The following is a 288358-nucleotide window of genomic DNA, read 5'->3' on the forward strand; positions in this document are numbered from 1 at the left end:
AGTGCAAGAAGGCAAGGAAAAGAAAGGAAAAAAGCATACAAATTGGCTTTATTCAAATATGGCATGAATAAATGTATGTGTGTAAACTTTTAAGGAATCTCCCACACACACCCCAAAACTAACAGAATTTATAAGTGAATTTAACAAGGTCACAGAATTCAAAGTCAATATACAAAAATCAATTGTATTTTCATATCAAGATGTAAACAAAATTGGAACTTGACTTTTTAAAAATAGCATTTACAATAGAATTTTTTAAATTAATACATAAATAAATTTAACAAAACAGGTAGAAGACCTGAACACTAAAAACTACAAAACATGACTGAAATTAAAGAAGACCTAAATAGTTGGAGAGATCTACCATGTTCATAGATTAGAAGAACCATTACTGTTAAAATGCCAGTTTTCCCCAAACTGATCTATATAGATTGAGTGCAATCCAAATAAAAATCCCAGTAGGTTATTTCGTGTGTGTGTGTGTGTGTGTGTGTGTGTGTGTGTGTGTAGAAATTGACAGCTGGTTCTAAAATTTATATGGAAATGTAAAATGATTTTGAAAAAGAACAACAAAATTGTAGGTCTTGCACTATCTGAGTTCAAGATTTACTAGAAAGCTATAGTAATCAAGATAGTGTGTTATCAGCATAAGGTAGCAAGAGATCAACAGAACAAGATAGAGAGAGCGTCTCTAAAAGTAAACGCACAGAACTGGTTTTTCACCAAGTTGCCTAAGAAATTTAATGGGGGAACTATGTTTTCAATAAATGATGCTAAAACAATCATTTCAATAAATGATGCTACATGTGGAAGTGAACTTTAACCCTTACCTCACAGCATACACATAACCGAATGAGAAATGAAATATGGACCTCAATGTAAAAGCTAAAACTATAAAACTTCTGGAAGAAAATATAGGAGAAAACCTTCATGACTTTCTTAAACAGTATATAAACCATTTTATTTTTTGTTAATCCTCACCCAAGGATATTTTTTCCATTGATTTTTTAGAGACAGTAGAAGGGAGAGAGAGAGACAGAGAAAGAGAAACATCGATGTGAGAGAGATACATCAATTGGTTGCCTACTGCTCCTACCCAGGGCCAGGGATTGAGCTTGCAATCTAGGTACGTGCCCTTGACTGGAATTGAACCTGGGACCCTTTGGTCCACGGGCAGATGTTCTATCCAATGAGCCAAACTGGCTAGGCCTAAACCATTTTAAAACACAAACTTAAATAAAACACAGTTAAGAAAGTGAAAAGGCAAGCCTCTGGCTGTGAGAAAAGATTTGCAAAAGATATATCTAGTAACAGACTTAATTCCAGGTTACACAATGAACTCCTACAATTTAATAATAAGCAAATTATTTAAAAACTGGAGGCCCGGTGCACGAAATTCGTGCACAGGAAGGGTGTCCCCTCAGCTCGGCCTGCACTCTCTCCAATCTGGGACCCCCTCAGGACCTCTGGCTCCTAACCGCTCACCTGCCTGCCAGCCTGATCCCCCTAACTGCTCTCCCCTGCCAGCCTGATCGCCTCTAACCTCCTCTGCCTTGGCCCCGCCAGCATGGCTTTGTCGGGAAGGATGTCCGGAAGGACATCTGGAAGGTCATCCGGAAGATGTTCAGTCTAATTAGCATATTATCCTTTTATTAGTATAGATAGGCAAAAGATTTGGACTCTTCACCAGAGATGTGAATGGCCAATAAACATAAAAATTTATATTTGGGAAAATGCAAATTAAAACTACAATGAGATGGCACTACACACCCACTAGCATCGCTAAAATTAAATGAGCTGATAATAACAAGTGTAGGCTAAGAGTGTGGAGCAAATGGGGAACTCTTGAACATTGCTAATGGGAATACAACATGGTACAGATGCTTTGAAAAACATTTAAAAGTTTCTTATAAAGTTAAACATATACTTAAATGTGATCATAGGAACACTCCTAGGTATTTACCCAAGACAAAAGAATTGTATTTAAATGGTACAGCAGTTTATTTCATAATAGCCCCAAACTAGAAACAACCCAATGTCCATCAGCAGATGGCTGATGAACATACATATAATGGAATATTACTTACCAATAAAAAGATATAAATTACTGCCCTGACCAGTTTGGCCCAGTGGATAGAGCGTCAGCCTGCGGACTCAAGAGTCCCAGGTTCGATTCTGTTCAAGGGCATGTATCTTGATTGTGGACACATACCCAGTAGGCAGTGTGCAGGAGGCAGCTGATCGATGTTTCTCTCTCATTGATGTTTCTAACTCTCTATCCCTCTCCTTTCCTCTCTATAAAAAATCAATAAAATATATTTTTAAAATAAAAAAAGATATAAATTACTGATATAAACAACAATATGGATGGATTTCAAAACCGTTGCAATGAATAAAAAAGGCACAAAAATGTTTATACCATACTGTATGGTTCCAATTATGATATTCGGGAGAAAATTCTAATCTTTCTAAAAAGAAGCAGAGTCATTGCCTGAGGCCAGCAATTGGGAAAGGATTGAAGGGGGTGAGGGGAGACACATGGGAAATTTTATAAGGGAAATGTTTTATGTTTTATCTGTAGGGGGTGGTGACATGAGTATATAAATGTATCAAAACTCACTACAATGTACACTTAAACTGGTTGCATTTTATTATATACTAGAGGCCCGGTGCATGAAATTCATGCACGGGGTGGGGGAGGGGTGTCTCTCAGCCCAACCTGCACCCTCTCCAATCTGGGACCCCTTGGGGGATGTCTGACTGCCTGTTTGGGCCAGTTTGGTTGGGCTGAGGGACAACCCTTAGGGATCGGGCCTAAACAGGCAGTCAGACATCCCTTTCATAATCTAGGACTGCTGGTTCCCAACTACTCGCCTACCTGCCTTCCTGATTGCTCCTAACCGCTCTGCCTGCCAGCCTGATCACCCCCTAACCACTCCCCTGCCAGCCCGATCGATGCCTAACTGCCCTCCCCTGACACCCCGATCACCCCCAAATGCCCTCCCTTGCATATTCCCTCTTTATTAGATAGGGTTTGGGTTTTTTCTTTAGCATATTGGACAGTCCTAACTGGTTTGGCTCAGTGGATGGAGCATTGGCCTGCAGAATCAAGGGTCCTAGGTACAATTCTGGTCAAGGGCATGTACCTTGGTTGGGGGCACGTACCCAGTCGGGAGTTTGCAGGAGGCAGTTGATCAATGTTTCTTTCTCATAGATGTTTCTAGTTCTCTATCCCTTTCCCTTCCTCTCTGTAAAAAATCAATAAAATATATATTATAAAAAAAGAAACATTTAAGATTCCTCCATATCTGCCTGGCTGGTGTGACTCAATGGTTGAGACCCCAGGCTGCCACCGCTGGAGGGGTTCGGGCCCTGGCCAGGCTGAGACCCCAGCCCAAGGCTGCCATCTCAGCCTGGCTGCGGATAGCCCGGTGGGTGCTCGGCTCCAGCCCAGGCTGACTTCGCTGGCCTGAAGATCGCGCATTGGGGGTGCACTGCGCTGCCGGCCCCAAGCCCCGCGGCCCGCTTCACCCCGGATCGCGCGCGGCTCGGGGGGCGGGGCACTGCCGGCCGTACACCCAGCCCCAAGCTCCGCGGCCCACATCACCCCTGATCACGCACGGCTCGGGGGCGACCAGCCGGACACCCCGGACTGCCGCCACTGGGCCGGGATTGCTGTGTGTGGGGCGGGCGCCTCCCAGCTAGACACCCTGGACTGCCGCTGCTGGGCAGACTTGGGGACTCTGCCGGGGCTTGGGGCTAAGAGGACTGGGCACCGCCATCTTGGGGCCATGGGCGCTGCCATTTTGTCGCGGAGTGATGGTTAATTTGCATATTACCCTTTTATTAGATAGGACTAGAGGCCCGGTGCATGAAATTTGTGCACAGGGAGGGAAGAGTGAGGGGGAAGAAGGGTGGTACCTCAGCCCGGCCTGCACCCTCTCACAGACCGGGACACCTCGGGGGATGTCTGACTGCCAGCTTAGGCCTGATCCCTCTGGCAGTCAGACATCCCTCTCACAGTCTGGGGCTCTCGCAGTCCTGGACCCCTCATTCTTTACCTCCCACCTGCAGTGGAGGCTGGAGAGGCTCCCGCCACCACAGCTGTGCTCACCAGCCATAAGCCCAGCTTCTGGCTGAGCGGTGCTCCCCAGAGGGCAGCTCCTGCATTGAGTGTCTGCCCCCTGGTGGTCAGTGCGCATCATAGCGACCGGTCATTCTGGTCATTCTGCTGTAAAGGTTGCTTAGGCTTTTATTATAAACTAGGTTTGTGCCTTAAAAATCAGATGGATGGTGTGCCACTTACAGACGTAGGAAACAGAAGCAGCAAATCCAGCACAGAGAAGAGTAATTTGGGAAATGTTGAATTTGAGGTATTCTTTGTATGGAGCTGTTTTCAGTTCACTTGGGTGAATACTTGGGAGTGGAATTGCTGGGTCACAGTAACTCTATTTTGAACTTTCTGAGGAGTGCCAGACTGTTTTCCAAAGAAGCTGCACTATTTTACATTCCCACCAGCAATGTCTGAGGGTTTCAATTCTCCACATCCTCACCAACACTTGTTATTGTCCATCCTTTTGATTACAGGCCTCCTAGTGGGTTGTGGCAGTTTTTATAACAAAAAGCAGCAGTTAAAACAATACTGTGGGCAAGCACATTCTCTGATCAACCAGAGGACCCAGTCAACCACAGGCAGTAGACTAGGGGATAAGACTGATACTCCTGCCATATCAGTGCCTGTGGTGCCCTGTCTGGCAGTTAAGGGCAGTGGTTGTCACTGCCCTGGGGACCAGTCAGAAATGCAAAGTTTCGGACTCTATCCCAGACCTTCCGAGTCAGAAACTCTGGGGTCCCTGTGATTCCAGTGATCCTACCCCTCCATGTCAGCTCTAACCACCTTATTAGGGATGATTAATATGCACCAAATCCATCATCCTCTGCAAATGATGACGGTGAGCAAGGGAAGAGCTTTTATGAAGATTCAATCGTGCAACTCAAGTGAAAGGGTTTGATACTTTCCAGTCATGAGTGACAGTGTTGATGTAAAATGTTCACAATAATTTTGGACAGAGAAAACCAAGCAGGAAGGTAAACATGAATATCACAACTACCACCCAAGGCAGTAACACATGTAATTTCCCTCATACTTGTTGTTATAAATATTCCTTATTCATTAAAAATTTCAGCCCAGCTGGCATGGCTCAGTGGTTGAGCATTGACCTATGATCCAAGAGGTCACGGTTCAATTCCTGGTCAGGGCATATGCCCAGGGTGCAGGCTCGATCCCCAGTGAGGGGCGTGCAGGAGGCAGCTGATCAATGACTCACTTATCATTGATGTTTCTCTCTCTCTGTCTCCGAAATCAATCCTATATAATAAAAGGCTCATATGCAAATTGCAACCTCAATGGGCAGTTCGACTGGGAGTTTGACCAGGGGGCAGGACCAGCCAGCCAGCGGCCCATGGCCCCTCCCCCCAACCTCACCCCCGATCGGCTCCACTCACCCCGTTCCGGGCTGGCTGGCAAGACCCCACCCGTGCACAAATTCATGCACTGGGCCTCCAGTAGAAATATATTTAAAAACAAATTTCAAAGAGCATGCCATCATAGTTCTTCTTAAGCTCCTAGGAAGGAGGATGGCACTGGAGCTTCACAGAGCAATCATATAAAACAGTAAGAGTGGCCTCACCCATAAAAGTGAAGCAGACCAGGGATACTCCCAGGACCTGGTATGTTGATTACCATCTAAAAAAGAGGAAAGAAAATTCTTTGGAGAACTTTCTATGTTTCTTTCATATACTGCCATTTAAAAATCTTCTCTATCTATCTTTCTTACAAGCTTACAAACTCAGTTATTAGGACAGGGAAAGGCTCTTTGCAGCTACATCTTTCTGTAGTTACTTCCTTCAGATACGGGTCAGATTCACTGCTTCTCTGCATCTTCTCCTGGGAGAGATCAGTGTTAGAAGTGAAGCCAGACTTAGATGAAGTCGGTTGCTCTGGCTTAGCAATTTCCGCCCAGGTGGCCAGCAGAGGCAGCCGCTCACATGTGCACATGGGTACAGAGGAAGAGCCACCTGGCTGAACAGCAGCAAGCTCACTGTCAGAGCAGAACTGCTGTAACGGTTCCACTTGTTCCTTAACTTGCACCCTTCACTGACCGGACTAGTCTTCATAGCATTTCTCTGGTCTGAGACGTCACGGTGTCTCTGAGTAAACTCAGAACCTTCTGGTAAGTGTCCAGAACGGCCTGCGCAGTGGGCCTCTCTGCAGGAGTCTGGCTCTTACAGGCCTTATGAATATCGAACAAATGGAATCGGACCATATCGCTCCCTTCGACGTGCCCCAAAAGGAAACTGGAGACGTCGGGAATCTTCCAGATGTCGATCTTCTCGTCGTACGAGGGCATGAGATCGTCGCGAAAAGGCACGTCCTCTCCATAGGGCCACAGCTGCTCCGGAGCCACAAAATCCCCGTGAAGCTCCCTGTGGCCGCACTTCACCAACGCCCCGGCGCTGCGGTTCACCAGGGGCAGGGCGTCCAGGTCGTTCACCACGATGCTGAAGTTACTGGTCAGCAGGTACTGGGACAGCGTCTTGGGCAGGTCGCTGGAGTCGCACATGACCCGCGTGCCCAGGGGGCTGTGGTGCAGGTAGTGGATGATGCCCACGTAGTCCATGGCCAGCTGCAGCCGCTGCTGCCAGGTGTTCACCGTTTGGTACTTGGAAAGGTTGAGCGTCGCTTCCAGGCTGCTCAACGACCCTAAGGGGTGGTACTCAGTGAGAATAGTGTTGTCCTCTTCACAGAAGCCAAGCAGCGTGACCACGTGTTGACTCTGCAGAGATTTCAGCATCTGCAGTCCGTGGAGGAAATCGTCTTTCATCTCCAGACTGGTGAGCCGTGAGAGAGCGACTTTGCGTTCCTTCCACTCCGAAAGAAAGACCTGAAACACAGCCAGAGCACATCACCTGTGTTAGGGAGCCGGGAAACAACCCCACAAATATCTTCCTTTAAGAACTGGATATGGTACAGAAATTGATGAGACACAGACGCGGCCCTAGGGTTTCTCTCAGTCTAGTTATAAAGACTCACGTATGAGCAAACACAAGATACCAGCGAGGCAAGTGCCATACTAGCAGGAGGATGTGGAGGGACTGACTCTGGTCAGGGTGCTACGAGCCCATCAGTCTGGCCATCGGAGAGGGTGCTGGAAGGTTCCTGGGAATTGCTCTAAAGCAGGGGTGGGGGAATATCCGGCCCTGGGGCCATATAAGGCCTGCAAAATCATCTGGTCTGGCCCTACCAAGGCATTAGGGGTGAGTTAATTCAATGTCTGACCAAATATAGCAGGCTAATTTTTAAGTTGATAATTTTGTATGGCCCATGAATGATGTTAGAAATATCCAAATGGCCCTTGGCTGAAAAGTTTCCCCACCCCTGCTGTAAGGATGACCAGGGCTTGTAGGGTGGATGTGAGCACGGGAAACACATTCCCAGGAGAGGGGACTGCGTGTGTAAGGCACTGAGTGGCAAACAGACTACCAGCTCCAAAATACTGTAGCACAAAGGGGGAGTGGTGGGGGGAGAAGAGATGACTGGAAAATCCTACACAGGCAGTGAGCCCAGCCAGCCCATCACACATAACAAGATTACTCATTAATTTTAAAAGGTAGCACAGTAAACCACAAACAGGAATAGTTCTATGTCAGGTAAACATTTTGACATGGTCTGTGGGTTTGTGTGACTTCAGCTGTACAAGCAGGAGCTGAAATGCCACAAACACCAGACTTGCCCTGGTTCACAGCTTCCAGAAAACTGTACGGTACTGCCTTGGATTCTCAATTATGATTAGGTAGGAAAGGCTTGCAGGAAGTGCTGTAATTAAGAACCTCTGATCTTCCCCTTAAATTCCTAAAGGAAAGGCAGAAGAGAAAACAGCTCCGAGGCCTGATCCCTGCCCCAGGCTGCTGCTGCCCCCCCCCCCCCCCCCCCCCCCGTGGGCTGTATCTCCCTGAGCTCTGCTTCTTCATTGTGAACATAAGAAAGAAATTTGGGGCATGATTTATCAAGAACTTTTAACATCTAAGTCCATAATCTATTTAAGGCAATAATTTAAAATAGAAAAAAAGTTCTAGGAGTAAAAATCTGACATTATTTACAAAAACAAACTGGAAGCTATCCATCCATCAAAGAATGGGGAGTTGTTCAGTTACGGTAGGTTCACTTAAAAGAATATTACGTGGTCAACAGAATGCATACATTGATAGAGTTTTCACAGATAAAAGTATGCTGCAAATGAAAACAGGATATAAAATTACACAGAAATCAAGGAAATAGGCTAATGTTTCAGCTCGCAGTTAATATGGTACAATTCTGGGTGATATTTTTTCTTTACACGTTTTGGTATTTTCCATCTTTTCCAGAATGAATATATATATTACTTTCTTTTTTTTTTTTTTTAAATGTATTTTATTGATTTTTCACAGAGAGGAAGAGAGAGGGATAGAGAGTTAGAAACATCCATGAGAGAGAAACATCCATCAGCTGCCTCTTGCACACCCCCTACTGGGGATGTGCCCGCAACCAAGGTACATGCCCTTGACCGGAATCGAACCTGGGACCCTTGAGTCCGCAGGCCAACGCTCTATCCACTGAGCCAAACCGGTTTCGGCTATATATATTACTTTCATATTTTAAAACATTTTTAAAAGAACTCAAATATTATATCAAATGGAGGTGGGTCAGAGGGCTTTGAAGATTTCTTTTGGATCTGAGGACAATTCACTAATAGAAACACCCATGTAATGGATTGAGTTCCCTTCCCCATCTAGCTCTATAATTTTGTATAGACCTGTAACATGATTTTAAAGACATGATAGAAATTTAAATTATTTCCCATTTTTTTCTTTTTAACAACAATCCTATATAATAAAAGCGTAGTATGCAAATTGTCCCCTAGACTGGGAGTTTGTCCGGGAGTTTGACTAGGGCACGGGGCTGGCCAGGGAAAGAGAGGGAGGCCCCAGCTGGCAGCCGCTAGGGACCCTACCAGTGCACGAATTTCGTGCACTGAGCCTCTAGTGTTATATCTTATAATTTAGGTCGACCTTCCGCATACATAGATTCCCAACTGCCAATTGATCCCAGAACAACTTTAGTTTGTACTGCAGTCAATTGAACAGAGTGAAGTAACTGAAAAAATTCACATGTAGGTGGACCCATGTAGTTCAAACCTGCATTGTTCAAGGTCAACTGTATTTATGTCAATTAAAAAACTGAAATAAATCCCTGCCCCTATGTAATTTACATTCTAGTGCTGGAGGCAGACAGTAAAGAAAATGTATAAAGTATATTGGAAGGAAAATTGTGCTTTGGAGAAAAATTAAAGAAGAAAGGTTTGCCCTAATCGGTTTGGCTCAGTGGATAGAGCGTCAGCCTGTGGACTCAAGGGTCCCAGGTTCAATTCCGGTCAAGGGCATGTGCCTTGGTTGCAGGCACATCCCCAGTGGGGAGTGTTCGGGAGGCAGCTGATTGATGTTTCTCATTGATGTTTCTAACTGTCTATTCCTCTCTGTAAAAAATCATTAAATATATTTTAAAAAAAAAAAAAAAGAAGGAAAGGTTTACAACTTTACATAGTATCACTGAGGTGATGGTTGAGCAAGAACCTGAAGCAGGGAGAGGAAGGAGCCATAAAATCTCGGCGGGCCTACCTCCGGCAGAAAGAACAGCCAGGGCAAAGGCCACATCCGGGGAGGGAGCATGCCCAGAGGCGGCCAATCAGTAAGGCCAGGGCGGCCAGAGTGGAATAAGCAAGGGAATGGAACGGAGGCCGCTGAGGGGCGCAGACCTTGCCAGGCCTTTCCGTTGTTGTGACCCTATCTGACCTGGGATTTCATAGCAGCATTCTCACTGCTGTTAAGAATCGACTGAAATGGGCTCGAGGGGAGGGCAAGTGTGGAAGCACAGACCACTTTGGAGGCTACTGAAATGCTCTTGGAACAAGATGATGGTGGCTTGGATGGGGAGGAGGGGATACAGGTAGCAGTCTGTGAAGTAGTTCAAGTTCCAGATCTCTTCTGCCGGTAAAGACACTATAGTTTGCTAAGGGACTGGACGTGGATGTGAGAGAAAGAGAAATCAAGGACGCCTCCCATTGGCGGCTAGAGCAGTGAACTGAGGGAGCTGTCATGAGTGGCAATGGGAAGAATAAAGGACAAGCAGGCTTGGCGGGGGAGTAGAGGGAATGTGTGATCTGGGACATCCTCAGCTTTAGCAGTCTTCCAGACATCCAGGTGGAGATGTGGGATAGGCATTTGGGTAGAAAAGTCTAGAGAGTTTGGGAGAGAGGTCTCAGCTGCAGATAAAGGCCCGAGGTGGGATGAGGCCACCCAGGGGGTGAGCACAGAAGGAGAAAGATCCAAGGTTAAGAGGCATGAGGAGGTGGACCCTGCAAAGAATGAATGAATGAGAAATGAATACTGTTATTTCACACTTCAAAATATATAACTCAGGTAACAACTGATCTCACTGCTCCAGACAGAGGACACATGCCCCTGGCAACGCCAAACACAAACCGAAAACACAGACTGGAGAAAGAAGGTGGGAGTAGGATGTTTGCATACTGAGGAAACCATCAAAGGTAAGCCAATATTTTATAAGGATTCAACAAATGAGCCTTTGACTTCCAGCCCCTATAATGCATTCTGTGAAAAAAAAAAATTAAATTAAATAAAGACCAGAAAGAAAAGATAAGTAAAAAAATATACAACTTAATAAATAAAATGTGTTCTATGAATCAGGCACGGGGCTAGATGCCGAGGGCCCACCCTCTAAGCCAGGGTGGGGAACCTTTTTCCTGCCCAGGGCCATTTGGATATTTATAACATCCTTCATGGGCCATACAGAATTATCAACTTAAAAATTAGCCTGTACACATATAATACCTTAATAAAAAAAATTGGAGCCAAAACCGGTTTGGCTCAGTGGATAGAGCGTCGGTCTGCGGACTGAAGGGTCCCAGGTTCGATTCCGGTCAAGGGCATGTACATTGGTTGCGGGCACGTCCCCAGTGGGGGATGTGCAGGAGGCAGCTGGTCGATGTTTCTCTCTCATCGACGTTTCTAACTCTCTATCCCTCTCCCTTCCTCCCTGTAAAAAATCAATAAAATATATTTTAAAAAAAAAATTTTGGAAAAAAAAATTAGCCTGCTATATTTGGTCAAACATTTAATCCACTCACCCTAATGCCTTGTCAGGGCCAGACCAAATGATTTTGTGGGCCTTCTATGGCCTGACCCCCGGGTCAGACGTTCCCCCCACCCTGCTCTAAGCCCTCAGGGAACTTAAGTTTATAAGAGAGAGACAACACAGCAGAAGACAGATGAGAAGTTCATGAGGGGTGGGGTTCAGATGGGGGTGCCAGGGAAAGCCGCTGGGAGAAGTGACATCTGAGCTGAGACCTGGATGACAAGGAACTAGCCAAGTCAGAGGTGGAGGAAGAGGATTTCAGGCAGAGAACGGCAACTACAAAGGCCCTGAGAGAAAGGGCTGTTCCATCGAGGACCAAAAAAAAAAGGTAGGTGAGCCCTAGCCAGTTTGGCTCAGTGGACAGAGCGTCAGCCTGAGGACTGAAGGGTCCCGTGTTCAATTCCAGTCTAGGGCACATGCCTGGGTTGTGGGCTCAATCCCCAGTAGGGGCCTGCAAGAGGCAGCCAATCAATGATTCTCTCTCATCATTGATGTTTCTCTCTCTCTCCCCTCTCCCTTCTTCTCTGAAATCAATAAAAATATATAAAGAAAGAAAGAAAAGAAAGAAATAAAAAGAAAAAGAAAAGAAAGGTAGGTAGGTGAGTGCAGAGTAGGGAGTGAGGATGTCTGGGGTGAGTTTAGGGGGTAGCAGGGCCCAGATCAGGGAGTGCGGCAGATCATGGTAGGAGGTTTGTATTCTTCCCCCTAAAGGCAATGGGAAGCCACTGAAGGGGTTTTAAGGAAGAGAACGGCGTGACCTGAATTGTGTTTAGGAAATACCTCTGCCTGGTGCGTGGTGAAGGGCAAACGTGGAAGCAGGGGTGCCTGTTCCAAGGCAAGAGCTAATGGTGACGCCACTCCAACGGGTCGGGGACAGAGGTTATCGAACAAGTTTGGGATGTGGGTGAGGGGACTCCAGATGACTCCCAGGTTTGGGCTCGAGCAACTAGGTGAGAAGTGATGGCGTTTTCTGCGATTTTAAGGCTGGGGAAGAACAGGTTTCAGAACAGGAAATTATCAAGTGCCAAAGTGGATGTACTTAGATGCTCAAGAGACCGCCAAGCAGAGGAGTGGAATAAATAGTTGGATATACCAATCTGTGGCTCAGGGGACGGGTACAGGCTGGAGATATAAATTTGGGAGTCACCAGCATATAAATTGTATTTAAAGCAATGGAACTAGATTAAATCAACTAAACCTGTATCTAAAGAAGACAAAAGAGGAGGTCCAGGAAGGAACCAAAAGGAATAAGGTTTCTCAGCCTCAGGACTGCTGACATTTTGGACCAGATATTGTTTGTTGAGGGTGACTAGCAGCATCGCTGGCCTCTACCCATTGGATGCCAGCAGCACCCCCTATAACCCCCGTTATGACAACCTCAAATGTACATCTCTACTCATTGTATCTCTACTCATTGCTAAACGTCCCCAAGTGCTCTCTGACTTGGAGGCAAGATGGGGAACAGAAGCAGCAAAGGAGAGTAATCAGGAGTGGCCCGTGAGGGAGGAGGAACACTAAAAACACATCAGAGTGCGAGGAGCCAGGGCTGCAAGCAGAGAGGAGTCAACTGGATCAGGACTGCGAGGAGCAAGAGGAAGACAGAGGCGCCAACCTGAGAAGCGCTGGCGTCTGTGTGAGCGCAGAGGCAGAGTTTGGGAGCCGCAGGGCAGAGGGCAGAGGGCGGAAGCATGAGAGAGAGGAGAGGCAGCAGAGCTATGGCCGTTTTACTACAGAGGGAGGGGCGCTAAAGAGAAGAGGGTGTTCTTATTCAAAGTACAGGAGTGTGTGCCAGTAGGAACGATTCACAAAGTGGGAAACACGGAGGATGCAAGAGAGGGAGGGAAAGACTGAAGTGAGGGAAGTTGTGAGAAATCAGGGTCCAACCACGCCTGAGCTGGAAGTTCAAGGACTAGTGGTGGGAAGATGAGGAAATTCCCTATAGGCGGCTTCTTATGTAACGTAAGTAACCAGATCGTCAGCTAAGTCAGGGACTGGGGGTGTGGAGGCAATATCTGCCTCAGAGATTGGGAAGGAAAAGTTACTGCAGGCACAGAGTGGGCCAGCTGGTCTGTGCTGAGTGCACCGCTGAGATTTGTGGTCATGCCCTCAACCACACAGCTGTGCTCAAGTGCAGATGGGTAGTGGGTCAACCGGGTCTGGGGCTCTGCAGCCAGGCAGGATGGAGAGAGACGCAAAGGAGTTGTGGCAAGCGTGTGTGGGAGAGTGATGAGGACGATGGCCACGGGACCTCTGCTGCTGGGTAAATCGGGGAGTGCAGGCAGGAGCGCGTCAGAAAGTGAAAACGTAGCACCAATGGCCTCAATGAGACAGGAATTACTGCAGCAGGGGCACTAGGGAGGAGGTGGGGGGGCGGAGAATGGGGCGTCAAGAACTCTGGTTACAGAAATCCCTACTGAGAAACCCATGCCTCCCAGTGTGGGGTGTCAGTGAGGAGGGGCGCCCACCCGTGTGGAAAGGAAGGAACCTCGTTCCTTCAGGGCTTGTTCAAATAAGGGAGGAAGGAAGGAAGGGGAGATGAGGGAGGAGAGACAGAGCTATGGCAGTTTTACTAGAGAGGGGGGGGGAATAAAAGTTCTTATTTAAAGAGTGTGTTTGAGACTTTGAAATTACAGGGGGAAAGTTAGGGAGAGGTGGGGAGATATGAAATCAAACGAAGGACTTGTATGCATGCATATAAGGTTTGGCTCAGTGGATAGAGCGTCGGCCTGCGGACTGAAGGGTCCCAGGCTCGATTCCGGTCAAGGGCATGTACCTTGGTTGTGGGCACATCCCCAGTAGGGGAGTGTGCAGGAGGCAGCTGGTCGATGTTTCTCTCTCATCGATGTTTCTAACTCTCTATCCCTCTCCCTTCCTCTCTGTAAAAAATCAATAAATATATATATATATATATATAAAGAGTGTGTGTTTGTGTCCCAATAGGAATGATCCTCTGGAGGCTCCAGGTCTCCTGGAGGGCAGTGAGAGTCTACGCCGGGCCAGAACCTGCACAGGCACTGAGGCTCCGATGGGGCAAGACGAACAGGCTCCTGACCCCAACCCGCTAGCATCGGTGCTCAGGATACCTTTGCCCTGAGAGCAAGTTTTGGCCAAAAGCACACACGAAATAAATGTAACAGCCTTTTAGTCACACTAATAAACAAACCACATTTCTCAGAGTTGGTCCCCACATTATTGAATCGCATATTTGGATGGGCACGATGTGTAGAATTCCGTAAAATCAAGTCTGTCCTCATACAACAATGATTTGCCACCATCAAAGCTACTCAAAAACATATCCTGTGAGGTAAAAAGCAATTCCCAAAAAGTAAAATTTTAAAATGTTCCAAGTGATTCCAAGAATACGAAACAAGTTAGCGGCAACCTCTTTGGAGGGGACAAGTTCACTGCTATGTCCTCTTCTCTCCTTAATCCTTTTGGGGTGATTTCTTCACATCCGAATGCTCTCAATACCACCCCAGATGTATATTCCCCAGACCAAGACCTCCACCTGCTGGACTCGTACATCCAACCAACTGCCTGGCGACGCCTCGGTGTGGACATCCAAATGGCCTCGGCGTGTCCGCCTCACGCACACACACCGCCTGTTCCTTCCCCTCTTCTCTGTGTCGGGTAACGACGAACCTCTTCGTCCTGTGACCCAGGCCAAGCACCTCGCAGCCACCCTCTTTCCCTCGTACCCCACAGGCAATCCATTGGCTCTTCCTTTAAAATAGGACTGAATCCACTATTTCTCACTGCATCCACCGCGAACACCTTGTCAAGCTGTGACCACCTCTCAGCTGCCAGGCCACCTCCGGTCCCCCTCTGACTCTGCGTGCTACCTCTCCGCCTCACCCTGCCCTCTGGGCTCACGGGCTCCTTCCAGCTCCCCAGACAACCAAGCAGGTTTATCGTGGGGCCTCTGCTGGTACCCATCCTTCCTACTGGAACATCTCTTCCCCAAATATCCACACAGCTCACTCTCGGACGGTTCCGGCCACCTAGGAACAAGCCTGTCACCGCCCTGCTTTGTCTTCACAGCGCCTCACGGACATGTGTCATGACACAGTTTCTCGTTTTCCTGATTGTCTGACTCCCCAGCTAGAAAGCAAGCTTCAAGGGTCTTGGTTTCTTTCACGGCCTCACCCCTAACAGCCATAACAATGAATGAATGAGTGAATCTTTAAAAGAACCAGTTACCTTGTTTTATGGTTTTACTTTATATAAATGCCTGTCCCTTCTCCCTGACTTCTTCCTTTAAGATGCCTCCTTTCCACATCCATGGGAGCAGCAGCCGGGGTCCCCATCTCCCAAAATAAAGACCAGCACTTTACCAAGCGGCAGCCCCCCTCATGCATTTTCTGCTCCCTCCTTCTCCTGCACTCGTCATTCAATGCATCCTCACAAAGGAACTGTCTTTGTTCAACAGTCCTGAACTGGCTTCTAGAGTCGCTCTTGGTTTTATCAGTAAGCCTCGGTTACCATGGGAACGATGACCACCAAAATGCAGCGCACACTCCTTGCTGATAAGACAAGGGCTCTTGAAGCCCCTGAGAACTGAATTCACCCATTTGGTTTCTCTCACTAAAATTAAAAACTTAAAAAAACAATCAATATACCATCACAGGGTATGAATAGTAAGAATGAAAAATATTGCCCACAGTCCTTCACTGTAGCACAATTTCTATCATTTTTATATTTTTCTGCATAAATATATAATTTTGCAGTTGAAAACAGTATATTCAACAATTTCGTATTTTGCTTTTTTTTTTTTTTACTTTTCATCCTAAATTTTTTTCATGTTGCTGCCCAGGTTCCTAACCACACTTACTGGTTACAGAATATTCTACCAAGTGGTTGGGCCATAACTTAACTAACCACACTGCTGCAGTTACTATTCCTAGTTTCCATTACCATCAAAAACACAGCCGCCTGGCCGGGCGTGGCTCAGGGGTTGAGCATCGACCTATGAACCAGGTGGTCACAGTTCGACTCCTGGTCAGGGCACAGGCCCCGACTGCAGGCTGGATCCCCACCCAGTGGGGACTGTGCAGGAGGCAGCCCATCAGTGATTCTCTCTCATCACTGATGTTTCTCTCTCTCTTTCCCTCTCCCTTCTTCTCTGAAATCAATAAAAATACATTATAAAAAAACACAAAAACATGCCGAAACCGGTTTGGCTCAGTGGATAGAGCGTCGGCCTGCGGACTGAAGGGTCCCAGGTTCGATTCCAGTCAAGGGTATGTACCTTGGTTGTGGGCACATCCCCAGTAGGGGGTGTGCAGGAGGCAGCTGATCGATGTTTCTCTCTCATTGATGTTTCTAACTCTCTATCCCTCTCCCTTCCTCTCTGTAAAAAATCAATAAAATATATTAAAAAAAAACAAAAAAACACAAAAACAAAGCAAAGCACTTCTTTAAGCATTTAGCTTTTTTCCTTCCACCGGTCTGTTTTATTAGATGCGCAATTCCTGGGCTCGCGATGCCAAGTTGCTTTCCCAAAGGACCACCCATCCACACCGCGATGGTAACACAGAGGTTCATCGGGAACTCACTCTCTTCACGGCTCCCTCCCCAACACGCTTCAGCTGCCGCACTTCTGTCCTCAGCTCCTCACAGGACAGCCACGCGGAGCAGTTGTTCATCCGCCCCACTCTGAAGTGACCGGAGGGGCAGTGCCGGGGGTCCGGGGCAGAACGCCGAGGGGCGATGAAGAAGCGATCGAGGCAGAGGTAGAGGAGCGCGTTCATGACAGCCAAGGCCAGCAGCAGCCCCACAACCGGGGGCACCTCCCTGTGGCGGGGACTCCTTCTACCATCCTGGGGCTTCATTTCCGTGTTGTTATCCTCTGTGATTTCCTGGAAAGTAAAATGAAACAAGTAATAACGGCTGTCTTTTATTTTCAGTAAGGTGTTTAGATGATGAGGGCCTGTGGTTCTCAACCTTCCTAATGCCGTGACCCTTTAATACAGTTCCTCATGTTGTGGTGACCCCCAGCCATAAAATTATTTTCGTTGTTACTTCATAACTGTAATTTTGCTACTGTTAATGAATCATAATGTAAATATTTGTGTTTTCCGATGGTCTTAGGCTCTCCAGCAGTGGTTCTCAACCTGTGGGTCGCACTAGCAGGGTCGTCTAAGACCATCGGAAAACACAGATATTTACATTACGATTCATTAACAGTAGCAAAATTACAGTTATGAAGTAGCAACGAAAATAATTTTATGGCTGGGGGTCACCACAACACGAGGAACTGTATTAAAGGGTCGCGGCATTAGGAAGGTTGAGAACCACTGCTCTGGGCCTCTTATACGCAAGGATCCTGCACTTTGGTGTCTTCGTGAGGAGGAAAGAAGGGCCTGAACGCCAGGCTCACACTAAATGCTCAGTGTCAGCTGCTCTCAGTACTTATTACAAACCACAGTCTGGCTCCTCTGTCATAGATTCAGTTAGAAGGGAGGTGTCAGTGTGCGTCCGGGAGAGTCTTGACTCTCGCACCGTGTTCGCACCGAGTTGATATTCAATGACGAGTTAGTCAAATGAAAGCAAACTGGGGGTGCTCGTCCAGGAGGGCTGGGGCAGAAGCTGGACAAAGGAGAGCAGTAGGGGATTCGCCGGGGTGGTCGGTGGGGCTACAAGGCCCTTGAACCCGGCAAAGGAACTGGCATGTTCCCGGGAAGGTACTCAAAAGCTCCTTAATGTTTTTAAGCAGCAAAGGCGACTCTTCAGCAGGCGTGAAAGGTGCCTCTGGGGGGGAAGGGACTGAGGCCCAGGGACTGGCAACGAGCCGGGATGAGAGCCAACGAGGAGGTGAGCGAGAATGGTGGTGGTGAGAATGGAGAGAGGGGATGCAGAGAGGGAGCTCGCACTATGTAACCACTCAGGGCGTGGTCCCTCACCAAAGGAATGCCTTGGCCGGTGTGAGGACCGTGGTGACGGCAGGCATCGCAGCTTTAGGTGTTGGACGGCGGAGGGCTGGGAGGGGAAAAGGCTGGGGAAGGGCCCCGGACATCCGGTGCTTGACACGCAGGGTGCTGGAGGCAGGCGCTCTTCACGAATGAGGATGGAACCGTGTCAATACCTTGACAAGGGATATGGTGCGTCAGTATCGGCACTGGGATGCATGGGGGACGTCAGTGACAGAACCGACCCTGCACTTCTGGGGTCTGAGACCTTTGTGACCCGGAGCGTCACCTTCTAGGTACGTCTTCCTTCTGCCAGCTCAGGTCTCCATCCGGACACCAGGTCAGCCAGTGTTCTGGTGGGCCCCGGGCACTGGTTTGAAAGTACCCTGCCACGAAGTACCACGAGGTCTGTTACCTGAAAACTGCCCCTCTGCACAGACAAATGGCAGTCGTACAAACGGCTCGTCTTCCCCGGGGGCCCTCGCTGTGCCTGGGTGACCCTCGGGCTCTTGATTCCCAGGCTGGCGCGGCAGCGGCGGGAAGTCCTCCCGCAGCCCGGCCGCGGTCACGCAGGCCCGGTCCGCTTGTCTGGAGGCGGTGCTGAGCATCTGTGTGAACCTGGCAGTCTCCCAGGAAACCAGACCCTGGGGTCCCCTTTGCAACCCAGATCAGAACGTGACCTCTTTACAGACAGCCCTGCTTGCCTTTGAGCCCATCAAAATAAAGCTTCATTTCAATTTTGCCTAAACACCACCTGTAATAACACTGTGCCCAAGCCCTAACCGGTTTGGCTCAGTGGATAGAGCATCGGCCTGCAGACTGAAGGGTCCCAGGTTCAATTCCCGTCAAGGGAATGTACCTTGGTTGCGGCACATCCCCAGTGGGGAGTGTGCAGGAGGCAGCTGATTGATGTTTCTAACTCTCTATTCCTCTCCCTTCCTCTCTGTAAAAAATCAATAAAATACATATATTTTTAAAAAATACTGTGCCCAAAATTCTGTAATAACACTCTCTTTTCCTCCGATTGAGACACCAGGTCCCAATGCTGTGCAGGCTCACCCAGTCAGTGGGTCAATAAACCTGACTGGTTCATTCCCATGGCCTCCGTCCCCCTCTCTTCACACTATCACCTCTACCCCAACCCTCTCTCTCAGCGATGATCCTGTTACCTATATTCCTGGAAAAACAGAAGCCACCAGAGAGCACTGCCACAAGCTGCCAACACCACACCGCAGGCTCCTGCTCCCTGTTCCTCCTCTCCTGTGACTAGGAACAAAGTGGGGTTCCCAGCTCTGCAGCTGTGCACAGATCCCTCTCCCGCCTGCTCACGGGCACGGCCCCAGCAGGTCTCCCCTCTTCTCCTGCATCATGGCCGGGATGCCCTAACTTCCCCCATCATTTCAAACATTCTTCCTTCACCCTACTTCCCCTTCAGTTACTGCCTTATTTTTCCCTTCCCTTTCTGCAAATTCCTTAAAAAACTATCTATACTTGCCTGGCCAGTGTGGCTCAGTGGTTGAGCATTGACCTGTGAATTAGGAGGCCACGGTTCAATTCCTGCTTGGGGCACATGCCCCAGTTGTGGGCTCGATCCCCAGTGGGGGGCAGGCAGGGGGCAGCCGATCAATGATTCTCTCTCATTATTGATGTTTCTATTTCTCCCTCTCTGAAATCAATAAAAAAATATATATATTTTAAAACTATCCATACTCACTATCTCCATCTCTCTTGAACTCAATGCTACTCCACCCACACTGACCTTATCAAAGTGACCTCTCCATTGGCAAACAACAGTCAATTCACAGTCCTGGTACTGACCTCTCAGCATAGCTGATCACTCCCTCCTCCTTCAAACACTTTACTTGGTTCCCAGGAAACCTCACTCTGGTGGCTCCCCCAGTCTCTGTCTGTGAATGCCGGGTGCCCCAGGGCTCAGATTGGACCTCGTCACTCCCTGCCTCATGGGGGTTATCTATCCAGAATCATGACTCTCCATCTCCTGATGACGGCTCCCAAGTGTCCAATAAAAAATACAATAACTCAATTTTAAAATGGGCAAAGAACTTGAACAGACATTTCTCCAAAGATATAGAGATGGCCAACAGGCACATGAAAAGATGCTCCACTTGATTAGCCATCAGGGTAATGCCAATCCCTCCACACATCCACTAGGATGCTGTGATAAAAAAGTCAGACAATAACAAGTGTAGACAAGGATGTGGAGAAATAGGAACCCTCATGCATTGCTGGTGGGAATGTGAAATGGTGCAGCCACTGTGGAAAGCAGTCTGGCAGGTCCTTAAAAAGTTAAACAAAATGTTGCCATATCACCCACTGCTGGGTGTATACCCAAGAAAACATACATTCCTATAAACACTTGCAGGTGAATGCTTACAGCCATGTTATTCATAATCGCCTACTTCCCAAACTCGGCACCAGCTTTTTCCCTCCCAAAGAGCTGTTTTCACAGTGTTCACAATCTCAGTAAATGACAATTCTATTCTTCCAGTTACCCAGGCCAGGGAAGCTGCAGGTCAAAGGTCAGCACAGTGACATGGCTCCTCTAAGCAGGAAATTTTAGAAATAATGGCTCTTCTATAATTCTGTGTGCTTTTTCTAATTATTTGAAGAAAAGGCTGCTTTGCTTCTCCCTGCTGTCATTAAGAGGTGCCCAGTAAACCCTGGCTCTACTGAACTGCTCCAGCATTACTCCACCTCCTTTTCTTTCTTTTTTTTTTTAATCCTCACTCAAGGACATCTTTTTTAATTGATTATTGAGAGAGGAATATGGACATCTATTCATCTTTGTCCGGTAACACTGCATCATGTTTAAAGATCTTTTTTAAAGACATAAAAATATTACATATACAGTTGAAGCCCCTGTGGGCCCCGCCCAATCCTATACTGCTCCCTCCCAGGAAGAAATCACCCTCCACAAGGAGGTGTAGGTCAGTAGTTCTCAAACTGTGGTCCCTGGGCCTACAGCATCCCCTGGAAACTTGTGAGAAATTCAAGTTCTTGAGTCCTCCTCACTCCAGACCTACTGAATCAGAAATGCTGAGGTGGGGCCCAGAAATCTGTGCGGACAAGTCCTCCGGGTGGCTCAGATGCACACTGAAGTTTGAGAATCCCTGGTGCATTTAATTCCCATGCATGAGTTTTATTTTCACCATGAGCCCATTTCTTTCTTTAAAAAAGGCTTTAGCCCATCTCAATACCTGATGGGCTTTTTCTTTTAAAGTCGTATTTCTGGGGTAGGATGCCCTGAGCCTGGGATAAGACCATGTTGCCAAGGAACTTCTCTGTCCAGAAATAAGCAAAAAAACATGGAATGTTATGGGTTGTGCAAAATACCCAGCAAGTTGAATAACGACTGGGGCCAGTTGGGTAGGAGAATTCAGGCACTGTTCAGACACAAGGGATTCCTGACATTGATAGGAAAAAGCTGGCAAACTGGGAAAAGACTGGGAATCACTGCTCTACACTCAGCTTAATTTAAAAAGAAAAGAAGGAAGGAAGGGAGGGAAGGAGGGAAGGAGGAAGGGAAGAAAGGCAATGGAAGAAAGTCAGTTTTTACCAATTTACAAAACAAATATCTTATACAACCAGAGGAGAAACAGATTAATGTCACTCAGTACAATTTAGAATGAAACCCTTAATTAAAATAATTGTTTTAAATATTCCGGATGCTGACTTAGCTTTAAGGTTCTATAAAGATAAGAGGCGGAGAAGACAGGACCACTAATAAAACAGCTAGCCCCGGCCGGTGGCCAGCTGGGGGGAGCGTGGTCCCTGCACCAAAAGGGTTGCGGGTTCTGGTCCGGGCACATCCCTAGGTTGCAGGTTCGATCCCCGTCGGGACGCATATGAGAGACAACCGATCCATGTTTCTCTTTCTCTCTGTCCCCCTTCTTTCCTCTCTCTCTTAAAAAATAAAAAAAAAAAAAGCCGAAACCGGTTTGGCTCAGTGGGTAGAGCGTTGGCCTGCGGACTCAAGGGTCCCAGGTTCGATTCCGGTCAAGGGCATGTACATTGGTTGCGGGCACATCCCCAGTGGGGGGTGTGCAGGAGGCAGCTGGTGGATGTTTCTCTCTCATCGATGTTTCTAACTCTCTATCCCTCTCCCTTCCTCTCTGTAAAAAAAAATCAATAAAATATATTTTTTTAAAAAGTAAGTCAATAAATAAAATGGCTAAATCCTGCTTTTTGAAAAAGAGCAGCATACGTTTACGCCTAACACAGAGCTTGGAGGCGGCTGGCACAGCTGGCACGAATGATCGCGTGCAGAACAAACTCTGGGAGGACGACCTAAAGCCAGGAGTTTCATGTCCAGCGCACGCGCCGGGCGGACGCGGAGGGGGCCCCGCGCGTGGACGCGGCTGCCCGGGGCCGGCGTGGCCTCCGGGGGAGCCACCCAAGAGGCGCGGCGGGGCTGCCCGGGCTAGGCTTGGGGGCGCGGGCCGGGCCAGGGCCAGACCCCGCGGAGGCCGAGCTGCGCTCTGCGCCAGCCCCGCAGCACCTAGTCTCGCCCTCCGGGTGCACAGCCACTCCCCGCCCCACGACGGGCCCCCCTCCCGATCCCCAAGCGAGCGCCTACCTGCGGACCCCGGCAGGGCTCGCGGCCTCCTGCGCCTGCGCCGCCGGAAACGAGCCTGGCAGGACGATCGCGAGGCTGCCCCCTGGCGCCCCCTGGTGTCCACCGCCCGCCGGACACCTGGAGGCCCGACGCTGCCACGTAAAGCCCGAGTTCTGGCGCAAGGCAGATTCCAGACCCGGAACACGGTACGGGTCAGTCTCCTCCTCTAGCTTCTTCTCCACAAACGTATGAGGACGGATGTGTTGACCTATCACTGTCTTAGACCAGACGCGCAGCCTGGTGCTGGGTACGGCAGAGAGGGTCCCGGTCAGTGGTTTACAAAGGGTGGTCCTCAGACCAAATGCTGATGCTTCACATCTCCAGGGAAACTATTAGATGTGAACATTTTCGGCTCCATCCCAGACCTGCAGGGTGGAGTCTACCGATCTGTGCTTAGCCAGGCCTTTGGGCGATGCTGATGCCCTGCAGGTGGAGAACCACTGGTTGGAATGGAAAGTCAGAGCAGAAAAGCTGACCTCGCATTCAGACGCCCCAAAGGAGAAGTCCCGGGGATGGGAAACAAGCCTATTAAATAGTATTTTTTTAAAAGAACATAAAAGAAAGTGGGTGAGATATGAGAAACCTTGAACATGAGAACTTTGAACAGAAAAGTAATCAGGATGTAACTGACAAGACAGGAAATTAAGGAAAGAAATGAATAAAGTTAAGTGCAGTCAGTTCTGCTATAATACATTAAAAAAACAAATATATTTCAGTATGTTTGCTGTATTGGGACATCATTTGAGTATTGCATCATTTCCCATTTGTTTGTATGATTTAATCCTGGAGAAACACAAGGTGAATGCAGAAAACTGCACCAGCTGAGCCACACTGCACAGGAATGATCACACACATGGGCACTCCCCTCACATCTGACAGTGTCTTCAATGCATCCAGTAAGTTTGAGCCACATGCATCCACACCTGGCGTTGCAGCTTTCCAATCGATTTCAGCTAATGCTCCAACACTTCACAATAACTCACAAGCTGCAACCCTTCCAATGCCCACTTCCACAGCAAGCTTCAGGTGTTTTCCAAGGCAAACAGCCGTAAAGTGTAAAGCTGTACTGCCATTTTCTTTTAACTGATTACATTTTTGAGTGTTGTATCTCTAACCCCATTTTTACCACATGCCCCCGTTTTTTATTCGTGACTTTGCGTGGCAATGTGATGTAGGAACACAGCATCACGTTCTAGCAGAACTGACTGAACAAAGGTTTTAAGTGGGTTTCAGATGGAAGAACAGTAGCATCATGAACAGAGCAGATCGAGTAGGGAGAAGACATCTTTTTTTAAAAAATATATTTTATTGATTTTTCACAGAGAGGAAGAGAGAGGGATAGAGAGTTAGAAACATGGATGATAGAGAAACATCGATCAGCTGCCTCCTGCACAACCCCTACTAGGGATGTGCCCGCAACCAAGGTACATGCCCTTGACCGGAATCGAACCTGGGACCTTTCAGTCCGCAGGCGGACGCTCTATCCACTGAGCCAAACCGGTTTCGGCGGGAGAAGACATCTTAAGTTTGAAATGGAGGGGTAGTCCAAGTTAGTATGCAGCAGGTGAGTGGGCAGTAATAAAGATTCCCCATATACAAGAATTATCTCCCTCAAAGGATCCCGTGACACTCTGGAAAAGGATGTTCTCTCCAAGAGAGAGAACACACAGAGAAAAGAGCCACATCTGAGTTCTTGGAAACTGTGATTTCAGGACTAGAGGAAGCTTTTAAAAGAACAGAGAATCTGTGAAAGCTAATAAGGGAGAGAGTTAAAAAAGGACAAGACGGGCTGATTCCTGTTAGGATGGAGTAAACCCGTGCAAACGTTTCTCTCCTTCTGAATACAACTAGAAAACCTGACAATAACTCTGCACAGTTGCCGGACGCCTCTGAAAAGGGGACATCACCAGATCAAAGAACAGCAGACTTTGAAGCACCACTGACTGGTCATGACATCATTGTTTTTCTGCTGGTTTCCTCTGGCCTGAACTCAACACAGCCCCAAACCTGGACGTGGACGTGAGCACTGCGGGGCAGAAAGACACCCTGGAGAAAGCCTCCGGTTCTGGCTCATAAAGCAGAAATGGGAATTCCTAAAATTCAGGGTGGAGAAAGTTATTTTTTTTCTCCCTTTCATTTATTTAATTCCCTTGTACCCCAACCCCCCAAAAAACCTGTGGCAGGAGCAATGGTAGGGGCAAAAGTGGCTGGATATAGAAAAGTAGGAGCCAAAACCGAGAGAGAGAGAGAGAGAGAGAGAGAGAGAGAGAGAGAGAGAGAGAGAGAGAGAGATCTAACTATCTTTCTTTCTAGTCAGTGCAGTTGTAACTCCAAGAGGGCAGGGACAAACTCCATTGCTTTTCTTCTTTTTTCTGTTTTCCTGTTGCTGTGGCACAATTGTGGAAGTAGGCAGTTTCTCACCTGAAATGGGAGGTTTCTGGCCAGAGGACTAAAATAAGGAACACCAGGGCATGTATGGGAGTGGGGTGGGGGGGGGGGGGCAATGGTAAGATATGTACACATATAATACCTTAATTTAAAAAATGGAAAAAAGAATAAAATAAGGAACCCCAGGCAACTGGAAAGACAGTGGAAAGGGAGGGGGCCAGGAAAGCAACTCCGTAAAGTTGTTTATGAACTCTTAGGCTCACCCTGACCATCATTATCTGATGCTAATTGGCATACCACAGGCTTTTGGAACAGTGCTGACGAACAGACTTCTGCTCAGGCCCAGACTAACTACTGGTGATGCACATCAAACAAATCCAAAAAGCACTACAAGAATCTGACAACTGCACTGACTTTGGAACATAGCACAGAAGGAGGTTTGGAACTTGCAGCCTACACCTAGATAGGGCAAACACTTGTTAAAATAAAAATACTGATATTCTCCATAAGATTTAAACAAGATTCAGAATCTCATGTTCTAAATTCCCAGGATACAGCCCCAAATTACTAGGCATATGAGTATCCCCCAAATCTCAACTTGCATAGGAAAAGACAGTCATCAATGACAAAATGACCCAGATATTGGGATTATCTGACAAGGATATTAAAAGTTGTTTAAAAAATGCTCAAAACAATTAAAATAGAAGTTAAAACGTGCTCAAAACAAAAATTAAAATATCAGTAAAGAAACATATTAAGAATAAAACATTTTAAAACTGAAAAATATAAAACCCCAAAACTCACTGAATAGATCCAATAGCAGAATAGAGGTGACAAAGGACAGAGTCAGAGAACTTGAAGACAGATGAATAGAAATGAGCCCATCTGTCTAACAGAGAGAAAAAGATGCACAGGTGGTAAGCAGGGTGAACAAGCCCTGGCCTAGTAGCTCAGTTGGTTAGAACATTGTCCTGATACACCAAGGTTATGTGTTCAATCCCTAGTCAGGGCACATACAAGAAGCAACAAGCAACCGGTAAATTCATAAATAAGTGGAACAAATCGATGTTTGTTTTTTTCTCTTTCCTTCTCTCTCCCTCTCTCTCTAAAATCAATCAATAAAAAAAGGCTCTTTAAAAAGAACAGAACCTCCATCACCTTTGGGACAAGAACAAAAAGTCTAACATTCTGTCATAGGAGTCCCACAAGAGAAAGTAATATACAATATACATATATATATATGATGAAATATATACATATATTTCATGTATATATATATTTGATGAAACATGTATATATATATTTGATGAAATAATGTCTGATAATGTCCCAAGTTTGATGAAAACATCTCTACAGATTCAAGAAGCTAAGCAAACAGGATAAATCCAAAGATACCTATACCCAGACACATCAAAATCAAGTTGAAAACTAAAGACAAACTAAAATTTTGAAAGCAGCCAGAGAAAAATGATGCTTAACCAATCAGTGAACATTCCAACGACAGTAGACTTTTCACTGGAAACCATTGAAGGCTAGAGGAAGTGGCAAAAGATTTTTCAAGAAAAGAACTGTTAGCCAAGAATTCTATATCCAGTGAAAATATCCTTCAGGAACGGTGAAATAAATCCCTTCTCAGATGAAAAAACAGAAAATTTGCAACCAGTGGACATACTTCAAAAGAACTGCTGGAAGAAATTTCTTCAGATAAAAGAAAAATGACACTGGAAAGAAACTTGGAACATCAGGAATGAAAGAAGAGTAGCAGAAATGGAAAGTATCTGGGTAAATATAAAAGACTACTCTTGAGTTCTTTAAAATATGTTTGGTGATGGAATGCAAAAAGTATAAAATTGTCTGATGGATTTTCAATGTAAGTTTGTTCAAAAGGTAACATTATAGGTGGCTCATTTGGAATATATTAGTTTGTTGAGTTATGTAGATCTCCCAATTGTTGACATAATTAACTATACAATATTTTAAAATGACACTCATTAGTAATATCACTTTGATTCATTAGAAAAGAAAGGTCTATAGGTATTAAGAAGCTGTCAAGCTCACTATGGTAGATTAAAATTTTCACTTGAAAGCTCAAATTTTCTCATTGGCAAAACACTCAGTTGTTTGTTGTTTTCTTTGAAGTGACAAACTCACTTCATTAATTTTTGAGAAAAATGTATGCCAGCCATTCAAAGTATGAATAACCAGCTTTCAGTTGTTCTTTCAAGTAAAAATGGCATTCCATAAAAAGATGCCACATTTTGTTGGTCCAATGAAAATTGCTCATTAGGAGATGGTCCTCATTAGGAGTATCAACGCCTAAAATTATTATACATTTAAATCATGGAGGCTCCTCGCCTGACTCAATGCTCACTAAGTATCTTTTTGATAAATTGTCATCTTGTTAAACTTCAGTCAGAAAATGTGAAATGGTTAGGCTGATGTAACTGTTTGGTCTGCTTCTGTTACATTTCTCTATGTAAATTGGTAAACCTCTGTTAGGCTTTTTATTAAACAGTCTCTATGAGCTTTGAGTCAGCAGGCCTGAAACCAATCAATATGGGGACACTAAGATAGTTTCTGAGAGTAAATGTTATCTTATGAAAACTTCTCATATAGTTTTTGTATCTTATGAAACCTTTGAAATTGTCTACATAGGGATGATACTTTATGACAATTTTAATAAGAATCAGAGATTATGGAGTCTAAAAACAAAGACATGGAAAATATCTGTATCTATCTATATCTACAAAGAGGTAATATGCAAATTGTCTGGGACGCCATAATGTCATGACCACTCAGGAGGCGGCTGCACGCACAGGTGGGCAGGAGGGGGGACTGTGTGTGTGGTGAGGCCACAGATGGTGCAGGCCACGACCCAGAGAGGAGGGCCTGCCCGCCGCAGCGTGCTGGCAGTCCCGCCTCTGCGCGTGAGCTGCAGAAGAAACACCTTTTCTGACCGCTCGTTGGCTAAGCTCCCGGTACGCCACTCGCAGTGTTCTTGGTAACTTGTGTAATAAGAATCCAAGAAGGTGATCTAGGGTTTTGCCTCCTCACTCCTGGAGGAAAAAACGAAGGTCTGCTGCTGAAGGGGATAAGAAATGTCACATCCTGCCCTAGCCAGTTTTGCTCAGTGGATAGAGCCTCGGCCTGCAGACTGCAGGGTCCAGCTTTGATTCTGGTCAAGGGCATGTACCTAGGCTACAGCTGCTACCTGGCTGGGGCCCAGGTCAGGGCTCATGCAGGAGGCAACCAATTGAAGTATCTCTCTCATATTGATGTTTCTCTCTGTCTTTCCCTCTCTTCCACACTCTCTAAAAATCAATGGAAAAATATCCTCAGGTGAGGATAAAAAAAAGAGAAAGAAATGTCATATCCTATGAAAGAGACATCTTGAAAATGTCTAAAGAAAGTTGTCATTTTTTCATGGTGAAGGGACTGGAGTCCGTGTTGATTAAAACACCTTGGTGGCTGCAGTGGCCAGCAGTGGCAGCAGCAGTGGGGTGATGGGGGCGGCACCTTCCCCTGATCAGCCCGGTCGCTTCCCACAGAGGGGAGCGGGCCCAAGTTGTCAGTAGGACATCCCCTGAGAGCTCCTGGACTGTGAGAGGGGGCAGGCTGGGCTGAGGGACCCCCCGCCCAGTGCACAAATTTTTGTGCACCGGGCCTCTAGTCTATAATAAAAGCGTGATATGCTAATTAGACCGGACGTCCTTCTGAATGAAGTCGGGGCTGCGAGGGAAGCCTGGATCCCCGGTGCCTGCCAGCAGCTGGAGGGAAGCCCGGGTCCCCGGTGCCAAAGGGAAGCTAGTGCCAGCAGCCGGGGGGGAAGGAAGGCCTACTCTTGCACGAATTTCATGCATCGGGTCTCTAATTTAAAATAAAATGCCATATATTTTCTCCAGAAAGTATTAAAATATTAAATCTTTCTGAATTCCTGAGATCATTTTTCTACTCTTCACAACTTCTTTAGTGCTTTGAACACTGAAAATTCTTTATTGATAAAGGTGTAAGTATGTGCAGGTAGAGAACTAGCTTAACACTCCAATGTCTTCCTAATGTGTCTTCCTGAATTGCATAGGCTGGAAAGCTATGAACTACATCTCCCAGATTCCTTTGCAGTTAAGAGTTTTTGATGCCTAGATGCACTGAAGTGAGCCTTTACTTTGGAGCTGCATTACATAGGAAGGGAAGCAGATGTGCTCACGTGAAATGATCCCAGGCACAGGCAAAAAAAACCTTGATGGTCCAGTTCTGTAGTGTGGCTTTGGGATGTATTTCTGGGAAGATCAGGCAATTATTCTGTGAGCTACCTATATACCTTAATAAAACCTTTGGGTTTAAACTAGCTTTAGTCAATTTTGTTACATGTAATCAAGAACTGACCAATTCAAACTTTAATAACAGTTCCTAAAGCATAACCATGTTTCTGGTTTCTACAATTTTATGTCAGTATTTTCTCCCTCAATAGCTTTTCTAAGCTGGGAAAGTGTCCCTTATATATAGTTAAATGCTATTTTTAAAAATGAAACTATTTCTGGGAATATATCCTAAAAATCCCAAAACACTGGCTTGAAAGAATATATATACCCCTATGTTCATAGCAGCATTATTTATAATAGCCAAGATCTGGGAAGAGCCCAAGTGCACATCAGCAGATGAGTTGATAAAAAAACTGTGGTACACTTACACAATGGAATACTACTCGGCCATTAAAAAAGGAACTCTTACCTTTTGCAACAGCATGGATGGACCTGGAGATTATTATGCTAAGTGAAATAAGCCAGTCAGAGAAAGAAAAATACCATATGATCTCAGTTATATGTGGAATCTAATGAACAAAATGAAGTGATGAACAAAACAGAAACAGAGGCATGGATACATGGAACATTCTGACTACTGTCAGGGGAGGGGGACTGTATCAAAGAAGGTGAAGGAATTAGCTAACGAATGTATATGCCTAACCCATAGACACAGACAATAGTGTGGTGATGGCCAGAGGGAGTGGGGAGGGAGCTGGGTGGAGCTGGGCGAAGGGGGACAAAACGGGGACATCTGTAATAGTGTCAACAATAAAAATAAAGTTAAAAAAAAAGTCAAACTACTATGGTGTTGTTTTAGGATACATCTATAATTTTATTACAAAACCATTCTTTTGGCATTAGTTGGTTACAGTAATAGCAAGATATTGTGAGTGGCATAGCAGCTCTGAGTAACAACTGCATTCCTTGCTTTTCCTAAACCATAATTTAAGCTACCTCATATCCATTACATATAAGTTATCTGTAATCATTTATGATGCAAATCCTGATGCATATACCATTTAGGGAGGAGTTGATGCTAAGGGATTAATTAAAGTAAATGTTGATAAGACTACAAAAGGACATTTATGGGACTTTTTTCCTTCTCCCTCCCCCAAATTACTTTGCTATAAAATAATCGAATTACTTAGAGCTAGTCTGCATGGCAGCAGCACCCAAGGAACATCGTACTTAGTTCTTGTTAAAAAGCAATACCTGTGCAGTGCATGTTTTACACTACAGGCACAGGGAATGATCACTCTAGTTTTAAACTCCTGCATTAGAGTCTCTTAAAAAAATAAAAGCAGTCTATCAAGTTCTTCTAGATGGTGTTATTGCTGTACATTTGTTGGTGGGTCACTTTCTGTGCTGTGTTTGCTTTGAAGAGATCTTCCAATATATCTCCAATACTCCTTTCTTATAGTGTCCTTTTCTTTAGCTAGGATTTCACATAACTAAAAATGAAAAACAGACAATTAATTCAAGAAAATGTGTAATTAAATCTTTAGGGCAAATGCTTTTGAGCTAATACAGTTTAACTCAATCACATTCAAATGAGATACACCACCAGAGTTGCATACTATGTTCACTAGTGACGTGGGTATTGCTCTAAACAACAGAAATAGTCCTGCATTGAATTCTGAGTAACTGTGTTGAAAGGAACATGAATATTAGTGGCACTGGGAAGACCCAATTCTAAGATAGCAAAAAGCAAATGATGAGTCCCACGAGCTTACCTCTAATGCTTTATTAAGAATGTCCTCCTTGTTGTCACATTGGTTTTCTAGCATATCTTCATAGATATCCACAAGAAAGGCAATTAGGTAGGGGGAACTATGACTTGGTTGCAAATCAAGCAATTGATTTAATAGATTGGGATATTTGGAAAGACCACGGTCCTGCAAAATTCTAAAAACAGAAATTATTCTAAATTTTGAGAAGAGCAAAAAGAGTAGAAAGATCAAGAGAAAATAGCCCCTGTGACATAAGCAAGAAAAGGAGACATTTTGAATGAAGTTGAAACTAAATAAAATTCATACAAAATTCAAGCAAAAAATAAATCTTCTTAAAATTAAGAAGTGAAGGAAAACACAGGAGAGTTTTAACTTATCCTTTTAGCTCCTATCCCTTTAGCTCTCCAGATATTACAGGCCCCTACCCGGCACACACCTCCCAATGTGACTGGGCACCTCCCAATGTATTTTGGCTCTTGGAGACCTTTAAGTTCGACAGGGAGCCTGGGTATGTCAGTGGCCAGGCAAGGGAAACCTTGTAGGTTTAACAAGTAAGACTTGTAACAGGAGCCTAACTGGTTTGGCTCAGTGGATAGAGCATCAGCCTGCGGACTGAAAGATGCCAGTTTTGATTCCAGTCAAGGGCATGTACCTTGGTTGCGGGCACATCCCCAGTGGGAGGTGTGCAGGAGGCAGCTGATCAATGTTTCTCTCTCATTGAGGTTTCTGACTCTCTATCCCTCTCCCTTCCTCTCTGTAAAAAATCAATATTTTTTTAAAAAAAGTGAATCAGAGAGGCTGCCTGCATTTGTGCAATCTGATTGTAAATAGTTGGCCTTGCCTTACTGTGTTCCTGAGCTGCACATACAATGAGGGTGCGTGTTCCATTCTTTTTTTTTTTTTTTCACTGTCTAAGTCTATATAATGGCTTGTCTCATAGAGAAGAGCACTGGAATAGGTTAGACTTCATTGCTATAGCAAGCTGTATTCCATTCTTTGACATAAAGACTATAGGATTCATAACTTCAGTTATACTTTATTATTGTTCACTCATGGACTACTCTAAAAACTGGGCTGTTATACGTGCTTGGGAGGTGGAGAGAAGGGTAGAGGACACTGTTCTTGGGTGTTGCCATAATACACTTCTCTCAGAGAAAAACAGAAAAATTTTAATATCATTTTGGAATCTGATTATGGAACATAGTCCATAATGCATCATATTAACAGGTTGTATTTTATATAAAACAAGCAAAAAACATCCTCTTACCCTTTCAAATAGTTCCATGCACTTTCATTGTGTGGTACGAGCTTGATCATTTCCAGAGTGTACCTGTAAGAAAAAGAGCACAAATACGTGTATGATTTTAAGAGCAGTGCAATAATTAGAAACAGTTTTAATAAGATGGTAGCATAGCTTAGATATGTGCTTTCATTTCTCTCCGAGTGGACTTTGGTACCCTCTCTAGGTCATATTTAAGTCTCTCCAGTCTCCAACTGTCAATTCTTTTTGACATTGTTCTTCCCTATTGAATATTTGTATCTAATTCTGGAGAAGGACACTCAATATGAAGGCTCAATTCACAACAGAAAAGAAATGGAATATTTCCTTTAATTTAGGCTTTCCCTCTGAAGGAAAATGTCAGCTAAAACAAGATTTTCCTTTTACTTGTAAAGCAATCTTGGGGGGAAAGTCTAAGATCTATTTATGGCTGTAAATTCTTAATTGTTGAAAAAGGAGAACTATATAATCTTAGTAAATGCTTGATAAATAGTAACTATTATTAATAGTGCTAGAAGGTTATGTACTCAAATAGAAATATTACTATTACCATGATGTATTTAGTGGAAAAAAAAAAAGCAATGTGTATAATATGATTGTCCAGGTTTCTCTGTGTGTTTGCAATGTATTTATAAGGCTTGAAAGGATTCATTACTTGTAGCTCACACTAAAGAATGGGATATGGGCCCTGGCCAGATAACTCAATTGGTTAGAGTGTTGTTTCAATATGGCAAGGTTGTGGTTTGATCCCCCATCAGAGCACATACAAGAATTGACCAATGAATGCATGGATAAGTGGAACAACAAACTGATGTTTCTCTCTCTCCCCTTTACTCTCTCTCAAATCAATGGGGAGGGGGGAAATACCCCACAATTTTTCAAGAATGGGATATGGGAAGAAGAATAAGAGATTTTGATGTTTAATGTTACACAATTCAGTATAATTCCCCACAAGCAGACTGCATTGTTTTTATAATAAAAGGGAAAAACTATAGAAAATAATCAGCTACACCTGTATTCTTAGAGTGGAATTTAATTAACAAACTAAATTATAGAAAACTGCTGCTATTCTTAGCATCTTAAATATTTCTTTTACCTATCTAAAGGGTATAATAAACTTTAAGAATGGAAAACTCTTAGATTCTTGGCTGATTATTTTTATTTCTATTTGGTACTAGAAAGCCAGTGATCTTCCTTTAAAGGCTATGAGAGAAGTCTGCATTTTCCAAACTCTTTATATTCAATTTTTAAAATATCTTATTATGTCTAACCTGATGTAGTAGGCTACAGTAAATAAGGAACATATAATATTTTTAAACTTCCTAATTATTAACTGGATTATTTCAAGGTAGAATAGCCTAAAGCATCCTAACTTTTGCAAGGTAGCTATCTAACTTTCTGAAGGATGATGCTTTGCTTTCCTTCAGAGCACCCTTTTCCTAATCCTCACAATGGAATACCAACTATAAAAAGGAAAAAACAGGAGCTGTTAATTAACTTTCACAATTAAAATTATGATTATGGTCTCATGAGGCTATAAAAGCAAACATTTTTAAATTTAAATCAGACTACTGAGACAAAACAGACAAAAGCCAGAAAAGAGGTGGCTATTAATGTTTATGGATATACACACACATTCATGCCAATTCAGAAATTTCTGGCTCTTATAACAGACTTATGCTTGCTAGACCAGTAGTTTTCAAATGAGGATAACTATGCTCCCGAGGGGTCATCTGGCAATATTGGGGGGACATTTCTGTTTGTCACAACTGGGGAGGGAGGGTTACTACTGATCTACAGATGCCCCTCGACTTGGGACAGGGTTATATCCCGATAAACCCATCATAAATTGAAAATATTGTAACTCAAAAATGCATTTAATACACCCAACATACAGAACATCATAGCTGGTTTCTACTGAATTCTACTGCTTTCACAACATCTTTTATTTAAAAAAAGCTTTATTGTTGAGAGTACTACATATGTTCCTCTTTTTCCCCCACTGACCACTTCTAGCCCACCTCCAACCCCCACCCCTTTCACAACATCTTAAAGTCAAAAAGTCATAAATCGAACCATCGTAAGTCAAGGACTGTCTGTGTAGGGTATACAGGCCAGGTATGCTCCACATACTACAATGCACAGGACAGCCCCTACAGCAAAGATTTATCTGGCTCAAAACCCTGCACTAGAACATGGCATCAGGGGACTATTATCCAAGATACAAAAGAATTTAATACGATAGTTTTAAACAAAGCTTCCTAGACACTATGAAATCTGATTTCTTCTCAATTCTACAGTAACAACAATATTTCAAGGAAGTTAAGATATTACAAAGCAGAGGTATACTACATACTTGTAAATTTATCATTATCAATTTCATCTAAGTATTCTGTCCTATTAGTTCCGTGAGGGTAGAACTGGGGGCAGTCCTGACCTTTGCTGTATCCCCAATACCTGACGTATGGTAGGCACACAAATATTCTTTTACTGAGTGAGCATGTGAAGGAGATTACTAACTGGACTTCTCTTTCCAATATAGCCCGATCATTGTAACCAGTGGTGTTAGAAATTACGAAGTATCTTTGGTTCCAGACAGAATTATTTCTCACATCCTCTTTAAGAAGTTGGTCTACATACTGCAGCTCATTATCCCAAAGTTTAAATTCCTAAAAAAAAATAAATAATAAAACATCCAATTAGAAATGTCCCATTATTTATAAAAAATAAAAATTAATCAAATTTCAGCAAAGCTAAGTAGGTCTAACTGAAGATGTGGGACTCAGCACACAGTTGGAGGAGAATGACAGTTGCAGGTCAAGCAAATGCAGTGGGAAGAAAAGAAATCAAAGACAAGGGATTGGTCATGAGGGATGAAAACAATCAGGAAGAGAGAGCAGCCAAAGCAGCCTGCAATTCAGTACCATCTTCTTGAGAACAATTCAGGTAACCAGACGCACGTTTATGCTGAGCCAACAATTATTCCAAAGGACAAAATCAAAAGCAAAAGAAGTATATTTAACTAAAAGCTTATGCATTGTTTATGGTGAAATTTTAGAGAAACATAAATCCCACTAAACTTAGTAAGAAAATGATTAACTACAACATATTAATTTGATGTGATTAATCTGATATTAATAATTAAATAAAACAAATATTCAAAATGCACACATATGACAAAATTACATTAAAATAGATGTAGAGAAAGACCCACAATTAGGTTTAGACATAAAGTTTTCACATTATAAAGCTATTTTTTAGAGGAGAAACCAAGATGGCGACATAGGTAAACACCTGAACTTGCTGCCGTGCACAACCACTTCAAAACTACAACTAAAAGACAAAACGGACATCATCCAGAACCACAGGAAGGCTGGCTAAGTAGAGATTCTACAACTAGAAGGGAAGAGAAAAGCACACTGAGACTCAGAGGAGGTGCGGAAGTAAAGTGCAGAGGTATGGAGGCGCGCGCAGAGAGGACTGGCAACTGAGTATGCGGCTGGCTTTTTCAATCTGCAGGGAGACACAAGCTCCTGACTGCTCTGAACTCCAGTTCCGGGCGAGACTCTGGGGACTCAGACTCATACGGGGAGAAACTGGACTGTCTGGCAGCAAAACTCAAGGGCGGCTTTCTCTCAGAGGTGCTTGCAGCGATTACCAAGGGACACTGAGACCTGGGGGCCGCTTAGGGCAGGGCGGACGGGAAGCCACTGCTGTTTGCTCTGTCCCGAGACTCCGCCCCATCCAAGCTGTGCACAGAGGCTTTTGCATATGAATGGCCTGGTCCTTTGAAATCTAAAATTACCTTACAAACTGCAGCTGAGACAGAGAGACCCAGAACATCCAAAAGAAGGCCCAAGGCACCACAGCAGCTTGCACTGCTTCACAGCTGGGCCTCATCTGGGCACCTCCAAAACCCAAACAAAGAAGAGGAATCTGCAGATCTCTCTGTAGCTCCTGCTGGGTGGCCTCAGGCAGAGGCTAAATTAGCACCTCCTTGGAGATCCAAGAGCCAGTGTACACAGGGGTCAGAGTAGGACCATCCAGATTACAACTCCTCAGATCCATAAGGGAAACACTCAGGGGGCAGACTCAGTGAGCACCAAAGCCCCAATGAAGCAAGTCTTGCCTCTTAAGGGTGTCTCCAGCACAGAAGTTCTCCCATCGTAGACACAGCTGATCCTCACAGCCAATTGGCTTGGAGGTCAATTCCTCCCAGTGATACCAACAACAATCAAGGTTTAACTACAACAAGACTGTGCACACAGCCCACAAAGGGGCACACCAAGAGTGTCCACCTCAGGTAACTGGAGAGGCTGAGCCAATGGGCCCTATAGGACAACTAGCACACAAAGCCACTCAGGGAAGCAGCCAAAATGCGGAGACAAAGAAACAGATCACAAATGAAAGAAATGGAGGAAAGCAAACGACTGGATATAGAGTTCAAAATCACGGTTATAAGGTTACTCAAGAATCTTCTAAAAAAAGGCCAATAAATTTAGTGAGACCCTCGAGGATATGAAAAAGGACCAACTAGAAATTAAGCATACACTGACTGAAATAAAGAATAATATACAGAGATCCAACAGCAGACTAGAGGATCGCATGAATCAAGTCAAAGATTTGAAATACAAAGAAGCAAAAAACACCCAACCAGAAAAGCAAAAAGAAAAAAGAATCCAAAAATATGAAGATAGTGTAAGGAGCCTCTGGGACAACTTCAAGCGTACCAACATCCGAATTATGGGGGTGCCAGAAGAAGAGAGAGAGCAAGATACTGAAAACCTATTTGAAGAAATAATGACAGAAAACTTCCCCCACCTGGTGAAAGAAATAGACTTACAAGTCCAGGAAGCGCAGAGAACCCCAAACAAAAGGAATCCAAAGAGGACCACACCAACATACATCATAATTAAAATGCCAAGAGCAAAAGACAAAGAGAGAATATTAAAAGCAGCAAGAGAAAAACAGTTACCTACAAGGGAGCAACCATACGATTGTCAGCTGATTTCTCAACAGAAACTATGCAGGCCAGGAGGGAGTGGCAAGAAATATTCAAAGTGATGAATAGCAAGAACCTACAACCAAGATTACTCTACCCAGCAAAGCTATCATTCGGAATTGAAGGGCAGATAAAGAGCTTCACAGATAAGAAAAAGCTAAAGGAGTTTATCACTGCCAAACCAGTATTATATGAAATGCTGAAAGGTATTCTTTAAGAAGAGGAATAAGAAGAAAAAGGTAAAGACAAAAACTATGAACAACAAAGTGACAACAAATACATATCTATCAACAAGTGAATCTAAAAATCAAGTTAATAAAAAGTCTGATGAACAGAATAAACTGGTGAATATAATAGGATCAGGGGCATAGAAAGGAAGTGGACTGACGATTCTTATGGGAAAGGGGTGTGGGTGGTGTGGGAAGAGACTTGACAAAAATAGTACACCTATGGATGAGGACAGTGGGTGTAAGGGCAGAGAGTGGGGTGGGTATCGGGTGGAGGGGAGCTATGGGGGCAAAAAGAGGACATCTGTAATAATGTGAACAATAAAGATTTATTAGAAAAATAAAATAAAATAAAAAATAAAAAATTGATGCTCTAACCAACAGAGCCAAAAAAAAAAAAAACACAATACACCAATGAATGTATAAATAAGGGGAACAACAAATTGATGTTTCTCTTTCCCACCTCCTCTCTCTTTAAAAATCAATAAATAAAAAATTATAAAATATAAAACAAAAAAAAAACAATAATGGAGAACAGAACCCATACAGATAATTTGGAAAAAAAGTAGAATGATCAAAACTTACAAATGCTCAAATAGACAGGGACATTAACTATGAAAAGCTAGTGGAGTTATAGTTCTTTTTTAATAGAAAAAAAGGTAGAAATTCATAAAAAATTAAAAATACTGAATACCTTAAAAAATATATCCCTTTATTCAAACTTAGAAAAGTTTAAAATTTTAAAGAAAAAATAATTTGATGAAATAATCTTGGTATAATGAATAGCGCAGAAAGTAGTAATTACTGGGAAAAATTTCACAAAAACAACGCTAGAATTGTTTGGTAGAATAAATTAAATGCCCAGAGTGGGAGTCCTAACTATTCTCTTCTATTCAAGATTTAGCATAAAATTTTAACAAATAGGCGGAAATAAAATATATATTAGTTCTGTAAAATCATATTCCTAAGTTTATATATGCAAAAACCGTAGTGTGTACAATGCTCTTGTTAATTAAAATAACAAAGTTGTATTAAAAATTAGAACTACTTTTTCTATTCAATTTGTTGGCAAATATAAGATGTGATATATATTCAATCTAAAAATATTAAGTTATTATTCTTCTTCTTTAATATGAAGCTACTTATGAATATATCTCAAGAAATTATAAAGGTTAACCAACATGAAGTATCAGATAATTAAGTAACTTAATAATTATTAATAATGATATACATATTGTGTGTTTATATGTATATACATAAACTACATGTGTGTTTCAGTTCAGAAGTATACTTGCAATTTAATAATTTTAATTATTTAATTCAGTTAAAAAATAAAAAATTGGAAAACATTGTAATAAGAAAGGCAATACCTGAATAACCCACTGTCGATGTTGCCAGGCATGATAATTCTTTGCATCCTGATTAAGAATATCAGCAATAAACTCAAGCTCCTGAGATGGATCTTTTAGCCACTCCACTAGTACTCGCCTATGATGCCTAAAGCCGAGTGGAAAAGGGAGAGAAGTTTTGTGTGAATTTATTCAGGAACTAAAGTAACAGTTGCATGTGCTGTGCTAGGTGATGTGAAGGGACACTTAAGAAACAGAAATCATCTCTAACTCTCAAGGCTCTACTGGAGAGAAAAGGTAACAAAAAAGAAACACTAAGAGAAAAAACTTCAGAATACTAAGTTGAAAAACAAAACAGTGATTTGTGATTTTTGTATAAAATGAAATCAAATAGTTTACAGCTTAAAGGAGGTTTAACTCAAGCTAAGTCTTTTAATAACCACAAAATTCTATCAAAGACCAATGGCATAAGACTATAGGATATATAATATCATTTTATCAAGTTTGAAGCTCCTCTGGTTATAAATAGACTGTCAGTTTTCCTTAAGTCCAAGTGTCACTGTACAAGCAAATAAATACTCATTTCACTAGTTTGTGGGCAGAATTGTAGCTATGATAAGTGACAAATTTGTCAAAAGAGGAGTTTTCCATGTTGGAAAAACAAAACAAAAAAACCTATCCCTGACTAGCTAGTTGCTATCCCTTCTTTTCTCAACAGCAAACCCTCATCTCCCATTTATGATTCACCCCACTATGTGCCTTCTTTTCTCTTCCTACCACTTCCCTCCTGCCCACCCAGTCACCACCCCACCCAGGTGGGAGGACTGTCATGCCAAGATCACTAACTCATATTCACTTAATTAACAAACTCGATGGTCATCTTTTAGTCCTTACTTTCCTTGACCTGTCAGCAGTATTGAAACCCTCATCCACTCCTTTCTTCTTAAAACTCTCTTTTCTCTTGGTTTCTGTGGTGACACTGAACTTTTGGTTTCCTTGCTCAGTCAACCTGGAATGCTTTTTTTTTTTTTTAAATATATTTATTGATTTTTTTACAGAGAGGAAGGGAGAGGAATAGAGGGCTAGAAACATCAATGGGAGAGAAACATCGATCAGCTGCCTTCTGCACACCTCCTACTGGGGATGTGCCCGCAACCAAGGTACATGCCCTTGACCAGAATTGAACCTGGGACCCTTCAGTCCACAGGCTGATGCTCCATCCACTGAGCCAAACCGGTTAGGGCCTGGAATGCTTCTTAAATGATGTTTACTGGTGTTCTTTCCTCAGCCTTCTCCTCTAATTCTCCCTGAGCATCCTCATCCATAGCTATGACTTCAACTCCTTTGAGCATTTTTCAACCATGTACTGGACCACAATACTATATAGGTTTTTCCATAGGCACATCAAACGCCATTTGTCCAATACTGGATCCATCTCTCTTCCCCAGAAATGTGCTGCTTTGTCTTATAAATTTCCCAGTGGTTGGCGCTACCATTCACCCAGTGGTCAAGCCAAATATATTGACATCATTGTTCTTCATCACTCCTCCAATAAATTAAACTTCAAACCTGTTGCTTTTGTCTGCAAACCCTCTCTCGAATATATCCTTCTCTCTCCTAAACCCCCTTCCCACGCTCTCTTAGCCTATACCAGTGCCATGGCCTACCAGGGCTGTGAACCTATTCCATCTATGCTCCACCCTACAGTCAGGGTAAAATTTCTAAGACACAAAACCAACCATGTTACTTCCTTAATTAAAATTTGGCAATAACTCTGCACTACCTAAGATCAAGTCCACACTCCTTACTAATGTTCATAATGCTCTTTATGATCTTATCCCATTTACTCTAATCACATGGATTTATACAACTCCCTGAGTGCATTGTGCTCTTGCATGCGTCTCCCCAGAATATTTCCTTTGCCCCAGAGATTGTTCCTCTCAGAAATCAACCTTAAATCTCAGGCATAAAGACAGGCATGTGTCGCCGAAACCGGTTTGGCTCAGTGGATAGAGCGTCAGCCTGCAGACTCAAGGGTCCTGGGTTCGATTCCGGTCAAGGGCAGGTACCTTGGTTGCGGGCACATCCCCAGTAGGGGGTGTGCAAGAGGCAGCTGATCGATGTTTCTCTATCATCGATGTTTCTAACTCTCTATCTCTCTCTCTTCCTCTCTGTAAAAAATCAATAAAATACATTTAAAAAAAAAAAAAAGACAGGCATGTGTCGATTATTATATTGGGGGGAAAAATGGTATAACTCCTGCATTTTGAGCAGGCAGTGAGTGGCACAAAGTGGAGACAGTTGCTTCTGGTACTTCACTAGCTTCAGTACCACTCCCTCCAGCTCACCTCCTCCTCTACCACCACCACGACCACCACCACCACACCTTCAACCTCCACTTCCTCCACCAACATGACCTCCTCCTCCTCCACAACAGCAGCTACAGCAGCTTTCACTCTTGGAGGGCTCACTGTATCCTGGGTACTGTTCAAACTCTTTATTTCTTTGTCCTCTGCTCCATTATTTACCTTTCTTTTCCCATTGCTCCCCTCACAAATACTAATCTATACTCTTGTCTATCTTAACTTAGGGGCTTAATTTTTAGAACAAATATACTCTGTGAAAAACTATCATTATGCTTTTCACACTACACTGTAAATTAACTGGTTTTATTATTTGCTTTTCCTTTTAGATTGTATCTGGTTCATCTTTGTATCTCCAGCATCAGTATAAATATTTTAAATAAAAAAATAAATACAAGATCAAATACCAAAAAGGCATTTTTTTAAAAATATATTTTATGGATTTTTTTTTACAGAGAGGAAGGGAGAGGATAGAGAGCTAGAAACATCGATGAAAGAGAAACATCGACCAGCCGCCTCCTGCACACCCCCCACCAGGGACGTGCCCGCAACCAATGCACATGCCCTTTGACCGGAATCGAACCTGGGACCCTCCAGTCCGAAGTCCGACGCTCTATCCACTGAGCCAAACCGGTTTTGGCCCAAAAAGGCATTTTTTAACACAAAGAAAATATTTCAAATTTTTTAACTCAAATTCTTTTCTGAGTCTAGCAGGATTACATGCTAGATGTTTTAAATAATAGTAGCAAACATTTTAGTGTTAACCATGGGTCAGGCACTACTTTAAACACTAAAAATATTGTTTCATTTAATCCTCCTAACAACCCTGTGAGGCAGGTAACATTAGCTTCAATGCAAAGTACTAAAATTATAAAGAAACAAACAATTCCCTATATTTGCATCACCCATTGGTAGGTACTACCAGCATAGTAACATGTTTCCCTCCTATTTTCATCCTACCAAACTTGGTAGTTTTTGGGCTGTTCTTCAATTATTGCAGTGATGTAGTTCATTTCCTCATGTAGATCCTTTTGAAGTGACTTCAAGAGAACTCTCCGGAAATGCCTAGAGCAAACATCAAGCATTCAAAGTCTCATTACTCCACATACATCGCGTCCCCACAGTATCAAATAAAGCTACAAGACAACAGAATAAGACTTTTTTTTTTTGGTTTAAACTCCCACATATATCTGGTCATTGGAAGAATCAAGCATTTAAAAGTAATTTTTTTCTTCCCATCCTCCCAAACCCTCTCTTTGGGCAATTATCAGTTTGTGCTCTACAACTATGAGTCTGTTTCTGCTTTGTTTTATTTATTCATTTATTTTGTTTTCTTTTTGATTCCACATATACGTAAAACCATATGGCATTTGTCTTTCTCTGTCTGACTTCACTTAGCATAATACCTGCTATGTCCATCCATGTGCCATAAATGGCAAGATTTCATTCTTTTTTATTGCTGCATAATATTCCACTGTGTATACAGGGTGTGGCAAAAGTAGGTTTACATTTGTAATACAAATAATACAATAATTAATAAATAATAATACAAGAATAAACTTTTGCATACTCACAACTGTAAATCTACTTTTGCCCATTGCTGTATATATGGTACACTACATCTTTATCCGTTCATCTATTGATGGACATCTAGGTTGCTTCAATTTCTCGGTTGTTACTAGTAATGCTGCAAGGAACATAGATGTGCATAATCTTTTCAAATTAGTGTTTTTGCTTTCTTCAGATAAACGCCCCAAAGTAGAATTGCTGGATGACATGGCAGCTCTACTTTTAATTTACTGAAGAATCTTCATAAGAGGCAAGCATTTTGAAGTAAAAATAGCGAAAGGCAACAAATGTGACATACAAGAAAAGACAAACAACTAATGATTATTTTTAGGTAATAATCTGGGGTTACCTGTGTTGTATTACACAAGAATCAAAGACATTTCTTTCCCTGTACGGTAAGCTTGTTCATTTAGATAATCCTATCTAAAAAAGAGGGAATATGCTAATTGACCATCATGCCCTCACAAAGATGGCAGTGCCCACAGCCAATAAGGAGGGAATATGCTAATTGACCTCCACGCCCTCAAAGATGGCGGCACCCACAGCCACAAGATGGCGGCGCCCAGTCCCCTCAGCCCCTCAGGGCCTGCCCAAGGCACAGGCAAGCCTCGGATGGTGGCTGCCCAGCCGATGCCCGAGGCGAAGGAAAGCCTCGGATGGCGGGTGCCCAGCCGCCCAGGGCTGCCCAAGACTCAGGTAACCAGGGCTGGCTGAGGTTGCGCTGCTGGCAGTGGCAGCAGCAGAGGTGTGATGGGGGCGTCGCCTTCCCCTAAGGACCAGGTCGCCTCCCGCCCCCGAGGGCTCCTGGACTGTGAGAGGGGGCAGGCTGGACTGAGGGACCCCCCCACTCCAGTGCATGAATTTTCATGCACTGGGCCTCTAGTTATTTATATAATAGTTCATTTAGGTAATTATTTACATAATAGTTCATTTAGATAATTATTTATATAATAAATTAATTCCATTACAAACATTATCACATATTTTACTTTTAAAACCACCACAAAAATGCTACTTATAAATAAAACAAATGTTATGGACAGTGAATTCTGTATCTTCCACAGAAGGAAAAGATAATATTTAAAATGAAAACAAAATTAAGCATACTATTTAGAATATACAGTTTAATTCAAGAAAAAACAGCTAGAGTTACTACCTCTGAGGAGTGGGACTTTGGTAGTGAGAAGGAATGGGGTAGAGGTTGCTATTTTTCATATGCAAATTATTATTTTGACAAAAATTAAAGTTCAGTTAAGAAAAAGAAAAGCCATCCAAACTAAAACATAAGATATTTAAACAGGAAATATTAATAATGTATTACTTACCACACTGTATAATTGGCTGCATTTAACTCTATAGCATCTCTGGTTAATTTAAAAGCTCGCTCACTTCTTTCATCACGCTGCAGAACGGCCCGGAAATAATCATAAACATCTCTAACTGTAAATAGCACAAAATTGCATTAGGACTATCCTTCTTGTTTAAACTACTATTATACTATAAAATGTTGTTATATCTTACAAAGAAAGATACTTCATTGCATTATTTAGAACAATAAGCAAAATTAGTCAAATGATTGTGTGAATACCACCCTGAAAATACTTTAGTATCACAGGCACAAAGTTTCTAAAACTTGTGTCTTTTTTTTCACTGAATGTTGTTTTTGTAATCTGTGTCCATGTTGTAACAGATCTAGATCTTCTTAATAGTTATATAGTAGTAGTAGTAAATTGTATGACAATACATTTTATTTACCCATTAGAGGCCTGGTGCATGAAATTCATGCACTTGGGCAGGGGGTACCTCAGCTCGGCCTGTGCCCTCTCACAGTCTGGGAGCCCTCAGGGATGTCTGACTGCCGCAGAGGTGGGGGAGGCTCCTGCCACCACTGCTGCACTCGCCAGCAGTCAGCCCAGCTTCCGGCTGAGCGGCGCTCCCCCTGTGGGAGCACCCTGACCACCAGGAGGCAGCTCCTGCATTGAGTATCTGCCCACTGGTGGTCAGTACACATCATAGTGACCAGTCATTCTGAGATTTGCATATTAGCCTTTTTTATGTAGGATTCTCCAAAACCTGGATATAGAGGAGGGAATAGAGTGCAGAGGTTAAATTTAAATAATTTGTTCAAGGTGACAGTAAAATGAAGTTAGAATGCGAACCAGGTGGTAATAAAATCTGGATAGTGACCTGCACTCATTCATAACCTCCTAGTATGTCTTCTGATGTCATATGCAAGAGTGAACCCAGAATGTATTATAGAAGCAGCACTTCAAGGTTGTAAGATGTGGGCATTTTCCAGTTTTACTAGATATACCACACTGCTTTCCAAAATGGCTAAAATATGAAAACTACCATCAGAAATACATGTATCTGTTTATATGTCCTAATACTTGATATCACAGGTTTAATCTTTGCTATTCAATTCATGGGTAGAAATGGCATTCCCATTTTAATTTGCATCTCTCTCATTCTTAATGATAATAAATTTTTCCCCTCTACTTAATAGACAATGAAATTTTCTCTTCTGTGAACTAAAGGTTATATCCTTTGTCCATTTTTTTTTTTAAATCCTCACCTGAGAATATTTTTTCCATTAATTTTTAGAGAGTGAAAGGGAGGAAATAAGAGGGGAGAAAGAAAGAGACAACACCCAGACCGGGGACAGGAACTGAACCTGCAACCGAGGTATGTGCCTTTGATCAGGGATCGAACCCAAGACCCATGGGCTGACACCCTAACCACTGAACCAAACCCATTCGGGCACTGTTGGCCCATTTTTAAAAAAATATATATTATTTTTATTGATTTTTTACAGAGAGGAAGGGAGAGGGAGAGAGAGTTAGTAACATCGATGAGAGAGAAACATCAATCAGCTGTCTCCTGCACACCCCCTACTGGAGATGTGCCCACAACCAAGGTACATGCCCTTGACCGGAATCGAACCTGGGATCCTTGATTCCACAGGCCGACACTCTATCCACTGAGCCAAACTGGTTAGGGCCCTTGGCCCATTTTTTTAATGTTTGTTTCCTTAACCTTTTGTAGGAATTCCTTATAAAGTTCTAAATTATCGATCCTCTGTTTTATATGGTGTATCTTCTCCCACAATGCTGTTTGCCTTTCAATTTATTCATGGTGTCTTCTCTTATACACATTTTATTTATTTATTTATTTATTTTATAATATATATTTTATTGATTTTTTACAGAGAGGAATGGAGAGGGATAGTTAGAAACATCGATGAGAAACACCAATCAGCTACCTCCTGCACACGCCCTACTGGAGATGTGCCCGCAACCAAGGTACATGCCCTTGATCAGAATCGAACCTAGGAACCTTCAGTCCGCAGGCTGACACTCTACTCACTGAGTCAAACCGGTTAGTGCTCTTATACACATTTTAAATTTTGATATATTCATATATCAATTTTTGATCGATAAGTCATATTTCATTATATTTTCCTTTGTGGTTTATAATCATAATATATGTAATAATTTAAAATGGTGATTTTCTTTTTTTATCTTGCAGAAAATATATTATTTTTAATAAGAGAAATATATGATTATATCAATTTTCTCCAACATCTTTGTTATAGGTACCTTATGAATATGAAAAAATTGTGGTTTTTCATTTCTCTGATCACTAGTTTGGTTAACAATTTCTTCTAGTATTATATCTCCACATATAACATCTCACCATGTGAAAGCTTTTTATTTTTTATACAGTTATACCTTCTGATCTTTTCCTTAATCAATTCTGTCTTGTAACTTGCTCATTAATACCCTCTTCACTCCAAGAATGAAAGATTACTCTCTAATATTTGCTCCTAGTATGTTTATAATTTTGTTCTGAAATTATTTTCATGTAAGCTATGAGATAGGGATATAATTTTGCTTATATCCAAATGCATAGCAAACTGTTACAAAAACATTATTTGATTAATCTATCTTTTTCATACAGGTATGAAATATCCTTTTATCAAATATTAAATTCTCATTTATAGTGATGATGTATTTTTAGATTCCTTACTAATCTATTTCTGTTCCAGTTCCATATGATATTTTTAGTAATACATCTTCATATTTGGTAAGGCAAACCCTTACACCATTATTCTTCCTTTTCAAACATATCTTCGTATTACTTCATAATAAATAAATAAAAAACAATCAGTGCTTTTTGTAACAGAGGAATGATCTTGGATAACAAAGCCTTAACTGAAAGAAATATATATGTACATACATAAAACTACAGAACTAGCATTCCATTTTATTCATTTCACTTCCCTAGAACAACTAACAATTAACATTTGCACGACCTTCAAAGTACAAAGCATTTTCACATTCACTATGAAAGAATGATACTTTGTCAAAGAAAATAATCCATTCATTTTAATATCAGTAAATGTATTCCAACTGAGCCTAACACTCATTACTAAAATATTTCAAAATGCTCATGTTTCAGCAACCAAGGTTTATTCTAAATAAAACAGTAACTCATTTATGTTATAGATTAACTGTAAATGAAAAATACAATCCCAAAGTAGCTATTATGTATTAAAAAGTAACATTCATGTCTTGGCCGGATAGAGCATCGGCCCTGGCACCCAAGGGTGGCGGGTTCGAATCCCGGTCAAGGGCACATACCTGAGTTGCAGGTTTGATCCCCCACCCAAGTGGGGGCCTGTGAAGGAGGCAATCAATTGATATATTTCCCTCACATTGATATTTCTCTCTCTCTCTTTTTCTCTCCCTCCCTCCCTTCCTCCCTCCCTCTCCCTCTCTCTCCTTCTCCCTTCACTTCCTTCCACAAGCTCTAAAAATCAATTGAAAAAATATCCTTGGGTGAGGATAACAAAAAAACACACGAGAAATAATGTAACAACATTCATTACTTAGACTATGTCTCTTTGGACAAAATAAAAGTCATGAAAATAAGTTATAAAAAAAACACAATGTTAGCTTGTCATAGTCATTTAGATCTTTGTCAGACAAAACTCTATCATTTACCTAGCCATATAGTTGTGAATTTCAACTCTGCTACTAAGTTTGACTTCCAGACCTTTTCCTAATAAAAATAAACTTACATTTTTCACTATAAATGATCTGGACCACTGGATTGGGGCCATCGTTCTGTGGCACTGGCTCTATATCAGCCCATTCTGCTCTGTCTCTGAAATATATATATATATTTTTTCAGTGATTATATTCAAGTAGGTAAGAAAAAGAACACTGGTATTTTTAAAATAGCAACAATTACACTTACATTAATGCTAGTAGCTTTTAAACATCTTAATGTAACTATGGTTGGATTCTTCATGACCAAGTTTTGCCACTTTGCTTTACATGTTCAACTTTAAAATAAAAATAATGTAAATAATCTTCTAAATAAAATAAATTAACAGTTTTCAAACTTAAGATTTATATGTAAGAGGAAAAACATATTTTTGCATCACGTATACAATAGTTTTAAATTAGAAATCAATCTAATTCATTGGTCTAATAAGACTCTTTGGAGTTAGTATTTTTTTAAAACTGAGTAACAATTTACTAGGAATTGACATTTTAAAATCAAAGTAAGCACTATTAATTTACTGTACAACTGTCTGAGTTGAATTTTGGCTCTACCACTTACCAGCTGTGTGACCTTAAGTTACTTAACCTCCCTGAGCCTCAGTTTCTTCATTTATAAAATGGAGATGATAATATTACCAACCAAATTTAAAAGACTGTTTGGAGGATTGAGATAACATGTCAAGCACTTAAAATGTGCATTCAATGAATACTCCCATTATCAATGCTAAAATAACATTATAGTGGCAACAATTGGATACCACAGACATTTTTGTCTGAACTGCCCAGTGTGAACACTCTTTACTTATATTCTTTTCCTTTCACTTATTTTTTAGTTCTCTATACCAATGAGCTATTGACAGCAAAGATTCTGTGGCATCCAGACAATCCTGAAATTGTGTCCACCAGGGAAATCGCGGGAAGCAATTACCAGGGGTGTGAGACATGAGAAAAGTAAGGCTGCCATTTAGTCACTGGGAAAGGAGATTTAGTCACCGTGAATAAGCTGAATATTTCACAATTCAGACAGACAGGAGGAGGTTGGAGAACTATGGGGTCACCCCCACCAATTTAAAACGGTAAGACATTAACAATAAAACAGTAACAAAATCTGGACAGCGACTTGCACTCATTCATAAAAACAAGGCAAATAAGCAATCTAATGGATTTACCTAGAACTACAGGAGAGAAAAAAAATAGGACAAAAGAAAAATAAGACGTAAGGACTTCTCACTACTCTCTGTAGGTTCACTTGGAGCTAGGGAACAAGCGTTATCAGAAAACAAAGAGCTGACGGAGATGGGACCGGGTGTTGGCAGACACACGGAGAAAAGGCAGCAGAGTGTCAGCAGTTCCAACACTGCTCACTGCACAGCATTACGCGCGAGGCGAGGCGGGGAAGTGGACGGAGAGCCCAACAACCAACATCTTTCCACCCGTAAAGCCCGACGAGGTGCCGGCTGATGCTGGGCGCTAAAACGCTGAATGGAAATGTCCCAGTCCTTGAAGACCTTATACTAGCTCTCTCCATCTTAGCAGAACAAATCACGGGAAGTCCTTACACCTTGTCTTTCAAGTGAGCAAATCTGTAACTTACTGAAATAATCATTTCCTGCCAGATGGTCAAAAGGTGCCCACCCCCTCGGGGATGCAGTCAGCTTACTCTCAGGCCATTTTTGTGGGAGCAGGAACAGCGCGGGAGATTTCTTAAATTCCTGAACCAGGGACACCTACACAGCCTAAGAGCGCGGTCCAGGGTGTACCGTGGTTTCTACGCGGCTGGGCATCCGGCCGCCCCCGTCTCCCGGCGACAGCGTGGGCTCGGGGCAGCGCGAGGGCCGCGGGCGGGCCTGACCCCGCAGGGCGCGCCCCCCGCCGCCGGACAGCGAGGCCGCGGAAACTTTGGCCCGACAGGCGGAGGCAGCGGGAACCGACCCGGGAGCCGCCGCCGCGTGGAGCCGCCGCCCGCCGGGGAAGGGCCTCCGACCCGCGGCCCCGCAGGGGGCGTTACCTGTACAGAACATAGGTGGGCGAGTCCAGGCTCAGGAACCCGTCGTCCATAGGGGATGGCACCGCTTCTCCGGCCTCAGCCGCCATCACTTCTTCTTGCTGCTGCTGGGGCGGCGGGGGGTGCGGTAGGGGCGGCGGCGGCTCGGGCTGACCCGGCTCGCTGCCCTGCGTAGCCTCCCCGACCCCCTCGGTAGCCGCCATCACGCCTCGGCCCGCAGCGGAGTTGGCGGCGCAGGCCCCGCCCCTCCAGGCCCCGCCCCTCGCTCTCTTCCCCCGTCGGAACCCCGCTTCCGGTTTCCTGGCTTTCCTACCATAGAGATGCGGGCCAGAGAGTCTCCGCCTGGCGCCTTAGCCCAGGCCGACCTAGAAAGAAGCTCGCCTGCGGACGGGACTTCGCCCAACTCCGGAGGGGGCTCCGGGTTTCCCCTACGTCGTCCCATCTGTATATGCATCCCACGTGCTTGTACTCGGCCATTGGGGACGTGCTAGTGTTGTTAGGGTCCCTCAGCAGCGGAGATGGCTCCCCTTTCTTTTGTTCGCAGTCTTAGGAGCCATGGATGAGGGCAGCTGGCCTACAGCTAGAAACCCAACCCAATCCCAACGCCTCCATCTCCAGGGAACTGGCCTCCACATTAACCTTTGAAACGCCTTTATGTTCCTTGTACACTTTTTTTTTTTCTTTTGGATGCTAAGAGTTTATATCACAGCATTTAAGTAATTCAGGGTCTTTGTCTTTAGAAATTAAAGTTCTAATGTACAAGTAATATGTGTATAAGTTACAGGAAAGGCAAACGTTTATTTAACAACATGACTACCTGTCCTGTGCTAGGGTTGCTCAGGGCAGTAAATGAAGTCTCGGTGACATTCTGGTGAAGGGTAGCAGTATATACAACCTAATATATATGACTGTAGGCGTTCAGGGCATGCCACTTCAAAATAAACTGCTTTGGCATATTTTGAGCTGTAGGCACTAGCAAAACAGCAAATGCATGGACAAGCTTTCTCTGATCACCACCACCCCCTTTATCTGCCTAAAGTCATACCTTCCAAAAGGAACTCAATGGTCATAAATCCCCAGTCCAGGAGTTTTGATGGTAGAGGTGGACACCACACCCAGACAAACTTTGTCACAAATTATCATGTCTCCTATCAATTCTTCTAAGGGCTCATTAATCTCTCCTAAAAATCACTTACTCGTCCCTAAGAGGCCTGCATTGCATCCCCTTAGCCCCCTTTCTTACTAAGATGGTATTTAAGCCTGAGTTCTAAACAACCTCAAGGAATTACTAATTTTCCCCTAGGTCTCTCCCAGGTACACATGTACTATACATGTTAATAAATGTTTTTCTCTTGTTAACCTGTCTTTTATTACAGGGGACTCAGCCAAGAACTCAGAAGGGTAGAGGGAAACAAGTTACAGAGGCAAAAGAAGAGTCCTTGGAGCTTAGGAGACTTTGGAAAGCAGAGGTACAGCCTTGAGGGAAAGGAGGAAGATGCAGGTGTGCTTGAGAGAGACAACAGCAGCTGAGGGGAGGTGGTGGAAAAGGCAGGGGCATAGGAGAGCCTGGGGGCGAGGGGGGGGGGGCTGGGTCCTTCATCCTAAGGGCTTTTATTTGTTTACCAAAGGCAGGGATTTTAGGGGAGGTATCAGGAGAAGACCCAATAGAATGTTCATCAGCTTTCCAGGTGGGTCCTTTCAGGGTCATGGTCTCTACAAATTGCCTGGCACTAGTCATTGCAGCTGGCACTGATGTCAGCCATGGCATTGTTTCAACTGGTTTTGCCGCTTTTCTGGGCCAAGAGCTGAAACACAACTGAGGCCTAGATGTTATCTCTGGTATGATGAAACTCTGTCTCTGTGGACAACAGACTCGAGTCTTTGTTCCTAAGATTCTTTGATGTGGGTCAGAACCTCATTGTCCTGAGGGCTTCATGCTTAAGGGAGTGGTTGTTCAAGGGCTTGTATGGGAGTTGGATAAGGCTATTTTCCGGCCCCCTTGTTCCTTCTCTAAGGGAGTTCGCCACATGAGTAGTCACATGCCAATGGAGGAAAGGTACAAACCACATGACCAGTGATATGAAAGTTGGGGTGGGGGGAGTGTCTAATATACATGACTGGCGATATGCTAGTGGAAGAAAGATCACCCTTTGGGCGAGTTCCCCCTATACTACTTGCATTCCCAGTTTTGTCCCTTGCATCTGGGGCTTTCCATCCCGGTGACCTTCTGTACCTGGTTTATGGCTCCTACTCTGCTCATGTCTGTCTAACTGCTTACTACAGGGGTCCTCAAACTTTTTAAACAGGGGGCCAGTTCACTGTCTCTCAGACCGTTGGAGGGCTGGACTATAGTTTAAAAAAAACAACTATGAACAAATTCCTATGCACACTGCTAAGTCGGCTGCTAAGCAGGACAGGCAGCGGCGGCAAAAACACCCGGCGGGCCGGATAAATGTCCTCGGCGGGCCGCATGTGGCCCGCAGGCCATAGTTTGAGGACCCCTGACTTACTGTGTCAAAGCAGAAATTTTCCTTTTCTTTGAATCCAGAAGGGTAGCTGGGTGGTAACTTGGTCATTTCTCCACTGAGAATTGGAGTGTAAGCAGTCAGCCCCTGAACCTGATCTTGTCTATGACAGTTTTGACAAAAGAGAAGTGATGCTGGGTGGTTTCCAAGGTTGGGTCCTGTGAAGTTGTGAATCTTTCACTTGGGTGTCTGAGAAGTCTTGCTCTGGATGATGTGTGCGTGTGTGAAGCTAGCTGCGTGTACTAAGTCCATCTACCCTGAGACTCAGTTTGTGAGAGTGTCCAAACCAGTCATGTCAGGAGGTTGTCTGGAATTGTCGGATCTTCCCTCAGGTTCTGTCCATATCAGTAAAGGTATGAAATATGTGAGAATAGCCTCCAGATGACTCTAGCCCCAGACATCATCTAAGTGCAAAGGAATGAGGGACCCCAATTGAGAGCAACGGAGTCCGTCTCCAAACCTGAGAGAGATAATATAGTTTTAAAGCCATTAAGTTTTGGCCCTGACCAGTTTGGCTCAGTGGATAGAGCATCGGTCTGCAGACTGAAAGGTCCCAGGTTCGATTCCGGTCAAGGGCATGTACCTTGGTTGTGGGCACATCCTCAGTAGGGGGTGTGCAGGAGGCAGCTGATCGATGTGTCTCTCTCATCGATGTTTCTAACTCTCTATCCCTCTCCCTTCCTCTCTGTAAAAAAAGCCATTAAGTTTTGGAGTGGTTTGTGATGTAGCAATAACCAGAACAATAGCATAAATGTTCTTAAGGCAAACTAGTAGACTTCCAGCTGGGCTACTTCTATTTAGGAACATTTCTGTGTTGTGCCCCAGATATTCATCCAAATCTTTGAAGTCAGACTTTTTTTGTGATTCAGCCTACCTTCTCATGTGCTTCAATATTAAATACTCAGGACACTCAAAAAATGTTAAATTTAATATGATTACCTCCATGCTAACATATATATATATATATATATATATATATATATATATATATATATGTGTGTGTGTGTGTGTGTGTGTGTGTGTATATATGTGTGTGTATATGTATGTATATATGTGTGTGTGTATATATATATATGTGTGTGTATATATATATACACACACACACACACACACACACACACATACATGAAAACATGTTTTTCCGACATTAAAATAAGCTATGTGGACACTAGTTTTTAAAATCTTGGTGCTAAGTTCACTTCTGAATTTCTTAGCTATTTTAATGTAAATATAATCAATTTCAACACTACTACTTCCACTTTACATAATACAAAGATGCCATATTTCAATAATGTTTAGGATAAGGTGGAAAAAGGGTGAGTTGTAAGGGCCTACAAGGCAGGAAAAGGAGCACTTATTGTCTGTCTACACAGAATGCCAACAATAATGCTTTATATTGCTAAACAAAGTAAATACTCTACCATTGGTTCTTGCTGTACTGTCTGTGATAAAATTGATTACATTAACATGATAACTCTTAAGAGGGGAGAAGACATGTCTAACTTTCGCCCCTAAGAACTTTGAACAGTCACTTTATAAAAATTAAATACCAGCCTAAATAAAAACAAAATCTATCATTGGTACTAGAAAAAAAATCTCATATAGTCTTGTTTTAGCCTAAATCAGTGGCATAATCTTTAAATTGATAGGACACTATATCAAGTGCCAAATGCAAGTGGATGAAAACTATTAGACAGTTATTAAATACTAGTGGCTTGGTGCATGGATTTGTGCACACTGAAAGTAAATTAATTACAAGAAATATTTTAATATCACTATTCACCCTTTCTCTATAATCGAAGTGTCAACCAAATTCACGATTGACAATGACAGATCGAAACACATGTGTGTGATTGGCGCCAGCAAGAGCTTTATACGTATGGTGCATGTGTGAGTCAACTTAGCCCTTTATATAATGAATAAACTTGCTTAATTAGATGTGCTTTTTGATTTAGCTAAACTTTTTCCAGCCCAGTGAAGTACCCCAACTTCTCTTTCAGGTAATTGTCAGCAACACAGCAGTAAATATCAACATGAAGCAGATTATTATTGTAGCTCACGCAAGGAGAACAAAGGGTAAAATATTTAACTGCAGCAGTGTTTGACTATATTCTGTGCAGTGAGAAAACTTGAAGTCATTTTCAAGGTCCACCATTTCTTACTTCTTTTCAGTTGGGTCAAGTTTCTAAGCTTTCTAAATCTCTTGTTTTCTGGCTGATGAAAAGAAAATAGGATCCCACTGAGTCTCCTATCTGCCTACTCCCAGACTTCTGTGAGGATAAAATGAGATGAGGCATGGGAAGACGCTTTACAGACATTTGGTTAAAGTGTAAAATGTTTCTACCTGGCTATAAAGCAAGTCGTGTTCCTGGGCTGAAGAAACTGCAAGGAGGCTAGTTGTCGCTAGGGAGAGGAAGCCAGGCATTGCTACGTGACATCATTACCAGGATGGTTGGACATTTAGCATATTAGCCTTTTATATATATAGATGTATTTATCATGGTTTAAGAGCAGAAAAAAAACTCAGCTGAATTTTTATACAAGTCTTTATTTACAACTTGTTTAACAACTGTACACTTTTTGCAGCCTTGAAAACATTTTTGTACTTGAATGGGAAAATATAGTTTGACCAAATCTTAACTTTATTCTTCATATACATATACATATATTATATGCATACATATAAACATGTACATATAATTAATACCATAACAAGTTGGCAGTCATAGAATTAAATGAATAAGTGATATCAAAAGGAAATAGATTTCAAAAAAATTAAAAATATGTCTTGGACTTTATATCTTTGTAATTTTAATAAAAATTTCTTACTGAGGATCTCTACCCATTCATTCACCTCAGAAAAACAGTGAGAAAATTCACCAATTTAACACAGTAAATAGTTGGTAAACATGTGGAAAGATGCTTGTATGCCAATGTTGCTAAATTTGTATTGACTCCACTTATAAAGTGAGAAATTTAGCCCTATGTGGATTTCATTTTTGGATTATAATGACAAAGAATGAAATTGTGAAATGATTAATAGTCAACCAGAAATAAGAACATACCTAGCAACCTCCTTTTTGCAAAGGCTAAACTTCGGTGGATAACTACAGTATCAAATATGAAACTAACAATTCACAGAACAATCAATAATACTTAAGACATGAGTATAAGGCTTTAGAGCTGGGACTGTAATCAATACAACTCCAACTCCAATATTCTAAGGTGTTTTCCAGCTCATCTGAAAAGTTTAAAAAGTACTGGGTGGAGAGGGGCATGGAGAGGAGGAGGAAGCCTCTTTCTATCCCCAAATCTTTGATAGAATGTATTAATAAAAATAAGGCAAATTATTATATTTGAATTTTACCATTCATTATACAACCAAAAATTGGGTGTTATAAATGAGGCAAGTGTCAAAACATGAACATTGCAACACAAGACAAACTGGACATGACTCTCCCGAGTACACAGCATTCTGAATTACACATAACCTGCAAAGAGCAGAGTTAGTGATAGCAATGACATTTTAGTGCATATGAATTTTAAATAAGGCTATTAAAAACAAAAGGCTACTATTAAACAATCAGAAGGCCTCAACTCATTGATTGGTACTTGTGTACAGTTATTTCCTGTATTTATACTAAAATGCTGTTTCTTATTTCAAGCATATTGAAAATTTCCCTTAGTAGGACTCTCTGTAGAACACATTAAATTAGGCCACCAAGAAAATAATAAAATAAAATCACACCATTTACCCATTTGAACTTGAACAACAAGAATTTCATCATAATTGGCTTGGAATTTGATACTACTGGAACAAATCTGTTGTTTGACTAAAAATTTTTTGAAAGGAATAGTAAAGCATCATGACTTCCTAACAGGATAGTTTAAGTACCAAACTGAACTCAAAAGAATTATGATTAGTTTATACTTTCATTAAAAAACTCACCAATGGCCTGGCTGCTGTGACTCAGTGGTTGAGCACTGACCCAGGAACCAAGAGGTCACTGGTTCCATTCCCAGTCAGGGTACATGCCTGAGTTGCAGGCTTGATATGCCCCCTACTGGGGATTGTGCAGGAGGCAGCCGATCATGTTCCTCTCTGATGTTTTTTTTCTTCTTCTCATTGATGTTTCTATCTCTCTATCCCTCTCTTCCTTGCCCTCTAAAACAATCAATAAAAACAGAAGGAAAAAAAACACACCTCACCAATGGATTTGTATAGATCCTTTTAGTTACGTTAAATGCTTTAGTAATAGGTCAAGTAAATTAATAATTAAAAAACGTTTCATTAACTAAAGTCACTGGAATAAAATGATTGCTTCATGTATGTATGCTTCATACATAAAATTTAACTTGCTTCATAATCCAAGTTATTAAGAGCAAGAAACTGAAGAAAACCAAATAAATTATTTGGATCTTGATGTACCTTTAAGGTGGAAGACAATATGATCTTAGGGACAGAAAAAAACTGTTGGCAACTTTCATAGCTCTTTATAGATTTATAAGTAAAATAGAAGAATGTGTTTATCAATTTTTTGTAAATAAATTAAGCATTCATCAGTTTCTGCTTGGTAAATGTTAGAAACTATCATTAATGTTAAAACTACATAAAAACCCCTGCAGATACTAAATTATGATTTATGAAATGATTTAATTATATAACTTGAAAAGTGCGAGAATTTGTTTAATAGTGTCAACATAAAAATAAAGTTGAAAACAATATATATACTGAAAACTAGTTTCAAAGAATGGGGTTTTCATCTTTCCAAGGTCTCTGAACAGAGCTGGTATTAATTTTGCAGTAAAATCTAGAGTTATCATACATTAATTGAATACCGTTATTTTGTCCTTATTTTCCCTTTGGGTATTATTACAGCACTGGCAAAAAGTATTTTCTGCAATGACAAAAATATTCTAAATCTGGTTTGGCCAATATAGTAATCACTACCTATATGTGGCTGTGGTTACTGAAGTACTTAAAGTGTGGCTAGGTGACTGAGGAACGAGATTTTTATTTTATTTTAAATTGTTACATGTGGCTAGCAGCTAATGAATTGGACAGTGCAGGTCTAAAATCTACTCTTATCTAGATTAACAAGCCAATGGATGAGCAAGACAATTAGGAGACCTACCCATTCAACAACTAATTAGTAGATATCCAAAACATATTTCGTTCTTGTGTGTGTGTGTGTGTGTGTGTGTGTGTGTGTGTGTGTGTGTGTGCAAAGCACATCAGAATAGGCAGTACTGCAGAAGGAAATACTACAGAAACTTTTCACACTATAAAAACATTTCTCTCACCTGACAATACAAAATAATACAAAACTCTAAGAGAATGTTCTGATGAGAAAATCTTCCTATTCTTTGGCAGTAATCATATGTGTCAATGCTTAGGTAAGAACAACTATTTTAATCCTTTTTGACTATCATTTGAATGCTATTATATTTAAGTTACAAATGGACGAGTCCTGACTCCTAAAATCATCTTAGTAAGCTAAAAACTTTGCTATATTTGAACTCAAGAAAATGACCAAGTTCATAAAGCATATCTGTTATAGAACTAAGAATATTTCTGTAGTATTTGGACCTCTTAGGGCCAGCCTTTTTCCCATCAGCTCACGCCCACCATTTACCAGATTCTCTGACTTCATAGCTCCTGGCACTTGGCTTTCTTTCTCCTGTCTTTGGGTATGTGTAGAGATGAAGCAACTATGAACCTTAGTTAAGGACAGTTTGTAGTTTGTATTTTAGGAGCCAGGGAAATCAAAGGTAAGAACATCTTCTGATTCACCAGAAGACTGTTTACTTTTTATTACTGCAACTCCAGAAAACAAAACGTTTCAAGGGTGTTTGCATTTGAGAGAACTTGGTTTCATGAGTTATTAACTTATAAAAGTCTTACTGTGAAATATAAAATTTAATTCATGTTTAGCAGCCCCAACCCACCTTCAAATAGATTTCCAGACTTAGAACTTCAGATTTGACTATAAAAATTTCATTAAGAGTACAAAGCCCATTTATCTAGGCCAGTGATGGGCAACCTTTTGAGCTTGGTGTGTCAAACTTTGCCAAAAAACTGAGCATAACTTGGGTAGTGTGTCACTTTGAGGAAAAAACATTATTTCGCAAATGTTTCATCCTCAGGAGCAGCAAATGTTTCATCCTCGGCATGCAGCCGCCTCAGAGGCCACGTGTCATCAGAAATGGCTACGCGTGTCAGTGCTGACACACGTGTCATAGGTTCGCCATCACTAATCTAGGCAATCTTTTACATTTTTCTTAGTGAGTGCTCCAAAATAAGGAAAAGAACCCCAGTGGAAAAGATAAATAAAACATGCCACAGAAAGGTAGAAGAAAAAAAATTATCTAATATTAGTAAAGTGCTGTGAATCTTGCAATGAAGTATAAATAATACATAAATGATTAGAAGTAACAGTAAATAATAAAACTCATTTCTAATAGTGACATATATAAAATAAACATGATAGAATGTATATACAGTAATCACCGACCATATGTTGACAAATACACCAAGAATAAACATGAGTCCCTTTTATTAATTTCACAACATAGTTGCTAAACTAATTACTATCTTTTGTCAATTTAGAAATCTCTAAAGTCTCCCACGTTCATTATTAGAGCCTCAGCATGCTTTGATAGTTTTCTTTTTCTCACTTTGAGATTGTGCTTCTCATGGCATTTAATTTTTTCTTTAAGCTCTGAGTAGATATAATTCAGGATATCTGATAGCTCCTGTGGCCTAAAATTTTGAGGCTATAGATACCTTCTCTGATGACTTCAACTTCAGACCCTAACCATCTAATTCAGAGCCTGGTGATAATGTATTAGGTATATAAGGGCTCTTCTTGAATATATATTTTTAAAATGTATACTCTTGCCTTCACTTTAAAAAATTTTTCTGTGGTGCTACTACGTATAGTTAAGGGGGACAGATTGCTTCTCATCTCATCAAATCACAGTATTCTTTTTTAAAAAATATATTTTTACTGATTTCAGAGAGGAACAGAGAGGGAGAGATAGAAACATCAATGATGAGAATCATTGATCGACTGACTGCCTCCTGCACACCCCCTAATGGGAATTGAGCCTACAACCTGGGCATGTGCCCTGACTGGGATTCAAACCATGACCTCCTGGTTCATAGGCCGATGTTCAACCACTGAGCCACAATGGCCAGACAAATCACAGTATTCTTAATGACCTTAAATCACTACCTTAGGTCTAGTAATGGGTTGACAGTTTCAAAATGAAAACAGATGCTTTCCCCTCCAATATAACATATATAGTTAATGGTGTGTGCCCAGTTAATGCCTAATGAAGGGAAGGATAATTAAAAAATAAATTATGTTTTTGCCTATTCTTTTTTATCGAATGATCACATAATAAAGTCAGAAAATTTTATGTGAACTTTTACTTTAGGAACATTTGTTAAGACAATGTAAGTTTTAATTGTATTAATACTTTCATCTGCCTGGATGTGTTTTATAACTAGGCCATTTCTTATCCCAATAATCCACTCTACTCTCTAGGATTTGCCTTAACAGCAGTTCTATTACTTTCTCAGATTTCTATGCTCACTTATATACAGCATACAATCTTATCTTACAGAATGTTATTAGAAAATATTAGAAAACAGAAAAATACTAAAGAGACATAACTGTAATTGCTGATACATAATTGTTAGAAAACATTTATAGATGCCCCCACTACTGCCAAAACTCATAACTAGGTTCAGGTGTCTAGTTTTTCAATAACTAATGTCCCTTCTCTATCATTTTAAGTGCAATGTGAAGAATCCAAGTGCATTTAAAGATAACATTAAATATAAATGTCATAAATTTTTATATTCATAAAGATAATACATGTGAATTATATTATCTTTATGAATATAAAAGGCTACTTAAAAAATCAGTACATACTTCCCAAAAACATAATCAGTTATTTAAAAGAGATGGATGTCATTACATCTGCACTGTCCTTCATTTTCAAAAAGGAAGCTAAATATTAATGCTTCCGTGATTTGAGGGAATTGGGAGGGATAGAAATTAGCTGTTGGAACAAATTATTTCATGTGTTTTAGGCTTCTGAGAAATGAATGATATTTACTGCAAAACTTTAGGCCCTAAAATTATTGTGCTGAAATTAGACAATAAAACCTTTGCAAATTTTTCAATAAAAGGAACATACACCAATTCTTATTTAAATATGCTTTATAGAAAGTAAAAAATTGGATGACAGATACATTGAGAATAACCTTCCTCATATAAAAACTACATGATATAAAATCATTATAGTTACAAAGAATGAGCTCTGAAACTGCTTTCTAAATGTAATGAAACTGGGTTGTACAACTACCCAAAGAAGCTGCCAAAGTTAACAGTGGGAGCTATAGGAAAAGAGATGATCATTATTGAATGGAAAACCCTTTTAACTTATATATAAAAAAAAGGGCAAAATAAAAAAAACATGCTAAAAGAATTTTCAAAGTTTCTGATATCCCATTTTAATTTTGTTGAGTACATTCCTTCATCCTACTTTGGGATATCACACAGGCTTTGCCGTTAAGAAGTACAATGCTACATCCGTTCTACAGCCATTTCTAAGAAAAGGGCCCCTTCATAATACAAAGCTAAAAAGTAAAAATATCCTTCCATAGTTTAATGAACAGACAACAAAAAGCATTTTGCCTTAATGTTGTTAGTTTTGTCCTTAGCAAAAGCAAGATGCTGAGTACTTTCCTCTCACTGTAGGACCAGAGATGCCTGTTCCACGTGTCTGTGAACTAGCTAGGTTTGTACTTACTAGCTGTGAGTTGTGGGTGCTTTTTCAGATAAATCTCACATGCTCCAACTGAGGATAACTGTAACATTCCTGGAGTCTGAGATCTGGACAATTGGAGATTAAGTGCAGAGAGTTAAGATAATTTAAAATTTTAGATTTGTGTTTCAAGATAATTCTTATATCGGGATATTTTCAAGTTTTTAACATGGTTATTATTTTTAAAGGAATAAATGCTTATCTAAGAGCAAGAGACACTCAAAAATATTTTATCCCATTAGTTAACAAGAATGGACAAAACTGTAATTGAAAAGGAGATGTGAGTAAAGCAGCACATAAATAAAATGTCTTTTCTTCAACTAAACTCATCTTTCACTTACAACTTATTGCTGATCTATTTGGACAGCATGAATTTTCATGCCTTTGTGAAAACTAATGAAATATATAGGCTGAAGTCTCTGCTGGATAACATTTAGCTTAATTTTGTACATTTGAGCTTTTATTATATAAACAAAGCAATGAACCTTCAACAAAATTACAAACAATATTTCCTTATTATAATCTAAGTATCCCATTAAGCCAATGTTTTTTGTGTTGTTTTTTTGAACCAGGCTAGTGCTATCTAATAGAAATAATTCAATCTTGGTCAATTTTGGAACATGGGTCCTTTATTTAGGGACTTCTTTTTCTTGGCTATTAACAAGTAATCAGACAAATTATAAAAAGATATAACTGGAATTTTGGAAGCTCTTTTAAGTACAACTGTATTGTTTATTCTCTTTTTAGATGTGGTAAACTACAATATTTGCTGGATTCTTTCCCTATCATGAACTTTTTAAATAGACACTGCAGAACATAAATTTTATGCTTTAATATTCCTTAGTTATTTACCTTATATTTTCCTACCCTGGTTGGACGGAAAACAGCAAATAAGCTTTTTTATTGTAAGAATTCGGACACTAGAGTAGGCTGATGGGTCACCTCAACCTAATGCAATAACACTGTACTTAGTTCATTGGTGAGGACAGGACTAGCCCCACTGTCCAAGTGAACTGTGGCTACTGCGTCTAAGGAGTTTGTGAAAACATAGCACGGCTCTCACATCTAAATAAAGCACCCAATGTCTTCTACCTTCCAGACAGACCATGCATCATCACAAACCTCCTGAGAAATTATTAAGCATTGCAGGAGAGAGAGCAATTTCATAAATCCTGTCCAAAGCTGGACAGGGTTGTCACTGTTACAGCTAAGTGTTATTCCTGCTTTTTTTTTTTTTTAATCATACAATGTTTAGAAATATAATTTCTTCTATATACTTGAAAGAAATATACTAAACTTTAAGGGTACAGTAAAGGAAAGTGAAAGTTATCACTGTAAAACACCAAAATAATAGCATACAATAGATGCTGAAGAAAAATAAGAAGTAAAACTTCCTTCTAAAAGCTTGGCACCTTTCCAACCCATTTAGAGAACTATATCTGAGTAGGTGGGTGGGTCAGAGACCAGGACTGGGGCAGCAAATAGAGAAGTAAAATAAAAACTTCTTATCTTATAGGATATAATCCTTTAAATAAATAGTTCACAGATTCTTTTATGTCCATCTATCTTATTCTATAATTTCCCAATTATTTTAATTTAACCAAGATTAGTTTCACACTCTGTTCTAAAACAGTTGAATCCTTATGTGATTTGTAAAATCAGGGGTTGGGGATAAGAACCATCCTAAATAGTTTTTGATCTTTTATTGTCAAAACTTTTTATGTTGATTAGTTCTTTAGCCTCCTGAAACCCCACAATGCACTCTACTCACGTGGTTCTGTCCATTATCACTAATTCTTGCTGCTTTATGGTCATATTAGGCAGAAGCATTCACACTGTGCTTAGATTTCTGTACTTAATGTAAGAATTAGCACAATGCATAAAGTCTTTCTTTGTATATTCTAATACTTTCTTCAAGTACGATTTCTGAAAACAAATGAAAACACTACTAATTTTTAGGTCAATTTTCTTATAAAAATGGAAGAATTTAAAACCATACATTTGTCTACAATTATGAAAATTCTAATTACATTTGTCTTGATTTAAAATTACTAATTTGTATTAATATACAGAAATAAATGAAACCTGAACTTCCAAACAGCACGTACATGAAATAAAATCCTCTTACTTGGTGACCTATCTAAAAACAAAAACAAACAAATTAAGAAATTGACCTAATTTCAGTAATTTTTGTTTGCTTTTAATAAAATGGGTTATGGTGCAAGAAAAAGGCTGGAGGGGAACTTAAATATAATTGGGGACCAAATACTTGAATTAATATGTAAAGTCAGACAGAGGCATTTCATTTTCAAATAAATGACATTTTACATTTATGTAGCACCTTATATACTCAAAGTGCTTTACAATCATTATTACTTGACAACCATTCATCAATGTAAATAAACATGGTTTACAATCAAGCTATCAATGAATCTAAACACTCTGATGCAACCAAATACCCAAGAGAATCTGTTCAGTAGCAAATTCTTGGACTAATACATAGAATTAAGAGAAAAATGTAAAAGAGACCTGTCACAACAGCACATATAAGAAGTCATTTGCTGATCATAATGACTGATATTAAGATGTTAAGTATTAGGAATTATTGAGGAATAGAAATGTTTATATTAACAAATAAGTAAAACAAAAGAGATGCAAGTCAACAAGGAAGTTGCCCAAAGGGTAATGCTACCTAATACTTGTAAATATATGAAAAATAGGTCTAAGATGTGGAGGGCAATTGGAACTATTAATATCAGCCACGCTACCAGATTCTGATCCTCAGTTACTGTGATATTCCAAAATAAGAAACAAGTAATGCACTGCCTGATTTTTTTCTCTTCTGTAACTTCCCCCCTAATAACCTAACCAATGCATTCACTTCTGCCAGCAACAAGATAGCAGGAAATAATAAAATTCTATGTATTTATGTTTTAAAAATAGTTTCCAAATCTTAAAACAAATTTAATTTCCTATAAAACAATGTGAAAACTAATTTTTCCCTCTAAATAACTCTATCAGGTGCCATAGGCAAGATCTGATTAGCACCTCTGCCAATATATTTATGTCTTTGCAAAAAGTGCATTTGCCAACCATTCATTTTATATAGTAAATATGCAAGTTATTTGAAGTGCATTTGGGAAACAATTGAAAACACAGATTAATACATCATAAAAAGATTAATTCCCTTTAAACAAAGACATTCTTATAAAGCATGGTAACACAGAGGCACAATAAAGAATATAAATTGTATATCAATTATTGGCAGAAAATCTAATTCATTACAAAGCTTACACCATTGGGGCAAGGACATTTTCATACAAAGAAAAGTACTATACTATTATCCAACACTTTTAATTGGGCATTTAAAAATTTTTTGGCACATGAAAAGGAACTGAAAGGACTACAAAATAAAGGACCAAGAAACTAAAACATCATAGGTAAGGAGAGACAGTCCTCAAATGAGAAACAACTAAATATTAACATAACATAGAGACAAAAAATAACTTGGCTGAATTTCCTGAAATGATGTTATGTATAACAGAAGTATGTTTTGAATGCAGGGTGTTTTTTATTCTACTGGCAAGACTTGTCTACCTTGCTGTGGCTGGTTGAACATGGCCTGGGTAAGATCTTCTCGTGCTGGTTGCTTGTCTTTGCCTAGCCAGAAATGACTGCCCTGAACCTGTACTAGCAAGTCTATCTTCAGCCGCCTTTTTATGCAGAGTCATTCCCTATATCACACAGAAAAAAAAAAGTAATCAATGAAAAAAATAGTGGAACATACTCTCATAAAAGACAATTTCATCATGCAGATTTTCTTACATTGCATCAGAAGGGACAATTAGAAATGTTAATTCTGCTCATTATAGATTAAAATTTTATAGATATTTCAGTTCCAACAATTAGGTACAAATCTTCCTTTGGAAAAATGAAGAGTTAATTTTCTGAATAGACAATAACCAAAACAATACATAATAGAGACAGATTTTGGAATACAGTACCCATTATCAATCACACTTCCCTTTCAAATCAAGTGTATGAAGTGATTTTCCAAAAAAAAAAAATAGCGCAATTGATTGGTAGCAGTTGATTCACAAGGGGCTGTGGCAATCAGGGCATATTTAGAATGGCAAACCACAAATGCACTTGCTGTTCCTTAACGTGGAAAGGCACACACTAAATATAATACATACCACCATGCTGTTTTTCTTCACTTCAGGTGGACTTGTATTCTCAAACAACTTAAGAAAAGTTCCTGACAGCCCCAAACAGAGGGCCCAACAGGGGGCACGGGGTCTTTCTTGAAGACAGGATGATGGCCTACTAGCTTGGAAGGGAGAAGAGCCATAATTGGTGGGCCCAGAGCACCTTAACAGGAGGAAATAACCTCTGGGGGTGCACTCTAAACACAGAGAAATAATCACAATGAACAGCCTCTGAGTAGATGAGGAAAAAAGTGGTTTTGGTAGTCATTTAATAAGCCAGTGAAGAACCTACGCCAGACAAACATGGAACACTGAGAGCGGCTGTTTAATCTGACGAGTGACTGGATTAAAGTAAATTGATGGGAAGAAGTGGAAGGCAACAAGGAGGAAATGAGCAGTTGGGAGCCAGGAGGAGAGTCAGGCAGCTAAAGCTAAGCTATACTAAGACACACAGCCTTCCCAGAATGAAATGGACAAACTGGCACAGAAGGCAGAAGACTAAAACATAAGTCTTCCTATTACTAGTTAAAACACTGGTCATGGCTTTGCATTTTTAATATAATTGCGGTCTATCATATATTCCCAAATACATTAACACATTCCTCCATTTTGCCTATGAGACAATCCAGAATAAGTTTTTCACTCAATTTGAAATCAAAGCATTTAAGGATCTGAATAAAATTGACAGAAATCTATGGGTAACCTTTATTCAATTTGGCTACATATAAGGTGTCCCCAAAAATGTATACACTAACAGATGATAGCTCAATTTTGAAAATGAAATGTATTTCAATAAACACTGCCTTTATAATTATTCAAAGTATGTGTATACATTTTTTGGGATACCCAAAATATTTATATTTCATTTAAAATATACTATTTTGCCGAAACCGGTTTGGCTCAGTGGATAGAGCGTCAGCCTGCGGACTGAAAGGTCCCAGGTTCGATTCCGGTCAAGGGCATGTACCTTGGTTGCGGGCATATCCCCAGTAGGGGTTGTGCAGGAGGCAGCTGATCGATGTTTCTCTATCATCGATGTTTCTAACTGTCTATCCCTCTCTCTTCCTCTCTGTAAAAAATCAATAAAATATATTTAAAAAAAAAATAAATAAAATAAAATATACTATTTTTTTCACTCTCATATTCCAAGCAACTTATTCAAATTCTTCATACACTTTCAAGACCTCAGCATCCATCACAAAGCCATTCTCTGAGACACTTAATACCTTTTCCCAGCACTTGCCATCTTCACTTCCATTTCAGTTGAATGAGATGCAGAACTTTCTGAATATATGTATGAAGCTGTTACTGGCTATATTACCTGAACATTAACTTGTGTTTAGTCTACTCAGTTATTCTTTCACTCTATGAAGAGCTGAAAATTAGGACTATTCTTTAATATTATATCACAGGATAAATAAGTTTAGTTCCATTAGAAACACAATATGTGGAGTCATAAAAATCAATCAGGAATATGAAATTACTAATAAGGATTGAGGGGCAGAGCTCCAAGATGGCTCTAACTTTTAAGAAGGATAAAGAGGAAGCAGAATAGGTGGAGTCAAGACTAGTTCCCAGAGAACTTCCTTAAATATGTAGCTTTTTCCTATTATTTAATTTTAATTTTCAAGAAACCTATACTTGTTAACAGTAATAGTATTTTAAACTTATTGATTTTCTCTTTTTTTTTAAATTGTGATAAAATCTTAAATATGTAGTTTTAACAAAGGCAAATATAAATGTGGATATGTCATGAAATTGTATTAATTTTAACAAAGATCAAATCATAGAATTAGGAGGCCTGGGACACTAACCTTTAAGACACAGTATCAATTATAACTGTAAAACAGAAATAATGATATTGTGCCATTAACACAACTTTAGTGTTGAAGAGGATTGCTGAAAGGAATCTGGTTTAATTTCCTTTCTTAAGCAACTAACAATGGAAAGGCAGAAAGTGGTATTACTGAAGAGAAGAACAAAGAAGAAGAAAAAGACAAAAAGTCTCAGAAAAAGTATTGAAAAAAATACAGTATTCTCTAAAAACCACAGCTTTTTATATCTAGAAAATCATAGTAAAGCCAGAATGTGATGAGCATTTATTTTCCCCTGCAATACATTTAAAGTTTTTTTGTGAGTGTGTCGGAAATCCAATTTCAAAACTTCTAGTCGTTCAAGGTCTATCAACCATAAACATTTTTTAAACTCTATGAGATAGTTAAACTACACTCAGTATAAGTACCATTCATGCAAAGTCCCACAAAACAAAAGCTACTGCTTCAGTATTTAGATATTACTAACGTCCCTTCCCTCTAGAAGAAAATGGTTCTAAGAGACAGAAATCAAACTGTCATTTATCTTTCTATTCTCTAGGGATAATGATGTGTTCATAATACCCTAACCATGCACGTGATGGTTCTCACATCTGCTTTTCAGTCCAAGATCAGCATTAGGTTTTGTTAGTGTGTGTTAGGCCCGCAATTACTTTCAGATTCCTTTGGCAGAATTACTTCTACAGTAAAGGGCATGTAATAAGTGTTACATATTCACTGAACTTCACAATATGTTTAGAAGTGTTCTTTTCTTACCATATTGTACCAGGCACTAACAATATATTTTTCTTCCATCTCTCTTTGACTCTTGGTTTTCTCATATTCTTTCTAAAATACAAGCACATGTAAACATAAAAAGCAATTCGATATCAACAGTCACAATTTACTCTCTAAATTAATGGAGACAACCACAGATAGCAAGGCTTCTAGAAAAAAAAAAAAAGAAATATCTTAATGTCTAGTACAGTGAACTACCTCTAATGAATGGAACATTCGGTCCCGTTCCTGAAGCTGATTTTTAAGAGCTTGTATTTCTGGTGCTGCTCCTTGATTTTGTTTAGGATCTAAAGTACGGATAACCTGTAAAAAGTAATAAAAGAAAAAATTTACAAGTCTCAAACTGAAAGAATGAGAAAGCAAAGTCCCACAAAACAAAAGCTACTGCTTCAGTATTATGCTAAGAAAGCATTTATTTAAAAAATGAAAGATAAACTTTATGAAAATGAAAGCTATCATAAAAGGATACTTTAAAATTTTAATGTATGAAATAATATTCAATTATTGCAACTTTTAGTTATATAAAAAATTTTAATTATGTAAAAGAATCCATTATAAGAAGCCATTTTTGCTTAAAATTAATACATTTTACTACAGCAAACACTACTGACAGCTATTTAGCCTTTCCCTTTCCTCTGATTTGGTTCAGCTAGCCCTTTGCCTCTGACCGGACGTGTACTTAGAAAGAAGTCCTGATGGTTTAAGAGCCTGTCACTGTGATCTATCTCCTCTTCTGTCAGTGGCTCGGGTTAGGGATGGGTACATGATGCAGTCCTAGCTAGCCAACTAGAGGTCTTCTGGGAAAGTCTTTTTGCTTTTTGGCCCAATACTTTTAGCATCAAAAGTAGCCAAGCCCATAGAAAACTTGAAAGAGCAGAACAATAAAAACCCAGATCACCAATTGCTACACTGCCACATCTGATTCCTCCCCCTCCCGCCTCCGACACACACATACACCACGCTTACTTGTTTGGGGGACTATTTTAAAGCAATTTGCAGACCTCATAACATGTAACACTTAAACACGTCAACATGCATCTCTTTTGACTAAGGACATTCTCCTACATAAGCACAGTAAGATTATCATCTGTAAGACAATTAATATTTCTACAAATCATCAATCACTATTCGGTCCAAATCCACATTTCCACAGGTGTTTCCAAAATGTCTTTTCAAACTGCCCTTCTGCCCCCGATCCAGGACCCAAAGATTAATGTATTACATTTCGTCCTTAGGTGCCTTTGGGCTTTTAAAAATCACAACAGCCTCTTATGCTCCCCTACACTCTAATGTCTATTTTTGTTTTTCATAACATTGACTGTTATCCCAAATTCTGCATTTATCTGATGATTTTCTGAAAGTGTTATTTAACTGGTTCTAATAACCTTATTTTCCTTGGGAACTGAAAGTTAGGACTAGAAGATTGCTTAGATTCAGGTTAAGTATTATTGGCAATGATACTCTACCAGGAGGCACAAGATGTTGGTTGTCCTACCATTAGTGGAGGTAATTCTGATTACTACTTAACGTGGTGACTGCCACTTATTTCCTATATAAAGGTACATTTTCCTCTTGTTCTCCTCCTGATTCTCTGCATGAGAAGTCACTGTACCTGCATTTTGAGAAGTCAGTGGCACATTCTCAGAAAGTTAAGTGAGATGTCCATGAATGCATACTTACACTTTTAGCTTTCTCTAAATATTTCTTATATCGTTCTTCCATTTGCTTCATTTCCTCTTCTTTCTTCCGTAAAGCTTCTTGTAACTCTTCAATTTTTAAGGCTACAGATGAGACAATAAAATTTTTTTTATATTGTAATAACTTTAAAAACATTTCAACTAACAGTAAGTAGTTAATAGCTTTGAGATAGATCTATTCCTATAATTTTATTTTCTAAAAAAACAATTCATAATTTTTTTTACAAAAAGCTTTTTTTATAAACAAAAACTCTAGTATGAAAGTGCTCAAATTAAAAAAGATCCATTGATGGATGGATACACAAAATGTGATATATATATATATCACATTAATATTCGATTGTGTGTGTGTATATATATATATGTGTGTGTGTGTATACACACACACACACACACACACACACACACACACACACACACAATCGAATATTATTCAGCCTCAATTCTGATACATGCTACAACATGGAGACATTATACTAAGTAAAAATGAAAGACTTTATGCTAAGTGAAATGAGCCAAACATGAAAGGACAAATATTATATGTTTCCACTGGTATGAATGGGAATACCTAAAAGGGTAAAATTCACAGACATAGTAGAATAGTGGTTACCAGGGGCTAAGGATACAGAGCTTCAGTTTGGGATGATAAAAAAAGTTCTGGAGATGATGGTAGTTGCACAACATCACTATACTGGACAACTGAGTGATTGCTTGTGGTTGCACAACAATGTGAATATACTTAATGCCACTGAACTGTATACCTAAAATGGTTAAAATGGTAATTTGTATGTTATGTACATTTTACCACAATGAAAAAAAGTAAAAGTTTATGTTTTACTTCACCTTCCACACAAAAGAATTAATGAAGTCAAACTATGAATATGTGTTTCAAAAGAAGTAAAACTTTGGTTGACTTATATTCAACTATACCATGAAAAGAACTAATTTAACCAAGTATTCATTATCATTCACAGTTAATGAATGAAAAACACAACTACAATTAGAAATTTAAGAAATATTGTGAAGATGATTTTATATATATATATATATATATATATATATATATATATATTCTTAAAAAAACGAACAAATCCTTTAAAATAAGGCCTATTTCTAAAATAAACAATTTTATATAAACTCATCACTAGGGTGAAGTAAGGCTAACTAATTTAAAAAAATTAAAGACTATGCTAATTAAAAAAACTCACAGCTGTTGTTAAATCTTGGTTCGAGATCTTCAATAATGGCTCTCTTCTTCTGCAATTCATTATTGGCTTCATGTAGTTTCTCTCTGTAACAAAATATATAACTGTGTCACCTACTATGGTTCAAATGAAAAATGTAAGTTCTTTATTCATGGGATACAGTTGCACAGCACATAATGCTATAAAACAAAGATGAGTCTGGATGGTGTTGCTCAGTGGTTGAGAGTCAACCTATGAATCAGGAGGTCAGGGTTCAATTCCTGGTTAGGGCACATGCCCCAGTCGTGGCGTTGACCCCCCAGTGGGGGGCGTGCAGGAGGCAGCTGAACAATGATTCTCTCTCAGTATCTATTTTTCCCCCTCTCCCTTCCATTCTGAAATCAATAAACATATATTTTAAGAAAAGAATATTTAAAACAAAGATGAAAAGACAAATCCAACGTGAATTGAATAGGTTTTTAAAAATAAGTTAATCTCAGAGTTTGAAATAGTAGTCGCTTTTGCCCTACCCTGCACAAGAGTGTACAAAGAACTTCATGGATCTTTATATTTTCCCAAGGAAAAATGTTATTATAAAAACTAAATTTAAAACTTTGCAGAGGTTTTACAATGCAAAATCTTATTGCAAAACATTGACGTTCTAAAAATAAGAAGAGAGAGAACACTATGCCAATAGAAAAGAAAGATATATGTAACTACATGGATAGATATCAGACTGCTGAACACAGAAAGTCAGACAAAATAGGGCAATAATGAATGATTACATTTATATGAGTTCAGAAAATTTAAAAATTTAGAAAAAGTGATTGAGATTAGCATAGTGGCTACTATAGGGATGTAGTCAATCAATTACAAGGGAAAAGGATAAATCCTGGTGGGTTGCTGCAAACATTCTATTTATTGATATGGGCGACCTATGTATGTAGGAAACCATTCATCAAGCTGACTTAGGGACTTAGGATTTGTGTATTTAAGCTATATTCCAATACAAATGTAAAAAAATGAATTAACAAAAAGAAACTTTGTTCCTGGTATTTATATGTGTAATTCTCCCTATATAGTATTTAGTGTGGCACTCTATAATATGAAAGAAAAAAGGCTGCCAAAATACAGAAAAATAGAAAATAGAGTACTTTGTTTTCTCTTTTTCTACTCTTTTTAATGCATAATCCTATATAATAAAGGGGTAATATGCAAATAGACCAAACGGCAAAACTGAACAACCAATCAAAGCATAGTATGCTTATGATATGCTAAGGCTGCTCAACCACTCGCTATGACATGCACTGACCTCCAGGAAGCAGACAGTCAACTGGTTGACTAGTCGCTAAGACATGCACCGACCACCAGGGGGCAGACGCTCTGACCAGTAGGTTAGCTTGCTGCTGGGGTCCGGCCGATTTGGACTGAACGAGATGGGCTGGACACACCCTGGAGCCCTCCCGCAGTCCCTCCCCGGCCCGAGGTGCACTGGAGGGGTTCCTCAGCCTGGCCTACGCCCTCTTGCAATCTGGGACCCCTTGGGGGATGTCAGAGAGCCAGTTTCAGCCTGATCCCGCAGGCCATTCCCCTTGGGAGGGCGCCAGACTCAGGGCTCATGGCTGGCGAGGACTGCTGTGGCAGCACAAGCCTCTCCCGATCGGGACTGATTGCGCACAAGCCCGCGGCAGGCACAGTGGGGCCGGATGAACAGGAGCAGCAAGTAGGAGCTGCAGGCGGCATTGGATTGCAGGTTTCTGCCTGATCCCTGCAGGCCACCCAGAGAGACCCCACCCGTGCACGAATTCGTGCACTGGGCCTCTAGTATATTAATAAATCTTTTTCAACCATTTATTGAAGGTATCTCACACACCCACCCACACACACAGCGTGGGACAAAAATAAGTTTACAGTTGTGAGTATGCGGAACAGTTTATTTTTGAATTATTATTTATTTCTAGGGGCCCTGTGCACGAATTTGTGCACCTTGAAAGGAACTATGGGCTGTGAGGCTGCGGTGGGCACGGGGGTAGGGGCGGGGGTCTCACCCCATCCTCTGTGCCCCCTCCCAGTCCCTCTACTGCAGCCCCTGGTCCCATCTGTCGGCAACCCCGCTCTTGCCACCACTGCCACTCCCACGCACTGACAGTGCCAGCCCCGCTCACTTCCACTGACGGCGCCGAGTGATCAGGGCCGGCGCCAGCACCAGGTGTGAGTGGCACCAGCACCAGGTGGAGAAGCCCTGAGGGGTGATCGGGGCTGGCAGCTGCTGCTCGCACCTGCTGATGGCGCCGAGCAACTGGGGCCAGTGCCGGGCACCAGCAGCAGATGCGAGCACCAGGTGGGACCGCAGCACGTGGGAGCAAAGAATTTTCAGTAACCACCAGAGGCTCGCCCCGCTGACAGCGACCGGTGCCCCGCCTTGGTCTGGTGCCCCCGCTCACCTGCTCCACCATCCCGCTGCGGCCAACGCCCGCCATGTTCTGCGCGTGCCCCCTGGGGGTCAGTGCATGTCATAGTGACGGGTTGTTCGGCCGTTAGTCTATTTGCATATTAGCCTTTTATTATATAGGACTAGGGGCCTGTTGCACGAAATTCATGCAAGAGTAGGCCTTCTGGGACCCGGGCTTCCCTTAAAGCCCCGGCTTCGTCCAGAAGGTCGTCTGGAAGGACGTCTGGTTGTTTTAGCATATTACACTTTTATTATTATAGATTGTATTATTTTCTATATGAATAACTGTAATCCTACTTTTGCCCCACCCTACACACACACACACACACACACACACACACACAAATTAGAATAATTACTGCTTTAGAACTGTTTTCAAATGAGATTCCAGAGTTTTATTTCTCCTTCATATTTAAATAATAACTTTGCTGGATATATTATTCTTGGCTGGTAATTTCTCTCTTTCAGTAGTGTTACTATTTGGTTCCACTCTGTCTGGCTTGTAGAGTTTCTGCTGAGAAGTTAAATATAACTTCATGGGTTTTCCTTTATAGGTTACTTTCTTCTTTTCCTTGGCTGCCTTGAGAATTCTTTGTCATTAATTTTTGACAGTTTTAATATAGTATGCTTGGAGAAGACCTCTTTGGTTTGAGTAATTAGGTGTTCTGTTTGCCAGTTCTAAAGCAGTAATTATTCTAATTTGAGGATCTTTGGTGGAGATGACCCTTTAGACCAGGGGTCCTCAAACTTTTTAAACCGGGGGCCAGTTCACTGTCCCTCAGACCGTTGGAGGGCCGGACTATAGTTTAAAAAAAACTATGAACAAATTCCTATGCACACTGCACATATCTTATTTTGAAGTAAAAAAACAGCACGGCAAAAACACCCGCATGTGGCCCGCAGGCCGTAGTTTGAGGACGCCTGCTTAGACACTATTTATATATATCTTGCAATGTTCTATATCTTCCAGGGATATTGAAGTCATTGCCTAAACACTGTGTAACCACCTAATATAAAACACTTATGTTTCACTGGGTAATATAAGAATAAGCCTTAATAGCTTTTATACTTACAGATGTTCTTCAAGTTTCTTTTTTAGAAGAACTGACTGAAAATGGAAAATGAAAAAATAATTTATTACTTAACATTTTACAACTAATAATTATTTTCCAAAAATTAAACTCATAGTATTAACTAACTCTGAGTGAGCCCTCAGCAATCTCTCTGGTCAAAGAGCTCAAAATACACAATGTACCAAGTTTATTTCCCTTTGATAAGGGAGACAGCAGCCCATAAGTGACAGCAATCAGTATAAAATACCCAGAAACTGCATCTCTGAATTACCTATTTATAGTCGGGAAATGGAAGAAAAAAAAAAAGCCACTTATGTAGACCTAATAATATCCCTGGACTCAGTAGGCAGGTAGAATTCTAATAATAATAGACTTTTCATAAGACATTTTTGATATTGTTTTCCTAAAGTCTGAGATAAATTTCCATAAGTACTTAAGACTTATTTGATCAGTGATTTACAAATAGGCATATGATGCAAATAATTTACGTGATGGTGTGGGAATATGAAGGATGATGTATACACAGAATTTAACATGCTAGAGAATGCAGCTTTGACGGGGTATTTAAAAAAAATCCTGAAAAGCAGGAGATCAGAATTGACCTAAAAATAATCAAAGGATAGTGAGTGGCATTTATATAGTACCCTTAGGTTTCATATCTAAACTTAACACTTGTTAGGTACATATAATTAGTGAATTCCATGAAACATTCTGAGATAAATGGTTATATAATTAATTCAAACACAATTAATATAGGCTTATTAAACAAATTGTTCAATCAATCAATAGCAGTGATAAGGAGAAAAAACTCCACATAGTAAGTTCTTTGATTTTCAGTCACCTTATTCGATAACAACTACAGTAACTATTTAATCAAATCCATTCTAACACAACTCTGGAATATTTCAAATTCATTTCTTTGCTCAGTATATTAAGTATAGCTAGATCAGTGGACCATGAAGTCCACCATCACTGCTTCCCCCAAATATAAAAAAGATAATAACCCTATTAATTTCCGATTATGCTTGTTCCTTCCTCAGTACACAGGGTAAAATGAAAATACTTTCTAATACCTTAAACTTTAATTTTTCATTTACGTTGTGATTAGGCTCTATAAAATTAATTTTAACTCTGAGAAAATATATAATAAAATAATGATTTAATGAGTGGTTAATATGTCAGGCACTGCACTAAAGCATGTCATATACATTGTCTCACGTTAACCTCACAACACTGAGTAACAGCAACCCATCTAATAGCTTACGAACGTAAGGCTGGGGAGATAGTCAAGTTTTCAAGTGGCAGATATCTTTTCAGTAGCTTAACCGTAAAGCGCATAAGCCTATAAGGCAAGTAATATTGGTATGTCCATTTTGCATAAAATTCCCGTAATTTAAAATTTTAATACCATCAACTATAATGGCAGATAACATATAAATAATAAAATTGCTCAATATAGAGAAATGAATAGGAAGCCATACTTACAATAGCCTTGAGCAGAAACCATGCCAAGAGACAGAGAGGACATATTAGTATGAAGCAAACACAGCAGCCAATAGAAGGAACGACTTAGTAATTCATGAACAGAAGTAAAAGATATGCATTTTTTTTTCAAAAATGTACATTTTTCTTTCTTCTATGGTCTCCTCATCCTGTCTTGTTCTCTGGAGTTTTATACACTGTGGCTAGCTCAAATTATCCATATGACTGGATATAACAATGCTTTTCTGCTTCCAAGCTAAAAATAAATGACATAAAAATAATAATAAAAATGTGCAAACCATCCTACTCTAACTTAGAGTTACTGAAAGGACTGTGCTTTTGGTAACAGAAATAAGTAGAAATTATGTTGTTCTTCAGAGGGGACCAATCCCATTTGGCAGGTTGCTCTATGTATTATATATTCCTGAGATGCAACGCTGTGGGTTAGTGAGAGAGAGAAGATAAAAGCATCAAAAGTCTGCTGGGGAAAGAACCACGTGTCCTGTACCACACTACTTCTCTAAACCATTTTGAGGCATATCATGAGAATAAGGAAAGTTTCAAATGGAATATTTCCTAGATGTAGACAAAGAGATCTGAGAGAATTTCTAAGAATTTAGAGCAAGACATCTCATGAGCATCTGGGCAGTCAAATAAACTGACTACTTTATACAAATAGTACTTTATAGGGCTTGCATTTCACTTCTGAAATATGTTCTCTTAAAGTAATGGCAAACAGCATATTTAATTTAGATTTGATTACCACAGTGGTACCTAACTAACCAGACCATGCAAAATTATTTTTTACAGAATAAATTTATGTATGTTTTAATGTAAGTAAGAGAAGCAAGCATAAAGGTTATCGCTACGGCACTAATGCTGAGCTGATACTGATGTTTCACCATTTTTACTACCAAATGCATCACGGGTCCTTCGCGTCTCTGCCACAACAAATCAACAAAAGACGTCAAACTTTCAGAGACCAAAACTAAGTTTACATTTACCTCAGTGTGAGAGACCTAGAGATTTCACTGAACTCTCAGATGCTCTTAGTTAGGCTTACTAAGATTTTAATACACAAATGGTGGTTTTACTTCATCTCTTTATGATTTAGCATCCTGGATAAAAGCATGTTTTAAAAGTAAACCATGACATTTCAAAATAGTTCCATTTTAATAAAGGAATAAGGTAGTTTCAATGTTGGTGACAATTTTAGGAAGCGGAAATCAACTTGGGAATCTAAGAACTACCAATACATTAAAGGATGAACTAAAACCACTGCAAAGAGAAGCATGCTGTCAATATGTGCTCATAAATCTTATGAAAATCCTAAAACTAGGTCTTTGATAAGCCTTTTTACATCTAATATTCTCAGGGTTTAAGTACTGTCCTAGTTTAACTCTCCCTCTTTGATAGCTCTTGTCCTTATACCCTCTTCTGCTAATGAGGCTGATGAAACTGGATTATCTAGTGTTGATGCAGATCCCAAAAATGACTCTACCAATGAGAACAATCAAATAAGTTTATACTTAAAAGCCAGAGTTTATAACAAATTACACTGGCAACAGGAAAAAACAAACAAACAAAAAACCCTAAAGAAATCCAACTGGCTGAAGCAAAGATTGGTCACTAAAACTTAGGTGTCTTTTCCCCCTTCTTTACATTATTTTTGAGCACTTGATAGTTGCAGTTCTATTGTATACTGCTCATTCAACATAAAGAATTTGAAAAATTCTTTGATGCAAGTGCAAAATTCACTTGCACTTGCATCAGAGACTGACTGACTATGTGCTACATAGCACTATTATGGATGGCATGAGGAGATGAAAAAGGACCCGCTTGCTGGCTCAACCCATTTACTACATTCTAGATTTGAGCATGCCAGTCAAGCAGGCAGGGCTAAGGAAATATTTTTAAAAGGTTGTGAACTTAATTTGAGTGTGTATTAGGGGTGGGTAGCAAGAGGGATTCAGAATTTAAAGATGATGGGATTCTAGAGATGACCATTTTCTTGAATATCAATTTTACATAAACAATTTTTACCTGAACATGTTAAGTTCTACTAGCATTTGTTTGTTTGTTTTTGTTTGAAAACCCTATACTTTGAAATCTGAGTTGAGCACTTGTAAAACATAAAGCTCAATTAACTTCTTAGTTGATAGCTACAAATAAACTTCTAATTCCCAGCAAAATAAATCAGAAAGAGACAATAAGGTATCATTTGGCTCTTTTTGGGAATGCTAGGAAAAGGAAAACATTGTTTCTTTTCTATAGTCAATATACGTAATTATAAAGTATTTTGATAGAGAACATCAAGTAAAAGAATAAAAGTTATAGGTTTTGTTAATACTGTGAAACTGTTGGACCATGGTTGGTACATATTAAAACTTACATCTTCTGCTTTTGATCCTTGATCCTGTAAAGACTTTTGCAATTCTTCAACCTGTGACTGTACTTCCAGAAGTCTTTGATTCACCAACCTAGAAATCAAATGTACATTAATTTTCCAAATTCTGACTTAACTTAGTTCTTTTTTCTTAGGTTGTCATATGGTTAGACAGTATAATTAACAAATAAAGCCTAAGGTTATAGTAGTAGTAGCTCACTTTTTAAATTATTTTTCATAGTACATGAAATTTCTATGATTTCCAATGTAGTGTTTTGTGGACACTTTCTGTTGTACTAATGTACCTATGCATCTATTTATCTAAAATTCACTTTGACATACATTTATTCAAACTATGTGTCAGGCACTATGCTCAACACAAGTGTTAAAGATCTCTGCACTCAAGAATTTAGTGGGGAGGCAAAATGTAAACAAATGAAATATGACATAAATACTTCAACATAGTGCAAGATGTATACAAAAGAATGATGACTGCTCAGAGGAACAAGGTCTGTACCTAATTGTGTGGAGGAATTAGGACAGGCCTGACTTAAACTGAGATTAGAATAATAAATAAAATATGTAGTTAAGGGTAAAAAAGGGGATTTAAGACAGAGAACTGAACATGTCCAAAGTACACAGAAAAATGAGAGGGTACAGTAAGTTCATGAATGGTATGGCTGAAGAATAAGTTATGAGGGGTAAGAACAGCTGAAGATGAAACCAGAGAAGAAATGGAGAAGTTGGGTGCAATCTTGTGTAAAATGAAAAAGTATCAGGAACTTAAAAAAAAAAAGATGGCCTAAAATTAGGCTGGAACTGGAATAACCCAGTCAACCTTTAATAATGCTGATTCTGAAGCTCAATCTTCACAAGCTCTACGTCAGTATGATGCAGCATTCAGTAGACCAGTTTGGTTCCCTAGGTCTTGGATAATGTTGAGGACTGCCAGAAGGAAGATACATGATCAGATAATATTTTAGAAAGATCACACTGGTTTGAGAGTGAAAGATGTATCAAAAAGGTCACAGAGCACGCATGAAGGCCCAGAAAATGCTATTACACTAATTACCACATATGCCTGAAACAGAAGGGGACAGAGAGGAAATGTATTGGGAAGGCCCAAGAACACAAGGAATAAAAAATAACACTTAGGATATTGCCTAGGAAGAATGTGAAGAAAAGGAGAAGAGTAAAAAGGTGGTCCACAGCAAATCACCAAGCACAGGGTAGAAAGAGGAATCTCATCTGGAGAATAAATAATAAGAGAATCTGGAAAAACACAAGACAAGGAAGTTACTGAAATTAAAAAAAAAAGTTTGAAGGAGGGGATGATCAACAACAATGAATATTAGCAGAGAGATAAGGAAAGATAAAGTCTTAATTGCTCCCACTGGATTGGCCATTTAACAGATGACTGGTTATTTGAATAAGAAATATTTTAGTGAAATGGTAGTAACAGACAGACTGCCCCAAATTAAGGACAAAACAGGGAAATGAGTATTCAGAATCTAAACAGACAGAAGTGTAATAAGATTTTTTTTTTTACTCAAGAAGTTATAAGAAATTCTGATCACAAACCTACATTCTTTAAGTTAGTGAGAATTGCAGTAAAAATACAATCAAATTTATAATAATTGATGTTTTTCACATCAGGAAATATAATATCTGAGTAGGTTTTCAATAGTGAAAGAATTATCTGAAAATCCATATTCAATATGAAGAAAGGTACATTATGGTGGTAGGGTAATTGTCTAATTTTTCAGAAAGCAATATGAAAATGCAGTATACATCAAACTATAAGACTATTTCAAATACCCATCTTAGCCATTTTTAAAATTACTTAATCAAAAATATTGCAAGCCTATTAGGTGGAGGCCACTGTAAATGTCATAAAACATAATCAGTCAGTCCATACCAAGATGTTCTTTGGAAAGACTTGAAAGCAACTCAAAAGCCCAGATACAGGAAATGGACTAAACGCAAACACAGTAATAAAACTGCTCAAGTCTGAAGCAGCTTTAATTTGTGATTAGAAAGGGGAAATGTAGGGCTTTGATTCATTTTGCTTGAAGAAAGAGAGAAGGGAATACTATTATAAAGAGGCACAATACTTTTGGCAAGTCTGTCCATAAATGGAGAAACAGCTTAAAGTACTCTTAAAAGGAAATGGAATTAACACATTATCACTTCTCAAAATATAATTCATGCCTTTGTTTAAGCTGCAGGGGAAGGGAACCTTTTTTCTGCCAAGGGCCATACAAAATTATCAACTTAAAAACTAGCCTGCTGTATTTGGTCAAACATTTAATTAACTCACCTCTAATGCCTTGGCAGGGCCAGACCAAATGATTTCGGGGCCTTATACAACCCACAGGCTGGATGTTCCCCAGCCATGGTTTAAGACAGTGGTCGGCAAACTCATTAGTCAACAGAGCCAATATCAACAGTACAACGATTGAAATTTCTTTTGAGCCGAAAACAGACTTCTGCGCATGGGCCACGAAGTTTCAATCACACTGTACGTGTGCGCCCGCATGTGGTATTTTGTGGAAGAGTTACACGCAAGGGGCCTAAGAGCCGCATGTGGCTCGCGAGCTGCAGTTTGCCAACCACTGGTTTAAGAGAATCAAAATCAAGGCAAACAATCGAGAAAACCTGTGACTCAATGCAGCTGCCTATATACATTCCTACCTGTTCTCTGTCTCCAGTTCATTCTTGCGAAGATTTGCATCATCCAGAAGGCTCTGCAATAAGGCAATTTTTTCATTGTCTGAACCCTCTTGGTTAAGTTTTAATATCTTATTTTCATGCTGAAGACGAATAAGTTTCTCCCTAAATGAGTAACAAGAAACACTGATTACCTGGTACATTAATACAATCTATATATATATATATATAAAAGCCTAAGCGAACATTCAACCGGTAGCTATGACACACACTGACCACCAGGAGGCAAGACGCTCAATGCACAGGCATGGAAGCATGGAACAGACTGATGAATCTCAGAGGGAAAGTGGGAGGGCAGGAAGAGATTAACCAAATATCTTATATGCAAACTAGAGGTCTGGTGCATGGATTCATGCACCGCTGGGGTCCCTCTGCCTCGCCTGCAGGGATTGGGCCGAAACTGGCAGTCCAACATACCCCGAGGGGTCCTGGATTGCGAGAGGCCGCAGGCCAGAACGAGGGACCCCACCGGTGCAAAAATCCATGCACCGGGCCTCTAGTATAGTTTTCAAAATCCAACTATGTATACTTACAGATTTAATACATAGAACAGAAATGAAAAACAAAGTGCCTGCAAAGAATGTAGCTCCTGTTGTAACTGGAGAAGACATTACATCTCAGGTCTTAAGTACTTTCTTTTTAAGAATGGATAATCTGAAGGTAACTCTCCAAATATCATGATTTGTAATGAAAGAGATTTCAAAATCCTATTTTTTTCTGATTTGCATATTGAAGCTATGAAAGCATTTACATATTTGTTCTTTAGTGCTTATCAAGAAACATGATCTCTAGTGCCATACTCTTAAATTATTAATCATTTGGTGGCAAGATATAATATCCAAAGAAGTATGTCTTCAAAATATATAGTCCACCCATTCCTATCTTACCTAATAATAGACAAATATGCAAATTGACTGTACCTTCGCTATGCCCACGATTGGCCAGGAGGCACAGGGGTCGGGATCGGGGTGGCCGGGGTGGCTGATTGTGCCGGCAGGACGCTGAGCTTGCGTCACCAGCGGCGGTGCGAGCTCAGCGTCTGCGCCATGGCTGTGCTGCGGCACAGAAGGGGCCTCTGGGGCAGTGAGCCCACGTCCCACCGTGGACCATCAAAAGCGGGGGAGCTGGGTGCCTGTCTGCTCCAGCACCAGGATGGCAGGTTAGGCCTAGGGGACCCTACACGTGCATGATTTAATCATGCACTGGGCCTCTAGTGTGTGTGTGTGTGTGTGTGTGTGTGTGTGTGTGTGTATGTAAAATTTTTGTAATAAACCAGATTATCAGAGCCAACTTATTGGACTGCATTGCTGTTATGTTATGACAAAAGCTTACACTGAGGGATGTTAATAGCAACAGCCACAAAAAGCTTGCTACTGCATTTCCTGCAGGGATGATATAATTGAATATTAATCCATGTCAAGATATAATTAAAGGTCTACTACTTGAAAATATAATTCATTCTTAATTTTACTCATACCAGATGCTATAAAAAGCTATGCTTCTAATGGAAAAAGAAAACATATAAACAAAACAAACATATACAAAACAGTCTGCTCTTATTTTATAAACACCATAGATCTTATAAAGCAATTTTACTTTTGCTGTTGAAAATATGAAAGTCAAATTTGTGGCCCAACTCAAGCAATTATATAAAACTTGGTATATTTTATGTATGAACAACATGACTTTAACATATTTTTGAACTGCAAGTAAAAACACTCATGTAGGGGGAGGAGGGGAAGAATAAATGAGAAGAAAATAGAAACCCTCCATAACCCTATGGTGCAAAATAATGGCTGCTGAAATATAGCCTTCTAATGCAATGCATATGTACACACATGCGAGCAGTTTAAAAAATGGATCACATAGTACGTTACATTGATATCTACTATTTATACTTAAATTTTCACATCATTTCATATCAGTAAATAGTATACTTTAATATTTTAAATGACACATTAAAACACATTAAAGAATTGTTATTTAATTTAATCATTGGGCATTTAGGTTGTTCCCAATTTTGAGATTTAACATGCTAATAATCATCAGCTTTATAAATATATCTTGGTGTATATCCTTTATTTCCTTAGGATTAATTCCCAGAGAAATAAATTTGGGGTCAAAAGATAGTCACATTTAGATAATATACACTTTTTGCCAAAATGCTCAGAAAAAAAGTTGTACCACCACAAGAAAAAAAATTTGTGCCCTGGCTGGTTTGGCTCAGTGAATAGAGCATCGGCCTGCAGACGGAAGCGTCTTGGGTTTGATTCCTGTCAAGGGAACGTACCTCAGTTGCAGGCTCAATCCTGGCTTTGGTCAAAGCGTGTGTGGGAGGCAACCAATTATGTGTCTCTCTTACACCGATGTTTCTCTTTCTCTCCCCTTCCCTTCCACTCTCTCTAAAAATCATGAAAAAATATCCTTTTGTGAGGATTAACAAACCAACAAAAAAAGTGTGGTGATGGATCTTAACTAAACTGACTATGGTAATTATTTCACAATATATACATATATCATATCATTATGTTATATAACTAAAATTAATACAATTAATATGTCAATTATATCTCATTAAAAATTTTTAAAAATTTGTACCACTTTATGTTTACTCTTCGTTTGAGTTTCCAATTTCTCCATACCCTTAATATCAGTGAAAATTACCACTTATAGTAGTTTTTGAAATTTGATAAGTATATTTCATGATGTATTAAACCTATTAGGCCATTATGTATAACACATGTTGCAAATTTTTGTGCCTTTTACCATTTTATTATCTTGATAGCTCTCTAGACACAGAGTATATTTTAATTTTAATGAGTCATACTAAAAAAAGTCATTTTATTTGTTGAATCTTTATCATTGTTCTTTCCCTCAATTTAAAAATCCAACTGCATTACCAATAAGCTTCCTTAAAAATTGTTTTTTAGACATAACCATTTATTTATGAATATTCATAAATAATGTATTCATTCATTCAAATTTTAATGGTCCAATATGAAGTACCACATCAGATGGCAAAAAAGAAAAAGGTATACAAGATGCTTCCAGAGTTGGTGTTGCATTATACTCCTTTTGTGTATCCTTCTTAAATAAATGCCAACAACAATCAAAATTGTCTTCATTTATTCAACAAGCATTTTAATGCCTATTTTAAATCACAGTTTATAAACGCTTAAACAACCATTATATTATTTAATACTCCCAAGGGTATTATAAAGAATCAAGGCCAGTGTCAATTTAAAAAGGGGGCAAACAGACTCACAGAAGGTAAAAACAATATTCATATTCAGCATTCTCTTTCTTATGGATGAGAATCATTGACTGACTACCTCCTGCAAGTCCCCTACTGGGGATCGAGCCTGCAACCTGGGCATGTGCCCTGACTGGGAATTGAAATGGTAACCTCCTGGTTCATGGGTCGATGCTCAATCACTGAGCCACACCAGCCAGGCCAGTCTTTTATTCTTATACATAAAGTCAGGCACATATTGCAATAAATGGAATTTTAAAAATGCTATGAATAAATAAAAATGTAAGATACTAGTGAGGGAAGAATAGAACAGATGGGGAGATATTTCCTCTTTCTACTATATTAAATCTTTCCCAGACCATTGTGAGTTTTAGTGACTAATTACTTTGCAGGCTGATGGCTAAACATAGCGTTTGTTTTGGGGTCAAGTGACTTTATGGCTAAATTTTTGCAAAGGTTACTCAAGCAGAGAGATGTCAGTTTGCTGTATATGTGTGAAACATTGTCCTACTGAAGTAAGAAGATCAAGTCTCTTGGGCCAGTTGAAAAATGCACCTAACAAAGTGTTAGTAATAAAGAATCCTATATAATAAAAGCCTAAAATGCTGTGTCTGGTCATCTGGTAGTCCGTTCAACTAATCAAAGCATAATATGCTAATGATATGCTAAAGCAGCTCAAAAGCTTGCTATGATGTGCACTGACCACTGGGGGGCAGTCAACCAGTTGTTATGACATGCACTGACCACCAGGTGGAAGACACTCTGACTGGTAGGTTAGCTTGCTGCTGGGGTCTGGCTGATTGGGACTGAGCAATATGGGCCGGACATGCCCTTGAACCCTCCCACGGTCCCACCTCGGGTGGCCAACCTCCCGTATCCCTTCCTGGTCCCGATCGTGCACTGGTGGGGTCCCTAGGCCTGGGCTGCACCCTCTTGCAATCCTGGACCACTGAGGGGATGTCGGAGAGCTGGTTTCGACCTGGTACCGCAGGCCAGGCCAAGGGACCCCACTGGTGCACGAATTCGTGCACCAGGCCTCTAGTAAGGAAATAATCCTCTTCGTATTGTAGAAAAGTTTTCTCCAGAAATATAGTGCAGTGTGACTATGAACTTTATGATCTTCTTACCTGATTTCAGGTGTAACAATCTCTGCTGCCAGACTATCTGAAGACTCCTGACTTCCCAGAGGCATTAATCCTATAAATATGTAAACATGAATGTAAGGGTAAGAGAGAGCACCACCGTTTCCTTTAGTTTCTAGATGAAATCCTACTTTGAGCCTCAATTTTAACAGATAAAATCTTTGTTTTAGTCAAGTAAAAGATCATGTCACAGTTGTTTTACATTATTATTATGTCATTGGAAAAAAATTTAAAAATATTTTATTTTATTGATTTGAGAGAGAGAGGGAGAGCGACAGAGAGACACATTGATGAGAGAAACATTGATCAGCTGCCTCCTGCACATCCCTACTGGGGATCCAACCTGCAAATGTGCCCTAACCTGGAATCAAACTGGTGATCTCTTGGTCCATGGGTCAATGCTCAAACACTGAGCCATACCAGCCGGATCATTTGCATTTTTAAGTGTACAACTGAATGGCAGTAAGTACATTCACTATGTTGTGGAAGCATCACCACTGTCTATTTCGAAAATTCATCACTCAAAACATCAATTCTGTAATGATTAAGCAATAACTCCTCATTCCTTTCTCCACTACCATCCCCCATAAACTTATACTTTCTGTCTCAATGAATTTGCCCATTCTAGATAAAGTGGAATCATACCAATACTTGTCCTTTTGTATCTGGCTTATTTCACTTAACATAATGTTTTAAAAATTCATTCATGCAGCTTTTATCAGAACTTCATTCTTTTTTATGGCTAAATAATATTCCATGGTATGTGCATACCACATTTTCTTTATTCATTCATCTGTTGATAAACACATGGGTTCTATCTTTTGAATAACACTATTATGAATATTGGTATACCAGTATCTAGTTGAGTCCTTTGGGATATATACTTAAAATTGGTATATATTTGGGTATATATTTTGAATTCTTTTGGGTACTTAGAAATAGCATTGCAAAATTTGGTAATTTTATCTTTTAACTTTTTTAAAAAAATCTTTAGTGCTGAGATTACAGATATCCCTCTTTTTTCCCCCCAGAGCTCCCCTCCACCCGGTTCCCACCCCATCCCAAACCCTCGCCACCCTATTGTCTGTGTCCATAGGTAATGCATATATGCATATAAGATCTTTATCTGATCTCTTCCTGCACCCCCCCCACACCCTCTTTCCTGAGAGTTGTCAGTCTGTTCTATTTCCATGCCCCTGATTCTATTACATTCACCAGTGTATTCTGTTCATCAGATTTTTTATTCATTTGATTTTTAGATTCACTTGTTGATAGATATGTATTTGTTGTCACTTTGTTGTTCATAATTTTTTATCTTTACCTTTTTCTTCTTCCTCCTCTTCTTCAAGAATACCCTTCAGCATTTCATATAATACTGGTTTGGTGGTGATGAACTCCTTTAGCTTTTTCTTCTCTGTGAAGCTCTTTATCTGATCTCCAATTCTAAATGATAGCTTTGCTGGGTAGAGTAATCTTGGTTGTAGGTTCTTGCTATTCATCACTTTGAATATTTCTTGCCAATTCCTTCTGGCCTGCATAGTTTCTGTTAGAAATCAGTTGACAGTCGTATGGGCACTCCTTTGTAGGTAACGAATTGTTTTTCTCTTGCTGCTTTTAATATTCTCTCTTTGTCTTTTGCCCTTGGCATTTTAATTATGATGTGTCTTGGTGTGGTCCTCTTTGGATTTCTCTTGTTTGGTGTTCTTTGTGCTTCTTGGACTTGTAAGTCTATTTCTTTCACCAGGTAGGGGAAGTTTTCTGTCATTATTTCTTCAAATAGGTTTTCAGTATCTTGTTCTCTCTCTTCTTCTGGGACCCCCATTATTCGGATGTTGATACATTTGAAGTTGTCCCAGAGGCTCCTTACATTATCTTCATATTTTTGGATTTGTTTTTCTTTTTGCTCTTCTGGTTGGGGTTTTGTGCTTCCTCATATTTCAAATCATTGACTTGGTTCTCAGGATCCTCTAGTCTACTGTTGAATTTCTGTATATTATTCTTTATTTCAGTCAGTATATGCTTAATTTCTGACTGGTCCTTTTCCATTTTTCTGGCATTCTCACTAAGATCCTTGAAGGTCTCACTACTTTCCTTTGAGGTTTCTAGAAGATTCTTGAGTAACCTTATAACTGTGGTTTAGAATTCTATATCCAGTAGTTTGCTGTCTTCCATTTGTGGCATGTTTCTTTGTCTCTGCATTTTGGCTGCTTCCCTGTGTTTGTTTCTATGTATTGAGTAGCTGCTAAGTCTCCTTGAGTTGATAGAGTGGCCTTGTGTAGTGGGTGTCCTATAGCGCCCAGTGGCTCAGCCTCCCCAATCACCTGAGGTGGACACTCTTGCACCACTTTGTGGGCTATGAGCACAGTATTGTAGTTGAGCCTTGATTGCTCTTAGTGTCACTGTGAGGAATTGATCTCCAGGCCAATTGGCTGTGGGGACCAGCTGCGACTACAGTGGGAGAGCTGCTGTGCAGGAGACACCCTTATGGAGCAGGACTTGCTTCAGTGGGGCTTTGGTGCTCACTGAGTCTGCCCCTTGAGTGTGTTGCTTATGGATGTGAAGAGTTGTAATCTGGTATGGTCTCACACTGACCACTGAATACACTGGCTCTTGGGTCTCCAGGGAGGTGCAAAGTCAGCCATTGCCTGGGGCCACCCAGCAGGATCTGCAGATTCCTCCTTTTTGTATCGGGTTTGGAAGTGCCCATGCAAGGCCCAGCTGTGAAGCAAGGCAGGCTGGTGCTGGTGCAAGCCTCAGGCCTTTTATTGATAGCTTTGGGGATCCCTGACCCAGCTGCTTGTTTGACAGGTTTTAGGTTGAGAGAGAACAGGCCATTCATATGCAAAAGCCAATGCACACAGCTTGGGTGGGGTTGTAAATTGGGTGGGGAGGGGTCTCAGGGAATCTCCAAGGCAGAGCAAACAGAAATGGCTGCCAGTCAGCCCTGCACCAGGGAGGTCTCAGCACGGAAACAATGACCACTGCAAGCACCTCCATCTGGAAGAAAGCCGCCCCCGAGTTCCTGCTCCGAAGCCAGATAGTCCAGTTTCTCCTTGTATGTGTCTGGGTCCCCCAGAGCCTCACCCGGCACTGAAGCTCAGAGGAAGTGAAAGCTTGTAAATTCAGTTTGCAGTGCCGGCCTTTTAAGGGGAGCAAGTGGGTATCCAGCGTGTGTGTCACTCAGCATCCAATCCGCACTGGTTTTTAGTCTATAATTCTTAGAGCCCATAGGGACTTCTTTCCCCAGCTCTGGGACCCTGGGCTGGGGGTCTGGTGTGGGGCTGGGACTCCTTGCTCCTCCAGGCGGCCTCCACAGAGGCGATCTCCCTACCAGCCCGTTCCGCGCCTCTGCACCTCCTACCAGTCTCAGTGTGCTTTCTTCTTCACCTCTCTAGTTGTAGTACTTCCACTCAGCCAGCTTTCCTATGGTTCTGGATGATCATTGTTCTGTATTTTAGTTGTAAGTTTGATGTGGTAGTGGGATGGGGCAAGTACAGGCGTTTACCTATGCCCCCATCTTGGTTCTTCCTTAATTTTTTTAAAATATATTTTTATTGATTTGGGAGAGGAAGGGAGAGATAGAAACATCAATGCTGAGAGAGAATCACTGATCGGCTGCCTCCTGCACCCCCCTACTGGGGATCGAGCCCACAATCCGGGCATGTGCCCTTGACCAGCTCAGTCCCCAGGCCGATACTCTATCCACCAAGCCAAACCAGCCAGGGCATGTTTTAACTTTTTGACAGACCACCAAATTCTTCCACAGTGGCTGCCCTTATTAATTTTACATTAATCAGCCACACAAGAGGTTTCCAATTTCTCCCCACCCTCCCTAACAATTGTTAGTTTCCTTTTTTTCCTTTTTGGTTACAGCCAACCAAATGTTTGCAAAGTGGTATCTCACTGTGATTTTGATTTGCAGATCTCTAATAACTACTGATCTTGAACATCTCTTCGTGTACTTATTGATATCTGTATATCTTTGGAGAAATGCCCCTTTGTTAACAGGGCTGTTTTTTATTGTTATTGAGTTGTAAAAGTTCTTTATATATTCTGTATGTCAATCACTTAGTAGATGTATGATTTGCAAATATTTTCTTCCATTTTGTGGGTTGACTTTTCACTCTGTTATAATGTCCTTTGATACACAAAAGTTTTTAATTTTGATGAAGCCCCATGTATCTATTATTTCTTTTGATGCCTGTGTTTCTTGGTATCAATTTCAAGGAATCACTGCCAAATCCAATGTCATGACGATTTTCCTCTACATTTTCTTCTAAAGGTTTTATAGTTTTGGTCCTTACATTTAGGTCTTTGACTCATTTTGAGTTCAATTTTGTATATGGTGTAAGGGTCCAACTTCATGCTTTTGGTCGTGGATATCCAGTTTTTCCAGCACAGTTTGTTGAGAAGATTTTCCTTTGCTCCATTGAATGGTCTTGACACTTATTGAAAATCAATTGACCACAGATGTGAGGATTTATTTCTGGGCACTCTTTTCTGTTCCATTGGTCTATATATGTGTGTCTTTATGTCTATAGCATGCTGTTTTGATTACTAACTTAGTACTACGTTTTGAAATCAAGAAGTCGTGAGTCTCACAACTTTTTCTTTTATTCAAGATTGTTTTGGCTATTCAGGATTCCTTGGGACTCCATATGAACTTTAGGGTGGGTTTTTCTATTTCTGAAAAAAATGCTGTTGGTATTTTAATAAGGATTGCACTGAATCTGTAAACTGCTACTGGCAGTACTATCATCTTAACAATATAAAGTCTTAAATGATTTCCTGTGATAAGAGCACTTTTCTCTTTAGATAAAAGTCCCTTAAACCCTGGCCAGGTGGCTCAGTTGGTTGGAGTGTTGTCCCATACACTGAAAGGTTGTGGGTTTGATTCCTGGTCAGGGCACATAATCTAGGTTGTGGGTTCTATTTCCTGTTGGGGTGGATTTGGGAGGCATCCAATTGATGTTTCTCTCTCCCATTGATATCTCTCTCTCTCTCTCTCCCTCTCCCCTTCCCTTCTTCTCTCTCTAAAATAAATAGGCATATTCTCAGGTGAGGATTTAAAAAAAAAAAATTCCCTTAAAATTGATATCAACTCCACATATCAGATGAAAAACAAACCAGTGAATTAGAGTTTGATACACACACACACACAGAGGCCTGGTGCATGAAATTCGTGCACTGGGCGGAGGGGTGTCCCTCAGCCTAGCCTGCACCCTCTCCAATGTCGGACATCCCTCTCACAATCCAGGAGTGCTGGCTCCCAACTGCTCGCCTGCCTGCTAGCCTGATCACCCCCTAACCACTCCCCTGCCAGCCTGATAGAGGCCTAACTGCTCCCTTGCCAGCCTAATCGCCCCCAACTGCCCTCCCCTGCCGGCCCAGTCGCCCCCAACTGCCCTCCCCTGCCGGCCCGGTTGCCCCAACTGCCCTCCCCTGCTGGCCCGGTTGCTCCCAACTGCCCTCCCCTGCTGGCCTGGTAACCCCCAACTGCCCTCCCCTGCCAGCTTGGTCGACCCCAACTGCCCTCCCCTGCAGGCCTGGCCCCCACAACTGCCTTCCCCTGCCGGCCTGGTCACCCCTAACTGCCCTCCCCTGCCAGCCTGATTGCCCACAACTACCCTCCCCTGCTGGCCATATTTGACCCCACATGGGGGTGGCCATTTTGTGCGAGGGAGTGAGGGTCAATTTGCATACTACCTCTTTATTATATAAGATATTTTGTTAATCCTTACCCGAGGATATCTTTTTCTATTGATATTTAGAGTGTGCAAGGGAGGGGGAGAGAGAGAAAAAAACATTGATGTGAGAGAGACACATCGATTGGTTGTGACCTTCACCCAAAACCCCTCAATCAGTTGGCTAACGCTCCAACCACTGTGCCAAACTGGCTGGGGTAAATTTGATATATTTTTAAAGAGGTTATGAGGACCTTTCCAGAATAAGACTTTCTAGATTTATTATTAACAGAGATGATTTAACACGTTTATACTTTTGATCTAAAAAAATCAAATATTTAAATATAATTAAAATATGAAGTAGGCAAGTAAATTTGACCCCATAACTATAGGATTTTGTCACAATATCTGGGTAACAGTTTAAAATCTGTACAATTTTTCATTTCAATTGGCCTCTTCACCAATTTTTCATTTTCATCTATTGGTCCTATCATCTTAAATGAATCTAGTATTTAAACTGATACTGTGTTAGAAATAAGTAATCTTGCTTGGGCTACTGGAATGGTTTTACCTTGAGTTGTGAGCTGCCCTTCTTGAGCCTGTACACAACGAAGCTCTTCAATGGTTTCCTTCAGAGAATCCCTTTCTGTTCTTAACCTCTGGAGAGATTAAAAATAAGGAAAGTTAGCAGAGGTTTTATGAGTTTATTCATTAGTGGTCTTTGCCTTCCCTAATAAAATGATAAACAGTAGGGACGTTTAGATCTTCTATGAAAGCATCATGGAAGGTAAAAGATTACAATAATTTTTTCTCACTTAACAGTACTGAATATCTACAATGTGCAAGGCAATATGCTATCCACAGTTAAACATAAAAAACACAACTGTCTACACCATCCTTAACAATAAGACCCAATAATGTATATAACATTCTTTTCACTAAACACAAAAAAAAATCAAACAAAGAATTTAAATAATCAAAATCATGATAGAGAAAATATTTTTAAAGGATTCAAAAAAGCTGGATAACAACCAAAAGAATTGTGTCTTCTATAATAATCATACACAAAACAAAAATTCTACATAAATTTACAAAAAGGCATGAGCAAAACAATATAAAACATATTAGAATATAAATATATATAAAATTAGAAGTAAAAACAATCTTTTAATCTTTTATTTTATATCTATTTCTGAAATATACATGTGAATCTTAAGTTTAAATTTAAAAATAAATAGCATCTCAAAATTTTAAACTTATAAATAGAAGAATAACAACAAAGCATGAATTAAATATCTGTTTTAATATTAGTAGTGCTAAAACCAAAGTCCCTAATATATATACTCACATCCTTTTCTTTTTGAAGACTATCAACTTTTTCTTTTAGCCGCTTATATTCAAAATCTAATTTATCTGCTTTCTTCGATTCTTCAGATAATCTATTCTGCAGTTCTACTACCTGATACAGAAAGATACCATTAATTTTTATAATCTCAAACATTAGAAATTATCACTATTTTCTTCTACAAAAATCCCTTCCCCACATATATTTTTTAAAAATGTGTATGATACAGCAGCCTAACTGAATGGAGAGAAGTAGCAACAAAAATCTTCGACTGAGTTCTGAAATCTAAAGCCAGGGTGGGGAATGGCAGGCCCACCGGCCCCATAAGGCCTGTGAAATCACTTGGTCAGACCCTGCCAAGGCAACCGCAGGTTGGACTCGAAATGCAATAAATCTAGGAGCTTTTTTCATAGCAACATAAATTTGTATTAAGTGAATTATATTAAGCAAGTGATGTTATACATATCCAAATGGCCCTTGGCAGAAAAAAGGTTCTCTACCCCTGATCTAGAGTAACAATGTTCAAAATGATGAAACACATGGAACTGCTATTTCTTGTAATACAGATAACTGTATAGTCTAAAATCCTTTTAACATAAAGCCAAAGAAATGCTAAAGGGGGGAAAAATCCAATTGTGTAGGCAAGCTTATAAGAAAGTAAACCCTCACTTGCTGAAACAGGAGTGGGAATTACATGTAGAAGCCAAGAGGTACAAATGACCAAAACCAGGAATCCAGAGCTTTGAATTTAATGGGAGACAGATGGTTGTTAAACCACCTTGGACTCAAAAAGATGAGTCAGTAAGAAGGTGGATGAGGGAAAAAATCCATCAGCTGGGAACGTCAATAGGGAAACTTGCCTTTCTTAAAGTTGAATGCTCTGTGTTTGAAAAAGTATAACTTGAAAATATGCAATACATTCTAATACATGGATTTGTGTTTAAAAATGTTGCCAAATGCCTTGTCTGGCAAATCTTAAATCAATCAATTAATTTAAAATAGTCCTGTTTGGTAAATGTTGTGCAAAATCTGACATAAGCAATACCCATACTGTCTGGAGGAATACCGCCTCAAACCAGGCCCTTCGGTATTCCCCAAGATAAAGATGAGCCACACTAAAGAACAAAGATCTAAAAGCAATAAGCCACTACCAACAATACAGCAGAAAAACATTAATAATAATTACAACAACAACAAAATGGTAGAATAAGACCTCCAAGGATTTTAGATTGTAATTATCAGATATAAAGTACTAGATTTAATACTTTAAAGATAAAGAAGGAAATCTAAATTATGAAAGGAATAAGAGACCATTAAAAATGATCAGGCTGGTTTGAAAGTGCATCTAAAGACAGTTTGTATAAAGAAAAATATTATCAATGAAAAAGTATATTAAGCTTCAGATGGGAAACGGAATTTGTGTTTTATACAATTTCTCTACAGTATTTCTAGGCATAGATATATTTTTATTTACTTTATAATTCATTATTAACACTAAATCTGATGTCCTCCATTAGTTCTGAAAAATGTTTAGCCATTCTTTCCTTCAAATAATGTCTTTCTACAATTCTTATTCTCTACTTTGGACTCTAATTAGATCATTTCTCCTTTTAATTTCACACCTTTTCTTCTCATTTATAATTTCCTTCATTTACATTTATTTATCAGTTCACACTCAAGCTCATTAAACCTTTAAACCTTGTTATATGTTAAAAATGTCATAAATAAAATGTGGGAGGAAAGTGTGTCCACCAAAAAAACCTGCCACGGCTGTTCTACTAAAACTTCTCCAACTTATTTTATTAAGCTAGTACAATTCTGATGTGAAAATGAGATACGGAAAGTGTTAAATAGAAAAGTTCAAGTGAATCATTGAGGCAAAATATTCTAAGTAAAATTAACAAAGCAAATCTAGCAATGTGAAATCAACAAATAAATCCACAGTGACCAAACTTAAGTTTATCCCAGAAATGCAAAGATGGCTTAAGCATAGAAAAATCCAGTAATATAATTTGTCACATTAATAGAGAGGAGAAGCAACATAGGAGTCTCTCAGGAAAAGTTGATTAAATTCAATATCCATGTAAGATAGACACCCTGAGCAAATTATAAATGCAGTGGAATTCCTTTATCCTAGTAAAAGGTGGCTACAGAAAACTATAGCAATACGTATACTGGCAAAACGTTTAAAGAATGCTGTATAAAATCAACAAAAATGGTTGTCTACTAGTACTGCTTTTATTTAAAATAGTATTGAAGGTCAGACATGCTGATTAAGAAGAAAAAGAGAGTACAGAGTAAAAAGCAAGCAAGCTGCTTTTATTTTATATCACTTTTGGCAAAAGATACAGCTGACAATACTAGAAGTAATATGAAAATTTGGTGAGGTTGTAAAATCAGTGTACAAAAATCAATTTCAACCAGATAAATGAGCAGCAAGCTGAAAATGGTAAACTTTCTTAAAAACCAAGTACAAGAAACTAAGATGGCGGCATAGGTAAACACCTATACTGCTGCCTCGTACAACAATTTGAAAACTGCAACTGAAAGACAGAGCGGACATCACCCAGAACCACCGGAAAGCTGGCTGAGTGGAAATTCTACAACTAGAAGGAAAAAGAAAAGGACACTGAGACCCAGAGGAGCTGTGGAGGACAGGTGTGGAGACCCGCGCACGCGCAGAAAGGGCAGGCAGCTGAATACGCGGCTGGCTGACTCGCAGCTCTCGGAGACTCGCGGCACTCAGAGACGGCGGATGGCAAGCGTGCAGCTAGCTTCTTTGTTCGGGGGGGGGGTGGGGAAACAAAACCTCCCGACTGCACTGAAATCCAGTTCCGGGTGAGACTTTGAGTACCCAGACTCATTCGGGGAGAAACTGAACTGTCAGGCAGCGGGCGAAAATCGGGGCAGCCTTTTCTCAGAGGTGCGTGCAGCCATTGCTGCGGGACACTGAGACACAGGGGCCTTGTAGGGCGGGGCTGCCGGGAAACCAAGGCTGTCTGCTCAGCCCTGAGACTCGCCCCATCCAAGCTGAGCACAAAAGCTCTCCCAGTGGAGACACAGCTGACCCTCACAGCCTAATGGCCTGGAGGTCAACTCCCCCCAGTGATACTAACAACAATCTAGGCTTAACTACAACAAGACTGCACACACAGCCCACAAAAGGGTGCACCAAGAGTGTCCACCTCAGGAAACTGGGGAGGCTGAGCCACTGGGCCCTGCTAGGACACCTAGCACACAAAGCCACTCCATCAACTCAGGGAAGCAGCCAAAATGCGGAGACAAAGAGGCAGGTCACAAATGAAGGAAATGGAGGAAAGTAAATGACTGGATATAGAGTTCAAAACCACGGTTATAAGGTTACTCAAGAATTTCCTAGAAAAGGCCAATAAATTTAGTGAGATCCTCGAGGATATGAAAAAGAATCAACTAGAAATTAAGCATACACTGACTGAAATAAAAGATATTATACAGAGACCTAAAAGCAGACCAGAGGATTGCAAGAACCAAGTCAAAGATTTGAAATACAAAGAAGCAAAAAACACTCAACCGGAAAAGCAAAAAGAAAAAAGAATCCAAAAAGTTGAAGATAGTGTAAGAAGCCTCTGGGACAACTTCAAGGGTACCAACATCAGAATTATGGGGGTCCCAGAAGAAGAGAGAGAGCAAGATACTGAAAACCTATTTGAAGAAATAGTGACAGAAAACTTCCCCCACCTGGTGAAAGAAATAGACTTAAAAGTCCAGGAAGTGCACAGAACCCCAAACAAAAGGAATCCAAAGAGGACCACACCAAGTCACATCATAATTAAAATGCCAAGAGCAAAAGACAAAGAGAGAATATTAAAAGCAGCAAGAGAAAAACAGTTAGTTACCTACAAGGGAGCACCCATACAATTGTCAGCTGATTTCTCAACAGAAACTATGCAGGCCAGACGGGAATGGCAAGAAATATTTAAAGTGATGAATAGCAAGAACCTACAACCAAGATTACTCTACCCAGCAAAGCAATCATTCAGAATTGAAGGTCAGATAAAGAGCTTCACAGAGAAGAAAAAGCTAAAGGAGTTCATCACCACCATACCAGGATTATATGAAATGCTGAAAGGTATTCTTTAAGAAAGGAAGAAGAAGAAAAAGATAAAGATAAAAATTATGAACAACAAATACGTATCTATCAACAAGTGAATCTAAAAACCAAGGGAATAAAAAATCTGATGAACAGTATTAAATGGTGAATATAATAGAATCAGGGGCATAGAAAGGGAGTGGACTGATAATTCTCAAGGGGAAAAAGGGAGTGTGGGATGCGGGAAGAGACTGGACAAAAAGCATAAACCTATGGCAGTGATGGCGAACCTATGACGCACGTGTCAGCATTGACACGTGTAGCCATTTCTGATGACACGCGGCCGCTGAGGCGGCCGCATGCCAAGGATGAAACATTTGCAAAATAATGTTTTTTCCTCAAAGTGACACACTACCCGAGTTATGCTCAGTTTTTTGGCGAAGTTTGACACACCAAGCTCAAAAGGTTGCCCATCACTGACCTATGGGATGAGGACAGTGGTGGGGAGGTAAAGGCAGAGGGTGGGGTAGGAACCTGGTGGAGGGAAGCTATGGGGGGAAAAAAGAGGAACAATCGTAATAATCTGAACAATAAAGATTTATTTAAAAAAAAAATAAAACCAAGTACACAAAATACCAAAAGTAAATATAACAAAATATGTGCATGAATGGCAAGAAATATTCAAAGTGATGAATAGCAAGAACCTACAACTAAGACTACTCTACCCAGCAAAGTTATCATTTAGAATTGAAGGGCAGATAAAGAGCTTCACAGATAAGAAAAAGCTAAAGGAGTTCATCACCACCAAACCAGGATTATATGAAATGCAGAAAGGTATTCTTTAAGAAGAGGAAGAAGAAGAAAAAGATAAAAATTATGAACAACAAATACATATCTATCAACAAGTGATTCTAAAAATCAAGTGAATTAAAAATCTGAGGAACAGAATAAACTGGTGAACATAATAGAATCAGAGACATAGAATGGGAGTGGATTGATAATTCTCAGGGGGAAAGGGGTGTCTGTGTGGGGGGTATAGGAAGAGACTGGACAAAAATCATACACCTATGGATAAGGACAATGGGGGGGAGGGAACCGGGTTATGGGGAGATATGGGGGGAAAAAAGGAGAAACAATTGTAATAATCTGAACAATAGAGATTTATTTAAAAAAAAAAACTCAATGGAAAGATATTATATTCACTGATAGGAATATTATTATCATAAAGATTTCATTTATCCTCTACATTAATCAACAGAATCAATGTATTTCCAATTCCCAAAAGTTGTGGGTATAGAGCAGGGGTCCTCAAACTTTTTAAACAGGGGGTCAGTTCACTGTCCCTCAGACAGTTGGAGGGCCAGACTATAGTTTTAAAAAAAACTATAAACAAATTCCTATGCACACTGCACATATCTTATTTTGAAGTAAAAACACAAAACGGCAAAAACACCCGCATATGGCCCGCGGGCCGTAGTTTGACGACGCCTGGTATAGAGGGAAAGAAAAGTTCTAAGAATAGACAATTTTGAAAAAGAGCAAGGTGCTGTAATACCAAATATCAAAGTTACTAAAAATCTATAGATGACCGTGAGGTACTGGTGTAAGAATAGACAAATAGACCAATAAAGTAGAAGAGAGTGCCCAGAAACAAACCCACATATAACATAACATGGAAATTTAGGTATATGGTAGGTTAGGCTTGTAGGCCACTGTGGAAGAAACTATTATTAAGTGCTGCTAGGTTGACTGCTTGTTCAGACAAAGTATCCCTAACCTTTCACCCTACACAAAAATGTGGCTTAAAGACAAATGTGCAAAACAAACTTTAAATCTTTGTTAAGAAAATAGAGATTAGTCTTACATCCTTTTGTAGGAAGTGATTTCTCAAACAAGGCATAACAAACATTAATCATAAAGAAAAAGATACTTAAAATTCATGATATTAAAATTAACAATCTTAAAAAATGTAAAAAGGATAGGTCACAGGTTGGTAGGAAATATTACATGTATAAAAAGATTAATATCAAGAACATATAAAGAATTTTCAGTAATCAATAAGAAAATAATCCAATTTTTAGAATGATTTGAAGATAAAAATAGGCAATTCACAAAAGAAATGTGATCAGTAAATACATTTGTAATTAGGCTAATGCAAAACAAAGTGTAAGTATAAAGAGACCACTTCATATCTATCCAATTGTCAAAATTTGAAGTTTGATAGTATTGTTAGTGATGATGTGGAAAAAAATCATGCAAACTTCTTGCTGATAATACAATCACTTTGGAGAATAATTGGGAAGTATCTAGTTAAATGAACATATTCTATGGAAGAAATTCCATACAGTTGTAAAATTTTCACATATATAAAAAAGAGGTAATGTTCAATACTATTTATTCACAGTGGCATTTCTTGTAATCCTACCTAATAAAAGAGTAATATGCAAATTGACCGCACCTTCGCTATGCCTAAGCCACGCCCACCAGCCAATCAGGGTGTGTATGCAAACTAACCTAACCAAGATGGCGGTTAATTTGCATATCAAGACAGCGTAGGAAGAAGCCAAGCGCTGCAGAAGGGAGCGAAGCTGCGGAGAAGCAAGCAGGCGGGGCCAGCGGAGAAGGGAGGCAAGCAGGCGGGGCCGGGGAGAGCGCAGCAGGAAGCCCTATTGCAGGAATCTTCCTGCAAGGGGCTACTAGTATAAAATAAAAAGTTGAAACGTTCTATCTGTCCTTCAACAGGAAAATGGATAAATAATGGTATAGTCATTTAATAAGACACTATATAGCAGTACAAATGAATGGGAAAAAGCTATATACCTATCAACATAAACAAATCTCACAAATATACTACTGAGCAAAAGTAAATTATAGTAGAGTTCTTTCACTTTATAAATTATACAGGGTTGGAGCAAAAGTAGATTTACAGTTGTTTGTATGGAAAATAATATAATAATCTATAATAATAAAAGCGTAATATGCTAATTAGACTGGACATCCTTCTGGACGACCTTTCAGATGAAGCCGGGGCTGCGAGGGAAGCCTGGGTCCTGGGTCCTGGGTTCCTGCTGGTGGCCAGAGGGAAGCCCAGGTCCCGGGTGCCTGTCGGTGGCCAGAGGGAAGCCCGGGTCCTGGGTACCTGCTGGCAGCCAAAGGGAAGCCTGGGTCCTGGGTGCCGGAGGGAAGCCGGTGCCTGCAGCCAGGGGAAGGAAGGCCTACTCTTGCATCAATTTCGTGCATCGGGCCTCTAGTTAATAAATAATACAAGAATAAACTGCCTCACATACTCACAACTGTAAACCTACTTTTGCCCTGTTTAGCCTTAAAACGTGTCAAAATGCTATAAATTTTATCTACATACATATAAATAAATATACATATGCAGCAAAAGAATAGAGCAGCAGTGCCCTGGCCAGTGTTGCTCAATAGTTAGCACGTTCTCCGAGCACTGAAGGGTCTGGGGCTCAATCCCCAAACAAGGGCACATACCTGGGTTGCAGGTTTGATCCTCAACCCTGGTTGGGGCTTGCTAGAGGCAACTAATCGATGTGTGATGTTTCCCTCTGTCTCTCTCCCCCTCCCTCCCTCTCTTAAAAATCAATGGAAAAAATGTCCTGGGGTGAGGATTAACCAAAACAAAGACTAGAGCAGTGATTTTCAACTGGTGTGCCGCAGCACCCTGGTGTGCCCCAGAATTTTTAAAACATGCCATACTTGACTATGTAGTACGGGGCACTGACTTTTTCCCCCTTAGAATGTTAAATAAAAAACTGACAACAGCCAACACAACAATAACCGCCCGGTGTAAATGAATCAAAATTATACCTTTTTTGGGGTCAGATCAGCAAAAAGTATATTTTTTGGTGTGCCACAGAATTTTAACAATTACTTTATGCGTGTCACGAGATGCAAAAGGTTGAAAAATCGCTGGAATAGAGAGATGCATAGGAAGGAAACCACAAACAGCACAGTGTTTAGTATAATGAGGGGAAGAGCATATTTTATTGTTTAAGCATGGACACAATGTATTCTTTTTTTACTTTTGCCTATTTAAGTATTATATAATAAATTTAGAAATGAAGAGCAATAAAAGGATCTGCTAGAGAGACCAGTCAAGAAGCTCTGGAGAAGAACTAAGTCTCACAGGTAAAAATCAGAACACCATAAAAGCAAGCCAGTAGAGTTTTGATAAGCCAGGGTTCTAACGGAGAACCTGCTTGAAAATGTCACCAGGAAACTGTTACGATTCTTTTACCTGTCTCTTATAGGTCTCAAGTTGACTTCGAGCTGCATTGGCTTTTCTTAACTCTTCCTCTAGACTGACAGTGTTCTGCATATACATAGTATTCTTCTCTTCTAAGAGTTTAACCTGCCGTCTCAAATCACCCAGGTCTTCTAGCTTCTTTTTATAGGATTCCACTTGGCCCTCTAGTTTAGACACTTTATCAGAAGAATGTCTAGAATAAGATGGGAAATCAGAAACATATTCACAGTTATATAGCTGTTTTAGATAGTGCTAAAACAAGAGGGATTGTGAGATAATAACACATTTTAATCAAATTATAAGACCAAAGATAATTCCAGGTTAATTTTTTTGCTCAGGTTAAAAAATATAACTAAATTACAGCAAAAATTATAATGACAAAAGTTACATAATTTAAAGAAAGCAAGTCTATATGTAGCAGAGGGTAGAAGGGTTGGGGATGTAGCCAGAAGACACACATGCAGTGGTAGAAAAAGCAAAATAAATTGTGTAGTGTCCAAATGATTTGGCAATTAGAACAGCTGTTTCAGTGGAGTAGTTGGGGCAGGTGGGGGAAAATTTTAGGGGATTAAGGAGAGAACATAAATTTTATCCTGTATAATCTAAATTTATTCTGGAGGGAAGGAGAGAGTAGTAAGTCTCTCCCTTTTTCTAAGACAAGAAAGACCTAAATGTACATATGCTAAGGAGGAAGATTCAAATGTGAAGAGAAATGATAATCATGTAACACAGTCCCTGTGTAAGCAAGAAGCATTGAGACCTGGAGCACTGAAGATGAAATTAGCACTGGACAGGAGGAAGAATAACAAATCTATCTTCTAGAAGCAGAAAAGATTAGTGGGAATGCAGGGAATTCAGGAGGTGCAGGAGATATAGGACATGGAGAGTTCCACAGTTCATAGCCTCTTTCCTCCATGCAGCAGGAGACAATGTCATCCACTGAGCCTAAGGCATGGGAGAGGTGGGGTGCGATAGGCATGCAGGTGGGAAGAGTTATGAAAATATGTCCTACCTAGTACATATTTAATGTACTGAAATGGGAGACAGAGCCATCTACTGATGAGCAGCAGAATGGTGGGCCAGTGGTAAGAAACCAGTGAGGAGTAAGCTTATTAATTTGTAGTAGGACAAAACTATATCACTATGTGAATTTCTCTATTTGTCCTCAGTATTCAGAGCAAAAGTGTAAACTATAGATGGTTAGAATGATCCAACAGAGGATAGATTATACAAGAATGGCAACGGTGGAAAAATGAAGTGATAGGGAGTGAGGTGCCTAGTGAGCAAATAGTTGAGGTGAAGATAAAAAGGTCCATCAAGGAGATGAAGCCTTGTGAGATATGACAGTATTTGAGAAAAAGGAAGACCAAGTGACTGCAGGACTCAAAATTAAAGAAAAGGAGTAGTAATAAGAAAAGCTCCAGAGATATACAAGTATAAAGTAATGGTCAGAGATTAATTTCTATTGACAAACTTTTATATAGCACTTATTTGCCAGGCTGTTCTAAGTGTTTACAAATATAAACTCACCTAACTCCACTAAATCTGAGGTATGTGTGTGTATTATTTTCATGTTACAGATGAGAAAATGGTTACATGGAAGTTAAATAAATGATGGCACTGAGATCTAAATCCAGGTGGCCCGCCTCTTAAACATCCTACTATGCCCAGAGATCCTAGAGCTTGTAACATTGGTGGAAGAACTGTTCTGAGTGATGACAGGTCTGGCACTGTACAAAGATGGGAAGATTGTTTACCTAAGAACATCTATTTCATCTTTTAGAGACTGAGCATCATCTGCCAAAGAGGTTAGTTCATCATTCTGTTGCCGAAGTTCAGAGATTTCCTTTTCTAACTCTTCACAGCGTATTCGATAATCATCTTTGGCTGCTTCTAGTCTGTAACCAAAACAAAATAAACCAAGAGAGTACTATTTACTATCTAATAATTCTCCTTAGTAAACAGAAATAAAAAGCATGAGAATAAACTTCCTGAATTTGTCTCCTACTTTTGTGACCATGAACTATAATTCTAAGTTTTCATTATCCTAAAAAATGGATTCCAATATTCCGAGGCTAGTGAAAAGATAAAAACTAATTACCATTCCTTTATTTAGAAATTTAGACATCAAGTAATACTTTTCAAAATATAGAAGATATAATTTATTTAAATTTTAATTATAAAATGTATATTCTTTGTTGAAAATTTACAGAATACAGAAAAGCAAAAAAGATAAAAATCATGTATTATCCTAAATATACAACTACTATTAACACTTTTAGAGTACATCCTCCAGTCTGACTTCTACTCAGGTCTTTTTATCTCCCAAAATGTGGATAATACTGTTTTTACTTCTTAATTTGTTTTACTTAATATAAACCCCTCATTTAGATTTATAAGATTCTTTGTCTCTAATGTCACAAATATTTATCATTGATAATATTTACTTTTAATAATCTTTATGTATTTAATGTACTGAAATTCTTAGTTGGTTTTTATGTAATTCAATTGATAAATCTTATACTATATAATTTCCACTTTTAGTATATGATTAGAAAGGTTTTTGTCATTTTAATCCTATACAGTCTGTTAGTATTTATACGGTTTCATTTTTAACATTAAAATTCTCAATTTCCCTGGAATTCATTTTGGTATATGATGTAATATAAGAATCTAACTTTTCCTTCCACAATATTTAACAACTGTCCCCAAACCATTTAACAAATAACTTAACCTTTCTCTATTGATTAGAAAAATACCACCTTTATCGTGTTATAGACTTTTTACATACACATGGGTTTCTGGATCTTCATTTGTGTTATTGTTTTGTCTGTAACTTGCTGCGCCAGTACCAAGCTATTTTACATAGTATAGGTTTATAACATATTTCAACATTGAATATGGGAAGTACTCCCTCATTAAACTTCATTCTCAAAATGTCCTGGTAATCTCTTGCTCATTAACACTTCTACATAAAATTCAAATTGGAATCAAGTTCAAATTATGTTAACAATTTAACAGAAAATGACATTCCTACAAAAGTCCATGAAAAACATGTAAAAATGTGTTATCTCTCTCCATATATTAAAATAGTATTAATGTATAATTTACAAGTTTTTGTCTTATGAGTCCCTAATATTACAGTAGTCCCCACTTATCCATGGTGGATACATTCCAAGACCCTGAAACTGTGAATAGTGCCAAAACCTACACAGACTATGTTATTTCCTATGCATACATACCTTTTCACTTAAAGAAAACACTTGCAGCTTTTCTTTGGCATATCCCAATTGCCACATCACTACTGTTGCATTTTGGGGCCATTATTAAGTAAAATAAGGGTTACCTGAACACAAGCACTGCAATATTGCGACAGCTGATCTGATAACTGAGATGCCTACTAAGTGAGTAATGGGTGGGTAGTGTACTAGTACACAGGGTGGATACACTGAACAAAGGGATGATTCATGTCCCAGGTAGTATCCTACTACTCAGAATAGTGTGCAATTTAAAAGTGCTTAATTACTTATTTCTGGAATTTTCCATTTAACATTTTTGGACTGCTGCTGACCGTGGGTAACTGAAACTGCAGAAAGTGAAACTGTGGATAAGATGGGACTATTGTACTTTTAAAAAAATTTTAAGTACTTATTATATAGAAGTTTTTCCTGATGATATCAACTAGTTATTGCTAGAAAAGCTTATGATCAATGCAAACTTTTACAGTTACTTCTCCCCGTTAAATGTCTATTGGTTTTAAGAACTTAATCAGTTGATTCTCTTATCTGTTCTAGGTAGACAAACATAAAACCTTGGTTTGGCTTTCCAATATTTTCATCTCACTTCTTTCTCTTATTTCTTTCTCTAGAAAATAACAGCTAAATCTTACATAGCATCTATGTGCCAGGCAATATTCTCAGTACTTTACATATATTAACTTATTTACTATTCCTTTAAAATTCTAGAAGGTAGATAATACTATTAGACCATCTTATAGTAGACAGGTATGCCCAAGTTTACACAGCTTATAAGTGGCAAAGCCAACATTTTTTAAATGTCTAGACAAAAGTCAAATAAATTAATATTCATCCTATTATATTGGACTATAAAGAATAACAAAAAATACTAAGATATACTGTATTGATAAAACATTTAAATTATTAAAATACTTGAAAACATAATATTGTAGTATGTATTCTGAAACTATTTCCTTTAAAATGAAAATGTAAGGCAATTCCAAATACCACTTTCCCAAAACCATACTTTAAAATCTGGCCACCATTTGAGACTTCTATCCAAGATGGCGGCACAGAAAGACACTGAACACCCCGGTCCCTCCCATAAACCCATTGAATTTACACCTACAGAGCAATTCCCCCTGGAGAACGGAGGGCAAGTGAACAGCTTCTGCACAGCAAGAGAAAGAGAGAGAGAGAACACAGAAATGGGTAGAGAAACTCAGACATGGAATGTGGGAACCCCATTCCCAATGCACCACTTGCAGGAGGGAGGGATCATTGACTCTCCTGCCCTGGGGCATAGCAAAAAAAGAGTGGTTTAAAGGGCAGCTAGATTATAAAAGAAGAAAATCAATTTAACGACCCTAGAGCCTTAGCCAACAGAAGGGAAGCTGTGGAAACTCTTCCACTGTTGGAAATACGGAGAATGCCAACTGTGCTCCCCTTCCACTTTAATTGCACGGTGTGAGCATGGTCCCCGTATTCTAGCCAGTTTGCCGAGGCTGTCCGAGGGTGCACCAGGCCCTGGGCCCACACCAGCTCCTTGGCTTGTCCCCGGGACTCCCCTTGGCTTGAGCCCTCTCCAACTACAGCTCCAACTGACCAGCCAAGGAAGCCCCAGTGTGGCTGGCCCTCAGAACTTCCTGTGGTCGATGCCTGCCTCAACTGTAGCTCCACTCAGCCTGGACAAGGTGGCCCCAGTGCAGCTTTACCCCAGGACTACCCACGACTTCAATCTTAGCTGGCTCCACCTCCAGCCACTGCTAGCCACTATGGCAGCCACGGTTAATGCTCAGCAGCCCGCTCTAACTCCAGCTGGCTTACCAAAGGCACCCAGCATACAGAGTTTACAAAAAGGAAGCTCCTATTCAAGGCCACTGCTTATAAGCATAACCAATGGACACAAAACTCTGGGGGGTGAGGGCATGTATGGGTGTGGGGTGGGGGGGATAATGGTAAGATATGTACACATATAATACCTAAATAAATAAAAAAGTGGAAAAAAAAGAATCCTAAAAGCAGCGGGAGAAAAGAAGCTAGTTATATACAAGAGATTCCCCAAGAGACTATGAGCTGATTTTTTTAAAATTGATTTCAGAGAGGAAGGGAGAGGGAGAGAGATAGAAACATCAATGATGAGAGAGAATCACTGACTGGCTGCCCCCCCCACACCCCCCACTGGGGACCGAGCCCGCAACCCGGGCAATGTGCCCTTGACCAGAATCGAACCTGGGACCCCTCAGTCCACAGGCCGACGCTCTATCCATCGAGCCAAACCAGCTAGGGCTATGAGCTGATTTTTTAACAGAAGCTTTGCAGACCAGAAAGGAATGGCACAATGTATTCAATGTGACACAAGAGAAAAAGCCTATGGGCAAGAATACACTCAGCAAAGTTATCATTCAGAATTGAAGAGATTAAAGAGTTTCCCAGATAAGCAAAAGCTAAAGGAGTTCATCACCACTAGACCAGCATTGAAAGAAATGTTAAAGGGACTTTAAGAGGAAAAGGCCAAAACTAAAAGTAAGAAAACATAGGGAAAAAAATTTTACTAATAAAGGCAAACATTTAATAAATATAGTAAATCAACCCAATTATTAAGCTAGTAAAAAGGTTAAAATATAACAGTAGTAAGAGCATGTGTAAATACAATAATAAACTAAGGAACTCAAACATGTACAAGATGTAAAATATTATGTCAAAACATAAATGTGGGGCACTGGCTGGTATAGCTCACTGGTTAGAGTGCCAGCCCATGCACTAAAGGGTTGCAGGTTTGATTCCCGGTCAAGGGCATGTACCTGGGTTGTGGGTTTGACCCCCAGCCCCTGTTGGGGTATGTGCGGGAGGCAACCAATCGGTGTCTCACATCAGTGTTTCTCTCCCTCCCTCCCTGCTTTCCACTCTCTCTACAAAAATCAATGGAAAAAATACCCTGGAATGAGGATTAACAAAAATAAAACGAAACATAATTGTGGGGATGTGAGTAAAAAATGTAATGCTTTTGGAATGTGTTTGAACCTAAGGAAGCATCAACTTAAAATAGACTACTATAAACATAGTTTATATATTGTATATGAATCTTAGGGTAACCACAAACCAAAACCCTATAATAGATACACCCACCAAAAAAAATAATTAGGAAAAAGAAACCCAAATAAATCACTAACAAAAGTCATCAATGTACAAGAGGAGGAGAACAAGAAAGGAATAGAGAACTACAAAGAAATCAGAAAATAAAAAAATGACAATAAGTATATACATTCATAATTACTTTAAATGTAAATGTACTAAATGCTTCAATCAAAAGACAAAGTGGCTAAGAGATAAAACAAAAACAAGACCTGTGGATATTTTGCCAATAAGAGACTCACTTCAGATTGAAAGACACACAGAGACTGCAAATGAAGGGATGGAAAAGATATTCCATGTAAATGGAAACAAAAAGACAGCTGGCATAGCAATACTTGTATCAAATAAAGTAGACTATAAAACAAAGACTGTAACAATAGACAAAAAGCATTGCATAATGATAAAGGGACCAATCCAAGAGGATATAACTTCTAAATAATAACGCAACCAATGTAGGAGTGTCTAAATATCTAAAGCAATTATTAATGGCATAAAGGGAGAAATTGGTAGTACTAGAATCATAATAGCGGACTTTAACGTATCGCATCAGTAGGTAGGTCAGCCAGACAAAAAATCAACAAGGAAACAGTGGCCTTAAATGACACCTTGAACCAGAAAGACTTAATAAACAGCAAAATACACTTTTCCCCCCCTCGGGTGCACATGGACCATTTTCCAAGATAGACCACATATTAGGCCACAAAACTACTCTCAGCAAATTTAACAAGACTGAAACCATACAGAGCATCTTCTTTGATCAATGAAACTAAGAGTTGGTTCTTTGAAAAGATAAACAAAATTGATAAACCTTTAACCAGACTTATTAAGAGAGGGCCCAAATAAATAAAATCATATTAATGAAAGAGAAGTGACAACCAATACCACAGGAATACAAAGAATTTTAAGAGGATACTATGAACAATTATATGCCAACAAATTTGACAACATAGAAGAAATGGATAAATTCCTAGACCCATATAATCTTCTAAGACTAAATCAGAAACAGAAAACCCAAACAGAGCAATTATACTAGAAATGAAATTGAATCAGTAATCAAAGAACTCCCAACAAACAGAAGACCAGGGTCAGACAACCTCACAGGTGAATTCTACCAAGCATTCAAAGAAGAATCGATACTCATCTTTCTTAACTATTCAAAAAAATTGATTGAAAAAGAGGAAAAGCTCCTTAACTCATTCTATAAGGCTAGCACTACATTGATACCAAAATGAGACAAAGACACTACACACACACACACACACACACACACACACACACACACACAGAAACACACAAAATTACAGGCTAATATCCCTAAAGAACACAGATGCAAAAATCTTCAACCAAAGTATTAGCAAAATGAATTCAGCAATACATAAAAAAGATCATATAGCATGACCAAGTGAGATTTATTGCAGGGATGCAAGTATGGTTCAATATCCACAAACCAACCCAGGTGATATGCCACAAAAACACAATGAAGGATAAAATCAGATTATTGATAGATGCAGTAAAAGCATTTGATGAAATTCAACATCCAATTATAATAAAAACTCAATAAAGTGGGTAGAAAAGAACATACCTCAACATAATAAAGGTCATATATGACAAACCCACAGCTAACATCACACTCAACAATGAAAAGCAAAAAGCTTCTTCGCTAAGACCAGGAACAAGACAAAGATGCCCACTCTCACCACTCTTATTTAATGGGGTATTGGAGGCCTAGCCATAGCAAGCAGACAAAAAAAATAAATAAAGCTATACAAATTGGAAAGGAAGAAGTAAAATTGACACTATTTGCAGAAGACATACTATATATAGAAAACCATAACCAAAAACTATTAGAACTAATAAATGAATTCAGTCAAGTTGCAGGATACAAAGTTAATATTCAGAAATCTGTTGCATTTCTATGCACCAATAACAAACTATCTGAAAGAGAAAACAAAACAAAATAAAACAATCACATTTACAATTGCATCAAAAAATACCTAGGAATCAATTTAACCAAGGTTGTAAAAAACCTGTACTGTGAAAACTACAAGATGAAAACAGATGAAAGAAATTAAAGACACAAATAAATGGAAGGATAAACAGTGCTCATGGATCAGAAGAGTTATTATTGTGAAAATGTCCATACTACCAAGAGCAATCTACAGATTCAATGCAATCCCTACAAAAATACCAATGTCATTTTCCACAGAACTGAAACAAACAACCCTAAAATTTATATGGAATCACAAAAGACTCTGAATAGTCAAAGAAATGTTGAGAGAGAAAAAAATTGGAGGTACCACACTCCCTGATTTCACACTATCCTACAAAGTTATATTAACCAAAACAGTATGGTAATTGCACAAAAAATAGTCACATTAATCAATGGAACAGAATAGAAAATCCAGAAATAAATCCACACTTATATGGTCAATTAATCTATGACAAAGAAGGCAAGAATACACAATGGGGAGAAGACATTTTCTTTAATAAATTTTTTTGGGAAAACAGTTACATGCAAAAAATGAAACTAGACCACTTTCTCACATTATATAAAAAATAATCTAAAAATGGATGAAAGACTTAACTGTAAGATCTAAAACCATAAAACTCCTAGAAGAAAACATGCAGTAAACTCTTTGACATTAGTCTTAGCAATATTTTTTGGACATGTTTCCTTGACCAAGGTAACAAAAGCAAAAATAAACAAATGAGAGTAGATAAACGAAAAAGTTTTTACACAGTGAAGGAAACTATCCACAAGATGAAAAGGTAACCTAGTGAATGGAAAAAGATATTTGTAGCCCTGGCCAGTTTGGCTCAGTGGATGGAGCATCGGCCTGCGACTGCAGGGTCCCAGGTTCGATTCCAGTCAGGGGCGTGTACCTTGGTTGCAGGCACATCCCCAATAGGGGGTGTGCAAGAGGCAGCTGATCGATGTTTCTCTCTCATCGATGTTTCTAATTCTTTATCCCTCTCCCTTCCTCTCTGTAAAAATCAATAAAATACATTTAAAAAAAAGGTATTTGTAAATTATATAGTTGTTAAGGGGTTAATAACCAAAATATACAATTAAATAATTTTAACCCAACATAAGAAAAAAATAACAATCCAATTAAAAGATGGGCAGAGAGCCTGAACAGACACTTTTCTAAAGTTATACAGATGGCCAACAGATACATGAAAATATGCTCAACATCACTAATTAATTATCAGGGAAATGCAAATCAAAACCACAATGAGATATCACCTCACACTGTCAGAATGGCTATTGTCAAAAAAATACCAAAAACATGGAACAAGTGTGGAGAAAAGGAATTGTCATGCACTGCTGATGGGATTGTAAACTATGAAAAAGTGTGGAGGTTCCTCAAAAAATTAAAAATAGAATTACCATATTACTCAGCAATTCCACTCCTAGGTATTTATCCAAAGAAAACAAAAACAATAATTTGAAATTATATATGCACCCCTATGTTCGCTGCAGCATTGTTTACAACAACCAAGTAGGGAAGCAACTGAAGTATCTTTTGAAAGATGAATAGATAAAGAAGATGTGGTATATATATATACATACATACACATATATATATATATACACACACAACGGAATAGTACTTAGCCATAAAAGGGAATGAAATCTTGCCGTTTGGGACATAAATGGACCTAGAGTATTATGTTAACTGAATTACGTTGGAGAGAGAAGACAAGTACTATTTGATTTCACCTATTTATGAAATCTTTAAAAAGAAGCAAACAAAGGAACAGAACAAAATAGAAACAAACTCATAAAGAAAACAAACTAATGGTTGCCAGAGGGGAGGAGATGGGGGAATGGACTGAAAGGGGAAGAGGATTAAGAATGACCAATTTCCAGTTATAAAATAAGGCGAAGGGATGTAAGGTACAGTATAGGGAATAGTCAGTAATATTATAATTACTACATACAGTAACACATGGTTACTAGACTTACTGTGATGATCACTTTGTAAGGGATATAAATGTTGAATCGCTATGTTGTACACCTGAAACTAATATAATATTGTATATCAACTATAATTTTTTAAAAACTAGCCACAATTTAGAAACAAAAAGATAAAAATCATATTTAGATTTTACTATCCACCAATTCTTAGAAAGTCAAGATGCAAATGAAGGATTCTCAAAGTTTTTGGTCTCAGAATCCCTTCAGAGTGTTAAAATTTCTGAGATTCAAAAGAACTTTTGTTTACATAGGTTTTATCTATTGATATATAATCAACCCATTATGCTAATACAGACAAGATAGTTTATTTAAAATAACTATATTTCCTAAAACAAAAAATACAGTGATAAAAGTGGCAATGTTTTGCACTTTTGTGAATGAAATAATCTGGTTTAATGAAAGAACTGGGTTGTCACAGCTGTTTCTTCATTCATCTGTTGTTTCGGTTTTCAGGCTGAAGTATATTGAGGAAATGTAGCTTTCCACAGACGTGTAGCTGAAAAGAGAGAGCTCTAAGATTCCCAGAGGGTCTCAGTGAACCTGCAGGGGCCCTCAGACCACACTTTGAACTGCTGATGTAAACATAGGGGATGGATTGTTTCTATATTTTCTGAGAAGACTAAAGTTTTTAATTTTCTCCTGTTAAGGCAAAAAGAAAATATAAATCCAGAAACATTTCACTGAGGAATAATAAAGGATAGGTTATCACACTAAGTTAGTTGATAAAGTAAAAATATAATTGATATTTAATTTCTCTTACTATTTTAACACTGGAAATCTACCTCTAGGTAAGAAATAGGTCCTAACATATTTATAATAAATTATAGTATTTTTAAAAATATATTTTTATTGATTTTAGAGAGGAAGGGAGAGGGAGAGAGAGAGATAGAAACAGCAATGATGAGAAAGAATCATTGACTGGCTGCCTCCTGCACGTCCCACACTGGAGATGGAGCCCTCAACCCAGGCATGTGCCCTTGGCCAGAATGGAACCTGGGACCCTTCAGTCTGCAGGCTGAGGCTCTATACACTGAGCCAAATCGGCTAGGGCTAAATTATAGTATTTTTATCATACTGCTCAGCCCTTCAATTTTGTGGTTCTGTTCTGTGTTGCAGGACACCAAGTTTTTCCTTTTCTTCTTTTCTCTTTCACTATCCAAGTGCTATCGGTCCCTTCCTTATTCCTTTCGATCTTTTCCTCTCCCAGGTGTGTTTAGAAGACTGTCCCTTTAAATCAGTTTGTCCTTTAAGTAAATCTGTCTCTAGCAATCATGTACTTGGCATTTGTATTGTGTCTCTTTAAACTGAGTACTCAAAAGAGTACCAATCTCTTTAAATTCAGTTCCAGTATCTTTTTATGGCATCATGGCCCATTAAGAAGATGCATTGCCCTGGTGCCCTGGCCAATGTGGCTCAGTTTGTAGAGCACTGTCCAGTGCACCAAAAGGTTGCTGGTTCGATTCCTGGTCTGGGCACATGTCAGGGTTGCAGACTCAATCCCCAGTGGGGGGCGTGCAGGAGGCAGCAAATTGATGTTCTGCTCTCACATCAATGTTTTTTCTCTCTCTTCCTCCCTCTCTAAAAATCCACCTCTCTATCTATATATATAAAAAAAGAAGAAGATGCACTTACTTTGAAATTTGTTCCCTGCAGTTTGTGGTCTAATCTCCATTTTTGTTTTAAAAATGATTTCAGATTTTGAGTGAATTTAATCTTTTGGATGATTATTCCAACTCACCCATAGGCCCCTTCACTAGTGTTCTTCTGTGTTCCTCTAATGTTTTCCTCAGTCTGCCTTTCTTGCCTGGCAGAATGGGGGTAGGACAGGTGTGTGGGATGGGGCTGGTGTTTGTTTTCTTCCTTTTGCTCAGAGTTATATTTCAGTTGGAGCATTCTGTCTTCAAGTAATACTGAAGGTGTAGCTTTGATAGAATTGTTCCTAGATGTGAAGCTATTTCAGGTCATGTGGGAAGATTTTTGGAAAGTTATTTATTACACAGCATCCTTGGTCTGCAGCTACCCAGAAGTCCTAATACTATATTCTTAACTTTAAGACATAGTTACCCAATTTTTAAAGATCAGACTTTAGTGAGTGGTCTTTTACCTGAATGTTTCTTCTTGGAGTTGTTCTAATTGAGTTTGGAGCTGCAGGTGCCTCCTTCCTGCTGGACTGTTAGGATCTTCTATGGAATCAGACTGATTAAGTCTTTCCATTAACACCTGGTTCTCTGCCAACAGGCTGCTTTTCTCCTCTTGCAATGCTGCAACCTGTTAGGAGAGAGGAAGACAGTGGTCATTTCTTCCAATGACACTGGCATTGGCATAATCACCTGTGAATTACCATGATAAATTAAAACCTGCTTTATAAAGAGTACAATAAAAAATAATAAAATAAATAAAAAGTACAATCAACCTTCACTTAAAACATTCAACATTACTTTTGGAATATTACACGAGTAATACAGTAAGAGTAAGCAAGAATTCATTATTTTATATCTGAAAAGACAGTTAAGCAAGGATATATAGATGGCAATTAAGCACACAAAAAGATATTCATGATTAGTCACTAGGAAATGCAAATTAAAACCACAATGTTACACCAATACATCCGTGTGAGTGAGAAAGATTGATTGGTTGCCTCCCACATGCGCCCCAGTTAGAGATTGAACCCACAACCTGGATTATGTACAGTGACCAGGAATCGAACCACCACCTTTTGGTATTTGGGATGATGCTCCAACCAAATGAGCCACACTGCCAGGGTTGCGTAAGTCTTTTCTCAGAACAGTTATGGCTCTATTCTATGCCATTGGTCCATTTCATTCATTTCTGCTCTTTCATTCTACTTTCTTAAATAAATATTTACGGCTTAACATTTTAAATTTTAAAAATTAATTTCTTTGCTACTAATTTCTGACTTTAATTGCATCTTTATCACAGGGTATGATCTAAAGACACATATTTTTTTAAATTTTGTTAAGAACTGCTTTATAGCCTGACTGGTGTGGCTCAGTGGTTGAGCATCGACCTCCTATGAACCAGGTGGTCAAAGTTCGATTCCCAGGAAGGGCATATGCCTGGGTTGTGGGCTTGATTTTCAGTAGGGAGCATGTAGGAGGCAGCCAATCAATGATCCTCTCTCATCATTGATGTTCCTATCTCTCTCTCCCTCTCCCTTCCTCTCTGAAATCAATAAAAATATATTTTTTTTTTAAAAAAAGAACTCCTTTATAACCTGGTATGTGGTCAATTTATAAAGGCTCAAACTATAATGCTGGACTTATCAGACTTGCAAAGGTTTCTAAAATATTTTAACTCAATATATTTGGCAGAAATCTTTTTCACAAACACAGAAAAAGGAGACTAATGAAAAATAATACAGAAACTTGATTTAAGCAAAATATCAAACAAGGCAAAGGCGCTTATAATGAAAAGCTAGTTTCCTATTGACAATTTCCACTTCTAAGAGACTAGTTTTTAAAGAAATTTTTAAAATAATTTTTATTGATTTCAGAGAGAGAAAGGGAGAGAGAACATCAATGATGAGAGAGAATCATCGATTGGCACCCCCCTCACTGGGGATCAAGCCTGCTATTAGGCATGTGCTTTGACCAGAATCCAAACTGGTGACCTCCTGGTTCATGGGTCAACATTCTACCACTGAGTCATGTCAGCTGGGCAAGAGACAACTAGTTTTAACTATTTTAAATTCTATTGCTTTCAGTAGTTACTTTACATCTCTTAATAATATGTTTTAAAAACACTATTTCTTGATTTATTCATCTTAGACATTATCTCGTGACTCTTCCTCTGAAAAGTTAAATCACAGCAACTTCTGCCACCTCTCCTTTGCACAAAGATCGTTATATCACTATTCTCCTTCACTGGTCACTTCTGCAATTTTAAACAACTACTCACTGACTCATTTCCCTCAATTACTCACCATTCATTCACTCACTCAGATATTCATTGTGTGTCTACTACATACTAGGCACTGTTGCAATTTTATTGGTGCAAGGCATATCGTGATGATTAAAGCAGAGAAAGCTCTTATTCCACTGAATAGTTTTATATTCAAAACAAATCACATTAAATATATAAACAAAAACATATTAAGTAAACTAATAAATACATGCAAAAATGAGAGTGACAAGTGCTATGCAAAGGGTTAAAATAAGAATAATATGAGAGTCTGGATGATTACTTTACATTGGCTGACCACAGAAGGACTTCTCAAGGAGGCCTAATTTAGTACTTGACACATCTAAGTGCCCAGTAAATATTTTATGACAAATAAACCAGGTGGTTTGAGCTGAGATTGAATGACAAGAAGGAGCCAGCCATGGAATGACTGTTGCCCCACAGAAGTGGTTCTTGACTCCCTTCTTGGAAAGACAAGAACATTAGTGGCCTCCCCCTTCCCTCATCGCTCTTGCACTATTTTCATTCTCAATTTCTATCATCTATACCTTTACTTTCATAATAACACTTCTCTACAAAACAACTATAAATGTTGAAAAGCCAATAAATTTATATTAGAGGTCATGTTCATTTTACAGGGCTACCCTTTTTTTTTTAATTTCTTTATTGATTAAAGTATTACATATGTATCCTTATCCCCCCATTAGGGGCTACCCCCTTTTTTTTTTTTCTCATAACTTCTCTGCAACCTTGCCATTCACTTTGAAATCTGTTTATACCAGTGAAACCAAGGTCCCTATGACTTTGATTACATTTAGTTTTAAATCCTAGCTCTCAAAATCATAACCCTCTTTCCATATATACCCTCAGAGACCTAGCTTTTCCCCTACTAACAGCAAACCCTGAGGCAGCAGCAGACAGGAGCCGGACCTGACTAATGGTCATAGTCTGGATCTCTGGCAGGATGAAGATAATACCTTTACATAAGTTATGTTTCAGCTCCTGAGCATTAATGTGGAATGAACGCCTGGCCACTTTCCCATGAGACCAAACAGGGATCTGGAAAAGACTTCAGCACTGTCCTCAAAACCTGAAGAAATAATTTATTAGCCTTACCTCGCCTCTGACCAATCCATTCCCAGCATGACCCTGAAATCTCTAAGCCATGGTGTCTTGTGATTTTGTCCTATACATATAATCTATAATCCACACGCCATTGGGGCGTCAGATTTTTAGAGCATAAGTCTCCATATTGGCCAATTCAGTATTAAATTATTTTTCTTTCTATACTGCAAACTCCTGCTCATGCATTTCTCTGGGCCAGTGCATGCAGGGAGGTAGAGTCAAGGAAAAAATTGCAGTTACAGTAAGACCAGGGATTGGTAAACATTTTTGTAAAAAATCAAATAGTGACTATTTTAGGCTTTGAGAGACATAAGTCTCTGTGGCAAGTACTCAACTCTGTCATTGTAGCATGAAAGCGGCTACGACAATACATCAATGAATGTGTAGCTGTGCTACAATAAAACTTTATTTATAAAAACAGATGGCAAGTTGTAGTTTGCCAATCCCAATGTATAACTTTAATTTTTTATTATTCAAAGATAATATTTATATTCTGCTTATAAAATTAATTAACTCTACTTTTATTATAACTCCTAACATTTATGTATAAGTTCTAAAATCTGATTAATAACATTTATATTATTACTAAATATTATTTACTATATAACCTGTGTGCTTTGATTATACTACTTCCTATATGCATCAAAGCAATAATCAACTCTTATGCTTTTCAAAGTAAAATGCTTCCAGTGTAAATGTTATCACCCCTTTGTAACCATTATCCAGTTTTAACAAATATCAAAACATGGTCCATTATGTTTAATCTATACCTTGTCACACTCTTCCCACCTCCCTCATTTTGAGGTAATCCCAGAAAAATAACTTTATTTCTTATTTTCTTTATTTGTGAGAGATTTCTTCAACTTTATCTTTTAATTATTCTACTGAATTTTTATTTTGTCAATTCTATTTTAGGTTTACTTAAGTGTTTCTTGACCTCTACGTTTCCCTTTTTTAAAATAGCATCTTGTCCTAATTTTACAAAGTATCACTAATTTTACTGGCAGTATTAGATTAAAAGGGAAAAATCTCTTCAACCTTCAGCACTTCCTCTATGGCCAGTTTCCGGTTTATCTTGATCCTTTTATCTTTTGTTAAGCAGGTTTCCCTCACATTTAGAATTCGTCAACAGCAAGGGTAACTGGAAGTTATTTGGGACCACAGGCTTCACTTTAGGGCTTCAGCTACAAGAAAATGACTTTTATGTAAATTAGAGAACCCAGAAAAAAATAATGAAAAGGACCTCACTCTGCACTACTAATACTCAATCTAACCTCCCTATACTTCTGTTTAAATTCTTTGGAGACGATGGCTCTGACTGGGAAGCTGGCTATAGGTCATTCTATATGCACTGAGTAACAGGGTGGATGAGACTTAACTCTTCTCCATAAAACCTCTAGTTGCAGCCTCACTCAGCCTTCCCTTGTACCTGTGCTGTCCCTGGGGTTCTGCTTCAGTAGACCGCCCTTCCCTTCTTGGCCACCTCATTCTTTACTCCTTTCAGCCATTCAGGACGTTTCCAACTGCCTTCTGGCTTTCAGAGACGGGTGAAAACTGGTTAAGTGTGTCATGCTACTTATAACCAAGCCGATGGTTAAATATTCAGGAAAGGAAATTAATGTATTTGCTCAGTCTATCTTTAACCAGAAATGTGTTTTCCTTTATTTTTCTTTAATTAGGTTTGCATTGTAGACAAACTGCACAGGACACAGTACGTGTTGTGGTATTTACAGTGATACATTTCAAACAGGTGGTACACAGCACAGAACTCTTACCTGCATATCCAACTCATGGCATCTTTGAGCAATTTCTTCCTTGGCTGACAAAGCTTCATTTAGTTCCTCTGTAGTTTTCTTCAACTGGTTGGAAACAAAGAGATACAATAAGCATTTCAATATGAAGTGGCAACAATTAATAATTACATTTGTATAATAAGGAATTAAACATTGTCCTCCTTTTCTTTATGAGGGACAGGGAGAAATCAAGAACCTCTGTGCAAGAATCAAAAGAAGGCACTTGTTCTTTTTTTAAATATATTTTTATTGATTTTAGAGAGGAAGGGAGAAGAGAGAGAGATAGAAACATCAATGATGAGAGAGAATCACTGATTGGCTGCCTCTTGCAAGCCCCCTACTGGGGATCGAGCCCACAACCCAGGCATGTGCCCTTGGCCAGAATCAAACCTGGGAACCTTCAGTCTGCAGGCCGACGCTCCATCCACTGAGACAAACCGGCTAGGGCAAAAGAAGGCACTTCTAACTTTGAATACCTTTTAGTCCTAAATCTGTCTTTTCTGTACTTTGAATTTGGTTCTTTCTGCATATCAAGTTTTCCTACACATTTTCTATCTGGGCTACTTGGTTCTTAGTAATGTTGACTTAAATAACAGAATTTTTACCCTAGTAAAATATGTATGTGCTAGAAGTCAAGGGTTTCAATTGTTAAAATATATAGCTAGTGTATTTCAATACAAGTTTTTTAGTCATATTAAAACTTTAGGTTAATTTGTTTATCAGTTTTAAAATAAAAAACTTTTATTATTCTGATCAACACAAACCAAATATTCCTGAGTTGTGCCCCATTATTTATATAAACTCTAAGTTAGCAAAGTATGAACAATTAATCAATTATAACTAATTAATCACTTAATTATTAAAAAGAAAAAATTTATCAAAGTAAAATTACATTAGCTTCTCATTTCATGTGACCAAACCTCTGTGTAATATAAATACAAAAAAATTCATTCAGAGTAACAACTTCAGAATCAAACACACCACAAAGTAAAGGAAGGACCAATTACAACTTGGGTTAAAATTATAGTATGCCCCGCCCTAACTGGTTTGGCTCAGTGGATAGAGCATCGGCCTGCGGACTGAAGGGTCCGAGGTTCGATTCTGGTCAAAGGCATGTACCTTGGTTGTGGGCACATCCCCAGTAGGGGGTGTGTAGAAGGCAGCTGATCGATGTTTCTCTCTCATCAATGTTTCTAACTCTCTATCCCTCTCCTTTACTCTCTGTAAAAAAATCAATAATAATAAAAAAATGTATAGCATGCCCTAAGATTTTCCTGCCAAACATTTAGAAACTATGGAGAAGAAATGAAAGAAGACAAAGACCACAAAGGTTTCTCTTCAAGCTTTGGGACAGATGTCCCAGAATAGCTGGAACACAGAAAGCGACAATGTAACTAATTGCATTTTATTAAAATGCAATAACTAAAATTACAAATTAACTCTTCCATTAAAACCATAAAAACACACTGCAGTTCCTTTAAAAATGTAGGACTAAGTTTCTTAGTGCATTATTTTTTAGTACATTTATGTATGAAGGTTAGAGGAGACATCTTCAATTGAAGAATAATATGAAATAAAATGTAACCTATCTTTTTATCATAAACTAGAGGCCCGGTGCATGAATTCGTGCACGGGTGGGGTCCCTCAGCCTAGCCAGCAATCGGCAATCGGGACCATCTTGCCCAGTCCCAACAGACCAGACCCCAGCAGCAAGCTAACCTACAGGTCGGAGCGTCTGCCCCCCTGGTGGTCAGTGCTGTCATAGCGACTGGTCAACAGGACAGTTGATCGATTGGTTGGACACTTAGCATATTACGCTTTTATTATATAGGATAAATCATAAGATTATGTATACTAATGAAAAATGCATACACTTTCCCAGAGAAGTATCTATTGTGTTAAATGTAGTATACAGAAACATATCACTAATAGAAAAAGAAAAATCAGGACTAGAAAATACAAATTACAAAAAATGAAAGAAGTTAATTTATTTTAAAGTGGGTTATGCAATAATACTTTATTTACAAGTTACAAATTTAATTACAAATGTGTAATATCCATAAGTTCTTAAATTTTTGGTAAAATGCAAAGAATTATACCGATATATGTTACAAAAGCAATTTCAACTGAATCATCCTTTTCAATCTTTGCATGCATAAAAACAATGCAAAATTAGTACCTGGCGATCAAGGTCAACATAGGCATCATTTCCAGCAGAGACGGGAGATTCTTTACTCATCAGCTGAAATTAAGATTTAAATGATTATAAGTATGAGGCAAAAAAGACATTCTATATAATATACTTACACAGCAAACATGAAAACCCAGCCACTATAGAATTATAAAAATTAAAATGAAAACACAAATGTAAAAGGAGTATTTTCTTACACATTACAACTTTTCAGTCTGGAACTTTGTTTTCATTCCAAGATAATGCCTTCATTTAAAATTATAAGTCTAAATTTTGATACTCATTTTCTCTGTAGGCCCAGTCACAAGAACCAAGTTTTATTCTTATTACTAAAAAGACAAGTTTTTAAGTTAAAAATGTGGCTAAATATTTAAAAACATGGGCTTTTCAGTAAAAAATGGCAACACTAGCCCTGGCTGATTTGGCTCAGTGGATAGAGTGTCGGCCTGTGGACTGATAGGTTCCGGGCTCAATTTCCGGTAGGGGGCGTGCAGGAGGCAGCCGATCAATGATTCTCTCTCATCATTGATATTTCTCTCTCTCTCTCTCTCTCTCTCTCTCTCTCTCTCTCTCTCTCTCTCCCCCCCTTCCTCCCCGAAATCAATAATAATAAAAAAAGGCATATAATAAATGTGAAGAAATACAGGAAAGTGACATACTATTAAAAAAAAAAAAAAAGGCAGCGCTAAATATTTTTAAAGAATAAATGTGGGCAGCCCAGCAGGTGTGGCTTAGTTAACGGAACATCATCCCACACACCACGAGGTCACTGGTTGGATTCCAGGTCAGGGCACATGCCCGGGTTGCGGGCCCGATCCCCAGTAGGGGGTGTGCAAGAGGCAGGTGATTGATGTTTCTCTCTCCCTCTGCCTTTCTCTCTCTAAAAGCAATAAAAACGCATTTTAAAAAACAACATCACAATATCCAAAAGGTGGGAAAAACCCAAATGTCCATCAAATGAATGGATAGACAAAATGTGGTATACCCAGACAATGGAATATTATTCAGCCATAAAAATATTGATACATGCTACCACACAACCTTGAAAACATTATGTTAAATGAAACAAGCTGGGCACAAAAGGGCACACATCCAATGACTCCATTTAAATGAAATATCCAGAATAGGGAAATTCAGTGACAGAAAACAGATCACTGGTTGCAGGGGCTGCAGGGAAGAGGAAATGAGGACTGCCCATTTAATGGGTACAGGGCTTCCTTCTGTGGTGATGAAAAAGTTCTGGAACTAAACAGTGGTAATGTTTCCATAACATTATGAAATGTACTGAATGTCAGTAATGGCAAATTCTATGTTATATGTATTTTACCACAATAAAAATTAAACACATATACATAGAATGTGCCTTAAATAAAAAGTCTGCCATCTTACAAAAGCTCTTCTTCAATCCTATAATTTTATCCAGCTACCTACTGTCCTCCTCCTAAATCCAATCAGTCACCAAGCCAACTGATGCAAGCTCTGATAATTTTCAACTCTGTCCACTTCCCTCTACCCTAACTGCTATAACCTAGTTCACCTCCCATCACTCTTCACTATATAATTATTTAGCTAAGGTCTCTTAACTGCTCTACCTTTTTCTAACTTGTTTTTCTCCAATCCATTCTTCTCATTGCACCGATTTTCTCAGATACAGACTTCAATGTCTTTTCTCCTTAAAATCTATTGTTTTCCAAAATTCTGACTCTTTTAACAAAACTGCTCAATATCCTAATGATCTTGTCTCGTTTCACTTCTTATTTGTACCTTACGAAGTTTGCTACAGGCATTCTTTTAATACTTCCAGCATTCCATTCGGGACTTGCTTTCTCTTGTCTCCTGGACTTAAGCACAGTTTTTTCCCTTTCCTTACCTTATTTCATTTTTCTGTGCTTGGTCTAGATGCCACTTTCTTGGAAAAGCCTTCGCTAATGTCCCCAACCGGAGTTAGATACTCCCTTGAGGTACTCCTATATTTTTCCCCATCATGGCACTTTTCGTTTTGAATGCCTTGAATGTATCTGAATTGCTTGTTTAGCCATTTCTCCCATGAGACTTACACTTTGTGAGTCAAGAGACCATGTCTAACTTTTTCATAGTTGTATCCATACTACCTACCACACCTCCTCGTACATATCAGGTACTCAACAAGTATGTGCTAAATGAATAAAAGGAATATGCACATAGTAAACATATAATCTATTCTTAAAATCTCATTATACATACAAATTTTATATGTTGCTTTGTTCACTTGACAGTTTAAATGTTTTCCTTTTGTCATAAGATACCTCCTATTTTGTGTATTGTTGTTTTTTTACAAGTTTTTATCAGCTACATAATATTCCATGGAATGGAAGTATCATATTTTAATTACTTGCTCACCAATGGATAGACCTTTTTCCCCCTACATTTCCGTTAATATAAAATAACGGAAATGGGGGAATTCGGTGGCTGTTATGTCCAATCTTGGTCTGAATTTTTAAATAATCCCTTGGGATAGAGTCATAAAATTAAAAAAACATTTGGTCACAGATTTTAATTTTTAAAATATTACTGATTATAGATATAATGCCCATTATAGAAAAATTGGAAAATGTAAGAAAGAGTATAGAACATTCCACCACTTGGCAATGATTAACATTTTTGCAAATTTGTTTTCATTCATCTTCATTTTAATTTTTAACAGAAATGGTGTTATGCTGTTTATTGTGCTCTGTTTCCCTAAATATTATAAGCCTTCCCCGTATGTCACTATGTTTTTTTCAAAAATTTAATGTCTACAGAATATGCCAATATATCATTGTACCATAATTTATTTATCCATTCCCCTAATGCTGGGCAGTTAGTTTTTTCTGCTTTTAATTTTTAGTACTAAGAAATAATCCTGAAATAAACAATCTTGAGGCATTACAGCGGAGTGGTCACGGGTATGAGCTCTGGATTCTGAATGCTTAGATCTGAGTTCTAACTATGCCTCTACTTCCTGTGTGGACTTGAGCAAGTTACACTGTGAGATTTAAATGAGTATGACTTCCTTTAATAAAAATGAGATAAGTTCTATCTTAAATGTAAAGAAAAAAATTTTTTAAATGAGAATCTCTCTTTTTAAATTTCTACTTCTATTATTTAAACTCATGTTTGCTCCTTTATTTTCTCACAAGCTGTAAGCACAAAGCTCCAACGTACCTCTTGAATGGCTGTCATGACAACATGTTGAACAGATTCTTCCATCATCATAATGGCCTGGATGTACTCTGAAAACAAGAACAATCTGGAATGTCACTGTTCAAGTTAAAGAGAGTCAAGGGAGCAAAGGCTAACCACGAATTCTTATAAGGAGTTGCCAGTGCTTCGATTCTGCCTAGGCATTCCTCATATGACGGCACATATGTGCCATATGTAAAGGCTGCAAATCACAGTACTTATCTTTCCTTAATATGTCACCCAAACCCATCCCCAACCATTCCTTATAAAGTTGAGGCTACAGCTAACAGTCACAGGAATGCAGGGTGCTAGGAATGTAAAGCAATGAAATGGTAAACCCTAAAGCCGGGGTAGAAAAAACTACATATTACTGTTTTTAAAATCTAAAAATTATCTTACTTTCACATTATTCTTTGTTATATGTTAAAAAAAACACACACACTTTAAAGTCTGTGCTTTATTCTTATGTGACATAGAAGCACTGAATTGTGTATAATTCCAACATTAATATTTTCTACTATAGGAAAGAAAAATCTTAATGGACGTGAAAGCTGCTTAGGAGAAAGAATTAAGATGAATTTAACATAGAAACTGATATCACAGGTAAGCAAATATTTAATAACCCTGAGCTTTTAAAATAATGATTCCCATCTCTAACAAGCTCAAGGATCAACTTCATCAATCTTCCCCTTAATATTGCTGAAAAAGAAGGATCTCTTAGCTCAGCAGTGACAAAATTGGGGGAAAACAATGGCTTGCCTTCTTAAAAAGCACTGGAAGTAGTTTTTATTATTTTCAAATCCAACAATGGATGACAAAAGTGACATTAAACATAAAAAAATTTAATAGGCCAGCTAGATTTCAATAAAAATGGTAAATATGTTTTAACTAGAGGCCCAGGGCATAAAATTCATGCACTTGGGGGGAGGGGCGGTCCTTCAGCCTGGCCTGCGCCCTCTCACAGTCCAGGAGTGCTCAGGGGATGTCTGACTGACGGCTTAGGTCCGTTCCCCGTGGGGAGTGGGCCTAAGCCGGCAGTTGGACATCCTTAGTGCTGCTGCGGAGGCAGGAGAGGCTCCCACCACCGCCGCTGCACTCGCCAGCCGTGAGCCTGGCTCAGGGCTTCTGGCGCTCCTGCTGTGCGAGCACACTGACCACCAGGGGGCAGCTCCTGTGTTGAGCATCTGGCCCCTGATGGTCAGTGTGTGTCATAGTGACTGGTCGTTCGGCTGATTTGCATATTAGCCTTTTATTATATAGGATAAGAAACATTTAGAAGGGCAAAATAATTAGGAAATTTTAGTGTCATCCTGCCACACACATAAAAACAAACACAAAAACTTGTCTCAGCACTCCAAGTGTTACCTGAAGGAGTCTTACTGTGAAATTGTTAAAATGCTCTGTCCCTTTTGCCAAGAGATGCATGTCTTTGGAATACCAGACTGTAATCCTTTGCTTGACAGGTAACTTGTTAAAAAGAAAAGAGTATTTTGATAGTACTATTGTACTATTAAAGTACGACATTCTGACATTCTGTTTCTGAATGCCAAATATTTTAATCAAAAACATGTTTTTAAGGAAGTACTGCCCTAACTACACCTTATACCCAATCAAATGTGTGGTTAAACACAAATATACACAACACACTTAAATCACAGGCATGTGCTTAGGCCAACAATAGGAATATATTGTAACTTTAAGCACTATCCAGTAAAAAACAAACAGAACCAAGCCTTTCGTCCAAGTTTAATTTTTTGTTTTGTTAATGAGGAACACCCAATGAGTACTGAAATGCAAGGGAGTGCTTTTAGATATTCTGTTCCAAGGTGCCAAACACAGAATTCCAAGGCTACTGCAGAAAATGGCATAACTAGAATGACTAAAACAACCCTCAACATAAAAGACTGTGAAGATGGAAGAGAAGCAGCAGTGGCACTGATAACGGGGAAAGAAAACGCAATGACAGCCTACCGGGAGTGAAGACAACAGAATAGGGAGGTTAGGAAGTCATTAGTAAGGTGTGAGAGGGGAAGCGTTAGTTAAGAAGCGGTGTTGCCACGTCAAGGCCCTTCCCCGCGAACACCGTAAAATGCTAAATGATAAAATGATGATGAGAACTACATTAATGTACAATTTTTGAAAAGTAAAAATATAATGTAAAAGTCTTAGAGGTCCAAATATAAGTATGTATGATCACTGGGCGCAGAGCTATGAGACTATGCTGAAGAATGAGGTGTGCTATATCAGGGAGTTGATCCTGAAAACTTATCTTTTTGGTCCAACAGCACAGTTTAATAGAAGAGTATTAAGTTTGAATGTGGAAGAGATAGGGGTTTTTGTCCTTGCCTAGCCTCTCACAAGCCCAAAATCTTGGGTAAGTCATGTAATACTTATGCGTCTGAGTTTCCTAATCTGTAAAAAGTAATTTTTTGTTCTGTTAGTGTCTAGTACAGTACCAAGCAGAGAGGAGACACTCAGTAAATATTATTAGTGTTTTTTCTACTACTAACCTTGGCTTCTTCAAATTTACCACCACTTATTTGTTCCAATTTGAGAAGTCAGATAGTTCAATGTTCTGACCAATTATTCCTTACTTCTAACTGAAGAAACCATCTTAAAGCCCTGATATTTATTTTTGTTTTTTAAAAAAATATTTTTATTTATTTCAGAGAGGAAGGGAGAGGGAGGGCGAGATAGAAACATCAATGATGACAGAGAATCACTGACTGTCTGCCTCCTACACACTCCACACTGGGGATTGAGGCCACAATCTAGGCATGTGCCCTGACCGGGAATTGAACCATGACCTCCTGGTTCATAGGTCAATGCTCAACCATTGAGCCACACCAGCTGGGCCAAAGCCGATTTTTTGTATAGTGCTTTATGGATTATAAAGCAAATGCACATACACAACATCACACACTCCTCGTGCCTATCAGGTTTTGTATGCTCACTCTGTAGATGAGGGAACATTTGGCTGAATGTCTTGTCTGATGTTGATCATGTGGTAAATGGCAGTCACTTTAGTAAGCCTTATGTTAATGTCATAAATGTGCAGTTACATATTACCAGGTAATGTGTAATAATTCAAAAATCCATTTAACTCAATTTTAGCTCTCAACTGTGTTCCAGAGAGCAGAGAATGACCTCCAGATAATTGAGATATTAAAATCCTCTTCAAAGTTTTCATCATTTATATATAATTTCAGGGAAAACCTGAAACTAGGTTTTAAACAGAACACTTGATCTGTGTGAGAAGCTCGATAAATATAATTGTCTTCTTTTCCACAGGACTATGCATATAGTAACATCCTTGTTTTCCTAATCTTTCCCTCTAATAAATACGATTAGCCAAGTCGTTAATAGCTACACACTTCAAAGGACCCTTACTTATGTACTAAAGATAATCCCATGAGCTGATTAATCTCCTTACAGGATAAATATATAAGCTATTATCTGAATTCAATGAACTACATTAAATAACTTTTCATCCGCCTTTTAAAATCAAAGCATCTGCTTATTTAATATGTCTTTAATCTTATTATTTATACTAATCTTATAATCTTTGACAAAAATTTTTAGATATTTCAGTAATATACAAAAAACAAAATGTAGAAAATTCTCTATTTTAATTCTTGAGTTAAACTAAGTAAACAACTAAAATCTCCTGTAAGAGCATGGCTGCTAAAATCTAATAAGAATGGGGCTAGAGCGAAATAAATACATTGTTAGAAAAAAATTCCTGAATCAGAAACCAATAAAACAATGTTGACAGTTATTAAACTTAGAACCAGAACACCAAAAATTAGTACAGGCAGCAAGTTAGTAAAAATCTGTTTTGTATCACCAGAGGTGGGGTACGACAAAGAAATACCTTTGGGCTTGAAAAAAATCCATCTTCTTCAAGGGTCATATAAATAGCAGTAAAATACTGTCATCATTTAGAATAATCCCTAAATACTTTTATCCTGCTTCATTTCATCTCCTTTTATCCTCCTCACTATTCTCTAATTCTTGTCTTTTTAATCCCTCAAAGGTAACACAGGTCTTTCAGACATTCAATGTCTACTATTCAGATTACTCTTAACCCACATTCTCCATATCTTTGCTTAAATAACTTCCCTGCCCCCCATTACAGCACTCACCACTACGCGGATTACCTCATTCTGTGTGGCATTATTTATTGCCCTCCACCTCCACTCAAGTACAAGTTCCCTGAGGAAGGTATCATGCCTGCTTGGTCTGATACTGTGTTCCTAGCCCCAGCACAATGTATGAATTCAGTAAATATTTGTGAAATAAAATCCTACATACTTGCAAACTAAAATATCTAAGTCCCAAGAGCTAAACTAATCTAGTATATCATTATTATCTACACTAGAGGCCCAGAGCACGAAATTCCTGTGCGGGTACGGTCCCTAGGCCTGGCCTGCAATCAGGGCCATCTTCCCGGCTGCCCATAGCTGGCCCCGCGCCCCGCCCCCCACCCCCACCCCCACCCCCGGTTCCCCTTTCACCATCAGGTGATTGGTGCCTGATGGCCAGGGGAAGGGATTGAAAGGTTGGCAGTTCCTGTCTGCTCGCAGGCCCCGCCACCTACCCGCCCCCGTTCCCCATCAGGCGATCAGAGCCTGCAGACCGGGGAAAGGGACTGAGAGGTGGTCAGTGTACCTCAATAGTGACTGGTCCAGTGGTCATTCTGGTTGTTCCGTCTTTAGGGTCAATTTGCATATTACCCTTTTATTATATAGGAACAGAGGCCTGGTGTACGGGTGGGGACTGGCTGGCCTGCCCTGATGGGGGCCCCGGATCCGGGTGGGAGGTCCCCGCTGAGGGCGCGAGGCCAGCCTCGGCAAGGGGCACCGCAGTTTGTAGGCCAGCCTGGCTTCACCCCCATGGGGTGGGAGTCCCCATTGGGGGCGGGGCTGGCCTTGGCGAGGGGCTGCGAGCGGTTTGCAATAATATTATAATATTATTTTAAATGCATACACTAACTTCAGATAAATTACCTTGCTTCTGTTCACAATTCACAGCACAGCCTAAAATGAGTTGAAGCATCCTTCCGAGCTCCGCAGCATCAGAATGCTCCCCAATAAGGTTCACATCAGGAAGGGTAAAGTCATTAATTTGCTGCCCTAAAATCTAAATAGAGATAAAAGGATTAGAGTTGCATTTACATCTATAGGACCAAATAAAGTATCTGATAAAGACTAGATTGTCAGCAACAGAATCTCACATGTCAATCTCACTCCCAAGTTCTATTTTCACCCATACACCTAAGTTATAACTATCTTGAGTCACAGCAAGTTAGGCCCCAATCTGGTATATGGTATGTACACTTAGCAAAGAAATTGAGTACTACTGATTCCACTACCACCCCCAGGAAAAATGGATGTGTGTACTCTGAAGTAGAGCCAGTGAAGTTCTGACCCAGGGGGCACTGGTAAGAGTGGACATTAAATATAGGTTCATATCTCCAGTGGTAAGATTCCTCCTCGTCACCTTCACCTATTTGACTCCAAAATGCTGATAGCATGACACCTGTACCAGGAAGGAGAATGGAAGATTCCTTTACGGGGAAATAAGAGTGATCCCAAAGGAAATGACTTATATGCAAACAAGTGGGTAGGTCTCTGACTGATAACCCTACAGTGAAAAATGAAGATCCTAAAAGCACAGAAGCAGGATGAATGCAGCTGCAGTGTTATGGGTTAGGGGAGAACAGTGTAAGAGGAAGTTAGAGGAGTCATGCAGTACCAGGTGTCTCACAGTAAGAAGTAAGGATTTGATTCTCAATGCAATAGGAAACCATGGAAGACTTTGAGGAGAGAATGACATAATCAAATTTATATTTAAAAAATCATCCTGGTTTTAGAGTCGAGAACAGACTGTATAGGGCAAGAGTGAAATCAGGGTCACCAGTTGACCACTCTAGTAATCTTAAGCGCTAATAATGCTGGCTTGGTATAGGGTGGTGGCAGTAGAGATGGAAAAAGCTGTAATTTGGAGGCTTAACTAATAGGTTTTTCTGATTATCTCAAAAGAAAGAAAGGACTACAGGGTGATTTGTAGGTTTTGGGTTTGAGCAGTAGGGTGGATGGTAGAGTCACATATTGAGATGATGAAGGTAGATGATGTAAGTATAAATCTAGATATAAATGCAAGTAAGCTTGTGGGGGAAAAAACAGTAAGGAAATCACATAGGTCTTTAAGCTGTGTTGTGTCCACTACAAATTTAAGGTAAAACTAGTTCCACAGCCTGATTTCACCCCCTCACCCCCAGCAATGTCTTGACTGTTCTGTTGCAGACTGAGAAGATAAACTGAGTTAATCAAGGGAGGGGGTTTCGCTAAGGAATACAGTGGAAGTAGATGAGGGAGTTGATTATAATAATGCATGGACTCTAAACAACATTCACAAGTAAAGGAAGAAAGGAGAGAATAAATAGATAGCAGAAAGCAAGGTTTGACATAAATTAGTATTTACCTATAAATTATTCATATTATAGTGAAAACTATTTATCCAGGAACCATATAATATGGTTGTTTAAACCAAGTCCTAGAAACTATGGAAGATAAACTGATAATTAATTCTGAGATAATTTTTCCTTTAGTTGAAACTATTATAAAATATTATAAAATTAAATTATCCTATAGTAATATTTGCAAGCAGAATGAGAAAAGTCTTTACCTCATGATTATAATCCAGGATTCCTTTTAAAATTTTCTTTAGATTGCTTATCTGTTTAAAGAGAGAGAAAACAACTGGATAAATCAAAATACAGTTTAACAAAAAATTTCTAAATCAACTAATCAAACAAGTTAATCATAAAGTAAATATAAAAAAGAAAATTTGATAGCATATTTGAATTACCATTATCATCATCAAAAAAGGAGTCTTGATGGTCTAATTTATTTAATCTAAGATATTTATGTAACAAATTAAAGCTTCCAATAATATTAAAATTTCAATATTATGACCAAAATGGGACGGTGAGTGAGATTTAACAGTAAGATTAAATTATTCAGATTTTCTGCAGCTAAAGAAAAATGTACCATCCTTAATGAAGACATAAGTTCGGTGCTGTTTTCCATAGAAAAATGGAGTTGCATCTTACATGGAGATTAAGTTCTACCAGTAAAAGCATTAAGTAAAAATTACCCTTGGAAATCTTTTCTCTTTTAAAATATACTTTTATTGATTTCAGAGAGGAAGAGGGAGAGAGAGAGAGAGAGAGAGAGAGAGAGAGAGAAACATCAATAAATAGAGAGAATCATTGATCGCTGACTCCTGCATGCCCCCTACTGGGGATACAGCCCACAACCCAGGCATGTGCCCTGATTGGGAATCCAACTGTGACCTCCTGGTTCATAGGCTCATGCTTAGCCACTGATCCATGCCAGCTGGTCAACCCTTGGAAGTCTCTTAAAGTAACCTATGACGTATGTCTCCAAATTCCTCCACTGTCAGAAAATATTGCTGTTTCTTCAGTTGAGCACCAAAGTAAATATTGAAGAGCCATAAGGTTAAAAAGTCATATCTTGAAATGCTAGGATAACACTCTGCATTGCAAGATACTTGTGCTATAAGAAGCAACCTAGAAACAGACAGGATGAGAGACCAACATACAGATGTCTCCCAACACTCACTCACTCACTCCAGAAAACGGATCCAAGGGCCATGTTTTCTGGATGAAATGACAGGCAGAATCACCTGCACCATTATTTTTTTCTCTTTACCCAATTCATATGGTTGCATTTGTGTTAAGTTAAATGTGCATATAATATGATTCTGTTGATCATCTACTTAGCTGTTCCTAGCCAATGTTAGTAGCTGAGGATGTCCTAGGACAAAAGGCAGCAGAACCTGTGACCATAAAATAAAAGAGGCTGAATCACAGCAATGTGATCCAATGGTTAACCACAGACATTTTTAATTAAAAACAAAACAAAAAAACCCTGGAAACTTTATTTAAAAATTTTTTCACATATAAACTAATGTTTATACTTCTAGAAAAACCTGGAGACATGAAAAATATATAATACTAGAGGCCCAGTGCATGACATTTGTGCACTGGAGTGGGGGAGAGGCCCCTCAGCCTGGCCTGCGCCCTCTTGCAGTCCGGGACCCCTGGGGTGATGTCTGCCGAGGAGGCGAGGCGGGAGAGGCTCTTGCCACCGCCGCCGCATTTGCCAGCCATGGGCCCGGCTTCTGGCTGAGGGGTGCTCCCCCTGTGGAAGCGCACTGACCACCAGGGGGCAGTTCCTGCGTTAAGCGTCTGTCCCCTGGTGGTCAGTGCAGTCATAGCGACCAGACGTTCCGCTGTTCGGTCGATTTGCATATTAGGGTTTTATTATATAGGATACTTTATTTTCTTTATTTTAGTAGGTTCATTTTTTTCATATTTGAACATTTTAAATTAGAATGCCTTAAAAAAGCAATGTGTTCACTGGCCCTGGCTGGGTAGCTTAGTTGGTTAGAGGAGCGGTCTCCAACCTTTTGGACCTCATAGACCACCAGTTGGCGACCACTGCTCCAAAGGTTTCCTTAAATCAGCGGTCGCCAACCTTTGGGACCTCAGAGACCACCAGTGGTCCGCAGACCAACGGTTGGCGAACACTGGGTTAGAGCATCGCCCCAAAATGCCAAGGTTGCAGGTTTGATCTCCAGTCAGAGCACATACAAGAATCAACCAGTGATACATAAATAAGTGGAACAAGAAATCAATATTTCCTTCTCTCTCTCTCAAAATCAATCAGTCAATACAATTTTTAAAATCAATGTGTTGATTTAAATTATATTTCCTAATATTTTCTCATTATTAACCACTAGCAGTTACCATTACATATTCCATGCACTATCCTAAGTATATTACATACATTAACTCACTTATTTCTATGAAGTGGTTTTTATCACAATACTCATTTCACAAATGGGGAAACTGAGGCATAGAAAAGTTAAAAGACTTTCCCACAGATAGTAAATGGCAGAGCTATGATATTGACATAGGCACTCTGGCTCACTATACTTTACTACTTTCCATTACATTATAGTGAGCAATTTCAGGTTACCTCCAATCTTCAAATCTAGATTATTTCACTAAAAACTACCTAAGTTTCTAAAGCTTAATGAACACATCTGATCAAAAAAATCAACAAATTCTATATACACCAAGTAAAATATTAATTTACAGATAGAAAAAAAGAAAATACCTTTAGCCTCCAATTATCTCCCACTTCAGATTTGATTCTGTTTAGCCAATTTTCATCAAAATATACAGGATCTCTACAAAGAAAAAGCTAGCACATTAAGATCATGTAGCTATCAAGGTAAAAACAAACAAAAAAGAAAATTGAAACCCATCCCATATCACCACTTAATTGCAACATAAAAATGTATTTGCCACATATCAGTCATTGAATAGCTCAGTACATGAGACCAGATACAATTATAGATTTCTCTAAAATCAATTTGACTGTTTTCAGCTCATTAAAAGATAAAAAGTAATAACATAGTTATTATAGTTTAAAAACAAATTATAGCTAAATGCACTAACTTGGAATTAACATAACTTGTAGACACCACACTCATATCTAAAAATTTAAAATAGGTGTAATTTTAAATAGACAAAAGAAATATACTATTAAGGTTAAATTTTTCAACTAATATTTCAATGACCTCCATCATTTAATACTTCAAATGCCACCAATACCGTCTCTAAAATGTCAATTTTTAAAAATAATATAAACTGAGAACCTATTTTCTCAGATATAATACTAGGTGTTAGACAAAGTTGGACACCATTCCTATTTGCAAAAGGCTTAACATCTAAGATAACATTGGTGTGGACAAACTGAAACAAGGACAGAACCTGAATATACTTATGGATATTTTTCTTAGGAAAATCTCCCAACACTAGAAAGGAAGAAAAACAGAACAAAACTTTTTAGCCCAGCATGATCCTCATTTCAAAGGTTCTGAAACTGATGCTCTAAGAAATTATTTGTTCAAGTCCACAGAATGTTAGTCTATGTTCTTGTTCACTGCAGAACTGCCCAATACCTCTTGTCCGACACATAGCAGGTTCTCTATAAATACTTGTGGACTGAAATGTATTTGGAAAGTGATAACACGTTCATTTAATAAACTTCCAATCTACTACTTGGGCAGAATATAGCAAGAATAGTAGTTTACAGCTTTCTTATGTTCGGTATGACTTTTCTTAGTAATAAACTTTGACTCACTATGCAGGAATCTAGCCATAACTTTGTTTTGATAAGTAGTTACAATTTCAGCAATGTTTTCTAAGTAGCCCTTAATTGATGCTCTCAGGCTAGGATAAAACAACATAAAAGTAATTTTCTCCAAAATCTCAAAAGATTGTAGTTCTGCACAGATATGGACATAACAACTGATAATCTTACTGGGAGTGTTCTTCATGAGTAAGGAGCTAAAGATAGCTATGTCCTGACTGCTGCTAAAAAAGAAAAAAAGAAAAACAAAACTTACAAAACCATTTCCTTAGATTTTGCCAGTACAAGCATATTTAGCTGTAACTTATGTACCCGTCAAATGCCTTCAGAGGAAACAAAAAAATTAAATTTTATTTCTACTGCTAAAATTATTTAAATTTTATTTCTACTGCTAAAATTATTCAATGTTCTTATTGAACTTACCCAAATTAAGGTGGGGTCTAAAACAAACACTGTATTTTTATTCCATTCCTTAGTATGGCATTTTTATTAGCAAACCTTAGTATTTTTATAGATATTTTGTTTCTTAAGTCTATTTTCTTTTAATTACATAAAAAAATATTTTGGTTTCCTGCCATTAAATGTTTATTGGAAAGTTAGCTATACCCAAGGGTAATGAAAGCATATGTCTGCACAAAGATTTGTACACTGATGCTCACAGCAGCTTTATCTGTAATAGGTCAAAACTAAAATAACTCAGATGTTTATCAGCCGATGAACAGATCATGCAATAGCCATACAATGGAATATGTACAAACTATAAGTACGGGCAAAAATATATACATATCCCCAAATAATTGTGCTGCACGAAAGAAGCCACACCCCTTTCCTCAAAAAAAGAAAATATACTGTCCATTGGTATAAATTTCTAGAAATTGCAAATGAATCTATAGTGATGAAAAGGGAAGGCAGGAAGGAGGGACTAAAGAGATTTAAAAAAAATTTTTTTAGAAAGAAAGGAAGAGGGGGGAGAAAGAGAGAGAGGAAGATAGAGAGAGGGAGAGAAGGAGAAACATGGATTTCTTGTTCCATTTATTTATCATTCAGTGGTTACTTCTTGTCTGTACCCTCACCAGGGATTGAACCCGCAACCTTGGTGTATAAGGATGACACTCTCTAACCAACTGAGCTACCTGTCTAGGGCAAGGAGACTTTCAAAAGTGACTGATATGATCATTATCTTGACTGTGGTGATAAGTCTCATGGGCATCTACAAGGTAAAAATCTATCAAATTCTATACTTTAAAAATGTGCGATTTATTGAATGTCAATTTAATTTCAATAAAGCTTTGGGGGGGAAAAAAGGAGGGTGGGAAATGCTAAAAGGAAATGAGCTATCAAGCCACAAAAACACAGGGAAGAATCTTAAAGGCAATACTGCCAAGTGAAAGAGAAGCTGACAAAGAAAATTCTGAGAAGTGCTGAATTAAATTACAACAGGTCAAAGGGTGGAAGGAAAAGACAAGAAGAGGTTATCCAATTAACCACTTCAGTGCAAAAACACGAGAAAAGACAGTTCACATGCCTTAGTGTATGTTGGAATTATTAAATTGAATGCAGAACATAATGGTTTCTTATGATCTTCACTTTTAAATCAATACAGTCTTTCTTCTGGTTTCTTCAAGTGAGAGAAATCCCATCCAAACTAACTTAAGCAAAAAATTCATCTACTGACACATACATGGAAAGCTCACTTAGCTATGTCTACATGCCCACAAATAATTTTTATTAAGAACTTCAATGAAACTCTCTAGATAGACCTTTAAAAGGCTAAAAGTTATTAGGGCACCACTCAGAGGTGACCATGATAATCACATGATCACTCTGGTCAGGTCTCAAATGAGCCTTCTTGAGCTCCATCAAAAAGTGTGTGTGCCTGTAGAGCTGGAAAGTTCCACAAGAAAGCAATAGCAAACTATAGTTTTCGAGCATGAGTCCCTAATGCTAAAGGCACAGAGAGTCTCTGAAATGAAGGCACTTGAGCTGCTTCTCAGACGGGCAACTGTATAAGGCTCACTTTAAGGTGAGCAACAGCAAGAACTCATTTAATAATGACACTGGTTCTCAATAGAAATGCAGGAAATCCTCATTAGTCATATGTAAATCTTTTAATATCATCAGGCTGACAAGTGCTCAGGGCTTCACAAGACAAAAGTATCCCCGAAATTGCATCAGACCTCATGAATCCTTAAATTCACAGGTAATCCTTTATTTGAAAAATTCCCAGGTCAAAAGCTGAAGACAGCCATACAACGATTATGTTTTCAAAGTACTTAGAAGGAAGGAATCAGGTATGTTTTATATAACCCAAATAAATATTTCATTCCCTTAGTCATTCAGTAAACATGAGCATCCATTATGCAGATTAAACCATAAGAAACTGCTGCTATTTGACCATTTTTAATCTACCAAAAAAGGTCATTTTCATATGGCTCAGCCAAACACCAGGCATTGCCCTCGGTGCGAGGACATAACAGTAATCAAAACAAATAGCCTGCCTCTAGGTGGAGTTCACAGTGTGTGTGTGTGTGTGTGTGTGTGTGTGTGTGCGCGCAGCAAATAACAAATAAACAAGCAAATACATGACATATCAGGTGGTGCTAACATACTTTGCAGAACAATCTAACGGTCAAAAGGGATAAGAGCACAGGGGAATGTTTGTTGCTTATTTCACATGGGTGGTCAGGGAAGACCTCACTGTTACATTTCAGCATTATTGCTAGAAGTGAGTCTCCGAGATTCTTCTAGGATGGCAAAATCTGGTTACTAACATAAAAATTTCTGCCAAGCTTATGCACAAGAACAAACAATTCTGCTAAAACCACTGGAGTATTATAACTATTACAGCCCTAATTAAACTTGCAGTCAATTTGTAACTAAACAAGTACATGCCATAAAAAATATTACTGCTGCTTACAGTTCTTATATTATGTACAACACACGTCATGTAAGCACTTTATTTTTTGTCCATGTCTTCATCTAACCACATATCCATGTATAAGAACACACACAGAGATAAAGCAGTTTATTCTTACATTTTTTGAAGAACCTGGGCCATCACAACCCCACTCGTTAAATCTTCCACAGTCTGGCATGGTGCATCCACATTAAACGTCTGGATCTGAAGGGAAAAAAGATTCCATGGTTAACTATAGAGAAGACTTCTTAGGCTTCTTTTTGTGAGTACCACATCTTGGGAGTTGTAATAAACTTCAAAAGTCAGAAGAGTTGGAAAGATTTTCCCTTATGGGAAATTTCCTGCAGGTTATTATTGTAAATGTTTCCCTTTGGCAAAGGAGAAATTGTGGAGGACACTGGGTGTTTTCTCAGCATCCATTCTACTCACAGATGATCAATCTAAGATCCGCTCTACCAATGACTGACTCAGGGATATATAATAAGGCAAAGACAATTTGGATCAAAGAGATGCAAGGGAATGCTTCCTTGAACTTCTGGGAAAGAATAACCAATTTCCTCTTGATGTGAACAAATATGTTGTCTCAATTGCCACTAGCAGTCACTTTGTGGCTATTAAGAGAATCCGTCTCAGGATGAGGCCAATGCAGTGGCGTGCATAGAAGAGGTTTAGAAAAACTAAGTCTTGGAGGCCAAAATTAAGCCACTACATTAAAAAAAAAAACCTTGAAGTCTCCTGTTATGTGAGAAAGATCTCTTGTTTAAGCCTGGCCAGATTGAGATTCCTTATACTCAGGCAAAAATATGTATACAAATGTAGAAGTCACACTACGGTTAGGTTAGATATTCAATGCACTTTGATTTTAAATGTACTCTGCATTAGAACTGTGTACTAGTCAACATGATGTGGTAAAAAAAATAGTAGATATTATTTCCATGAGTAAGATAATACAGCTGAGCCAGCAATGATTACAGCCAGCAGTTCAGCCAGGACTTAGAAGGATATAAATCACTGAGGACAGACAGATACAGGCCATGCTCTCACAGTTTACAGGTTAGTAAAATGACAGTATTATAGGAAATGCAAACAGCAAGCACACGTTTAGAAGTGAGAGTAGGAGGCAATCTAGGAAAGAAAAGAAGCTTAGTATGGATTGTGTAGACACTGGAGGAAAAGATAGTACAGGGAAAAGAGTAAATTGGTGAAAGACCAGGTTAAAGAGGAAGCATTATTGTGCAAAACCTCATTATCCATGTGAGAACTTGATCCTAAGAGCAATGCGGAGTAAGCAGCAGAGTAAGGTCAGGCGATCTGCATTTTACAGGGGTGGGCAAAAGTAGATTTATAGTTGTTCACAGGGAAAATACAATAATAAATAATAATACAAAAAGAAATTCTGTTTTGCGTACTCACAACTGTAAACCTGCTTTTGCCTACCTCTGTATAAAGACCATATGATTCTGTTGAGAATCAGTATCATTAAATGAATTCTTGCTGTTGCTCACCTTGCAATGATCTCGGAAATTAACACATCTGTCTTCACACACATTTTTAGTGATTAGATTTTATGTCCACAAGATATTTCTGGATAACAGTACAATAAAACTTAAATATAATTGCACCCAACTGCATTAAGGCATAACATTCTACCTGACGGGCTGTAACCTCTCTTTTAATTCCAAGAAGCCATTTTAACACCACCCAATCTCCACATCACCCTCCCCCACAAAAATGTGAGAAGAGTAAAGCATGAGATCACCTGGAATTAGTGTTTCTAGAGCAGAGGTTATCAACCAGGGCAACTTTACTCCCTATGAGACATTTTTGGCTGTAACAACTAGATGGGTGCTTTTGGTATCTAGTAGGTAGCAGCCAGGGATGCTACTACTAAACATCCTATAATAAATGCACAGGCAGAGACCACAACAAAGAATTATCCAGCCCAAAACGTCAATAATGGTAAGATTAACCAACCCTGCTGTAGAGCAGTGGTTTTCAAAGTGTGGTCCGGCCCCAGGCTAGTAACGATAGCATCACCTGGAAAGGTGTTGGAAATGCAGAATATCAGTTCCCAACCCAGATCTACGGAATTACAAACTCTGGATGTGGAGCCTTGCATTCAGTGTTTTAACGAGCACTCCAACGAAGGTGACCATAACAGCCACTTCTTAGATAAAGCATAAGAGCCACTAAAGCATTAGAGCCCCTTCTTAGATCTAGACTGAATGCAATCAGGGCACAGAGGCGAAATTACCTGTCCAAAGTCACCCTCAGTGGGTATAAAACAAAAATCAGAATTTGAACCCAGGTGGCCTAATTCCAGAACCTATACTCTTACCACGTTGTACCAACCCCCAACTTAAAAAAAAAAAAAAAAAAGTTTAAAAAAGTATATGTGCTTTAACTTTTGTACATCTGATTTCTTTACTTGTCCATTAGAAGACAAAACCTGTTTGAGAATGGACTTAGGCAAAGCACAGAGAATGGATGGGGAAGATAAATTATACCCACCATAAGAATTATATCCTCCGTAATTGTCCACACTAGTGTGCATTTTATAGGCTGCTAAATAAGTAATATGAGAATTGTAAGGATGTGTTAATGTCACTGGGTTTCCCAGAAGAAATGCACTGAGCCTGTGGGATGATGCTTTTCCCACTTAGCTTCCTGTCATTAACTGGTCACATCCCAGATTCTTTCTGGCTTTTCAGTCTCTATAACCTAGAAAAAGCGATCTGCCGAGACCGGTTTGGCTCAGTGGATAGAGCGTCGGCCTGCGAACTCAAGGGTCCCGGGTTCGATTCCGGTCAAGGGCATGTGCCTTGGTTGTGGGCACATCCCCAGTAGGGGGTGTGCAGGAGGCAGCTGATCGATGTTTCTAGCACTCTATCCCTCTCTCTTCCTCTCTGTAAAAAAATCAATAGAAAAAGCGATCTTTTCATGTACAGTTCAAGAAATTAGGCTTGACAGATGCAGTAGGCAGGGCAAATTTTTCTAACAGGTAGGAATCCATTTTTGACTCAGAGGGTGGGGAGAGGAGGTAGAGTGGAAATTTTCAAGCACATCTTGCTGAACTTGCTTGTAGTATAAACTTTGATTTGGAATTTATGCTTAAGATGTTTTCCACTGGTAGGGTGATACTTTGTCTTTTCATACGCATTCCTCTTTCAAAAAAATTTGTTTTGAAACATTTGGTTCTTGGGTTAGTAAACTCCTTAATACAATAGCATTTTAACCAGCATTTGGGGCAAGGATATGTTCCACAGAATTGAATTCTGCATAGGTGACTAACCGCCATCCCTTTAAGTGCTGAGCTTTATTTTTACCATTTCTAGTGGAAGAACTTCTAAAATGTACTATATACCTCATACCTCAAAGTAAATGCTATGTAGTTAAACTTTTATTTGAGATTCAGGATCATAAGTATGATCTTCAGTAACTGAACAAGGAGCCTCTGGAAGTATTGAAGACCTCAGCTCAAAGACGGAATCACCCCAACTGAACTTTGAGTTCTTACATCTCCTATGTTACTGACAGCTGTCGCATTTTGCAGAGTGCTGCAGTTACTTTCTAACCTGCTGTATGCAAAGTAATCACACAACCAAGTTGTCTGTGAATTTATATTCAAACTAGAGGCCTGGTGCACGAAAATTCGTGCACTGGAGGGGAGGGGGTCCATCAGCCTGGCCTGCCCCCTCTCACAGTCCGGGAGCCCTAAGGGGATGTCCTACTGAAGGAGGTGATTGGGCTGATCAGGGGAAGGCGCCGCCACCATCACCCTGCAGCCTTTGCTGCTGCCACGGAGGCTGCCTGCCCTCGGTCCTCACAGCCGCAGCGGCTTTGTCCGAAGGACATCTGGAAGGACGTTCGGCTGTCTGGTCTAATTAGCATATTATACTTTTATTATTATAGATAAATTATTGTAAATGGGAATCTTTTCTTTGGAGTGTATTGTATACAATTTTCCCTCCTATTTAACTTTAGAATTGTGTTCAGCATTAATCTGGCTTCCGACATAAGGGGAGCTATGAGACAATGTACATTTTTCAGCTACCTCACACATTTTCCACATAAGCATTTATAACGACAAAGAGAACAAACACAGCATTAAACTCAACTTCCTTTGGAAACATTTCAATGTGCAATGTTTCATAATGTTTCCAAATCTTAGAATTGTACATCTCTGTGTGAACTCTGATCTCTCATCTTCTCTTCTCCAGAAATTTTGCTCGATGAACCTTCCGGTGGCATTTCCAAAAGCCTTTTCTACAATGCCTTATTCCTTGACCTCTCTCCACAGCTGATAGCCTGGATTAGCTGTTTTGACATTTTACCAGATTCTATATAGGTGCTCTCACATTGTGTGCTTCTGTTAGTAACCCCTTCAAACTTCCCTCTAGGATTCTTCCTCTTATTCTATTAGCATTTCTCAGGCAAATAGCTGCACTACCATCCTTTTGCTGATGTCTCTGAAATACACCTCTTTGTTTCCATGACACCTCTTTCTAGACTTGAAACAATGCAGCCCTACTTCCAATTCAATTAGCTCCCTCATCTTTGCCCTCTTGCCTCTTTTTCTAGCGTGGAGGAAGGCTCTACTTTGTACAGACTCAAAAAAACGCACATCTGAAGATCCTTAATCTTCCGTGTACAACCTCTGCCAAACCTATCCCTCCCACAGTGTCAAAAAAATGTGATAATGTCTTTTCTTTATCTCTCCTCTGCCTCGTCAAACCTTGGCCACACTGTGCAGCGTATCAGTTTTTCTCTCCTCTAAAAGACAGCAGTGAAACCCATCTCCCCGCCTGAGGTCGGAACCCATTACAGGTGTAAGCTGTAAGTTAATATTATTGCAAACAATCTGAAATCCCGAGAATGGCCTCATATAAAAGTTAATGAGTATGATCAAGCTCTGACATTGTATGTATTGTTTCAAAAAGACACACTCTGTTTCATGGCATAAGCCAAATGATGAAAACCTCAAACTATTTTCATTACATTTTTTTACAACCGACCTAGGAATGCCTCTCTAACCTTTCCACAGAACTGCCCCACACAGGCGAGTGAAGGCTGTACTCCGGGGATCTGAACTTGTAACCCAAGGCACCGCTAAAAGGATTTGACATTTGTGTTTTACTTTTAACGTTATGAGTTCATCACCTCCATAAATATAGTCGTATTTTATTCTAAAAAAAAAAAATGGTATTTAACGTTTTCAGCAATAGGACGAATGCTCCAAGAAAGAAGCACTCGGTGTCTCCTGTGGCTCTGACAACCTGTGCGCACACACACCAGGCACTGACACCGCGGCGCGCGAAACACACCCAGGCCTGCGGTTTCGGTCCGGCTCTGGAAGAGGCTGCTAAAGGCACAAATAATCGAACACATTTTTTTTTTACATAAAGACGTGAGGATTTCAGTAAACGTTTAGTAATTTAACATTAGAATTCCATCCACAACGTTGCCCGTGAGAGGTCGAGTTCCACTGCTGATTCCCCAAATACCTTCCAGATTTGTGCTGTATCTTCACTACCTCTAATGAGTGCCTCCACACCGCTTCCTCTCTCATCGCTGAAGTGCACCTCGCCTTTTATTTAAATCGTGTTTCTGGGTGCCTTTTTTGTCTTTTTCCTACCCTCCCTGCAAAGCACTTCTCCTTTTCCAGCGGGCCGGCTCAGCCCTGCAGGGGCTGCGCTCCATCCCCCGCGAACCTCACAACAAAGACGAGGAGCGTCGCAACCAGGGGTCCCCGAGTGCCTCCGTCGGCGGCCCCGGAGGCAGGAAGAAGCAACCCTTCGGCGTCCCTGGGAGCGAGAAGCGCCAGCGCCTCATCAGCTGCAAACAACCCTAATTACAGTGCCGCCTGCACCCCATCATTAGCCTCCACCGGGCCAACACCTCAAGCCCGGGAAGTCTTCGTCGGACCCCGGGCTGAACCTCCCGTGCCCGGCACCTCCCCGCCGACCCCCCGCCCGGCCACGGGTGAAGACGCGGCCGCACCAGCCTTCCCCCGGCTCCGCCCGCCCCAGGCCCCGGATGTGACGGCACCGCAGTCCTGGGCACTCGCCCCCCGCGACGAGCACAGGGGGGATCCCGGAAAGGCGGTCGGAGGGAGGGGGGTCTTCCCAGCCCCGCCGGCCATCGCATACCCAAGTGAGAAGGCTCTCGCACAGCTCCACCCGCTCCGCCGACTCCACGTTGAACATCTTCCCCGGCTGGGGCTGGCAGCGCCTCCCCACCTCGCCAGAAAGCGCAGCCGCTCGGGCTGGGGCCGCGTCCGAGGGTCCGGGGAGCGGATCTGGCCTCTTGCCCACCTTTGCCCTTGGGCCCGGGCCGCCGACTCCGGTCCGGCGCTGGCAGCGGCTCCCGCACCGTCACCCCGGTGCCCCTCCTTTCCTTTCACTCAGGACGCGCGTCCGCTGCGCGCGCGCGCGCGCCCGGCCACGCCCGCAGCCCCGCGTCCCCGCCCCTCGCCCTGGTCCAGCCGCGGCCCACGGGCCCCTGCGCGCAGCCGCGCTCCGGCCGGCCCGCCTCCCCGCCGCCGCGCGCGCGCCCCCACGCCCACCCCCCGGCACGTCTGGGTGCGCGCGCGCCGGGCCCTGGCGGCGACGGCGGGTCCTCCGCGCGTGTCCTCACGGAAGCGCGGCAATGCGCGTGCGCCCGTGCCCGCACTCCCAAGTGGAAAGGAGACAGCTAGTGGTCGCCGGGGAGGGGAGGCGGGGGCCGTCCCCGGAAATAATCTCTACCCTCAGTCACCGGGAGTTGGCGAGGTATCCTCTGCGGTGGAGAGGTACGCGCCCCCTACCCACCCCTCCCGGCCCGCGGCCGGCCACGCCCACCCACCAGGGTCCGGGCCCCGGGAGCTGCCGGCGGGGCTCGGCGTGGGCGGCACTGCCCCGGGGTCGCTGCCTTGGACCCCGGGGCTGCGCCTTCCTTCGGGGAGCCCGGGCAGAGCCCCAGAGTTGCCCGGTCCCGTCCGGAATCCCGGAGGCGGTGCAAGGGCCGGAGTGGCGAGCGTCTCGGCGTTTCTAGGTGGGCTTGGCCGGCGGTGAGGAGAGCCCGCCACCCTTACTGGGTCTCGTGGATCCTCGACCCCCTGAAAACTTTAGTTACGTAAAGAAGGGAGAGGGTGTGCCCCAGTCCGCGGATCCGTGAGGACCCGACAGTTCCCGGGGCCTGTTTCTCCCAGAGTCCTGCTGCTAAGTGTTGGCCTTCGTCCTTATGGCTAGGGGGATCGTCCCCAGCTCTCACCTTTTTAGAGGTGTGAATCTATGCAGGGTTACCGATACATTTTTATGCTGTATGACAGGCGGAGAATTGCATACAGCGTACATGTTTAAAGAAGAATTAATAATAAAACACCCAGATAAAAACAGAACATTGCTGGTACCTCAGGAGTTCCACCCACACTTTGCATTCCCTTCTGAGCACAATTTCCTCCCTAGACTGTGACTTTTTTTTTTGCTTTTCCTTATAATTTTACCGCCTAGGTGTGCATGCCTAAACAGTATGGTTTTACTTGTCTGTTTTTGAACTTTGATGAGTGGGATCATATTGTATTACTTTGTGGCTTCGAATTACTGGTGAATTTGAATGTTTCTGTAGGTAACTTTTATTGCTGTCTAGTATTCCACTGTGTGAATGTAACTGTATCCATTCTACTGTTGATGGGCATTTTGTTGTTCTAGTTTGGGGATACTAAGGGCCATGCTATAAGCAGTCTTAAACCTAGATACTACTGCAAATGTGTAAGAGGGTTATTTTTAAGAATACATGCCTTAGAGTCCAGGGAGAATTGTTGAGTCATAGGGTGTGCATAACTTTACCAGATGATGCCAAACTTTTATTGGAGGTGCAGCAAACTTAACTTCCCAGGATACATCTTTACTTTGGTTTGCAGTTCCTGGAGCCCCCCCCCCCCCTTTTTTTTTTTTCCTCATTAGATGTATGTTTTGTCAGTGAGCATTCAGAATAATCAAGATGGCACTGACTTTTTTTTTTTTTTTTTTTAAGAGAGAGACATTGATGGGTTGCTTCGGGTGGGAATGGGACCCACAACCTTGGTATGTGTCTTGACCAGGAATCAAACCCACCACCTCTGGCACAGGGGATGATGCTGCAACCAACTGAGCCACACTGGCCAGGGCAATACTTACTTTTTAATAATGCCTTACAGAGTACCAGTTCACAGTTCGTATGATGATTTTTCATTATGTGAATGTAAAAAATCTTTCTTGAAGTCTTCTCGATGATCTTTCTTTTAAACATTCTTCCTTACACTAAGGGGTAGAGAAATAACAAATACGTATCTCACCTGGCTGTTTCCTTTGATGCCTTGTGGATCTTTGTCAAACCAGGTTTCCTACAAACCAGTTTCTGTGGAATCCCTTGCACTTGAAGTGACCAAACCATTACCCTTGTTAGGCATGCAAAGTCAGTTAGGTGAGTCTGACTCCCCTGTAACTTGTGGGATGTAGAGGAAAACAAGATGCTAGACTTTCCTGGAAGGACTGTTGTGTAGAGAACCCCTCTATTCCAGCTGCTCAAGTTTTCAAGGCTTGACACAGTTGACTAAAGTCTCCTTTTTCATGTCAGACTGCTCACCCCAATGCGTGATAGTACAGAGTTCTTGAGGTTTCATTGTGTAGCTCCAATTTCCTTCCATGAAGGAAATTATTTTAAAAGCTTGGCGGACGTCAGTAATTGTCTGCAGAAGCCATGTGGCCATCACATTCCTACATGAGCTTGGGTACAAAGACAATGAGTTTATCCTTTGAAGTTATGGAATTTCCTGTATTTTCCTTATTTGTGTGTGTGTGTGTGTGTGTGTGTGTGTGTGTGTGTGTGTGTATTTCTTGGAAACTTTGGAAAAGATCAAAGAGAAGGGAGTGGAACTTAGCTGTCTCCTTACTCAGGTTAGTTCTCATCGACAGCTGTTTATCATGTTCAGGTAAACATGGAGCCCTGCATGGTAATGTTCCCAAGTTTATCCTGTCTTCCCAGGGAATACCTACTTAGCGCTTTGATTAAAGGCGGTTTGAGATGCTATATAATGCAGCTATGGGAAAGGTAGGGCTAAGTTTTATCATGGTTCTGCTGATTCCTTGACAGTTGTTAATAACTGTTAACAACAGTAATCAAAATATTATAGCTCTGCCCTGGCTGGTGTGGTTCAGTTGGTGGGAGCATAGTCCCGTACCCCAAGGGGTCTTGGGTTCAATTCTGGTTGGGGCACATACTTGGGTTTCAGGTTTGATCCCCAGCCCCAGTCGGGGCCTTACTCAGGGAGGCAACCAATCAATGTTTCTCTATCTCTCTCTCTCCCTTTCCTTCTCTTTAAAAATAGGTGAACATGTCCCCAGGTGAGGATTGAAGAAAGAAAAATAATTATAACTCCCATTTACTGAGAACCTATATAATGTGCCAAGCAATATGCTGAATGTTTTTTCTTTGTTATTCCCTAGACCCCATAAAACAAGGTGCTGCATTTTTTTTTTTGCCAAAAAGTGGCTGTTTGATATGGTTCAAATTAATGTTATATATTTTACATATACGGAAGCTGAGGTTCAGATTTTACTTAAGCACACAGTTGTCTGACTCCAAAGTTTATGCTTCTTTGATATATTAAAGTATATTCCTCACTAAGATTTAGCCAGCTAAGCAATAACAAAGCCAAAGCTAGAAATTAGTTCTGCTTCTATAATTATTCTATCAATTACCAACACAGTTTCAAACATATACAGTATTTTGTTTCTGTAAATCTCTAGTAGTTAAAAACAATGCTATCAACACATTTTCACATTTGACAGGAACCTGTGAAATAGATTAGATACCATGTTCTATAAATTTAATAACCTTGTTTCTGGGTTTGAAGTAAGCTGCATTTAGTAGCGGCTATAACATGTGATATTCCCTGTGCACTGCTCAGGGAATAAGATGTAGTCAATGTGTGTGCCTCCCAGTGTACTCACTGAGACCTTTATAAGACACCATCAAGAAACAGGTGGTAGGTAAGAGTGAGACTGAGACAGATGATTTAAATCTGAGCACTTAAACCGAATTTTCATCTCTCACAGGAGGAAGCAGGCACTGACTTTTATTTTTATTGTTAAAGTAATATATACTTGAAAAGAATTCAAACTATAAAACTGTATCCTGGGAAGATTAAGATCTGCCTTTTCCAGTCCTCCCCACTTGTAGTCACTTTAACCTTTGGTATTTATCTCTTTTAACTTTATTTTTCTATTGCAAAAAAACTCTGGATCATAAAAATGTAGTGGTGGGACAAAATTAAGGAATCCTCAGGTCTCGCTTTTCCATTTTGCAGTAAATGAGAGGTCCTGTGAGATTAAATAGGGTCACAATTGTAGTAGCAGAATTGGAGCTAAACTCCAGGCAATGCTTGGGCTTCAGTTGAGAGCTATGATGTTGGACACAATTGATAGCACTGTTCTGTTCTAGATAAAAACTGACTGTGAAAAGCAAAAGTCGGACAATTGAAGCTCAGATCAACTTTGGAATTCATTAGCAGGATTGAGGTTTATTGTCATCTTCTCCAGTAGAAAATCTTCTTTCTATTGTTTATCCCCTATAATCTTAAATTTGCTTCTTTCCAAACTAAGGTGGTATTTTAATACCTCATTTTTGAGCCACTAGCTCCTACAGTTCCTTTTCTAAAAATCTTTATTGTTGAAAGTATTACAGATGTGCCCCTTTTTTCCCCCATTGACCCCTTCTAGCCTGCACCCCAGGCCTTCACCACACTATTGTCTATGTCCATGGGTTATGCATATATGCATACAAGTTCTTTGGTTAATCTCTTCCCGCCTACCCACCTGCCCACCCCCACCTTCCCTCTCCGATTCGACAGTCTGTTCCATGCTTCTATGTCTTGTGATCTATTTTGTTCATTAGTTTATTTTGTTCATCAGATTCCACATATGAGTGAGACCATGTGATACTTGTCTTTCTCTGACTGGCTTATTTCGTCTAGCATAATACTCTCCAGGTCCCTCCATGCTGTCTCAAGGGGTAAGAGATCCTTCAGTTCCTTTTTTATACTCTGACTAGAGGCCCAGCGCATGAAATCGTGTGCAGGTAGGGTCCCTAGGTCTAGCCTGCAATCAGGGCCATCTTCTGTCTGCTCACCAGTCCCCAGTCCCACCCCGCCACCGCCCACCTTGGTTCCCCGTTCGCCATCCAGTGATTGGAGCCTACGGGCCCAGGGGAGGGACCAAGAGGTCTGCCTTCTGCCTGCTTGCCAGTCCCCAGTCTTGTCCCACCACTGACACCCCCCCCCCCGCCCCCCCCCCCCCCCAGTTCCCCGTGGTTCCCTGTTCGCGATCTAGCGAATGGAGCCTGCGGGCTGGGGGGAGGGACCAAGAGGTGGTCAATGTACCTCATAGCGACTGGTTGATCAGTCGTTCTGGTCGTTACACCGTTATGGCCGCTGGCCTTTTATTATATAGGATTATAAGTGAAACTACTTTTGAAGCTCCCAACAAGTAGGTCTCAGTCATCATTAGTAGTTCTCCCTATGAGAGCCCCTAGGTTTAGGTAGGGTTCCACATGACAAGAAAATGCAACTGACTTCTCTGTGCTTCTCAAATTTATCAGCAGTCTCCCATCCTACCCTTTCTCAGCCCAAGCACCTTCTTTGGTAGAACTGGAATTTGTGGAAATAAAAAATAACTCATGCCGAAACCGGTTTGGCTCAGTGGATAGAGCGTCGGTCTGTGGACTGAAAGGTCCCAGGTTCAATTCCGGTCAAGGGCATGTACATTGGTTGCGGGCACATCCCCGGTGGGGGGTGTGCAGGAGGCAGCTGGTCGATGTTTCTCTCTCATCGATGTTTCTAGCTCTCTATCTCTCTCCCTTCCTCTCTGTTAAAAATCAATAAAATATAAAAAATAAAAAAATAACTCATTTCAACAACTTTGGGAACTTCTATAAAAATGATAACAAGTAACATTATATCACTGTGCAATACTTAACATATTCTGCCTGGGTCTCTGAGCTCTTGGAAATGTTCATATGAAGCAATATCTTAAGGGAGTAATTATGTGGAAGTCATACACACACACACAGACACACACACACACACACACATATCACAATAAATATATATATAGAGAGAGAAAATTAGGCGGGGCCAGTGTGGGACAGTGATTGAGCGTTGACCTATGAACCAGGAGGTCATGGTTTAATTCATAGTCCTGGTCTGGCATATGCCAGGTTGCAGCCTCGGTCCCTAGTGGGGGCATAAGGAGGCGGCTGATCAATGATTTGCTCTCATTATTGATGTTTCTATTTCTCTCTCCCACTCTCTTCCTCTCTGAAAGCAATAAAAAAATTTAAAATGTGGCTAGTGTGAATTAAGATGTGGTGTAAGTGTTATACTGAACTTTATTTAAAATAAAAAATAATTAAGATTAGTATAGTAGGCCCTAGCCGGTGTAGCTAAGTGGGTAAAGTTTGGCCCATGCACTAAAGTGTCACAGGTTTGATTCCTGGCCCAGGGCTCATACCTGGGTTGCAGGTTTGATCCCTGCCCCCGTTGGGGCGTGTGCAGGAGGCGACCAAACTGATGTGTTCTCCTCTCACATCAATGTTTCTCTCTCTTCCCCTCCCTCCTAACCTTTCCCCAACCCCTTGCTCTAAAATCAATGGAAAAAATATCCTTGAGTGAGGATTAACAATAACAAAAAATAGTACAGTAGAATTTAGTCACATTGCCAGCGATTACACCTGGAAGGACATAGAAACAAATGCGATCATTCCATTTTTTAAAAAAGTACGAAGTGGTAAACTCCCTAAGTGTATAGCGTAGGAGAAGATCCTCCCAACTGTGAAATAATTTGATTCAGTAATTAGAGGCTGGGACTCTCAACACTGGGGATTACAGTTTGGTTATCTTTGAGCACATGCAAGTAGTCCCCACTACCCTTAGGCCTTTTGACAGAGCCATAGCATCTCTAATTAAAAAGAGGAAATCTGATAAAATAAAAATCTAAATTGACTACATGGCTCACTCCTAGCTTATATGAGGCTCTTCAGTTTCAGTTGGCAGTTCATTTGACTGTTCTTTTGGATAAAAATACTGAAGTTAAGGCTCTTTTCTCTGAGTTTCCTGGTGTGAGCCTTCATCATGGATATCTGAAACCTGTCATTAGAAAGTTCCTCATATATTAGGCCATTATTATGTGTAAAGCTGATGGAAGCCGCCTTTGATCTGTTTGTTTGCTCAAGTTTCTTCAGTGAGAGGTAATTTTCTTACAAGCAGTGAGTTCAGATTCTTTCAAAGGTCTTAGACTCTCACACTCAAAGATTCCTCTTAACAGAGTCTCCTGAATAATGATATTGACTAAAACTCTTTTCATGCAGTAAGTTACATAAATACAGAATTTTATTTTATTTTATTTTTTTTTTAAAATTTCCATCATCATTTATTCCCTCTATGCCTTCTTCCACCTCCACCCAACCTCCTCCTCACCACCCCAAAACACCACACTATTGTCCATGTCTATGAGTTCTCTCTTTTTTTTCTTTTTTTGCTCAATCCCTCTACTCCACCCCGACCAGAGCTGTCTGCCAGCTCTGAATAGTTATATATATTTAATTGAATCTTTTTTTCCTTTATTTCCATTTAGGTGTCTTATAAGTCTTTGAACTTTTCTGTTTTGCCATCTGAAAAACATGAATTACCTGTGACATTTGGACTCCAATATGGTTGGGCTCTCTCTCCTTATACCTATAGAAATTAGGTGTGATCATTTCTCTCTAGTTTGTCTATGGGAAGGAGAGTTTCATATCCTCCCTTTTCTCTTCATAAGGAAATGCAGCCTGAGAGAGATTCCATATTCCAGGCAGGTCAAAGAATTCTGAACCATAAGCTGAGCTTAGTCCCAGGTGAGGCTACTAGTTTTTCAAGCACCAGAATTTTCATTAATTCTTAGTATAGCTATGAATGTCCTATAGTCTCATTGTCTTTTATTTTTCAAACTAGAGGCCTGGTGCATGAAAATTCATGCACTGGACAGGAGGGGGGGGGTGTCTCCTCAGCCCGGCCTGCCCCCTCTCACAGTCTGGGAGACCTCAGGGGCAGGAGGTGACCTGGCAATCAGGGGAAGGCGACACCCCATCACACCTCTGCTGCTGTCACTGCTGGCAGCACAAGCCTCGGCGGGCCCTGGTTACCTGAGCCTTGGGAGGGGCTGGGGGGCTGAGGGAACTGGGGGACTCTGAAGGCAGGTGAGCAGAGTCAATTTGCTAATTGACTGCCCCACCCTCAAAGATGGTGGTGCCCAGTCCCCTCTGCCCCGCTGGGCGCCACCATCTTTGAGGGCGGGGCAGTCAATTAGCATATTCCCTCTTTATTAGATAGGATTACTTAATACTATAAGATAAGTAAGGTAAGACACTCTTATTTAAACATATTTTATTAGGTTCTGCTGTACATAGGGCACTATGCTAGGTAATATAGGAATATGTACAGAAAAGACAATATTTTCTTCTCTATCCCTACATGATAAATTCTGTGATGTACATTTAGTGCTATGAGGGAGAAGAGGGATCTGATCTATTTGGAGAATTTATGTGGTATTAAAGAATAAGAAAATGGCAGTTGGGCAGGAGTTTTTTTGTGGTTGTTTTTTTTTGTTTAAATGAAAGGAGCTATACTTGAAAAGGGTATTTTTTAAAATTTTGTTTTACAATGGATGATACATTATAGTAATTGTTTTCCTTACAGGAAATAGAATTCTGTACTCTCCAAAATAATGTCTGGCAAATTTTTATTTTATTTTATTGTCTAAAGTTTTACATATGTCTTCTTTTCCCCAATTGACTTTCCCCAATTACCCCGTCCTCCCCCCGCCCCCCGTCCCCGCAGCCATTCCCAGCCCTGGCAAGCCCCCACTGCCCCAGTGTCTGTGTCCATTAGTTATGCTAATATGCATGCATACAAGTCCTTTGGTTGCTCTCTAACCCTCCATCCCCTACCCTTTGTCTCTAGATTGATCTATTCTTGTTCATCAAATTATGTTGATCATTATATCCCACATATGAGTAAGATCATGTGATATTTATCTTTCTCCGACGGGCTTATTTCACTTAGCATAATGCTCTCCAGTTCCATCCATGTTGTTGCAAATTGTAAAAGTTCCTTCTTTTTTATAGTGGCGTAGTATTCCATTGTGTAGATGTACCACAGTTTTCTAATCCACTCATCAAATCTGCTGATGGGCACTTAGGCTGTTTCCAAATCTTAGCAATTGTAAATTGTGCTGCTATGAACATAGGGGTTCATATATCCTTTCTGATTGGTGTTTCTGTGTCTGGCTAATTTTAAAGAATTCATTAATGGGGCAATCCACACTGGAGTTGTACTTAATACAACCTACTTTAACTGGGTACTACAAAAAAAATTAAATATATTAGAAGTCAATTATATTTATACTAGAGGCCCGGTGCACGGAATTCGTGCAAGAGTAGGCCTTTACAGCCCTGGCAGCCTCTGCCCTTATCTCCCAGCCCCGGCTGCCTCGTGACCCTGTGGCCCTGCCCCCCACCCACTCGTCATTCCGGAAGGTAGTTCCACCGTCCGGTTTAATTAGCATATTAGCTCTTTATTACATAGGATTTTTATTAATATATTTTCTTTTCACTGTGTCAGTTGTAACTTTCATCTTGTTTTTTTATCTTTTAGACCTGGAATGGCCAAATATCAGGGAGAAGTTCAAAGTTTGAAACTGGATGATGATTCAGTCATAGAAGGAGTAAGTGACCAAGTACTTGTGGCAGTTGTGGTCAGTTTCGCTTTGATTGCTACCCTGGTATATGCACTTTTCAGGTGAGACTAAAGGACAAAAGAATTGAAATAATATATATTTCCTAGGGCCACAGATTTTCTGACTGCTTCTAGTAATGCTTAATCCTTAATATGAAAAGCAAGTAATAAATCTCAGCAATTGTATATATTTACTAAAGTGTTTTATTTTCTACAAGGCCCTAAATGCTACCATACATTCCCTGATATTAGCTGTCTTATCAGATAAATTTACATTTATTATCATATTTTGAATAAAGTATTAATATTTTCTATAAGGAGTATCGCTATTTGAAAATGTAATTTTCATAATTGAATCCATTAACTTGTAGGTGATATAATAAATACAAAATATTTTCAGTGTTTAAATATAAAACTAAGTTAAAAAAAGGAAAACCCATTTTATAGTATACTAGAAGCCTGGTGCACGAAATTGGTGCATGGGTAGGGTCATTAGGCCTGGCCAGCAATCGGCCAATCGGGGCTTTCCGGCTGCCGGCTGGGGCCTTCCTTTGTTCTGCACTGCCCCCTGGTGGTCAGTGCATGTCATACCGAGTGGTCGAACTCCCAAGGGGACACTTTGCATATTAGCCTTTTATATGTATAGATAGGGACTTTAGATTAGAATTAAAATTATTGTTACAGAATCAGAAATAATACTTAAAGGTCTCAGATGTCTACCGTATGTACCAGCGATTTTTAGCCAGTGTGCCACAAGAATTTTTAAAACATGCAATACCTGACTATTTACTCAGGGACACTGACCTCTTTTCCCTTAGATTCTGAAATTTAAAAAAATGACAGCAGCCAACACAACAATAGCCATTCAGTTTGAAAGAATCAAAATTATTCCTTTTTTTTTGTCAGATTGGCAAAAAATACAATATTTTTTGGTGTGCTACAGAATTTTTAGCAATTAGTTTATGTGTGCCATGAGATGAAAAATTTTGAAAATTGCTACTATAAACCAATATACAGAGTCTAGTAATAAACTAGAAATTTAAGTGTTAACACATGGAGAAAAAAATATATATATATGGTAAAACCTCGATTTAACAGGCGAGGTGGTGTCTGTTAAAGCTGAAAGGCTGTTATATAATAAAGTAGGTTTTCTGAATGTGTATGTTTAAAAATTGACAAATTAGTTTGCCTGTTTTTACTTAGGTAGACATGTTTGTGTAATTAAAATTAAGTATATATGAAAAGTTTAATTTTACAGAATAGTTTCCTATATTACAGTGGTTTTAAATTTATACTGAATAGGTGTAATAAATGCAGGCATTCATCAGTCATCTGGAGTAAACAAATGTACATGGTTCGGGCGTGGCTCAGTGCACGTCAGAACGTTGGCTAGTGTGCATTAAGACTGCTGCAGAAGGTCACCCAACCCGATAACAGAACCAATTACTGTGAGCGATGTAGTGTGGTCACGTGCTAATCATTTGCTGAACATTGTTTACCAGTGATGCTTCTTGGATTTAAATATGTAGATATAGTTGTAGATATGTAATATTTATTTATGTCAGTGAAATTACTAGTGTTTTTTCCAACATATGGCCCATTTGCTAAAATTTGTTAAAAAAGGGTGGGAATAGCCGAAACCGGTTTGGCTCAGTGGATAGAGCATCGGCCTGTGGATTGAAAGGTCCCAGGTTCGATTCCAGTCAAGGGCATGTACCTTGGTTGCGGGCACATCCCTGGTGGGGGGTGTGCAGGAGGCAGCTGGTCGATGTTTCTCTCTCATCGATGTTTCTGACTCTCTATCCTTCTCCCTTCCTCTCTGTAAAAGATCAATAAAATATATATTTTTTAAAAAAAGGGTGGGAATAAGGGAGAGAGATCAATCAAAGGACTTCTATGCATGCATATAAGCCTAACCAATGGACACAGACACCAGAGGGGTGAGGGCATGAGTGGGGGGTTGGGGGTCTATGGGGAGATAAAGACACATATGTAATACCTTAATAAAGAAAAAAAATTCAAAAATTACAAAAACAAACAAACAAAAAAACCAAAACAGTGAATTAATAACAAAAAAATAACCTGTTAATTTAATTATAAGTAAATCTTGGAAAAAAGCATTTCAAATTAACAATGTGTTCATTTTCACATACTACATAAGGACTGGAAATTTTTTCCATTAAAACCAAAGTCTGTTAAATCAAGGGTTAACTGGAGTTTCATTACATTTATACTGAACTTCTGATTAGATATTTGACTTTAAATTGTTTTTGTCTTCTCTGAAATAATGGTTATATTTCATCAGCTTTCTTTTCTAAAATTTGAATTTTTTTCCAAATATTTTTTATTGATTTCAGAGGGGATGGGAGAGGGAGAGATAGAAACATCAGTGATGAGAGAGAATCATTGATTGGCTGCCTTCTGCACAACCCCTATTGGGGATCGAGCCCACAACCCAGGCATGTGCCCTTGACTGAAATTGAACCCAGGACCCTTCAGTCCGCAGGCCGATGCTCTATTCACTGAGCCAAACCAGCTAGGGCTAAAATTTGAATTTTTTACTAAAAATTGAAAAATCATAGGATGGATTTCTTTACATTTCCTTATCCCATTGGAATATTAATTTAGAATTCTTATTGCTGTTGGATATTGGTTCACCCAGAGAGTAAAGGTTCCTCTATAGTGTAACACCAGGATTGTGTGGACTTAAAATATTGCTGTTAAAGAGGTTTTAATTTAGGAAAAACTTTTACAGTCAAATGAAATTAAGCCATAATTCAGAGATAAATCTTTATCCCCAACCTACTAAGTACTTCTAATTTTCAATACGCATTGTCTTATCCCATCCTATAATATCAGTCACTATCTTCTTGCCTTTGAGTATCCAGTTTAATTGTTAATGTTAAGATATTAGTGGTATGTTAGCTTTTGGCATTTCTACATTTTATAATTTTAGTTGTGTGGCTTTTTAAAATTATTTTTATTGATTTCACAGAGGAAGGGTGAGGGAGAGAGAGAGAGAGAGAGATAGACACATCAATGATAAGAGAGAATCGTTGGTCAGCTGCCTCCTGCACTGGAGATTGAGCCCACAACCTGGGCACATGCCCTGCCCAGGAATCAAACCTGGGACCTCCTGGTTCATAGGTGGACACTCAACTACTGAGCCACGCTGGCCAGGCTATCATTTTAGTTTTTGATTTCTCTGTCCCCCACCTCACCATAGGTTAAAAAGTTGGGAGAAGGACTTAGTTATATATGGAAAAGTGTTCAAATGCATAATAATATATAGATTTATATAGCTGCTTATTTGGAAGGAATTATACAAAGGAATTAAATGTGTTCATTGTTCTTTTATTATTTGTAAGTCTGCGATTACATTAAATCCAAGGCACTAGGTCTCTGGATTTCATCATTTGCCACTTAAACCTGAAATGGGCCAATAATCAGGGATCTCAGAATAGCCTGCAGTGTTCAGTCCTGGAAGTGGAGTACAGTTGTCCACTATCATTTACATTTATTTAGTTACCAGTAATTGTAGGTCAAAATTTAGACTCATAAAGAAAACTGATTCATCTGACAGTATTTTATATTCAAAGTTTATTGTATTTTATTCAACAGAAATGCACATCAAAACATTCACCCAGAAAACCAAGAACTAATAAGGGTGCTTCGGGAACAACTTCAAACAGAACAGGTACTGTTTATGTAAATATGTGCATTTATGCAAGAAGTAGACGTTATTACTCCCTTTGTGTATGAAATTGTGATGAAATATTAATAAATTACTTTTTGGAAACATATTCTCCTTCCTGCTTTAAGACCTAAAATTATCCTATCGATTGTATATTTTCAGATTAGGCAAATGACTAGTATTAAATCTATTCAGGTGTTTTCATATCTTTTTAACTTGCTTTAAAAGACAGCAGTTTTTGTTTTATTTACTTGTGAGGAAATAATCACTGTCTAATTGGCTTTAGCGAAATGTAGTGGAAAAACCATTCTTTCTAACATATATTTCTCAAAGACCTACAAAGAAATGACTATAAAGAGTGGCTTTTTTTTCTTTTTCTTCAGCAGTCAAAGTTAAGAAAACTAGTTAGGCAAAAAAAGAAAACTTTTCTCATCTGCCCTGTCTTTGTTTCTAACCAGATGGACTCTCTGATCCAGAAATGTAACATATTTTATGAAGGCTGGATTAAGTAGGATATTATACACCTTCATGTATAGCTCACATCAAAAAACAAAATTTAAAAAGTTGATTTCCTACCCACCAAGCAAACTTTAATTCCAAACAGGGTTTTATTGATTATCCATTCACCAAATATTTATTGAAAATCCACTATATGCCAGACAGTGTTCTAGGAATTGGGAATTCAATTCTGAACTAAACACACAAGAATTCCTGCTTCATAGAACTTAAATTAATTGATGCAAAAATAGTTTAAGCATGTTAGTAGTACTCTGTTCCAGAGCTGTTATTATCAATAATTCATGCTGGGATAGTGTTTAGTAATTCACAAAATGATTTCACATACTATTCTTATTTAATCTTCAAACATAAGAAAGGCAACATTTATTCTCATTTAACATATTAGATCACTAAGATTTTCTTAAATTCACACTGGGGTTACATGACTAGATCTAGATATACAGGAGTCCCAGACTGAGGGGGATCTTCCTTTTTTTTTTTTTTTTTTCTTTACCACTCTCCTATGCATGTACCGCATACCTTCCATAGCTTGATTAGAATAAGCTAGTGACTTATCCTATACTGTGCTGTCCTACTATTGTAGGCACTAGCCATGCATAGCTACTTAATTTTAAATTAAATAATATTAATTAAAAATTCAGTACTTTAGTCACATTAGCCATATTTCAAGTACTCAATAGCCATTTATAGCAAGTGGTTACCATATTGGACAGCACAAATAAATTTCCATTATTGCATAAAGTTCTGTTGGACAGCACTGGTAACTGGTTTTTCATGAGTTAATTCCCAAAGAATAATGAGAGAAAAGGTAGGGGGGGAAACATTAAGTGCTGTATGTTTTTCTTTTTTGCACCATTAAAAATGACATAAAAGACTATAACTTCAAGGTCTGACCTTGGCTAAATAAGTAGCTAAACACTGGTCAGGAATATATGAATGAAAAAATATATATTAAAAATGAAAAAATAAAGCTAATACTTCGGAAACAGTTTGGCATATCTTATCCTTCATTTATGCATTAGCTCAGCCTTGTGTTACTCATTCTAATGGAGTAAAAGAGAAACTCCTAAGTTATCCTAGGTTTTTATTTTTAAATTGTGTTCAGGAAAGAAGGTAGAGACCATGCGATTTATAAATAAAACAACAATATTTATAACTTTAAATATTTCTTCAGCAAAGTTAAGAAAATAATTAACTTTACTAAACTTATAAAACCTTAAACTATTGTAAATCTCAAATTTGATGAGGACTACACAGTATTGGCTATATTCGTAAGTGTAGTTGAGCATGAAGATAACTTTGAAAAGCCTGTTATATGTTTCATATATAAATGTATACACATTTTCTCATCAGGATGCACCTGCTGCTGCTCGACAGCAGTTTTACACTGACATGTACTGTCCAGTCTGTTTACATCAAGCCTCCTTCCCTGTGGAAACAAACTGTGGACATCTCTTTTGTGGTAAGCAAACAGTGCTGTCCTTGGTAATAGTGACTGTTTGGACCAAGACTCATATGTAGATTGCTCCAGATATCCTGCCCTACTTATCAGCCACTTTTACTTAGTGTCTTTGCATTCAAAGATGTAAAAAACTAGTTATTCAACTTCTCAATAAACAGAAATATGTTTCTTTGAATAGTAATTTAGGTATATTAATACCAGGATGGATTGACTAATTGTTCATCACTTTTTAGGGTTTCATTTATTATCCATCTTTCCCAAGGCAGGAAGGTTCTTCTCTCAAGGACCCTGCCTACTAACTCTTTTTTACTCTGAGTCAGTACAGTCAGTTCTTAGCCTCTCTTTCTTGACCTCAAGAGGTTTGGTGATGGAGAATGAGAAACCTAGAGCATGTAGTGGGACAAAAAGGCAATGTTGATGTCACACTTACTTAGTATCAGTAAGGGGTGCCTTCTACCCTCCAGAAAGATTTCATAGAGAAGAATGAGATGTCATATAGTCATTGCTTGTTTGGTCATATAAGATTGGGGAGAGTCAGTTATTACATGATAGTTAACGTATTTCAATTCACCTAGCCCCACAAGACCAAGGCTCAGAGGTGTTAAGAAATTTTACAAAGGGTAAATCTAGCTGCTAAGGGACAGAGGTAGTTTTAAATGTAGGTCTAACTTTAAACTCTAGCTCAATTCTACTCTGATTGGTGGCTTAAACAACTACTCTCTACTTAAGATTTATCCAATTTTTCATTGTGGTATTTCTTTGTTTGAACAGCTATATTCAAGATAGGATTCTAATTGCTCCCCAAATGCACACAATTTCCATATAAAGTCTAATTTAAAATGTAGCATACAATGACCCTATAAATTACTTTTGTTTAAGATTCATTATATAGAATTCTTAGGTATATAGTGTTACTGTTATGTTGTTGGGGATGATATACATATTTGAAATCCGTACCAGGCACTGCAGGATTTTCTGTACCTTGTGCTGATTTAGTAAGTATTAACCAACCCCATTATTGCCTCATCCAATAATTCCAACTTCTTTTCTAAGGTTTTTGCCTAAGCAGCTAACAAATTATAATTATTTGTTGGAAATGCTAATGAGGAGCAAAATAATGAAAGATCAGATAGGGAGAATTAAATGGCCATCAGAGAAAGCAGATACTTCCCCCCACTCTCAAATCTCTGGTAGATATTCCTAATCAGTTGGACACTTTTTCTGAGTCTGGATATGAACTCAGCCATCCTCTAACACAGTACTCCAGGCAAGTGCTAGGAATCACTGAGGTTTGGCAGGCAAGGTGAACTCTGTTTGCCAATCCAGGCTTAAGTAATTCATTGAGTGGATAACCCAGTCAGTTGAAAGATGGCTGTATTGTGTTCTTGGTTTTACCTTTGGGTCTGAGGTAATAGGGTAGATTGCTTCTGATATCCTGCTCTACTTGTTAGACACTTTTATTTACTGTCTGTAAGTTCAAAGGTTAAAAAAAAAACTAGTTATTCTACTTCTCAATAAACAGACATGTGTTTCTTTGAATAGTATAGTTCAAGTATACTGATATCATCAAGTGCACTTTAGCTTAGTTCCTATATATGGAACTAGTCTGTCCCTTTCAGGGAGTTAGAAATGATGCAGCAACAGATCTTACCTTACTTGCCATTGTAGCCATCATTATTTTATTTTATTCTCCAGCAGTCTTATGAGGTCTTATTCCCATTTTACAAATAAACAAATTTAGAGAGATCGTGACCCAGATTAAAGTCATTGAGTCATCTCTCCCACATCCTATTTAGGTGGATCTCTCTTCTTAAAGAAGGGGAAAGTTGAGAAAAAGGAAACACATCAAGCATGTCATAGCAGATGTGTATGAACTGAAGTGTTTAATTTACTGGACCATAGTTTCTCAGTACAGGCAAGTGGCTGTTATATAATTTGCAAAACAAGGACACCTACACCCCAATTTGTGGAAAAGAGATGTGGGATTAATTAAGTTCAGCCGGGGCCAGGGTGGCTCAGCTGGTTGGAGCATTGTCCTGTGCACCGAAGGGTGGAGGATTCGGTTCTTGGTCAGGGCACATGCCAGGGTGGCAGGTTCCACCCACCCCCACCCCGTTGGGATACATGCGGGAGGTGGCCGATTGATGTTTCTTTTTCACATTGATGTTTCTCTCTCCCTTTCTCTCTAAAATAAATTTAAAAAATGAAAAAAAAAACACACATAAGCTCATGTGTCAAAACACATTGAACTTTTTGAGTTAGAAGGAGTAGATAAATCTAAGGCATCATTACAAATGGTAATAATAATACTAACAGATTTATAATAAATTTTGCTTTAATATAGTTTCGATATGAAGTTAGATTGCTCAAAGTACTTAGTATTATCTAACACAATACTCTGAGAGTAGGGGGGAAATATCAGATAAAAGATTGGTTAGCTTTTAAATTCATCTTTAAATTGTCAAACCAGTTTTTCCCCACAGTCACTGGAATGTCCAGTTTGTACAGCTTTTGCTTAGCCCAGTGGTTTGCTCAGCCATCTCCTCTTCCATCCATTTCTTCTTCTGGTGATTGCTCTTGCTATTCATAAAACCTGGAGCGTCCTCCCTTCTGATTTTTGCCTGTCTAAATTTTTGCTATCCTACAAAGTTCAAATCTTTCTCCTTTGCAGGTTACTCTCTAGCACAGTGGTTCTCAACCTTTCTAATGCCGCGACCCTTTAATATACAGTTCCTCATGTTGTGGTGACCCCCAACCATAAAATTATTTTTGTTGCTACTTCACAACTGTAATTTTGCTACTGTTAATGAATCATAATGTAAATATCTGTGTTTTCCGATGGTCTTAGGCTCTACAGCAGCGGTTCTCAACCTGCGTGTTGCGACCCAGAGGTTGAGAACCGCTAGCAGGGTCGCTTAAGACCATCGGAAAACACAGATTGTGCTTAGCTGTTTTGCTGCACACAAACACCTTTAAGCAGAAAAATCAAACTCATCCAGTACGAAAGAAAGTTGATTCACTTACTGAACTGGATTATAAACTTTATTAGGGCAGAGAGCATGTAATCTGTATAATTTTGTTCCTTTTTCACACTACTTAATTACTGTTACTGATACGTAAGTAACTTGGCTTTCAAAACTCATAAAAAAGTAAGAATTGTGTTTTTGTAACATATATGAAATTTTGAACAGAAAATTATGCTGATTTGTTGGTGTAATTTATACAATGATGTTTAATTACTGTTTTATTTATTTTACATAGGAAATGCAGTATTTTCTAATAAGTCTCAAAGCATTGAAGCAATTAATGCATGCTTGCTTTTGTCTAAAAATATCTACATCTTAACTGGTAGTTTAAATAAAAATGTTTTTTAATAGCTGGGAATTGTTATTAGATTGGAATTTGCCTGAAGAGATGTGGGATGAAGTAAAAAAAAATATTTTAAAATAAGATGATACTGTTCAAATATTTTAGGTATTCCAAACATCACTATTAATTTCTTTTCCCCACTAGGTACCTGCATTATTGCATACTGGAGATACGGTTCTTGGCTTGGGGCAATCAGCTGTCCAATTTGTAGGCAAACGGTAATGTTTGTATCCAGAAAGCATCATTAATGCTAGTTCATTTTGTAAATCTTTGTAGTTTCTGTATCTGAATTCTGAATTATTTTGATATTTTTAGAATTTCCTTTATCCAAAGCTTCTATGCTGTTATTCCATTATTTTTATGTCTTTAAGACACCTCAAAAAAAGGTAATCCCTTTGAAATTCTTCAGTTGTAGGAAAAACAAATGGTAAGTGCCTAGAAAGTCTTTGTTGTAATACCAGCAAAGTAATAGCTGAAATAGCTAATCAGGCTTAAGAAAATATCGCTCATATTTCTTATGGGAAAAAATGGTATTTCCTTTTTAACTTATTTTTAATCTGTCCTTCTCCAGTAAGGGTCCAGATAGCTTTAAATAATGAATAATTTTTTAACTGTCTTTTTTAGAAACATAACCACATTGAATTATCCAGAACAGATTTGACTGTTATAGTTAGTCTAGAAGCTAATTCAGGAGGGAGGCAATAAGTTTTCATAAACATGTATTGAAGTCTGAAATATCAGCACAGATGGGGTTGCCAGATTTTCTGTTTCTTTGACAAACTGGGAAAAGCAATATAGTGAAAATTCTGGGAAACTGAAGTTCTTAGTTTTTTTAATTAATAAATATAGCAAAATAGTCCAGAGACAGAGATGCATCAAACAGACTGTCAAACTTCATAGGGAAGGCAGGGGAGGGGGGCGGGGTAAGAGATCAACCAAAGAACTTGTATGCATTCATATAAGCATAACCAATGGACACACACTAGGGGGATTAGGGCATGTGCTGGGGGGTTGGGGTAGCCTGGGAGAGGTCAATGGGATGGGGGGAAAAGGAGACATATGTAATACTATATGTAACACTTTAAACAATAAAGAATTTTTTAAAAAAAGATAAGCAAAAAAAAAGCTTATCTAATCATAAATATGTATATATTTAGCAAAATAGGACATTCTCTCAGTTGTGTATAGTTTTTCATAATATCCTTTTAGTTATTTTATTTTTCACTTAAAATAAAAATATACACCTTTCTTATAATGAGTTATGAATGTGTAAAAAGATAGCATCTCCCTAGGAAGTCTTCTAGTATGTAAAATAAAGTCCTAAAAAGGATAGTTTCCAAGTAAAGATGTCAAATTAGGTGCATATATTTACTTTTGCTCCCTCTTATAACCCCACTAAAATAACAGTAAAGGATATATTTTTTAATATTTATTTATTTAGTTAGTTAGTTTTAGAGAGTGTGTAAAGGAGAGGGAGAGAGATAGAAACATCAGTCGGGTGCCTCCTGCATGCCCCCACCAGGGATCACGCCTGCAACCCAGGTATGTGCCCTGACTGGGAATTGAACCAGCACCTCTTAGTTCATAGGTTCACGCTAAACCACTGAGCCACACCAGTCAGGTGTAAAAGGATATTATATAAAGACACAAACCCACAGAGACCAAAAAATAAAACAGAATGTTATGAGAGGTTACGATTTATCAAAAATTCTTTGTAAAATGTAACAGACATACAAAAAACACACTAAACAAAGAAGTACAGCTCATTGTATTATCACAAAGCAACTTTTGAGTCATCATCACTCAGGTGAAGAAACAGGAATTGGCCAACAGCCCCAGAAGGCTCCTCAGGACACCTCCCAAATCGTCACCCCTTCTTCCTCTCCTATAGGCAACTTCTGTTTCACTTTTATGATAAGCATTTCCTTGATTTTCTTTGTTTTATTATCTTAGCATACATTTCTAAGATTATTTAGTTTTGCCTGATTTTTGGAATTTAAGTAAAACCATATGGTATACATGTTATCCCCCAAACATACACACGGATATACAGGGGTGGGCAAAAGTAGATTTACAATTGTTTGTATGGAAAATAATACATTAATTAAAAAATAATAATACAAGGATAAACTCATTGTCTCACATACTCACAACTGTAAACCTTTTGCCCACTCCCATATACCTTTCAGCCTTTGTTCTAACTGTCTACTTCCTTCCATCACTGCCTTCATCTTCGGTGTAGGGGGAGGTTCAGGGCTTACTCTTCTTTCCTTCTTCCTTCTACATTCCCAAATTCTGTCTCTTTCACATTTGACTCTTTATCATATGATCAGGTGGAAAATATTTTGGTTGTTTTTTTTATCCTGCCCCTCTGGATGATTTTATATGTGACACAAAGCAGTCAACACTGAAACTTATTTGCCACTCTCACCTTTCATCATCTTTAACTATCTGCCAGCCACACTGAGACCAGGCCCTAGGTCCCGTGTTAAAGAATTAGTTCCACCACCCGCAGCTTTTCACAGGGTATATATAAATTACCAGGTGGTATCCTTTGGCCCACCCATAAATTGGCTAGAGGCTAGAAAGATGGAGATAAAATTGTTTTAATATAATAGCTTTTGGTTTTCTAACTATAGAGTAATTCATCCTGGAGGCAAGACAGGTGGCAGATACTTGCTTCACTTCCTGTTCCACTGGAACTAATAATGCATAGGCTGATGCCTCTGGCTAGAACACCCTCACCACTTCCCTCCGTGAACACATACACTAACACACCCATGGTCCTACCTGTGTTTCAAGGGCTAGCTCCGTGTTCGGCAAACTGCGGCTCGCGAGCCACATGCGGCTCTTTGGCCCCTTGAGTGTGGCTCTTCCACAAAATATAATGGCTTGGGCGAGTCTATTTTGAAGAAATGGCGTAGAAGAAGTTTAAGTTTAAAAAATTTGGCTCTCAAAAGAAATTTCAGTCGTTGTACTATTGATATTTGGCTCTGTTGACTAATGAGTTTGCTGACCACTGGGCTAGCTTAAGTTTCAGGATTTCTGGACACTGCAGGGAGAAGTTCTTACTTTCCTAAGCACCATTATAACACCTACCACAGTGCCTTAGAATAGGCTGTTGAACAGGTCTGCCTCCCCTTCTATCTTGGGGATTGTGATCACCAATGGGCAAGGCCATGTCTTCATTTTTTTTTTTTTTGGTATATCAAGCACTTAGCACAATGCCCACAATGAAGTGCTCAATTAATATTTATTTAAAGAATGCATTTAACAAATTAGTGAAGAGCTAACATACGTGCTCCTCCTACTACTGACTGCTATTAGTCACTCCTTTGTTTAGCTGTTGGAGAGTATCTGAATACTGGGAAGCCCTTGTATTACAGCTGAACAGAGGAAGGACAGAAACAACAGCTAGCCCTGGCCAGTGTGGCTCAGTTGGAGCATCATCCCGTACCCTGAAAGGTTGTGGGTTCAATTCCCAGTCGGGGCACATACCCAGGTTGCAGTTCGGTCCCTGGTTGGGGCACATATGAGAGGCAACTGGTTGATTTTTTTTTTTCTTTCTCTCCCTTCCTCTCTTTGAAGAATAATAAACAACCAACAACAGCTAGATGATTCAAACCTAACTCTGTCATTGTATAGCAACCATCTCTATCAGGGTTTTCAAGTCTATCACCTTCAGATTACCCAAGTGTCCTGGGATATTTGTGTATCCTCACCTCTACCATGAAGGAAAATGGGTTAAATGTACTATGTTATATAACAGTATCAAGAAGGAACTGTTTTTATTACAGCAGGGCTAGGTGTTTGAGAACATCCTTGCACTAAGTTAATCCTTTGTTATGGTTGGTAATATTCAAAGATATTTCAAATACCAGGGAGGATAAGGAATCATTATTTTAATCCCCTGTTTTTCTCTCTCCAAGTGATATATATTTTTTATGTCACTTTGCTCCTGAATGTTTTCTCATCATTCTTACATCTTCAACTGTAGAGAACTACTGACTTTTTTCCTAGTCTGGACTGGAAAATATTACAACCAATATTTGGATAAGGTGCCCATTTTATTTTATAAATGTTCAAATTACATTTTGCACTGGATTTTATTGTAGGCAGTAATCTTACTTTCCTCCCTTGTGTTGCCTTTTTTAAAGGAAATGAGTGAAATATAAATTCAAAAGTTTTTCTCATTTTACTGAATAACACAAAACTAATGCTGCAGAAAGGTATAACTTTTTTTTCCTGTAATATTATAGGTAACTTTATTGCTACCAGTATTTGGTGAAAATGACCAGTCTCAGGATGTTGTATCATTGCTTCAAGATATTAGTGATTATAACCGGAGATTCTCAGGGCAGCCCAGATCTGTAAGTAACATTATAGCAGGTACAAAGTTAGAGGGAACAAAGTGAAAGTATAATGATACTTCTCTTTTGTAAAGTGAGATTTACCAACAAATATTCTTTGACTATGAAAAACCTCATTGTTTACGTGTGTTGGGTAAAGTTTTTGCTTTCATCAGTGTTGTCATTCACTGAGTTACAGCTTTCCCAGGAACTACAGTGTTTCTATCTTTAAAAAAAAGGGGGGGGGGCATTGTAAAAGTCTTTTATGAAAGAGATACCTGCAAAAAAGCAATAGGAAAAATTGGAGGGAGATGTAAAATTATCAACTCCTATATGATTCTAAAATAGGGTTTGTTTTATGAGAAAATTACAACTGAGAACTGCTGGAAAGAGTTTTACACTTGTGTTTTACTCAAGTTATTTACCCTAGCCCCTGTTTGAAATGTTCCTTTAAGTAACCCTGTATGTTATCTTAGCTATTCAAAAACATTCTACTTTTAAATAACATTAATTCTAAAGTTGACCCCTCCCCTTAAGAAAGGCATTCGATAGATTAAAAATTGTCACGTCTTATTGTCTCATTCCAGTTTTCTCAAAATCTAACAGAAATCTAGAAGTGCATGTATGACTGAATATGTATTTCAAAAACCAGAATATACTAAGTACAAATTCAGTACATATCTGGAAAGCACAGACCTCTCCTCCGAGCTCTAGACTTTGTATATCAACTGCTTAGCTTATATCTCCACTTGGATGTTCCATAGGCCTCTCAAACTTAACATGTATAATATTGAACTAATTCCCTCCCTAACGCAGTTAACTCTCTTCTCAGTCTTACTCAGCTCCCCTTCCCCTCAATCCCCTCATCTGGTCTCTAAATAAGTCATACCATTTCTTGTCTTTTGGGGGGGCTCCTGTCATTTTTACTTTATAAAAATGTCATGTTTGTGGCCATTTTATTAGTCGAAGTCACCATCATCTCTTGCTTAGGACAGTTACCGTGGCCTCTTCACTTTGACTTGTTTCTCTGCGTAGCAGCCCAAGTAATGTTTTGAAAACATAAGTAAGGCCATGATGCTTTTGTGTTTTAAAATTTTCAATTTTTTTGCCTGGCTGGTGTGACTCAGTGGTTGAGCATTGGCCCATCAACCAAAAGGCCACGGGTTTGAGTCCTGGTCAGGGCACATGCCCAGGTTTTGGACTCAATCTCCAGTAGGCAGTGTGTAGGAGGCAGCCAATCAGTTCTTCTCTCTCATCGATGTTTCTCTCTATCCTTCTCCCTTCCTCTTTCTAAAACCAATATGTTTTTTAAAACCTTGCCGTTTTTTGTAATAATGTTCCACCTCCTTACTGTGCTTCCAAGGCTCTGCATGACTTGGTTCCTCCTTCCCTCCCTAACCACTTGTGTCACTCTGCCCATCCCTCACCAGACTTCAGCTAACTGGCCTCCTTTCAGCTCAGAATAGCTCCAAGTCCCTCCACATTAAAGCCTTTACGTGTGCCATTTCCTGTTTGGAATGATTGTCCCTCTGCTCTTCTCATGGATGACTTCTCATCCTTTAGGTAGCTGTTAAATAGGCCGAGGCTTTCCATGACAACAAAGGTAGTCTCTATTATTGCCCTCTGTACATTCCCTTCATAGCATGCCACAAAGGGCACTCAAGACTTGTTCATTGTCTTTCTCTCTGTAGACTAAAAGCATCATGAGAGCAATGACTGGGTTTATTTACTCAGTACTATATTCTCACTGTGAAATTCAGTGTCTGGGATACAGTAGGCCCTTAATGTTTATTGAGAAATTTAATGAATTATCCTTAAATTAAGAATTGATACTACTACTCCCAGCCAAGAATATAAGCTATTGCTCTGGCCGGGTGGCTCAGTTAGTTGGAGCATCATCCTGTATATCAAAAGGCTGCGGGTTTAATCCCTGGTCAGGGGCGCGTACAAGAGGCAGCTGATCGATGTTTCTCTCTCACATTGATGTTCCTCTGTCTCTCTCTCTCTCTCCCTTCTTCTCTAAAATCAATAAAAACATATCCTTGGGTGAGGATTAAACAAAAAAGAACATGAGCTATTAAAATGCTTTAGTAATAAACAACTAGTGCTCTTGTGCTCCCTTGCTCATATTCCTTATTCTGTAACGTCATGTCTATTTAAAGGTATATAGTTTCATCTGTTGTGGATTATAATGGGTAAATCTTTTAGATGTTGAAGCAACAAGAAAAACAATCCAATCGTTCTTGTCCTCCTTAGTTACTTTGGAGCCTCTTCTACTAATTTTTAAAATATATTTTTATTGATTTCAGAGAGGAAGGAAGAGAGAGAGAGAAACATCAATGATGAGAGAGAATCATTGATCACCTGCCTCCTGCACGCCCCACAGTGGGGGTCGAGCCCGCAATCTGGGCATGTACCCTGACTGGAAATCTAACCTTGACTTTCTGGTTCATAGGTTGACACTCAACCACTGAGCCATGCCGGCTGGCCCTCTTCTGCTATTTTCCATCTAGCATTTTTTTTTAACATATACTCCAGTGACACCTGTAGGATGATTCTTGGAAAAATCAATGTTTCAAATTCAAGAACTACCACTGGACTTTAAAAAAATCATTTTAAGATACTCATTCATATTTTTAAGTGTGAAACATGCCATTGCTCAGTTCTTATTTTTTTGTGTCAGGTATGTATTTAATGAGTAAGAAAGCTTGGTATGTGATGATATTACAATATAATAAAGACATTTAGCCCTAACCGGTTTGGCTCATTTACCTCTTACTTTGATATTACCTCATTCAAATTTGGAGTAAGATTGTGATTAATACACAAACATTTCTTAGTAACTCATTTTATATTTCTTGTCTAATTAGATTTTGTATAAACAATGCCATATGAGCAGTGAAAAATAGCTGTGACAACAGACAGAAAAGTATTCGTTAGAATATTTAAAGTAATTTACTATAGATCTTGTAAAAACTAAATAGCTGTTTTACTTTAAATATTGGTTTCTTCCATAGAGAGTAGAATAGAAAATTAACATAGGAAGTGATTCTAAAAAGACCATTTTTGTTCTTTTGTGACCAGTTTTCCAAAAGGATTTACAAGATTTTCTTTATCTGGTGTTTTTTTGAAACTGTTTTTTCTACCTTGGCAAGTGTTGCTAAGTGGTTAGAGTGTCAGCCTGCACACCAAAAGGTAATGGGTTCAATTCCCAGTCAGGGGCACGTACCTGGGTTGCAGGTTCAATCCCTGACCCCACTGGGGTGTGTTGCAGGAGGCAACCAATAGATGTGTGATGTTTCTCTCTCCCCCTCCCAACCTCCTTCCCACTCTCTAAAAATCAATGGAAAAATATTCTGGGATAAGGATTAACATAGAATAAAATAAGACTGTTTTCTTATCACTTACTCAATTATTCCTATTTTTGTCTCTATCTCCCTCTCAATTTATTTGACACTTGTTAAACAAAATATATACAATAGAGTTGGATTTATGACATTTACACAAATTGTTAAAAATAGCAGCTGAACTGTGGGCAGTGGAATGACGAAAGGAAGTAATTTGCTTCCTATGGTCAGTTTCTCTTGCATCTACCAACCCCTGGATTATAAGATAATAAAAGAAGTTGAAGAGTCATGATAGGTCATTAATACACAGGACCTTACTGGTAGATCATATAGTCAACTAATAACTATACAAAACAACTGAGAAGTTTGGAGTCAGAGAATAAACTGACTTGCTAAAGGTCATACAAATACAGGGTGGGGTAAAAGTAGGTTTACAATGATTTGTATGGAAAATACAATCATTAATAAATAATAATACAAGAATTATATTTTGTGCACTCACAACTGTAAACCTACTTTTGCCCCACCCTGTAGATTTGGGACTATCTTTTAATAGCTTTATTTAGATGTAATTTACACGCCATAAGTGAACCTGTTTTAAAGTATATAATTCAATGATTTACACTATATTTAGGGTAGATATAATCTAATTACCACTATGATATAATTTTAGAATATTTCATTCTCTGAAAAGCTTTAATATTCCTTTCCCATTATACTCATCCCTTCCCCTCTCCCAGTCCTTGGAAACCACTAATCTATTTTCTGTCTCTATTTTGGGTATCTCATCATTTTATTTGAATGAGATCATACAATATATGGCCATTTGTCTCTGGCTTATTTCACTTGGCATGTTTTCAAGGTGCATCCATATTGTAACGTATCTCAGTACTTCATTGCTTTTTGTTGTATTTTTTTGTTTTTATTTTTCAATTACAGTTGATATACAATATTATATTAATTTCATGTATACAACATAGTGATTATACATTTATATAATTTACAAAGGAATCACCCCAGTCGGTCTAGTACTCATCTGCCACCATATACTTATTAGAATATTATTGACTATATTCTCTATGTTAGTACTTCATTGCCTTTTATGGCCGAATAACATATCACATTTTGTTTATCCATTCATGAGTTGATGGGCATTTGAATTGTTGCCATTTTTTGTCTGTTATGTTAACTTGTGTACCAGTTTTTGTGTAGATGTGTTTTCATTTTTCATGAGTATATGCCTCGTTGTGCAGTTGCTGGATATTATAACTGTTTAACATTTCAAGGAACTGCCAAACTGTCTCCTAAGGGGCTCTACATTCCCACCAACAGTGTATGAGGGTTCCAGTTTTTCCACATCTTAAAAATTTATGTCATTTGTTAAATTTCAGCTGTGAAAATTTTTCTCATTTATGTAAAAACCTAGTTTCAGATGTGTGTTTCTGTACATATTTAGAAACTTAATCATTTTCAGAAAGGTAGAGCTTGGTATTCCAGAAATCTTTGTAGCAATTAGTGATTCACTTAATCTCAAGCTAAGCAGAATAAACATCCTAAGAAGGGATCACTTTCATTGCTATTCTTAGACTGTCAAAGCCATTAACTTTGTGTGTCTTTAATGGGTAATATATATTGTTTGGCAATTTATGAAGGTCATTTATATATAGTATCTCTTTTAGTTCTTGAAAGTCCTCCTGGTACATAAATACTCACTTAGTTGATGACCTATCTCTAGTAGGTTAAACAAGTTTCCCCAAGGTCATCTGGCTAATAACTGATTGACTTTGAATTCAAACCCAGATCTGTCTCACTTTAAAGCTGAGACTTGACCTCAAGGCTCAGACTCTAATCCGATACAGTCAGTTCTTCATTTAGTTTTCTAATTCAAATTAGAGATAACTTGAGTTTTACCGTATTATGTCCTATATTTTAAGTTTGTTGACATTTTAGTTGCTTTTCAATTATCTGCAAGACCTATTTTATAGGAACCTAGCAATCAAAGAACTATTTTTAAATAAAATGATAACTAGAAGATATGATGTTCAATCAGTATGTGAAACTCAATAGTTCATGTTAACTGAGTTTGTCTGCACATTGTAGGAAAATTATATTATTTGTAAGCCTGACACATTAGATGCCAAATCATAATATTTGTTCTTCCTCCTACCAGATTATGGAAAGAATTATGGATCTACCCACTTTACTGAGACATGCATTCAGGGAAATGTTTTCAGTCGGGGGCCTTTTCTGGATGTTCCGTATCAGGATAATACTTTGTTTAATGGGAGCTTTTTTCTATCTTATATCACCTCTAGATTTTGTACCGGAAGCCTTGTTTGGAATTTTAGGCTTTTTAGATGATTTCTTTGTCATCTTTTTGTTGCTTATCTACATCTCTATTATGTATCGAGAAGTGATAACACAGAGACTAAACAGGTGAAAAAAGAGTTTTCTAAAATATGAGCTAATGCCTAAAATCAAACAAAAGGACTGACCCACGGCAGTATAAAGCATTTGAATAGCATCTTACAGACTTAAAACCACTGTATGACAGACATTTGATTATCATTTGGCAAATGCCTAGCAATATCTGACTGGAATTTTTACATGTTGCAGGTTCTAATATTACGGTTAGAATTATAATAATTTACAGCTGTATCTTGATTGTGTTGTCTATTACGTCTCTGGAAAAAAACATGGAATTATATAAAAAGGGATGCTTTTTTTATATCTTTTTCTTTCCTCCAAAATTACTCAGATTAATTGGATGTATAGTAAGATATTGTTAAATGTATACTTTATCCAATTTTTCCTTCTCAGTGAATACCTATATGATAATATATTGCAATGAGATGCATCTAAATATTTTTATTATAATAAAATATTGCACAATATTGGGCAAAAGTCAGTGTTTCTTTTAGTACTAAGTTTTATGAATTTGGAGTTCTGCTTTTCCATTCTAAGTCTTTGTTATCAGCTGAAAGTGAACGAAAACTTGAACTTTATAATCAGGTTTCACATTCTGGTTTCCAGAATACTAGAAGAATTAACAAGATATAAGACATTTATCTCTAGTCAGCACACTTAGTTCTCAGTTATGGCATTTACACAAGAGTTTGGATCTTTTTATAGGAACAGTGTATCAAAGGAACTTATAAAGGGAATTTTTTTTTTTTTCAGGAACCTGGGTGGTACTGTAAACACATAGTAGTTTGATGCATTTTTGAGGAAAGTGGTTCTTCATGGCTTGAGCATTAAAGACCTTAGGAGGGTAGACCTTAAATCTGACAAATTACTGGGGGCTACAGTAAACAGAATGGACAAATTTGATTTTCTCTTGACAGAAAACTTGCAATACTGACCCTAGATGGCAGCAGATAGCCCAGATTCATTGAGTCTTAGGAAGAATGAGCAAATGTCAGAGGTGGTTCAATAGGAAAGTTATCTTGGTTTATTTAATGGCTACAGCATAAGTATCAAACGCTCTCTTCTGCAGTTTTCTGTTTGAGGAGAACCAAAACCGCAAGTATTATGAAATCTTAGCTCCCTCGGCAGGCACTGCTCATTAGCAAACTGGACAGCAGAGTGGTGTTGATGCCCAGGGGTGTTAGCTCTATCACCTGCAGTCACCGATAGTCATACTGTAACATTCAGGTATTAATGAGCCTCACCATGTATAGATAGGCCAAAAAATTCTGTCACAGTCTCCCAAATTAATCTAATTAGCCATTAACTAATAAGATTCTGAATAAAATATCAATAATAGTGTTTTCTAATTTGGGCCTAGGACAAAACTATTGCTTGTCAGAGGGAAAAATAATAATAATGCTTAAATATAGCACATTATAATTTAAGCAATTTCTCATATATTTTTCATTTTATCCTTAAGACAGCATGTGAATAAGGCAGGGCCTTGACTTCCTTTTTATAGGTGAAATCCCTATTACAGATGACAGGTTTTTCGTCTGAAGCCATGCACAAGTAAGTGACTGAACTGGTATTAGACTCATAGGACTCCTGCATGGGTTCAGATAAATGTGAAGGTTATTACCAAGGGGTGAAGCTGGAGAGAAACTGGGGTCATCGGGAGTCATTTGGAACACACTGGAGTAGGATAGCTTAGAACAGGGGTCCTCAAACTTTTTAAACAGGGGGCCAGTTCACTGTCCCTCAGACCATTGGAGGGCCGGACTGTAGTTCAAAAAAAAACTATGAACAAATTCCTATGCACACTGCACATATCTTATTTTGAAGTAAAAAAACAAAACGGCAAAAACACCCGCATGTGGCCCGCGGGCCGTAGTTTGAGGATGCCTGGCTTAGAACTTCAGACTGCTTATTATGTCATCTGTATTGATCACTGATAATAAATGTAGGTGCTATCTGAGAAAAATATTTAAAGCAAGTAGAGTCAATCAGTGTTTTAAACATAGTAATACTTCTTCTATAATTCAGAGTGAGATCATATAAATCAAAGCAACAATTTGAATTTTTGTAAACAATATTGTAACTTTCACAAAAATATGGCCCTACCCCAGGAGCAGGTAACTTGGGTAGGTCTATGGAAACAAGACTGAGGAAACAACCGTCTTCGCTGCCCACGAGCACAGTGGTTCCAGCTCCCAGCTCCCAGCTCCCAGCGTGTGAAAGCAACAGGGGGAGAAAGGACTGTGTTGGTCCCTGTGGCTGTGCAGATACCTACCTCACAGAGTTGTTACAGAGGATTGACGGTTTGGTTCAAACTCGGTGATTTCAGAATTTGTCAAACACTTATTCTTTTGAATAAAAACAATACATCTAAAATTTTAAAGTAGCTGGTATTTTCCTGTTTGATAGTTTGCTTTAAAATTCAGAACTCCTGAAATAGCATTCAATATAATGTTCGCAATGACTTGCTTTTTCGTTCGTGGACATCCAATACCTCATCACATTTCTAATTAATTTTCCTTAGATGTTTTTAAATTTAAAAAGTAGAAGTGTTTTTGTTTTTTGAGGAAAATTGCTTAATCTGGGTAATCTATATTAATTCTGGACAAGAAGGGTGCAATTGAAATTAGAGATTAGGCTTGTATCCTGATTCCCCACCCCTTTCTTTTGAGTGTATATTTGATAACTGAAATGATCTTTTCTGAGTCTGTGCCCTTATGTTTGCAAAACACTCGTTCCATTCCCTTCTCCATGAAACCCTAAATGTACTCCAGGCTCTTCTGTTTTGCTAAATAGCAACCCATAAACGTGGGACTGGGTCAGAATAGGAAAGGGCACTCAAGGTTTGAAAGCCCTACGACTTGTCTCCCAGGACCAAGCTAGTAGGCTTTAAGGGCTGCTGATAATCACAGAGATAAAGACAATCATTGAGCTTCTGTTGTTCTGTCAGAACCTGACCATTTTCATGACATCAATATTTGTTTTAAACATTGAGTCCTTGACTGTAAGCAAATTTGAGATGTTATCAGTCACTGTCATCTTCATCCATCCATACCCTCTGACTGGTCCCATATCCCAGATTGGTACATGAGAGGAGTAAACACTGTCAGAAAACACAGAGCATGTTTGGATATTTTCCTTTATTCTTTATCGGACTAGTGGTATTTAGCTGTAGGCTTTTTAAGGGAAATGTAATATGGGATGTAGGAGAGGGCTAAGGGCTAAAGATGTTTTAAACTCACTGGTATCTAATAGATTTTAATTTGTTTAAAAACACAAAAATTTAAAAAACTATCTAAAGATACACTACTCAGATCAAAACATTCACCCCTCTAGTCTTAAGGAAAACCTATAATTTATATATACATGAAAATTAATCACTAATCCTAGAATATTAGAGATGTAAGGGTCCTTACAAATTGGCTAGTGTTTGTATTTTCTGTGAAAATCAGATGAAAGCTATGGGCAGCTCCCCAGAAAAATGCATGTATACACATGTATGTATACTTTTTATTCCTTTTCAGGGGATTCAAGACCTGAACATTGTGGATTCCAAATTAAGAATTCTTCATTTAGTCCTACAGCCTTACTCCATAGATGAAGATAAGAGGCCCAGAGAGAGGATGAATGCAAAGGTATTTTCTAAAATACAAATGGTTTATAGGAAAAAAGCATAGTTGGATAGAAATTAAAATCTAAACTGTTAGATATCAGTGAGTTTAAAAACATCTTTAGCCCTCTCCTATGTCAAAACAAGTGGCTCATTTTTCTTCAGTTTATCAAACAAGATAAAAGTTTATCCTAGAATAACTGCAACGAAACTTACTCTTTAAATGTCAATGTTTAAATTTTTTTCCTTAAAAAGTATCCTATATAATAAAAGGGTAATATGCAAATAGACTGAACAGCAGAACAACTGAACAACCAAGCAAAGCGTAATATGCTAATGATATGCTAAGGATGCTCAACCGCTCGCTATGACGTGCACTGACCACCAGGGAGCAGACGCTCTGACTGGTAGGTTAGCTTGCTGCTGCGGTCAGGACTGAGTGAGATGAGCCTGACATGCCCTGGAGCCCTCTAGCAGTCCTTCCCTGGCCCGATGGTGCAACAGTGGGGTCCCTCAGACTGGCCTGCACCCTCTTGCAATCCGGGACCCCCTCAGGGGATGTCGGGAGAGCCAGTTTCAGCCCGATCTCGCAGGCCACTCCCCTTGGGAGGGCGTCAGATGCAGGGCTCATGGCTGACAAGTGCTGCTGCAGCAGCGCTAGCCTCTCCCAATTGATTGATTGATCAGGACGCCCAAGCACAGTGGGGCCGGGATGAGCGGGAGCGGCAGGTAGGAGCTGCAGGTGGCCTTGGACTGTGGGGTTCTGCCTGATCCCTGCAGGCCACCCAGAGGGACCCCACCCATGCACGAATTTGTGCACCAGGCCTCTAGTTATAATAAATGAATTAAGCTTTGAAAAACATCAAACTTCTAACTACCCTTCTTCAGTTTATCCCTATTATCTTTCCCTTGAATGGTCGTATAAGACATATATTCACTTTTTTAATATTTATTGAAGGGGCCAAATGAGCATATAAACATATTCTCTTAAAAAATGGCAGTTTTGCATATCTTATATGGCTCTTGTTTGCTTAAAAACTATTTTATTAAAGTAGAACATCAGACGTTTTATGAATCAATCAAGGTCACTGATTACCATGAAGTGAGCACAGTTTAACCATCACTTCAGTCAGTAGGCACATTACCTTCATCTCATAAGCCCCCCTTCATTGCCTCTCTCCGCAAAAGTAACCTCTTCTGACTACCGTTTTGCCTACTTTATTACTCTACAAAAAAAAAAAAAAAGAATCACATAGTATATTTTGTCCGACTTTTGTAAGAACCTTCCATAGTGTATGGGCCACAGCTTCTTTATTTTGGTTGCTATGTGGTATTCCATTGTATGACGGTATCACAGTTGATACATTCAACTATTAATGGGAATTTGGGTTTCTACAAATCATGATCTGTGGCCGCCCCTTCGAGGAAATCGGCGCCATAACCCAACGACCTCAGCTTCACACCTGTCCTCCTTTAAACCAGCAGACCCAGTACAGTTCTCCACGCTAACCCTCCCCTGATAAATTAACCCGAGAAAAGCAGGGGCGGCGGAGCCTGACCCTACAGTTAGGCTCAGCTCCCCTCCCCGCCTCTCGCAAGCACTTCCTTTCTCCCTTCCGGAAGGCCGAGGGCCCGCCCACTTCCGCAACGCTGAGCCCGACGCACCACACGCCGGGCCTCCACCAATGGCCTGCTTCGCAGGGAGCGTTACTTCTGACCTCAAAGCTAATCAGAGAGCGCAGGACGAACTCCTCGCGAGAGCTGAGGTTGAAGCTGCCTCCGCCATCTTGGAGATGGGAGACGGGGGATGGTTGTGGTCCTTCTGCTAATGCAAACAACAAAACGGGCACATTAGGCACCCCGGACGGAGGCTGTCGTCGCGGTAACTGTTGGCCGAAGCTACAGAAGAAGCGAGAGTGTCAAAAGCCGAGAGCAGCGGCATCGGTAACAGCTTCACCTGCCTGCTGGAGCGGCAGAAGTGAAGCGACCGAGGACCAGAAGGATGGTGCAGTCCTGTTCCGCCTACGGCTGCAAGAACCGGTATCACAAGGATAAGCCTGTTTCTTTTCACAAGTAAGTACCCCTCCGCCGCAGCTCGGGCTGGGGGCGCGCGGCCGGTTAGGCTCGGGGGCGGAGCCAGGCGCGTGTCCGCGCGAGACCCAGCGCGAGGGGCGTAGGCAGGGGCGGGGCGCGGCGCGGCCGTGCGCTCCTCCGGGGTGTGCTCCGCCCGCCCGGCGTCGGTGCCCGCGCCCCCGGGGTTGCGGGCTGCGCGTTCTCGGCGCGCGCCGCCGCCCTTATCGGCGGCCGTTTCTCGCGCTTCGATTCCGGCCCCTGGCGCGAGGCTCGCTCGCCGCCTGGAGTCGGAGTATTCGGGCCCCGCTGGTCGTGGGGCCGAGAGGAAGTGCCGGGTCTCACCACCAGCTCTCAGAGAAGCCGGGTGGTAATAAGTTACTCTGGAAGTAAATTTTAAAAAAGGGACCTTTTAAAAAAAAGTCACTCTTTTAGTGTGGATGGGAGGCCAGCATCATTAAGGATTGGTTTTTGGCCAGGATTCCAGGGAGGATGGTCATGTTCCAATTTCTAGGAACAACCTCGAAGGGCCTCTAAGTTTTTTTGTTTGTTTGTTTTTTAAATATATTTTATTGATTTTTTACAGAGAGGAAGGAAGAGGGATAGAGTGTTAGAAACATCCATGAGAGACATGGATCAGCTGCCTCCTGCACATCTCCCACTGGGGATGTGCACGCATCCAAGGTACATGCCCTTGACCGGAATCGAACCTGGGACCCTTCAGTCCTCGGGCCGATGCTCTATCCACTGAGCCAAACCGGTCTCGGCGGGCCTCTAAGTTTTACTGCTAGGATGAGTAGTTTATGTTTGCAGTGCACAGCAGTGATAGCACGGACAGTAACCCTTCGGACCGTGATGCATCGCCACGGAAAAGGTCCATGTGAGCTGTTTCGGGCGCCCAGAGGAAGCCCGGGGAGAAGAACCTGCCCCACGCCTTTCAGGGCTGTTGTATCCAAAAGGTGCTGCAGTCAGAGTCGTGGAAGAAAAATGTTCTCTTGAAAATAAAACCGCAAAGTGGACATGACTTAATGATAATGAAATATCTGCAGAGGGTGACACGATGGCATTTTATTTGAGCCAGATTCAGTACCGTATTTTCCAATTTTATTGCATTCACATTAAAACATTTTTTTGCAAAAATTCCTGACTATAAAGGTTGATAGCTAAGCAATTAAAACCGGTGGTAAGCCGAAACCGGTTTGGCTCAGTGGATAGAGCGTCGTCGGCCTGCGGACTGAAGGATCCCAGGTTCGATTCCGGTCAAGGGCATGTACCTTGGTTTCGGGCACATCCCCAGTAGGGGGTGTGCAAGAGGCAGCTGATTGATGTTTCTAGCTCTCCATTCCTCTCTGTAAAAAATCAATAAAACATATTTTTAAAAAACCACAAAAAAACGGTGGTAAGTTATGTGATTTTTTTCATAGCTAAATATGATTACACAAGCAAAATGTTAAATATTCTTTCAGGTTTTTTTTTTTTTTTTGGTGGGGGTCATTTATGTTCAACAGCAGATGTGGATGCATTTTTATATTTTTTATCTGGTAGGAGAGGGACCATTCTTAGAAAGATCTTGAGTGTTGATGTTTCCCTCTTCTGAGAAGGGAATAGAACACTAACACTTCTAGGATTCAGTTCAGTGTATCCTAATTATCCCTTACTGGGATTTCCAAAAGCTGATGAATTGACAACCTCTCCAGTGTAGGAATCGGTCAGGAGATGGTGATTAGTACATTTGTTCAGCTCTCTACTTCCCCATTCTGATGGTATGGCAGAAGGAACCTGAAAATACGGAAAACCCTTCATGGGCCCTGGGAGCTGGTTAAGGATGATGCACACATCAGAGATACTGAGTTTCTGCTGGCTGTTAAACAGTTCATTGAGTCGAAAGGAGTAACCTACATCTCATCTTTTTCTAAAAGAACAGTTTTTTGGGACAGATGGGAAAGATCTTGACCGAACCTCACAAACAACCTGAGCACTTGTAATCCTTGGTGTTGACGTTTACCCATGATTGCTACCGTGTTTGTGCTTCTAGAAGCCAGTTCTAGCAGGGGTCCTCTGGGAATGCTGCTTTCCTGTTTCCACGTGGTGGCGGTGGGAAGAGCTGTGTTGGACAAAGGGACTGTCGTAAGGGTCCGTTAGATCTTCATTGCCCCGGCCAGCGGGGTCTTCTAATGGGGGTACCGAGGCGGCGCACCTAAGAGAATGAGAGACAGACAAGGGACGCAGAAGAATGGAGGCAAGACAAAGGGGTTTCTGATCAAGCCTCGAAATTTTATTTTTACAGCGTTCCTTATATGTGGTTTCTAGAAGGGGAGATGCCTAGGAGAGATGGGGGCTGAAAGGGTCATGTGGACTTAGATAATTGACTAAGGTCGTAAAGGGTGCTGACTATAGATAAAGAATATGGTGGTTGAAGGGCAACTATGGAAAGAATGCTTTGTCCTCAGGCAAGAGGAGGTGGGCCTAGTTTCTGTGAGTTTCTGTTTCAGTAACTTGCTGAAGTAAGGTCAGAGTTAATCCTTTGACCAACTCTTGGCTCCTGACACTTCATGACAATAGCAGAGTGAGGCTCTAGCATACCTTACATGGAAGAGAAACTGGAAAAATAAAATCACAATAAATTTAAACTCTTACTACGTCCCTTTATCTGGGCCTAATTGACATATTTCAGTAGGTTAAGAGGTAAATCAAAATAATCTTATTTCTTTATTATAGTGATTTAATATAATTTGATTCATTCATATTTGTCAGACTTTTTCTAAGAACTAGAATTTTTTTCTCAGTCTGTAGATATAAACATGCAATTTTGCTTTACAGTGAACAGAAAATCATTGGTAAAAAAATAATACAAATTCATCCTATAGTATGTATTTTACTTGAAATTGGCAGTGTCTTCAATATAAAAAGTCAAACAATAATAAATGAGAGATTAGAGAGCTACATGATTTACCCTTGTGTATTTAGATGTGTATGGAATACCTGTATCTGTTAGGGAAGGTTATTTACTGTAATGGAGGGGGGACAGATACTACACATTTGGGCCCTCCACCCCAAACCTTTCTTCAGCTACCCTTCCCACGGCATACATCCATCAACATGGCTAACTTTTTTAAAAAATATGTTTTTATTGATTTCAGAGATGAAAGGAGAGGGAAGAGAGAGATAGAAACATCAGTCATTAGAGAGAATCATTGATTGGCTACCTCCTGCACACCCCCTACTGGGGATCGAGCCTGCAACCCGGGCATGTGGCCCTGACTGGAATCGAACCCGGGACCTTCAATCCGCAGGCTGATGCTCTATCCACTGAGCCAAACCAGCTAGGGCCCTAACTTTTTTTTTTAAATAATATATTTTTATTGATTTCAGAGAGGAAGGAGAGGGGGAGAGAGAGAGAAACATCAATGATGAGAGAGAATCATTGAACGTCTGGCTCCTGCACGCCCCCTACTGGGGACCAAGCCTACAACCCCGGGCATGTGCCCTTGACCCTTCAGTCTGCAGGCCGATGCTCTGTCCACTGAGCCAAGCCAGCTAGGCAAGTCTGACTTTTAATCCATATATTTTTACATTCTGTAAATTTTTAATTGGCCTGTCTTATTACTAATATCTGACATTCTTAGAACTATTTTGTGATCAGTAAGATTTCTATAAGAAATACTGCTTTTTAAAAAAATACCATGTTGGGAGGGGTGACTTATATCCCACATTAGTGAGTGGTCACTTTATCGGATATTTAAAACAAGTACATTTTTAATGAACTGAGGTGAATAAAGGCACAACTAATAACCAAAAAAAGCAGAACTAGTGTTTTAATGAAATACTCCTTAGTGTGTTAGCAATGTAAGATGTTTCTTTCCTAAGCAGAAAGTTTGGATGTGCCTTTTAAAAAAATAAAAATAAAGTCAGAGAACTGAATTATATCATTTTCTTAGGTTTCCTCTTACTCGACCCAATCTTTGTAAAGAATGGGAGGCAGCTATCAGAAGAAAAAACTTTAAACCCACCAAGTATAGCAGTATTTGTTCGGAACACTTTACTCCAGATTGCTTTAAGAGGGAGTGCAACAACAAGTTACTGAAAGAGAATGCTGTACCTACAATATTTCTTTGTACTGAACCACGTGACAAGGTAATGTGTGTTTTAAAATACTGGCTCTCCCCTGTCCCCCCCCCCCCCATTTTAAAAATTAATGTATTTATTGTGGAAAATTCAGAGTAGTCTTAAGAAAATAAATGTTACCTGGAACCTATTCATTATAAATAACCACTGTTAACAGTAATATACTTTTAAAAAATACAAAATATAGTTTATCAAAGTTAAATATCCTCACACTAAGAAACTCAATCAAGCTTTGTAATTTATTTTAAGATTACTCTGTACCCCTACTTTGTATACTGATCAGTTTTTTTTAAAATCAATGACAGTTCAATTTCAAAGTATTTTCCCCCTCAGTTTTAAATACTCAGTAATTCATTACATTTGATTAGTCATTCTGTCTCATTCTTGCATCTCATTTCTACTTCAGGTAGAAAAATATAATTAAAACAAAGTATTTCCTCATTTTGGAATTATTTTTTTTACCGGACTTCATTTAAAAAAAAGTTTAATATTCTTAAATTCCACAGATAAATTCTTGTAAACTGTTGTTTCTAGTTATTAAATTCAAACATACTTTGCATTATTGTTTTAGAAGGAAGATCTGGAGCCACAAGAACAGCCTTCCCCACCTCCTTTAAAACCTCCCATTTCCCAGGTTGATGCTGCCATTGGATTACTAATGCCTCCTCTTCAGACCCCTGATAATCTCTCAGTTTTCTGTGATCACAACTATACTGTGGAGGATACAATGCACCAGAGAAAAAGGATTCAAGAGCTAGAACTGCAAGTCGAAAAACTCAGAAAGAAGCTCAAGACTGCACAGCAACGATGCAGAAGACAAGAACGACAGCTTGAAAAATTAAAGGAGGCCATGCACTTCCAGAAGGAGAAAGACGTACCAGAGAGAGGTTTTGTGTTTCTCCCAGAAAATTACTTTGAAATAGTTGAAGTACCGGTATAGGAAAAAGGAAATTTGTATTGGTTTTTAATGGGGCAATACCACATACCCTCTTCTAGCCTATAAAGGAGTTTCATTTGAAAAAATAGCACTTGATTACTTGTATAAAAACAATTCAGAATATTTTTTTAAATAAATTAGATATATACTATAAAGTTGTTAATTCTTTGGTTTGTAATTTTGGGGTTTATACGTTTTAACAAATATTTTGAAAGTTATAAACTAACCTCAGAGCTCCAATATAAGTTGGTTTCAAGACTGAGGGTTTTTGTTTTTTAATTTGAGCATTTATAGAAATAATGTAAAAATAAAAAGGAAAGAGAATGAGAACAGTACAGTAAGGATGTTTTAAGTTGAAAATTTTAAATTATTGAGAGAACTTAGTTACATTTTAAATCGGAAGTATGGGTTAGATCATGGGACATAACTTCTCAGAATATAGTGGAACCTCGTTTCTCGAATTTAATTCTTTCCAGAAGGCTGTTCGAGAAGTGATTTGTTTGAAAACAGAATCATTTTTTCCCATTAGAATTAATGTAAATTGAATTAATTCATCCCAGACCCCCAAATGATTCCCTGTTTCAACCTTTCTTATATACAGTACATGGCTAATGTACTGCTTAATTTATAAATAAACACGTCTCTTCTTAAATTTATGGAACCATCCCTATTAGCCTTAAAGGAATTTTCATACATCACTGCCTCCAGAATGCTATCACCAGCTAACTTCTTTTCCTTTATCCAATCAACAACAGTTTTTCTACCTATTCAATTGCCTGTGATTGCTGTTTTGTGAGCACTTTCACACTCCTGGCTACATTAGCACTCTTAATGGCATCTTTATGTATTAAAATTGTGCTAACTGCCTGCAACAAAAGCATTCTCTCCTTTGCTTGTTGCCTTTGAGAAGCTTTTTGTTATGCTGATACCTCAGCATGAAAGAGTTGTTGGTCAAAAACTGAAGTTTTGGTTTTCTGTGAATGACTTGGTCCAGAACCAAATTGTTCCGAGATGGGAGATGGTCGAGAAACGAGGTTTGACTGTATATAATCTTATTCACACATTCTTATTTGTAAAGATAGAAGTTTCATTTATCTTAATCATTTGTCAATGCATTAAAAAAAGATAGGATATCTTAAAATCAGAAAATGAAGAGTGGGTATTTTTCAAGGTGGGCCCCTCTTTTTTGCCCCATTGTCTAGCATTATAATATTAAAAGTGTATCTCCAGTGAAAGAAACACTCTTTAACAAACAGGAAGCCTTGTTATCAATGAAGTAATAAAAATGGTTCTGATCCATGTCAGTAGAGTTTGATTTGTACCATAATGTAATTTTTTTAAAATATGTTTTTATTGATTTCAGAGAGAGGAAGAGAGAGGGATAGAGAGATAGAAACATCGATGAGAGAGAATCAGTTGGCTGCCTCCTGCACGCTTCAAGCTCACAACCCTGGCATGTGCCCTGACGGGGAATCGAACCATGACCTGGGTTCATGGGTCAATGCTCAACCACTGTACCACACTGGCCGGGCCATAATATGGTAGGTAATCTTGAACTTGACTAATTGATTTTGGTCAAGGCTTCACATAAAAAATGATTTCTTCACTTTTACCACAAATTAGAAATTATATCTCACTTAAATGATTTGCATTCAAAAGCAACTTAATATTTAGTGTTTATTTTCCTGAATGTTGAGATTTAAACACTGAGGTTTCTGTTCAAACTGTGAATTGTATTCTGACTGTGGTAAATTTTGCATATATTTGAAATGAAGTGTGTTCTGAGTAAAGAAATACTGCCATAGCATGTACCTACTTAGATTTAAAGTAACAGTTTCAACTATAATTATTTTAAATTTCAAAGTACACTGAGATAGTTGAAGAGTAAGAGACGTTTTAAGGCAGTATTAAAGATTATGTTCAAAGTGTTTTTGTAGACCTATTTTTTAGTGTAATTCACTGCAAGGCTGCCAATGGATAGTACTTTGATTCATGGAGATTTGATTTTTGATGAACCAGTATTTAAAAAACAGAACATTTTGATTCGAAGATTACTTGAAGCTATTTAGTCTGATAATATTTAGAACTAATTCTAATGAATCACAACATTTTCCAGTTGTAAAGTCTCCATTTCATCTCTAGCAATTCTTGGAGGATATGTGGATAAATATTTTGTTTTTATATAAATTGTTGTTTACATAAAAGAAAATCTGTGTGTGTGTGTGTGCGTGTGTACACGTGGGCATATGTGTGTGTACATGCGGGCATGTGTGTGTGTCCAGAATCAAGAATCCAACATTGAATTGTAAAAGTGATGATAATAATTACTAAGCATCTTAGCATTATGATTTAACCTGAAGCTATTTTCTTTTCATGACAGACATAAATCCATGCTTGGAGAGAACTGAACAAGAAACATGTATACCAACTGTTTGCATATAAATAATATGTCATAGTTTAACATAGGGATTTTGAGGTACAGGTGCTTATTTCTGAATTTGAGATGTAACATTTGTTGAATGTTTCAAAAATTCATTTTGTCTATTATTTATAACATTGCCAAGAAAAGGATAACATTTAGGCTAAAATAGGTCCTGTTCAAACATAGTGAAACTCATTCTAAAACAGGGACAAGATCTCAATCTGAAACAAAGTGGGAGAGGACTTGTGAACTGCAGCATATTCTGAAAGGTAACATTTATTTTAACATACAGCAACGCACTAAAATATCCACTTGTGTGTGACATAATCTAGCTATAATTAATGGTGAGAAGAAATAATTGTTTCTTAATAGAACTGCTAGGAAAACTATAGAATTTTAGAATTAGAAGGGACTTAGAAATCATTGAACACTAGTCCAACCTCTAAACCCTGAAGAAATTTCCTTGTAAAATATTGCTGACAGTGGTCATCTGTTCTTTCTTTACCGTTTACATTTAATCAATTCTGCTTAGATTCTTTAAATTGGATTTTGGGATTAGGTTAGAATTAGTTGCCACTATTTATACTTGTTTATAATACAAATATAAATTTCACTTTGAACTGCTGCATAGTTTGAACTGTCAAATTCTAAATTACAGAAGTTTTGAAAATTTGTAAAATAATTTAAATGTTTACTAATTGTTGTACCTGTTATGTGTGCTAAAAATATTTCTGCCATTGAAGTAAAAAACAGTGGTGTCTAAAATTACTAGCACAACTTTTTACTTGGAAATCCAAGTACATGAAATTATTTTCCTTTATAATTTGTGTAATCCCTTTATTAGCAGTATAATAATAATGGTGAAGGCAAATAAAAGTTTCACTTGAATGGACTTTTTTAGGTTAAATTAATATTCTCCGATCACTTGAGTTATCAAAAAAATTGTACACACATACACAATACCCTACACTTGTGGCTTTTATAAAACCACGAGTAAGTGACATAAAGTAATATATTTTAAAAGTCCTCATGATCTGTAAAAGAAAACTTAATTTGTGTTCCAGAATTTTAAAAAGATAGCCAGCCTTGAGTAGCATTTAAAGGAGAAAAAGTGAACAGATGGGCTTGCTTGGTTATTACTCTCTAATATTGCGGAGTGCATTGGATGACAATGAGTGAAGAGCATTGCTCTTGTCTGATGGTAACTGTGTTTCTGGGCATTATGGCTTAGTACAGTTGTGTATTAAAATACAATCCTTGATGTGAAAGAAAAATAAAGAGCAAACAGATTTGTAGACAAACGAAAAAAGCAGTTATAATTAATCTTTAAAAATCTGTTGAGAATTTTTATTTTCTAAATTCATAGTATTTTGGGTTTTGAGATTATAAAAGTTTTATTTTTAATATCCTAAGGGATATGAATAAACTTTCATTGTTTTAAACTATTTTTGGTGAGACAAACTACAATATTAATAAATAGACCTGACTTCTGGAATGGCTACATGAGGACCTATGACCGGCTCCCCTCCATAACTGCTGTAACAGGTGAAAAAAAATTTTTTTTAAATAACCATTTAAAGTCCATGTGGTCCTAAGGGCATACAAGAAATGAAACATTCAAGAAAACCCAAATCTCTGTAAGAACTTTAAGTTTGTGGCATTTATGCCACAACCTATTCTCTTCCTACACTTCCCTCTCCCCTCCCCAACCACACACATAGCTCAGTGCTACCGTAACTCCACTCTGAGTGGGTATAGCCAAGAAGACAATGCTCCCTCTTCCCTATCAAAGATATGGTATCTTCAAGGGAGGCACAGGCTGCCAGTATTTCTCGGGCCCCTCGAGCTTTGTGTTGCAAAGGCTAAACTCCAAGTATATGCAGCCAAGAGGTCAGGACTCCCTTTTCTCAACCAGCTCCCACTCATAGGATGGAGGCTCTACCCCAGCTACAGCTGGCCAAGAATACTGAGACCCTGAGTACCTCTTGCTGGTTTGCTTATAGGGTAAAGTTTCTGTACCAGAAGTGCCAACCCAAGAAGACTAGTGGCTTCCATAATTATTGAGTTCTACTCATAAAGTTGGCCTATCAATCCGAGAGAAGCAGGCCATGGGTCCCACTCCCAGCTCCAGAAGAGTGACTCAAATTTTTTCCCAGGGTAGAGGCAGCCTAGAAGAATCAAGAGCTCTCAAGCTCTTCCCAAAGGAACTGATTTGGAAGAGTGTAGGAAAGTTCAAGACAGGGTGCTCTCAAAAACAATGGAATTTAGTTGTAAGCAATTAGGAGGCTGGAGGCGCCCTAAAGCAACAAGCCAAATTAACTGACAACCAGGGAAAGAGGCAGGCTAGCCTCAAATACTACCTCTCCGAAAGGGCCCAACCAAATCTAATTGGATCAGACTACAGAGCAATTGGTGCCCCAGGGCACCATCAAAAACAGCAATCAACTGGCAATTGGAGCTAATGTGTGATGCCAATTAAGGCAGATAGGTTTAACAAAATCAGGAAAATATTCGGAGAAAGGCCTATTAAAATCTCACCCAGGTGACTATGCATACCCAAGGCTGCACCCTCTAAAGAATGAAATTGAAGGTTTCTCAAGCAAAAAATGAGGTCAAAAGGCTGTGGGCTGATGTATTCAAAGGGCTAAAAGAAAAACAACAACAACCTGTACATCAAGAATGCAGTATCTTGCAAAACTGACCTTTACACGTGAGAGAGACATCATTACCATTGTTATTAGCTAGTTATTAAATTAATAATAGGAAGAAAGCAAAGGAAAGGCCAGACATTATAAGCTTGGTCACCTAGGCAGCTTCACCAGGAAGCTGTAACTTCACACTCCCCAGGGAACCACCAGTCCACTCCTTGCAAATCACTGGGAAAGAGGTCCAACAAAGGAGAGGATGAATGCATGTGCAATGAAGTCGGGTGACAGGGGAGGTGCTTGCCCATCAGTCCAACCAGGGGAAAATATAATTAGCCAAAGGGTTGGAGCCAATGCAAGCCCATGAAAATCTGAAGGCTCAATTGGTCAAGCTCCTAGTTATAACCCTGAGACAGAGTTCTTGCTCTCTTGCTTGCTTGTGCTTCTGTTTCTCGCTTGGCCCATGACATGCACTTGCCGTGAACCTCCATAGCCATCTGGCCTTAAAGCACCACATGGCCAATGGCCATGCCAGCCCCACACGCACAATGGACTGCAGCTGGGAGCACAAGCTAAGCTGGCCAGATGCTGGACTGGACTGTGCTTTAATATGGAGTGAAGACTCTGGGCAGTGGCTTTAATCCTAGCTCTGCTGAAGACAAAATGGGACTTTTTCCATGGCGGAAGGAGGGAGATGGGACCTTGGAGGAGAACTCCCTTAATATTACACCATCAATAAAGCTTTCCATGATACCTCACTCTCCCCTGGGGACCTCAGGAAATTCTTGTTTCCATGGCACCCCAAGAAATCCCACTTCCGCTAGTAACAGGTGGAGACTCAGAGGAGACCCCACTGCTAACAAAATTATGACAGACAAAAACGGAATTCATTACCACTAGACCTGCCTGGCAAGAAATGGTAGGATCCTGAAGGTTGCAATAAAAGGAAATACTGACTTGAAGCAGTATGGAGACAAATTAAAGTTATAATAACTTTAAGATGTCAAATTTAATCTCCATGGTAATGATAAAACAGTATAGAACAGTGGTCGGCAAACTCATTAGTCAATAGAGCGGCAAACTGCGGCTCGCGAGCCGCATGTGGCTCACGAGCCGCAGTTTGCCAACAACTGGTATAGAATATACACAAAAAGAAATAAAGGAATTAAAATATTTCACTATGGCCCTTGCTCAGTGGATCGAGCATCAGCCTTTGTACTGAAGGGCCCTGGTTCAATTCCAGTCAAGGGCACATGCTTGGGTTGGGGGCTCATTTCCCAATAGGGGACATGCATGAGGCAGCCGATCAATGATTCTCTCTCATCATTGATGCTTCTATCTCTCCCTCTCCCTTCCTCTCTGGAATCAATAAAAATATATTTTAAAAAGTTTCATTCTAAAAAAATCAATGAAACACAGAAGATGGCAATAGTGCAGAATTAGAGTAAAGCACATCATTGCAGGAAATGAACCAAAAATGCTATAAAACATTGAAATCAAATAGCTAAATGAGAGAAATAAGTCCTTCCTTATCAGTAAATATATGTAAATGGAATAACTCCAATTAAAAGATAGAGATTGGCCGAGTGGATTTTAAAAACATGATCTAGCCCTGGCCAGGTGTCTCAATTAATTGAAGCATCATCCCGCTCTGACCGGTTTGGCTCAGTGGATAGAGTGTCGGCCTGATGACTGAAGGGTCCCAGGTTCGATTCCGGTCAAGGACATGTACCTTGGTTGAGGGCACATCCCCAGTAGGGGGTGTGCAGGAGGCAGCTGACGGATGTTTCTAACTCTCTATCCCTCTCTCTTCCTCTCTGTAAAAAATCAATAAAATATATTTTAAAAAAATAATTGAAGCATCATCCCATACACCAAAAGGTTGTAGGTTCGATTCCCAGTCAGGACACATACCTAGGTTGGTTTGATCCCCAGTCAGGGCTCATAAGGGAGGCAACAGATCAATGTTTTTCACATTGATGTTTTTCTCTCCATTCCACTCTAAACATATCCTCAGGTGAGGATTTAAAACAATAATGATCTAAATATGCAGTCTCACTTTAGAGACTCACTTTAGATTCAAAGACACAAATAGATTAAAAGTGAAAGGATGGAAAAAGATATTTCATGCAAATAGTAACTGAAAGAGAACAGGAGTGGCTATACTACTATCAGACAAAATAGGCTTTAAATTTAAAAAGTTGACAAGAAACTGAACATTTTATATTAATACTAGTGGCCCGGTGCACGAAATTCATACACGCGGTGGGGTGTCCCTTAACCCAGCCAGAACCCTCTCCAATCTGGGACCCCTTGAAGGATGTCCAATTGCCAGTTTACAGGGATCGGGCCTAAACCGGCAGTTGGACATCCCTCTCGCACTCCAGGACTGCTGGCTCCTAACTGCTCACCTACCTGCCTGCCTGATTGCCCCTAACCACTCTGCCTGCCGGCCTGCTTGTCCCCAACTGCCCCCTTCCCCCTCACCCCCCTCGCTGGCCTGATCACCCACAACTGCCCCCCCCCCCCACTGGCCTTATCACCCACAACTGCCCTCCCACTCTTGGCCTCTAACCACCTCTACCTCGGACCCGCCACCATGGCTTTGTCCAGAAGAACGTCCGGAAGGTCTCCTAGTCTAATTAGCATATTACCCTTTTATTAGTATAGATAGAGGTTCAATACAACTTAAGATATAACAGTTATAAACCATCTAATAATAGACCATCCAAATATATGAAGCAAAAATGGACAGAATTGAAGGGAAAAAATAGTTCTACAAAAATGAAGGTGAAGTAAAAATATTCTCAGATAAACAAAAAATGAGGGAATCTGTTGCTAGCCAACTCATCTTAAAATAGGTACTAGAGGAAGATGAAAGCAAGTGACATCCTACAGTAATCTGAAGCAAGAATTGCCAGTAAAGGTAGTTGTGCGGGTAATTAATTATAACGACTTTATAACTGCATTTTTCCTCTTAACTGATTTAAAAGCAATTGCAAAAAACTAGGTGTAGCATTGCATTGTTAGGCCTATAACTTAGAGAAATGCAATCTACTTGATAATAACAAATGGGTGGAAAGAAAGCTGTGCTGAAATAAGGACATAACACCGGATGGTAACTTGAATCCATAAGGAGAAATGCAGATTGAAAAGGAAGGAAATTCTGACACATGCTAAATGAGGCATGCGCCCCGCCCCCTGCCCCCGAGGCTGTGAGTTTGACACGCTTGTGCTACAACATGGATGAACCTGGAGGGTATTATGCTAAGAGAAATAAGGCAGTCACAAAAATACAAATACTTTATGGTTCCACTTATATGAGGTACTTGAATCAAAATCATTAAGACAGAAAGTAGAATGGTGGCTTCCAGGGGTTGTGGGGAGGGGAGAACGGGGAGTCATTGTTTAATGGATACAGAGTTTCAGATTTACAAAATGAACAGAGTTATGGGAATGGATGGTGGTGATGGTTGCACAAACAAGGTGAAAATACTTATTGCCACTGAACTGTACACTTAAAAATGGCTACTATGATGGAAGAAAAAGTGATGTGGGGTTACTGACACTCAGGCTGGTGAAACAGTTCACACAGCTGTCATTGATGAAGTGTCTGCTACTGCACCTAAGTCTCACAACGACCTCGTGGCAGAGGTTGAAGATTAATGCCCCCATATTATAGATGAGTTGAGGAGAGACACGTCCAGGTGGCACTGGAGGTACATTGGTAGCTTAGCAAGAAACTGATCCAGCAGGTTGCATTCATTCTGGATTTTATTTTTTATTCTCTGTATCTTATGATGTTTTGACATCTCTCAGGAGCTTTTCAGACCCAGGGAAAGCCTGTCCCTCCCAGGGCTAATTCCTGGGCAGGGAGAGGGGTGGACAGGTTGCCTAGAACATACCTTTCACGTACAGACTGGCAGATCCAAGGCCTCTAACTTTCACACACCAAGCCAATATTTCCCCTGCCCTAGATCACCCCGCGGCCAGGAATGGGACAAGTAGAGACCACCCCTCTAGCCCCAAACCCACCGAAATTATTGGAACTAGCCAACCCTGAATTGTATACTCTTCCCTCTCGTGCCTTTCCTGAGGGAATCCAAATAAAGGCTCTGGCCTCTGCTTTCCCCTCATGCCTGTCTATCACCCTCTGACCAAACTTGGTTTTGCCCCGCTGGCCCTGCATGACGTGGTGTGTCCCCTTCTCTTGGGAAATATAGGTCATAAATTCTTCTTTCAATGGCATTGACCTCTCTGTGTTGGCACTCAGTCACTTCCGTAAATTAAAACCTGGCAGGTGTAATTTTAGAATATGAAGAGTTGTAAAATCATAAAAGCCAGCATTTCAGTAAGGGCCTGAGGTCAGTTGAAGACAAGGTCAGTTGAAGACAATTAGAACAAATCAGCCAAGAATGTTGAGATAGAAACCTATAATCTAAATCTATAGCTGGGGGGAACTGATACCAAGAGCTTGTGCATAGATAAAGAAAAATGTTTATATGTCAACAGACTTAATTGTCTTAACTATTCCAGGAAGCAGAAAACCCGCTGTGGAAAGTTACCGGGTTGTAAAATGGAAAGACCCTGCCCCCTAAAATGTATTTAACCTGTGCTCAAACCCTGCTTCGGGGCCCACAACCTCTGCTCTGTGTTCAGAGTATGTTGTGGGACCGGGCATGCCTGTACCAATAAACCCTTTGCTTTTTGCATGAGAAGCCTCTCTTGGTGCTTTGTGAGTGCGGCCAGCGTTCCGGGCGTTACAAATACAGGTCTGACAGGCTGAAACCAGAGGTTGCCCCTAGAGGTCCCTCCTTCTAAAAAGGCCATTTCCTCCTCCAGAAAGTTCCTATAATTATGGCTTCACTTAAATGTTCCCTCTGGATCTCCCCCCACCTCCACACACACCTCCCCGCAGCTAGATTGTTATTATGGGAGTGGAGTCTTCCTACTGGGCACTTCCCTGGTGTGCCCAGACATCTCTGCCCAACCCAGCACCCTGACCCACAGGGGATCTTTGGACTCTGTGGCCTTTCTGTCTATGAGCTTCCAAAAAAACACTGTTCTTCATTTATACCGTATGGGGCTAGTATTAGGTGGGTTTGGGACTCTTGTGCACAAAGGAATCACTGCTTAGCTTACTCAAGGTCTCACAGCCAGCAAATGGTTGTACCCCAGTTCCAAATGTCAATTTTCCTGATTTTTACAAATCTTATCAGACCTGTAAAGAATTTTGTGAGTTTAGTTGAGCCAAACTGTCGACAGATGCCGGGAAGCAGAACCTCAACGAATTGAGGTAATGCTCCGGAGAATGGGGAGTTCATGTCTTGTTTTTATAAATTAACCACCAAAAGGCAAATACGTAAGTGGGTTACATATAATTCATTGGTGATAGATTAAGGAGGTGGGGTAAAGCAAAGTGGGGAACCTCTGGGATAGGGTAAAAAGTGAAATGATGGACATATGCTTCTTTTACAGAGATGGATACAGGATACTTTAACGTAATTAACAGTTGACAATGAACTTGATAACAATAACAATGAGGGAATGTCCTGGTGCCATTTGTTGTGCCCTGAGGGGTCCGGAAAAAGGGGAAGTTACAAGTTACCCAGACATTTCACGGATATATTATCTTGGAGGCAAAAAGACAAATGGGCTCAGTAAAGATCTAAGTTGATCTTTGTCAGGGAAAATATGGCCTAGGACTTGACTACCCACCATAACCTGTTTGTAGTTAAGTATTTAATTTTCAGACCATCCTTTGTGGTTATTTCAGGTCTTTGAGGTTGCACAACCGCCATGGAGGCCTTCCCTGAGTTTGTCAGGTGAGCATGTGACCTCTTTCGTCCACAACTGTAAGATACTGGAATGCAAGTGTCCTTCACCATAGTCTTCTAGCAGGTGCTCAGCACATGACAGACATTCAGTTGTTAAGAAATAATATCCTGCGGGAAGCCGCCCATTGTCTTCACTAGCAGAGGGGTGTGGACAAGGAACCCGGAAGGCTGGAGACCTTGAGCTCTGGCAAAGGTCAGAGCTATGCACCCACCGTTTAGTCGAGACAAAGGTAGCTGAAGCAACTTCCCTACCAAACAGTCATGTAAATCCTTACTGATAAGATAGTCTGCCTGTTACTGGAATTGCCTGCTTAAGGGCTATGGGTGTATCCCAACCTGAATAAAAGGGATGGCAAGGCCAGAGCAAAGCGGAGTCCTTCCTTGGGCTTCCGCCTGGACCCCAATTTCCAAATTATTTCTTGTCTTGTCTCTTTCATTTGCGTGTGGCCTCCTCCAGAGCCCAAACCTGAACCCTGAACCTGAACCCTGAACCACGCGGGACGTGGGACACGCGCAATATCCAAAACATGGAAATAAGGCAAAGGATGACTGCAAGTTCCTTCAGAATCATACCAGAGCATTATCTAACAGGCTCTCCAAAGATTTCAATTCTCTAAGACAGTGGTCGGCAAACTCATTAGTCAACAGAGCCAAATATCAACAGTACAACGATTGAAATTTCTTTTGAGAGCTGAAAACCGACTTCTGAGCATGGGCCACGAAGTTTCAATCGCACTGTACGTGCGCGCCCGCACGTGGTATTTTGTGGAAGAGCCACACTCAAGGAGCCAAAGAGCCGCATGTGGCTCGTGAGCCGATGTTTGCTGACCACTGCTCTAAGAAATTGTACCTTTTTTTTTGACTCTTTGTAGGGATGCGTGATTGTTGCCAGGTAGAAGAGATAACCCAAAGGATGCAGTCTTAATACTTTATAGGATATTAACCTATTTTGTATCCTGTATTTTCCGACGTATAAGATGACCTTTGTACCCAGGAAAATCTTCTCAAAAGTCGGGGGGTCTTATACGCCGGAAAATACGGTAACCCACCCATCATTTGGCAATAACTCACTTTAATGCTAAATTGTAAATACTGTATTTTCCGGCGTATAAGACCCCTGACTTTTGAGAAGATTTTCCTGAGTTAAAAGGTCGTCTTATATGCCGGAAAGTACGGTAATCTAGCCAATATATTTCAGCATCTGGTTTCAGTACCTACATGTATTCAGTCTTTTGAATACTCTGAACCAGCGTTATCATCCTGCTGCTTCCTTCATGAAGGGATTAAATAAGCCTTTGACATGTGCCCACTTTATATGTGGGTGACCTGTCATGCTTTCAATTTTTAGAAATTACACTTTGGTAGTTTTGGAAGCCCCACCAGGAGTCCACAGAGACTCGCCGGTCAGAGCCAATCAAGTTGTGTTGCTTCGTGGACTGTTTAACGTCTTTTCTTGGCTCCAGAGTGAATCCCAAGTGGAAACTGAACTTTACTTCCATTAATTCTCTGACTCCATGTTTTTTAATTTTGTTTCTGGTTCTCGGTCATCTGTTAGTTCTTTCACGATTTGGACTCTGTCCTTTCCCATAACTGGGTCCCGGGACTGGTGTGTAATGGACCACTAAGTCATCCTCTATGAGTGGCAAGAGAACACCCTATGGTAAACATAACTATGGTTTGTATGTGGCCAACAAATTACTTCCCACTCATGGGGGCAATATTTGGAAATCTGATTTTATTTTTTATCTATTTGGTGATTTCTGTTGAGATTATGGGGATCTATTCTCCGCAGGGTGAGAGATAACAGATAATTTGTTTTTGTTTGTCTACTTGTGAATCCAAATTAATTAGGAATATGTCTTGTCATCTGGACTGACCAGTTTTTGTTTCCTTTGTTTACTTTTGACCAATGACTGATGCTGTAAAATTGAAGCTATAGGCTGCCTGGGTGTTTGTGTGGCTATAATCGGGAAAAGGCTTTACTTCCTTATATATATGAAGTGTTTTCTTACCCATGGAGGCATTCATAAATTAGATGACAGTCTCTTAAAATGGTTCTGATTGGTTTATAGAGACGATGTTTTCATAAATCTAGTGCTCCCAGAATTCCCAGGAAATATAGAAAGAGAACTTCTAATATAGCATGGGGCAAAAGTAGGTTCACAGTTGTGATTACACAAAACAGAGTTTATTCTTGTATCATTATTAATATTGTATATTTCTATATGAGCAACTGTAAGCCTATTTTTGCCCCACTCTGTATTAAATGTAGTAAATAGTCTTTTAAAAAATATCCTCCTCACAGAAACTGCTAGTTCAGAAGCAATTTCCTATAAGAAACCAAGTTCATGTAATTAATGTGAATCTTTGGACAAATCAGACTGGCTCAACAATGTCCTATTGGGGCATTTAAGGAAATCCTTTTTCTTCTTTATATAGATTCCTCTAACATATAATTTAGTAGACTATACATTCGTAAAGTGAGATGAATTGTTTCTTAAATGTTCTAACTGACCCCTCCGAAATCAGGAACAAATATTTCTGCTGAGTCTTTCACTTTCGTGGTAGAGAACAAAGAGAGAATATGCCCCAATTCATTTTATATGGCCAATATACCATACTAGGCAAAACAGTGTAAAAAAATAAAATTACAGGCTGAGCTCATTCACTCTGAGATAAACTCAAGTTAAGTTTATCCCCCAAATGCAAGGATGGTTTAAGTCTGGAAATTCTATTAATGTAATTTGCTAGATTAACAGAATAAAGAAGATAAACCAAATAGAATCATTAATATATGCAGGGCCAGAAAGATAAATTTTAACACACACTCAGGATTTTTTTTAAGCAATTCTTGGAAGACAGACTACAGAGTACTACTTCCAAATCGATCAAGGCTGTATAAAGGTGCTGGTTTTCACTATTTCTGTTCAATGGTATACCACATCCCAGGGCAGTTTAATAAGATCAGGAAAACAGGTAAGAAGAATAAGAACTTAAAAAGAAAATCATCAACATTCATAGAAAATATGATTGTCTTCATAGAAAGTCCAAAAGAACCTACAAATAAAGTCTTAGGGGCTAGTGAAATAATTTGATTATGTTATTGGACATAAAGTCAATATAAAAAGCAATTGCATTGCCCGGCCGGTGTGGCTCTGTTGGCTGAGCATCGTCCCATGCACCAGGAGGTTGCTGGTTCGATTCCTGGTCAGGGCACATGCTTGGGTTTCAGGCTCAATCCCCAGTGGTGGGCATACAGGAGGCAGCTGATCAATATTTCTCTCTCATCGATGTTTCTATCTCTCTCTCCCTCTTCCTTCCTGTCTTTGAAATAAATAAAAATATATTTTAAAGAATTAATTGCATTAATATACCCTAGCACCAAAAAAAAAAAAATCATAAAATCAGTGAGGAAATATGATTTTAAAACAATACATTTGTTTAAAATGTTGAATCACTAAATTGTACACCTGAAATTAATGTAACCAATATAAGATTGTATACCAACTATACTGAAATCTAAAAAATAGTTTTAAAAAGCCTGTATACATTTGCAGTAAAAATATGAAATACCTAAGTATCATAGAAATCCAAGGTCTTTATGGAGGAGATTATAAACCTTCAAGATGCCCTAAATAAAACACATTTGTAAATAGAAAGACTCAATAGGAAAGATTCTCAGAGCAGTTGAGATCATGTTCCCTGGAATATGTTGTCAGTTTGGCTCAAATAAACTCTTATAAAAAATGTTTAAAAATAGCAACACCCCACCCCAGTTGATTCATATACCCTGTGCAAAAACCATCAAGGTCATGAAACTAAACCACAAGGAACTATCACTGCACACACCCATTGGAACTACAGAAATTCAGAAATCTGACAATATCAAGCAGAGATGAGGATGCAGAGCAATGAGGACTGCTCTACATTGCCATTCAGAGCATAAATCCATGGGACAATGGCAATGACAAAATGTGTAAACATTATGACAAAACAATTACCTTCTCGCTACCTAACTAAGACGCACAACATTTACACATGAGAACATATTCTAGAATGTTCAGAGAAGCAATGTTTATGTTAGAAAAAAATTGGAAGCTACCTAAATACCCATCAAAAGAATTATAGGCAAATCAATTATGTTATATCTACTAAATAGGATTCTGTACAGCAGTGAAAATGACTGCACTGGTCAACATGGAGGAACCTCATAAATATAATGTCAGTTTACAAAGTAACCTGCAGAAGACTTCATACAGGAGAGTCCATAAAGATATATGAACTTTTAGAAACATACCAGCACTACTTGGAGATACATATATATGAGGAAAACATTTTAAAATGCGTTGAGATGACATACATACAATTCAAGCGAATGGATACTTCTGAAGGGTAGGGGGGTTCAGTCAGGGAGGGAGATATAGGAGATTTCAAACGTCATTGATAATGTTTAATTTCTTAAGCTGGAATATTGGTTGTGGTGTTCTTTATACTAGATGTCTTATTCAGAAGACATTTTTAAAAAATTACAACCAACAGTCAGTAGGTGGCAGGAAAAGCTTGGTATTTGCAGGGTCTGAAAGAAGAAAACGGGTTTTTCCCCTGAATCACAACAAAGCCATGCCTCCTTTAATGTCCCTGTGGTCACACATCACTCTTTTTTTATATATATATATATTTTATTGATTTTTTACAGAGAGGAAGAGAGAGGGATAGAGAGCTAGAAACATCGATGAGAGAGAAACACCGACCAGCTGCCTCTTGCACACCCCCCACTGGGGATGTGCCCGCAACCAAGGTACATGCCCTTGACCGGAATCGAACCCGGGACCCTTGAGTCCGCAGGTCGACGCTCTATCCACTGAGCCAAACCGGTTTCGGCACACATCACTCTTTAAATTAAAATGAATTAGCTGAAACGATTATTTTCTTTTTTCATATGCATTTGCATTCTGGTATTCATAGTTCTTAATCACTTTGGTCTTTCTTTCAAAACTTTAACTTTCCCATGGGGCAACGCTGGCTTTTATTCTGGTGTTACTACTGCAATGCTTTAGTGAACCGGGTTTGCACTGAAGGTTCATGGTAACAGAGGGTTATTGCAGCAGACTTCACACACACACACACACACACACACACACACACACACACACACACACACAGTAAAGCTTTAGCTATCACATCACTGTTCCTTACCTTCCCCCTCTCCTTGGATGCAGACCACCAGCCATATTCTGAAATCTGCTTTCATACTCACTCACAAGAACTCTCTTCCTTTTTTTTTGGTCCCCAAATTCCATGGAAATTAAACATTTATTCTTTAGAGCAACTAAGCAATGTAGACAAGCAACTAGCTCAGCAAAAAGATCCACCTACATGTTTCCAAAGTAATACAGCAGTCTTCTACCTAACAGATATTCTAGTTTTCCTCTAAAACAGAGTTGAAAATTGGGGGCCAGGGTCTGAATCCGGCCAGCCGATGTATTTTGTGGGGCCACAGGCTATTCAAAATGTTTTTTTAATTTGTCAAAATTCAAAATCAAGAGAACCGTGGCTGGTGTGGCTCAGTTGGTTGGAGCATCATCCCATACACCTAAAGGTCGCTGGGTCAATTCCCGGTCAGGACACATGCTCAGGTTGTGGGTTTAATCTCTGGTCAGGGCATATTCAGGTGGCAGCCAATCGATGCTTCTCTCTCTCTTTCATCTCTCTCTCTCTCTCTCTCTCTCTCTCTCTCTCTCTCTGTTTCCCTTCCTCTCTCTCTGAAATCAATAAAAGCATGTCCTTGGGTGAGAATTAAAAATTAATAAGAGAGAGAGAGAGAGATCACAGAAAATTGAAATCTTACATTTCTTTTGAAAAATCAGAAATTCTGGCAATACCATTCCATGTGCCCCAATGGGCTGGAGCAGAGCCGGGCTGCCAGCATCTCCGGAAGGAACATATGCAGATCACCCTTGGCTGTTACTTGTCTGGTTCTAAATGATGAGAAAACATGCCTTCCTATGTTTCTGATGGTTTATTTCTTTTAGGCAACCAATATGACCATACCTTTTTCTTTTCCTCTTAATCCTCACCCAAGATTATTTTGCATTGATTTTTTTTAGAGAGAGTGGAGGAGAGAGGGAAAGACAGAGAGAAACACATCAATTGCCTCCCACACTCAGGCCTGGGCCGGGGAAGAGCCTGCAACCAAGTATGTACCCTTGACGGGAATCGAACCTGGGACCCTTCAGTCCACAGGCCAACGCTCTATCCACTGAGCCAAACCAGCTAGGGTGACCATACCTTTTATTCTCTTTTATTTTTTTTTTTTTTTATTTTAATGAATCTTTATTGTTCAGATTACAATTGTTTCTCCTTTTTCCCCACATATCTCCCCACCACCCAGTTCCCACCCCCCTCTGCCCTTATCTCCCCCCCTCTCCACCACTGTCCTTATCCATAGGTGTATGATTTTTGTCCAGTCTCTTCCCATACTCCCCACACAGACACCCCTTTTCCCCTGAGAATTATCAATCCACTCCAATTCTAGGCCTCTGATTCTATTAAGTTCACCAGTTTATTCTGTTCCTCAGATTTTTAATTCACTTGACTTTTAGATTCACTTGTTGATAGATATGTATTTGTTGTTCATAATTTTTATCTTTCTTCTTCTTTTTCCTCTTTTTAAAGAATACCTTTCAGCATTTCATATAATGCTGGTTTGGTGGTGATGAACTCCTTTAGCTTTTTCTTATCTGTGAAGCTCTTTATCTGCCCTTCTATTCTGAATGATAACTTTGCTGGGTAGAGTAGTCTTGGTTGTAGGTTCCTGCTATTCATCACTTTGAATATTTCTTGCCACTCCCGTCTGGCCTGCATGGTTTCTGTTGAGAAATTAGCTGATAATCGTATGGGAGCTCCCTTGTAGGTAACTAACTGTTTTTCTCTTGCTGCTTGTAAGATTCTCTCTTTGTCTTTTGCTCTTGGCATTTTAATTATGATGTGTCTTGGTGTGGTCCTCTTTGGATTCCTTTTGTTTGGGGTTCTGTGCGCTTCCTGGACTTGTAAGTCTATTTCTTTCATCAGGTAGGGGAAGTTTTTGTTCATTATTTCTTCAAATAGGTTTTCAGCATCTTGCTCTCTCTCTTCTTCTAGTACCCCCATAATTCTGATGTTGGTTCGCTTGAAGTTGTCCCAGAGGCTTCTTACACTATCTTCAACTTTCTGAATTCTCTTCTCTTCATGCTTCTCTGGAGGAGTGTCCTTGACCTCTTTGTATTCCAAATCTTTGAGTTGATTCTTGCAATCCTCTAGTCTGCTTTTGGGTCTCTGTATAATATTTTTTATCTCAGTCAGTGTATGTTTAATTTCTAGTTGGTCCTCATGGAATTTATCGGCCTTTTCCATGAAATTCTTGAAAAACCTTATAACCGTGGTTTTGAACTCTATGTCCAGTCGCTTGTTCTCCTCCATTTCTTTGGTTTGGGATCTGTTTCCTTGCCTTCTCATTTTCGCTGCTTCCCTGAGTTGGTAGGGTAGCTTTGTGTACTAGGTGTCCTATTGGTTCAACGGGTCAGCCTCCCAGTTACTTGAGGTGGACACTCTTGGTGTACCCTTGTGTACTGTGTGTCCCCCAGCAGGAGCTACAGCAAGAGCTAGTTTTCTCCTCCTTTGCTTGGGCGGATTTGGAGCAGTCTGACTAGAGCTACAGTTAATTTGGTTGAGCTGTTACAGAACAGGCCATTTATATGCAAAAGCCGCTGAGTGGAGCCTGGGCGGGTTTGTAGAATGTGCGGGGCGGGGCCTCAGGGCTGGGCGGGGTCTCAGGGCGTCACTAGGCTGGGGCGTGGCCAACGGCGATGGCTGCGTCAGCCGTCTCTGCCTTTCCACTCAGCCAGCTTTCCCATGGTTCTGGGTGGTAGATGTTTTGTCTTTTAGTTGTATTTTTGAAATTGTTGTGTGAGGCAGCAGATTAGTTGTTTAACTATGCCGCCATCTTGGTTCCTCCCTCCTCCTTTTATTCTCTTTTAATAAATTGACTTTCTCTTAAAATTTTATGCTAAACCTAAACCTTATATAATTATGACAAAATATCAGAGCAAACTTCACTTGATTAAATTTGTTAGACACTCTCCTACTGCCTTGCAGAACAGAACTGGGGTTTCCAAATAAGTGTCTCGAATGTACATATAAGCCACAGTAGACAAAACAGCCTGAACTTTTCTGTTCGGTCCAATTTGGCCACTGTTATATAAATATGACCTTAACACTAAAGTCCTTGAAGTAATTTGATTTAGTGTTTAGCTTGAGAGCTATCATAATCCTATCTCTTAGCTCCTTGACATTTAAAATGCCTCTTCACGCAGAAAGAAGGGGTCACTGGTTAGCCCAGCAGGATTCAGGCTGCTAAGCACAGCCTCCGAAGCTTTTCTCCTCCCATAATTCCCAGGTGTTGACTGAGTGGATAACCTTCATTATTTTCTTGCCTTTACCCTCTCACTGTTCTATACACAAATATAACCTCTACATGTTGTATTTACATAATAGATCATTCTCCTAGTCAAATAAATATATTACTGCTAAAGGTATAAAGAGTTAACAAAGATGATTACTTCCGTTAGGAGGTTATCTTCTGGTTTGGGTAAGTGGTTTGGAGTTTGGATTTCCAAAGCCTAATTATGGTTCTTGGGGGTAAATGCTGAGGTTGATCTTAAACATCCATTCTACCCCAGATGATGAGGCTCTGAATTCACATGGCCGTTCCAGCCTCCTTGCCTGTGATTGGCTTAGGCCTGGGCGTGTGACTTAGTTCTCACTCTTGACATGAAAAGGAAACTCTGGGAAAGTTCTTCTTTCCCCTAAGAGAGAATCACAGGAGACAGACTGTAGGAAGCGGTTATAGGGTTAAGCCTCGGACTGACCTGCTGGCAGAGTCGCAAACAAGTCCCAGCTTGGAGGGCTCAGTCCTCTAAGCATAATTAAGCTTGATCTTGTGACTGCTCCCAAGATCTTTCCTGGGTAGCTAGTGGGCTGTGGGAGGGGCAGCAAGTGCTGCCAAAACAAGTGAAACTTACAACAACATTGTAGATTACTTTGTTTGTCCCTGATTATAAATAAAGCACCAGCTTTGCAGTCTGGATCAGTTCTGTGGCCTCAGCCAGACACAGAAAGATCCACCCAAGCTCCCAGCTTCATGAATCTATTTCTGCATCTTGTTTTCTTTATTTCTAATATTTCTCAATCCCTGGCCGCCTCCATTTAGAACCGGTTCGTTCATCTCTCTTGCAGCGCGGGACGCGGAAAAGGGAGATCCCTGCCATGTTCGGCCCCTGCCGCATCAGGCCCCCGCAACAGACTTCTGATTAAATGTGGTAGATTGAAAAAATGCCTCTTAGTCAACTGAAACTTGATTAAAATGCTAGAAGGCCTGGCCAGTGTGGCTTGCCCAGCTAGTTTGCTTCTATGGTTGACCTATGAACTAGGAGGTCATGGTTTAATTCCTGATCAGGGCATATGCCCAGGTCATGGGAGGCAGCCGATGAATGATTCTCTCTTATCATTGGTGCTTCTCTCTCTTCCTCTCTGAAATCAATAAAAATACATTTTAAAAAGGTAAAATAAAATGCTAGAAGAGGGATTAAAAACAGTATACAGTCAGAAGGGCAAAATTATGAGAAAGACAAATTTTGGAAGGCAGAAGAGAGATGGATGAGTGATAAGTGACTTAATGAACCCAAGAAAGCAGAAACCTAAGCCAGCAGTGGAGAAAGCCCCAAGTCAATTGGCACTGCAGAACACCAGAAATGCCAGAAGTTGAATACACTGGACACTAATGAAATGAGGGGTGCAAGTAAGGATAAAAGCAGAGAAACTTTGTAATGTCAGTATAACAAGTACTAGACACCAGATCTCTTTTCCTTCTCTAAGCAAAAGACTGTATTTCTTGACTGAAGGGGTCCATTTGTCCACACCCACCAAAGCCCAGTAGACACAAACAGGAGTTTGCAGCCAAGAAAGCAAGGATTTATTAAATAAGGACAAGGCACAGGTGAGCTAATGCTCAAAGACCTGGCTCCCTGATGGCGTCCAGGGGATGGATTATATAGGGGGAAAAAAGATTAATCATGGTGACTAAAGGAGTTAGGGTCACGGTCTCTACTGATTGGCTGGTGCTAGGGTAGAGGTAATTGATCGTTGCATCTGGTTTTGATGTGAGCCATGGAGTCATTCTGATTTTGCAAGGATGTTTTTGATGGGATCATTCCGCTTTCCTGGGTATTTAATAGACACAAGAGCTTGTTCCTAAGACTACCAGATGCTGACCAGAACGTCACTGTCCTGAGGGCTTGATGATTAAGCAAGGGAGAGAGAGGTGGGTGAGTCAGGGTGCAGGGTGAGGTCAATTTGAGTCACGGGGGGGGGGGGGGGGAGGGGGAATCAAAATAAAAGGCCAGATTAAAGGAAAGAAGGTTTCTGCATGGTTGTAACTAGAGTTTCATTCTCTTGAGATATTAAACCAAAGGGACTTTGCCCCCTTCTAAGGATGGGGATAGGCGGAGGCTACCATGTGACATGTGGAGTAAAGAATCACAGCAGAAACCGGTTTGGCTCAGTGGATAGAGCGTCGGTCTGCGGACTGAAAGGTCCCAGGTTCGATTCCGGTCTAGGGCATGTACCTTGGTTGCGGGCACATTCCTAGTAGGGGGTGTGCAGGAGGCAGCTGGTCGATGTTTCTCTCTCATCAATGTTTCTAGCTCTCTATCCCTCTCCCTTCCTCTCTGTAAAAAATCAATTAAATATATTTAAAAAGGAAAAAAAAAAAAGAATTACATCAAATGATGATACATTTCCCCAAGGCATAGTAAAGTGAATGAGGCACTTGCCCTGGGTATACAATTTAAGGGAGCACCAAAAAACTCAGAAATCAAGATAACATTTATTTACTTCAATCCACATGTTTATTATTTCCTTTGCTCACTGTATCTTCTTTCATCTCTGATCTTATCACTTTCCTTCTTAAGTGCATCATTTAGAAGCTACTATAGTGAGGGTTTCTTAGTTAACTCCTCTTTTTGTTGAAAGTGTCTTTATTTTATCCTGATTTTGAAAGATAATGCTACAAGGTTCACAATTCTAGCTGGCTAGTTTTCTCTAAGCACTTTGAAAATATTATTCCACCACCTTCTGACTCACTTATGTTCAGTCTAAAAGTCATGTTTTTGCACATGACCTGTCTTTTCTATCTTCTTGTGCTTGAGATTTTTTTTTCTTTAGTGTTCTGTATTTTCATTGAGGGTGGGTTTCTGTCCTTTTTCCCAAGAGTAGTCTTTATTACATTCTTTTTTTTTTTTTTTTTTTTTTTTTTTTTTTTTTAAATTCTGGTGTGTTTTTTTTTAATATATTTTATTGTTTTTTCACAGAGAGGAAGAGAGAGGGATAGAGAGTTAGAAACATTGATGAGAGAGAAACATCGATCAGCTGCCTCCTGCACACCCCCCACCGGGGATGCGCCCGCAACCAAGATACATGCCCTTGACCGGAATCGAACCTGGGACCCTTGAGTCCGCAGGCCGACGCTCTATCCACTGAGCCAAACCGGCTTCGGCTTTATTACATTCTTAAGTGAACAATCACTATTACATTACCTAGTCAATGCAATATTAAATCATGTGCTTTCTCACCTGCCCTTTTTACATAGCATAAATATAATCAATATTGGGGAGGGGAGATAACATGCTTTTTTTAAAAAAGGAAGGCAGGTTCAGGACTGCACTATTAAATTTCATGTTTATCTTTATGCTACCTAATTTGAACAACCTGTATAAGACATTATTTTTGAAAGGAATACTTTTTGGGAAAAATATCTGACCAGAATCTTTGACCAAATCTGAACTACCACTCTGTTCTCTAACAAATGCCTAATGCGAGAGAGAGAGAGAGAGCGATGTACTGAAAACAGATTTTATGATAGTTTATATTTGCACATAAATTCTGCCACATTATTCAGCACCACCAAAGTGAAATTCTTTAATCTTTTGCTGAAAATGAAAAGATCTGTCACCTGTTTCCAGTGGAAAACTAATTGTTCTACAAAATCAGGTGAGATTTTTTATTTTTTATATATTTTTTATTGATTTCAGAGAGGAAGGGAGAGGGAGAGAGAGATAGAAATATCAATGATGAGAGAAAATCGTTGATTGGCTGCCTCCTGCATGTCCCCTACTGGGGATTGAGCCCTCAACCTGGGCATGTGCCCTTGGCTGGAACTGAACCTGGGTCCCCTCAGTCCTCAGGCTGATGCGCTATCCACTGAGCCAAACCAACTAGGGCCACAATAGATTTTTTAAATTTATGCTTTAAAAAGGTGATTATCTTTCAAAGATATTTTAAAAATAAGAAAAATATTATTTCTATTTACCCACATATTTATTATTTACCAAGCTGTTTATTTGTTTTTGTAGATTCCATTTCTATCTGGTACTATTTTCCTTCTGCTTGAATAATGTTCTTTAAAATTTATTGTAGCATAAGTTTGCTGGTGATGACAGTTTTCCTGCTTTTATGAGTCTGAAAAAATATTTATTTCCTTTTTACTTGTGAAACATATTTTTTGCTGGAAATAAAATTCTATGTTGACAGCATTTTTCTTTCTTTTAGTACTTTAAAGCTCCATTATCTTCTGGCTTGCATTATTTGTGACAAGGAGTCTGTTATTAATCTTACTTTGTTGCCTTGTATATAATGTGTCTCATTTTTTACAGAGAGGAAGGGAGAGAGATAGAGAGTTAGAAACATCGATGAGAGAGAAACATCAATCAGCTGCCTCCTGCACACCCCCCACTGGGGATGTGCCCGCAACCAAAGTACATGCCCTTGACCAGAATCAAACCTGGGACCTTTCAGTCCGCTGGCTGACGCTCTATCCACTGAACCAAACCGGTTTCGGCTATAATGTGTCTTTTTTCTCTGTATAACAACTTATTTTTCATCAATGGTTTTAAGCAATATCATTTTGTTGTACTTTAGTATGTTTTTCTTCATGTTTCTTGTGCTTGGTGTTTCTTACACTTCTTGAATTTCTGTATTTATTTTTTTTATCAAACTTGGAAAAACTTTACGAATTATTTCTTTAAATATTTTTTTCTGTCATTCTCCCTTCACCATTCAACACAATATGAGGATTTTAGTTACACATACACATATATATTAGGCAGCCAAGATTTAGGGTGGGTCCTAAATAAAATGACTGGTGTTCTTATAAGAGGAAGGAGAGGGAGATTTGAATAGACAGAGACAGACGGAAAAAGGTCTTGTGAAGACAGAGGCAGAGATTGGAGTTACGCTGCCACAAAACAAAGATGGCTGACAGCCATCAGAAGCTAGAAGAGAGGCATGGGACAGATTCTCTATCAGATGTACGTCTGACCTCCAGAACTGTGAGAGAATAAATTTTTGCTGTTTTAAGCCACTTAAGTTTATGGGAATTTGTTACTCCAGCCCTAGGAATGAATGAATATATTGCCACAATTTTCTCTTAGAAGTCTGGGTATAGAAGAAAGTGTGTAAAAGTGTTTTGAGGAGCCCTAGCTGGTTTGGCTCAGTGGGTAGAGCATCAGCCTGCGGACTGAAGAGTCCCAGGTTTGATTCCAGTCAAGGGCACATGCCCAGATTGCGGGCTGGATCCCCAGTAAGGGGCGTGCAGGAGGCGGCTGATCAATGATTTCTTCTAATCATTGATGTTTCTATTTCTTTCTCCCTTCCCCTCCCTGAAGTCAATAAAAATATTGATTTTTAAAAAAGAGTGCTTTGAATAGAAAATAAAATTTTGGATTGGGAAATATCTGTACTTTCAAACTAAGTCTGCTGGATAATTTATTTGATGATATTACAGTTTTCTTTCCTTGCAACATAGTGCATTATACAAAGTTAAAGCATTCTAAAAAACTATTATACAAACACAAATTTTCTTCTGTAGAGTGAGGAATTGAGCAGAGATAATTGGCATATGACTTCACCAAAGAATCTACACAATATCACTTTGTCAGTGTACATTAAATATTTAATTTTTTGGTAGATATGCAGTGTTTGTCAAGTTTTATTTTTCAAAAACTCTTCCTTTGAATTTGTCAAATCAAAATAGCACCAATGATGAAGAAAACCAAGTCTGGGTTCGTTGCTTCCTGGGAAAGAGAGAATGACATCATTTAAAAACACAAAACAAAACAAGAAGCAGTGAGTCTCCCTGAACAGAAGTTGAAATGGCTAAATATAGGACATAAAAGAGGTACACCAAATAAGGTGAGATTCTGAGTTCAGGCCTCTGGTTGACTCACTGGTAGATTGTAAATTCTTCTTTTTCAGTTGGTCATTACAAGAGTGGGCACAGTTCTCAAGGAACTCTGGGATGGGTAGTTTAAGGTTCTTGTAGTCTCAGGGTCACATTGCAGGCAAATTAATACTGAAAGGAGTTAAAGTAGAATTAGGTAGTTAGGGTGAGGGGCGGAAGAAGGAGGAATCGTGGAACTAGCTGAAACAAATAAAGAATGTGTTTTGCAGGAAACAGGATGTTTTTTCTTGGAAGTGAAAGAGAACAATGTTGTAAAAAGGCCAGGAACCAATCAGAGAGCAGCCCAGGCTGCTGCCTTTATGGTTTGGGGAAGAAGGAAGTGTTCTGGTGCCTGGACTCCAGAAAAGAGCGTGCCCAGTGGGCACCCCTACCAGCAGGTTTGTGAAAGTCTGTGTAAGGCTCTGGACACAAGCAGCCCTGCTTCAGCACATTGCAGGGTGGGGGGCAGGGTGGATTTTTCTGGCACCCCTCTGTCTGGATCCCTCTCCTGCTAACCTCTGACCCAGGGCAGCTGTGGTGTTGGGAAGATAGCCATGCTCAGCAAAGTACCCGGAGAGCCTAGGGCAGACAAGCTCCCACTAGGACATTAACAGCGGCCTGAATACCAGGGCAGCTATGGAGGGGGCTGCATTAGGGAGGTTCACAACTGGTTGATGAGGACTTTTGATTACTTTGATCTCTGTTATGTTCAGACTGGTGAAACTTAACCCACGTGAGTTCTGTCCATTATTATCTTTAATGGATCTCCCTGCCCCTTAAAAAATATATAAGGCGGAGATAACATTTGAGACTGGCAAGAATGGGAAGTTTGGGGCATTATCTTGGAATTTATTTTAATATTTCTTCTTTGTGAACAGAGAATGTTCTGTATTGTGTAGATTCTTTGTTACTCGTTGAGACTTTTATGGAGTTCTAATAAGAAGTCAATTTTTGCAAATGTTGCATCAGTTCTTGAAAAATAAAGGTGTATTTCCTACAGCTATATTTCAAAATTGATCAGTGTGCCCAGAACATAGTAGGACTTCATAACTACCAATGTTGAATTCGCTTTCTCAGATGAAACACAGTGCCTGTATAGCAACTTCAGAATCCCTCTAACATTTTTGTTTTGTGACACACAATTTTGTGGGGATGTGTTATGTCCCAGAAATGTCTAACTGTAGACATCTCAGCAGATCTTCCTGAAGCCCCCCTGGAGAGCTCCTCAGATGTGATGTGCTGACCACCTGTATCAGGATCACCTTGGGATGCAGTTTTCCAGGTCCCTCTCCAGACCTACTGAACCAGAATTTCTAAAGATTCTTTTAAGACCATCTCCTACCCTTGATTCTGATGCACACTAATCGGGAACATCATATAAGAGACTTTTCAGCATTTCTTCTTTGAAAGAACATGAAATCTGTATCATTTTATGTAAAAACGGTCATACTTTTGGGACCTCCTCACTGCTCTCCAAAGTCTGTTGTACCATTGAAACATTGCTCTCTCTGGAAGAAGAATATCAATGTACATTGTCACTATAGCACGTCAGTAGCTGCTGTTATATACACTGAGTGGCCAGATTATTATGATCTCTGAATGCATAATAATCTGGCCACTCAGTGTATATCCTATATAATAAAAGGCTAATATGCAAATTGTCCCCTCAACCAGGAGTTCAACCAGTAGGCAGACCGGCCAATCGCCCATGTCTCCTCCCCCTGGCCAGGCTGGCCAGACCCCACCCATGCACGAATTCATGCACCAGGCCTCTAATATATATACACATACACACACACACACACACACACACACACACACACACACTGAGTGGCCAGATTATTATGCGTTCAGAGATCATACTAATCTGGCCCACTCAAGTGTACATGTCCTAATTAAATCCTGACCACAATGCTGTGATATGAGTGAATGCTCCCTTCTTTGGAAAAAGGTCTCTGAAGATGTAATTAAGTTAAAGATATTGAGATGAGTTCATCCTGGATTACCCAGTAGAACCTAAATTGAATGACCAGCTTCCTTATAAGAGACAAAAGAGGAGAAGGCACAGGCAGAGAGAAGAAGGCCTCGTATGGATTGACAATTGACAGAAGCAGAGAGTGAAGTGATGCTGCCACAAACCAAGGAATGCCTGGAGCCACCAGAAGCTGGAAGAGGCAAGGAAGGATTCTCCCCACTACAGCCTTCCGAGGGAATACGGCCCTGTCGACACCTCCATTTTGGGTCCGGTCTCTAGAACATTAAAAACAACAACAACTCTGTTGTTTTAAGCCACGAAGTTTGTGCTACATGGTATGGCAGCCTTAAGAAACGGATACAGACTGGTATTGTTATTCCCATTCACAATCACACAGCTGGGTCCACTGCAGTGGAATACATCCTATCTAATAAAAGAGTAATATGCAAATTGACCATCACCCCAACACACAAGATGGCTGCCCCCATGTGGACACAAGATGGCCACCACAAGATGGCCAGCAGGAGAGGGCAGTTGGGAGGGACCAGGCCTGCAAGGGAGGGCAGTTAGGGGTGACCAGGCTGGCAGAGGAGGGAATTTGGGGGCGACCAGGCCTGCAGGGAAGGGCAGTTGGGAGGGACCCAGGCTTGCAGGGGAAAGCAGTTAGGGGGGACCAAGCCTACAGGGGAGGGCAGTTAGGGGTGACCAGGCCTGCATGGGGAGAGCAGTTAGGGGTGACCAGGCCTGCAGGGGAGGGCAGTTAGGGGTGACCAGTCCTTCAGGGGAGGGCAGTTAGGGGCAAACAGGCTGGCAGGGGAGCAGTTAGGCATCAATCAGGCTGGCAGGGGAGTGGTTAGGGGGTGATCAGGCTGGCAGGCAGAAGCGGTTAGGGGCAATCAGGAAGGTAGGCAGGCAAGCTGTTAGGAGCCAGCAGTCCTGGATTGTGAGAGGGATGTCCGACTGCCTGTTTAGGCCCGATCCCACCAGAATCGGGCCTAAATGGGCAGTCGGACATCCCTCGAGGGGTCCCAGATTGGAGAGGGTGCAGGCTGGGCTGAGGGACACCCCCCCCCCCAGTGCATGAATTTCATGCACCGGGCCTCTAGTGTTGTTATAACAGCCACTGGGTCCTAGGAAAATGGTAACCTCGAATTGATTCTTCCTTTTAGGGAATTTATGATCTAAGAAATAAGTCTCTTATTTCTACCTCAATGGACCCAGAGGTAATTACTGCCCATTTAGTGAAGTGAAAAGCCTGGAGAGAAGTTACAGAATTCCCAAAAGTCTGTGTAGGAATTATTCTGGCTGGAAGAGCATGACCCACCATGCCCTTCACGGGTACTTAGCCTAGTGACTGCATGACACAGCCACACCAGCAACCCCAAAGACACGGCTGTGGCTGTAACCCCACTCTCCCAGAGTTGGGAGCTTGCCTGATGTCAGCCTGTCCTTAAGCAGGGCGGTTTCCTGGCCTTTCGCTTCTGTCATCTGGCATTATGTCCACTATTTCAACTCCCTTTACAAGTTAGTCTTGGTTTCCTCAGCTCATGTGAGGGATCCACGGCGAATGATAACCAAGTTAGTGCTTGCCATGGCCCATTTCAATAACAACCCTCTAAAAATATATTGAGCATATCAAGTATCCATGGATCCAAAAGCACTTGGGTATAGCTTTAAGGTTAAAGCATTAACCTTCGATTCAGACAGACCTAGATCGGACCTAACTCAGCCCATTAACAGCTATGACAGATGTGGATCTTTAAGTGTCAGTGTCCTCACTTACAAAAGTGAACCTCACTTCATGGGGTTGATGTGAGGATTAAAAGAGAGAATGTAAAGGGCTTGTCATGGTGGGCCTAGGGTTAGGGTTAGAAAGTGCTGGAAGGTAGCTATAATTAGTATTTAAAGTCTTAACATTTCAACACAGTTTTGACTTTCTTTTACTGCATTACCCCAACCCAGGTTTCCTGATTCTTAAAATTTAGGTGGACAAAATGTGGGCACAGTAGGGTTAATTTTAGCCTTTTATGGACTATAGATTTAAGGTGGGTGCTTTTTTGTGTGTGTGTGGTCTACAATTAGCATTTAATTTGAATACTTATCCTACTGCTGTTTATTTTTCCTGCCTGAGAAATGTCAAGTGAGGTGGATGTGAAATAATCCTGACTGGGGATATTGAACATGTGAGAGTTTTAATGACAGTGGCTTTAAAAAACTCCCACAAAACCAAGCATATGGGATCATTAAATTATTGATGATGTTTCTGCTGCAGCGGATTTATAAATAATACATGTTTAAAGGGTTACTTCCTTTATGTTTCTTTAGGGAAATTAAAGAGTATTCTCGTTTGAGTTTAAAGAGAACTGACAGTTGGAGAAAGGTCAACAAAATGTTCATTCATGCAGTTTCTATGCCAAAACCCCCTTAACTAGTAAACTTAAAATAAAGATTATTTTATATAACCACACCAAATAGTCTCCCTTATTTTTAGAGCAGAAAGTGGCAATGGATTTAATTGAGCAATGGGTTGGGGTTGGGTAGGAGGGGAGTTTGAAATAATTTTAATGACAGAAGTTTCATATTAAACAGTATTACTTTTTTTCTTAGAAAACCTCCAAATTGAAGTTAGATTCTGTGAACAAAAACAAGAAAGGAACCCATCAGTTATTCTCTGAAGCCCATCAATTTCATGACACATTAGGTCTTCAGGATATGTTATTCTAAAAAGGGATGGCGTGGAGTTACTAGGGGCAGAAATTGGGAAAACCATGAAACCGGGTGTGGTTATTTTCCAATCAGGGTTGCTCTCCATGAGTCTGGGACTGCCCAGAAATTACAGGTCAAGTTTTATTTTATAAGCATATGGGTGGGTTTGGGGGAAAGGCATACGATCCATTGTTTTCATCAGATTTATGGCCTGGAAAAAAAATTAAGTTCCTTTTTCCTTTAGGAACAGGCAAAGAAGAGTGAGGAGGTCAAAGGCATAGGAGTGAGGGTGAAGGGAAGGGAGAAACTGAAGTTCTTCTGATGGTAATTAACTTTTACTTCACTTCAACCTTTCTACCTCCGTAAACTACAAGGAACACTAAATTTTGGCTGGTTCTGAAAGGGAAAATAAGACATTTGGGGGGCTAGCTATTGGAATCTGTGCCAATAACCTGCATTCTGATGCACATTCTTGCTTGCCCATTAGCTCCATTCTTACCTATGATGCCTGTCCTGCCTTGCAGAACATGTTGCTGGAATACTCCCATTTTACAGAGGCCATAAACCATGAACCATATACAACCCCCTGAAGGGGTAGGCGCTTGAGTGTAATCTCACTTCCCACATCCCAACTTCCAAAGCCCACAAAAAGTCCGGAAGCTTGATCCATATTTGGGGGACAAAGGAACTAAGGGTATAAAGGGAAAGCTTCGTCCATATTCATTGCTCAGGATTTGGAGACTGACTCCCCTGAGTCATGGTACTAATGCATCTACAATAAAGGCTACTTTTCTGAATATCCTCGTGAGTGCCCAGCTGTTTAATTCTCCCACACTGCCTAGCAGCTTATCTACAACAGTTTAACTGTCCCCTAAAAACTAGTCACTAGAATCTGAACATGAAACAGTACCCAGCAACATTCCTGAAGATAGCTCGCTAGAGTCGTTCTTTAAGCTGACAGGTGACAGTTATAGAGGATTGTTGGGTAAAGCAAAGACACAAAGCAACAGAGATTATGAAGAGAAAGTCAGTTAAAGCCTGACCAGTAGAAACGGTTGAGGGTGGTGTTGGTGATTTGGATAAACAGCCAACTGGATTTGGGATTTACTCTGAAAACTAGTGAGGCGTTGCCCATTTTGGGGTGTGAGGTGGCATTTTAACCATCATGGTAAAGTGTGGCCCAGAATTTTTCTCTTTATCATCGTAGGTTCTCTCCAAACTCCACTGGACACTTCAGCCAAGGACCACAGCCCATCTGCTAAGGGGAGAACTTGAGTAACATCTGAAGATGACATAGCTGAAGCAACTAGCCCAGTGTCTGGTCTAAATGTGGTGCTAATAAATGCTAGTTCTTGTTTTGTGCCCTTAAGACATATGAGACTAATAGAATTTTGAGGGAAGTCATTAGTCTGAACTCTGTACAATTACAAAGTATGCTATATTTGTGATGATGTCACAGAATGTTTGGCTGGGAAGGAACTGAGGGATCATCTTCATGGCTAACTTCTTTTCTTTCCCCCAGCTTAATTTAGGTATAATCCTATATAATAAAAGGCTAATATGCAAATCAACTGAATGGCGGAATGACCAGTCTCTATGATGCACACTGACCACCAGGGGTTCAGTGCACTCCCACAGGGGAAGTGCTGCTCAGCCAGAAGCTGGGCTCATGGCTGGCGAGCACAGCAGTGGTGGCAGGAGCCTCTCCTGCCTCTGTGGCAGTCAGACATCCCCTGAGGGCTCCCGGACTGTGAGAGGGGGCAGGCCAGGCTGAGGGGACCCCCCCCCCCAGTGCATGAATTTTGTGCACCGGGCCTCTAGTTGACAAATAAAATTGTATATATTTAAGGTGTACAATGTGATGATTTGATATATATACATACACATTATGAAGTGATCACCATAATCGAACTAATTAACATATCCATCATCTCACTTAGTTATGTCAGTGTAGGCAGTTAGAGTTATTAATAGAAGGGAAAAAGCAAAAGAGAATGAAATAATTTTAGTAAACTGGGAAGCAGGAACAAATAACAACAGAATTTCCATCTAGCTTACTGGTAAACAAATCCATTAACACACTCTAAGGGTGCTGCCACAGGTCACAGAATGAAACAGGAATCTTCCATAGGAATGCTAAAAGCCCGGTAAGGAAAGTGGGGGAGGAAATTTCTCTGCTTGGCCCAATAAGAACTAGGTGATGAACTGAACAAGTGAAATGGGAGTCAGGGTGATGAAATAGAGGGGCAGGACTAGTGTGGGAACGATGGAAAGGTAATTGGATTGGATAGAGGGCATGAAACCCCAATAGAATTTACTGGGAGGAGGGCCCAATCCAAGCCGTGAAAAGTTAAAGGTTTGGGTTGGGTAATTTACATGGTTCTTGTCCTTTTCCTAAACCAGGGGTTGGGAACCTTTATTCTGCCAAGGGCCATGTGGATATTTATAGCATCATTCGAGGGCCATACAAAATGATCAACTTAAAAATTGGCGTGCTATATCTGGTCAAACATTTAATTAACTCACCCCTAATGCCTTGGCAGGGCCTTATATGGTCCGCAGGTCAAAAGTTTCCCACCTCTGGCCTAAACCAAGAAGATAGATAGAGAATTAACAGAAGGCTTGGGGCCGTGCTTCTAGAGCCTGCCCATCCTCTGGGTCACCGAAGGTGTGTTAATTCTTCTTCATTCACAATAAAATCTTACCATCACGTTTAAACTTCTCCACACGGGTAATTCTTTCCTAATGTCACTGCAAAGGACCTCTTGCACCCACCGGCAACAGGTATTATTTGTGTGTGTATGTATGTGATGAAAACACGTAAGATCTATTCTCTTAGAAAATTTCAAGTATATAGTAGTCATCATGCTGTATATCAGATCACCAGAACTTACTCATTTTATAACTGAAGGTTCATGCCCTTTGACCAACCCCCTTACTCTCACCCCCCAGCTCTGAGCAACCACTCTGTTTCTATGAATTTGACTTTTTTAGATTCCACATATAAGCGAGACCATATAGTATTTGTCTTTCTCTGTTTGGTTTATTTCACTTAGTAAATGTCCTTTAGTTTCATTCATATTATCTCAAATGGCAGGATTTCCTTCTTAATCATGGCTGAATAATTATCTATCATCTATCTATCTATCTATCATCTACCTATCTATCTATCTACCTATCATCTATCTATCTATCATCTATCTATCTATCTATCTATCTATCTATCTATCTATCTATCTATCATCTGTCTATCATCTATCTTTGATGACAAGGATGTTTAAATAAATAGAACTGTCCAGGTGGCATCCTGTGTTCCGATCATTCCTCTGGCTTTCAGACTCTAATCTGAATGATCACTAATCTAGAAGCCCTGCAGTTAGACAAAATTCTATAAGACACTCTTATTAAGACAGAAAGAGTGACTCATATTTTAGAAAGTTTTCTAATAACAAGGTTAAGCCTTGATGAGAGAACTCAGTGAATCAGAATACACTCTTTGGGACCTAGCATACATTTTACCTATGGTCAGAGCTCAGTAAATGTGTGTTTATTTATTCCCCTAAGAATTAAGGTTAAGACTGCGCTACAAAAATACCTACTGAGCCGGGGCAATGTTTTCCATCCTCCCTCCGTCCTGTCTGCCTAGCGTTCCCTCACTGCTTTTCTTCACGGTTCTCACATGAAAACTGATCTAGGGTGGCAGGAAATGGGGTGACTCATCTGACATCAGACAGTTCTTTTGATTTGTCCTTTTCATTGGCCTCAGTCTCGGATACTGGGAACCACCGTGTTGCTTGTGAATGTTTTTATTTGCAGAAGGCACACATGGACTGCAGTGCGACTCTGATGATTTAAAGGTCTGGTGCGCGGGGCTGTCAGACAGCTCTTTGTTTTCCACAGTCCTTTGACTAGAAAAAGAAATCAAAGTGTGTTTTAATCATGCTGACCAGCCAGGGCCAGGGATGCCTTCACTGTGGTTTGTGTCTCTGCTTGTGTATATTCATAGCTTTCTTTAAAGGTAGGTTTTGTTTCCGTTTTATCTTACTCTTCTAGTTGTGCTTGGTTGAGCAGAGAGATGAAATATTACAGGGTAAATATGTAGTGTCTGCACAGGAATTACTCTTGTTACAGCTGTTAACCTATTTTTTATTGGTTACGTTTAATGTGGAGGATAGGATTTTGGGGGTGGGATGGGGAGGACGGTGAAACATTCTAAACCCTATTTTATTTTATTTTCCCAATTAAAATATGGTAATAATAATAATAATAATAATAATAATAATAATGCAGTTTCCTATCCACCTGTGCCATGAATGGGTTCAACTTATTTATTTGTATTTGTACTTAATACTTTTTCAAAACGGATCTATTTGTTAGCTGGTCCTATTACTCAGAGTACGAACTCTTCCGTTTTGTAGGTAGTCATCTTTGTTTTGGGAAACATGTCATATTATGATGCTGAAATATGTCCTAAGAGTAAGATCATTCCTTTTAAAAGTTGAGACTTAGAAACAGACAACAGCTGCTCTGCCTGAACAAAACCACACTGCCATGTGCTGCCGGCTGTGCAGGGATTTGCCCTTCGAGACTCACGGAGGGTTTCTCTAAAATGTCTCAAAGGGAAAAGAATGTCTCAAGGGGGGGAAATGGGTAATGGGGAGGCTTTTGATTGTCTGTTTTATGTAGAAATGTTTCTACCATTATTAATTATGCTGTCAAGAATGATGTTTTACATTTAAAATTGTTCTTTTCTGCTGGAATTTCAGCGTTCCCAAAAGCTTTTGTCACACGACTCTTTTTATTCAATATTATAGCACCTGTCCCTTTGTTCGTTTTTACCTAATTAGTTTTTCAGTTTCTTTAATTATTTTTTCTTTCAGGGTATAAATATCGTTGAGAAATTGGTAGAACAATATTTCAGCTGTCAAATTTGAAATCTATGAGGGAAAACATAGAGGAGGGTATTAATGAAGTGAATTATAGCAAATGAAGGCAAATAACCTACTTTCAATGCATTCTTAGAAAAACACAAAGAGATAGGCATTAAACTAGTGTCTAAAATTAAGCAACTGAAAATGCTATTATTTAAGAACCAATTTTGCATTATTTTAAAAAGCAGCTTACTAGTAAGTAATTTTGCCTTAAAAGCCTTGCATTCTCACAAATCTCCAAAATAACTAAATTTCAAAGTTGATTTTAAGAAAGAGTATGGCTTGTTAAGACCTTAATGATCTTACTAGCGCTTTCAGTTCACAGCTAGACACCTTGTTCAGTGAAGACACAGGTCAGGTGGATCAGTATTTTGACAAGGAAGGCCAGGACTATTCCTTAATTACTGGATCCGTAAGATTGTGAGCTACTTTCAGTGACATAAGCCAACATTAGAGCTATGTCTCCCTCTTTATGGTTGTGGTGCCTTAGACCTTTAAAAGTGCGTTTACTAACATTATTTCCTTTGCTATAGTCCTGAGATGTAAGCATTCCTGTTTTTGTCTTGGACTCCTCACTGTCCCATCCCCCAGTGATGGGAGCCGCCAGAGACCCCCCAGCATCCTCTCTGCTTCCCTAACTTGCCCCTCTGTTTGGCATGCAGATGGCGCAGGCTGTGCGTCCGAGGAGCGACTCTTTCACAAGCTGTTTTCACATTATAACCAGCTCATCAGGCCCGTGCAAAATGTGTCTGACCCCGTCACGGTGCATTTTGAAGTGGCCATCGCACAGCTGGCCAATGTGGTAAGTGCCTCAAACTCACCACCTGTGCCTCAGGGAGCCCCGACTCTGAGGGGTCAGAGCCCCCAAACATTCTTCTACTTACTGCACATGGGAAACACGGGAATTTAAAAAGTACAAACGGACAACACTCTCCATGGCTGCTGGCCCTTCGAAGCCGTCCGGTTGTGGGAGAGGCTCTTTCCCCACCCATGCTGCAGCTATTCATATTAACGCAGGATTGTTTTCTGGAAGTGTTTTTAGAGCCAGTTTATGAAACAAGGAGGTGAAGGGGAAGTGGAAGGGAGAAGACAAAGCGAGCTAACTTCACTGTGACCTGTTATGCACCAGGCACTGTCTGCACGGTGGCCAGCTGCTGCATTTGATGGCCCAGGAGCTAGAAGCTCAGTTAAGAGCTTTTCCCAAGCTCATACAATTGCGGTGGAACTGCTATTTGAATCAGCTCCATTTAACTCCAAAGCTTGTGTTTGTGTTTTTTTTTTAATTGTCTCAAGTTTTACATTTGTCTTCTTTTTCCCCAATTGACCCCCCACCCCCCCCCCCTCCATTCCCACCCCAGGCAAGCCCCCACCGCCCCAGTGTCTGTGTCCATTGGTTATGCTAATATGCATGCATACAAGTCCTTTGGTTGCTCTTTACCCCCCACCCCCGCCCCCCACCATTTGTCTCTGGATCTATTCTTGTTCATCAAATTATGTTGATCATTATATCCCACATATGAGTGAGATCATGTGATATTTATCTTTCTCTGACTGGCTTATTTCGCTTAGCATAATGCTCTCCAGTTCCATCCATGCTGTTGCAAATGGTAAAAGTTCCTTCTTTTTTTATAGCGGCATAGTATTCCATTGTGTAGATGTACCACAGTTTTTTAATACACTCATCTGCTGATGGGCACTTAGGCTGTTTCCAAATCTTAGCCATTGTAAAGTGTGCTGCTATGAACATAGGGGTGCATATATCCTTTCTGATTGCTGTTTCTGGTTTCTTGGGATATAGTCCTAGAAGTGGGATCACTGGGTCAAATGGGAGTTCCATTTTTAACTTCTTGAGGAAACTTCATACTGTCAAAGCTTATGCTCTTTTTACTCCATACAAAAAATTGCTTTATGGCTCCTATGCTACATAAGAAAGAAAAAAAATCATCTTCTTTCTTATAGGATTCCATTCCGACCTGGAAAACCAGATGGGAATTTGGAATTCTTATTTTAATTTATTGCTACCATGTTCAAGGGCAAATAGGACTAGAGTCCTTTCTTTTGACTAATTACTCTTCATGCCCTCGTTGCTGGAAAAGGAGATAGTGGTGGTTGGTACTCTAACATAGAGGTGGGTTCTGAGCTCCAAGGCATGGGGTGGGGGTCGGGGGTGTGGTGGGGGTGGAGGGAGAGTAGGTCTGGCCTGAGGCGCAGGATTTGGACCAAATTCCAGGAATAGGCAGGCTTGGGAAGTAAGGGAAGTTTGAAGCATCTCCAGAGAGGGGTGTTAGGGAGAGTTCCTGAGACAACAGTGCACAGAAGGAGGGAGCCACCTTCACCACCTCAGTCCCAGCCCACGGACGGGAAGGAGCCTCCTCCTCCTAGGCTCGGCTCTGGGTGGAACAGTGGTGTCTCTCTAGGTACCCCTGGGGAAAGACCTTAATGACAGAAGTGAAGTCAGGCCCCGCCCTGTTTCCCCAACCCATGCTTCCCTGTGGACTAGGCTGACCTGGCCTGGCCCTGTAGTTTTGGGCCCAGGTTGGAAGTGTGTGTGTACTGGTTTGAAAGGAAGGAAGGAAGGAAGAAAAAGAAAGAAAGAGAGAGAGAGAGAGAGAGAGAGAGAGAGAGAGAGAGAGAGAGAGAGAGAGAGAGAGAAAGAAGAAAGGAGGGAGGGAGGGAAGGAGGGAGGGAGGGAGGAAGGAAGGAAGGAAGGAAGGAAGGAAGGAAGGAAGGAAGGAAGGAAGAAAATAGATGTTAATTCTCACCTGGAGGGGGCCACTCATTCCTTTAATAAATTTTTATTTAGTTCCTATTCTGATCTCCCCCCCCCCCCAATACTCTTGCCCTCCCCCAGATAGCTTAGTACTGGACTGGAAGCCGTATTTGTATGGATTGGGTTCTTATGAATGGAAAGCTGAACTGAGATTCACCTAGATTCTGTGAGGAGGCCCACCTCAGTGTACAACATCACTTCAGATCCCCGACCGATAGAGCCTTTCAGGACATTGTTCTGAAGATGCGGGGTAGGGGACTGCTGAACAGAGATTTTGACATTTGCATTTGGCTGCTATCAGAGATTGAACAAAAACCACAGCTTAAGTAAAAAAGTTTCTTTCTTTCTGATGTAACAGAAATCTAAAGGTTAACAGTCCAGGAGGCTAACACCAGGTGACACTCCGTGGTGTCAGCAGTTGCCCCACATGTTATACTTGCTCGGGTCATGCACTACACAGCTCCAGGGGATGTCAATCACATGGACTGTGATGCTAAAAACATAAACCACGCATGGTGACATTGGCCAAGGTTCATTCTATCTTTCTATTTCACCGTCCTTAGCCTGTGGTTTCTTCCCTCAGTGTTGCCTCATGGTCCAAGGTATTAATTCTACCTTACATATTTGGTAGAATTCTCCAGGAAAACCTACTGGAACTGGATATTTCTTTTCTGGGAGTTTTTAAATGATACATTCATTTTTAAATAGATATCGGTTATTCAGATGATGGATTTCATCTTTGATAGTTTGTGGCTTTTGAGGAATTGGTCTTTTTTTTAAGCTGTTGAATGTATGATAAAGTTATTCTTAGTACTGTATTCTCTATTCTTTTTAATGGCTACAGGATCTGTAGTGATAGCTATTTTATTCCTGATATTGGCGATTTGTGTCTTCTCTCTTTTTATTTTTGTCAACCTTGCTAGAGGTTTATCTATTTTGTTGTCCCCACAAAGAATTAGCTTTTTGTTTTATTAATTTTCTTTATTGTGTTCCATTTCAATTTCATTTCTGCTCTTACATTTATTTTTTCCTTCCTTATGCTTCTTTGGGTTTATTTTGTGCTTCTTTTTCTAACTTATTGAAATAGAAACTTGGGTTATTGATTTGAGACCATTTCTCACTTCTTATGTAAGTATTTAATATTATAAACTTTCTTCTCTGCATTGTTTTTAGCTATTTCCCTCATATTTTGATACGTTTTCATTTATATGTATTTTAAAATTTTTTCTTTGAGACATTCTCTTTGATCACTGGTTATTTAGAAGTGACTTGTTTAATATTCATGGATTTAGAAGTTTTCCCATATCTTTTTGTTACTGATTTCTATACTTGATCTTAGCCAAAAGGCCAAGAAGCAATTGTTATAGATTTCTAGTTTGATTCCATTATGGTCAGAAAGCACACTGCATAATTTCCATTATTTTAAATTTGTTGAGGTTTGTATTATGGCACATAATATGAAAAAGAATGTGTCTGCTGCTGTTTTGAGTAGAGTATTCTATATATGTCCATTAATCTTATGGTTGATTATTTTTTCAGAACTTCTATGTTTACACTATTTTCTAGTAGTTCTATTGGTTGCTGGGAGGGGGACTGAAGTCTCCAGCTATAATTGGGGACTGGTCTGTTTCTTCTTTCAGCTTTATCAGTTTTTATTTCATGTATTTTGAGACTCTGTTGTTGGATGTGTCAGGATCATTCCAACATCCTGGTGGACTATGCTAATGTCCCTCTTTGTCTTTAGTAATTATTTTTCCTCTTCAGAAGTAAGACTTCCAGATATTAATACAACCATTCTTTTTAAAGAATATATTTTTATTGATTTCAGAGAGGAAGGGAGAGGGAGAGAGAAAGAGTTAGAAACATTAATGATGAGAGAGAATCATCGATCCACTGCTTCCTGCACACTCCGCCCTGGCGATTCAGCCCGCAACCAGGGAATGTGCCCTCACTGGGAATCAAACATCGAACCGTTGACCTCCTGGTTCATAGGCTGACACTGAGCCACGCTGGCTGGGCAACATAACCATTCTTATTGGTGTGTTGAAGGCTATCTGTTCTTATGTGAGGCACCAGAAGTCCCCGTGGACCATAGTCATTATTGTCACTGAGCCATGGTGAGCTCTGGAGGTAGCTCAGTGATGTAGTACAGCCAGGATGCACAGTCACCAACTCCCTTCTAGAAGGTTCTACACCCTCTGTTGCTGTCTGAGCTGCCAGGTTGGCCTTAGAGCACCAGAGATTTCTACATGGAGTGTATTTGCTGTTTTAAAGAATGACTTGGCCACAGGTTTACTGGGTGGATGATCTTTTGATGTATGAGTATGTCCACTTCCCGCCTCTCCCCCTTCTCCCCCCCACCAGTCCCGCCACCCCAACACACACACACACACACACACACACACACACACACACACACACACATACACACACACGGATCCAGGACAAAGCCCCTCTCCAGTGCTTTTGATCACCTGGCATATCTAAAATGACAAAGGCCTTGCAAAATGTAGCACCTCTGGCCTTTCTGATCACAATCTCTGCTGCTCTAGAAGTTAATCCATTTGAAATGGTAACTCAAATTCTTTAATGCAGGTGGGGTATCGTCTAATTTATTTTCCCAAGAAAAAGATGCAGGTTAATGGTCCCAGGAATGTGGTGTGGTATTGTGGGTCTCTGGCCTCTCCAGCTGGGCTGTCTGATGACAGTGCCCCATAGCCACTGGTGTAGTCTGGAATTGGACATAGAACAGGACTTGCCAGACCAAGTCTTGATCCATAAAGTTGGCTAACACCTCTGAAGATGTCCATATCACATGGAGCTTCACTAGCCTGTGGAAGTGTAAGTGGGAAAGTAGGGATAATGTCAGGACAATATCAACACCTGATTTTAATTCTTTGAACACAATGTACTAATGTGCAGAAGGAAGCAGTCTTTGGAAGATGCTTGTGATGGTTATCTCCAAGACCTTTCTGGAAGGCAGAGCTTGTCCATTTTTGACTGACAGCCAATAGATTTATTGACATGTTCTCTGCTGAAATCTGTAGGTCACAAGGTGACCCTCTAATGAGCAGAAGGCACAAACCTTAGGTCTGGGTAACTGTCAAGCCATGGACTACTTGGCCAATGCATAATCCATTTCTTTGCTTTCTCTGACCAATAGGAAACCATGAATGTAATTCCTTTTGTTGACCTTTTAGAACCCTGAGGTTTATCATGACTTGACACAAACCCATTTGTAGAAGGAAGCTTAGCAAGGTCTCCAGTTAGTTTTTCAGGGGAGCTGGAGAACTGCAGTGCAGCTCAGTGAACCAGAGCAGGCTGGTGTCTGAGGTCTGGACACAGCGTTTGTGGTCACAGTTGAACTCATCTACTCTGGAGGGTGTTCATGTGCCTTGGGAAGCAAGGTTGGTAAGTTTTGGGAACCTACTGAGTAACCATCACTAAACCTAAGGCTGTTGTGTTGTGAGGCTGCTGAAGGCTCTGGTTGTGTCTTCAATAGCTTTCCCTCTGAGAGTTGGTAGGTGTTCATGAATACACTAGAGGCCCCGTGCACGAAATTCGAGCACTGGGGGGAAGGGTGTCCCTCAGCCCAGCCTGCACCCTCTCCAATCTGGGACCCCTCGGGGGATGTCCAACTGTCCTGCAGGATTGGGCCTAATCCCTCTCACAATCCGGGACTGCTGGCTCCTAACTGATTGCCTGCCTGCCTGCCTGATTTCCCGTAACTGCTTCTGCCTGCCAGCCTGATCACCCCCTAGCCACTCCCCTGCTGGCCTGATTGATGCATAACTGCTCTCCTGCTGGCCTGATTGCCCCCAACTGACCTCCCCTGCTGGCCTGGTCACCCAGGTGGAAGCTGCGTGGAGCAGCAGCCGGGACCCGACCCCCGGCGGGGCTGAGGGAACTCCGGCGGCAGGTGCATGTAGCAGCCACCAGACTCCCCGTGACCAGTGGGGTCGTGGGAACTGTGACAGCAGGTGCATGGAGCAGCCACCAGACCTCCTGCCCCCCTCCCCCCCGTGGGGCTGTGGGAACTGTGGCGGCAGGTGTGTGGAGCAACCACCAGACCTCCCGCCCCCACCCCCCCTGTGGGGCCGTGGGAACTGTGGCAGCAGGTGCATGGAGCAGCTGGCCCTGACCCCACTGTGCGCCATCATCTTGTGACGGCATTACGGCATGAGGGTTAATTTGCATATCACCTCTTTATTATATAGGATTATATTTGGGATATCAGCCTGCAACGCTTTTCTTCCAGATAACCCCATGACTCTCTTCAGGTCATTTAGGTACCTGCTTAGACTACTTCCTGCTTAGAAGCCTTTTTAATTCATCCTGTCTAAAACAGATGTATGTGTGCATGCATGTGCATATCTGCACACACACATCACCCCATCACTCATTTTTCTCCATAGGACCTATCACTATCTTACATTATATTATATACCTATTATTGATTTTCTATCTTCCCAATAACAGCTAAGACACACGAAGGTAAGGATTTTCCCCATCTTATTTACTACTGTAGTCCCAGCATTATAGAGCACATAGTAGGTACTCAGTAAATATTTGTGTAGATAATGATTGAAGCAATCAGCAATGGCTTGGGTGATGTGCTGTGGGGGAGTGGCAGGTTACAGCTGGAAAACTCCATGGTGAGGTGAGGGTGACATTTCGAAGGGCAATTGGGCTCAAAACTCAGAGCCTGTGTAAGTATGTCAAACTCGCGGCCTGTAGCTTGCATGCCTTGTTTATTTGGTCCTTGTTAGCTTTTGAGTTTGACATGCTTGCTGTAGAGTGTTGAGGAAGGGAGGGTTTTTCAGGAAATGGAAAAGACCGTAAAAACAATGAACCAGGTTCAGATACCTATCACCATCTGTGGTATTTTCCCTCCCTCCTTCCCACACTCCCTCTTCTCTCCCTTCTTTCCTTTCATGGGCTCAGAAACCTTTACAAGCTATGGTGATCAGAAAGGCTTCTCAGAAGTGGTGAGTCTTAAATCACATTCGAAAGACAGTCTTTAAGCCACATTTTCTTTCAAAGTCAACAGGGTTGAGATTAGACATGGAGTATCATATTTCTGGCTGCTTTTTACAAGTTGACTTTTCAATCTTCTTTGTTTCCCTCTATTAAGCACAAATAACTCAGATTTGGCTCTTTTTAGTAGGTAAATTGTTCTAAGACCCACCTCTATTAACAATACATTTGAGGCTAAAAATGTTATTTCTTCTTCCCAGGATGAAGTAAACCAGATCATGGAAACCAATCTGTGGCTACGTCATGTATGTGTCTACATCACATGTCTTCTTGGACCTGTGTTACTCATGTTGTCAGCCTAACAATGCCTAATGGATAAAAATCCAGTAGCATCCCCTCTTTCCATCTCCAGCTTCTGACAGAGCATACAATATCACTTTTCTCCAAATCTCAAAGCTCAGCTCTGTTAATAGCTGGCTTGATGCAAGCTCCACAGGTGCAGAAACCTAGTGACAAGGTTCTCTGAGACAGAAACTCTGTCCTTTCTCATTTCTGCTCTCAAATCTTCTGTTTTCATCTGTAGCTTGAGCTCCAGGGTCAGGTGCCGACCCTCTCTTTGATCCTGCTCAACTAATCCTGGAGAAGTCAGTAGCTAAGCATGAGAGCATGTGGGTTAGGGTCCCACCAGCTGGTTTTATGTTATGCCATTTTGCTTTTTTTCCTTGTATTAATCTTTTTCTCAGGTTTTGTAACAAACTCATCATCACACACTTGAACAACCTTTTCAGTCTTAAAAATTAGTTGTACTCCAATGTGAATATAGTACATGGAACATGGAAGTTGAGCCTAGAACCATGGCCAGCTAATTAATAATCAATATTTATTAGATAATTTATATTTTCCAAAATCAGCTCAGCTACTTATCCCCCTATTTTGTTGATTTAATCTCCCAATTTTTTATAGAATCCAATGTACTCTTCAGTTAAGAACTTAATTTTTCAAAAGTACTGCTGAACAGTACTTTTAAGAAAAAAATTTTAAAAGCTGACTTCTACTTCCTTTAGATCTGGAATGATTACAAACTGCGCTGGGACCCAGTGGAATTCGATGGCATTGAGACTATTCGTGTTCCTGCAGATAAGATCTGGAAGCCTGACATTGTTCTCTATAACAAGTATGGGAGTCTCTAAAGTTGCCTTTGGTACATGCTGACCCATTACATAGCAAAGGGGATGTTACTAATGGTGTCTGCTTTATCTTGCAGTGCTGTTGGTGACTTCCAAGTCAAAGGCAAGACAAAAGCTCTTCTTAAATACGATGGCATGATAACCTGGACTCCACCAGCTATTTTTAAGAGTTCCTGCCCTATGGATATCACATTTTTCCCTTTTGATCATCAAAATTGTTCCCTGAAATTTGGCTCCTGGACATATGACAAAGCTGAAATTGATCTTCTGATCATTGGATCTAAAGTGGATATGAATGATTTTTGGGAAAACAGTGAATGGGAAATTGTTGATGCTTCTGGCTACAAGCATGACATAAAATACAACTGTTGTGAAGAGATATACACAGATATAACCTATTCTTTTTACATTAGAAGATTGCCGATGTTTTACACCATTAACCTGATCATCCCCTGTCTCTTCATTTCATTTCTAACTGTGTTGGTCTTCTACCTTCCCTCTGACTGTGGTGAAAAAGTGACGCTTTGCATTTCAGTTCTGCTCTCTCTGACCGTGTTTTTGCTGGTAATCACAGAAATCATCCCATCCACATCTCTTGTGATCCCACTGGTGGGTGAGTACCTGCTGTTCACCATGATCTTCGTCACCCTGTCCATCGCGGTGACTGTGTTTGTGTTGAACATACACTACCGCACCCCAACAACACACACCATGCGCAAGTGGGTGAAGACCGTTTTCCTCCAGCTGTTGCCCCAGATCCTGATGATGAAGAGACCTCTGGATAAGACGAGGAAGACACGTTCTGATACAAACCCCAAAAGCATTTCCGGCAGGCCTACCGAAGCCAAGTCTGATAATCACAGGGAACCCACACTTCTGAAAGAATGCTGCCACTGCCATAAATCACATCAGCTTGCCACCAGCAAGAGGAGATTAAGTCATCAGCCTTTACGGTGGATGACAGGAAATGCGGAGCACTCACCTGAAGTCGAAGACGTGATTAACAGTGTTCAATTCATAGCAGAAAACATGAAGAACCAAAATGAAACAAAGGAGGTAAATGCATGTCTCCTCCAGCCTGTCCACCTGCAGCAGGCCTCGAGGCGCGTTATAGACATGGTCAGATCTTCAGAGTGAGCTCTGTTTACCAGAGGGTCAGGCAGCATTACTCTAAGACCCAGTTCTGTTATTCCACGGTTATGGGTGGACTGACCTGGGGTCAGGTAGCCCCAGAGCAAACCTCCACCTCCAGCAATGTTAACTCAAGTGAAATCTGGTTAAAATAAACGTTCAGGGCCACCTTGGTTAATGAGACTAAGAGCTCCTGCACAAGAAACAGTGTCAGACAAGAGGTGGAGAGGGGAACGCTGTCCCCGGAGGCGAAAGAGAAATGACTGTGGAGCAGCTTGCAATCTGAGGGTGGTGGGAGGAAGGTGGGGGTGAACCCTCCGCAGCTCAGTCCTGCTTATTCTACTTCAGAGGGATGTAGGTGCTGATTGAATGAGCCCCAGGGATATTTTTAGCATCAACGTATTCTGCTCCCGATGCTTAGAGTCTAACTATTGTACCATGGGCATCCTCCGTCCTCCAAAGAGAGAGATCAAGAAAATCACACCCACTTTCCATACCGTAAGGATGGCTAGTTGAGGGCATCTGAAAACTCATGCCGGGCGCCTGATTTTGACCTCATATTGCAGTTACCAGCATCGTATCTCCTAGCGAAAGGATAGCTCAAGATCTAAAGTCTGCCCTGGTGATACAGGGGAAGATACTGTGACTGCGTGTCACTCAGGTGGGGGTGGGGTGCATCACAGGACAAGTGAGCCCAGAACTCCCCTCTATGGTGACACCTTCCTAAAATCTAGGGGAGAGTTGCTGTTGACTTGATCACCACCAGGGAGGGCTCTCAGGACACAAACAGGGAGATTTTGGCAGAAGTTAGGAGGTCAAAAACTGGAAGGCTGTGAGAAAGGCAATGAACTCTCCGTGACCAGCATGATCTGGAGGTCGAGAGGGCTGCCTGTTCTAATCAGGGGGTCCTCCATCATGCTGCATGTCCTACACTCCCTGCCTCAAACCCATTTCCCAAGACTTGCCAAGGGGACAGGTATCCACTGGTGCCAATGACGAGAACCGCACTTTCTGAGCAGCTCTTTCTTGGGAGTGCTCCTTGCAGTCCGGAACGGTCCTCTGTGGCCCACGGAATCTTGGCTTATTGAGATCTGCCTGCTCTGTAGCCAGCTGCCCAAAGCACTCATGGGGTGTGAGGATCCACCCTCTTCAGACAAAACAAAAGCTCTTCTGCGTGCTCTGTAGAGTTAACCAAAATAATTCCAATATTTGCTTTAGAATTTGCCAGGAGCATTTTCTTTGAAAAGGAAGAAGCTTATTTGCGAAACGGAGCACATTTCCTATGATTTTGATTTTTAAAAATTGACTTGATTTTTTGTTTGTTTGTTTGTTTGGCTTTCAGGTAGAAGATGACTGGAAATATGTGGCCATGGTGGTGGACAGAGTATTTCTTTGGATCTTTATCATCGTCTGCGTGTTTGGAACTGCAGGGCTATTTCTCCAGCCACTACTGGGGAACACAGGAAAATCTTAAGGATTCGATCTTTTGAAATTTGCAGATGCTGTATTTGTTCTGTGCTCCGTACCATAAAGAAAGGGACACATTGCTTCTCGGCCTTTTGGCTAAGATCAAGTGTAATATCTGTTCTTATCAGCTTAATATCTGATACGTCCTCTATCCGAGGACAATATATTAAATGGATTTTTGAAGCTGGGAGTTGGAATAGGAGCTTGCTCCGTCCACTCCACGCATCGACCCGGTATTGCAGTACCTCCTGGAACGGTGCACGGAAAAAAAAAAAGAAAGGGACAGAGAGCTTCCCATCTAAGTCCCCCATCTACTGAAGCGGATGACCAGACGGAAAAAGAGGACTTGATTGAAAAGGAAGAGCCTGGATGCCCTCCTTTGTAGCACGACGCTGGAGCCCAGAGCCGGCTGCACCCACAGGCCTCTCTCTGTGGGTCTGGACATGTTCAGCTTCCAGGGCCATGCTGAGCCATAATACAGCGAAGCATGTCATCCACATCAAGCCACACTGAAAAGGGGTTCTGCCGCCCCCCCAGTTTATGCTGCTCGTCAGCAGAATGACACATGCCAGGCATGAAACTCTGGAGCATGGGCCTTGCTGACGGGTGCAATGCTCGTGAACTCTTGTAGGCTTGCTTTCTGGTGCATGTCTCTGTGATGTAGCTCACACACCGGCATTGTTTCATACATTAGTTAGCAGAAAGCAATGGCAGGTAGTCGGAGTCGACCTCAGCAGGCTGTCTTTAATTAGCGTTCCTCTGGCAAGAAACTTGAGCGGTAACCCAGCACTGTGCTAGGCACTGCAAAGGTAACAGAAATGGGCTGCCCCCAGCAGTCCAGCTTTTTAGAAAAACATGAACACAGAGATCCCCAGGACTAAGTGTCACGTGGGGAAGGAATTAGAGCAATCAGAATAGGAGAACATGGGGCGGTGTGGCCAGGCAAACCTAACGCAACCGTTGTTGTCTTTTCTCATCAACAGTTTCCATTTGTTCATTGTAGCTGAGACTAAAAATAAACTTATTTCTTCTGTCAGAAATTGTGATCTGTACCTTTTGGAGCAATTCCTTTTCTGAGAGGGAACCCTTTGGAAATTTTGTTTTATTCCACTCAAATTTATTATCTTCTTATTTGTTGTATAAATAGTATCCTGACAATTTAAAAGACATATTTTTTAAAAATATATATTTTATTGATTTTTTTATACAGAGAGGAAGGGAGAGGGACAGAGAGCCAGAAACATCGATGAGAGAGAAACATCAATCAGCCGCCTCCTGCACACCCCCCACGGGGGATGTGCCGGCAACCAAGGTATATGCCCTTGACCGGAACCCCTGAGTCTGCAGGCCGACGCTCTATCCACTGAGCCAAACCGGTTTCGGCTAAAAGACATATTTTAAAGCAGAAAAAAGAACTCTGCCCTAACAAATGAACTACTTTTATTTTTGCATTTTCCCTTCTAGTCCTTGCCTATATGCATGTATACTTTTTCTTTTAAGAAATATTTTTATTGATTTCAGAGAGGAAGGGGGGGAGAGAGAGAGAGAGAGGGAGAGAGAGAGAGAGGAGAGAGAGAGAGAGAGAGAATAAGATTGAATCATTGATCGTCTGCCTCCTGCACGTCCCCTGCTGGGGACTGAGGCCACAAGCCAAGAATATGCCCTGACTGGGAATCAAACCATGACCTCCTGGCTCATAAGTTGATGCTCAACCACTGAACCACACTGGCCGGGCCACATATAATTTTTTACACTTCAAGTTTACCTTGCAATTTTGTATTTATCTGGTTTCTCAAAACACCATATTAGCAACATTTCTTGACTTTGATGTTACATAGTCTTGAAGTATACTTTTAAAGATTTCATAATCTTCATTGCGTTGATTCACCATGGTTTCTATTACCCCATGTGAAGGCACTATGTGGCACCATGTAGAGGTATTGAATTTGAATTACTCTGTTTTAAAGTATTTTTACTCCCTCTCATAGTTGTGATTGAAGTACCTGTTGTTTTATCTTTCTATCTTTACATTGGATTGGTTGTTACTTAATACTTTTTCTTTTTTTACTATCAAACCAATTCAATATTTAATTTTTAAAAAGTTTTAATGGCCCTGGCTGGTGTTTCTCAGTGGTTAGAGTGTCGCTCTGTACATCTAAGGGTCGAGAATTTTATTTCCAGTCAAGGGCATGTACTTGGGTTGCAGGTTCACCCCTGGCCCCAGTTGGGGCGAGTGCAGGAGGCAACCAATTAATGTGTCTCTCTCACATCAATGTTTCTCTCTCTCTCTTTCCCTCCTCCCCTCCTTTCCACTCTCTCTAAAAAGCAATGGAAAAAATATCCTCAGGTGAGGATTAACCAAAAAACAGTTTTAGTGATGGTAAAATACATATAGCACAACTTATCATCTTAACTATTTTTAAGTATAAAATTCAGTAGTATTAAAAACATTCACAATATAGTGCAATCAGCACCACCATTCATCCACAGAACTCTTTTATGTTGCAAAACTGGAACTGCATCCATTAAACAAAAACTCTTCATGCTTCTCCCCCCGCACTGGTAATCACCTTTTCACTTTGTCTCCATTAATTTGACTATTCTGGTATCTCTGATAGGCGGGTTAATACAATATTTCTCATTTTACAATTGGCACATTTCACTTAGCATAATGTCTTCAAGTTTCATCCATGTTGTAGCATGTCAGAGTTTCTTTGCTTTGGAAGGCTGAGTAATATGTATATACAATATTTTATTTGTCCATTCATTTGTCAGTGGCCACTTGGGTTGGGTTGCTTCCACCTTTCGGCTTTTGTGAATAAGAGCGTACAAATATATCTTTGAGTTCCTGATTTCAATTCTTTTGAGTATATACCTAGAGGTAAAATGGCTGGGTTTTGTTGTAATTCTAATTTTATTTTTTTAAGGAACTGCCATTGTGACTGCATTGTTTTACATTTCCACTCACAATCCACAAGTGTTTCATTTTCTTCACACCATCACCAACACTATTGAAGGCATTTCACCACATTCATCAGGGCAAAGTCGGGTGGAGGGAGGTGCAAGAGGCGGGAGAAGGAAGATGTTGACTTTGAGAACCACGGAGGCACCATCTGAGGGCCTAGAGAGCATATATTGGGATATCCCCACTCCACCCAACCTTTCCCAAGGCCTAGGGTGTGCCTCTTGTGTGTGGTGAGGGGCTAGGCAGTAAGAACAGGAGCACACCAACTGAGCATGGCCCCTTGCTCATCCCCCCTTTTGACTGGAACTATTATCTGAACCCTCCAGCAGTACCAGCCATTCTGAACTGGAAATGCTATTACATGCCTTTTACACGAATGCACACATGTGTGCGTGCACGCGCACGCACACACACACACACACACACACACACACACACACACCTACACACTATTTCTAGTTGGTGTTTGGAAAAGTTTAAAAGGGCTATTGTCATGTAAGGCCTGGGGGTAGGGATGCTAAGCATCCTATAATGCGTGGGACAGACCAATGTAGGATTTTCCCCATCAAACCACCTGTAAACCTCCCTGTGAAAAATTAGAACCCTCTTGAGGGTGTGAGTGTGGAGCACAGGCCTGTGAAGGCGCATGCTCAGCAGACTCGTTGAGGGGCAGCCACACATGCTCACTGGGTCCTTCTTGGTGGCAGGAGCATCCATCCCGCTGGGGAAACAGTAAGGCTGATCCCTCCTCACTCCTTCATCCTCCTCCGAGGGTGGGATTTTGCAGATGAAGAGGATGTTTAGAAGGCTGTTCATCTTCACAGCTCACAACCTTCTTTCTGTGATTTCCCTTTGGAGACTGCAGCTCCTCTGACCTGGCAATAAAGGCAATAAAATTCACTTAATAAAATAACAAAGAACAATCACCTTCTAAACCATATAACAGAAACTGAACACATCATGGATTTTCAGAGACAGGGAGTTCAGGGGGGCCCATGTGCTCTGCAAAGGCATTAAAAGCATTTTAATGTAAGAAAAAGTTTAAGGTACGTGCTGAAAATCACACACACAGAAGTGGATCTCCTCTTGTTGCCCGAAGCTGGAACCCTCTTCGGGCATTCAGGGCCCCGTCGGACTTGGCAATAGGCCAGGCCGCTTTCCCCAGCTGCTCACTCTGCCTGGAGGGGAGACCGTGTACACCCGTGGATGTATCGCTGCCCCCGGCTTCTTTTCCCAAAACTAAGATTGTCCATGAACCAAGGAAGTCATGTTCCTTCTATTTTCACTATCATTTTATTGCCATACTGTGCAGAAAGTCTTAATACAAAGAAGGAATATGTGTCAGGTTAAACACAAATGACAGTCACCATGGCTATTAAATAAATGAATAGACTTTAATACAAAGTAGGAGGTGCTTCCATGAAAGAATTATGACACAACCAGAAAGGCCCATCCCAGCACAGCGATACAGCTCTTTGGAAATTACAGGGTTCTAATGTAGCTGGTGATAGACCAGCTTCAAAGGGACCAGGGTAAGAGTCTTTATAGCTGCTGTGTGTGATGGACACAGGGCTAGACCACTCCATTTATCACTGGGCAGGTGGAGAGATCAGGCTGTCATCATCTTAACCCAGGGAGTATTCTTAACAGTCAGACAGATAGCATGTCTCCTTGTACAATACAGCATAAACTATGCACCATCATCTCTGGTGTACTCTGTCAAAAATATTAAACAGGAATTATAGTTGTGTCTTCCAATTTTCAGAAAATACAGCAGACAGAAGAATAAGTTAAATGACACCAAAAGCCAGCAACCGGACAAATACGAAACATGAGACATTCTTGGGGAAAACTGATCTAGTCTTTTCAACAAGTCAGTGACAAGAAGTTAAAATAGATTTAAGGGGCACACCGCTATGGGTTATATCCTATTCTAGACAACCTAGCTATAAAATTAGGCTGTTCTTGAGAGATGGAAACTTAAATCTGGAATTATTAATTTTTCTAAGTATGATAATAGTATTTTAAAAGCTTTAAAAATATATTTTTATTGATTTCAGAGAGGAAGGGAGAGGGAGAGATAGAAACATCAATGATGAGAGAGAATCATTCATTGATCAGCTGCCTCCTGCAGATCCCACACTGGGGATCGAACCCACAACCTGGGCATATGCCCTGACTGGGAATCAAATCATGACCTCCTGGTTCATAGGTTGATGCTCAACCACTGAGTCACGCTGGCTGAGCTAAAAACTTTCTTAAAAATTAAGACAATTTTTAAAAATCTTTATTTTCGAAAGTATTATATAGGTCCTCCTTTCCCCCCATTAGCCTCTTCCAATCCGCTCCCATCCCACCCCCCAAGCCCTCACCATCCCATTGTCTGTGTCCAGGAATTATGCATTAAAAGCATTTTAATGTAAGAAAAAGTTTAAGGTATGTGCTGAAAATCACACACACAGAACTGGAAATATTGGAGGACTGAGCAAGAGTAAAAATTTGTCTTTATTTTAAATGAAAAACCCAGTACAAACTTGCTGGTACTGGTTTAATTAATCAATTGAGTCTTGACCATGCACACAGCTCTATTAGATGCTGTTGGGAATGTAACAGAGGCAAGGCAATAAAATTCACTTAATAAAAGAACAAAGAACAATTACCTTCTAAACCATATAACAGAAACTGAACACATCATGAATTTTCAGAGACAGGGAGTTCAGGGGGGCACATGTGCTCTGCAAAGGCTTCATGAGGAGGTGGAGTGGTAGCAAAGATCTGAAGAGTGAGAACAATTAGGACAGTTCTGTGTGTGCCCACTCCTGTGTGCATGCCAGTGTGTGTCAACGAGTGTGTGTGTGCCTGCACGTGTGTGCCCAGGCATGTGTCTGTCCCACATGCTCACATGTGTGATGGAGAGTTGCGTGGGTCTTGCTGTGTCCACTTGGAATTAGCTGGCAAGATTGCCCACAGAAGATTTTTTTGCTATACATTTGAAAGAAAAATTTCTTTGCTTTAAAGTTCTCTTTTGTAGTTACTTTCTGAGGGTTATTGTGACCTATAAATATTTATCCTTTTCCATATTTGAAACGGGTGTTGTCTCCCAATTTAGCTGCAACGAGGAATCAGCTGCACGTACATGTATAAGGGTTTGACCTTTGCTGTATTTGTGTCTGGTCAGAAGGCGGCTTGGGAAGTGTTTCATGTGGTACTCTTTAAAACTTAAGACTAGATTCTAATCAAAATGCATTTTTCTAAGATTAGTTTTGCCATTTACCTAGCAAACTAATGAGTTAAATAAAGTTAAAAGTCAACAGCATTCTCAATAAAAAGAACAGTGATTTGCCCTTTGATTTCACAATCCCGTCAGGGATTTACGGCATCGAATCCTTGGTTTCATCACAATATTTCCCTGTAAATCCTGTCCTAAAGTAGAGATAGAGCAGATTCATTTTCCCAAAGGATCAAAGTTACAATTAGAAATTGTGTGGTTTAGAAATTGTGAGCGCTCCGGTATCCATATCCAAAGAATAGACTTTTAGAGTGGAAAAGAGTGTCAAAAGTCAGGTCATAGCCTCTTATTGACCAGAGAGGACAAGTGACTTGCCGAAGGTCCCACAGCTCACAGCTGAGAAAAAGCTGGTCTAGAACTCAAGAGTCCTTGTGCCCTAGTTTCTATTTCACCGTGCTGCCTCCCTTCTTAAAATTTCCAATAAAACGTGCAGAAAAATATGGACATGTGGATCACACAAGGAGCCCCAATGTTCTATCATGGTTGTTGAGATTTGTTCATCCACAACACACAGCCCAAGATGTATCTCAGGCAAAACCACCAAGAACAGGGCACAGGAGACCCAAGTCCTGCCAACACTGAGCTCTCCTTGAATTCTCAGGCCTCAGTCTTGTTAGACCTCAGTCCAGCGCCCCGGGAGCATCCTTGTGCTGCCGGCTTGTGAGCTCAGGCCTGGACATATGACTCCTCCCTGAAGCCAACGCAGGGGCCTGTAGAGGTTCTGTTTTACTTACACCCAGCCCACTCCAATGGCAACCACGAATTTCCTGTGGGCAAACCCACATTTACCAAGGTTCAGTTTCCTTGAGGACGACACAGGCCCTTCCAAGAAGCATGTGCATTTGGGTGCTGTGTATACGTGCTGGCTGGATGTCAGTTCCATGGTGTAATTTTGTCTCTGTGGTCTGTATGTTAGATCGCTCTGGAGACTTGCTCCTCGTGGTAACTATGGAGCCACATCTTCAAAGAGGGGGTAAAAATCAGGACGGAGCCCATCACTGACACTATCAGAAAGAGCCACAGGAAGATGCGGTCCAGAACTTGCGCTACGAATTTCCAGTCTTGTACTACCTGCAAAAGAGGGAAAAAAAAAAAAAGATAGCTTCCATTTCGGGTGCTGGGCAACCATTCCGAATTTGTTCCAAGGGGCTTAAAAAGGGTAATATTCAGATTTACAGTTTTCTTTCTTCTTTTTAAAATATATTTTATTGATTTTTTTTTTTTTTTTTACAGAGAGGAAGGGAGAGGGACAGAGAGTCAGAAACATCAATCAGCTGCCTCCTACACCCCCCCCACTGGGGATGTGCCTGCAACCAAGGTACATGCCCTCGATCAGAATCGAACCTGGGACCCTTCAGTCCTCAGGCCGACGCTCTATCTACTGAGCCAAACCGGTCAGGGCAGATTTACAGTTTTCAAAACACACCTAAAACATCGCCTATACTATAGGCTTGGGTTCTTCCCAGTCACTTCACTAACGATGCCCAAACCAAACAGCCGGTGAACACTGTCATCAACACTGAAGATGTACAATAGAAACACAGAATCATTTGTGCATTTGGAAGCATTGATGATTAAAATGGGGGAAACCCCACTTCAAAACACAAATAAAAAGCCAATATCTCTCAGTGTGATGCTTCCTGATATTATATATGAAATGGACCACAAATTTATAAATTAAGAATTTTCGTGGCTCAATGTCACAAGCCTATCTTTCTTTAAAAAAAATATTTCTTTATTGACTTCAGAGAGGAAGAGGGAAGGAGAGAGAGATAGAAACATCCATGATGAGAGAGAATCATTGATCGGCTGCCTCCTGCATGCCCCCTACTGGGGATTGAGCCTGCAACCCTTCAATGCCCTTGGCCGGAATCGAACCTGGGACCCTTCCAGTCTGCAAGCTGATGCTCTATCCACTGAGCCATGCTGGCTAGGGCAAGCCTATCTTTCTTCAACCCCACATGTGGGCTTGGCTGCTACAGCTCCGGAATGATAGACACTGCCAAGGAGGAGACCTGACCAGGAGATGGCAGGGATTGATAAGGGGGAGAGGAGACCAAGTCCCTTTGGAGGAAGGGAAGTTGGGAGGAATGGGCAGCAAGCTGTTAAGGGCAAGGTCAGAGCAGGAATAAGCAGTGAGGCTGGAGAAGGACGGGCCAGTTATCATATTTAAAGGGGAAAAGTGCCCTATTTCTACTACATGAGGATTATGTACGATGTCTCAAGTCATAGATCTGAGTCCAGGACTGCTTTGACTCTGAAATTCACACCCTTGCCACCCGTTTTTTGTTCAAATCTGTAAGCTAAATTACTACACCCTTCTAATATTCTAAACACTACTACTATTGGTTGTAACACTATTTTTTTTCTTTATTGATTAAGGTATTACATATGTGCCCTTATTCCCCTATTGCTCCCCCACCCCCCACTCATGCCCTCACTCCCCTGGTTTCTGTGTCCATTGGTTAGGCTTATATGCATGCATACAAGTCCTTTGGTTGATCTCTTCCCCTTACCCCCACCCTCCCCTACCTTTCCTCTGAGGTTTGACGGTCTGATCGATGCTTCTCTGTCTCTGGCTCTGTTTTTCTTCATCAGTTTATGTTGTTCTTTATATTCCACAAATGAGATCATGGTAACACTCTATTTTTATATTAGTTTAAAAATCGGATACTTTCTGTTCCTTTACTTCCAAATACTATGGATAGAAATACCCATCATCCCATTAAAAACAAACAAACAAACATGAGAAATTACCAGAGGCCAGAGTAGCCTATTTAAAATGTAGAACTGAATTATTTTCAATAGAATTAAGTCTAATCATAAGGAATAGCGCTTAATCCATAGTTGCTTCACTTTTTCATATTCTGTTTTTGCGAACTTCTTAAAAATCCATACCAAAATCCCTAATTTATGTCAGGGTTTGTTTTAAATTTTGTACATGTAAAGCAGATAGCGAATAATGCCACATTTTAAACAATGACAGCATTTTTGTTGTAAACCGAAGTGAGAACATTCATTCTGGTGCAGCTCAATGGCAGCACTATTCTGCATACCAGTCTACTCACCTGGCTGATACAATGCTCTTTCTTCACGTGCCTGGAGATGTAGCGAATGGAATCAGCAGCCATTTCCAAGAAGGCCACCAGAACTTTTTCTCCATCGCTAACCTGCTTCTGTTTCTTTCTTTCTAGGACTTTACCTCGCACCCCCCGTTTACTCTCTTCTTTCTCTGGGGAAGAGTAGCGATCCACGTGGTTCTTCATGCAAAGTAATTTAGGAAGTTTTTGCAGAAAAAGCCTCTTAACCCAGGGGGCCATGGGATGGTAAGTGGAAGAAGATCTGTGGTGAACATTAATGACAAACACAGTGACGATAATCGACAGGGTAACGAAAATCATAATGAACAACAGGTACTCTCCAATGAGAGGAATGACCTTGGAGGAGGAAGGGATTATTTCCTCAATCACTAAAAGAAAAACTGTCAGGGAAACCAGGACAGAGGTTGACAAGGAAAGCTTTTCTCCTTCATCAGAAGGCAAATAGAACACCAGAACCGTCAGAAAAGAGAGTCCCAGGCAGGGGATGATCAAGAAGAGGGTGTAGAACAGAGGCAGGCGACGCAGGACGAAGGAATAGGTGATGAACGGGTAGGAGTACAAACCGTCTCTTCTGTGCCCCTTCGTCCCTTTGGCATTTAGTATTTCCCATTCTCCATTGTCGAAGAAGTCTTTTCTGTCGACATGTTCATTGATCAAAACGAGGTCGACCATGGTACCGTCGTAAGTCCACGACCCAAACTTCATGGAGCAGTTCTGCCGGTCAAATGGGAAGAACGTGACGTCCATGGTGCACGAGCTTTTATAACTGGCAGGAGGGGTCCAGGTGACGGTTCCATTCGATTTCACGAGGGCTTTGGTCATGAGGGAGCCTTCGAAACGTCCATCGGCACTGTGGTAAAAGCAGATTCACTTTAACGGTAAGCTGACTCTTATTCGTTTGGTGTGTGTGTGTGTGTGTGTGTGTGTGTGTGTGTGTATTGTGTTTTGGCCCACCACTGGACTATTTGTGTTTTATTACTTTCCTACTACAGGGTCAAACAATAACTCAAGAAGAAACAGGTCCCTCGTTACTTGAAGTTGTGCACTTCTCTTCATCATTTTACCAACATCAGGCTTTTCTATTTCTGGTCCTAACCTGCCCAGTGTCCTTTTCTTCTGTGATACTTACTTTTCAAAGAGAACTATGTCAGGGAGCCAGAGAGATTCTGATGGGACTTTAATGGAATGAATTCCACCGTATTCATCAGGATTCCAGCGTAATTTGTGGTCTGTCCATTCCTGCATACAATTAGCATACTGTAATTTTATTCTGAACAGTCAGTGTTTTACACTTTGGAATCTTCAAGTTTATGCTAATTTACTAACCCAGTGTTTTACTTCAATAGTGCATTATTAGGTCTTATGACCCTATCTGTGGCAGTTGGAAAGACGGGGCTTGAGCCAGCCTGTCTCTGGTCTTGCCCAGGCCCACACACCCGTCCTACCTGGGATTTCCAAAATTGCTACATCTACATCTCAATGAAGAAGCTCAGCAACAAACACCACTAATTCATAATCCATTTTTTCCAGCCTATTTTCTCTTATGAAACAAAAAGCAATGATAGATATAACTCAGTTTCATCTAGGTGACTTGGTCCAGTGATATTTTAATCTCACGGTAAAGGGTACAAATGATTTTGAATGTCACTCAAGAGTCCTGAACAAACATCCACCCAGTATGTTAATATGAAACATCCAGGATCTGCTGACTACTCTTGATGACATTACAACTTTTATCCAAGGAAAAAAATATTTTCCAAGAATTTTTTTCTAAGTTTTAATCGGAACTTATCTTCTGAGCACCCAATTACAGTTTTAAATTACACTCCTAATAGTGTTAGCCTCCAGATGCTTACATATTTGTTCTCATAATAGAATGAAATTATAGCATGTTTTACAGGGGCTGATGGACCCAGATTAACAAGCCTGACCATTAATTGATTTGATTATGAAGGTTAAGAGGATGACATATGGATGACCCAATTACAGTAGAAATGGACTTTCTCAAAAAGATTTTGGATCCAGAATCTTATGAAATCTGACCTGAAAATTAAATTCTTCTATTCCACTGTCCCTCATGTGGACAGTTGAGTTATGATGTAGGATAATGTTAAACGACATTTCAGAACGCTAGAAGGGTATGCCCAGTGCGAGGCTTCCTGGAGCCCAGTGATGTCAGCTTTGTCATTAAAAAATCGGGAGTCAGCAGATGGATGACTTGACTGGATGGTTAAATATTAGAATAAACATGATGCCTGAAAATGATAGAACTACACACTCTAGATGAGATATTTTCTATTTTAGACAGTGTTTGTGAGGCTCAATCCTTGAAAAACAAATTTTAAAAAATACGAGTCTTTAAAAAGCTACATGCTCCCTAGCTGGTTTAGCTCAGTGGATAGAGTGTCAGCCTGTGGACTGAAGGGTCCCAGGTTTGATTCCAGTCAAGGGCACATGCCCGGGTTGCCCGCTGGATCCCCAGTAGGGGGCATGCAGCAGGCAGCCAGTCAATGATTCTCATCATTGATGTTTCTCTCTCTCTCTCTCCCTTCCTCTCTGAAATCAATAAAAAAAAAAAATGTTTTTTTTTTTAATAAAAAATACTATACTCTAGGGATAAAAATTGCATGACAATTTATGGGAAAACCATGCCTATGAAAGCTGACAGTTTAAAAGGCCAAACTAATAAAGTATTTATCATGTTTACTTGGTACTCACAGGCTTATTTTTTTCCCCTTTCCTCTGCCCATTTTGAAAAGCAAATATAATTTCATTCCAATTTGTTTCTTGCTAAGGAGAGTTTTACCATCAATGTTGAAGGAAACTCAGAGTCGCATTTTTTGTCTATTTCACTTTTACCTCACTTATGTTTTTAAAATTTATTTACAATAAAACTCACCTTTTTTTTGTGTATACTTCTATATGCAAACAGCTTTATAATCCCTAACACCATCAGGATACCAGAACAGCTCTGTTGCCCAATAAATTTCCCACTTGTAATCAACCCCTCCCACATCCCCAACCCCTGGCAACCACTGGTCTATTTTCTGATCCTATAATTTTGCATTTTCTAGAATGCCATATCCATGGAATCGTGCTGTAGGTAGCCTTATGATCCTGATTTCTTTTACTTATCACATGGATTTTGGATTCTTCTATGTTGTATTAATTTGTTCATTTATATTAGTGAAGTCTCCCATTGTATGAATATACCACAATTTTAAAATTTTTTAATATTTTAAAGTAGAATTTTTTGTTGAAAGTATTACATATTCCTCCTTTTCCCCCCATTGACCTCTTCTAGCCCACCTCCACCCCTGCCCCAGGCCTTCATCACCCTATTTTCAGTGTCGATGGGTTATGCATATATGCATACAAGTTCTTTGGTTTCTCTCTTCCCACCCACCCACCTACCCCGCCTGCCTTCCTTCTGAGATTGGACAGTCCATTTCATGCTTCTATGTCTCTGGTTCTATTTTGTTCATTAGATTCCACATATGAGTGAGATCATGTGATACCTGTCTTTCTCTGACTGGCTTATTTTGCTTAGCATAATGCTCTGAATATACTACAATTTATTTATCCATTCTCCAGGTAAAATATTTGGATTATTTTCAGTTGTGTTTTTTTTTCAAGTATATTTTATTGATTTTTTTACAGAGAGGAAGGGAGAGGGATAGAGAGTTAGAAACATCGATGAGAGAGAAACATCGATCAGCTGCCTCCTGTACACCCTCTACTGGGGATGTGCCTGCAACCAAGGTACATGCCCTTGACCAGAATCGAACCTGGGACCCTTCAGTCCGCAGGCCGACGCTCTATCCACTGAGCCAAACCAGTTAGGGCTCTTTTCCGTTTTTAATGACCATAAATAAAGCCACTGGTTTTCTGGCACTTGCACCTAAAAAGTTCTTAGCTGATCCTTCCAGGTGACCCTGAGCAGGCAGCATGCTGCAGGCACCCAGGCAGTGAGCCCCACGACACATTCTCAGACAGATCGACTGGAGTTGAGCCCTTACGTTCCAGCTCAGTCTTGGATAACAACGTTAGTGAGCACAGCTAACGAGCCCAACCCCACAGTTCCTCCCTCTGGACCATAAAGATTTTTGGAAATGAAATCGCCTGCTCCTTGGATTCAGCTTTCTCTCCACTCCAGGCGCAGCCAGTGCTCACCTGTGCCCAGCTCTGCACTGCAAAGGAGGAAGGTGCGCGGCTGATATTCTGGGGCCCCTGCCTTGGTGCAAACACCGGTTTTACCAGCTGTCCTAAGAGAACGGGGCCAAGCCCCAGGGCGAGGGATTTTTCAGCCAGAAAGGTTTGCCTTGCTTAACTGGCCCTTGAACCGTGGCATGAACAGCTGTGGCCAGAGATAACATAGAGGTAGTGGTGTATTATGGGGCTCACAGTTTAGGGGGAATCAATGCATCCCACAAGTGGGCCAGGCTTGTGTGCGCATGGAACACACACCACCACCGTGTACTCCAGCCTGGTGCTACCTCAGAAAGGAAACAAGTAAACTAACAAGACAACTGATAACCACCCCTGGGGTCCTTGCTAGGAAGGGGGCGGGGGGGTGCAGTTTGTGGGCAGGGAAGGGAGTTCTGAGGAGTTGACACTCCAGCTGAGACATGAAGGGCAAGAAGGAGCAGTGGGCGGTGGGGTGCAGAGGTCTGCCATAGATGGAGCCGTGTGAGGGATGCGTTTGAATCCCTGAGGGGGATATAAAGAGATCCGCAGTGGATTCAGGCTGCGATCCTGAGCAGTGAAGACGAAGGGCTAGCTGACTTTTGGTGACGGCCGCTTGCTTTGGTGCACCCAGGAGAGAAAGGGCACTGAAGCCCTGGGCTCCCCATGTGGATTGTCCTTTATTAGTTGCACTCCTCGGCAGGTGGGGAGAGTCACCCTCACAAGCTTGGTGTCCTTCTGTAGCCAGACCTGGGGAATCGGACGCTGTCCATCAGAGGGCCTCACCGAATTTCTACCACGATGTGAGTCCACTACCATGCTGGCCGAGCCCCGCGCCCCCAAGGACCACGTCGTGTTAGACGCAGCAGGGTCAGGATGAGGATTCAGAGCCCAAATCCTCTATCTTGTCCTCTAAGGAGCTGTGAGATTTTTCTGGGCAGGTCCCTGTTCTCGCCTAATCTCTAGGCGCATCTGGAGATTAACCTCCTGCCTCTTCCCTTCTTAAAGTGAGAGATTATAAATAATATCCTGTGTCCACGGAGCATGTCCTAGCCATGACTCTCAAAGCCCTTGACGAATATCAGCTCCACTTCCCACGGCTCCCAGTGGAGGGCTGTGTTATGGCAGGAACCCGGAGAGTAGGGGGCGTGTCAGGGCCAAATATCAAAGTTAATCTACCACTAAGAAAAAATGGAAAAATACTCCAAGTCTAGGTTTCCTAACTTGGAAAAGTACAATTCAAATCCCTGTCATGAATGTTCCCTTAAAGTTGTCTTTCCTTACATATAGTACCTGAAATATCGCTGTTACCCCAATTCAGAACGAATTTTCATTTAAACCTACATCATAAGATTTTTTTTTTTTTAGCATAAATAAATTCCTCACATTATTCTCAGTTTAATAGTAAGACAACTAGACAGTCAGGGACAAACATTCCTTGCTATTGCTTTGATTTGCAGCCTAAAAAGGACATCCCTGGGTAGTTCAGTTATCTCAAGGTCAGATGAGATATTCTTAAAACCAAATTAATGTTGACTCATTTTAATCTTAAATACAGCAACATGACACATCATGTGTCTCATATTCCCATTACACTCATGCATTGTCTGTGCCAAGAGATGGAATTTGTCATTAAAGATGAGAAAACCTTCCAACCACCCACCCCAGCCTCCTGCCCCCCAGCTGTCAGCCTGCTCTCTATGCGTCTGCCTCTATTTTGCTTGTCACCCTGCTCTCTATGAGTCTGCCTCTATTTTGCTTGTTAGTTCATTTTGTTCATTAGATTCCACATATGAGTGAAAACAAAGAAGAAAGGAGAAAAAAAAACAACTCATGGACATAGACAACAGTGTGGTGATTGCCAGTGGATGGAGAGTCGGAGGGTCGGAGGGGAGTTAAAGGAGGGAATAGGGAGGATAAATGGTGATGGCTGGAGAGTTGATTTGGGTGGTGAACACATAATACAGCGTACAGACGATGTGTTGTAGAATTGTGCACCTGAAACCCATATAATTTTGTTAACCAGTGTCACCCCAATCTACACTAATAAAAGAGGAACATGCAAATTGACCATCACTTCACGACACCCACCAGCCAATCAGGAGTATGCAAATTATCCCCAAAAAGATGGCGGCGGTCCCGCCCTCCAGCCGCTCTGGGCCTCTGGGCAGCACGCATGCAGGCACGAAGCAGCCAGGCGGGGCGGGACGCCTTCTATGAGGGGGAGGATAGTGGGGGGAGGGAGCTACAGGAGCAGCGCTCTGCCTGGAGCGAAGACTGAAGGCGGCGGCCTGGGTCCCGGGTGCCGGAGGAAAACCAGTGCCGGCAGCCAGGGGAAGGAAGGCCTATTGCATGAATCTCTTCGTGCAACGGGCCTCTAGTAAATTAAATAAAAAGCAAAAAGAAAAGGATGAGAAAGCCTACAAAAGTGGCACAAGGAAATGACATTTACGGAGTCCCCACTACATGCCGGATCATGTGTGCATCGCATTCACACACAGGATCTCATTTAACATCCCAAGGACTCTGTGAGCTAGGTATTGCTTCTGTTTTATAGATGAAGAGATTGAGGGTCCCAGAGGTGAAATAAGTTGCCCACGTTTACATAGCAGGACTTTTGACACCCAAACTTCTGCTCGATTACTATTCAGGCTCCACTTGAATCAGAAGACCAAACTGGCCTATTTTGCTAAGATCGGGGTGAGGCTGTAGAAAAGGTAGGAAAAGAAGATGGTGAGTCAGTCAAGGTCTGAGATGAATTCATGGACTTGCAAGTGCCACTGTAGGTTGTACAAGAAAAGTAGGCTTTGAGGAGCTCGCTCAGACATTTACAGTGAGGCGGGTCCCTTCTATAGCAGATTTGTTTATGGCTCCTCAAAGACCAGCCCCAGGGATCTATCCAAAGACGCCTTCCTTTTGTTTGCTGAACTTTTTGTTGACCTAAAACAGGAATCAGTAGTTGGAGGAACAACACTAGTTTAAGATGTCGGCCTTGGCAGACGTTCAAACAGCTCTATTTTCCTCGGGACCCTCACGGGGAGAGGAGAGCAAACTTCCAGCTACAGTGGAGCCAGCTCCCTCAGTCTTACTGTCTTATTGGTGTTTACCCCCACAGTGCCTAGTCCAGTTCCTTACACAGAGTAGGTGCTCAGTAAGTGCCTGTTGAGTGAGTAGATTTGACATCTGTCATCATAGTGATTATTCAAATAGCACCATCTCGGCAAAGGGTCGGACCCTTGGGTCATCATGAAAGGTTGGTTCCATTTCCATTACATTTAAGGTGCTTGTGATGCAGTTTTTTTGTGTTTTTTTTTTTAGCCCTGAACATGACAAAGCAGAATCTGAGTGGCTAGGGCATTAAGTGCTATAACCTATTTATAATTTGTAGGGTTTTGATTTCTTTCTGGGAGCACGAAGGAGGAAGACAAACGAATTTGCAAAACAAAATCAATAAAGTAAAGTAAAAATAGCTGCACGTAAAGGACTTTCTCCGGGTGTCTCTAAATTTGTGCTTGAGAGGAAAGAAGAGGAATGTCTAAATATAACCAAGAGCTATGGAAATAGAGGGTAAGACAGAAGGATTGGGTTAAAAAAAAAACACCAACCACAACAGCACAAAAAACAAGTATCTCAGTTGCGTATGCTACCATGGAACATACTTTTGTTCCAATTACGTCGCATTTTATCCTCTCCATAGATATAAATTAGAGAGTAATTTTAGCAGAGTTATACAGGGAAAGAATTTCCAAGAGCTTTGTTCTAGTGTGAGAGCTTTGGAAAGTCTTGTTACCGGGAATGCTATTCAGGTGACTCACAACTTCTCCACCTTTTTGGCTTGTACAACTATCGATTCTGTAAAACCCAGTTTAAATGTCTCCTCCCCTTGGAAGCCCTCCCTGATTTTCTCCCTGTCTCATTTTCACAGTTCCTTATGTATACTTTCTTTATAGTGTTTATCATATTACAGGTTTTCTTTTACACAATTAAAACTGTCTTCTCTCCTTAAAGGCAGGGCTGTGTTTTATTCTTTGTGTGTCCAAGATCTAGCAGAGGACCTGGCACTTAGTAGAATCTCAATAAACCCTGTGCAATGAATGAAAGATGCTATGAATCCTTACTTCATTCTCTCCTAACTGTCTTTCTAGACCAAGCTCATGAGATGTCCTAGAGACTGAGGAATTCATGCCTTTGAAGACAGGATTAGAAATTAGCCTATACAGAGATAGATAGCACTGTGAGAACTGGGCATCTTCCCTCAGCTCCTTCACGTCTGAGGAAGGGAATGATTTCTCTATATAAGCCAGACTTCACTTAGCAGTGTGGAAATTGGACACTTCAATTCGCCAATCCTTAGTTTTCCCATCTGCAAAGTGGGAATCCTAACAGAACTTAATTTATAAGGTGGCTGTGAGAATTAACTGAGTTCTTTCTCATGAAACACCTAGCATAGTGCCTAAGCATTTAGCAGTCAATTAATATTAGGTATTATTGTTATTAGCTGCTCTGAAACTGAGATCCATGTAATACACCAATGATAGCTTTTCTTTTTACATCAGTTTTATTGTTTTCATTGTCCATTTTTCTTGTACCCTTCATCTTTCTTTTACCCTTAAAAATATTTAAAAAAATTTTAAACCCCATAAAGTGACATCATGGCAGAGTTCAAATGGCTCCTATTCCATGCAGCCTTCATGCCATAGAATCATCTTTTTTTGCTCCTGTATTGTTTGTGCCATAAGATAGCACTTATTAACTAACTAGAGGCCCAGTGCACAACTTCGTGCACGGGTGGGGTCTGGCCGGCCCCACCCTCAATCGGGGTGGGGAGGCCAATAGGGGGCTGGGCCAGTGGGGGGAGGGGCCACGGACTGGTTGAACTCCAGGTCAAACTCCCAGTCCAGGGGACAATTTGCATATTAGCCTTCTATTATATAGGATACCTGTTGTGACATTCCACTCCTAATCCAGTTTGTGTGAGTGGAGCAGCTTTGATCATTTTCTTTGCAATTCTACGAAATGTGCAGTTGTTTTGCTACTTTGACTCCTCCTATGATTTGGAAACAGGTCTTAATTTTTATAGTGCAAAGGCTGGGTGTGGCAGAGAAGGCCCAAACCAGGGAAACCCAGGTTCCAGTCAGATGAGCTACTAGGTTCTCTGTCTCCGTAAATGTGGACAATGATACCTGCTTTGCTAATCAAGAGTGGCTGAGCATGTGTGTGAGATAAGAGATACGACAACCCTCTGCACATTAAATGCAATCCAAGTCTATGGAGTGGGGGCCAAAGTCAGCAGGCTGGCTTTTCCAAGTGCCAGATGGCCCCACTCCTACAGATCTTTCTTGCTCCGTTTTGTTGGAGGTTTTCAATTTTGATTCTGTCCTGACCCGGAGGCATTCTCCAGGTCACTGATTCTGGTGGCACCACTGCTGGAAGTCATTTCCAAAGCTTCAGTGAAGGCCCGAGAGCCCGTGGCTTCTTCCCTTCATGTCTAACCATGTTCTTTGACTGATGTTTTCTTGCTTTCAAAATCTCAAGAAATATAAGGCATCTGCTATCTCAGTTTCACAGGACAAGGGTCCCTGGACCAATGTTTTATGTGGCAGATCAAGAAGAGCTTAGCCGTGAGGAGCAGTTGGAAAAGGAGGAATGTGTGAAGCAGCAAGTTTGTTTGTTGTTTTGTTTTTCTTCCTCAGTCTATTTACAGGGAAGTTTTTCTTCTCTCCCCTGCAAGTTCAAATACAGGACTTCTTTTTGATTTTTATTAGCTCAAAATACCTCCAAATTCCACAGCCTCTAATGTGTAAAAGTGGGATAAGTCTCTGAGGCTAGAGATAAGTACGTAGGACAATACGGATTACATTTAGATTGTATTTTTATAGCTACATTCTCAGCTTATTATTTTTCTCCTGAAGATATTTATTTGCAAGTAAAATAATATGCAGATCTATTTCCTAGGTTGCTAACATAGCTGCCAATTAAAGAATCAGAGAAATTGAAAGCAGTAAATATGCTCTCACTGATCAAAGTTTTTGGGTGGAAGCAACTTGATGACACTAAGTGAAGCTTGTGGATTCTCCTCACAGTTCCCTTTGTCCATTGTTCCTTATAAACTATGAGCAGAGAGATCGAAACAATGTCCGCCAAACCGGGATAAATAACTAACTTATTTCAATATAAAGAAATCAACAGTATTATGTTTGCATATTAAAATTAAGCGAGATATTTAAGATAGTGCCACCAAGAAGATTTTAAATGTATAGGAGATTAGTTGGTATCTGACCATTCCTTAAAAAATGAGTTATTGCTAACAAGTAATTGCTAAAGAGTAATTGCTAAGAAAAAACAAAAAATAAGCAATTAAGCCTTCTCGCCTCCTATCAAGGAAGTGCCAATATTTTCTCCTTTCTGATAACACGCGCAACATCAGGGTTTGAAAGGTAATGATTTTCTGACAACTCGAGACCAAGCTCCTGGGGACAGACGCTCCTGTTTTAGGAAACAGGCCGTAGTCGAGCTAAAGCAATCACTCGGTGGTCGGCAAACTGCGGGCTCTTGATCCGTGGTTTGCCGCTCTGTTGACTAATGAGTTTGCCGACCACTGGGATAGGGGCTTAATCACAAGGAACAACAACAACCTGTAATTATTGGAATCGAGAGTTTAGGTTAGTGGTCGGCAAACTCGTTAGTCAACAGAGCAGCAAACCGCGGCTCGCGATCCACATGTGGCTCGCGAGCCGCAGTTTGCCGACCACTGACCTAGGCAGAGCGCTGAAGACCATTCAAACGCATTTTCAGTTATATCAGAAAGCCATATTCATTGTTTTGCTTGAGGTGTCACTTTATTCTGAAACTGATGGTGGACTCCTCCTGTCATTTCCTGCTTTCTCTCTGTAGGGAGCAACAAGACCCCTGGGGGTAGGTTTTTCCCAGGGAGGACCAGTGGGGTGAGGGAGATTTTAACATCATCAATTTTCTCATCCAGGTGCAGTACCTTAAATGGGGGAAAGTTGCACCTTGGAGCCTTTACTCCCTTTTCTCCAAGTAGCCCAGGGTCAGGTGCCCAGGCCTCATGATCAGTCACCCTCCCACCGCCCACCCAGGGTACAGTCCAACTGAAGGAACAACAACAGAAGAAGGCACCGCTGTGAGTGCCCAAGACCTGCTTTCTGACTCTTGCAAAAGAAAATTAAAAAATTATAGACCCACCCTGGCTGGGTGCCTAAGTTGGTTGGAGAATCATCCCATACACCAAAAGGTTGTGGGTTCAATCCCCAGCTGGGGTGTCATACAGAAGGCAACCCACCGATGTTCCTCTCTCTCTCTCTCCCCCACCCTTTCCCTCTCTCTAAAAATCAACAAAAACATATTTAAAAAAATAAATTTAAGAAAGAACCCAATATGCCCTTTAAAATAATTATTTTTCAAACGGGAGCCTTTCTAAAGATGGAAATAATTAGGTTGGCAAGTACAATTCTTGAGTTGACATTTACCTGTTTGAGCCACACATTTGTTGTCATCAGTTGGTTCTTTTCATCCTAAGAAAATGACAATGAAAAAGATGTAAATTCAATTTAAGTGAAGTTGCATTTTGTTTTTGTTTTTTTTTGTCAGAATGACCTCTCTGAATCTTACCTTTGAGGTGTTCAAAATGTAAAGAATTCTCAACTTAAGAACTTAAGAAGTTAAATGCATGAGATCCTAAAATATTATGCATATTTTGCTTAAAATGAAAAAAATAATTGAAGCAAGTAGCTGTTCATTGTGGTGGTATCCCGTATAAAAACAGAGGAATATGCTAATTATCTGTTACGCTCCGTGGCGTAACGACCAACCGAGTAACGACCTGATCACGGATAGGCAGGAGGGTGGGGCAGCGAACTACAAGAGGGCAGTGGAGAGCTACAGGAGGGGGCAGGGCAGCAAGCTACAAGGAGGGGCCCGGGGAGCCACAGGAGGGAGGCAGTGACCTACTGGCACACGGATTCGTGCACAGGGCTACTAGTTTATATATAATTGCACAACCCAGGAAGCACTTTCGGGATGCCAAGTAGAATTAAATATTAGCTAAATTGGAGATGGGCTGTGCACGATTTTCTAGAAGGACTCCTGGGCGTTGAATCAGCTTGGGTGGGTGAGTGTGTGGTGGGAGGATTATTCTGGGACTTTGGGGACCACAGCAGGATGATTTTGCAGGATTTGGGTTGTTACAGTTCACCGATTTTCCAGGAACACAATCATGGCAGAAGTACGAGCTCAGCAAGAAAATTAGCAGAGAATCCTGAAGTATGGGTGAGGTCAGGGAAAGGTACGGGGGCCTGAGGGGCCCCAGGAGGATGGTGGGATTGCCCAGGCACTGGCTCTGGCTGTCATCATCTATCTGCCCTCTCTCCTTGCAGTTGCCCCTGCCAGCCCTCTCTCAGCTGAGAGGTCTCTGGATTAGCCTGGATTCAGCTCTCCTTCTCCCCTGCCCCTGCTCCTCACCCCGGGTGCCCACAGCAAACCCGTCAGCGGCAATGCCCATCCATCCTGGCAACCATATCCACCCTCTAACAGAAAGGTCCCTCACTAACGGTGTCGCAGTGAAAATGCACTCTGTGACACTCCTCATTCTTTCCTCGGGTCATTTCACTGGCTTCTTAGGGCAGATTTTCTCCCCCAGTAAGTTATTTTTAAAATCGAAATGGCAGCCATGGGGAAAGAAAGCAAAATAAAATCTCAGACTCACAAACAGGTTAAGGAATGCATGTTCTTCTTGGGTTAGTGTCAAGGATTACTCACCACATCTACAAGTTGAGATATTTTCAATCCAAAGTGTACTTTTATGGTGTCATTAGAATTCAATACAGGGCGAACCCACTTCTGATAACCTTGGAATAAATGTCTGAGGAGGGCGTCTTCAGTTTCAGCTATTGAACTGAATTCTGCGGCTGCTGCAAGAACCATGAGGGAACCTGAATTAATGGGAGAGGCATAACGGTTGCTTTCGCATCCGATTGCTGAACTTTCACATACAGGGTGTCCCCCGAAAATGTATACACACATTAAATAATTATAAAGGCGGTGTTTATTAAAATACCTTTCATTTTCAAAATTGAGCCATCAGCTGTTAAAGTGTGTACACATTTTTGGGGGACACCTTGTATTCCTACACAGTCTGATTCAGCAAAGACAGTTTTGAGGGTACCAGGGTTCTCTTTAACCATTCTCCATGCCCACAACACACAGCTAAACGTTGACTGTAAACTTAACCCAGAACTTGACTCTCACAGGATCTTCACATCATGAGGTCAACACCTTGACCTCAAAAAGACCATCTGCAGTCACCCCCTTACTCTCTACCTCACAATTCACCTCCTTACAGACATGGGCTCTGTCCATGTGCTATTGTTCATCTTGTTGTTTACAGTATTTGTCATTATCCGTCTTCCCCTTGAGCTCCACGATGGCTGGCACAATGTCCGTTTTATTTGATGATGCTTATCCAGCACCTAGGACAGTGTCTGGTCCATAGCGGGTGATCATTTTATACCCATTTAATGAATGGACCGATGAAGGGAGTGTGTCAGGACCACTTTCCAGGCCTCCAGCACATATCCACTCAACCCCGCCACGTCCCCTGCATGGTTCTCTCACTTCTTCCTGAGAATGTCTTCCTTCATGAAGACCTTCCCTGGTCCACAACCAGGGTCAACGGCTCTTCTCTGCCCCTAAATGTGGGAGAACCTCAAAAACTCTCTAATTCCAAGTTTTAACCCTCCAGGAATGCAGTCTAGAGATATGTTTTGTCTCTTTTCAGTGCTATGCTATCAAATTTAACAAGGAAGCTCTTTGTTGTTGCTTTGAGTATAGCCCTCTCTTCGTATATTCGGCATCCTATTAATATCCTACAGCAATTCATCCTGCATGGCATGCTTTACCATAGAAAACTTTTTTTTCCCCACTGAGAGATACACATTATGAGAAATAATTATATGCAAGACACCCACCAAGTTTACCAGATCAAAGCCCCAAAGTTCTTAGTAGGAAGAAAAGCATAATCGCACACATTCCCCATAAGTGCATGACACCGTCAACTTACTAAGGGAGTGGAAATTCGAAATGCACCCACGCGGCTCCTTGGAGTGAACAGGGGTATGGATGGGACAGGCTTTGTGACTGCCTCCTCGCTTTCCTCCTTTGCTTTAGAAAGCGTATTAAAATGCAAATGAGTGATGGAGAGAGATAAAACCTTACATCTATGCTTATTTATTTAAACTTTGATGCTTCAATACTGTCAGCAAGCCGAGCTGGGCAGCTGCCAGGGCAGCGCTCTGTAAAGGCCCTAGAACCTTCCTGGAAACGGAGTGGGAGGGAGGGAATTCAAATTCCCTGAAGCCTTCGGAGGGAAGAGGTGTTCATTGTTCAGGCTGCACCTCCAGAGTTTCCCTACCCCACATCCCGTCTAACTTCCTTCAGAATGCATCGCAACAGTGATTGCTTCCCACCGTCTCACTGGGGATCACCACCCAGATCCCGAACTCCGTCATCTCTGTCTCTCTCTTGGATTCCAGTTCTGCTTCCTAACTTCTCCCACTCTTGCTCCTTTCACAGTCCATTTCCTGCCCAGCAGCTAGAGACATCTCTTCAAAGCTGAAAAGCGTATGTCAGTTCCCTGCTCCAACCCACCAAGTGGCTTCCCATCAAATTTAGGAAAAACATCCCAAGTTGTTACCATGGTCTCTCAGGCCCTCTGTGGCTGCTACCCTCTCCCCTCTGCCTGCAACCACCCGCCCCCCGCGCTTCCCCCACCCCACCCCTTCTAGTGCCTCAGGCCCATCTGCTCTTTCCAGAACAGGCCAGTGTGGTTCCACTCTGGGAAGGCTCTTGCCCCACACTCATTCCTTCACTTTTACCCTTCTTTGCTCAAATGCCTTCTCCTTAAAGAGGTCATTCCAGGCTACAGGATCTAAAAATCTCTCCCCACACTCTATCCCTTTATGGAGATTTCTCTTATGTCAGAGGCTTGATCATGTTATATGTCTGTTTGTTTATTGTCTGTCTGATCCACTAGGAAATGCCAGCTCCAGGGCTGCCTCCCCAGCTCCTAGGCACCGCTTGGCACACAGTGGCTGCCGCACTAAAAAAAATTGAATAGCCGAAACCGGTTTGGCTCAGTGGATAGAGCGTCGGCCTGCAGACTGAAGGGTCCCAGGTTCGATTCTGGTCAAGGGCATGTACCTTGGTTGCAGGCACATCCCCAGTAGTGGGTGTGCAGGAGGCAGCTGATCGATGTTTCTCTCTCATCGACGTTTCTAACTCTCTATCCTTCTCCCTTTCTCTCTGTAAAAGATCAATAAAATATATTAAACACACACACACACACACACACAAAACACAAACATTGAATAACAACGCAGTTAGCTGCTTGGCTTTTGTTTGCTGAGCGGTGTTTAGAGAGTTTGGGCCAGAGCTGAATTGCTAGGGGGAGGAGAGAAGCAGAGGGGCACAGCTGTCCTCTTTCTCTGGCTTCCCCTGGGCAGGCAGCCCCTCATTCAAGGGGGAGAATGTTGTTTGTGGCAGACACTGTTAGTTCCCTGCCCAACAGTCATTTACCCTTTCTTCCTTACTACCCGATGCTAAATGTATTCAGGACTGCATGGTGCCCACTTAAAATGTCCCCCTCTCAGGCTCCCTTACAGCTAGGAATGGCCATATGACACCTTTGGCCAAGTAAGAAACAAACAGAAGCCACTGAGTGAGGTCCACTCAAGAGAATGGACTCAGTCCAACGTGCACCTTTTCACCTTTCATCTTTTACCCTTCGCCCTTTCTTCTTCCTTCCTGGAACTGGGACACGATGTCTAGAGAATTAGCCACCCAGATATGCAAGTGAGCCTGATGAAAGCGCACACACAAGCGGGCAGAATAGAAAGCCTGACGCAGCCTGGCTCCCTGATGGCACTGCAGGATTGCCCCAGCAGCCCTGGACTGCCTGCCTCCAAATTTCATGTGTGTGAGAAAAGCAATCCCCCTATTTAGCTAAGCTGCTGGGGCCACTGTCACGTGCATCTGAGAGCAGTTCCAACTTCTGAGAGTGGCAGAGTACTGGCCTTCCCTGAAAGCCGTTGTGTCTAGCTCAGCCCAATGAGTAAATATTACATAAGACAGCATCTCACAACAGATGGAGACACTCCAGGGAGCTGAGACACTGAATAATGTCTGTACCAAGACGCATGCATGCATGTACACACACACACACACACACACACACACACACACACAGATACTTCTTAGCTTTGACAACCCTGAGCCATTATAATTTGGGACATGAAAGAGATCTCTTTCCTGGCAGGAGAATTTTACTCTCATTTTGAAGGGAGGTGGGGTTGCATGTTGGGATGGGGCTTCTAAAATTAGGACCTTGACATTCCCAGGATGGGTCACCCCTCCAAGCCATACCCTCCTTGAGGATAGTTGGACCCAAAGGGAAATGAGCAGATCTGCTCCTTCAGGGACCTGTATATGCTTTGATCCATGTTTCCAGTGTCAGAGGGTGAGTGGCTGTCTGAATCAAGGGGGGTGGGGGGAAGAATAAATCTGTACTGGCTGTTATGGGCTGAATGTTTGTGTCCCTTCAACTTCATGTTGAAGTCATGTTATATCCAATGTGACTGTATGTGAAGATAGGGCCTATAAGGAGGTCATTAAGGAGAAGTGAGGTTATCAGGGTGGGACCTCACTTATCCTCAGGATTGATGACCTCATAAGAAGAGGAGAAAGACCAGGGACCTCCCTTCACGCAAGCACTGAGGAGTAGCCACGTGAGGACACAGCCAGAAGGCAGCTGTTTACAAGCCAGAAAGAGAGTTCTCACTGGAAACTGAATTCCTGGCACCTTGATCATGGATTCCTAACCTCCAGAACTGTGAGGATAAATTTGTTAAACCACTAGTCTGTAGTACAGTATTTTGATAGGGTGGCCCAAGCTGACTACCCCAAGTCTGTATTGACCAAAACAGATCCTATAGGCCAAAGGTGTCATGCTTTTGCCTAATATCTTCAAGCTTCCTGAACTCTCTGAAAATGAAACCTGGAGCCATTGATGTTATTGGAGCAGATATGGAGCACAGCCCTGGAAATGTTTCTGGTTTGTCTGTTTTGTAGACTAGAACATTTTGAAGAAGAAAAAGTGATTCCACCATTGATTTTTTTGAGGCCAGGGCCTCAGTAAATATTGGATGACGTTTAGTGAATGAACAAATGAATGGATGAATGAATGCACAAAAGGCCCTAATGGAGCTTTGTGTGCACAGGGGGGAAAGGCCGCGGGACTCTGGCTCCCAGCGCTGGAGGATACAGAATCACAGATGTGCTCAAGACTACCAGGACAGGTGGTGTCTGTGTTAAGGAATAAATACATTCCTGAAAAGCTGTGTGTAAACAACATTTTTGCCAATGAATATAGTTTAAATTAATTAGGCAGGACCAATATACTAAGATATATGAACAAAATCAAGAAGCTTCTCTTTGAAGGTGAGCATCCCCCAAGTCAGCTTCCTGACCGGGAGGATGGGAGAGCATTTATATTCGTAACTACTTTCAGCATTACTTAAAGAAGAAGGAAAAGTGAAATGATAAAGAAGCAAAGACAACAGAACTGGGAAGGACCTCCAAGAAGATCTAAGCCCTCATTTCACAGGTGAAGGTTCAGGGGTACTTGCCCAGGGTCACCCCGTTCCGTTAATAAGTGGTGGGTGTGGCTCCTGACTCCCAAGTCCACAGTCTTTCCACCAGCCCACGAGACTCTGAGGACTGAGGAGCCAAAAGACTGTTCCCGCTGCTATGGGCTCCTTGCTGTCATATAAAAACTGTTCCAACAATCCACGTCTATGAACAGATGTTCACTGTTACACTATTTTTGCTGCTGTGTTGCTGTTAGCATTGTATTTTCCAAAACACTTTACTGTTCTTTAAAGCAACCCGTTGCCGGGAGGAACGACGTTCAAAACCAGGTCACAGGTCACCCTCGTTTGGTCTTAGGGAGACACTCAACTCTGGTGACTGTGTCCTCGGATCCTCCTCGAGTCTCCCTCTGCTGCCGTAGACTGCTTTCCCCGGGGCCTCTCTCTGTGATCACTCTTCTTGGAGGTGGACACCCAATGCTTTTTTGTTTCAGACTTGACCATGGTCCTCCCACAATTCCTTGCTTTGAGTTCTGCTTTGCCTGCTCATCCCTCTTCCCCCAACACACACACGTAGTCTCATGCACATCTTCAGAGGATGTGTGCTGCCTGTTTGCCTGTGAAAGCTTTTACCATCTCTTTTGGTAAAAAGGCATTTTGTTTCTCCCCTAACCCCAGTCCCTCCCCTTTCTCTCCTCCTCTCCCTCTCCCTGCTTAGTCTTTGTCTCATTTTTCTTTAAGATATTTCCCTTGGGACTAGACAGGCAATTCCACGGGCAGGGGCAGAGAGAGGCAGCACCAGAGAGAGAGCACATGCAGGGGACTGGGACGGACAGGGATGGAGAGCCCTTGCATATTTCCTCCGAGTGGAACTCGGGCTGGGAAAGCACTCCAGGAGGGAACACTGCTCTTGGCTCAGGACGCTGAGCCTGTTGCCAAACTTGTCACTCATTAGAATGAGAATCCAACAAATATTTACTTAACATTGAGAGGCACTGCACTCAGATCCAGAGACACGAATCCTGGTCCTGATTCCAAGCCGCATGATCTTAAGCAAAACATTTAACCTCGCCCAATAAAAATACAGAGTGGAAGATTGGTAAGGGCCCTACAACGCACACGTCCCGTGCTTCTAGGATCTCTACGTTCACGAAACAGCCACACAAGGTAACCTATTAATGTCAGATGTTTGCTGTCCCCAAGATACAAAAGAAGGCCGAAGGTGAAGATGCACCATTGATAAGAGGACAGACCTTCACTCCTGGCTGCCACTTAAGGAAGAGAGCAGGCGTCCAGGTACAGGTACCTAAAGCTATCAAGGGACGGGACAGGAGTCACCCCGTGAGAGGTCAGAGCTCTCCCCCCCAGTAAGTGGAATCGGGAAAGATTCATTTGGATGAGGCACTCAGCAGCCGCTCGAGACAAAGAAATGTTTCTTTGGAGCCTACGGCTTGACCTGGTGCTCTCTTTATTTTTCTGGATCTCGTTTCCTCTCCTTTCTCCAGGCTCTCAGACCCTCTGCTCTCTCCTCACCCTCATATCAACACTTCAGCAACATTTTGACAAACCCACTCACACCAAGGTATGAGTAATTGATAAGACTCGATAGATGAAACTCCCCATGATTACTTATGGTTTTATTGAAGACAACACTTCATTGTTAATTCTCAGCTGGGAGAGTAAAGAAATAATCGTAGAATTTCAAACTTCAGCAAGTATGTTTGAGAGACGTGCGTTTTTTGTTTTGACACCTTTTGGTATATTTGGGCTTTGCTTTCCATGATCACCACCTTGTCCCCCGCCAAAAGCATACCACAAACACATTAGTAGCCTTTCCTGTTAACACATAGAGCTAGCCTGCAGAGTGAAAGCCAATATACGTATTTAATGGATTCTTGCTAGCAGGAGAGGCTATTAGAATGGTTGTGTTTTATTCCCTCTTGCATCCCACAGGCTAAAACCATTCCTAGGATACAGGAGATCCTCAGTCAATATTTATTGAATGCATAAACACACGTCATCGTGTGGTAAGAGCGATGGGAAGATGAGTAAGATACAGTCCCTATTTCTGGGAGCAGACACAAACACACAGAGCATGATTCAGCAATGTAAGAAATGTCACGTGGCCATACACCATTATCCTCTTCACCACAGCCAGAGGCATAAAAAGAAGGGGTGGCTCCTTGTGATTTGTGTGACCAAAAGAAATGATTTCTTTACAATGAGTAGTAAAGGACTTAAGGAAAGTGTATAGGTCTAAATATAGAAATAGACTCCAGTGGATCTAGAAATATTCACAAATATGAGAGTTCCTAGGTTATTACATAGATTTATTACGGAGCTATAACCGATGTATACAGCTCAGTATACACTCTCCAACTCCTGCAGCCTACACCATGGGGAGGGGTGCCAGGTTCTCCTCCAAATCCAATGTTTTACGTAACCGTCACTGTGCGTGGAGGAGGATGTATAGGTGAACCAAGAGGGTTTGTGCTCCCTACCCTTGCTAACCAGTGAGATGATTTCCCTGGAGAAAACTTGATAAGAATCAATCTTTTCACAGTAAGTTAGGGAAAAAAAACACCATTAGATGCATGCACACTAATTGGATGCTAACGCACACAGAAGTTGATAATGATTTTTGTGGTTGGCAAATTGCATTTCGGACTTTGCAGAGACCAAATGTAGTGATATTTGAGGGTGGGTTTGATGCTCTCTGCACTTAGAAATCACTCTGTTTCTGAGTCCCAGCAGGAGGAACGGCTACAGTGTTGAAGATATGATCATGTCCAGGTGTGTGTGTGCCTCGTGGCCCTAGGCCTTTTAAATCGAGGATTTGTTTCAGGATTTGGGCAAATCTATGTCAGAACCTCTGTTTCTCCATCTGAACATTGCAATAATCAAACGTGGCACAAATACTAGTGACAAATAAGTATAAATTGCTAAGGGAATGGATGACACTGTTTCCTCACCATGTGGCTCCCGGCTCTCACTGGTTTCTGGTGCACCGGAAGGGCTTTCTGCTCCTAAGTTACATGGAAAGTGAAATGATTTCAAAACCCAGAACACCAGCAGGTGCAAATGACCACTTCCTCCTAAAGTTTTCAGTTTTCTGCTTCTTTCCTTTTTTCTTTTCTCTCTCTTCCTCTCTCTCCTTTTATTTGCCCTCTTTATTAAAAATGTCTCAATTTTCAGGTGGATTATAGTCACAGAAAGCTCACACATGTTCACAGACACTTGATATATATTTTTGCTTAACTGTAATGTACAAACATACTAAATATGCCCATATGCACAAAATTATTAAAATATTTATATAAGTCTACAAGCTGGATTGGACAAAAGTATCTATACACAGATAACAACGATTATTAGTAGGTAGGATATAAAAATGTTAATCCAAAAAATTTCTGTGCCAAATATTTTAACCATTCTCTGAGTCACAGTCAATGCATTTGGTAATATTTCCCCTGCTTTTATATCTTCCTACCAAGCTCATAATGATTCAAAAGGCATGACACGATGAATGACCAAAGCATAAACATTGTGAGATTCCTGGATATGATTCCTTTAGCAATCTACAGATTTGATAGAATTATTCATCGGAGCCACATTCTAAAGGTTACCCTAAAGGTGCCTATACATGACACTTGGTAATTCTAACATTCTCAGCACCATAGTTCCACCCTCCTTGCCTAAATAACTCCACAACGATAAAGTTTTCCTTCAGTTTAACCGGAGCTTACCTGAGGGAGTGACACCCAGGAGGACGAGCACCAGGATAAAACCTGCCGGCGTCATGATGTCATTTTAGGAGGAAAATTTCTTCCCTGTTAATCACACCGCGTTTCCACCGGGAGAGGGGGTTCTGGAAGGGAAGTGCAGTGGTTCCGAGTCTGTCGTGGAACCCAAGGGGATCACAGACACCTGAAGTGGGAGGAAGCAGCCTCCGTCCATCTCACATCAGGATGATGTTCCGTGAAGTGCACTTCATTGATTTCCCGTCAGCTGTCAGGTCCTGCGAGGCTACAACAGACCTCTGGGTCCTAACTCCTGACTTATTAATTTACTCTCTTGCGAAGAGACGCAGAGCAGTGGAGAAAGGACAGGGCGAGACCACTTCCGAAGATTCTGCTGGAGATCTGTGTAAAGGAGAGGCGCTGCACTTTATAACCTGCATCCTGGGAGTTTGTGGAAAGTTTCTCATATGTCCTATTCCTCTGTTGCCTCTTCATGTTGGCCTCGGAGCTTAAGAATATGAATACGAGGGGGTCAAAAGGCACAAAGTCCCCGCTGTCAAACGGGTCCTGGGGATGCCAAGCCAGGACGGTGACCGTAGTTAGTACATACGGGATTGCACACTTGAAATACCGCAAATCCTAAAAGTTCTCATCACAAGAAGAAAAGTTTGTAACTGTGCACTGATGGATGTTAATCTTGTGGTGATCATTTCGTAATATACACAAGCATCAAATCATTATGTTGTACACCCCACACTAAGGTTGAAAACAAAATTCAGCTGAGCACATTCTGAAGATCTCATTGGCTTTATTCAATGATTCAAAAATCAGGCAGCATCCATTGTAGCACCGAGAGGCGCCCCAAGAAGCGGTAAGAAATGAAATACTCTTAAAGGCAGAGGGAGCCCGCACACGGACGCTGTCCTAGCAGAAGTGATGGGACAAGGTCACTTTCATTTAGGGGATGGCAGGGCTTTCTCAGGCAGGCTACTTACAGGAACTAGTGCTGATCAGGGGGCTCCGGATGGAAGAGTTTAATATTCCATTTCGAGGGGAGCTGACACTGTAATTAAGTTAAATCTCCGTTTGGTGACATGGGGCTTAGCATAAGTGACTCCATTTTGGGCCCGTTGTCTTGTTTGTTTAACACTAATGTAATGTGATATGTCAATTATATCTCAGTTAAAAAAATAATGAGCGTGTCCTTTCGCTCCCTTGTTTAATGGTTTTCAAGCATCCTTCATGTCAAAGAATCTTCTGTGGTTCCCTTGGGCCTACAGGGTCCACCTCACCCTTCCTGCAGGAGACAATGCGGGGAGTTCAGTCTTGTTTTGTTTCCCTTATGGGACGTGGGGACTGATGATGCCACTTTTACTTTATGGATGCATAGATGTACGTATTTGTTTTTAATGCCACTTTTAATTTTATCCACCCTCTTCTCAGTTGATCGGATTCTCTTCCAGTTCAGTGCTGTCTGTACCCAGAAGACCCCTAATAAATGCAAACCTAATGAATGAGCGACTGAAAGTTAGGGCCAGACAGAGGAGAGGCCCCGGTGGGAGCAGTCGCCTGGATGGAGACTGAAGGTGGGAGCACTGTACTCCCCCCGGGGCTCTGATGAACTCCACTTTAGTCACTCACACTGCTTTAATCCAGTTTCACAATTTCTCCATGATCTCTCACCAAGCACCACTCTGTGCCATTAGCACCTTTCAAACTCCAGGTGACACTCAGTAAGGTACCACCAGGCAATGAAAGTGGCCTGGACCAGGAGGCAGGACTCTGTCCCCTCCTGGCCGCCCTCTCCACCCTCCTCTCCCAGAGAACCCGGTACAGCGCCTGCCTGCTGCCCTGCCTGTCTCCCTCACTAGACCAGGGGCTCCCGAGGACAGGGCTGCGTCCTCTTGTCTCTCTATCCCAGTAGAGTTCACATACAAATGCTTGAGAAGGCTGTTTGAATGAAAGGAGGAGAGAAACAAGCAGACATTTATTTCCCAGCCATCTGAATTGTGTTCCAGGCCTGCTGGGAATTTACAACCGTCTCAGGAATAAATTAGTCGCTAACCCAGGGGTGCAGGAAGTATCACCTTCATTTGCAATACGTCAATTAAAATCAAGCTTGCCATTCCACTGAGCTGGCAGGAAATCCAGTCTCGGTCATTGCAGGAGCTCCATCCCCTTGCCTAAGATAGGAAAAAAACAGCAACATGGGAGGGCTTTTGTGGCCCCTCAAATACAGGGCAGGCCTCCAGTCCATCTTGACCACAGCGCTGGGCCAGGGGCCAGCCCACAGGGGCCCTTGAAGTGGCAGTTTTGCTCCCCTGTGCCTGGTCAAATGCCTCACACCCAGCCAGGACTGGAAGTCTGGTGGTAGGATCCCGCTCTCTGAGCCTCGAACAGCCGCTGTCTCCGGAGGAGGCCACCTCCAAAGGGTGAGCCTGGCTGCTGAAGGAATCAGCCAGCCCTGGGAATTCCTTGCCTATCTCTCTTTACAGCCACAAAACAGAGGATTAGCCCTGGCCGGGTGGCTCAGTTGATTGGAGTGTTGTCCTGTACACCAAGAGTTCGATTCCCAGTCAAGGCACACACCTAGATTGCAGTTCAATCCTGGTTGGGGCAAGTACAGGAGGCAACTAATCCACCTCTCTCTCTCTCTCTCTCTCTCTCTCTCTCTCTCAAATCAATAAAAACATATCCTCGGGTGAGGATTAAGAGAGAGAGAGAGAGAGAGAGAGAGAGAGAGAGAGAGAGAGAAATAAGAGGATCAAGTTGATTCCCTAGGTCCCTTCCAATACTGAACTATACAACCTCTGTGTATGACAGAATCAAAATTCAGAATAATCTCAAAAGGCTGGAATGTTAAGCCCATACTCAGAAGACAGACTAGCTTAAAGTGAGCATATTTGTGCAACTTGGAACAGAATATATCTTTCTTATTTATGATTTTATTTCTAAACAAACAAACAAAAAAACCTAGAAAAACTAAATCATATTGGGTATCCACTTAACTAATTGCCTTTATTGCAAAAAAACAAAAACAAACAACAACAAAAAATAGAATGGCATGGAGAGCAGCCGCCCTGCCCTGCCAGAGCCTCCGGGAACACCGTCCTCGTTTAAGGCAACGCGCTTTAAGAAAGTTAAAGATGCTCATTTAGAGGGAGTCAGGAAACCCAGGGTCTAGAAAGGAGGCTTCATGAGAAATGATTAAAGAGCAAGGAGTTTGGATTAGAAAAGAGAAGTTTTAGGGACTTTGCCTATTTGCTGTGAAACGTTTGCATGTGACAATTAACCCCTACACATCAACACCATTTCATTTTATTTTATTTTAAAAATATCATTATTGTTGGAAGTATTACATGTCCCCTTTTCTCCCCATTGGCCCCTTCTAGCCCGCCCCCGCTCCCTGCCACAGGCCTTCACTACCCTACCATCTGTGTCCATGGGTTATGCATATAGATAAGTTCTTTGGTTGATCACTTCCCAACCACCCACCCTCCCCCGCCTTCCCTCTGAGGTTCTGCCGTCTGCTATATGCATCCATGTCTCTGGATCTATTTTGTTCCTCAGTTTATTTTGTTCATTAGATTGCACATATGCGTGAGATCATGTGATACTTCCAACACCATTTTACAAGCGAGGAAACTGAACACAGGGAGGTGGAGTCATTGTCCGATGTCACACAGCTAGCTGGTGGGCCTGAGTCATGTGCCATGCTCTTAATACGCTACCCTACTAACCAGAGTGCATTTATTCATAGAAAAATGATAGTGGAGAGAACACACACCCTGCCTTCTGAAGACTCATCAACTCCATCTCTCCTCAGTCATCCTTCAGGGATTTATGAACTCCCTTCTCTGGGTCCTTCCTTATGTCTGACCTCAGTCATTCTTGCTGCAGCTTGTCTGCCTCCATGTCCAGCCGGCATCATTAGAGTTTCAGATGCTCATATCTTCCTCTTACCACCAGTGGGTATGTTTTGTGGGAGGAATCAGTGTTCATAGGAGTCGGAAGGTCTGGCATTTCAGTGCCCGAATTTGAAAGTCTTGCTGCCCTCCAAAATCATCTCCTACCCTTTGATGGCTAACATTTCACACTGAAGATGATGCTTAATTTGGTTTAAAACTTATTTTAATCAGTTAATTTAAATTAATTTTAATGAATTCATCCTTTCATTTGATTTAAAACTTATTAAATCCAAAGACCCTGGGAGAGGGAGCACTTCAATCCAAAGTCTCTCATTCCTTTTCCTTCCTCTGCACTGTTCACAAGGATGACATCCTCCCAAGAGTACCGTTTCTCATCATCCATAGAGAGATGGCAATCATGGCTTTTAAATACTAGTAAGTGTCAAAGTCTTTCCTGAGACCCAATCAGGAAAGCCAAGGACTCCTGGAGTGCTTTGCAGTTTCCCCAGGTTTGGCACAAACAGAGACAAGACCAGTGATGCTGAAGGTGCGGTTCTGGACTTGGGAGCCCCCTGGTGGATTGGTGATCATACTGCAGACTTAATGCTGATGGGCTCCTTTTCAAAGGATATATGCTTTATTTGTATGTAGTCCCATTTGTTTATTTTCTCCTTTGTTTACCTTGCCCTGGGAGATGTATTGGCAAACACATTGCTAGGAGAGGTGTCTGAGATTTTGCTGCCTAGGGTTTCTTCTAGAATTTTTAATGGTTTCACGACTTACATTTAAGTCCTTTATCCATTTTGAGTTTATTCTTGTGTATGGTGTAAGTTGGTCTAGTTTCATTTTTTAAGATGTTTTCTGCACAGCAAAAGAAACCATCAACAAAGTGAAAAGGGAGCCCACTGAATGGGAGAAAAGATTTGCCAATGATATATCTGGTAAGGGGTTAATTTCCAAAATATATAAAGAACTCATACAACATAACAAAAGGAAGACAAACAATCCAATTAAAAAATGGGCAAAGGACCTAAATAGACACTTTTCCAAAGTGTATACAGATGGCCAAGAGACATATGAAAAAATTCTCCAAGTCACTAATCATCAGAGAGATGCAAGTTAAAATGACAATGAGGTATCACCTCACACCTGTCAGAGTGGCTACCATCAACAAATCAAAAACAACAAGTGCTGGTGAGGATGTGGAGAAAAGGGAGCCCTAGTTCACTGCTGGTGGGAATGCAGACTGGTGCAGCCACTGTGGACAACAGTATGGAGTTTCCTCAAAAAATTAAAACTGGAACTCCCATTTGACCCAGTGATCTCACTTGTAATACTACCTGGTATAACCCAAAAATCCCAAAACACCAATCAGAAAGAATATATGCACCCCTATGTTCATAGCAGTTCAATTTACAATAGCAAGACCTGGAAACAGCCCAAGTGCCTGTCAGTAGATGAATGGATAAAAAAGCTGTGGTTTCCCTAGCTGGTTTGGCTCGGTGGATAGAGTGTCAGCCTGCAGACTGAAAGGTCACAGGTTTGATTTCGGTCAAGGGCACATGCCAGGATTTCGGGCTTGGTCCCCAGTAAGTGGCATGCAGGAGGCAACTGATCAATGATTCTCTTTCATCATTGATGTTTCTATCTCTCTCCCTCTCTGAAATCAATAATATATATATATATATTTTAAAGCTGTGGTACATTTACACCAGGTAATACTATGCAGCTGTAAAAAATAAGGATCTCTTACCCTTTGAGACAGCATGAAGGGACCTGGAGAGTATTATGCTAAGCAAAATAAGCCAGTCAGAGAAAGACAAGTGTCACATGATCTCACTCATATGTGGAATCTAATGAACAAAATAAACTGACGAACAAAATAGATCCAGAGGTAGAAGCATGGAACAGACTAAAGCATGGAATCTCAGAAGGTGGGAGGGGGGGGGAGGAGATTAACCAAAGAACTTATATGCATTTATGCATAACCATGGACACAGACAATAGTGTGGTGAAGGCCAGGGGTCCGGGGTGGTGAGGCGTAGAGGGGTCAATGGGGAGGGGGGGGGAGGAACATCTGTAATACTTTCCAACAATAAAGATACATTTTTTAAAAAGGCATGTGTGTGTTTGATATTACTCATTCCTTAAATTTTAAATTAAAAAAAACAAAGTAAAATAAAAGCAGCCTACCTAAATTCAAAACTAAGCACTAGAAGACAATGGGGTTGTTGCTCTAAAAGCTCCACCCAGCCACGCACAGGGGTCACGGAAGGAAGTGCAAGCCGACAGTAGCTCCAGACTCAGCCTGGAGACCTTACTAGGTGAATGAGTGATGCCCACGACTGCACCGACCGCACCGGAATCAGGCAAGCCACGGAGCGGGGAGGTCCCACCGTGGAGACCCTGCTGTTTACTGCAGGAAGGAGAGCTTGGACAGAGAGAAGTCATCGCTAGACTTACCAGAGCAGCATTTCCCAAACTACCTGTGCTTCCCAATCATCTAGGGGAGCTTTTGAGAAACACAAATTCCTGGATGGTTTCCCCAGGAATTCGGGTTCCGTGGGTCTGGAACGGGGCCCGTGTGGCTTTGAAGGGAGGTCAAGTTTACGGACCGCAGACCACTGGCGGGTATCCTCTTCCAAGTCAAGCCACAAGGACTGGGAGAAAACACTAATGACAGTGGAGCAAACCACATTAAACCACTGCAAACAAAGAGGAGAGGCCGCCAGGGTGCCAAGGACCACAGGGCCCAAAGCCCCAGAAGGCCCTAAAACCACACTGTCCTTAGGAAGACATCTGTGGGCCTGGGAGGGAGGGGTCATGAACCCCTGCATGCAGACTCCTGGTTGGGGAAAGGTTGCTCATTGCTCCTCTGTTTAAAAATACGATTGAAGAAGACCATTTAGGTGACCCAAATAAACTTGATTTAACACCTCATGAAGTGGGCAGTCTCCTTTCTGAGGACTGAAAATGGGGTGGACGCAGGAGGCTTTTATAGGATAAAGAGTCAAGGACAAGAAAGAGACCCATAGAACATATCTGATTGGCTGGGGCCACACAGCGACCTTTGCCACGAGAAGACCCAGAGCTGGCTTGGCACATAGGGGTCGGCTGACTGAATAGTCTAGGTTTCTGGTCAAGCAGAGCCTTTCTAGGGACACAAATGTCATCTAAGCTTTTGGTTTGCAGACACGGCACCCCAGGCAGGAGTGCTGGGCCTGGAAATGTATTTCAATGCTTCTAATTTCATTCTTCACCTGCTCTTCTTTTTCTTTAATTCATCCCATGTGAATGGCACAAACTCCCTTCACTATTGTCGTCATCGCCACCACGGTTTCAGTCCTTTTTTTTCTGGCCAGGGTAATGGTTGAGCCATTCCTGGTCAGGTTTGTCAGGCCCGAGGCTTGAGTTTCCAACCCTAACCTTTCAGAGGCATTTTATTTTATTCTGGACTCTACGTCTTCAGCTGGGGTGCTTGTTTAGTGCCATACCGTAAGTGGTCGGACAGCCAGGCGTACTTACCCTGGCATAGAAAACAAGAAGGGGCTTACGTTACAGGGTGCTGCGGATTTGTAGAACAATGATTTTGTAGAACAATCTCTGTAATTAAAGGAGCTTCGTCTTAGCCCCTCTTGACGCGGGTGCTGGCCATGCAGGCTGCTGCCGAGATGGGCTCCTGGGCCCAGGGGAGTGACTTCCGGTGTCCATGGCAGATGCACTAAGGGACCACCGGAAGCTGAAGTGAGAGAGCACTGGGGTCAAAGCAGTTGAGGTCAAATCAGTAAATAGGAACAAAGGGAATGCCTGGGCAAGGAATAGGGGCTGAATCTTGAATTTCTTAGGAGCTGGAGGAACTTAGGAGCAGAGCAGGTGGCACAGGGAGAAGATGAAGGGGAGCAAGAAAGGGGAGCCCTGGATTTCATCTGTGGGTGAGACAGCTTGGGGCTACAGCTCAAGCGTCTGCTTTATGGAGGACCAGACAGGTGGGAGTGCGGGTGAGTGTCCTAAGTAATAGCCAGCCCTGGGCAGGAGGTGGATTGCAGGTAACTAATTGGCAATTGTTATCTGTAAAAGGATGGTGGTGTGTGGGAAGAACACTGACCTGCAAGTCAGGAACCCTAATTAATTGTGTGACCTTGGACAAATAACATTGTGGCATTAGATTCCTTCTCTGTTGGGTAGAGTTGGATTAGATCAGTTCTCAATGTTCCCCAGAGAGCTAAATATTTAAAAATACTAATAATGCCTGGGTATTACTGATTTTAACTGGTCTACTGTGAGGTATAGGAATCATATATATTTTTAAGCTCTCCAGCTAGTTCTAATCTGTAGGCAGAATATAAATCACAGACTAGATGGACTGTAATTTCCATTGGGTTTGGAAATTCTGTGAGTCTCTGTTGTAACTTGGGTGACCAACCACCCCAGTTGACCCAGGGCTGCCCAGACTTACAACTGGAAGTCCCCTGACCCGGAAAACCCCTCATGGTTGGGCCACATTCCACATCCCTCCCCCTTCTGACATCAGTACAAAAAGAAAGAAGAGACCTATGCTCAGGATGCCCTGGGTATGTGCTCATGTGTGTGGGTTTTGTGTGTAACTTCACCTGCTACATAACTGCCATGTTATAGTTAAGTACACACTTGGGTGAAACCTACCCTGCACGGATTTCTAAAGATTATCTATCACCCATCCTAGCGGTTTCCTGTTCTTCAGCCTGATGCTTTGAGAAAACGTGTTGGTTTTTGTTTTTTCTCTTTCTGACTCCAATAAAAAATGAAGAAAACCTAAGAACAGAACAGTTTTAAAAGATGTTCATTCATTCGCAAGTATCTATTCAACCTCCACCCATTGATTCTTCTCGTTCTCCACCCTACATCCAATCTACCACCAAGTCCCATTTTCTCTGTCTTTGAAACATATCCAGAATCTCAAAACCTGTCCCTTCTAATTGCCCCCACTTCTATCATCCTGGCGCAGTGTCAGACAAAAACAAGTCACTGTGGCAAGATAAGACTCAGGGATGTGACGCAGCGGTGAGAGCGTGCTCTCCTGGGCAAGGAAGCATGCCCTTGACCCAGGGTGAACGCCCATCCCCTAGCCTGTGTGCGTCTGCTCACTGCCACCACACCCCCATGTGGCTCTTCGGCTGCTCTGGCCTTGCAGAAACACTGGGTAGTCTTATAAATCCAAGAACCGATCCGGAGAACATTTAATTAAGGGGCTCCCAGGTTCCCTTCTTTCTGCATCACAGTGACCACAAAGCAGACACTAAAGCTCTTAGATTAAATTCGCAAAGTTTTGTTAAACGTACTCCTTGATCTCACCAACTCGGCAATCCTATGTGAATCCTCCAGGCAGAACATGTCCTGGTCACAAAGATATTGCATCTTGGTACTTAAAAAAAAAAAAAAATCAGATGGCTTCTATTCCTACCCGACCCAGTGGCTGTCACGGAGTCATAGAGTGGATGTTTTCCTCCCTAGTCCTTTAACAGCAGAAGGGATGTTGGAAGATGTATGGAGCAGAGACAAGTGGGAGCTGGGTTCCTGGGTTTTAGTGTTGGCCTTCATATCTGATCAGTTTAATCCAGTGTTTGACTGGGAGCCATTATGACCCCCAACAGGACATTTGGCAATGTCTGGAGACATTGTGGTTGTCCCACCAGGAAGAGGGGTGCTACTGGCATCCGATGAGTAGAGGCTGGGGATGCTACTAAACACCGAAGAGTGCACAGGAGAACCCCACAGCAGGGGTTATCCTGCCCACAATGTCAATCAATGTGCTGAGGTTCAGTCCTGCCTCTAATCCAACATATAGTAGGAGTCCAGTTCTCTGGAGGGATAAGGATGGGAGTAGGGTAAAGTGGAAAGAATGTTCTAGATGTTCTAGGAAGTGGCAAAGAGAAGGCACCCATGGATCTTCCTTCCTGGGCTTAAGGTGATCAACAGCATTTAAGTAGGAATAGAAAGGTGTCTTCAAAAACACTCCCGTTCTAACAAACTGCAGAGATATAGCAGCAACCTTGGACCAAACGATTCTCTTCTAGAGCCCCAGGTTGAGCCTCCCTCCATCTGGAAACACACCCCAGGTACCCCACACCCCTTCCCCGGGTGGAAGGGCCTGGACTCGCCCTGGTCCCAGGCTGGCAGGACTGGCTCTCAAAGAGGAATTCATTTTCCTCCAGGGGAAAATGCTCGACAGTTTCATTTTTACATGAAGCCTTTGCTGAGAAATCCCAATATCCATATATTCTGTGTACTTTAAACTCACTTGACTCTACTTGTTAATGTTGCCAATTCCCATGAAAAGAAAATGTGAGATTACAAGTCAGCTCTTATCACTGCAAACTCTCACCATGGGACACAGATCATGAGAACAGGATGTATTTCAACAAGGAAGAACACTAAGAATACCACTTAGACATAATTATACTTCATCAAAGGCACAATAGAATTGGAGAGGAGATGAGAGAGGTTTGTTCTCATCATGAAGCCCCCAGGAGGACTTCCCACAAAGGAAACATGACTGTTACTGAGGAAAGGAGGCTCCATCCATCCATTTGTCCACTTATACTGATTTTCTTTTGAATCCTCACCAAGGACATGTTTTTTAATTGATTTTTTTTAGAGAGAGAGGAAGAGGGAGAGAGAAAAACATTGATGTGAGAGAGAAACATCAATCGGTTGCCTCCCAGACAATGCCCCAACCGGGACTGAACCCACCACCTGGGTATGTGCCCTGCCTGGGGAATCAAGCCTTCTACCTTCTGGTATATAAGACAATGCTCCAACCAACTGAGCCACACTGGCCAGGGCTAAACTGATTTTCTGCTCTGCTCAGATGGGGATATAGCACATCCCAAAAGGCAGTGTTTGGGCTGGAAGGATAAATAATGCATAGGATGACACTCTGTGTGCTTTTCACACTGTGAAACCAGCTGTGTGCTTGCCCATGAGAGCATCTGTCTTCCTGTATGGGAGTTCCACTCTCATTCTATCATGATCCTGATCCAACAATTGAGCCAGATTTCCCCCATTCACATGGCGACGGGGGTAGACAGGGCATAAAAGGCTGAGAAATTCCATTTCAAACTGGAATGTAAAATGTAGATCAATTTTGTGCTCCAGGGGGCACCATCACATAGAATACACTTAGATCTGCGACTCCTGGCATTCGTGCTTTTCCTGTGCCAGATATTTGGAGACCAGGGGCTTTTAGAGAAGTTGACTGTCTTTGGGAATTTGGGAGTGGAGGTTCTCTGAGATTTTTTATTAAGGAAAGCATACAGATCTTAAATATATAACTCAATGAATTTCTGCATAGCTATGCACTCAGATAACCAGCCACCCAGATGGGGATATAGCACATCCCAGAAGGTTCCTGAGTATTGCTTCCCAGTCTATACCCTCTCCCATAACTGTTATTCTGATCTTATCACCATAAGTGGTGTCTTGAACTGTCTCGAACTTCATAAAAATGGGACTAAGCAGTACTTACCCTTTTTTGTGTGTGTCTGCTGCTTTGGCCCATGTTTATGTCTGTAAGTCAACTATATTGATGCATTTAGCAAAAGTCTGATCTCTTTATTGCTGCGTAGCATTATTTTGAAGGAACACAGTCCAATTTACTTATCCATTCTCTCACTCATAGACATTTGAGTGGTTTGTAGTTTGGAGTTATGACTAAAGCTGTTATGAACATTCTTGCACATGTCTTTTAGTGGGCAGATTCCTCTTGCAATACATCTAGAAGTAGAATCTGATAGTATGGTTAGATTCTAAAAATGTTCCTACATAAAACACAGTAGTTTAAAGAGAGATCTATCTGCAGGCCACAGAAACTGGATTTTTAGTGTGACTGGTCCCAGTCTGGAGAAGGCACACTGTTTTGTCCAAAAATCATACAATGAACAACATCAGCGCTTGCATAATAAACAGATGAGACCATGATGGGAGTTTGACGTACTTTGCTTCCTAAAGTTAATTGGTTCAAATTAATTGGTTAGAAGAGTATATGTGTGTGCATATTCATGGAGTTGCCTCTAGAAAGAATGTGCTTCCTTTGAAAATTACATCTGGGAGCCCGGGGTAAGGAGCCCATGGGACCACATGGTTAGAGCCTTGAGGTCCTGCTGATCTGTTACCCTGGAAACATGATGACATTGTGAAGGTAAAACCCACAAGCCTTGAGGGCTGATCGGCTGACAAGTGTGAAGGAGAGGGCAAGGTGCAAAGATAACCCTGAGGTTTCCCATCTGGGTGAGAAGGAGAGTAGTTATGCTATTAAGAGAAATAAGAAAACCAAGAGTAAGAAAAGCAGCATCACAAATTTACTCACATTCCTGTGCTGGTATGTAAATAAAATATATTCTCTTTATTTCTCCATAACCAACCTGAATTTTCAAGTGAGAATTCACCCACTGGTGACAGGGAAAGTACACTTGAACTTTAAACTTGCATCTCAGCTGGGTAGCTCATTTAATTAGAGCAGTGGTTCATAAACTGCGGCTCTCGAGCCACATGCGGCTCTTTGGCCCCTTGAGTGTGGCTCTTCCACAAAATACCACGGCCCGGGCAAGTCTATTTTGAAGAAGTGGTGTCAGAAGAAGTTTAAGTTTAAAAAAATTGGCTCTCAAAAGAAATTTCAGTCGTTGTACTGTTGATATTTGGCTCTGTTGACTAATGAGTTTGCCGACCACTGGTTAGAGCATCATCCCCATACACCAAGGTTGTGGGTTCCATCCCCTGTCAGGGCACATGCAAGAATCAACCGATGAATGCGTAAGTAAGTGGAACAATAAATTGATGTTTCTCTCTCTCTTTCCCTTCCTCTATCTCTAAAATCAACTTTTAAAAAAGATTTTTTTAAAAAGAGTGGCATCTTGGTCTTTTTAGGATGATTTGATCTCTTGAGCAAATGCTCAGTTTCCATCCCTACCCCAGCTGCATTTTCTCCAAGAGGCATCAGAAACTAAAAGAGACAAGGAGAGATTCTCTCCTAGAGCCTTCAGAGGAAGCACAGCCATTCTGACACCTTGATATGGGATGTTGGAATGAGCTGGGTGGCCAGGGGTCTTGATCTTATTACGGAAGTAAAGTTGATTATAAGGTTTATAATTATATAAATTTAAGTTTGCCTAAAGAAATAAGAGAAATGCTCATGTTAAGGGAGCCGGAGAAAAGCATGAAGCTGAGACAGTGGGCATATCTCTGTTCTGGCTAATGACACTGTTGGAAGACTTCTGTGAAGATGTTTTTCCCCCTGCTGAAAGAGAATCCTTTTCTGCCCGCTTCCCTCCTTGCTGCTTCCTGCTTTTGAATGCAGTGTGAAGCTGTGATACTTGGCGCAACTGCAGCCATCTTGTGGCTAGTAGCCAATGAGCATGAGGACAGAAAGTTAACATACTGGGGGTGTTTGAAAGTGCGTGGGTCCTTGATGTTGCTGCACTGCTCAACCAGCCTACCTGAACAGCCTACCTCTGTTAAGCAAACAATAAATGTTCTTATGTTGAAGACACTGTTAAGTTGAAAACTCTCTTACTTGCAATGAGATGAACTCTCAATTTACATAGTGTCTCTCCCCTATCAAACCATGACTTGGTGGAAAAATATAGCATAATGGTTCCAACAGACCTGTGTTCATGTTTATGAGACCAGTAATGACACCAATGGAAGATTGGTGTGGGCAGAAGCCAGACGCTAAAGGAGTCAGTGGGTGGGAAATGTTAGTTTCTAGGATACCCCTACACACACACACACTAAGGAGGATTCTAAATGGGAGTCAGGGTCAAAGCCAAATATGGATAGAGTCAGCAGGTGTTCTTATACTCATTTAAGGTGTTAAATGAGTGTTCTTGCCCTCTGCATGTTCCATCTAGGGTTCTATCTTCCCAACCTCTTCTCTCATCTCACAGCAGACGGGGGCTGCTCCCTGCTTACAGAGTGCAAACCAGCACTCTTTTTGTCAGGATAAAGAAAGAAGGAATGACATCTGGAGAGAATAGCAGGATCAAGGAGAGAATTTATTTTAGGGTGTGAAGACTTGAACATGTTTGTGGACTGAAGGGAAAATGAACCTAAAGATGGAAGAAACGATGGAGAAAAATAGAGGTGGTACAAAAGATTAAGAGAGGTAGAGGTGCTCCCCTATTATACTTTTATTTATTCAGCAAAACAATTGAGCAGCTACTGTATACCAGGCATTGTGCTAGGTGTGAGGATACACATCAGCAAATAAAACCAATATGGCATGCTTGTCTTCACGAAGCTCATATTAATGCTGCCAAGGGAATAACAAATACAAGGGGTGCACGTTCCCATTGAGGAGCTGCAGAGAGTCTGTTCTGGAAATGAATGACTGGAGAGTTTAGTAAAACACATCTATGGTATAAAGCTAGACTGATAACTTCAAGTTGTATCAGGAATCACAACTACCACGTAACAGATCGATGTGGTCAGCTCTAGAAATAAAATCAGAACATTGCTCAGTAAATGTAGAATCAGAGTAAATGGTATCTCCTCCCTTTACCCCTCCAACTCATGTCTGCCCCAAACCTTAGAATGTGGCCTTATTTGGATATACTGTGGAGCCTTTGCAGATGTAATTAGTTAAGTTAAAATGAGGTCATACTGGATTAGAGTACGCCTAAATCCAATATTTGCATCTTTATAAGAGGAGGAGAGATCACACAGAGAGATAGAAGAGAAACAGACTCAAAGAAGAAGACCATGTAAGGATGGAGGCAGAGATGGCCATGATGCAGCTATAAGCCAAAGAACCCTGAAGCCACTAGAAACTAGAAGAGACAGGAAGGATTCTCTCCTAGAGCCTTCAGAGAAAGCACAGCTCTACTGACACCTTGATTTCTGACTTCTACCCTCCAGACTGTGAGAGAGTGCGTTTCTGTTGTTAAGCCCCCCGTTCATAATAACTTGTTACAGCAGCCACAGGAAACTCATATATGGGGCAAGGCGAGTTTTCACATTGTGAGGCTTGTGGTTCCTGTCCTGGAAGCCCAACTAGTTTGCTTCATTATGGGGTTCTACCCACTAAAGCCACCATATTGCTCCTGGCTGATTTTGGCACCTTATCCCTGAACAGAACTAGGACCCCACTATCCCTTTTGTGGACTCCAGCCTGACTCATCCTCCTGAAAACTCTTTCTTTCTTTATTCAATACAATCAATGTGCTTTCATTAAATCTCCAGTCACCCTTTCCCAGAAGAGACTGTTTCTCAGATGGGAACTTTTACTGCTTACACTTATTTATTTTTATTATATATATTTTTTCAATTACAATTGACACATAGTATTATATTAGTTTCAGGTGCACAACATAGTGATTAGACATTTATATAACTGACAACGTGATCATCCCTATCAGTCTAGTAACCATCTGTCACCATACATATTCGTTACCAGATTACTGACTGTATTCCCTATGCTGTACTTTACATGCCCATGGCTACTGGTTGCATTTAAATTCTTCTTTGTTACTCAGAATTCTGGGAGTGTCCTGTCTACATCCTCTTGTACTGGTTCCACGTGGTATAAGCATATGATGGATGCCCTTTAGAAGAGGAGGGGTCCTAGAGAGAAAGTGGCTGGGCAGTGGTCAGGACAGGACAAGATGACTGGAGAATAAGAAGGTTGTCATCCCTCTTCCTTGCCTCTACTAGATGAATGTTGGTCAAGAGTCCTAGCTAAACTCGTATGAAGTCAGGAACTCTGTTAGTGGTGATGTCAGCTTTTGGTTTTTGAGTTCAGCAAAGAGAGAATTCTGAGCCAAGAACTCTAGAGCAAGAGGAGGTTTATTTAGCATGAAAAGTGAAAGTACACTCAAAGAAAAGATTCAAGTGGGCTGCTCCAGAGCTGCCTTGGCCTTTTAGAGAGAAAGTGAGCCAGCTGGGCTGCTTGGACTCAGGAAACAAGTTACAGAGGCAAATGAAGGGCCCTTAGAGCTTAGGAGAAAAACAAAACAAAGATACATGCCTGAAGAAGGAAGGCTCAGGCATGCTCTAGAGAAAGAGCGGCCCTTTGTCTTAAGGGCTTTTATCTGTTTTCTAAAGACAGGAATTTTAGGGGAGGTCTCAGGGGAGGAGGATCTCAACAGAATATTCATCAGATTTCCAGGTGTGTCCTTTAATATGCTGATTCATCCAAATGAGTGTATAGGGCCATGGGCCTGGTCTCCACTGACTGGCAGGGCTAGGGTCAGGGGTCATTGCATCTGGTTCTGATGCCAGCCATGGTGTCGCTTTGTCTAGTGTTGCTTCTTTCCTGAGCCTGGAGCTGAAAGACAACTGAGACCTAGATGTTCTCTCTAATTTGATCAAAAATCTGTCTCTGTGGTCAACAGACACAAGGCTTTGTTCCTAAGAGTATTTAATGCTGATCAGAACCTCATTGTCCTGAGGGCTTAATGCTTTAGGGAGTGGTCATGCAGGGAGAAGGAGGCAGGCGAGTCAGGGTGCTGCATGTGGCCAGTTTGAATCAGCTATCTGTCTCAGTTTCCCCATTCCACTTGCCAAGGAATTTTCCTACCTTCTTACTATCCCACCTCAACCCCATCATATCTATTCTTTTCCGTCTGATTCCTCTCACCCCATTCTGTTGTCATTTGATTTAAAAATAAATTGTGTCCCCAAAATGTTGGGGCAAATAACAATGATCTTGTCAGAATTACTTTGAGTCTCCAGAAGTTTTAAATTTCTTCTTGTGCATGAGCTTGCAATGGCCTGTTTGTAAGAATAAGAACTTGACCTTCTATTCGTAACACACCACCAAGTGATAAGCGCAAGTAGAGCCCAGTTGCAAATATCAGGACAGACAGTAAACAAGCTGAAAGAAGCTTGAGCTATCTCCTTCCCTGGCTGCATTCCACCCCTTGTCAGAGCACCCACTTGCTGCCAAAGCTTTCCCTAGCAAGAGGTGTGCACCTTGATTGACAGCGTCTTCCTGGTCAACCTGCAGTCAGTTATTCATGTTTGTGTTGGTTAAAGTGGTACAGATCTTGCGACCCCAAAATATGTCTCTTTGGCATAAGGATTATTTTGAGCTAAAGGCAATCAAAGCCCAGCAGATTCAGGAAAGCTCTTTACTTCCTCCCTCAACTGCCTAAATTTACCTTGAAAAGAGGGCCTGTACCAGGAAGAGAGTTCCTTTTTACCTAAGGAACTTATCTGTATAACAGGGCAACCTTAAACATCTCCTCTGCCTCCCTGTGAAGGGCCTTCCTCCCCTCTAGACCCCTAGGCCCTTAATCCTTCCCTTAGCTCTGGATGGTATACAAGTTTCAATTACCTGAAGGCCTTTTGTGTCTTATGTTTTTATTTTTAAAATACATATTATTGATTTCAGAGAGGAAGGGAGAGAGAGACGGAAACATCAATGATGAGAGAGAACAATTGATCAGCTGCCTCCTGCATACCTCCCACTGGGAATCGAGCCCACAACCCCGGCATGTGCTCTGACCAGGAATTGAACCTCAACCTCCTGGTTCATTGGTCAACACTCAACCACTGAGCCACCCTGGCTGGGCTGTCTCGGTTTTTCAGTATGTAATACTATTACATTAGAATCTCTTGTTAACTGTACCTATAAAATTAAGTTTGTTTTTCTCCTGTTCATCTGTCTGATGTCAATTTAATTATTAGACTAGCCAAAGAATCTAGAAGGGAATAAAAGAAAATGTTTTCTCCCACATGGCCTTGCTTCTTTAGGTTGCCAGCTCCTACTTGATAAAAACATCCCAGCACAGTGCTTTGCCCATAGCAAACACTCAGTAAACGCCTTAAGTTGAACAAGAGCTACTTCCATTGTAATTAGTTTTGGGTATTTAGCTCTTAATACCATTACATTAGAACCTTTTGTTAACTGCTGACACATGGGATATGTTCAAAACAAACTTGTTTTTCTTCCTTTTTCCTCTTAAATGTATTCATTGAAGGCAAGTGTCCTTGGCCTTGGATGGAAAATTGGGCAGACCCCTGACTTCTGGGCTCACTCTTAGATGAAAGTCAGCTCTGCTGTGGTCACTATAGGTTCTCAGAAATGAGAATGCCCAGCCTAGCATATTAATCAGATGCTTTAGCCTTCACGCAAAGGATTTCGTCTTTCACTCCCACCTCCATGCTAAAGTAGATACGCACACTTACCATCAGAGAAGAGAAGGGGGGTGGAGGAGAGGCAAGGCTACTGGGCTGCCCTACTTGCCCGGTGATGGCTTAGCTGAGTGCAGAGCTGTGCTCCACTGCTGAGGAGGCCAAGGCTAGAGGAAGGGGACAGCCACTGACAGCGGTGATCCGGCTGGCCTCAGAAAGGAAGCCCTGTGTCTTCCTGCATGTAATTAGGGCTGAATCACAATGCCAGCGCCCCCCTGGTTGGCCCCCAACACAGAGCAGATGGCGGCAGAGAAGAGCAGCAGGGAGAGTCTCCTTTCCTCCTCTCTGTCTCCAGCAGGTCCTGCACACAGCACCAGCTGTCTGGGAGCCCTTTCTGCAAAGCCCGGGGCTGGGTGGGGAGAGTGAGGCATTTGCCTGGGGCACACAATCTAAAGCGACCTGAGCAGTCAAGATGAGTCATCTTTTAATGCAATATTTAAAAAAAAAAAATTAATGGGAAAAAAAATCTATGATGAACAAAATGTTACTAATTTTTGCTTTGCCTCCAGCTCTGGTACAGTTCACAGAGCTTAGTGATCCTGCCTTTATTTAAAATTTTGATATTTTGCTCATCATGGATTTTTGGTCTTGATTTTGAGTTTTAGAATGATTACATTAAAATATTCATCTTACATGGCATTCAGCTATACAGCTGAGCACACACATGAATGAATACAGGTAATGTTTTGATGTCAGTTTCCTGGTTTGGATATTGCACTATAGCTATATAAGATGTCAACACTGGGGGAATACCCTCATTGCAGCCTCCTGTGAGTCTGTAATTATTTTAAAATTAAAACTTTTGAAAATAATTATTTGTACAAATTACTGAATATTTTGGCACCCAGTTGAGCCCAAGGTAAGTGGCTCACTTGCCTCCCCCGTCCTGGCCCTGCTTGTTCTGCCTTTAACCACGACTCAAATACTGGGGAGCAGCAAAATAGAGACTGTGGCCTGAAACCCAGCCACCTGCCTCAGACTCCCCTGCTGATTCTGTCCTTGGATCACACTCTTTACCTATGAAATGAAATTTGCTTTTTTCCTGTTAATCTGTCTCATGTCAATAGATTAATAGAGCAGCCAAAGAACCTGGAAGGGCAGAAGGAACATTTCCGTGCCTACATTATAGCCAATAATATCATGCATGCTACTAAATGTGAATCGTGGCTCCCGGACAGGTTCCCTCTTACAGAGAGATTATAATAAAACTTCTACATGTGCTTAGTACTTACAGTCAGAACAGTTTTTAAATACAAACTAGACAACATTATATAGTCACTAAACATAATTTTATAAGGTGCAAAAAATACAGAAGTATAAATAGTAATGATTGCCCCCCACAGAATTCTACTTCCTGTTGTCAGTAGAGAACTCTCTTCAGTCCCCCAGTTGTGAGTGGAAGTGGGTTTCCTGCGATGTCACAAGAAAAGGAATTTTCTGAGACTCACATGGGAGGATGAGCTATTGTAGAAAGCTTTATTTCTGTGGAATTACACCCCTGAGTTTCCAAGGCTCCATTTAGCTCCATCCTGCCAAGGAAGAAGTCCCATTTTGCTCTCAGCAGAGCTAGGGTTAAAGCCTTTGCTCGGAGATTCCGTTCCACGTCTGCACAGTCTAATCCAGCATCAGGCTAGCTTTGTTTGTGTCCCCACTGCAGTCCATCAGTCATTCATTTCAGTTGAAAAAAGTATTTGGTTTTGAAAGGAAGGAAAGAAGGAAGGAAAGAAGGAAGGAAGGAAGGAAGGAAGGAAGGAAGGAAGGAAGGAAGGAAGGAAGGAAGGAAGGGAGAGAGGGAGGGAGAAAGGGAGGGAGGGAGGAAGGGAGGGAAGAAGGAAGAGTGGAGGGAGGGAGGGAGGGAGGAAGGGAGGGAGGAAGGAAGAGTGGAGGGAGGAAGGGAGGGAGGGAGGGAGGGAGGGAGGGAGGGAGGAAGGAAAAGTGGAGGGAGGGAGGGAGGAAGGGAGGGAGGAAGGAAGAGTGGAGGGAGGGAGGGAGGGAGGAAGGAGGGGAAGGGAAGGGAAGGGAAGGGAAGGGAAGGGAAGGGAAGGGAAGGGAAGGGAAGGGAAGGGAAGGAGAAGGAAAAAGAACCACTGGTGAAATAGAAAAAGCTCAGTCTTCGGAGCCAGAGACAGAGCCAGGCTTGAAGGTTGGCTGTTTCTAGTTAAGTCAGCCTGAAAATTGACTACACTTTACAAAATATATTTATATTTTTATTGATTTCAGAGAGGAAGAAAGAGGGGGAGAGAGATAGAAACATCAATAATGAGAGAGAATCACTGATTGGCTGCCTCCTGCAACCCGGATTGAGCCTGCAACCCGGGCATGTGCCCTGACTGGGAATCGAATTGTAACCTTCTGGTTCATAGATCTACGCTCAACCACTGAGCCACCAGTTGGGTGACTACACCTTTTAATGTGTCCCTTCTATTATTTGAAAAATCAGGATACTACTACACAGGGTTATTGAGAGAATCAAATTCAATGAGCTCACACTTGTAAAGTGTAAACTAGTGCTCAAAAGTGGTATTTCGCTCGCATCTCCCTGCCTGGGGGCGAGGAGGGCCAGCTGGAAGAGCCCTCCGGCTCTGCAGACCAGATGTACCGGAGTGATTTCTAATCAGGGTCACTGTGAGGCTGTCTGTGAGTTTAAACGATTTAGCCCAAGTGCATATTATCTGGTTCAAATTGTATTCCATGGTCTTCTGGTCATTTCTAATCATGCCTGGAACTCTTTCTGAAATGATTAATTTTTCAAAGCCGTACAGTAACCTGGGTTCCCTTTAGGTTTGTATGGGGATGTTAGATAAAATTAAGAGAATTTGAATTTACTGCTGGGTTAGTAATGCAAAGTTCCTACCAGCTCACGGCTAGGAAGTTTCTAGAGAAACGGGCTTCTCAGACCCTGGGGCGGGTTAATGAGCTTTGCAGAACAGCAGCCTGCTCTGGGAAAGGCAGCAGCTCTGACAGCGCTGGGCCGCAGATCCCAAAGGCCTGCATTGTCAAATGTCACTGTGGGAGTCAGAGAGAAAGCGATGCTGAAACAGGCAGGCACTTGAAAAATAACCACCTGAAGCACCTGGAGAAACAAAAGAGCTTAGGAAGGTCATGTCCTACCTAATGAGGACAGAGACCTGGGCCAAGAGGGAGAAGACTGGAGTCTTGTGATAGTTCTGCCTCCAGTTCTTGCAAATCCCCTTGGGGGTTTGGTTTCTTCATCTATAATGAAGGGGTTGGACTGAGGTCGCTTCCAGCTCTGGCATCCTATAATTTTATGATACGCATTAATCCATGGATGTTAGGTGCTGGGAACTTGGCAACCCGATCAACTTTCTGGTGCTCATCCAGCCCATGTGACGTGACTTACAGAAGTACAAGCTGGGAGGATTTGTAGGCAAAAAGACCAAAGTAATGGAGCTGGGACTGGGCCTGGGGTGTGGGGACAGTTAGTTTAGTGTTTCACCTGCTATGTTCCAGGTAAAGGTCAGATGTGACCATATACATTTTTGAAGGCATCTGGCATATAAAAGTGGGGCATGATGGAGAAATAGCATTGAGGATTATTGACAAATCAATTTCAATAGATAGTTATGAGTATCTAGTAGTATAAACATTCATCCATGTCATCAACAAACATTTATTTGGCATCTATTATGTGTCAAGTACTGCACTATGTATTGTGGAAGGAAAAAAATAAAGGAGACACAGACTTGTTTTCAGGAATTCACATTTCACGTAGCATTTGGATTAGACAACAAGAGTTATGCTACAGGGTAGCATAAGATGGATTGTGTAAGAGAATCCAGGGTTTGGGGTTTCATAGGAGGCATGTAGGATTTGGAGCATCAGGGGAGGCTTTCTGAAGGAGTAGCGTTCAAAACAGGCTCTGGAGAAAGACTAGGCTTTGGCTGGGGGTTGGGAAGGGCATTCCAGGGAGAGGAAATAGTGCAAGTGGATACTAATGCATGGGCTGGCAAGGGTTGGAGCGTCTCTCCTCCTAGCACGAAGCACGACTGGAATGTGAGCACAGGCTATGTATAAAGGAGCAGTGGGAATTAAGCTCTGGGTAGGTCAAGGTTATATTAGGAAGTGCTGAAGGTGAAGTTTCCTTATGTTGGTGGGCTGTGGGAGGGCGCCAGGCCCCTGCTTTGAGCAGGTTTGGGTGGTGATCTGAGCTTACCCTTAATAGGATTTACCTGGCTGTGCCGGGCAGGACAGATGGAGTGAGGTGAGAGCCACGTGAACTTTGAAGTTCTAAGACAGGATGAACCCAGGGGGAGTAAGGCTGAGGGGAGAGAATGGAGGTCTGGGCTTGATCTGTAGAGACACTCAAAGACCAAGGCCAAGGAAGAAGGTAAAGCAGCTAGACACTGGAGAAGTCCACTGAACTGTTCCCAGGCCCCCAAACAAGCAGTTGAGGCAGAGAGGCAGATGGGAGCCTATGTGGTCTACAAAGCCGTTCACAGGTCGCATCAAATTCAGCAGAACCTAGGCCCGTGGTCCAGTGGAACGAGCTGTGGACCCAAGACCTGGCTCATCTCTGAGACCTCAGTTTGTCATCTGTAAAATGGAGAATGCATTAGGAAGATTAAAGGGTTCAAGTATATTAAAGTACCAGGTACTTAGTTCCTACCAGCTGAGTTAGAATTGCATCATAAATGCATGGAGTCTGTTTTCAATGATATCAGGTTAGCAAAACACGGTGAGACTGCCGTTCCCCTCCCCCCAAACAGTGTTATAAAACAGTGGCATCATACTGGCATGTCACCAAGAAAACAGCCAAGTGGCTGGGATGTAAAAGAAGGGAAATTTTTGCTATAGAACCACAGTGAATTTTACTCAGGAGTTTAGGCTTTCTGACCTCTTCCATCCCATCTTTTAACCTCCTATTTTCTATTCCACATGTATCTTCCCCACCCCATAATACATTGTGCCCTTTCAACAGGTCCCCTGCCATGACATGGTGAGAAAAGGGAGAGGTGCGGTAATGATGAGCTGATGTTTGCAAAGGGCTTTGGACGTCTTGGCTGGAACATGCTACACAAACACAGGATATTACTTCTAGGCTGCTGCTTAAAGGAGGGCGAGTCAGGGAGGAGCGGTCTTCTAATGTTCTGGGCCAGCAGCAGGGAGCAGGGCAGGGGAACAGGAAATGGCCAGCAACTTCCCAGAGCGCTTGAGAGAGCAAAGCAGTGGGGGGCTGAGGCCTAGAATCATCTCAGTAAAGGAGGCTGCCCACATTTTCCAGACTGTTAGAGGAAAGCAAAGCCTCCTTGGCAATTCACTTACAAAGATGAAGACATTTGTGCAAACATATCCTTGGCTAGAGGGCTTGCAGGGGGTAAGCAGGGATCCTGGCAGGGCACGCTCTCCTGCTGGGAGTCCCGTGTAGGTACATTTCCTGAAGAGCACCCATGAGTCCGTCTTGACAGGAGCCTCAGGGAGAGGCAGACCTTCCATCTCCATGCCCATGTGACTTTGACAAGGAAGATCACAAGCTAAGAACCAGTGTGGCCTTTGCTATGCAAAGTGAAAGGTCAAAGGAGGGGGCCACCTTTGACCCCAGAACCCAGACTCCAGGTCAAACTAAAGCAGGACAAACCCCTTCATATTCTTTCAACAGTCCTCCTGGGGGCAGGGGAAAGACCTACCCCCATGCCCAAGCTGTCTCCTATGGCTCCCTATTCTTCTGTTGGTAGAAGTTTGAGGTGTGGAAATTTTTTTTCTAAAGAGAAATGTTCCTATATTAAGGGCTGCTCATGGATGGAGCCTTCTCTTTCCTTAGCTCATATGGGAGGTACTTTTGAAACATATTTAAAACGTATTTAATCCAGTTCCACCAGCACTTATTGAGTATCTACTGCCGGTGCAATGCCACACCAAGCGTCATGAGAAGGGCAGAGGAATGAAGACGACTTCAGCAATGCTTGTGATCTAGCGAAGGAGGCAAGCCCATGCAGACGTGACAAGCATCAGACAGTCATATAGGAAGATGAAGAATAAAAAGGGACCTTTTCCTGCCAGGAGAATCAAAAGAGGGAGTTTCATATAGGTTGGTATTAGAGGAAGGGTAGGACTTTATCAAGTGACCGTGGGTGTGGGAGGGACATTCCATCTGGAGCCAAGATCCAAGGATGGGAAATGTCAGTAGTTGTGAATATTTAGGTGTGGCTGGCGTTGTCCTTAGGTGGAGGGTGTGGTGGGAGGTGAGAAACAGTAGGAACTTTGGATCGAAGGCTGAGGTGTTTGGACTTAGTTTCCTGTGAAAGAGGGAACTTTGAAGGTTTTTTACAATGTGAGCGATACTGTTAGAATGGAATCAGCACAGAGCGGGGGCGGGGGGGGGGGGAAGCAGCTAGGAGCTATTATCAGGGCCCTGTTACAAAGGCCTTGAACCACAGGGATTGAATTCCTAGGGTTCCACACCAAGAAGAACACTGGATACAAGCACCATCCAAGGGACACATGTGTGTGATGAATGTGACAGTTATCACGGATCTACTCTTGGTCTTTGAATGTCCTCTGGATTTGGGCTACAACCTGGGGTCTGCAGTCACATTCTTTCTACTAGATGCTTCATGAAGGGAGAGAGAAAGACCAGAGAATGAAGCCAGACCAATGTGGGGTGGGTGGGGTAAGTCACCAACACTCTACAAACCCAACAGAATGGTGATGTATGTTGAGCATTTTAGATTTAATGAATTTTTTTTTAATGCCGGTGGTCTTGATCCAGCATCTAGAAGGGTTCAGGAGTCTGGAGAAGGCACTGTGTGTAAATGATTAAAGAGTCCAGAGACGAAACATAATTTTGGAAGGCATTATGGGGAGCCAGAGAAGACTTAGCTAAAGGAACTAAGTTCTCCCTTGTCTCAGGACCCCTTGCTTTTTATTAACACAAATTGTCCTAAGGCAAGGTAGATATACATCAAAGGCCAGGGTTTAGGACACAGAATCCATTGTCAGATTGGTGAATTGCCTACAGCTGTTCAGGTGTTTGGCCAGTAGGAGGCAATAACATGTAGATTGAGATGCCCTCAGCTGTCTGGCAGCAAGCAATCATCCTATGCATCCTTTTCAGGCTTGGGGAAATGCCCTCAGCCATTTCCAGATGATTCAGCCCTGCTGACATGCTGGAATTGGCTTCCGGCAGTTTTTAGGTACTGTAGTGGTTGTTCTCTATTAGCCACCCCACCTCCCTCTCAGACCTGCCCTGCTCTGAGGTCAGGAGGCTGTATCACCCTTGCCCTCTAACTTAGAGTCGGGCTTGAACTGCTTCTAAGGAATCAGACCTCAGCCACTATCCCATAATGGTTCCCTTAAGTCTGCTCATATCTCTGTACCCAGTCCCCTCACACATCGTCTCCTAGGAACAATACATTCTTGTCAGTGTGCCATCTGTTTCCTGCCAGGATGTTGACAAAGGTACTATCCATCCTCTATAAATATATTAATCCTCCCGACAGCCCTGGGAGGTATTACTTCCATTTTGTGGGGAAGAAAGACTGAGGCACAGAGGCCGAGACTTGCTGTGGCAGAAACAGTAACGTGCATGATTATAACGCCCCTTCCTCTCCATCCCAGGGCCTTGGCAATAAAAAAAAAAAGGCTATGGGACTAGTTCTGGCCCTTGGGTCGCTAGAAGCAGCACCATCTGGACACACAGAAGAGGGGGGTGGGTCTCTACACCTTCCTCCCCCAGCAGGGCCATTGTGGAGACTTCGTGTAGGGAGCTGTGAGCTATGAACACCCTGCACCTTCTCGTCACTGTAGAGAAGACTGCTTCCTTAGACCCGCAGCCAACGTCGCATGAGTGAAAAACAAACTTTGAGGTGTCAAGCCAAAAAAGGTGCACCATGCTTCTCTAAGGTCCCTTAGCTAGTAAATGACAAGACCAGGATGTGAGAAGGATACAGGACCGCTCCACGTCCTGTGCTACAAAGGAGAATTAATTGGGAGGAAGCAAAAGAATCACAGAGGGCTAGGTCAAGTGAAACCAGAGCCGGGGGCATTTGTCTTGCTCAGTCTTTCCATAGTTGTTCTACCCTTACTCACACCACCACCACCCATACAATGAGGAGCTTACATTTCTCGAGTACTGAACATGTGCCAAGAAGGCTGTGTCTTATTCAGTCCTCATATGAGATATGCACTATTATTATCCATGTTTTCTGTTTGAGGGAGCTGAGCTCAGAGGAGTTAAGTAATTTTCTAAGTTCTCATAGGCGGCAAGTGTCCGCCCTGGGATTTTTTACTAGGACTGTGTGACATCGAAGCCCAGCTTTTCTACTGCCTCCCAAGACTATTGCCAAAGCATTTCTACTGCCTCCCAAGACTATTGCCAATGACAACAGAGGAAAGGTGGTGTGAAAATGGCAAACACACACACACACACACACACACACACACACACACACACGTCGAACCATTTAGGATTCAAGGGAGCAGACCCAGTGAACTGTGAGTGTTGAAAACATCCTCCCAAGACCCTGCCACAGCATCTAAGCTATGCTCTCACCAGCCAAAATAAAAAAGTTTTTTAAAATTTTTTTTATTTTATTGATTTTTTTACAGAGAGGAAGGGAGAGGGATAGAGAATTAGAAACATCGATGAGAGAGAAACATCGATCAGCTGCCTCCTGCACACCCCCTACTGGGAATGTGCCCACAACCAAGGTACATGCCCTTGATCGGAATCAAACCTGGGACCCTTCAGTCCTCAGGCCGTTGCTCTATCCACTGAGCCAAACCGGTCAGGGCCAAAATAAAGAGGTTTTTCATCAAATAACAGAGCTGCATAAAAAACCTCATTGCTGCCCAGCCAGCGTGGCTCAGTGGTTGAGCGTTGACCTATGAACCAGGAGGTCAAGGTTCAATTCCCAGGAATGACCTGGTTGTGGGCTCGATCCCGAGTGTGGGACATGCAGGAGACAGCCTATCAATGATTTTCTCTCATCATTGATGTTTCTATCTCTCTCTCCCTCTTCTTCCTCTCTGAAATCAATAAAAATATATATTTTAAAAAGAACCTCATTGCTGCTCCTACACTTGAAGCAGTTTCTGTTTTGCAAGGTCAATGGGCCAAGGGTTTGGGAACTCGCTGTTGAAGTAAATGTATTCTATGGAAACTGAAAGGTGTGTTCACCAAGGCAACCCCAGGGTCTTAGTTGTAGTGAAACAATCAGGCACCAAAGCTGGCAAATTTGCCACCCAAATCATTCTTCTAGAAAACAATTAAATTAGGCTGACAGTGGGTCTGACCTGGTCAGCATCTAGCATCCAGGTGCCCATTCCTCGCATAAGAGTGGCATTAAACTTAGCAGGGATCTCTGAGCCGCCCAGCATAACTCACTCACTTACTTAGCAATATCATTTTTCTTCTGTGATGTTGCACATTTCTCAACCACTCTTCCCTTTGGCTCATATAATTACACTAATGCTAGGAAGGAACTCATGTTAGGAATGCAAGGGTATATAATTTTTAAAAATGAAATTATATAAATTAAAATGGCCTAAATAGAGTGCAGCCTAATTTAAGCATTCTCATGGCACTACTTCTGGGTTTGTAGCCCAATCTGAGATGTAAGCAATATTCAGATATCTAGGGACTTTGACTTCTAGGCTTTTTTGGGGGGAGGGGAAGGAATGTATGGTAATATTGTGTGTTTTTTCTATCAAGGATATTTTTCTCTGAGAGAAAAGTAATCTTGAATATGGAAGGAAACTTCCTACAAAAATAATGCTCAATAAAACAACTAAATGTTGGATACAATAATTTTTAAAGCTTTTAAACAATATGTGTGATTGCATTTTCTTTTCTTTAATTTTCGCAAATTCTTTTTCAGTTTTTTTGTGAGATATAATTGACATACAGCACTGTATAAGTTTAAAGTGTACAGCATAATGACTCGATATGTACATATGTATTTTAACATACTCAAAATATATGTATTGAATTGGATTACTATGATAACTTTAGTTAACATCCATTTCCTCATATAAAGGTACCAAAAAAAAACCCTACCCTTTTTTTCCTGGTGATGAGAATCTACAGGATTTACTCTCTTAGCAACTTTCAAATGTATCGTACAGCTGTGTTAACTATAGTCATCGTATTGAACAGTACACTCAAGTACTTATTTATCTTATAACTGGAAGTTTGTACTTTTTAACCACCTTCATCCAATTACCCTGTCCCCACCCCTTGCCTCTGGTAACCACAAATCTGAGCTTTTTTTTTTATATGAAGTTTTTTAAGACTCCACATACACGTGAGACTCTACAGTATTTGTCTTTCTCTGTGTGACTTATTTCATTTAGCCTAATGCCTTCAAGTTCCATCCAAATTGTAACAAATGGCAGGATTTCCTTCTTTTTTATGATTAAATAGTATTCCATTGCATAGATACCACGTTTTATCCATCTATCTGTCAATAAGCACTTGGGTTTTCCCCAGGTCTTGGCTATTGTAAATAATGCTGCAAGTGACCGCATTTCAAGAAAGCAGGGGAAATTC

The 288358-nt window shown here is 40.9% G+C and overlaps 7 protein-coding genes, 1 non-coding gene and 1 pseudogene across 16 annotated transcripts; 4 read left to right on the plus strand and 5 right to left on the minus strand.

Annotated features, from left to right (window-relative positions):
• Positions 1-5547: 5547 nt before the first annotated feature.
• On the minus strand, positions 5548-23278 carry POMK (protein O-mannose kinase). Its single transcript, XM_054719933.1, has 4 exons — positions 23272-23278; positions 22757-22908; positions 16807-17109; positions 5548-6944 (listed from the first exon to the last, which is right to left on the minus strand). Exons 1-4 carry the CDS (start codon positions 23276-23278, stop codon positions 6174-6176), a joined length of 1233 nt encoding a protein of 410 aa, XP_054575908.1. The 3' UTR covers positions 5548-6173.
• Positions 23279-30292: 7014 nt separating this feature from the next.
• On the minus strand, positions 30293-50336 carry FNTA (farnesyltransferase, CAAX box, alpha). The gene is made up of 9 exons (XM_054720002.1): positions 50084-50336; positions 48087-48172; positions 44329-44443; positions 42395-42499; positions 39093-39219; positions 35014-35162; positions 32482-32544; positions 31218-31389; positions 30293-30935 (listed from the first exon to the last, which is right to left on the minus strand). Exons 1-9 carry the CDS (start codon positions 50281-50283, stop codon positions 30813-30815), a joined length of 1140 nt encoding a protein of 379 aa, XP_054575977.1. The 5' UTR covers positions 50284-50336; the 3' UTR covers positions 30293-30812.
• On the minus strand, positions 32121-32251 carry LOC114232411 (small nucleolar RNA SNORA28; annotated as a pseudogene).
• A 10193-nt stretch (positions 50337-60529) lies between the features above and the next one.
• Positions 60530-143175, minus strand: HOOK3 (hook microtubule tethering protein 3). The gene is made up of 22 exons (XM_008143893.3): positions 142928-143175; positions 136897-136982; positions 132821-132893; positions 130299-130349; positions 128618-128750; positions 123591-123658; positions 120396-120458; positions 118199-118282; positions 113482-113645; positions 102782-102922; positions 101016-101217; positions 92695-92805; positions 91918-92005; positions 85648-85717; positions 81232-81372; positions 78544-78631; positions 74670-74704; positions 71169-71251; positions 69944-70044; positions 68462-68566; positions 68243-68314; positions 60530-65180 (listed from the first exon to the last, which is right to left on the minus strand). The coding sequence occupies exons 1-22, from the start codon at positions 142982-142984 to the stop codon at positions 65040-65042; spliced, it is 2157 nt and encodes a 718-aa protein (XP_008142115.2). The 5' UTR covers positions 142985-143175; the 3' UTR covers positions 60530-65039.
• A 195-nt stretch (positions 143176-143370) lies between these two features.
• RNF170 (ring finger protein 170) lies at positions 143371-177290 on the plus strand. Of its 5 annotated transcripts, XM_054720008.1 has the most exons (8): positions 143371-143568; positions 152485-152628; positions 156187-156262; positions 158132-158240; positions 161754-161827; positions 165869-165979; positions 175257-175367; positions 177198-177290. In XM_054720008.1, exons 2-8 carry the CDS (start codon positions 152492-152494, stop codon positions 177288-177290), a joined length of 711 nt encoding a protein of 236 aa, XP_054575983.1. In that variant the 5' UTR covers positions 143371-143568; positions 152485-152491. The 5 variants fall into 5 exon arrangements, with proteins under 5 accessions (XP_054575983.1, XP_008142114.1, XP_054575984.1 ...); XM_008143892.3 differs by lacking the exons at positions 175257-175367; positions 177198-177290 and adding an exon at positions 171476-172222; XM_054720009.1 differs by lacking the exons at positions 175257-175367; positions 177198-177290 and adding an exon at positions 168414-168703.
• Positions 177291-177338: 48 nt separating this feature from the next.
• On the plus strand, positions 177339-185788 carry THAP1 (THAP domain containing 1). 4 transcript variants are annotated; one of them, XM_054720003.1, is made up of 6 exons: positions 177361-177415; positions 178226-178371; positions 181351-181546; positions 182109-182424; positions 183838-184015; positions 184855-185788. In XM_054720003.1, coding segments are annotated over exons 2-6 (795 nt in total). In that variant the 5' UTR covers positions 177361-177415; positions 178226-178267; the 3' UTR covers positions 184856-185788. The 4 variants fall into 4 exon arrangements, with proteins under 4 accessions (XP_054575979.1, XP_008142112.1, XP_054575978.1 ...); XM_054720004.1 differs by lacking the exon at positions 178226-178371 and having other exon boundaries at positions 177339-177415; XM_054720005.1 differs by lacking the exons at positions 183838-184015; positions 184855-185788 and having other exon boundaries at positions 182109-183817.
• A 30521-nt stretch (positions 185789-216309) lies between these two features.
• Positions 216310-228840, plus strand: CHRNA6 (cholinergic receptor nicotinic alpha 6 subunit). 2 transcript variants are annotated; one of them, XM_008143887.3, is made up of 6 exons: positions 216310-216388; positions 217964-218103; positions 225309-225353; positions 226113-226222; positions 226313-227291; positions 228709-228840. In XM_008143887.3, the coding sequence occupies exons 1-6, from the start codon at positions 216310-216312 to the stop codon at positions 228838-228840; spliced, it is 1485 nt and encodes a 494-aa protein (XP_008142109.2). The 2 variants fall into 2 exon arrangements, with proteins under 2 accessions (XP_008142109.2, XP_054576280.1); XM_054720305.1 differs by lacking the exon at positions 225309-225353.
• A 69-nt stretch (positions 228841-228909) lies between these two features.
• LOC114232412 (U2 spliceosomal RNA) lies at positions 228910-229100 on the plus strand. Its single transcript, XR_003618465.2, has one exon. It is a non-coding gene; the product is annotated as a U2 spliceosomal RNA (small nuclear RNA).
• Positions 229101-235999: 6899 nt separating this feature from the next.
• Positions 236000-259835, minus strand: CHRNB3 (cholinergic receptor nicotinic beta 3 subunit). Its single transcript, XM_008143885.3, has 6 exons — positions 259781-259835; positions 251152-251303; positions 249864-249908; positions 239318-239427; positions 238156-239038; positions 236000-236158 (listed from the first exon to the last, which is right to left on the minus strand). Exons 1-6 carry the CDS (start codon positions 259833-259835, stop codon positions 236000-236002), a joined length of 1404 nt encoding a protein of 467 aa, XP_008142107.2.
• Positions 259836-288358: the final 28523 nt, after the last annotated feature.

This window comes from Eptesicus fuscus, chromosome 8, assembly GCF_027574615.1.
Source record: "Eptesicus fuscus isolate TK198812 chromosome 8, DD_ASM_mEF_20220401, whole genome shotgun sequence".
NCBI lineage: Eukaryota > Metazoa > Chordata > Mammalia > Chiroptera > Vespertilionidae > Eptesicus > Eptesicus fuscus.

Coding starts and splice junctions, on each gene's coding strand:
- FNTA (XM_054720002.1), bottom strand. CDS start 50,283: ATGGCGGCTACCGAGGGGGTCGGGGAGGCTACGCAGGGCAGCGAGCCG. Junction 48,173..50,083: donor CCCACCTATGTTCTGTACAG/GTAACGCCCCCT, acceptor TATATATTTCAG/AGACAGAGCAGAATGGGCTG. Junction 42,500..44,328: donor GCAGCCAATTATACAGTGTG/GTAAGTAATACA, acceptor TGTTTGCTCTAG/GCATTTCCGGAGAGTTCTCT.
- RNF170 (XM_008143892.3), top strand. CDS start 152,492: ATGGCCAAATATCAGGGAGAAGTTCAAAGTTTGAAACTGGATGATGAT. Junction 152,629..156,186: donor CTGGTATATGCACTTTTCAG/GTGAGACTAAAG, acceptor TTTATTCAACAG/AAATGCACATCAAAACATTC. Junction 161,828..165,868: donor GTCCAATTTGTAGGCAAACG/GTAATGTTTGTA, acceptor GTAATATTATAG/GTAACTTTATTGCTACCAGT.
- POMK (XM_054719933.1), bottom strand. Junction 17,110..22,756: donor AGCCCTGCCGGGGTCCGCAG/GTAGGCGCTCGC, acceptor TTTACTTTCCAG/GAAATCACAGAGGATAACAA. Junction 6,945..16,806: donor GGGAGGGAGCCGTGAAGAGA/GTGAGTTCCCGA, acceptor GCTGTGTTTCAG/GTCTTTCTTTCGGAGTGGAA.
- HOOK3 (XM_008143893.3), bottom strand. CDS start 142,984: ATGTTCAACGTGGAGTCGGCGGAGCGGGTGGAGCTGTGCGAGAGCCTT. Junction 136,983..142,927: donor GCGAGAGCCTTCTCACTTGG/GTATGCGATGGC, acceptor TTTTCCCTTCAG/ATCCAGACGTTTAATGTGGA. Junction 78,632..81,231: donor GAACTGGAGACAGAGAACAG/GTAGGAATGTAT, acceptor TTTGATTTCTAG/GTTGGTGAATCAAAGACTTC.
- CHRNB3 (XM_008143885.3), bottom strand. CDS start 259,835: ATGACGCCGGCAGGTTTTATCCTGGTGCTCGTCCTCCTGGGTGTCACT. Junction 251,304..259,780: donor CCTGGGTGTCACTCCCTCAG/GTAAGCTCCGGT, acceptor TGGTTCTTGCAG/CAGCCGCAGAATTCAGTTCA. Junction 239,039..239,317: donor GACATAGTTCTCTTTGAAAA/GTAAGTATCACA, acceptor CTTTTACCACAG/TGCCGATGGACGTTTCGAAG.
- CHRNA6 (XM_008143887.3), top strand. CDS start 216,310: ATGCTGACCAGCCAGGGCCAGGGATGCCTTCACTGTGGTTTGTGTCTC. Junction 218,104..225,308: donor TCGCACAGCTGGCCAATGTG/GTAAGTGCCTCA, acceptor TCTTCTTCCCAG/GATGAAGTAAACCAGATCAT. Junction 227,292..228,708: donor ACCAAAATGAAACAAAGGAG/GTAAATGCATGT, acceptor TTTGGCTTTCAG/GTAGAAGATGACTGGAAATA.
- THAP1 (XM_054720003.1), top strand. CDS start 178,268: ATGCATCGCCACGGAAAAGGTCCATGTGAGCTGTTTCGGGCGCCCAGA. Junction 178,372..181,350: donor AGGGCTGTTGTATCCAAAAG/GTGCTGCAGTCA, acceptor TCATTTTCTTAG/GTTTCCTCTTACTCGACCCA. Junction 181,547..182,108: donor GTACTGAACCACGTGACAAG/GTAATGTGTGTT, acceptor TTATTGTTTTAG/AAGGAAGATCTGGAGCCACA.